Consider the following 288,358-nt stretch of genomic DNA (forward strand, 5'->3'; position numbering starts at 1 on the left):
CTGCAGATTTCAGTTGCTACCCATATCAAACCTGAACACCACGGGATAATTTGATGTGGGTTTGTATTTGATATGGGTTGCAACTGAAATCTGCAGGAAGGTGGCACTCCAGGAACAGGGTTGGCCACCCCTGACACACAGTATAAAAGTGTGTGAGTGTGTTATCAGAGCTTTATTCATATATATATAAATGTCAAAGTCGCGAGCTGTCAAAGACAGGGCATTACTCTGCCTTTCAGCATGAGCCCTCCAAGTTAGCGTGTTTCCTCATTAAACGCAACGAAAGTGTATGGTTTGCATTGTTGTGTCAGAATTCTTGTGAAATACAGTAATACTTTAGGACGCTTAGTTTAAGCAAATTTGATGAACGTGATCATGCTTGTTGAATCTTAGGGGAGTTGCTCCAGTATGGAAGGCCGTTGGGGCCAAAACGTCTGCAGCGCGTTGTGTGTGTGTCTGAGTCAGGCCCATTGAGGGGTGTCAGGGGTGGAGTGAGCGACGTATCTGAATAGGGGCGTGTGCGCGTGAGACGTACCTGAAGGACGGTGGGGGTGAGTTGCGCACGACATAGGCTACCTGAAGAGCTGGGAGGGATGCGGGGGAGAGGGGTGTGCAATATATTTAACGACCGGTTTGCGAAAAATTATCATTCATTTGCAGGCATTTGGGAGTCACTGTGCACTTGCGGGATACTCCTAGTCTTAGCAACTGGATGAATGTATAGGAGGATTGAGCAAAATTGTTTCTACTCTATAACTAATGTTCTCAACTCACAGCAATAAAACTTTACAATGTTTACAATGTTTACAACAGTTACAACAGTTTGTATTCTATAGTTTATTATTATAATTTTTCATTTTCCATATCTGCAATTCCTGTATTTTGGCATTTTTTTGCAGTCCACTTAGAATCAGCTAAGAAATCAATGTTTTCTTTTTTGTCATTGATTGTTTTGAAATTTAAATGTCATTAACATGCCTGTGTTTTAATTTATTTAATAAATATGGCTGTCAAGCCAGGATCTTGATGGTTTTGTTGTTTACATGAAGAAATCTGTTACAAGTTAAACAAAAATTCTAATAAACAATTATATTTTGAATTTAAATAGTTTTTGTCTTGCGTTTACATTGATTTTACATTTGAATAGCCAAAATTACAAGTTTCAGTATTTTAATTGCGATTAATCGCAATTAGGTGCAATTAATTCGTTTTGACAGCACTAATATATAAATATATATATATATATATATATATATATATATATATATATATATATATATATATATATATATATATATATATATATACATACATATATATATATATATATATATATATATATATATATATATATATATATATATATATATATATACATATATATATATATATATATATATATATATATATATATATATATATATATATATATATATATATATGAAGTCAGAATTATTAGCCCCCTTTGAACTTTGTTCTTTTTAAAATATTTTCCTAATCATATTTAATAGAGCAAGGAAATTTTCACAGTATGTCTGATATTTTTTTTAATCTGTAGAAAGTTTTATTTGTTTTATTTTGACTAGAATAAAAGCAGTTTTTACATTTTTTAAACACCATTCTAGGGACAAAATTAGCCCCTTTAGGCTATTTTTTTTCTCAATAGTCTACAAAACAAATCACCGTAATAAAATAACTTGCCTAATTACCCTAACCTGCCTATAGTTACTTTAAGCTGTATAGAAGTGTCTTGAAAATTATCTAGTAAAATATTATTTACTGTCATCATGGCAAAGATAAAATAAATCAGTAATAAGGAATGAGTTGTTAAAACTAATATGTTTAGAAATGTGTTGAAAAAATTTTCACTTCATATATATATATATATATATATATATATATATATATATATATATATATATATATATATATATATATATATCAAAGGTGTAATGATACGCGTATTCGTATTGAACTGTTCGGTACGAGACTTTCGGTTCGGTATGCATTACAAACCGAACGATTCGATTCAGACTAATATCTAAAAAGACAAAAGAGATAAAATACAAAATACAATGTTTTCAGTGCAGCAACCCTCAACATGGCATCCCAAATGATGTGGCAGACAACATGCTGCCTTCCCGCTGCCATGTTATATGTTAGACCATCACTTTTCAACCCAGAATGTCACTTTAATAAAGCATAAAGCATGCACTCATTAAGAATTTTGCTGCCTAGGACCTGACACAGAACAGCCAATCTCAATTACCTGTTTACATATCACTACACTTGCCCACCTCCAAACAGTACTCCAGTCAGGCACACGCTACACTAGCTTGCAAAATGGCTAGTTACGTTAATGTAATGTTTTAAGAAAATGTTAAATGTAATAGAGCCCCATTACATTATTCCTTCATAAGCCCATTTAAGTCAGATAATTTCTGCTTTCAGATCCACTAAAATGGCAGGTGACAGTCAAATCAAGCAGATCTGTGGTGTCTGAAGAAAAGGTGGACACTCATCTTTCTGAAAATAAAAAAAATACTTAAAATAGATTAAACTGAGTTCCATATAAAACTAAATTGTTATTTTCTTTTTGTTTGTTTAACTACTACAATATTATATTTATTTTTTAAAGGAAGCTTTTTGGTTTTGAGTATAAAGAAGGATTTGTTTTATTTGCTGCCAAGCAGAAACCCCGGAAGTATAGCTCTATCACTGTTTAAAAAAAACAAGATCATACTTTTATGATGTTAGTTTTAATACATAAAAATTTTAATCAGAGAAATCCTCATTCATTCAAATGAGAAGACTGATTCATTTAAAGGAATAATTCACTATTTTGGAAATAGTTAAGTTTTATAATTGCCATAGAGTTTTTTTTCTGAAAATCTATTCAGCAGGTGGCTCAGTGGTTAGCACTGTCGCCTCACAGCAAAAAGTCAGCTGGTTCGAGTCTCAGCTGAACCAGTTGCCATTTCTGTGTGGAGTTTGCATGTTCCCCCATGTTCCTGTGGGTTTCCACCAGGTGCTCCAGATTCTCCTGCAGTGCAGTCCAAAGACATGCGCTCTAGGTGAATTGGATGAACTAAATTGGCCGTAGTGTGTGAGTGTATGGATGTTTCCCAGTATTTGATTGTGGCTGATGTGATGTTTATGTATTTCTGTGATGATGACAATAGACTCGCATGCTGGAGGAAACATAGCTCTTTATTCTTCACTTGCACACTAGTGCTTCCTTACATGCGCCACCTGCATGTGACGTCAACTCACGTGACTTCACAGGTCACATCCAAATGCATATGTTACAGCTGGAAGAGCATTTGATGCATAAAGCATGTGCTGGATGAGTTAGTGGTTCATTCCACTGTAGTGACCCTTGACAATAAGGGACGAAGCTGGAGGAAATTGAATGCTTATAGCTTAGCATACATTATTGAATCAGATTAGACCATTAGCATTTTGCTCAAAAAAAAAAAAGGGTTCTGATCATTTTCCTATTTAAAGCTTGACCCCTCTGAGGTTACACTGTGTACTAAGAATGAAAAGTCAATATTTTCTAGCCTGATAAGGCTACAAATTATAACATTCTAACTATAACATTTAGGAACTAACATGCCAGCATAATAATCAAGGGACCTTGCTCCAATATCATGGTTGCAGCAGTAGCAATGATCTGCTGAATAGATTTAAAAATGGTAAAACTCAAAACTATACTATACTTTTACTTTACTATACATTTACTATAGGTGACTTCTAAATTGAGTTTATTTAAAAAATAGTGGAGTGTTCCTTTAACTAGGCTGTGCTCACTCAAAGCAAACTTCCACCAACACCTCAATGATGTCATGTTTGCCACACATAACAAAGTGAACTTGGATTGCAATATTACCTGTTTGGTTCACCCAAAAATTCTGTTATTAGAAAGGTTCTGTTATAAGAATTTCTCACTCTCATGATTCTGAAACATTCAAAGTCTAATGTCAGTGTTTTGTTTGAAACAGTTGTAGCAGGCATCCAGGGTGAATATCAACAGCACAACATGCATACAGTGCACACAGTGCTCCCATAAATGTGAATTCTAAACTTTTAAATGAATTTATTTTTATTTGTTTTTGAGCACAGAAGTATTCTTGTAGCTTCATAGCATTACGATTACATCACTGAAGAATGTTTTTCCTATGTTTCTGTTACCTTTCTGGCTCGCTAAACTGTTGCATAAAATCATTATCACATTTGCAGTCACAATTATGCTTTATAAATCGACATCACTGCTTCTGTGATCTTTCTGAACTATATAACTTTACAAGTTTAAAACCCATGGAGAGATATTTGAACTTGAATTCCAGGCTTTTAAAGGTCACGTCAGTCAATGCTGAAAAGAAAGTTGGCTCAATCAAGCCCTCATTTTTTACCTCTAGTAAATATTTAAGTTACATCTTCTGTCATTTTTTTAAGTCAGATACGGTTCAGATGGTTGTGGTCTGTCAGCACCTGTGGCCTAAGGGCAACAACATTAGTCCATGAGTTTCTGGATCACCTCGACACTATGTTTCCTCAACCTCAGGCCTAAACTGAGTTTGATGTGTCTGAGAGACCCGAGTGAAATTGTTTCTTAAATTCTTAAATGAATTGAGGCTAAACTTGGCAGGCAGTGCAAATTATTGTGCCCTTAGAGGATCAGAGATTTGCTCCTATACATACATGTGCCTATGTTTGAGGGTTGATCAAGTAAAACTTTCTTCAGATGTTTTAAATAATTTCCTATACTCACTTTGTAGATCTTGAGATGTAAAGGGTTGAAGATTATGTATGGTAGCTCTGTTGAGTCATCTACCACCTATAACCTTATTAAGTCTGCATTTTACATTTTATGTGGAGACATATTTCTTTAAATTCCAAAAAAAAAAAAAAAAAAAAAAAGTGCAGCTTTGCAATCATTAAAATTTTGTTGTTTTTTTAGAAGCATCTTCTGCTCAAAACTCAGGAAGCATATTTTTGTTTATAAACAAATGTCTAATATACATCTTATAGATGAGTAAACATATACTTGGCTAAAACAAGACTAAATTTGGCCCATCTGGAAGTCTAACAAACGTCTGAAAATTGTTTTGATCTGAGAAAATTTTCACTGACAGCCCAAATTTAGACAAATCATCTATGTATATCTATGCACTTACCGGTCACTTTATTAGGTACTTACTGTACAAGTACAGCGTGGGACCCTCTTTCAGAACTGTCTTAATCCTTCGTGGCTAAGATTCAATAAGATACTAGAAAAATTCCTCAGATATTTTGGTCCATATTGACATGATAGCATCACGCAGTTGTGCAGTTGTCAGCTGCACATACATGAAGCGAAACTCCCGTTACAACACATACCAAAGGTGCTCGATTGGATTAGTATCTGTTGACTGTGGAGGCCATTTCAGTACAGTGAACACATTGTCATATTTAAGAAACCAGTCAGAGATGATTCGCCCTTTATGACTTGGCACTTTACTCTGCTGGAAGTAGCCATTAGAAGATACTGTGTTTCATAAAGGGATGGACCTGGTCAGCAACAATACTCAACTGTGGCCTTGACAAAAAGCTCAGTTAGTACTAATGGGCCCTAAGTGTGCCAAGAAAATATCCCACTTACCATTACACCACCACCAGTCTGAACTGTTGATACAAGACAGGGTGGTGCCAAGCTTTCATGTTGTTGATGCCAAATTCTGACCCTACCATCTGAATATTGCCGCAAAAATTAAGACTCTTCAGACCAGGCAACATTTTTTCTAATCTTTTATTGTCAAATTTTGTTGAGCCTGTGCAAATTGTAGCCTCAGATTCCTGTTCTTAGCTGACAAGCATGGCACCTGATGTGGTCTTCTGCTGCTGTAACCCATCCGCCTCAAGATTGAACGTGTTGTGCATTTATTCAGAGATGCTCTTCTGCAGACCTCAGTTAACGAGTGGTTATTTATGTCGCTGTTGTCTTTTTTATCACCTTTAACCAGTCTGGCCATTCTCCTCTGACCTCTAGCATCAACAAGGTATTTGCACCCACAGAACTGCCTCTCACTGGATATTTTCTCTTTTTAGACCATTCTCTGTAAACCCTTAAGATGGTTGTGTGTAAAAATTCCAGTAGATCAGCAGTTTCTGAAATACTCAGACCAGTCTGTCTGGAACCAACAACAATGCCATGTTCAAAGTCACTTAAATCACCTTTATTCCCCATAGAGTGGAGGAACTATTACGCCAATTTGTATGCAAAAACCCGGAAGCGAGTTAGCATTTTAGCACTTCCGGTTCCCTCGTCCCAAAGTCAATGGGTTTTTTGTATGGGGTTTCAGTAAAATCGCTTAAATAAGGTCCGTGGCCAACACAAATTCAAGGTACTTTGACGTTTTGTTCTACGACATAAAACACACCAGTTACAGCACACTTTAGGATTTTTAAATAAATTATGCTTCTTTAAAAAAGACGGTTGCTATCAAGTTGCTAAATGGGACTACAGGCGGTGTCGGAGACATTATACGTCATCAAGCTGATCTGGTCTGGAGTGCAGCTCGCTTGTGTTGGGCATTTGGATTTGGCTGTTATTTAGTTATTTTCATGAAGAGTATTTTATATTTTGTTGTGTTTTTCTAAATGGGAATTCAGATTGTGTGTAGATAATTCCTTCACTTGTAAAGGCTGTCGAGACACATTTATTTGTTGATCATTTATTTTAATTAAACGATATATTGAAGATACTGCTTACCAGTGCTGCCTGTCTCTGTCCTGCTCTCAGTAATGCAAACCTGTGAATAAATGTGTAAAAATACATGCATGTTAACCAGTCACGTGCACACATAGGGCTCAACCTGTGCAGAGCACATGCCCTTATTAGTCGCTCTTGAGGACGCGCGCGACAACACAGCTGATCAGAGCGAGCGCGAAAACACCGCTCTTTAGTACGCGCGCGACAACACCAAGAGAATCAAGAGATTTTAGTCGTCTTTTTTTCTGCATCTGAACACATTTAACTTTTTCATAACTGCAATATTTACACTCCTCCATGAAATGTATAGCAGATGTGACTGTATGAGCTGCTTTTCGCTGTACGTCGTGAGATGAAAAGAATTTTGAATGTTGCTCTGTGTCCATGATGGAACTTGCAGGCATTTGATTGTTCCTCCTTACGCCTTATTTCTATCGTCTGTTAAGGTAAGCGAGCTGTTTGCACGCGAGTGATACACTTATTTAAATATGTCTTATGATAATACTATATAGGCAGATTTATACACGCAGTGTATAAATTTTTGGAACTTTTGGAACAAGTTTAAAGCAAAACAGATGTATTTCCCACGTAAAAACGATTATTATATATATATATCATTATTTATTATTATTAATTATTAATTATAATTATTAATTATTATTATTATTAAAGTACACAAATTAGATATATCAAAATAATTAGCAACTTGGGAATTTGCAGGATAAACATTATGCAAGATCTTAAAATGTATCTCTCTTATTTTGTTGGATATGCTAAATTTTTCAGGTAATAACCATGCTCTCTTCCACTGAATGCACTCAGAGAAGTTGGTCCAAAAAAAATTTACATCTTGGGGTGGTATATAAAGAGTAATGTAACAATCGTCTGACATGTCTGTTGTCACATTTTTTATCAAAAAAAGACACTCCATTCAAAAAAAGTTTAGGCATAATTGTTTCCCTCTCATTAAAGTAAAGAAAAGTTTTAAATAAATGCACATAACTTTGTGACAAACTCTTTATAACACAGTTGAAGGATTTAGCTGGCAAAGGGAAGTTATACAATGTCATAAATTCTTCATATTCCAAAATATTGCCATCATTTTTAAATAAGTCCAAAACAAAAACTATTCCTCTTTCAAACCACTTATCAATAAAAAAGAGATTTCCCACAAGTTAAGACATTAGAGTTGTTCCAAAGAATTTCTTTGTGTGGGGAAAAATTGTGCACGTAACACAATTTCCAAGCAAGTAAAGCTTGTTTGTGAAAGTTAGAGAGGGAGATTGGCAATTTAGAAGTGATGAAATTGCATTTTAAAAGAAAGTCTAAACCACCTAATTTATCAAATATAACATTGGGGATATGGTACCAAATTGAATTATTACTACGGAGACATCTTTGTAGCCAATTAATTCTAAATGAGCTAATTAAATCTTTGAAATTTAAAACCTCTAATCCACCCTCTGAGCGCCTATTATAAGACTGATTTTCTAATTTCATGGGTTTTATTCTTCCATATGAAGTTCAATAACACTTTATTTACATTATCAGCAATTTTGTCACTGATCAAAAGAGACATCGCAGGATAAACACAATGAGACAGCCCTTCAGCTTTGGATATAAGTACCCTGCCATAAATGTTTAAGTCACGTTGAAGCCATGAATTAAAGATAATTCTAGTTTTTGAAATTTTAGGTGAAAAATTTAGATTTTGAAGAGATAATTTGTCTTTAGTAAAGAAAATCCCCAGGTACTTCACACAATCTTTAACAGGTATGTTGTGTATAAGAGATTGCTGTGTATCATAGAGACAAAAAAATTTCACACTTTGTAAGATTTAAATATAATCCTGAGGCTTCAGAAAAAGATTGAATAAAACTAAGACTTAAAGGAATTTGAGTTTGATCTTTAAGAAATAAAGTGGTATTGTCAGCAAGTTGAGAAATTTTAAATTCTTTGTCAAACAAAGTGAGACCTTTCAAATTTGGATTTTGTAGGATATTAAGAGATAACAGTTCAACGGCTAAAAGAAAAAGGAATGGGGAAATGGGGCAGCCTTGGCGCACACCTCTATCACAAATAAAACGTTTAGTGGTTTGCAGATTAACCAAAACCGAGGAGTTAATGTTAAGCATTTTCACCATATTAACAAAGTTATTTCCAAAACCAAAAGCTCTGAGAGAGTTAAATAAAAAAATTATGCTCTAATGAATCAAATGCTTTATAAAAGTCTAAAAACAAAATCATAGATTCTGAGTCAATGTTCTCTGAGTAGTCAATAAGATCAAGTACTAATCTTATATTAGAGCTAATATGTCTATTATTCATGAAACCATTTTGTGTTTTACCAATTATACTGTGAAGACCAGATTTTAAACGAATTGCAAGAGTTAAGGCAAGTAGCTTATAATCTATATTTAACAAAGAAATCAGCCTCCAATTTTCAATTAAAAGTTTATCTTTATCTGATTTGGGAATTAAAGAAATGAGACCCTGCTTCATTGTGGGTGTCATTTCAGTTTTTTTAATTCATTCTTTAAACATAAAATATAAAGGCTGCTTTAAAATATTCCAGAAGTGTAAATAAAATTCAACAGACAAACCATCATTACCTGGAGATTTTCATTTTTTCAAAGATCTTAATGCACCTTCTATTTCAGCAATAGATATATCAGCGTCACATAGCAACTTAAAATCCTCACTAATATTAGGAACTTTATCATGGACAGATACAAAGAAGCCATCACATTTTTCTTGAGAAAACTCAGAAGTATATAATTTTTTATAGAAATTGTATACAAAGGATGAAATAATATTAGGATCTGTACAAAGAACCCCATCAACCTTTAAAGAAGAAAGAGACATTTTTTTCTGTTTCTTTTTTCAAGAGCAAAAAAGTAATCAGTATTTCTTTCGCCCTTTTCAATCCATTTAGCTCTAGAGCGTATGAATGCACCTTTAACAATTTCTGAATACATATTTAAAATTTTCATGTCACAAATGCTATATTCTATCTCATCTTCTTTACTAAGATTATTTTTCTGCTTTAACACACTTAATCTATAAATAATTTGAAATTCTTCATTATTTTTTTCTTTTTTAATTTGTTTGCTCCTGTTTATGGCAAAGTCTCTAACTTTAAATTTGAAAAGCTCCCAGCTAGAGCAAGGATCTTTTTCCATATTACTTAAAGTACGCTTAGCCAGCTGAGATACATAATCATTGAATGGGGTGTCTTCCAATAAGCGATTATTAAATTTCCAGTAGCCTCTTGTATTGTTTGGCATCCTATTTTGTTTAAGGTCCAGATAAATTAACATGTGATCAGTAAATGGAGAAAAGCGATGATTAACAGAAAAAAAAATCTTTTAAAATAGCATGGGAAACTAAAAAGAGATCAATTCTGGCCTTAAGTGATCCAGATTTGTTGGACCAAGTAAAGCCACTCCTGTCATTATTAAAAAAAAACGCCATACATCAACAACTGAAATATTTTCACATAACCATAAAATAATATTATCAGCTTTAGTTGTTGTTCTGGAAGGAAATCTGTCTTGTAAGTCATCTGGAGTTTCATTAAAATCACCAGCTATAATAACATAAGCATTAATATAACGCCTCTGAATATTAATAAGTTTGGTACCCAATTGTTTGAACATAAATACATTGGCGCTTCTTGTGTTGTGTCCATAAACATTACACAAAATGAAAATCACATTTTCGATTTTACAAACTAAGACGATCCATCTACCCTCATCAGATATTAAAGATATAATAGAAATAAAATGTCACCTCTAAATTTGTGAGTCAAAATTAAAGTACCAGCTGAACGGTTAGAACCATGACTCATATAAATCACATTTCCCCACTGCGTTTGCCAAAATGTTTTATCTGACTCAACAGAATGACTTTCTTGGACAAAAATAAAATCTGCATTAGTACGCTTACAATACAAAAATAAAGCTTTTCGTATGATCTCTTAAACCACAAACATTAGGAGAGGCTAGAATAAATGAAGAAAATTCAAAGGAACACATAACAAACAAGAGAATTCAATGCAGTGCAAAAAAAAAAAAAAAAAAAAACCCAGCAGAACCACCGGCAACAGTAAAAAAATTTATTTAAACTGCATTATGCAAATTAAGGGGAGAAAAAAGTCTCACGGACTTCATTCAATTTACAGTTTATGAGGCCTCAATCTTCTGTTCATCAATGAACGCAAAGGGACCAGAGAAGGATGCTTTCTTACCCTCCTCTCTTGCTTTTTTGACGATTGGCCATAACTTTGCACGCGCAGCAGCATCTGCAGGAATCAATGCTTCTGAAATGCGTAGGCAAGATTCTTTTAAATATGCGTTGTCCTTCGCCGCCTTCCAGGCGTTGTCTCGGATTGATCTTGTAGAGAACCTAATAATGATGCTTCGCTGACCTCCGTCCTGGTTACGTCTCCCGACACGGTGCATAACATCTAATGCATCGCTGAGCTTGCCGCGAATGTCAGGTGCCACACATTCCAGAATATTCAAAACAATAGAGTGTAGATTCTCATTCTTGGTTTCGGGAACCCCATGCACTTTTAAACACCAGCGCCGACTGTATCTCTCAAGCTGCTCAATTCGAGATCTGACATCCTTATCAGAAGTCTGAAGCTCTGTAATGTCACTTGCAATTTTGCAATTTTTTTCCGAGTGTTCCTTGACATCAGAAACAAGCTTATGCACCTCCAACGACAGGTTGTCTACGGCTTTCGTTGTAGCATCAGCCGAAGTCTCAATAGCGGTCAATTTTTGTAAAGTAGCGTCCTGTTTAACAGACAATGTATGGATGGCATTCAAAATGTTGGTGAACTCCCCACTAGTTTCAGGCTTCTTCTTGGATTTTTTAGATGGAGGACTTTTTGCTGGACTCGCAGGAAGGGGTGTCGCCAAACCAAGTTTCTCATGATCAAAGGTAGCAGGGTGATCAGCAAGTGCCTTGAACCTGTTGCTCAGGCCGACTTCAACCTCTGCGCCAACTTCGACATCCATTACTTTAGCTAAATCACGTCTTCTCCTTCCCATTTAAGAGAAAATCGGTGCAACAATGCAGAAACTATATTAAGCAGATACTATATTAATCACATTACTATTACTACCGCCAGAACGAAAATCACACGACTATCCACCAAGACGCCATTTTGGCCTCCGAAAATAAGCTTGAAAAGTCGTCTGTTGCAAGGTGGGGCTGACGTCACAGACGAGCGCCCCGAGGGCTCTGTAGTCCGTTAATAGCCTAATGTTAGCTTTTCAACTCTTGCGTTTGCATTTAAGATCCAAAAGTGCTCAAAGTTGTATTTTCGTGTGAGGATTATCCGGCTGGACAAAACGTGTAAGTGTAATGAACAGTGTTTGAACACAGAGCTTATTATTTGCAATCTTCGAAAAGCCTATGGGAAAATCCTATAGGGATCTTCACAAGGGAACCAGTTTTATGCTAGCAGCCGATTAGCCTACAAAGTGACGTCATAGTTCCTCCACTCTATTCTGATGCTCGGTTTGAACTGCAGCAGATCATCTTGACCATGTCATATGCCTAAATTGAGTTGCTGCAATGTGATTGGCTGATTAGAAATTTGTATTAACGAGCAGTTGGACAAGTTTACCTTAAACACAATATTGCTTGGTGGGGCAAGACTGAATACAGTAAATATAAAATGCCAAAAACAGTAAGCACACCAATATTGTGATATATACAATTCGATTTATTTAAATGTTTTATATATGAATATATTTAAACTGTAGTTTATTCCTGTGGCGAATCATTTCTGCAGAGTCATTAGTGTCATATTAACAGAAATCATTATAATATGATCATTTGCTGCTCAAAAAAATATTATGACAATTCAGAAAACTGTTGTGTACATGTGTTTTTTTTGCAGGATTTTTAAAAACTACAACAAAACAGCTTCTGTCTGAAATTAAAAGTCTTTCATCAACATTTAGCAAATATTGCAAGTTTTTTGCAAACTGGTAATAAAAACCAGACTAATGTCACCCAAAATAAGGAGTGCTAAAAACTGAAAGTCATACAATTTTCTTCTGACTCCCACACACCAACAGTGCATGTTTTCATACTTGTAATAGAGCACTGTGGAGTTACTGGGAGGTGTGGAGCACAGGCACACAGCCTTCAGCCCAAGAGTCAATAGAACAAGGCTGAGGTTCTGTGTCTTCCTGCCAAAAGGGGTCATGTTCCCGATCATCTCCTTCATCTCTCCCGAGGAGAAGACATTCAACCGTCTCCACCAGGTTATTTTGAGCCCACCAAACAGAGTAGGATATCAGCTGGAAAACAGGTAGTTTGTGCATGAGCTCAATGAATGACTTAAAATGCTACTATTACAAGTTACATTTTCACTTACATAAGCAATAAATCTGTATTACTGTATACTTCATTTTATATTAACAAAAAAAAGGTTCTAATGAATTTTAATTTATTTATTTTAACAGGGACAATGCTCATTAATAAACAGTAAAACTGTAAATAAGCCAGAGTTAGCCACAAGGGCTAATTGTCATCAGTTGCCCCCTGCCAGATGTTAAAAGGCAACCTAAAATCAAAAAGCACATCTACACACATACAAAAACAGTAAAAACAAAGGGATAAAACAAGTAAAAAGAATTTCTTAAAATGTAAAGGCAAAATATTTCTACATGATTACAAACTTGATTTACTTTTAGCCATTTCTTTAACTTGTATTTAAATGTTGAATAATTTGTAACACCCCTCAAATCAATAGGAAGTGTGTTCTTCCTAAAATGACTGGCTCCAACTGAGAAAACTAATGGTGCAAAAGTTGTACGTCTAAACTGCACAGCTCAGTCTCCCCTGGTAACAGATCGTATTGCTTGACCATTATTATTTTTGCATGTCACAAACTTACATAATGGAGGTGGACCATATCCATTTCATATATTTTATATTATCAAAGCTCAATAAATAATGTTTTTGTATTATATTACAATCCTGATACCTAATAGACTTCTGATCAAATACTTTAAGTGCCTGTTTATAAAGTGATTCAACTGATTTTAAGATTTTAAGAGCGTGTGACCAACTAGTAAGACATTTTGTAAAATTAAAACAAAAATCATGGAGTGCATAAAAAGTTTTCCTTCTTCATTAGTCATTTAAGGTCGTATATGCCTGAAGTTGGCCAGATTAAATTTAACAGTTTAAGTGACCTTCATTCCATGCTTTTGGAATGTCAGTAGTGAATCTTAAATTAGACCTAAATATTTAAAATCAGAGACAACCCTGAGCTTTTCTCCTTTAACAAATACATCAACATGATGGGTAACTGTGAATGATTGTGAAAAAACATACAAACCGTTTTACTTGTACTCAAATTAATATATGATTCAAACAACCAATATGCACATATACAGTAGATATGTGTCATCAGCATACATCTGAATATTAATAGGAAAGACTTGTGGGAGGTCATTTATACAGACTAAACAGGATAGGGCCCAAAATGTATCCTAAAGGTACTCCACAATTACTGATTCTGTATACTGATTAACTATTACCAAAGCGCACACATTGTTTCCTATTTGTTAGATATGAAGTCATCCACATAATCACCTCTGATAAAAATTTAAAAGGAGTGAGCTTTGAAAGGAAAACTTCATAATTTACTGTCAAATGTCCTTTTTAAATCTAAAAAAAAGAAAAAAAAAAACTCCTACTGTATAACTCCACCTCTGTCAAGTTTGGATTTCATATACTCTATAAGATAACAATTAGCAGATTCGGTTGAGTGATAAGCTCTAAATCCAAACTCCATTAGATGTAAAGATTTATGTCCCACATTCAAGTAGGCAATCAATTGCATTACTACCCATTTCGCTGCTACTTTGACAACTGTAGGCAATACTAACCGGCCAATAGTTTTGTACATTTGTTTGCTCGTCAGCTTTTAAAATTGGTGTCACTATTCCAAGCATCTGTGTATATACCTTATGTAATTGAAAGATTTATTAGATGGGTGAAAGGGGCCAGCTATATCCTTGTATGTTTTAAAACACAGAATCTAATCCATAAGTGTCTTTTAGTTTTGAAGTTCTAAGTGAGTCTATAATGTTCAAAACCTCAGATTCAGATATATCATCTATTTTAAAATTTAGTTTTTTATAATTTATTGGACTGTGTGTCGCACATTCGCTAGTTCCGCAACAGAATTAATACAATTCTGAATTTATAAAAGTCTTTCCTGATCATGATAGATTTAATCATTCTAAAAATACATTTTAAAATTCTAAAAAGCTGTTTTGTCATCTCAACCGTCATCTGAACAGTAGCAAATGTTATATGTTCATTTTCATTGCTGTCAGAAATTAAAAATGGCCATACCATTGACTAAGGTACAGAAATACCTTGTTTTGGCCATGGAATTTAATTGAGAACTGAAAAGCACAATATAAATTACAAGATGTAAACTGCAAAATTGCAAAACAGCATTTCAAGAGTTCACACTTAGATATTGCTTGACAACTGTTAGCAGGTTTGGCATGCTGTCCCGGGAGAGAACCCAGAGCTCGGAGATAGTTGAGCCCAGGGCTCCTGCCAGGTCCATAGAGCATGTGAGGGGAGTACGAGATCAGGTGGTTCTCGAGAGCTCCCCTTTTTAAAGGAAAAAAGGAGGAGAAAGGGGGTGGATTTTTTTTTTCTTCGGAAATTGAAGATAAGGGAGTAATATCTAGCTAGGCTACTTATAGTGAGTTAGGATAGATCTGATTGGCTAACTAATGAGTGTAGATAGGTGGCCAGCTGCAGTCAATTATATCACATGCTCCTCTCGAAATTAGTTTAAAAACTTCACTTCAAGAGTTCACACTTAGATATTGCTTGACAACTGTTAGCAGGTTTGGCATGCTGTCCCGGGAGAGAACCCTAAGCTCGGAGATAGTTGAGCCCAGGGCTCCCGCCAGGTCCATAGAGCATGTGAGGGGAGTACGAGATCAGGTGGTTCTCGAGAGCTCCCCAAATGCATGAAGCTAGGGACAGCAGCCGTGTATTCGAAGAAACTCCCCAAAAGGCTTGAAATGCTATATCTGGCTGCTGGATATAGTTATTTGAAAAAGGAAATGTAAAGAGGGCTCCTTGGAGCAAAGGGTGAAGCAGGTTCCTGCGGGAACCCGAGCAGAGTTGGTGTGAAAAGGGGGCTAGGGGACTTGCGCTTAGTGTTTTCCTATAGTGTATGAAGCTAGGAGTATTTGGAAGGGGCTTGTGGAGGAGGGAATATTGAATATGAAGATGCAATTTCCTTTTCTGGATTGATCTGTTTACTTTGCTTGATGAGAAAGGAAATTGTTTCCTCGTCAATCAAGGTCGTATCTGTGATGGTGGGTGGATAGCGGGATCGAAATTTGGTGTTACTGTAAATTCAGAATATCTGAGAAATCCGAAAAAGATGAGAATATACATTGCATCTAGAGTGTGGTCTGTATAAAAGGATAGGTAGCCTTTTCTGATTGTGCTATGCATTTGGAGAGTATGTTGTGTGTGTGATGGGCAATCTGGTATATGGGGGGGGGGGGGGGGGGGGGGGATTCTGAATGCCTTTAATAAGGCTGGTTTGTGAATTAGCAGTAGAATCAGAAATGGAGCCGTACATGAGTTTGTGGAAGAATTTTATTCCACTTAAATAGCTCTTGGAGTTGTCTTGAATGTGTTTGTAGAATGCAAGCATGTGCCGTATAGACTGATTGTAGGCGGGGAAAACAGAAATGAGGTGTTGTGTGGGAAATGGAATGTGTGGATATGTTGAGCAGTGATCAACTGATGAGGTGTTCTGGGGCAACTTAAAATGTATAAATGAATGTTGATGCAAATTGTGTATGCTGTGGTTATGGGATTATCATCTTAAAAGGAGAGATGGGGTCAGCTGCGGCTCTGCTTCTGATACCTGTTTCTGAAAATAAAGCAAAACAAAAAGAGAGTCAGCGATTTCCTATGCAACTAGGAACATGTAGAACAGTTAGAATTAAATTTTTATTTATTATTATTATTATTTATGATTATTATAATTTTCTTAAATTTATTTATTTATACATATATATATATATATATATATATATATATATATATATATATATATATATATATATATATATTTTTTTTTTTTTTTATTAATTAATTAATACATTTTTTTTTTAATTCAGAATGTAGCGATGGAGAGCCGCCTTAAAGCAGGTTAATGATAACGCCCTTTATTAGTGCAGTAAACGGCAACTTCGTTGTAACTGTGCATGAGAATATTGGAGGCAGACTATTAATTTCTCCACTATATCGCCTGTTAGAAGCGCGTCGGCGGCCCTGATAATATACCCCACAGAGGGGGCAGCATCTGTGTAAAAAGGATATACTGAGGATGGAATTGGATAGCTAATAAATGAATGGCTTCTATTCCAGCGCTTAAGGAAGGAAAGCATAAGGCAGGTCACATGCTTTAAGCGCCACCTGATGGTTACAAACCTTTATGAATTTCTTTCTTCTGTTAAACCAGGGGTCACCAAACATGGTCTTGATCTTGTGTGTTGCTCACAGGCCTGTTCTAAAAATAGCTCACCATAGCGCCACTTACTAGTAAGCTTTCTCTAATATAGAAGTAATCATTTAAAAATGTAAATATTTGCAAAGATATATAAGAATAAAGTGTTGCACATTGATGTGTTAATTACAGGGTATTTCCTACCCTGTTAACTCATTGTTGGTAACTTTGTGAGAACTTTTGTGATCAGCATCTTCACATGGATGAATATTATTAATTATTACCAAACCTAAATTATAATTAAAAGTAAATTGAGCAAATTGTTATTTGAGAAGTGTTTATCAAACTGGTAGCCCTCCCCGTTAATCGGTTCCCAAGAAGTAGCTCTGTTTCATGGAGGTTGGTGACTCCCGTGTTAAACACTAAAGACAACATTTTGAAGAAAGCTGAAAACCTGTAACCATTGACTTCCATAAGAAGGAAATAAATACTATGGAAGACAATGCGGCTGTCCGTAGTACCCAGCCACAATTCTGGACACTTCGTATTCTGCCGCGCTGCGGAGCGCTATTTGTACATTTGATTAGTTTATTTTTTGATAGCGTATGAATGCGTGTGACTGGTGTGCATTAGCCCTCTATCCCCTGTCGTAAGCGCGCCGCGTCACCGCGCCGTCGGCGCCTCCGGTGTGCGACGCCCTTCAGGCCGAGTTTGCTACGGCCAAGATCGGATTTAGATCATTTCTCTTCTACTCCGGAGATTGATGCTGCGAGATGAAGTAGGTGAGTGACGAAAAGGCATCCCTGCGGGATAGTGCGCATGTGTGTTTGATGTTCTAAGATGGAGAGCAGTTTGTGCTTAGCGTGATCTTTCTTACATAATATAAAAGGGGACTAGTTTGTCGATTTATCCAAGTAGCCTATGGATGCTTGAAATTCTGTCACTCCAAATTGATGCTTAAGAATTCTATAGAGTGCTTAAGCTGGAGGTTCTTCCGCGATGGGAATGCAAATATTAGAAAACCGGTCACTAAATTTAGCTGGAGGATATTAGGGAGAGAGAAACGGGAAACTTCTAGTAGATGAATTACATGCAAACGGTGTAGTTATTGGCGAGAATCCAGCGGACCATTTTAAGGCATAAATGTGTGTGCTACTTCTGCATCCGAATGTTAAACGGACTACGAAATATAATTGTGACCTCGGGTTAATGCCAGAAATCGGGTTACATAGGAAGGCGGGTGTAATGTTGATTGCAACCGAGCGTTGCAGCTGTCTAGATTAGAGAGATTGCTTGGTTTATAAGGTGATAATTTAAAGCATCTTCATTAGGCAGAATCATGCTGTTAATGCTGAAAAAGGCAGAATTATGAGGAGATGAAAGAGCCTTTATTAGACATTTTTAGAAACGTTCTAATGCCCATTTCAGTAAGGCTGATATGAATGTGCTTAACGGGGAATTGCTCTGTGATTTCTGGTTCAGCGTTGGTGGACGGCTAGTGAGGTTATGGAAAGGGAGCGCCGAGATCGGCTGTGATCCAATAGACAAAACCTGGAATGAGAAATTCAGAAAATTAGGTCAGTTTGCAAACGTAATTCACTAAAAGCATAAACAAATTGACAAAAGTTGACAAGTAATTTCTGTTTTCACTAGACTTAGCACTTGTCTGCAGTAGCTGCAAGTGTGTAAAAATGAGAGGGGAAAAAGCAGGAGTACGCAAGGTGGAGGGGCGGGGTACGTAGCCCGTAGGTGGTTAGGATCGCTGGAAGAGGAGGACTGGAGTGTGCACTGGAATCGGGAGCTGCAGGCTGGAAGAGGTGAGGTGGAAGTCCAAGAGTTGCTTTATTGTCCGGGAGATTAGTTTAATTTGTGTTTAGAATTAATGATTGCTGCAATGTGTCCAAATCCAATATTGCTTTTTAATCCTTTCCTTGATGCCCCGGGGAGGCAGAGTGTTTGCGGGTATATTGTCTGATGGGGATAGGGGGTGTGGCAGGAGCTTGTGGTGTGGTATTGTAGTTGAAGAATAGTAGGATATGTTGAGGATCCGGTTTGTCCTGTGAGTAAATTTTTGGAGGTGCTGGAGTGGACCTGTCATTAGCTTCTTCGGAAAACGAAGATAAGGGAGTAATATCTAGCTAGGCTACTTACTGTGAGTTAGGATAGATCTGATTGGCTAACTAATGAGTGTAGATAGGTGGCCAGCTGCAGTCAATTATATCACGTGCTCCTCTCGAAATTAGTTTAAAAACTTCACTTAAGTTAAAAATGAGGTATATGCACACAGACTTTCTGTCAGCCAGTTAATTGATTCTAATTTAACATGAAATCACCTACAAAAGCTAACACGTTTTCTAATATCATATATAAATCATATAAATAAATAGACAAGGCAATTTATTAAGAAATTAAATTTAAAATGTATTTTTTAGGAAATAAAAAAATCCTACTTTAATAATAATATTAATAATATAATTATGATGATGATGATAATGACGAGGATTATTATTATTATTAACTAGGGTTCCCCTTTGGTTGGGGAACTTCAGTGCTATACAGTGGATTTGATATTGAAAATCCAAGTATGGGAAGGATTCGGTTCAGAAGCCGCTTGTCTGAAAGAGTATTAAACGGGCCAATGAATGCAATGAATTAGCAGCGTAAGCTTGCACAGGTGTGCTTCATTGCCAATTATCCCAGCATATAAGCACACCTGGAGCGAACAAACGCCATTATTTTCGCTTTAGAGACTTTCTGATCGAGTCGATGATGGTTCCTCCTGCTGTGATCCAGCGATTCCGAGTGAACGAGAGCATTCTCCCAGTCCAGAGTGTGTACACGCAGCGGCAGACGGTCGAGCTGGGTTTCTCCCTTGCCTGGCGTTCTTTGAGTCCGGTCCTCCAGAGCGGTGCGTATAAAGTTGCAAACTTCACAGAAAGAGCAACACAGTCGTGCAGCACGTCCTTTTCAGGACGGCGCTCCGACTGTGCGTTTCTGGATGCGGTGGTTTCCTGTCCTCGGATGATGGGCACGAGCACTGATTTGCATGTCTGAGGGGTCCAGCATGTTGATGCGCTGCTCGCGAGCAGTTCATGTCGTCATTGCAATGCCATGACTGTTGCGCAGTAAAGAATGCGGCTAGCCTTTGCAAAAGGGCAAACCACCCCAGTTGTGCCCTGTTCTGCAGCGGGCACTCGGGCTCTTGACGGTGGAACGGCCAGGGGGTATGTGGGGATTCTTCAGGTTGAGTGCGCGATGGCGGTTAATCCGCGCGGCGCCTCTTCTTGGCGGGGTCCGCCTCGTCTTCCATCCAAAGCCTGTAAGTTATCTGCCTCCCTCGAAGCTAGAGCTTACAAGGCTGCGGGCCAGGCTGCTTCTGCCTTGCATGCAATAGCCACCTACCAGCGCTACCAAGCACAGGCGTTGGCCAAGCTGCACGAGGGTGGGTCCAACCCAGGCTTATGAGCTTTGCATCGCCACTGACTAAGCGTGTGCGTTGGGGAGGACGATGTCCACACTAGTGATCCAGGAGCGCCACTCCCAGCTGATATGCGCGAAGTCAACAAAGTCCGCTTTCTTGACTTCCCCATATCCCAAGCTGGCATGTTCGACGACACCGTCTGTGAATTCACCCAGGAATTCGAGGCAGTGAGAGAGCAGTCTGATGGGTGATGTCTTATCGGCGGTCCGTAAGCCCGCTCCGCCCGCCTTGCCATTCATACCTGCTCCTCGCCGAAGGCGCCCGCCTACGAGAGCTGCACCGCCCCCGCACACGCCTCTGGCGAAGCGAGCGCGCCGAGCAATTCGGAAGCAGGCAGCCCCCTAGCCCAGAATGCCGCTAAGTCCGGCAATGGACCGCGAAGCATCCCTGGGGCAGGCCATCTGGAGAAGAGGGAACTTGCTCTTTCCCCGCTGGAGGGCGGGGCCCCATTTCCTACGGCACTTTTTACTGCCATGAAAACATCATGAAAGAGCACTTTTCCACTTCCCCGGATGTGACAGCCCGAAATCTGCCAGTCTGGGACGCTATGCTTTCTAGCTTGCAGATTTGGTGCGTTTCACCAGTGGCTCATGAGCGCTGGGAGGACGGTCTCCTTTCTCCCATCCCTCGAGCCTCCCCTCCAGAGCTCGGGTGCGGAGTGAGAGCAAATCTCTCACCTCCAGCTCTTCCGTGGGACCTGCCCGCTTCCCGGATCAGCACACCCACTCCGCGCTGCCCCACTGCTGGTACGTCACCGATTTTAGCGATGAGTCCATTAGCGAGAGCTCTGCCTGCCTGGTTAGCGCGAGCCAGCTCTTCGCGGTGGCTCATATGCACAATCAGACGCGGCTATGCGATTCAGTTTGGGAAACGGCCCCCAAAGTCACGAGCGTGTATTCACCAGGGTCAGCCCCCTGTCTGCCCCTGTCTTGCAAGAGGAGATTGCTGTCCTCCTGGCGAAGGATGCAATCGAGCCGCTCCCTCCAGCCGAGATGGAGAGCGGGTTTTACAGCCCACACTTCATCATGCCCAAAAAGAGCGGTGGGTCACGGCCAATCCTAGATCTGCGCGTTTTGAACCACTGTCTGCACAAGCTGCCGTTTAGAATGCTCACGCAGAAGTGCATCCTCCGGTGCGTTCGTCCTCTGGGTTGGTCTGCAGCATTAGAACTGATGGACGAGTATTTCCATGTCTCCACTCTTCCTCGCCACCGTCAGTTTCTGCGGTTTGCGTTTGAAGGTCGAGCTTGGCAATGAAAAAGCTCTCCCCTTCGGGCTCTCTCTGTCTCCGCGGGTCCTCACTAAGCCCGCGGAGGGTGCCTTAGCGCCCTTGGCTCGCGGGCATGCACATACTCAATTTTCTTGACGACTGGCTGATTTTTGCCCTCTCTCGGAGCAATTGATTATGCACAGAGACAAAGTGCTCCGGCACTTCCACCTGTTGGAGTTTCAGGTCGACCGAGAAAAGAGCAAACTCGCCCCCGTGCAGAGGATCTCTTCTTTCGGGCTGGAGCTGGACTCGATCACCATGGCAGCGAGCCTCTCCGGAGAGCGCGCTCATGCTGATGCTGTACTGTCTGAAAGAGCTCGAAAGTAAAATAGTGGTCCCACAGAAGCTTTTTCACAGGCTCCTGGGGCATATGGCATCCGCAGCCGCTTCATGCCGCTCGGATTACTCTATATGAGACTACTTCAGAACTGGCTTAACGATCGAGTCCCCAGACGCGCATGGCACGCGCGCGCACACCGAGTCTCTGTTACTGCGCTGTGTCGCCGCGTCCTTAGCCCTTGAAGCGACCCCTCGTTCCTACAGGCCTGTCCAGTCCAGTCTTGTTGTCGTTTCAACAGACGCATATTGCCTGGAGCTGTTGGCAGTGTTCCTCGCTCTCCACCGTTTTTTTCCAACACGTGCTGGTCAGGACGGACAGTACGGCGGCGGCGTATATCAACCGTATGGGGGGTATGCGCTCTCGCTGCATGTCTCAGCTCGCCTGCCATCTGCTCCTTTGGAGTCATCCGCGGCTGAAATCTCTGCACGTCATTCATATTCAGGCAAGCTCAACCGTGCAGCCGATGCACTCTCACGGCAGCCTTACGTCCTGGAGAATGGAGACTCCACCCCGAGTCTGTTCAGCTGATATGGGCGTGATTCGGGGAAGCCCAGATCATTCTGTTGCTTCCCCTGATATCGCTCATTGCCAATTGTCCTTTCCCTGACCAAGTGCTCTCGGCACGGATGCACTGGCTTACAGCTGGCCTCGGGTCATGCGCAAATACGCGTTTCCCCCAGTGAGCCTGCTCGCGCAGTTACTGTGCAAGGTCAGGGAGGACGAGGAACAGGTTGATGGTTGCGCCCCTCTGGCTCAACCGGACCTGGATGTCAGAGCTCTCCCTACTCGCGATGGCTCTCCCCTGGCAGTTCCCTTCAAGAGAGCACCTACTCTCTCAGGGACAGGGCACCATCTGGCACCCTCGCCGATCTTTGGAGGTCCTTAGACGCGAGGAAGACTTAGGTAACTTCCGATTGCGGTGACTAATACCGTCACTCGGGCTAGAGCCCCCTCCCCCAGCGCCCCTATGCCCTAAAGTGGAGTCTATTCACTGAATGGTGTGTCTCTCGCAGAGAAGACCCCCGTAATTTGCCAGATCAGCGTTGTGCTTTCTTTACGCCAAGAGAAGCTGGAGAGCAGGCTGTCGCCCTTCACACTCAAGGTTACGTGGCTGCCATCTCCGCTCCCATGACGCGGTGGCTGGCAGCACCGTGGGAACGCATAACCTCATCATCCGGTTCCTCAGGGGCGCTAGGCAAATTAATCCACCCTGCCCCCTCTCATGCTCTATTAGGATCTTGCCCTTGTTACATGAGCCGCGACAGATCCCTTCGATCCTCGACTCAGTATCTTTCTGTCCCTGAAGACAGCTCTGCTGGTCACGTTAATATCGATTAGAGCAGTGGTTCTCAAACTGTGGTACGTGTACCACTAGTGGTACGCACGCTTCCTTCTAGTGGTACGCGGAGGAATGAAATATGTCATGTACATGCAACACACATTTCAAAGTTTACCAAAAATGATGTATATAATATGCCATATATGACATATAGCCTATATTTCTGAGGTAATCTGCCATGATTTTTTAACTGTGCAGAGTTGTAGCTGCTTTACTGGGCCTACTACGCTACTGTATTTCAATACTACTTATTTTGGTGGTACTTGGAGAGACAAATTTTTTTCTGAGGTGGTACTTGATGTAAAAAGTTTGAGAACCACTGGATTAGAGGGTCGGGGACCCGGAGGCATTTTTCCGGTCAGTGACTCGTGCCTGTAATTGGGCTGGCTTTCTCTCACGTCCTGAGATCCCGCCCGCGATATGTGCTCAAGGTTCCTACCGCTTCGTTTTAATACCAGGTAGTGAGCCTGCAAGCGCTGCCCTCGGAGGAGGCAGACCCAGCCCTTCTTTATTGTCCAGTTCGCGTCTTGCGTATTATCCGGACCGCTCTCAGAGTTTAGATCATCTGAGCAGCTCTTTGTCTGTTATGGCGGTCGGTAGCAGGGAAGTGCCGTACCGAATTAAGTTTTCCCACTGGATTGTGGATGCCATTCTCTCGCTTATCAGAGCCGAGGTTAGCCGCGTCCCCCGAGAGTGCGTGCGCACTCCACTCGAAGCTTCGCATCCTCTAGGGCGCGCGCACGTGGCGCCTCTCTAGCAGACATCTGTAGAGCTGCGGGCTGGGCGACACCCAACACATTTGCAAGGTTTTACCATCTGCGAGTGGAGCCGGTTTCCTCAAGGGTATTAGGTAACCCTTTGGGTAATGGATGGCCTCCGCAATGTCCTCCCTATCGGGATTGCATGCTTCCCAACGTACTGTTGTTTTTCCTAGAATTATCAAGATGCTCATGACTTCCCAAAAAATATAACTAAATCCGTAAGACTTCTGTTGAAGTAGGATAAATTAGGGCCAGGGACACGTTGGAGGACCGCGCCTCCCATGATGTGGGTGCGTCACGCTTGCTTGACTATCCCCTCATCGGGGGCGTTGGTAAGGTGCAGTCATTATGGCGCTTTCCATAGTCTTCCCATACGTGGATTTTTAATATCAAATCCACTATATAGCACTGAAGTTCCCCAACCGAAGGGGAACGTTTGAGGTTACAGAAGTAACCCTTCGTTCCCCGAGGAGGGGAACGGAAGTGCTGTACTCCGTCGCCATAATGACTGTCCCTTAGCCAGGCCCGGCGCTACGGTGGGGCAAAGGGGGGCATTGCCCCCTCAGAAAGATTTTGTGCCCCCCCAGTTTTTATAAAGGATTGTTCACTCAAACTGAAAATTCTTTCTGTCATTAATTATTAACACCCCCGTCGTTTCAACCTTAAGAACACACATTTAAATATTTTAAAATATATGACATAACAACTGAATTATAAAAATGGTGAGATTAAAGCTAGTCCTATAGTCCAGAGATCCGGTCCCCGCGTCAGGTCAGGTGCGCCCGTAAATAGCCTTTAAAACACACACACGGCGATGGAGGCGCACTCAACTCACAAGGGAGAAAAGTGGGTGACATGATAGGAGCAGCTTAATTCATTACATGTTTTGGTTAACTAATTATTTAAACACAACTCTCTTAAGCTCTAAAAGGAAAAAACACATAAGAAATTTGCTGTTAAATTAATTTTAGCAGAGACGCAACTGCCAGTCATTTATTAGTTATTCGGGAAGATGTAGCCTAATAAAAATGTTTTAATAAAAACAAATAGTTTACTGCACAGTCCCACAGTAGGCTACACTATAAATAATATTTTAATTTATTTATTAATTTTATTACAATTAAACTAAAATTGACAACGCAGAACTCTCTGAATGTTTGCTTTCATTTTGCTAAAAAGCGCACTTTTACAGTTGTGTAGAGAAATATCCCATTATGCAGCAGCAGTCAAGGTATAACACATAATAAATGCCTTTTGCGTTTATTAAGTCAAGTTTGCAGTGTTATAAATGGAATATAGTGCTTAAGTGGATTTATCGCGGATCAACCGAGAAACCTCTCGTGCTGCAGGCAGGCAGAATGATCATCTTTTAAAAATGTCATTTAGGCTATACTGCTTTTTGCTCATGCAAAATTAAACAACATAAAATATATTGTAGATCTATTTTAAGATCTAAAATACAACATAGAGTTTGTTTTGACTTGTAGCTCATGGCCCTAAAATGAAAATAACCTGAAAACAAAGCTATTAAAAAAGGCTTAATAAAATAATTAATAAATAAAATTACGGGTAGGCTTAGTAACCTAATGGTTTATGATGGTTTACAATATCACGAAAAAAACACACTTATGATAGCCTAAGATAAATCTTTGTTTTTACATTTAAAATGATGAAAAAAAAGTTATATAGCATATTGAGTTGCGTGTTATCCGTGCCAAAATTTACCCAATTTTCACGGTAATAACATGTGAATTTTGGTATCTTTTTTAGGTATTTTTCTGGCTACACTAATGCATTAAAATGAAACTAAGTAATTGTTTTAAATGACATTAGATTGTAAAATTTAGCTTTTCCCTAACACTGATGTTGGTTGGGTAATAGGCTACGTGAAGCGGGATGACTCGGTTAAGCTGATTTCACTATATTTATTTACCAGTTAAATGAATAGTCTGATCGTGGGTCAGCTTGCATGTGTGGGCATAATTTGACATCTTTACCTAAAACTTTAAACATTCATAGGCCTGTTATTTAAAATAAAACGGAAATAAGGAGAATAACATAAGATTTAAAGCGCTCGTTTGGCACTGAAGCCATCATCCGTCTGCATTAATAAGCAGTAAGTAGCTATTACTATCGTTAATAAAATTCGTAATAGCGAAACTGCATATTGTTATTACTATTAAAACGTAGCCTATATTACTGCCTTAGGTCAGTAACTTAGGCAGTAATGCAAAGTAATAATAAATGTGAATAAATAGCCTAAATGAAAGAAACAAGAGACCAAAATCAGTCTCTTCAGCTTAAAAGGATGGCGTTTGCTCGCTCCAGGTGTGCTTATATGCTGGGATAATTGGCAATGAAGCACACCTGTGCAAGCTTACGCTGCCAATTCATTGCATTCATTGGTCCGTTCAATACTCTTTTAGACAAGCGGTTTCTGAACCAAATCCTTCCCACATGTGGATTTTCAATATCAAATCCACTGTATAGCATTTCTGTTCCCCTCCTCGGGGAACGAAGGGTTACTTCTGTAACCTCGAACATTTTGTTTATTTATTGAAAGGTCTACTTTTACAATTTGACACATGTATACCACTGCAGAAATGTTATAACCAACAGGCCCATGTCATATACAGTACATATGCTTAATAAATAGACTATATATAAATTAAACACATTAACAAATGCTTTATTTTTTTGTTTTTACAAGCTTTGGAGACAAAACATAAATTACGCTTTTAAATAATAGGTCACCTATAGCTTTTATCATGAACCATGTCTGTGTTCAAAATGACATCAATGCTTTCAAAATGCACTGTGAAGGCAACCCAATTGTAAACATGAAGATCGCTAAACCGGAAATTTAAAAATACTTTAAACACAAATCACACCTAAGAGTGGACATGGATGGATTTGGGACATTCCAAATCAATGAACTTTTGGCTTTCAGAAACGTACCCATGGCTGATATATGATTTAAAATATCAAATATTTACATCAATATTATTAATGGAATTTCTATTCTAGCCTGCGGCTAATGACAGTGACTGCGTTTAAATCATTTGTCTCTTTTTACGCTTTAACAAACAAATGAATGGTTAAGTCTATTTAAATGATTATATTTTACTTCCATTACAACATTGATGCTGTAAAAAGAACCTAATGAAATTGAATATAATAAATCATAATAAAACATAAACCTTTTACCGGAAGTTTATCAATGCCTGAAAAACATTAGATGTGCATATAGCCCATTAAAATTTGATAATGTTGCACGTTAAAGAATAAATCTGAGTTGCAATTATAAACTAATAATTGTGGGGGAAAAGATGGAATTGGAAGAATTGCACTCAAGAGAACTAAAATCACAACTCTAAGGAAAACAGAATTGTGAGATAAAAATTGTTCCAACTTTGCTATTAAAATTACATAGATACAGTTAAAGTCAGAATTATTAGCCCCCCTGTTTAAAGGTCAGAAAGGTAGGATTAGGCCTAAAAAAATACTGAGTCGGGTCTAAAAGATAGATAATTCAAATTCATTCAATCATATTCTTTTCGTCTTAGTCTCTTTATTTAATCAGGGGTCGCCACAGCGGTATGAACCATCAACTATTCCAGCATATGTTTTAACCAGTGGATCCCCTTCCCAGTACTGGGAAACATCCATACACACTTATTCACATTCATACACTACAGCCAATTTAGTTTATTCAGTTCTCATATAGCTCATGTGTTTGGACTGTGGGGGAAACCGGAGCACCCGGAGAAAACCCACGGCAACACGCGGAGAACATGCAAACTCCACACAGAAATGCCAGCTGAATTAAATTAATAGGCTATTCCTGCAAAAGACATCTTAAATGATCTTAGCATATCACTATAGTTGTCTTTGAGTTACAGTTAAATTTAGGACACATTTCTGTTATTTATATACAATATTAATTGTATAATAAAAATAAAAATAATAATACCAACAATTATAATAATACTTTTTTATTTAAAATAAATGTAAACATTTTTATATATTTATAAGAAATATTATAAATAAAAAGGGGGATGGTGGGGCTTTTGAGAAGAGGCCGTGGTTCTTGTCCAATGCAAAAGACAGAAGTGACATCAGAATACAACTATGCATAATTCTAAATAATTTATAAATGAAATTATGAGATGATTAATTATGCTATACACATATTCTTGCCCACGACGGCGCGCGCGCACACAGAGACAGAAACAGGACCAGACACAGGTAGTGTCCGAGATCTGCCACCAAAACAAGAATTTACAAGACCAGAGTGGCAGAACCCTGACCATTCTTGCATGCTATTGTTGACTACATATAAATAGACTATTTAATTAATTTCAAATAAAAAAAATGTCATTATCAGATTCTCTCTTGCATATTCAACATATATGGCAGATATACTACCACTCACAATCGGTAAATGTTTATTCTAACAAGGAAGACTCACACTGTGGACACAGGCATAGTCAATCTCTCCAATGTCTCTCATCAAAATATTACCTAAACATAAACTTTTTATGTGCTCATTTTATCTAAAAAAGATTATAATATTGCTTGAAATTTTGGACTTACTTGTCCACTGATTATCCGTTCTGAATGTTGACTGGATATAAAAATAACTCATTAAAACCATATTTGCGCTTATATTGACTTAATATAATATGCAACTCTAAGCAACATTATTACAACATTTTTGCTATTACATGATTTAATTACTGGAATTTTACGTTTTTACAAACTCTTTACACTCTCTAAACAACCCCCCAAAATCAGAAGCTTATCTGGGAACAGTTTATCATATGGAACGCATCCGTCAGTCACCATGCATACTGTAGGCTAAACGGATTCAGAGGTTGTAATGATCGATGCACAGCTTTAATGAAAGAACGTGAATGCAGATGTTTTTATATTCATTTTAACATACTTTCAAGCCAAAATAAAGTGAAAGCACAATTGTCTTGAACAGTTCTTGCAATCATATCACGAGAACGGCTCTGTATTGATGCTACTTTTACTTTTCATCTAAAGATTAAACATATGGGGGAGAATAGGAAAATACATAAACAGAATGATAGCGGGAAAAACGGGAGATTCGGCAGGTATGCGTCATGCTAATTGTTAATAGATAATTAATGGTTAAATATCAATCCTCATTCAGATACAGCATAATAATCATCTTTATTGTAACATTACCTCTGTCTTTGTCGCGGTTTTCCTCCACTTTTCTTTCTTTTTTGCCTCCCCTGCGCACCAGAGAGCTTGGGACGTTTTGACAAGCTGATGCCCATCAAAAAAAATAATAAATTAACACCGTAGCATGTAAAGTTACGATCACCGGTGCCAGGAAGTCTACTCTGAGCATCCCTGGGTGACAATTTAAATACTCCGGGACACTTAGCAGACTGTCCTGACTCTCTCTGTCCGAGCTTTAAGGAACACAGATAAGATAAAAGAGAGGAAAACCCTATTCTTTGCCTCAACCTTCTGCCCACACACACACACACACAGACATTCCTCAAAATTAAATAAAGACATTTAGAACCCAAATTTCTTTGTTTTAAGTACACCTAAATTTGGTAAATTGTATAATGCCTCCTATAACCTGTACGCCTTGTACTTTTAAGCCTTTTAAAGCATCAATAATGTAAGGACGTGTGAATCATGTTGATGTATTTCTTAAAACTGTCGTGTTTAGTACCGTTATGTTCCTCCTGCCATTTTACAACACATTATGCGTAGCGCATGATAATAACTTGTACGGCGTGCATTCTTTAATGCCCTGAATTAAAGACCATCCGTAGGCTGTGGGAGGAACCTCAGTTTGCATATGAGCTGCTCAGAGACAAAGGAAAGTTTCGCGCTCAAACTTTGCCCAGAGATTATTGGTCAGTCAAAAGAAAATGGGTGTACCTTGGCCTGTAGTTAAAACCTGTCTGCTTCCCGGAAAAGGTGAAGAAACCCTCCGGCAAAACGCCTTCACAGATAATCTCTTTCTGTCCTCGTTTCTTTATTTTCCGACATTTGAACTCAGTTTAATTTCGCGCCTCGTGGAACCATCCAACTTAGACCAAGTTGAGCAGTACACAAACACACAAAATAGTAATCTCCGACATCCCCGCGCATCAACAAAATCTTGCACGACACGAAAGAGTAAATGCAAGTATATTTCTCCATATGCGTTTTAAACTGCTCCCATTTTTAAGGTGTTTTATGATCAACTGGTAATTCTCGTTATGTGTGGTTGAACTGAGCAAAAATATATAAATTACAATTGCTTGAAACAAAGTCAGAACTGTAAACAATGTTGCAACAAAGTCCCATTTCTATATATATATATATATATATATATATATATATATATATATATATATATATATATATATATATATATATATATATATATATACACTGTAAACGATTTCTTGTTAAATTAACAGTAAGTTACTGGCAACAATTATCCGGTAGCTGCTGTATTTCATAAAACAGTAACATTACTGTAATACTAATTACATTAGTATTAGATTTACTGTAATATGTAATACATCATTTTACTGTTTTCTTTTTATACTGTACCACCAATTACAGTAGTGATACACATACTGCAAAACTGAAAACAGTATTTTACTGTACATTTTTAACATGCAGAACTTCGGTATTTTAACGTTACTTTCATTATTACTGTATAGTATTTTACAGTTATTAAATGTTATTTTATTGTATTTAATAGTACTACTTTATAATGAGCAAAAAAATTTAAAAATTGCACAAATATTATTTTAACTGTTTAAGAAATACAAGAAAAATAAAGAAACTGAAACTTTAACTTCACAATAAAAGTTTATTGTGTAAAGCCTACTGAAACAATAGCAATTATTCAATATAACAAAGCAACAGAACACTAATGAACAATTGATAATTAAAACCAGTCAACAATTAATGGTAACACTTTACAATAAGGTTCATTAGTTAATGCATTTACTAACATGAACTAATCATGAACAACACATGTACAGCATTTATTAATCATAATTGAACATTAACTAATGCTTTATTAACATTCGAGTCCATTCTTGTTAACATTAGTTAATGCACCATGAGTTAACATGAACTAACAATGAACAACTGTATTTTCATTAACTAACATGAACAAATACCGCAGTAAATGCATTGCTCATTGTTTGTTCATGTTAGTAAATGCATTAATTAACATTAACTAATGAACCTTATTGTAAAGTGTGACCCAATTAATGTATCAAAAAGCATTACAATTTTAAAAACAGGTGAAAATACTGCTACAAGACAGGAAATAATGAAGGCCAAATGATGTTGTGGAAAAGGGACAGTGAAAAAGGGCAGCAGCACTTCTGATGATCCTGCAAAAATGACAAGCAAAATCAATCACTGAAGTAAAATCTGATCATGCCTCAAATTATTTCATTCATTCAGAAACCAAACACCGCACTGCTGTTTTATATATATATAAAACACTGTTTTTTATAATTTTTGTTGGCAAAATAGTTTGTTGTCAATTTAAAATTACACTAACGTTAATTGGGAAAAGATCCAACTAGTCAAAACTAATCATTAACTAGTCTTAACTATAAACTATAAACTAGTCTTCACATAATGTCTGACTCTGTATAGCTTGAATATCTGATTCCATGATCACACTACTAGTGCTTCCACTGATTTAAGAGGGGTGAACACAGTTCATTCTGACCTTAAGAGGCTACATATTTAAAATAAATAAATAAATAAATAAAATAATCTAAGTTAATGTGACTAATGTTAATCAAATACTTTTAAGCTTTTAACATGTGAAAATCCACTTCTAACTTACAGACAAGATTGCGTTAGAGAACATGAAAGCCGTGGGTGATTTTTTTAAATAATGCTAATGATGAGTTACTGACATTTGGTTCGTATAAAACAAAGTAATCACTAAGCATTCATTTTTGGCAAAATCTGCCGAGAGGTGCAGCGACATGACAAAATGTGTTAAAGTTGAGCAGAGAACTGAAGAGTAGTCAAGCAGTCTACTTCATCAAATGTTTGTGGTAATATTTTGCGGTCAATTCGTATTACTGTATTTCAATATGCAGTGATGGCATGTCAGTGAGACAAATAAATCTTTGATAGAGTAATTTTGTTCAATTTTTTTTTTTTTTTACAAACACCTCTCCAGTGACATTTTCTCAAATTAAATCATCATGATGTTACTGTGCACAGCATCAGTAAAACATAAAGAATAATTTAAATACCTAATTTTTTAAAACAGTCACTGCTGATTACAAACTAACATTAAAGAAGGATTACAGAAGTCCTGTATGCATGATAATATAAAGATTTAAAACTCACTGGTGTCGAAGCACTTCGTCAGAGATGTAGACAGGACAGAATATGTGCAGCCTTTGTTGGACATCAAGGTAGTATGTTCACCCACACTGTAAAAAAATAAAAAATCTGTTATTTTACATGTTTTTTTTTTCCAGCAGCTAGGGTAACAGTCATTTGGTTAAGTCAAGTCACTTACAATAATTGTATTTATTAAATACTTGCTTACCCATATATAGATGTAAAAGTAACCAAAATAAATAATTAATTAAAATGTGAGGGATACTAAGCATGTTTGGTCTACATAGAGAAGTAAACATTTACTTTAAGCATTGATTCTAATTAATCTATTTCTGAACTACATCCAACCTCGCCTCGGAAACAGCATTTTTGAGCATTTAGATCAGGGGTGCTCAACCCTGTTCCTGGAGATTTACCTTTCCGCAGAGCTCACCTGCAACCTTGATCAAACACACCTGTCTTTAATTACCAAGTGCTCCTTCAGTTTGTTTAGTTGCTATTGATTAGGGTTGGAGCTAAACTCTGCAGAAAGCTCGATCTCCAGGAACATATCTAAATAAAGCAGGTGTTTTTACCTAAACGTTCCTTTCCTCCAGTTAGTTTAGCTGCAGATCACTCCACATCTGTGCTTTATTTGCTTCTTGACTTAAAGAGCCCATATTATCCATGAAATAGGGTCATATCTTGGTTGTAAGGGTCTCCAACAACAGTCTAATATGCATGCAAGGTCAAAAAACACTTTCGTGGTCTTGTAATCTGCATTTATTTTTACCTAATTATCCCAGCGACTCCCGTATGAATCGTCCAGTGATTCATTTGTTCCCAAACCCCTCCTTAGCGCGAAGCTAATCTGCGCTGATTGGACCGATGACAGTCTGTCGCGATTGGTCGACTGCCTTCAGTCAGAGAGTGAAATGGCCAATAGCTAATCAGCAATATAAAAAGTAATCACAGTTCATACACGCTCGATAGTGTAGGCGTGGATTTTAGCTGCCACACACACAGAAAAACACACACACACACACACCTCCGGCTCCCACTTCCGCCCGCACCCGGCAGGTTTTAACCTGAGAAGCCGCTCCATTTTCTGCCCGCCGCGCCTGATCCCGCTAGAGCTATACAGTCCAGACAGCCAAGATGTCTGTATAAACACACACACACAAACACCAAGCAGTCTCTCTCTTTCTCATTCGCATAGCAATATCCTTGATATTGCTACACAGCCGGCTCCCGTCCCAAATTAAACCCGTTACTGACCGCTCCTGCGATTTATTCGGAAATTTATTCCCGCGAGGCAGAACTCTACCACGGAGCTCCATAAACAAAGCAGCACGCGTCGCGTTTTTAACGTGACTTTGCACGCGATAAGAGAATATAGCCAGTTAACCTGATACAGTACACGCGGTTACAAGTAACAAATCACAACTAAATACATTTGCAAGCTATAGTCAACGAGGCAACAACTTTAACCGCACGTACTTACACTTGAGAAATGGAGGAAGAAACCCATACTGATGTCCATCAGTAAGTTACTCTTTACTGATCCTTCCTTTAACAAACTCAGATGAAGTATTCTTTGTAGCATGTAGCTTCCAGAAGTTTCCAGTAGTTTCCAATTGCTTGGTTATAATGCTGATGTTTCATCTTTGGGTAGAGACTCGATATAATATCCATCTGCAGTGTGACTTCAATCGACCGGCATGTTTGTATGCGTGTGTTTGTTTTTGTGTGTGTGTGTGTGTCTGGGTTTCTGCGTCAGAGGGCGGGGCCTCAGGTTTGAAATCTCCCGGGTTTGCGCGTGCACGTGAATAACTTGGTTTCGTTCGTACGTCATGGCGAAACACCTAATGAATCGGTATCAAGGTGACTCGTTTGAAGCACTATGAGTCGACTCTTTTATAGATGAATCAACCGTTTTAAACACTGTACTCTTACAGATTTAAGCCTTAGCTGGATACTTCACTTAGAGCTGTGTTACACACTACATGGAGGGGAATTTTCAAAGACCCATAATATGGGCTCTTTAAGAGTAACCGTGTCGCATTCCAGGTCCATCACAATCTGAGCAAAAAAAAACAATATGGCAAAAGACAAGACACATATAAATAAGTCTCAGAATAAAATATTTAAAAGGATAGTTTACTATTCTGCCACCATTACTCCATGTGTTTTTAACCAGTTTGAATTTCTGTTGAACACTAAAGCAGATATTTTGAAGAATGTTAGAAACCTGTAACTATTGACATCCATATTTGAACCAAATTTCTTTAAAAAATATATACGAGTTTGATGTTTAATGGAACAAAAAAAAATCTAACTATTTTGAAAAAAGTGGAGGATGCCAAAGATGTTATTATGACAGTTTTGGGTAAACTGTCCCTTCAACTTATGACATAAAATAACCAATACTGAACCAAGCTTACAGTTTCCAGGCTGTTTGAAAAAAACAAACACGGCCAGTAAAATTGCTAATAAACACAAAGACTAGTTATAGTAAAAAATCTGTGTCTAATATTTACTCAGCATTTGATAGACAAATAGCCTAGCCATGGTTGTTTTATTAATTCATTCATTTTCTTTTCGGCTTAGTCCCTTTATTAATCTGGGGTCACTAAAGCGGAATGAACCGCCAACTTATAAAGCATTTGTTTTATGCAGCAGATAACCTTCCAGCCCCAACCCATCTCTGGGAAACATCCACACACACTCATTCACACTCATACACTATGGACAATTTAGCTTACCCAATTCACCTGCAATGCATGTCTTTGGACTGTGGGGGAAACCGGAGCACCTGGAGGAAACCCACGTGAACGCAGGGAGAACATGCAAACTCCACACAGAAACGCCAACTGACCCAGCCGAGGCTCGAATCAGTGACCTTTTTGCTGTGAGGCGACAGCACTACCTACTGTGCCACTGCGTCGCTACTCGAAGAAGAAAAAGAGGTTGTACATGAAACTCCTCACAACAAATCTGTGAACAAATTGACATTTCAAAATCTAATCAAAATGAGGAAGACATCAACATTACCTTGAACAATCAAGTGAGGAGTTATTGGTAGCATCAGTTTTTCAACATCAATTGCTGTAGCTGAAAAACAGATAAATATAGAGTAAAGATAAGAGTAAAATAAGACTTAACATTTAATAATCTAAATCTATGGTACAACCATACAAATCTGTATGGGGTTAAAATAAATTTGTATACAAATCATTCCCTACACCTGAACACCAAAAATAAAATGTACAATTAATGATACACTACAATAAGCTCATTAACCAGTGAGAAATAGACAATTAATATGTATTATGTTAATATTAACGTTAGCTTAAAAGACATCAACTGAATTTTCGTCGAATAATGTAACATAACTAAATTAACTTGGTTAATTATTTTAAATTACACACACTACACACAGAAATATACACAAAACAAAACTTTAACGGACAGAATTTGACTTTTAAAGACTTACCGAGGATGAATTCACTGGAGGAAAAGGCGACAGGTGGATTTCAAATTAGGATAGCCGTTGCTTGCCTGGTGAAGGTCGACTCGGCTCGGTTCAATGAATCGGCTCCTTAGAACAGTAAAGAGTCGAATCCGCCTAAACCGATTCCTTTTCGTATATTATTGTAAGACACAACAATGAATCATTACTATATCGGTATACTGCTCGGCCACACACATTTATACACATATTGCTGAATGTGCAAGTAAACACGTGTGATAAAATAATTCCCGAGCAAACGGTTCAATCCGATTCGGTGTCATTTGAGTGCTGAAGTGTTTTGAGAGTTTTTTTCTCTCCCAGAATTCATTTTACACCAACAAGCAAATAGTAATGGCAGATGAGAAAAGCGAGATCATGTCATAAATATTGCGTTTAATATGTCACGAAATGAAGTTTTAACAGTTTTTCATGCGAGAATGTAGTTCTTCCAAACTCAAATCTGTGGTTTGTTTATAGATATCATGACTAATTTTAAGTGTGCTTTGCCGATAGGGGAGATTCTGACCTCCAGGGGTTGACGGCGCTTCATCACTCATGTATACGGCAAACCTAGTGCTTTAATCGGCTTAGACATTATTGAGACATGCCCCTGTCTTAGATGGGTCTATAATGAATGTGTTATAAAATAAAGTTTTAACAGTTTTTCATGCGAGAATGTTGTTGTATTAAACTCAAGCCTGTGCCTTATTTATAAAGATAATGCATATTTTAAAATGTTGTTTTGAAAATGCGGAGATATGTGACCTCTACGGTGGCCAATATGGGCGCCCAATATTTATGAATCCGTCTAAAGCAGGTTGGTCACTCTGACATTTAAGCTGACTTTGAAATCATTTTGTGTGTTTAACAGTCTTTAGTTACGTGAATCAATTATTTTTGTTTCAATTTACGTTTTGGTTTAGCACAAAGTTATGTTTATTTCATATTATTTAATATTTCCATGTTACCTTATAAAATGAAGTTGCAGTGCACCCAAAAATGGAAAACCAGGGGACAGTGTAATGCACTGAACAGTCTGAAGAAACTGGTTACGTTATTTACTTCACAAAATAATTAGTCAAAAATAAATAAACATAATAATCATAATATATATAATGTGTGTGTGGAGTTGTATTTAGATGCACAGTAACTGATTTTTCCCAAAATTCATTGTAAAATCTACAGTAGCATACTGTTAACCATGTTCACAGTATAGAAAAGTTGAAAATACATTATTATACTGTGAAAACAACAATATATACAGTAACACACTGTGCACAGCTTATACAGTAAAGAACTGTTGAGAAATGCAGTATAATACTGTGAAAACAATACTGTGAAAACAAGCAGTATAATACTGAGAAATCGTCTACAGCATATATATATATATATATATATATATATATATCTATCTATATATATATATATATATATATATATATATATATATATATACTGATATAAACTGATATAAATACTAGCGCTGTCAAAATTAGTGCGTTAACACATGTGATTAATTTTAAATAATTAACGCGTAAAAAAAAAAAAAACGCAATTAATGCAGTTGCAGGTTTTTTTTAACTTCCTGTTGTGGTGGACGTGTGTTTAACATGCAACAAATGTGGATAAGACCAAGGAAGCACTTTTTGAAGGCAAGTTTCAGTATAAAGCAATTAGTTGCATCACAAGTTATCCAGAGTTTCATGCAATTTCGGGTGTTTAATTTTTAACTTTCGACTTCTGTTGTAAGTTGATACCGCATGGCGAACAGAAAGAAAATCCTACGCATTTCGTGACTCGGTGTTCCTTTAAGGTAATAAAATCACTGCTTAGGCCACACGGTAGAATTTTAATAAGAGTATAATCTTTATCATATTAAAATCTGAATATCAGAAAGTCTCTGGTGAAGTCGCGAGCTGTCAAAGACAGGGCATTACTCTGCCTTTCAGCATGAGCCCTCCAAGTTTAGCGTGTTTCCTCATAAAACGCAACGAAAGTGTATGCTTTGCATTGTTGTGTCAGAATCCTTGTGAAATACAGTAATACTTTAGGACGCTTAGTTTAAGCAAATTTGATGAACGTGATCATGCCTGTTGAATCTGAGGGGAGTCGCTCCAGTATGGAAGGCCGTCGGGGCCATCTGCAGCGCGTTGTGTGTGTCTGTGTGTGTGTGTGTCTGTGTCAGGCCCATTAAGGGGTGTCAGGGGTGGAGTGCGCGACGTATCTGAATAGGGGCGTGTGCGCGCGAGATGTACCTGAAGGACGGTGGGGGTGAGTTGCGCGCGACATAGGCTACCTGAAGAGCTAGGAGGGATGCGGGGGAGAGGGGTGTGCAATGTATTTAACGACCGGTTTGCCATTCATTTTGCGGGCATTTGAGAGTCTCTGTGCACTTGCGGGATACTCCTAGTCTTAGCAACTGGATGAATGTAAAGGAGGATTAAGCTAAATTGTTTCTACTCTATAACTAATGTTCTCAACTCACAGCAATAAAACTTTCAATGAGTGCAACAGTTTGTATTCTATAGTTTATTATTATAAGTTTTCATTTTCCATATCTGCAATTCCTGTATTTTGGCATTTTTTTGCAGTCCACTTAGAATCCAACATGGAAATCAATGTTTTCTTTATTGGCATTGATTGTTTTGAAATTTAAATGTCATTAACATGCCTGTGTTTTAATTTCTTTAATAAATATGGCTGTTAAGCCAGGATCTTGATGGTTTATTGTGGGTATGTTGTTTACATGAAGAAATCTGTTTTTGTCTTGCGTATACATTAATTTTACATTTGAATAGCCAAAATTACAAGTTTCAGTATTTTAAATGCGATTAATCGCGATAATTTTTTTTTAAAAGGTGCAATTAATTAATATTTTTTTTTTAATCGATTGACAGCACTAATAAATACACAAAACAGGGGGCAGCCTAAAAAACTTACAATTGCAGGGTAGCTGATAAAATTGCAATAGTGATGAATAACTTTGCAACTTAAAATAAGTAACTGATATAAACTATTATTTCATTGCCAAGGAAAAAATTTTTAAAATAAGAAAGACTAAAAAGAACAATACAATTTATTTTCTATTACTAAAACAAAAAGAAAAAAAATAATAGAATTAAAAGCTAATTCAAAATGCTGATACAGATTTTATTGGTAATCTTTTACAATAAGTTTGTACTTGTTAATGTATTAACAGGAACAAACAATAAATGCATTAATGCTATGAGTGCTACAGTTGCTACATTTGTTCTTGTTTCATTCATGCCTTAACTAATGATAAGAAGCATGAATTTTGATTTTAATAATGCATTACTAAATATTGAACTATGCTTATTAATTCAGTACAAGTATTGTTTATTCTTAAGTAAATTAACTAAATGAAACTTTATTTTAAAGTGTGACCCTTTTGATAATAGCTAAAAAAAAGTACAATAAATTATTATCTTGATAATTAAAATATGAAGACTCTACAACTCCATATTTAACATTTAACATATGCTTTGCATAAAAAAAAAAAACTGTGAAAAAAACGGAATTCACTGTTGCAAAACAAGATATGTAACGGAGGCCAGCTAGTGAAGTGCTGTGCAGGTAAATCTCACTCCTACGACCTCTAACGCCCCATTCACACTGGGCTTCAGGGTCAACGCTTGACTGAAGGTGTGTCTGAAGTTGGGGCTGAAGCGATCGTCATAGCAGCATCAGCAAATGAAATTTAGTCAGCAATAGGCCACTGTCTAGCAGGTGTATTTGCATACAGCGATTTGATTGGCTGACACTTCCATCAGTGCTTGAAAAGTTGAGCTAGTCCCAACTTCTGCAGCGAGCAATACCTTTGAAGCGGCGCCCAGAGGTCCAGATTTCATTCAAAATGAATGGAAAGTGTTGACACTGACGCCCCGTGTGAATTGGGCGTAAAGGTGCCCGAGCGACAGATGCTAGGGGCTATGGTCTTTAGCCTTCTTGTTAGAGCAACAGACTCCCATGCGGAAAGTCGCCATTTCGATCTCAGCTCAGAGTGGGTTAAGTGGTGTCGGACTGGTGGGTTTAAAATTCATTCTCCACTCACCTGTTCTTTTAGATACAGCTGAAAGCATCTGTCCATCACTCCCTCCAACAGTTCTGCTATAATGTCAGCCACCACCTCCTCATCCTCCTCTTGGCTGATGATGCTAGCCCAGCTGGACGGAGTCAGGCGTCCTGGGGCAATGTCCACCGTCTCAACAGGTTGGACCACAGGGGAAGCATTAACTGCAGCAGAATCAGTGCGGCTTTTATCAGCCCGCGATTTAGCAGCAGAGCGACGCATGGTCTTCTATTCTCCTATACATACGAAATCAAATTAAAATACATTTTCAAGTACTTTTGAAAGAAAAAATTAGGCTACTTCACTACATTCCAAAGCTTTTTATTCCATCACATTTTATTATCATTTGCTTAGAAACACAATTCATTTACAGGGCCGTAGTCAGGGGGGTTCGGGTGGTTCAAATGACCCATCCCTCACTAACAAAGGTCCAAAATTTATCCTATGCGCAAGCTCATTTGTCCGGTTTTGACTGCTATGCCATAATAAAGTGTAAAAATAACCACCGAAGAAGGCTTTATGGCCAGGCAGAATACTCTTTTGGCTGTTGCTTCTGACTGTGGAAAGTTAAATGTGTTGGCTAGTTTGTGTTTGCCTAATAAACGACAATATGGCTAGTTTTTAATCAGCATCCTTTTTAATGATATATGATGCAGCAAATTTGTATTTGAAAAATAAATATTATTCTCATTTTTTTTTTTTTTTTTTAAATCTTTAGGAAATGATTTTGGTACATCAAAAAGTGTGGTTGATGACCATGCGAAAACCTAATCCATCAAAAAAATAGTGCTTAAAAAAGGATTTAAACCTCATAATTTAATTAGAAAATGAGGCAAGTAATATTTTAAGAAAAAAGAACCACCCCTTTCAAGCTGTCTATGGATCTGATTCATTCATGAACTGGTCCATTTGCATCTGTATTAGATATCTTCAGCAAAAAAATATATGCAAAGATGCCGTTTTTAAATTAAAAAAAATAATAAAATAAACAATATGTGTTTTGAAACAAGTGAGGAGAGCAAAAGTCAATGATTCATTTGAATTATTTAGCCTGACATGATTACAGTTCCAACATATTTCAAATGTTTCTCAAAATCAAATATATTGTGTTCAAAGGGAAACAAGTTTTTGTATTTTTTATTCAGAAATTTAAAAAGAATATATTTTAGAGCAGTAATCACAACGCACTGGAACCATGATATTTTTATCCGAGGTTATCAAACTGAGAATCTTATATCAGCCTGTGCCTAAATGTGTAACAAGAACAACTTAAAATAAAGTATTACTGAAGAAATGTACAGCACATCCAGTAAGTGTACCCCAGCACTTTACTTTCTTCCACATTATATTATATTTTCGAACAGGATAAAATTTACTTTGCTCAAAATTTACTAAAAATATAACATAAACATAAAATGTGTAAAAAAAGAAAAAAAGTTTAATATAGTTGAATTCAGAATTATTAGCCCCCCCCTCTGTTTTATTTTTCCCCAATTTCTGTTTAACAGAGGATATTTTTTTCAACACATTTCTAAACATAATAGTTTTAATAACTCTTTTCTAATAATGGATTTATTTTATCTTTGCCACAATGACAGTATATAACACTTTACTAGATATTTTTCAAGACACTTCTATACAGCTTAAAGTGACATTTAAAGGCTTAACTAGGTGTCAGGAAATATGGAGACCCAAGCGCAAGGGAGAAGTTCAATGGATTTATTGAACAGAAATAAATCAACAATTCTGCTTCTCTGGGCAGTAAGAAAACAGTCACTCCAAAATAACACAGGCAGTCAGAAATCGACCCTCCTCTGGTCGTAGTAGGACTGATCAAACTCAAGACCCTCTTGGGTTAGCAGTAGAAAAGTAGAGACAGACCTCAGGGAGCCGAGAAGATGAGACCTCACACGATCGTGGACTGTGGGCAGAGCAGAGGTGAGCCAGAGCACAGATGAACGGATGATAAGTGGTTAGATAAACAACATAGGACTAGACGAGACGGATTGTAAATGCGTAGATATCTTGAACAGAGAGAACCAGTAGCACACGTAGCTCTTTGAACACAGAATCAATTCACTCGCACAGAACAAGGGAGAAGGGGAGACAAAATAGCTACAATAATCAGGGAGAACAGGTGAGAGGAATGGGGACGGGGAAACAAGCAAATTGATAACAGGTGAAACAGCATACAAATGATAATACACAAGAGGGAGACAGAGAAGACACAAAAACCCCGACAGTATTCCCCACTCTCAAGAAGCGCCTCCTGGCGCACCAGAGGAGAAAGACTGGCGAGAGCGAAAGAAGTCCTCGATGAGCGAGCGGTCCAGGATGTCCCGAGACGGTATCCAGCTTCTCTCCTCAGGACCATATCCCTCCCAATTGACCAGAAACTGCTGACCACGAACCCGGCGCCTTACATCAAGCAACTTCCGTAACTTGTAGATAGGAGGACTATCGACAACAATGGGGGAGAAGGGGAGGGAGGGGAACTATAGGAAGAGTGAAAAACGGGTTTGATACAGGATACATGAAACACCGGGTGGATGCGTTGCAAATAGGATGGTAGTTTAAGACGGATAGCTGCTGGATTAATGATCTTATCAATAGTGAACGGACCAATAAAGCGAGGTACCAATTTACGAGACGGGGCTTTAAGGGGAAGATTACGAGTGGAAAGCCAAACCTTTTGCCCACAGACGTAACGAGGGGCACGAGTGCGGCGACGATTGGCAGAACGTCGAATACGTTCACCGGAGCGGCGGAGCGCGGACACCGTACTCTCCCAAGTGCGCCTACAGCGTTGTATAAACGCTTGAACAGAAGGAACAGCGGTTTCTCTTTCCTGAGTAGGAAAAAGAGGCGTTTGATAACAGAGGCAACAAGAAAATGGTGATAAACCGGTAGATGAGGACGGTAGCGAATTATGCGCGTATTCAGCCCACGGCAATTGTTCACACCACGAAGAGGGGTTACGAGCGGCAAGACAAAGAAGTATTCGACCTAGATCTTGATTAGCTCTTTCGGTCTGGCCATTAGTCTGGGGATGATACCCTGAAGATAGACTAACAGAGGCCCCAAGCTGTCTGCAAAATTCTCTCCAGAATTGTGATGTGAATTGCGAACCGCGGTCGGATAGGACATCAACTGGTAACCCGTGAATTCTGAACACGTTGTTAATAATAACTTGCGCTGTTTCACGGGCGGAAGGGAGCTTGGGCAACGGGATAAAGTGGGCCGCTTTAGAAAAGCGATCAACGACAGTGAGAATAACAGTATTGCCTTTTGACGGGGGAAGACCTGTTATGAAGTCAAGCGCAATATGGACCAGGGGCGAGACGGGATGGGGAGAGGTCGCAATAATCCGGTGGTTGCGGAATTACTGGATTTGTTCTGCGCGCAAACGTGGCAAGATTTGACAAAGCGTCGGACGTCTTGAATCATAGCGGGCCACCAGAAACGTTGACGGATGACGGCTAACATCCTCCTAATGCCTGGATGAGCCATTAATTTAGAAGTGTGTCCCCAACGGAGGACAGCAGCGCGTAAAGGTCTGGTGACAAAGAGCTTACCCGACGGACAGTTACGAGGAGCTTGGGTGCGAGTGAGCGCTCTTTTAACAGAGTTCTCGATACTCCAGGATACGGCCCCTACTACCATATCAACAGGTATGATGGGTTCGGGGAGAGGTTTATTTTCTACAACCGCAAATTGACGGGAGAGTGCATCCGGTTTGATATTCTTGGTGCCCGGGCGATAAGAAATGGTGAAATTGAACCGATTGAAAAATAGTGCCCAACGAGCTTGACGTGCGTTAAGTCTTTTAACAGATCGAATATATTCGAGGTTGCGGTGATCTGTCCATACAATAAACGGGATAGAGGCACCCTCAAGCCAGTGACGCCATTCTCAGAGCGCGAGACGGATGGCGAGAAGTTCGCGATTACCGACATCATAGTTGCACTCAGCTGGAGTGAGACGATGCGAAAAGAAAGCGCACGGGTGAACCTTGTTATCTTCCGCGGAGCGTTGGGAAAGTACGGCGCCTACACCTACATCGAAGACGTCAACCTCCACTATGAATTGTCTCTTGGGATCGGGGGTGATGAGAATAGGGGCGGATGCGAACATCCCTTTAAGACGGTCGAACGCCTGTTGCGCAGAATCAGACCATTCGAAACGAGTCTTGGCCGATGTAAGCGCCGTGAGAGGAGCAACGATCTGGCTAAAGTTACGAATAAAGCGACGATAAAAGTTGGAAAATCCCAAGAAACGCTGGAGAGCGATGCGAGACTCAGGAATGGGCCAATCGGTAATGCCGCGAAGCTTTGCGGGGTCCATACTAACACCCTTATCCGAGATTATATACCCGAGAAATGGGACAGAGCGAGTATGAAAATCACACTTTTCTGACTTGACGAAAAGACGGTTCTCCAACAGACGTTGGAGCACACAGCGTACATGTTGGGTGTGAGTAGGTAAATTTGGCGAAAAGATGAGGATGTCATCTAAATAGACGAAGACAAAAATATTGAGCATATCGCGAAGTACGTCATTTATGAGCGCCTGAAATACAGCCGGAGCGTTTACCAGCCCGAAGGAAAGAACCCGGTATTCAATGTGACCAAAGGGTGTATTAAACGCCGATTTCCACTCACCTCCAGCCTTAATTCGCACAAGGTGATAAGCATTGCGCAAGTCTAATTTGGTGAAAATGCGAGCTCCTTGAAGGATATCGAAGGCAGTAGACATAAGCGGTAAAGGGTACTTATTCTTAATAGTGATCTCATTAAGTCCGCGGTAGTCAATGCATTAGCGTAAAGAGCCATCTTTCTTTTTGACAAAAAAGAAACCAGCAACGGCTGGGGAGGATGACGGAACTATAGTACCCGCGGCTAGAGACTCGGATAAATATTTATCGAGCGGCTCTCTCTCGGGTGCGGATAAGGCGAAAAGACGCCCCCGAGGTGGAGTGGTACCTGGGAGGAGGTCAATACTGCAGTCATATGGTCTGTGAGGGGGAAGAGCTTCGGCTCAGGACTTACTGAAGACCGCTCGCAGATCGTGGTAAACTTCAGGAACACCTGAAATATCTACAGGCTCTTCCTGTAACACAGAAGGAGAGGAGACAGGAGACACAGCAGATACAAGACAATTTGCATGACAGAACAAATTCCATGAGACAATAGACCCCTTAATCCAGTCTATTTGAGGATTATGTTTAACTAGCCAAGAATGGCCCAAAACTATAGGTGTAGAGGGGGAACAAATAACAAAAAAGGTTAAAGTCTCTCGATGATTGCCAGAAACATGTAAACTCACCGGAGAGGTGAAGTGAACCACTCTAGACAAGACACGGCCGTCTAGGGCATACACAGTGGGCGGGTCCCTAAGGGGCTGAAGTGGCACTTTATGTTTAGCGGCAAAAGACTCATCAATGAAACTTTCCTCCGCGCCGGAATCCAGCAGCGCGGAGCAGGAAACTGAGGACCCCTCCCATCAAAGTGTGATGGGTAGCAAGGTCCTAGTCGGAGCGTTAGGGGACTGTGTAGAAGCGCTCGCCATGAGGTCTCGACTCACTGGCGAACGTTGGCTTTTACTGGGCACACGGAGAAACGATGCCCAGAACCTCTGCAGTTGAGGCACAAACCCAGATGAATGCGCCGTTGTCTCTCGGAGGAAGACAGGTGAACCCCTCCCACCTCCATGGGAACTGAGGAGGAAGCGCGCCTCTCGAGAGGTTTGGAGTCCTGCGATGGGGAAACCCCTCTGACGTCAGTGTGTGGAGAGCAAGCGCGTCTACGCATTGCCAGGCGCTTGTCCATCCGGATGGAAAGCTCAATCAGAGAGTCCAGATCGGCGGGAAGATCGTGAGCGTAGAGTTCGTCCTTTAACAGGGCATTCAACCCATCCAGAAAGCGAGCAGAAAGGGCGGCTTCATTCCACCCGCAAGTAGTGGAGAGGGTGCGAAACTCAATCGCATAATCGGTTACGGGGCGGTGACCCTGGCGGAGAGTGGATAGAAGACGTGAAGCTTCCCGACCATGAACAGAACGATCGAAGACCTTCATCATTTCTTCTTTAAAGGCGTCAAAGTGGGTACAAATCTCCGACTCGGCCTCCCACAAAGAGGTTCCCCATTCCCTCGCTCTGCCCGACAGGAGAGAGATGACGTATGCGACACGGGCTCGATCCTCAGCATACGTATAGGGCTGCAGGGTAAACACAACCTCACATTGGGTGAGAAAAGCCCGGCACTTTGTTGGCTCACCCGCGTAAGTGGATGGATTGTTGACCCTCGGCTCCGAGGAAAGGCGGGCCGGCTGTGGGGATCCCAGGTTGTGACGTAGCGTGTGAACTTGACTGGATAGGTCCGTTACTTGCGCAGCCAGGCTCTCTACAGCGTGTCTTGCAGCGCTGAGTTCTTCGGCGTGTCTGCCCAACATTGCTCCTTGATGTTCGACCGCAAAGCGGATTGGAGACTCCCTCGCTGGGTCCATGGAATGGCGAGTGAATTCTGTCAGGAAATATGGAGACCCAAGCGCAAGGGAGAAGTTCAATGGATTTATTGAACAGAAATAAATCAACAATTCTGCTTCTCTGGGCAGTAAGAAAACAGTCACTCCAAAATAACACAGGCAGTCAGAAATCGACCCTCCTCTGGTCGTAGTAGGACTGATCAAACTCAAGACCCTCTTGGGTTAGCAGTAGAAAAGTAGAGACAGACCTCAGGGAGCCGAGAAGATGAGACCTCACACGATCGTGGACTGTGGGCAGAGCAGAGGTGAGCCAGAGCACAGATGAACGAATGATAAGTGGTTAGATAAACAACATAGGACTAGACGAGACAGATTGTAAATGCGTAGATATCTTGAACAGAGAGAACCAGTAGCACACGTAGCTCTTTGAACACAGAATCAATTCACTCGCACAGAACGAGGGAGAAGGGGAGACTAAATAGCTACAATAATCAGGGAGAACAGGTGAGAGGAATGGGGACGGGGAAACAAGCAAATTGATAACAGGTGAAACAGCATACAAATGATAATACACAAGAGGGAGACAGAGAAGACACAAAAACCCCGACACTAGGTTAATTAGGTTAACTAGGCAGGTTAGGGTAATCAAGCAAGTTATTGCATAACAATGGTTTGTTCTGTAGATATCGAAAAAATTGCTTAAAGCGGCTAACAATTTTGACCTCAAAATGTTTTTTTTTTTTTGTTATTTAAACTCCTTTAATCCTCGCTGAAATATATATATATATTTTACTTTAAAATATGTATATATATATACCTTGCTTTTAATTACATGAAACGTAAAAAGCATATATATGCTAGACAAGCAGCAACCTCCCCCTCTCCCTCAGGAAGCCAATACGGAAGTAACTAAAACTGCAATTCATCCGAACTTCCGCTAGTCCTGGCCGCTCCTGGCTCCAAAATAGAGCAAATTTCAATTGAGCCCACTGTTAGAATGGCCAACTTTACAGCAGAAAAAAAGGTGTTTACAGCCTGGTACAAAAAATATTTTGGTTAATACAGCTAATATTACCCTTCATGACAACTGTGAATGGGGTGAATTTTTTTATAACTTATCCGTTTCCTTTATATTAAGTTATATTAAGTTTGCATAATTAAGGGCATGGCCACTTGAGTGACAGCTAGGTCTCGTTTGTTGCCGTCACGTCACCTCAGCTGAATCCTGCAGATCAGCCACTGAACTCGGCATATTTATCGTATTTCTGTGTTGTTTTATGTGGCTTTACACAGTCAACTGCCTTTTGGACTTGTTTCCTACAATTATTAGATGGCATGGCATGCTGAGTGCACTTAATTGTGCTCACAAATCATTCATGTGGCCTCCATTTCCCATGTGAGTAAAGTTATATACTTATATACCATCTTTATACATGTATTTGTTTTATTTAAGATCATTTATCGTTTATATTTTTATTTAGAGCTGTAATGCACTTCAGAATCTGACAAATTGATTAGCTGTAGGCTCTAGAACAGTCATATGAAGTGTTGTCATACAGTGTTATGCTGGATTTCATCAATAGTCTTACATTAATTAACACAGACTATATCTGAAGTGTTTGGAAGTAATTTTGCGTTTTCTTCCTGTTGAAAAACGTCATGAGAACAGTGTTTAGTGGCTCAATGTGTTACAGCAGTGTTTTTAAAAGTCTAAACACTTTATTGATATTGTACACAACAAAGCACAAGTGGTCAGAATACAAATGAGTCACAGATGATAAAGTATTAAGCGTTCTCCCAAAGTAAAGTGAGTCTGAACCAGGTCCAAGCAAAATGCCAGCAGGTGTCTGTAGCTCCGCTCACTCTCTGCCTATTTGCCCTTGTTTGGCATCCCACCATGGGTGTGATGACGCGCAAACAAAATGGCGACGGTTGGCTGCGCCTACTTGTGGCTTCTTTTGCGCTCTTTAGAAACCTATGGGTGACGTCACGGACACTACGTCCATATATTTTACAGTCTATGATGCTAGAGCAGTAGTTCTCAAACTGTGGTACATGTACCACAAGCGGTGCGTGGGTTTCCCTCTGGTGGTACACAGAGGAATTAAATATGTGATATGTACATGCTACATACAGTTGAAGTCAGAATTATTAGCCCCCTTTGATTTTTTTTTCCCTTTTTAAATATTTGCCCAATGATGTTTAACAGAGCAAGGAAATTTTCACAGTATGTCTGCTTAATATTTTTTCTTCCGGAAAAAGTCTTATTTGTTTTATTTCGGCTTGAATAAAAGTGATTTTAAAAACATTTTAAACTTAAAATTATTAGCCCCTTTAAGCTATATATAAATATATATTTTTTTCTATAGTCTACAGAACAAACCATCATTATACAATAGGGGGGCTAATAATTCTGACTTCAACTGTATATTTCGAAATTGATGAAAAATGGTTTACATATCAATATGATATGAATAGCCTATATTTCTGAGGTCCAGGCAACATTTCCAGGTGTTGATGAATTGGCTACTATATGTAAATACTTTGCATTTAAGTACAGGATTTTTTTTTTTTTTTTTTACTTTTGAAAAACATTTTTCTGGCCGTCACCTATCGGCATAATATTCGACTTAAACAACTGGACTTTCACAACACGAATTCATTTGAATATATGGTTCTCAAAGCTGACTGTCTTACAACTATCCTGCTCTACCGTCCTCCAAAAGCCTTGTCCAGCTTTTTTTTCTGAACTCAGTGCACTGCTAACCCTGGCTTGCTCATTGTCATCTCCTATCCTCCTGCTTGGTGACTTCAATATTTATGTTGATACTGCCTGCTCTAATACCACCCAGTTACTGTCTGTTTTTGAATGTTTTAATTTAACTCAACATGTCTGCTTTCCAACTCATACCCGCGGACACACCCTTGATCTAATTTGTACATCCAAGGGGGATATCACTTCCATTTCTGCTTATGAAACTGGCATTTCTGATCACAAACTTATTGACTTTAGCCTTAATCTTCTTTTGCATTCTAAATGCCCGAAGACTACTATCTCATACCGAAATTTGAAAGCTATTGACACTGTCATTTTCTACTTCTATTGTCTCTTCGAACCTCTCTGATGCCATTAATATCTCTTCCCCGTCTATGATACTATCTAACTATCACTCTATTATTTCTGAAGTCCTGCAGCAGCATGCTCCTATTAAAACCAGATATGTCCCCTCCACTCACTCTTCTCCCTGGTAACCCTTGAGCTCCGTACTCTTAAGGCCACTGGTAGACAGCTTGAACGTCTCTACAGGAGAACCGGTCTTACTGTTCATTATTTGGCTTTCCAAGATCATCTTAAATCCTATAAATCTGCTCTCACCTCAGTTCGTTCTAAATTCATCTCTGCTACAATTAATAAATCAAGCAATAGGCCAAAATCTCTATTTAATACAATAAATAAACTTCCCACCTCAAAAGGCCTTAGCCTCAACTGAGTTTTGCTGCTCCTTTTTGGATTATCTGCTCGATAAGACTAATGCTGTCCACCAGTGCTTTTCTACTGATACAGAGCTCAGCCATCCCTCATGTCTTTCCAGTCACTCTCTGTCCTGCTTTTCACTGACGACCCCTGATTCTGTCTCTAAGCTAATATTGAAATCCAGCTCATCATCATGTCACCTTGATCCTACTCCTATCTCTCTCCTAAAACTCTGCCACTCTGTTATCTCCCCTGTCATTTCTCACTTTATCAATTCATCTCTCACCCATGCTTCATTTCCTCTGCCACTAAAAACTGCTGCTGTCACACCTGTGCTTAAGAAACCCAAACTTGACCCCTCGATTCTATCTAATTATCATCCAATTTCTAATCTACCTTTCATATCTAAATTACTGGAAAGTACTGTTGCTACCCAACTCCAGTCTTTTCTAGTTGATAATAATCTCTTGGACCCTTTTCCATCTGGTTTTCGCCCCTCCATAGTACCGAAACTGCACTTGTAAAGGTAGTGAATGATCTATTGCTTTCTGGTGATTCTGGCTCCTTGTCTATATTACTTCTACTCAACCTCAGCTCTGCCTTTGATACTGTCTCTCATGATTTACTTATCTCACGTCTCTCTGATCTGGGTATTTCTGGTACTGCTCTCTCTTGGTTCTCTTCATATCTCTCAGATAGACAATTCTTTGTCTCTGTAATGGATTTTCAGTCACCTACTGTCCCCCTGAAGCGAGGTGTTCCCCAGGGATCTGTTCTAGGCCCACTATTGTTCTCAATATATCTAATCCCACATGGTCTGATTCTACAACGTCATGGTCTTAACTATCATTTTTATGCAGATGATATTCAACTTTACTCTGTATGTACACCTACCTCATTCGCCCAAATTGACAATATCTCTGCTTGTGTGAAGGATATTAATGATTGGTTTACCTCAAATTCCCTGAAACTCAACATGGACAAAACTGAGATAATTTTTATCGGCACCCCAACACTTACCAGCAATATTTCCACCAGTTTTTCCTGTGAGATTGCTGTCTTGTACATTAAAACATCCACTTCTGTAAAAAATGTAGGTGTAATCTTCGACTCCACACTCTCTTTTCAGTCTTATATTAAATCTGTCACTAAATCTGCATTCTTTCATTTACATCGCATTTCACAACTGCGTCCCTTCATCAGTAGCAAGGATGCTGAGACTAACTGCTTTTCCACTATCGTGCCAAACCGTTCTAAGAACACTTCGGTATGGTTACGGTTGTTTCTCCACAGAGCCTGGAACGGCGCGGCACGATTACAAACCGTTCTCGGCCCGGAATTCTCGGCACGGTTAGACAACCGTGCTGAACTGTGCTGACAGATTCTGTGTGTTGACGTCGCGACTCGGTTGCTAAGCTACCACAGCTGGCTCAGCAGAAGCGCGCTAGTCATCAGACATCCTCAATAAACTACAGTACATTTAATATAAAATAAGGATCCAGGTCTAAACGATACAGTTTGAAAAGGGTTTTAAAACCATAGAGCAGTCTCTGGCAGAGAAGTGAATAACTCATCACATTCTTACGAAGATATTTTATTCATTTAAGTTATTATTTTATTGACTTGAATACAAACCTACTTCGCCTGCCTGAATGTGAGTTTATTGTACGCAGCGCTGTATTTCACAGCACAAAACTCGCTCTGATCCGGGAGAGACATGCCAGCGACTTGCGCTGCTGACATTTTTTTCCTGCTGCGCATTGAATAAAGCGAATAAAGTCACGCTTAGCATCGTCGATGTCCAAATTCCACAACAACATCACTATATCCATGGAACACGAACTTGCAGACTCTTTTAACAACTAGGAAATAATTGCACTTTTTAATTCAAAGCCAGGACAGCTTGTTAATACCGGCGAGACCACCTGAAGCCGTCCAAAAGACTTTGCTTGAAAGCTTTACAGAGTGAAGTGGATTTTATACTCTTTAAGGTGTAAAGTTAATATATATATATTCAAATTGTATGTATATAATCTGCTTGTAGACTTGCATACCATTAGAAGAATTACCATATCACAAGAATTGGATAAGTTATATAGTTACCAGGTTTGGGTCAGGGGTTAACCAAGTTGGAAATTGAGGTCAGGGGTTAACCTAGGTGGAATTTGTGTGACATATGTAGAAATAAGGGAAAAACAGATGACAGAGGTGGAATTTGGGGTCAAGGGTTAAACTAGGAGGGATCTTGTGTAATATATGGAGAACAAAGGAAAACAATTGTTGTCAAAGTGTATTTAAAGAGGCCAGCACATTAGTGATGAAGAATTTTTCAGACAGAGATGCTACTGGGGGTCTCCTGAAAGTTCTCCTTTGTTGTCGACAATAAAGTATATTCTTCTGATATTCATAACCTCCAGACTGAGTTTGATTTAGTAAGAGAAGAACCAAGAAAACCACTACATTTGGCACCCCTGGGTGGGCTGGAAAGGAGCAGGACTGGTGTTACTGTGCATGCTGGACTGGAGAGAAAACACAAATATGTGGCCACAATAAAAAACGGTAAGCGATTTTATGCTTATTAGTTTGTGTTTTTTCTGCCAGGACCTGCTTGTACAGGTAAATACACTTGAACTGTTTCTCCAGTTTTAAAGAATAAAAAGTAAATGTAAAAAAGATATTAAAGAAAAAAGGGGTTTTGAATAACAGAAGAAAAAGAATTTGCATGCAAATGATCTGTGTTTTCCTAAGAAGGCCTTGATGGATAGGATAAACATTAACTAGTAACTGTTACCCAGATTTGGGAAATTAATAATGATGTAAGAAATGCATAGAGCATTTATAAGTTTTAAGAGAGAGTCCTTAATGTGTGGTAACAGTTAAGAGATTAAAGCAGATTAAAGTAGAGAGATGCGCGCTAAGACCTACGATACCGCTTTGTTAAATGAGATAAACAAAGGGCTGCATGGGTAGGCAAGAAAACCTGTGGTTACCGCTCTAAGGTTAGAGGCTGCTCGGACAGGTCACTCAAGAGGAGTGTAGTGTAGAGTATTTATTTAATTGTAGTGTTTGTTTATTTGCTGCTTCAGGTTGCAGCAAAATAGTCCACATTGGTGTGCAGAGAAGACTGCCTTCCTCCTCCTTGAATGGAATGAGGATGGGGGGATGCAGCTCCTGTTACACTGAGTGGAGGAGAGGAGTGAATGAGAAGAGGAAAAGTAATAAGATTAGAGGTGTGAATGCGTTTAAAAGTATGTTTTCAATAAGGAGTAGGTTAAAATAATGATTATAGTAGATTATATAAAAGGAGGGCTGCATAGGTGTGGTGTGATATAAAGAACAATAGGAATAGTGATTGATGCAGTTTAAGAGAAGAGATTATGATATACAGAGAAGAGTCTCCTAAATTAAAACTAATGGAACATGTTGCATTTGAAAGACACAGAGTAAAAAGCAGAAGAATATACTAGTTAAACATTTTTCTGAAATTATCTTTGTGTTTTAAGTTTGAATATGTTAAAAAAGAACAATAGGCAGAGTGAACTTAAATTCCTGACATAGCAATAGGTAAAAGACAGTTTGCCCCAGGATGGGGGTAAGAGAGAGATTTATGGTGTCCATGTGTGAACAATAAATAGATTATGTCTAGTTACAGCACTAGGGAAACAGAGAAGAGGAGAGTAAAAGAGAGGAGATCAAACTATAGATAAAATAATGACATAGACTTTAACATAATTGTGGAAAGAATATAAGTTATTACTGAATAGATATATTATAAAGTAGTATAGTAAGATAAATGAAATGAGGAAGTACTAATAATAGAGTTATATTATATAGAAAAGAGTTTTGAAACTCTACTAATGATAAAGAATAAATGAGGCCATAGTGATCAATATTTATAGAGATTAAGGAAGTATGGAGTAAAAGAATGTATTAATAAACCAATAGATTTACTAAATAAGTATGAATGAATAACATGTAAGTTAGTTCTTTGATTGAGAATAAAATAGAAAAAGAAAACTTGAAAAATGAATATTGATTAATTGAAGATTTAATTATAAAATGTGTAACAAAATAAGCTTTAAAATGTATAAGAAAACCTAAGAGCTAAAAACTCAAATTACGGAAAGGAAAAAGAATAAAATAGAAATAGGAAAAAATAAGTCCACTGTTTCATAGATAAAAATAGATGTTTAAAATATGCTTACAATATAGGCACATTGATCAGATAAGATAAAAAGTAAAAAGCAGTAAAAATTTGAAGAAATAATTGACTTTAGAGAATTTGTTTGTATTTAAGGGCAATACCAATGTTTGTTTCATCTTTCTCAGTCAGCTATATCATCTATTTGTAGTAAAGTACAGTGATTCAGATGAAAATCATAGAAGCTAGGTAAATGTTAAAGTATGTGTTAGAGTGAGTTAAAAAATAAATTTTAAAGTTTATGCAGTAAGAAGCTAAATTGATAATTATGCATTGCACTTCAAAAATGAAAAATGCTTTTAGTAAATAAATAGGTGAATTTAATTAATAATATGAACCCTGAGCTATAGCAGTAATGATTTTGAAGTTATATCAGATATTGGGCCACCATGTAATACTACTGAATTAAAACAAGTATGGAAAAACAGATATGGAAATAAAAAATGCAATACTAAAATACGTGGCAGAGAAAATAAAAGATAAGATAATGACAAATGGCAAACAGAAGAAACATTTAATGCAAGCAGTGAGAAAATAGAAACTGAGTATGGAAAATGTTAGGGAAATTAAAATTCGATGTAAAAATGACTGGTTAGTAGAGAAACACTAGCATAGATGAGGAGAAATGTAAAGTAAAGCATAATCTGAAGCTAAAGAAATTATTTAGAAGAACACTGAAGAAATAGAAAATTAAACATTTACATATGATAAAATGATTGTGAATTAGAGAAAAATAAACTGTTAAACCGTAAAGAGGAGAAAATAGATGAGAGGAGTCTTCATTTGATGAAAAATAAATGGGAAAGAAGGAAAGACTTTTATGAGCTAAATTTCATATATTACTTAAGAGGACATAGGGATGGACTTTGGGGGACTGTGGTCTTTTACCTACCATACATCTCTGAGTGCACTAGCAAATGGAAAAGGTGTTTGAAAAACACAATGGACAAACTGTTGGCTGTGGACATTTGTGAAAGCAGTGAGGCAGGCACTGCATGCCCAGGAATTACTGAGGACTGGAAAGGCTACTTATGTTCAGAGACACTAAAAAGAGGCAAACAAGCTAATGATGAACTGATCAAAGAGAAAAAGCGCTCCACCAGAACTTTACAACAGCTCAACAAAAGAAAAGAAGCCAGCACTAAGAGAGAAGGGGGAAACACTGTGCCCTGATATGGACACCACAGAAATGACTGCACCAATCTATGAAACAGTTGTCTTCTCAGGGTGTGAGGAGGGGGAGTCTGGCAGTCCATCTCAAAGCAGTCGACCTAGAGTCCAAATTGAGTACAATGTGACCACTCAGAGGGCAAAATAAGAGCAAAAGTGTAGCTACCCATTCTTGTATCAAATCAGACTCCTGTCAATTTGATAAAAAGAAAAGTATCAGGTAAACTGTAAGAAAAGTCTTAGATGATAATGTACAATGAAACTTTAAATGTGTAAGGTTGAAATGATAAATTATGAAGAATGTTAAATTATTTTGGTTCATTTTCATAGGTTAACTCATAGAGATTAGTGAACATAAGAGGATAAATTATAATGGATGGTGGTGATAAAAAAGACAGTTTTTGATAACTTAAAAAAATTATAATTTGGGTTAGAAGTTGGAGTTAAGTATTTAGGTTAAAATTAGGGAAAACTTATTTTGAGTAAACTAAACCAAGATTTGAGAGAAAAAATTATGTCAGAGATTAAGACAGAAAAGTGATTTATACTTGAAGAGAATGGAAAAAAAAAAAAAAAGTGAAATGAATTCACAATACTGAATAGGTCAAAAAGTAACTATTCTAAATGTACTAAAAGAATATTTGAAAGAGAAAAGTGTTTAAAAACAGAAAATAGGTTGTTTTACATATGTGAAGAAATAATTAAAAACAAAAAGGATTAAGGACTAAAGATGAATAATCAGATCAGATAGAGAGGAACCTATAAAGAAATCCAGTGATTTTTCAGTCAACTTGTAGAAAATTACAACAAAAGTTTATGAATAACCAGTTTGATGTGAGAACAGGAAGGAATTAGCAGCTGAAAATGCTGAAAAGTGAAAAATGTTAATTAATAGAAAATGCAAAATAAGAAATAGCTCAGAAATAAGAAATTACTTAGGTGTCAAGTTTTAATAATTATTATGAGTTCAGGACATTAAGGGAAAACAAAATTAACCAGCATAGGGAGGATTAATTAAAATTAAACCAGATGCAGGTCTGTTATATGCTGGAATAGGCATTATTGAAACTTTTGAGAACATAGCAATAATAGAAACATTTAGATATGATATGGCATTTCTAAGTAAAGTCAATTTCAATTCGGTTGTGATGGTGTAGGTGACTGATGAAATGGATTCTATTTGAATTTGATTTGAATTTAAATTTTGATTATGGCATTAGTCAAAACAGGCAAAAGTAAATGTTGTAAAATTTATGATTTAAGAACAGTCAGTAATAGAGAATTTCTTAGCTGAGGTTCCTAACACGCACTGTACTTAAATTTTTAGTTTAGATGCCAACTATGTTAAAGTAATTAATTGATTTCTGTTTAGGTTATTAACAGAGGAGGGTAGACACTTGGTTACACTTAAAGTAAATAGGCTGATTTACATAGTTACATACGTTAGAATGCATAAAAGTATTTAGAATATTTCGTGATGGATATTGTAACGTGTAGGATTTAGTTATCTGCAGGTACATCTAGCTCAAGCTAAGTAAAAGACAGAAATAAATTTTTTTAGGGATGATTGGTTTAGTGTTAACAAGATTCTGTATCTATTCCAGATGCAATAATAACTGATAAGATGATAAATAAGAAAATTGATTTTTCATTAAAGAAAATAGGGTAGCAGGTCTAACAATAGTATAGAGTCACAACCTTAATTAGATTATAGTACAAATAAACAACGTACTAGTCTTTATGAACATGTGTAGCATCAAAGGGAAGCAAAAAAATATAGGTATGATTTTTGTAATAGAAAGTACAGATTGTTGATACCACAGCATTTCTAGATATTGTCATTGGTGATGTACATGGATTGAATCAAGAGTGAATCAGCAAGCAAAATGATTTGAAAAAATGATCTCCTTTTTGAATGCAGTGATTAGTGAATCGTTGTACACATATGGCATTTGTGCAAAGTAGAATGTGAGTAAAAGATCAGCAATAGGCCTAAGGGGATATTCAAGAACTTGATTGTGGATGTTGTGAAATAATGAAACTAGCTTAGGGCAAGAGATACAAACTTTTGGGCATGACAGTTTTGGTAGATGAGTGAAGGTAATTCCATCAGCAGAACAGGGAAGAAGGAACAGTTATTACATTTAAGACAAGAGAAGTCTTAGATTTGGAATAACCTCTGAAGAAAGTTCAAATAATGTGTCTGCATTTAAAAATAAATTAAAGTAATTAAAGTCAATTAAAGTGAATAAAGCTAATTAAGTAGATAAATAAGTGGATATATAATTCAGTGAATAGATAAATAAATGAATTGATAAAGTATTGGAAATAAAGAAAATTGAGAAATTACACATAATTGTAAGGAATGATTGAAAGAGCTAAAGATGATACATCAAGGCCTAGTTTAACAAACTATGTTAAAATGATAAACTCAACTGGATTGATTTGTTGTTACCTTTTGCATTAATAAGTGATTGCATGAAAACTGACAGAAACAAGCAACTAACATTGCATGAAGTACTATTGGGTTGACCCTTGCATGTAATAATGTATTTAACCTTGTGGAATGTTTGGAGAACATTTATAATGCATTGGAAAGAAGTTTGGTCTTTTTGATGAGGAAACTAATTGCCATGTGCAAAGCAATATCTGTACAGGAAACCAGAAAGGACCAGAAGCAGGAGATTAATCCGGTGATCGAGTATATCTGAGGTGTTCTGGAGAAAGTGGAGTGAAATCAGGAGAAATGGACCTTATGCCAAGGTTACCAAAGGGGATGCCATCAACTGGATACCATCTGGACCACAGCACAAGACAGCCAAAGGAAAAACACTCCAGCAAGAGAAAGTTAACGGGAAACAGAGGAGGCAGAAAATCCCAAAGCTCAAACCAACGAATTGCAAAGTGTGGCAGAAGCAGTTCATCAGAACAGTTAAAAGAGTAATTCTGATTATATACCTGAGTGAGAAATACAGAAGGTGCCACAAATTCAAGTGATGATAATCACCACAACTTCAGGTTATAGACTCTCAACATAAAGTCTTTAGCAACACTTTTTAAGGCTAGAACGAAACAAAGAATGCTCGCAAGTATGTGCCAGATTTAGGGTCAAAAAGATGAACTAGTGCTAAACATTTTTATAGTTTAGATAAAGAAGAGGATGATGAAGAGGATCCATGCCTTGGGTGTTAAGTGCTAGTAAACCTCTACCCCAAAACGGCGGCTCTCTACGATACGCAAAGTATCTGGGCTGAAGATCAACGTACTCTACTGATTATGTTTTGTGGGTGTTAGATTAGAATATTGTGTTGTGACCATAGATTGGGAGATTGTGCATGTTTATTTTTTGTTTTAGTTTTATTCTTTACTGTGTGTTAAGTAACCATGACCCCCAGAAGCAAATGTATAACCACCTGTATGCTTAAAACAATACCTCTTATGATAACAACAAAATAGAATCGAGTCTTTTACTGTGTCCTCGTCAATAGTGGGCGCAGAAGTTTGGCTCGATTTTATTCCAAAGTGCAATTACATGATCTGGTCATTTGTAATAATACTGTGACATATATTGGTCATTAGATAGTATGGCTAAGGGCTAGATCATGGAGTTGCACTATGGGCCAAAAAACAAGAATATTAAGACTTAAAGTCTTAAGAGGAGGGATTATATGAAGTGGATTTTATACTCTTTAAGGTGTAAAGTTAACATATATATTCAAATTGTATGTATATAATCTGCTTGTAGACTTGCATACCATTAGAAGAATTACCATATCACAAGAACTGGATAAGTTATATAGTTACCAGGTTTGGGTCAGGGGTTAACCAAGGTGGAAATTGAGGTCAGGGGTTAACCTAGGTGGAATTTGTGTGACATATGTAGAAATAAGGGAAAAACAGATGACAGAGGTGGAATTTGGGGTCAAGGGTTATACTAGGAGGGATCTTGTGTAATATATGGAGAACAAAGGAAAACAATTGTTGTCAAAGTGTATTTAAAGAGGCCAGCACATTAGTGATGAAGAATTTTTCAGACAGAGATGCTACTGGGGGTCTCCTGAAAGTTCTCCTTTGTTGTCGACAATAAAGTATATTCTTCTGATATTCATAACCTCCAGACTGAGTTTGATATAGTAAGAGAAAAACCAAGAAAACCACTACAAGAGCGGCACTGTAATTGTCTAAGGTACTGTTGTATGATTTATATTATAGCATATGCACTAATAAACAAGTCAAAAGAATGAATGAATTAAATAAATACGGATTCTTAAATGTCAGTATTGCTTTTACTCAAAAAATATCAATACGTTTTGACAAATGTTTTCATCATTTCAGCTATAGGCAATTATATGATTCAGTTATACATAAGTTATATGACATTTATGAGGCATGTAACATGTTTCTGTGTTTTTTTTTTTTTTGTGGTGATCTTTAATATAGCTACGCAAATATTTTCTAAAACGTCTAGCAATAATTCGCCTACAGCTTGTTAGTTAATTATGAACAGAAAATAATTATAATAATAAAAATAAAATGATCAAAATACAAAGATAAAAGAGAAGCATTTTGCTAAATATAATAGTGCTTTATATGCTTTAAATCCTGCGATATATGTGTTGTTTCATATTCGTTTTTTATTTAACTTGCTGCATTCGTTATTTAATGTTTAAATAGTAAAACAAATTACAGCCATCGCTTAATTGGTTTCATTTTACCATCAAAATGTAGTATATTTTATATCATTATCAACTTTTGATATAAAAACACAGTGTAATTTAATTAATTGTTAAAAATGAAATAATTTATGTGCTGTGTTTTTATTAGTGAAAGTGCCCGCTCACCTTTAAAAAGGCCTGTCCAAAATTATATTTTTGCCACTATAATGCAAATGCACTTTTATTGTTGTCTTATCATTGTTTATTTTTCTGTTATGTTCAGAGATTTTAAATATTATTTATTTCCCCTCCAATTATTTTCAATTATCACGTTACATTTTGGTAATTTTCCCTCCAAATAAAATTTAGCCAGAGCTGTGCAACATATAAAAAAATAAGTGTGCACATGTACCTATATTTAGCACCCCTATTTGATAGAGCGGCATAACAGTGTTTAGTCACATGGTTGCTTTCGCTTTTATGAAAAAAAATAAATAAATAGTTTTAAATTAATAATAGTTTCCTTATTTAACCTTAATTGAACAAAGTGAGCCGTTTACATTGCGTTACCAAGGCAACTACTGATGCGTTTTGTGTAATGTTTTAAAGAGCTTTGTCGCAGCACGACAGTGGAAAATGAAACCATATCTGCTGTCTGGCCCGGTTTGACACGGAATGGAACAGTTCTGTTTAAAGAACGATTCAGCACGATAGTGGAAAAGCGGCTACTGTCATCCATGCATTTGTCTCCTCACGCATTGACTACTGTAATGCTCTTTTCATTGGCCTGCCTGCCAGCCTCATCTCCAGATTACAGAATATTCAAAACTCTGCAGCTAGAATACTCACTCATACCAAACGTTCTGCTCACTAGGCTTGCCACGATAGACGGTGTTGACGGTGATACCGGTTTTAAGACGCAACACCGGTGACATCACTTTTTCACCGTGACACCGTCCCCCCATTTTTTTTTTTTTAAGTATTCGTTTTTTTTATTTATTTAAATATTTATTTGAATTAAATGGGAAACATAATTCTAAATAATTTACTTAAGACAAGAGCATGCACTATAATTATCATCTGAACATAGCTGCAATGCGTCATATTATCACATCAAGAGAACGAGAGGAGTCAAATTTACAGAAAGAGAATGGTGGACGGATAAGTGTCAAAACGCAATGGAAAAGCGCCTGTTTGGCTATATTTTGGGTTCAAACCAAATGCAAAAAGAGAACCTGAAGACGTTAATGAGGCAATCTGCAAACTTTGCCTGACAAAGGTGGCAGCAGTTGGAGGAAACACAACTAATTTATACACTCATTTTCAACACTTGATGTTTAACTATGTGTGGGTCGCGGGTAGATAAGATCAATAGCCATAAATACGCAACGCATACTCTCATTTTAAAAATCACGCGACCACCATCTCACAATGTTTAATAATAAATTAATTTTTTTATTTATTAAAACAAGACTGATTTAGCAATGTCGCGCCATTAATAAGCCAACTGCAGAGAAACAAAGCAACTCGCGGCAACAGTCGTGAGCACTTTTTCCGAAGTTCAGCTGTTATTTTTTGCAATTGATTATTATGCGTTTAATGTAAAAAAAATCTATAAAAAATAGGCCGACAAGAGTGTGGGCTAACCTGTGTGTGCGTGCGTCTTTTATCACTGAGGACGCTCTCTTCAAAAACAGAAAGTTGCTTCGTCTGTCTGGCAATATTTCGGCTGTTAATAAATGAAAAGTTAATTTAGATGAGTCAATATTAAAAATTGCAATAAAGTAACTGAGACTTGCGGCCACACATCAAATCTGAGGTCTGATCTCATCTCTCTCTCTCGCTGTCATCCAGACACAGACGCCAAACGAGTCAAGTCGCAAAACTGAGGCTGGTACCAGCTGACAGGTAGAATAGCTGAAGCCTTTGCGAAATCTGTCAGAATACAGCACTGAAATAAACAGGCATAAATGTCTTTGAGCCAGAAAGTCTATCTAGGATATCTGTCAAAACGCAATTGGAGCCGTGGAGGAGTTGTGTAGCCATTAAATTATATTATTTCTAATAAAATGAAAACCAAAATAAACTATTCGTTTAATAAAAATATACATAAACGCAAAAAAATCAAAGGGTGGCTAGTTTGTTGTAATGTGTTTTAATATTAATAAAAATGTCCTCAGCCTATTTAAGTTTAACGGTTAGCCTATGCGCCGTCAATAGGCAAACCATTTAAAAAATATTATTTTACTGTGTACTGGGTTATAATCTATATTTTACAATAAAAACTAAACGTAGCATGTCTTGCTGTCATTTAGAACATGTAATTCATAACACACCAGAGCTGTGGATCTACAGTATGCAGTGTGTTAACTTAGGGCGGTGTTGGACCATTTTACTGAGCACCGAACTCCAATCCGAGGAAGATTATGTTACTCGATATACAACATTAACTTGAGAGATTTTAAAAATAAAAGTTTTTTTTAAAAAGGAACAACGTGCAAATCTGCAACAAATAAAACTAAAAATAAAACCTCTTGCCAGTGCTGTGTGTAATCCGCCACTGACAGTGCACGCCCTTATGCAGCGCCTGTAACTGCCGCTTTTAAGAGAGATCAAAGCTGGTATCATAACCAAAAAGCAAGATCATATAGTTATAAATATGCCATAACAATACTTATCGAAATATTCTACATTTACATGTTGTTTATTGAGATTGTGTGATCTGTATATGATGTCTGAACTTTACAGAAGCTGTAAACTGACACGTGTGCGGTGATGTATAGCTCTGACAAGGCGCTTTAATTCAGCCTGTAGTCTTACCATTTTTTTAAACAAAATTACATTTATTAACATTTTCATTATTATTTTTTATTTATAGTTTATATATAAAATGAGTGCCATATATAGTTTATATATAAAATGAGTGCCAACTTGTTTAGTTGTGATCATTATGCAAGGATCATATTTCTTGTACGATCTCTATTGGCTCCCGGTTGCATACCGCATTAAATTCAAAATTCTCCTTCTTGCATTTAGACCAGGGGTGTCCAAACTACAGCCCGCGGGCCGGATCAGTTTTGTGGGGCCCGCAAGGTTTTTGATGAATATTAATAAGACAGGGGCTTAGCACCAAATTCTGGGCCCTGTACCCTCTCAATAGCCCCGTTCACACAGTGATACCGGTAAATATCTGGAAAATTTCCGGAACGACTTTACCGGTATATTCAAAAAAGCGCTGTTCACACAGGCGAGGACGTTACGGAAATTTTATGGAAATGAGCATTCACACATCCATTCCAAAATACTGGTAAATTCTGACATCATTCACCACAAATGAGCTTTAAACGGCTGCGCTTGTGTTTGTAAACATTTGACTAAATTACAAACTCTGTGGATGATCAATATTGTGAACAACTTTAGCAGAATCACTTTCGCATGTCGAGATGTTCATAATATGTGCGTGTGCAGGCGCTCACAGGCAGTTTCACAGGCACACGAAAGCTTGAAGGTAAACAAACAACGGCTTATCATAAGCATCTCATCGATGATTATTTACACAGTTGGCATTAAGAAGAACATATAAACGTTATCTGACTAACTTCTAGCAGCTAAATATGTCTGGAAAATTATTCAAAGGCTTTTATTCTCACAAACCGCGCGGACGTAAATGCGTCTGACTGTTGTGATTGGCTAAAGCAGACGTCTCACGTCAGCACATTCTAAACGTGCACGCGCTTATTACGGCAATCTTCCATCTGCATTCACACAGTGCAGCATTCCAGCAAATTGCCGGTGATGTTACAACTTCTCTTTCCGGAAAATAGCCAGAACGAATTTACCGGTATTTTCAAAAAGGACCTGTTCACACATACAACCTTTCCGGAAAGGTCTGTATGTGTGAAAGGGGCTAATGTCAGTCGGCCCCCTACACATTTTTTTAAATTATTTGAATATAAACATGCACAAATAGTGTTTTAATCTATAATCAAATCAGATTATAATAATGACTGGTTCTTTCATTCACCACCAAATTGATGCATTTGGTCTACTTGTGCTTAAATACCTTTAAACCGTAGGCTACATCGGGTTTGTGTACTGACATTTTGATCCATGATACTGATGCAAGTTTTGATTTAAAACATTTATTTTTGAACAGGAGAACACAAGACAACTGTACCCTCAGAAACGTTAGCTGGCCTGGCCCATAATTTACTTACAGCAACAAGCAGCCTGGTTGACAAACTAAGCTAAAGATTTAAGATTAGCATACATACATTACAGGGCTCGAAATTAACTTTTTTACTGGGTAGCACTGGTGCTCCCAACTTCAAAAAGTTAATAGCATCCCAAAAAATTTAGGAGCACCCATTTTTTTTGTAGTTAAGTGCTGATCTTGATTGTTAATGGCCGATTTTGATTAGCACACGTACATCTCGGAGATGTCTATTTGACGTCTGCATTCACATCTGCAAGACATCTACAAGACGTTTCCTATCAGATGTGAAATAGACTTTTATTAGACATCTTTAAGATGTTTGCGATTCAGAATGTGTGTAAAACTGACATCATACAGACGTCTGCCAGACGTTTGTATACAGCAGGTGCTTTCCAGATCAAGAGATCTTTGACAGACATCTTGCAGACGTATACAGACACAAAATATCTAATACAATGGCATTTCAACCTTTATACCATTAAAAGGGATAAATCAAGTATATAATTTCTTATATTAGTATTACTTGTTTAGATTTTTAAAAGGCACATTAACTTCTTTCACATTTACACATGGATCGATAATTGCAATAATTTGACCATAAACAGCTGAAAAAATTTATTGGAAATAAAAATTCATTCTCTGTCACAAGGGGGCGCTTTAGGTGCGCTGAAATATTACGGTTTCCCTAGTAATGACTGTACACAAATCAGCATTAATGCGACCAAAATGGTCGCAATTTCGAGCCCTGCATTAGCAGCAGCTGTCTGGAGTTGACTATGTTAACTTTAATTAGATGTAATCTTGGGGGGTTATCAATAAATATAGGTATTGAAATAAATAAGGACATTGACATCAATTGGAGGGGCCAATTAAATCGGAGTAGGCTACAAAAAAATAATAATAAAAAATTGGTGGGATTTCAAAGGGCCCTCTCCCTACACGGGGCCCTGGGTAGTCAGGTCCACTTTTTCCCCCACTACCACGCCCATGTTAATAGAATCTTGGCCCGCTATACAAAAATGAATGTAATTCAATAAATAACCACCGGGTGTCGCTACTACATGCCTTCAATTAGGCAGCAGTTTCTGTTATGAAGTAAAATGAACCGAACAAACTGAAAGAAACAATTCATAATCACGTTTTTGCGAGCCATGGCACAAGCAAGAAAAAGGAAAATCAACAGTGAATGCAGGAAATTTCAGTCACGATGGGGCAAAGAATATTTCTTCACAGAGGTCAGTGGGATATGTGTCTGTTTAATTTGCCAGGAATCAGTTGCAGTAATGAAGGAATATAATATTAAAAAACATGATAAAATAAAACATCAGGCCTTCAGCTCATACACTGGTGCCGAACGAGATCAAAAAGTAAAACAAATAGCAGCTGGCTTATCAGCTCAACAACAGCAGTTTTTTTTTGTGCTAATAAAGTGCAAGAAAATTCTACGCTGGCTAGTTATGTTGTAGCCCAGCTAATAGCACAGCACAGGAAACCTTTAACTGAAGGAGAATTTATAAAGGATGAGTGTTGCAAGTGTAATTTGCCCAGAGAAGACTTAAGATTTTAAAAACGAAAGTCTTTCTAGAAACACAGTTGGACGATGATTTAAAATAACAAATTAAAATAATTCCATAACACACGCACACACACACACACACATACATACATACATACATATATACACACATACATATATATATATGCGCTTGTCTGTGTAATGTATGTAATATATGGCCCAGGACAACTTTTTTTTTTTTTGCATCTGGCCCTCGACCCAAAAAGTTTGGACACCCCGCATTTAGATCCTTAAATAACCTACCACCCTCCTATCTCTGCAACATGCTTGTCCCCTACACCCCAACTCGCTCTTTACGTTCTGCTGACTCTGGCCTTCTCGCTGTCCCTATACCGCCTCTCTTCAATGGGGGGCAGATCATTTAGTGTTATTGCATCCCAAACTGTGGACCTCTCTACTACGTACACCCCGCTCTGCTAATAATATCTCTGAATTCAAATCCTTACTTAAGACCCACTTATTTTCTGAATGCTTCGTTTCTGAACTGCCAAACTGACTACTTTATCTGATCCACCTCCACTCTGCTCATATGTCTCTTAGGTCTTGTTTGTGTAATTCCAGTTTGTTATATTTGACTTCATGTATGTTTGTTTATCATTTTGTTGCATTTTTTGTAAAGTGTCCTTGAGCTCTGGAAAGGCGCTATATAAATAAAAAAATTATTATTATATTTTAATTTAAACAATGACATTTTATTTTTATTTCTTAGTTTGTTTGTTACATATAAGGACAGTACAGTGTTAATGTTCAAACTATTTATAATGTTTAAAGTGGCTGACAATAATAAAATAATAATAATAATAGGAATTGATCTGCCTCGTTTTTAAACTGTGCAGTGCTGCAGCCAGACTCTGTTAGCTTCAACTGGCCTACTACGCTACTGTAGTCAGGCCCGGCGCCAGGATGTCAGAACTGAGGGGGCATTTTAAATCCACAGTGGGGCACTAGACCTGGTGACTGATTTTGGTCTCTTTTGTTCCTTTCATTTAGGCTATTTATTCACTTTTATTATTACATTTATTACTTTGCATTACTGCCTAAGTTACTGACCTAAGGCAATAATATACATTTTAATAGTAATAATAATATGCACAGTTTCGCTATTACTGATTTTATTAATGACAGTAATGCAACAAAACCGCTTATTAATGCAGACAGATCATGGCTTTAGTGCCAAACAAGTCCTTCAAATCATATGTTATTCTTCTTATTTATTTCCGTTTTATTTCAAATAACAGGCCTATGAATGTTTACAGTTTTAGGTAAAGACGTCAAATTATGCCCACACATGCAAGCTGACCCATGATCAGACTATTCGTTTAACCGGTAAAAAAAATAGTGAAATCAATTTAACCGAGTCATCACGCTTCACGTAGCCTATTACCCAACCAACATCAGTGTTAGGAACAAGGAAAATGTTACAATCTAATGTCATTTAAAACAATTACTTAGTTACATTTTAAAGCATTAGTGTAGCCAGAAAAATACCTAAAAAAGATACCTAAATTCACAGTTATTACCGTGAAAATTGGTTACATTTTGTCACGGATAAAACTCAGGCTATATAACTTTTTTTATCATTTTAAATGTAAAAAATAAAGATTTATCTTAGGCTCTAATAAGTGTATTTTTTTTGTGATATTGTCTGGTTGTCATTTGTAAACCATCACAAAGCATTAGGTTACTAGGCCTACCCGTCATTTTATTTATTTATTAAGCCTATTTTAATAACTTTTTCAGGTTGTTTTCATTTAGGGCCTTGAGCTACAAGTCAAAACAAACTCGATAGGCTGACTGTATTTTAGCTCATAAAATAGATCTACAATATATTTTCTGGTGTTTAATTTTGCATGAGCAAATAGCAGTGTAGCCTAAATTACATATTTTTAAAAGATTATCATTCAGCCTAGCTGCAGCGCACGTGAGAGGTTTCTCGGTTGATCCGCGGTAAATCCACTTAAGCACTATAGTTACCTATTCCATTTATAATACTGCAAACTTGATTTCGCAGGCCGATCATCTTTAAACGCAAAAGGCATTTATTAACTGTTACACCTTGACTGCTGCTGCTTAATGGGATGTTTCTCTACACAACGGTAAAAGTGTGATTTTTAGCAATGTCAAAATGAAAGCAAACATTCAAAGGGTTCTGCGTTTCGTCAATTTTAGCTTAGTTGTAATAATATTAATAATAATAATAATAATATTAATAATAATAACAACACTAATAATATTAATAATAATAATAATGAATAAATTAAAATATTATTTATAGTGTAGCCTACTGTGTGACTGTGCAGTGAACTATTTATTTTTATTAAAACATTTTTTATTAGGCTACATCTTCCCAAATAACTAATTTGAAAATGACTGGCAGTTGCGTCTCTGCTAAAATTAATTTAACAGCAAATTTCTACTGTGTTTCTTCCTTTTAGAGCTCAAGAGAGTTGTGTTCAAAGAATTAGTTAACCAAAACATGTTATGAAATAAGCTGCTCATCTCATGTCACCCACTTTTTTTCCCTTGTGAGTTGAGTGCGCCTCCATTGCCGTGTGTGCATTTTAAAGGCTATTTATGAGCGCACCTGACCTGATGCGGGGACCTGATCTCTGGACAATAGGACTAGCTTTAATCTCACAATTTTCATAATTTAATAGCTATGTCATATATTTTAAAATATTGAAAGTTGGAACGACTAGAGTGTTAGTAATTAATTACAGAAAGAATTTTCAGTTTTGAGTGAACAATCCTTTATAAAAACTGGGGGGCACAAATTCTTTCCGAGGGGCAATGCCACACAACTGAAGTACTGCAAGTACTGCAATACAACTAACTGCAGTACATCTACTGCAATACAACTGAAGTACTACTACAGTACAAATGCAGTATACAGCTACTGCAATTTAACTGAATTACTACTACTGTACAGCTACTGCATGGTACTGAAGTGATACTACTACTTTAATGCAGTACTGCCACTGCAACACGTTAAACAATTTATTGCACTTAGGTACATACGTAATAAAAGTGCAGTTTAGTTTTATTATGTATTGCAGTATTGTAGATGCATTTCTGTAGTTAGTTATACTTCTAAAAAGAATTACATTACATTATATTGTGGTAGTACTTCAGCAATACAACTTAAGTGCTGAAAGCTCACTTGGAAACCATTGTTCACAGAGTAGGAAAAGTAGTAGTTTTACTGTAGTAGTACTTCAGTTGTATTGCAGTAAATGTACTGCAGTTGGTTGTATTGCAGTTGTATTGCAGTAAATGTCCTGCAGTTGGTTGTATTGCAGTACTTCAGTTGTATCAAAGAGCATAGAATCGTCAAGAGATGACACTCTGGTGCAATTTAGCAACCTTCCAGTCTAGCTTGACAAGCGGCCACAGTTTGTTCCGAGCATCTCTTGCACGTTGCGTCAAGTCCTCCGTTACTCTGATATTTTTGTGTTTGAGGATTTAGGAACGCTTCGCGTTGGTCCAGATAAGGTCACGGTGCGTACGAGACAATCTGCACAATGATGCGACAAGGATGTGTCAGATTTTTCTTACCGAGTCCGTGAGCAACATCAATTGAGGATTGCAGAACATCAGTCAAACATGAACTGAGTGAAACAAGCCACAGTATTTAAATTACCTCTATTTTCACATTTTCTTCTACTTCAGGGATACCAGCAATCCGAAGATTCCACCGCCTTTTGTACGTCTCAAGCTCGTCCAACTTTCGCCAGAGTTGTTTATTTTCTGTTTTTAAGAATGTAACTTGATCCTTTATCGCACTTAATTTGGCAACGGCTAAGTCATGCCCATTTCAGACACGAGTTTAGTGATGCGGCTTGAGTTGTTTAAAACAGATTGTTCAATTGCCACCAATTTCTCCAAAAAATTGTCTTGTTTTTTCCCTAAATTTTCAATTGCTTCCAAGAGAACTGCATTAGATGGATCGGCTGTGTGGATCGTTGCATCTTTTCAGGTAGTGTTAATGATGATGAATCAAAATAGTCTTCTTTCTCTGTTGTTTTGGTATAGTTATGTTGTCTCTTTACTGCTAAAGCATCTTCCATGGCAAACTGAAACTCCTTGTTACTAAGCCTATACCAGATGGGTAACAGGCGAGCAACGTCAATGTTCATAAAGTCACTTGTTGCACACACACAAAAAAAACACTCTTAAAAAGTAGGGTTCATAAGTATCAAATTCATTACGCTATATTATTATTATACAGTCATGAGAGCAAGTTAGGTCAAGAATTGCGTATAAAGTTTAAGAGCTACTAAAACCACATCTTACATAGGCGCCATCTTGCCGCCCCCCTTAATATAACATTCCATTGCAACATCAGCGCCCAGCAACAACCCTGGATTCCGCCATTTTGGAGTGAAAGTGATCGGCTGTCTATTGGATCTCATTACTGTCGCAATGGCAAGCAGCTGCTCTGTTTTTGATTTATTTATTTAAAAAGCGCCTTAAAGCAGAGATACAACCTGAAAGACGACAATACAACACTTATTATCACAATCATCAGCACTTTTAATAGTTTATTTTACAGACTTATAATATGCTGTTGTTCTATTAGAGCACAGGTGTCAAACTCAGTTCCAAAAGGGCCGCAGCTCTGCAGTTTAGTTTCAACCCTAATTAAACACACCTGATCAAACTAATTGAGTTCTTTAGGCTTGTTAAAAACCTACAGGTAAGTGTGTTGGAGCAGGGTTGGAACTAAACTGTGCAGGGCTTCGGCCCTCCAGGAATTGAGTTTGACACCCCTTTATTAGAGTATTTATTCCAAAATGGCCGCTACGCCCTCTAGTGGCTGTTTCCCAAATGACACTAGAGTGTCGCCTCTTGGTGATTCTATGCTCTTTGACGCAAAGGTGTTAGCCTGTTCTTTTTCAATTGTTGTTTTAAAGGTAGTCAAGAGACCTACAGTACATTTATACACAACACGTTGTTGTTGGCTTTTTTTCTGTTTATCTTTTTCTGCTATTAGTATTATTATATTGGTATAAAAAATGTAAGCTGTAGAAAAACAACGATTGAAGTACAATACTTTTTTACACTCATTTTAGTATTTTATCATATTCATATTAGAAGGCATTAGTGCATTAGTATATAGCACCATGTTTTTTTTTTTTTTTTTTTTGAAGTTTTTTTTCGGTCAGCAAAAACCTACATTTTTTGCTTTTATTTCTAGCATTAAAGATAATTCTACACTTAATTTTATTTAAAGTTCATACAGATTATTTTCCCCAAAATGCCAAATCACAGGCCTCCATGCTTGCCAAAACAGTTAGGAAAGCCATTATAACTGTTACCTTAAAAATAGTTATATAGGCTACAGATAAACGTTACCTGACATAGCCAAAATAAAAAGAAACAAAAAATACAAGACTCTTTCCTGTCTTGCTGTCTCTTTCAAGTCATGATCTTTTTTTAAATCACACAACAGAAATGTATTATATATATATATATATATATATATATATATATATATATATATATATATATATATATATATATATATATATATTAGTGCTGTCAAAATTAATGAGTTAACGCATGCGATTAATTTGAAATAATTAACGCGTAAAAAAAAATTAACGCAGTTGCATATTTTTTTACTTCCTGTTGTGGACATGTGTTCAACATGCAAAGAAACAAGGATAAGTTCAAGGAAGCACCTGTTAAAGGCAAGTTTTAGTATAAAACAATTATTGTTGCATCACCAGGCTATCCAGAGCGGTCATGCGTGTTGAATCTAAAGGGAGTCGCTCCGCCGCGTTCTGTGTCTGTCTGTGTGTGTGTCAGGGGTTAAGTGAGCGAAGTATTTGAGTAGGGGCGTGTGCACGCGAGACGTACATGAAGAGCGGTGGGGGTAGGGGCGGACTTATGGGATGATTTTTGTGCCAATAAGAATGAACGTAACTTTATAAAACTGAACGTAACTTTCCAAGAAACGATCAAAAATATGGCACTGCAAAAGAAGAAAATCACAATGAAAACAAAAAAATGAACTCAGTCGAACAAATTTAACATGTTCTTCAGATATGCTTCATTCTTTGTTAATGATTTTCAAAGAATCGTTTTCGCGAATCGTGGAATTTGAATGCGTTGCCACAGCTTTCGCTTACGCTTCGCAAAATTTTCGTTTGCTGTTTTGGCACAAACTTCTCGTGGGGGCGGGCTTAACAGCGATCTACTCTGATTGGCTAATGAGCTTTTGATGGACAGTTGCTCTCTGACCTGGAAGCACAGACGGTGACGTCAGTGGAGCGCATATCAAAAAGTTGTTGATGTGTGCAATACGTCGTGCTTTATGTTAAATATTAATGTTAGTATTTTAGTTTGTGTTGCTACAGTTCGTGTTGCTAAAGTAACGTTTATCAATAACATCAATAAAAGTTTTATTCATGTACAGTGTGCAACAGTTCTGGCTTTATTTAACACTTTTATTGTTTAAATGTTGTGTTTAGAAACGTTATACATTTTTGGTTTATTGTGTAAAAACGTTTAATGTATATCAAGATACAGTGTATAGATGTCAATATAAAATAGATATTGCCTTCTTTTCTTTTAATGCTACTTGGTCAGGACCAAAGACAAGTCACTTTTGCCAGGTAGGCACTGAATGATTGCATATTAATTCTAAAGCTTACAGAAAGCTTATCTGATGCCCAAGAGTTCTCTCAGATGCCTAAAGCTGAATGTAAGAAATGCTTTAAATCTATGCCACTACAGATTCTTGCTCTGCACGTGAAGGGATGCAACACTGCTGAATATGAGAAACTTTCAGACTCAGAACCACAGGTAAGATAAATTGTTTAAATAAACCTAATGAGTATTCTGTAAGATTCATGTGGAAATATGTCAAATGTTTTGTCTATTTCTAGCTGTCCAATCTACCTCCTGATTCACCCAATTTATCTCCTGCTACTGAAGAAAAGGTAATCACCTAGTTGCTTGGGTTGACATTATTCTTACTTCTTTTAATGTGTATTTTACATCATTACATGCTTTTAAATCAACAGAAGCAAAGTGTCCTGTTTGTCTGCAAAGTTTAAGTACTTTTTTTATGTAGATAAATAATAAAGGTGTTTTTTTAACATTATCTTAGCTTAGCTGTTGTATTACACTCTCTAGTGCCATACAACACAAATAACAAAGAATAGAAATGGCTCCTACAATGAGTTGAAAATGTACTTGATGACTGTAGAAATTTTATTTCACAATTTTCTTGTTATTGTTATAGTTGCTGGGGAAATATTTGCTGTAAGTCTCGCACAAGGTGGTCCAGCTCCACGATATTTACAGGAATGGTGTTACAATTACCTTCTAAGTGGAAACCTTGAAAACATCAAGGTGGATAATGATACTAATAACATAATAACATGTAATAATAACATGGAATTTATTAATAATAATAATAATAATAATAATGGGATAATAACATGGAATTTTCACCACTGATTAAATTGGTATTTCTGAAAACAATTTGTAATTCTGTAGTTTATTTCTATTGCCATGTACCTTTTATAAATGTTTCAAGAACATCTTCAATTCTGTCTAGATCGAGGAGACTTCAGACCTGTCGAAATACAGTGATCAAATAATGAGCTGTGGCTACACTGGCCCTATAAATGAGCAAAACAAGGAGAATATAAAGAGGTATCATGTTATGCATTCCTTAAGTCTATATTCTAAACAATGTGAGTTTAATAATGAGATTGTAAAACAATGTTTGTTTCTGTTCTATAAAGAGCAATTGCAATGCATGCCGCTGCTCGACGGTATGCTTCAACAGCTCCGTGAGGGTCTCCAACTTTACCGTCTAGTGGATATCATGGAGAAGAACAAAGAAGTTTGCCATAGCCACTTTGTTTTTGAAGGTGGCAATGATCAGGTGAGGTGCATAACTTTTGTAAAAAAATGTTGAAGCAGTGGTTCTCATTTCAGGTCTTGGGGGCCCACTGCTCTGGGCTGCGTTTCCCAAAAGCATTGTAAGTTGATAGTAGAACCAATGGAGCTATGATCAACTTGGTTTTGTAATACTTTTAGAAAACACAGCCCAGCACAATTTGTATTTTTTTTTTTTACACACCTGATTCAGGTCATGAGCTTGTTATAAGACCACTCCGTGAACTAAACCAAGTGTGTCAGATGAAAGAAACATACAAAATGTGCAGTGGGTTTGCAAAACTGGAATTGAGAACCACCGTGTTAGAGAAAATTTTTGTGTGCTGCATACAGAATGCTCTTTAGATGATGTCTTTTTTTCCCCCTCTTAACTTACTGTAGTATAGTTCGTTGTTGTGTGGGAAGAAGAAGACAGGGTCGGCGATATCAGGTAAGCAATATATTTTATTTTGCTTTTCCACAGCACTAGCAAACTGTGCCCGTCTGTGCGTGTGTGTGTGTGTGTGTGTGCTCTCTCCTCTCCCGACTGCTCCTCCCGTTCTCCTTAAGAAGGGAGTCTCTCCGGCCCAATCACTAGAAAGACAGGTGTTATTTATCATTTCTGATTGACCCGCTGATTAGCCGCCGGGCTCCTAGCATGCTCTCCCCCCTGATTGGGTGTTTGATCACGCTTACCTCTCCACATACCCCCACCGCCCGCCTCAGGCCGGGGAGCCGTCCGGCCTGCAGCCCCCCCCCCGCCCTCGAGAGGAAGTCGGCTACAGCTATTTGTACACCCGGCCTGTAGATCACCTTGAACTTAAAGGGCTGTAAAGCTAGATACCAACGGGTGATCCGCGCATTGGTATCCTTCATGCGGTGAAGCCACTGGAGAGGAGCGTGATCTGAACAGAGAGCGAATTCCCTACCCAGGAGGTAATAGCGGAGAGTGAGAACGGCCCACCTGATCGCCAGGCACTCCTTCTCTATGGTGCTGTACTTAGCCTCACTCTTGCTGAGTTTGCGGCTAATGTACAGCACCGGCCGTTCCACTCCCGCCACCTCCTGCGAGAGAACCGCCCCCAGTCCCCGATCGGATGCATCCGTCTGTAAAACAAAGGGGAGAGCAAAGTCAGGAGCGTGCAATAGCGGCCCCCCGCAAAGTATAGATTTTACCTTTGAGAAGGACTGTTGGTACTGCTCCGACCATTGGACGGTATCCGGTCCCTCCTTTTTAGTGAGATCAGTCAATGAGCTGACAAGGGCCGAATAATCAGGGACAAAACGCCTATAATAACCTGCCAGCCCCAAAAACTGTCTCACCTCCTTTTTGGTCTTAGGTCTCGGACAGGTTGCAATAGCTGCAGTCTTATCAATTTGGGGCTGCACCTGCCCGTGACCTAAGTGGAAGCCCAGATACCTTACCTCCACTCGCCCAATTGCGCACTTCCGTGGGTTGGCCGTGAGCCCGGCCCGTCTCAGCGCCGACAATACCGCCCTCAAATGTTGCATATGCCGCTGCCAGTCATTACTGTAAATGATGATATCATCTAGATAAGCAGCGGCATATGCTGTGTGAGGGCCGAGTATTTTGTCCATCAGGCGCTGAAACGTCGCCGGTGCCCCGAACAGCCCGAACGGAAGCGTCACAAATTGGTGCAATCCAAACGGCGTAGTGAAGGCTGTTTTTTCGCGGGATATTGGAGATAAGGGGATCTGCCAATAGCCCTTCGTTAAATCCAATGTCGAGTAATATCGAGCAGCACCTAACCGGTCGAGCAACTCGTCAATACGCGGCATTGGATAAGCGTCAAATTTTGACACAGCATTCACCTTGCGATAATCCACACAGAACCGGACCGAGCCGTCCGTCTTAGGCACCAAGACAATCGGGCTGGCCCAGTCGCTGTGGGATTCTTCTACTACTCCCATTTTCAACATATTATTCAATTCTTCCTGAATCACTTTTTTCTTGTGTTCAGGTAGGCGATACGGCCGGGTCCTAACGACCACGCCCGGTTCAGTCTCGATATGGTGCTGAATCAGGTTAGTACGACCAGGCAGGGGCGAAAACACGTCAGAGTATTCACGTTGGAGGTGCCGGATGTCGAGGAGCTGGCTCGCTGAGAGATGATCGCCCCCGGTGACCAGAGCGCTCGGCCGTTCTCGGCCGGAGCTCTCCGGCCCCAGGTCATCCTCGTTAGTAACAAGCGTAGCCAGCGCCACGTCCTCCGGCTCCCTCCACTGCTTAAGCAGATTAATGTGATAAATCTGACGCGAGTCAGCCCTGTCCGAACGAACCACCTCGTAATCGAGATCACTGACTCGTCATGTGACCACAAACGGCCCTTGCCACTTGGCGAGTAATTTAGAGCTGGAAGTGGGTAGCAGTACAAGTACTTTATCTCCCTGTGAAAATTTACGGAGTTTAGTGCCCTTATCATATCGCCGGCGTTGGTCATCCTGAGCCTTAAGCAAATTCTCTGTAGAGAGCCGCCCCAGTGTGTGGAGTTTTGCTCTAAGGTCCAGGATATATTGAATTTCATTCTTACTATTAGAAGGCTCGTCCTCCCAAGCCTCTCTAACAACATCCAAAACCCCTCTGGGCTGTCTGCCGTAGAGAAGCTCGAAGGGGGAAAACCCCGTGGAGGCTTGGGGAACCTCCCGCACAGCGAATAATAAGGGCTCCAACCACTTATCCCAATTTTTCGCGTCCTCGTGAACGAATTTACGGATCATTGATTTAAGCGTGCGATTAAATCTTTCCACCAGCCCGTCTGTTTGTGGGTGATAGACGCTGGTGCGAATAGATTTAATGCCCAATAATCCGTAAAGCTCGCGCATCGTGCGTGACATGAACGCGGTGCCTTGATCAGTGAGAATCTCCTTGGGGATTCCCACACGGGAGATGAGGCGAAACAGCGCCTCCGCAACGCTCTTTGCTGAGATGTTACGGAGCGCGACTGCTTCCGGGTAGCGGGTTGCATAATCCACCAGAACTAATGCAAACCGATGCCCGCGTGCAGATCGCTCTAATGGCCCGATGAGATCCATACCAATTCTCTCGAAGGGGATCTCCATAATTGGTAAAGGGCGCTACGGCGCTTTTGGGGTGGCCGGCGGATTTACCAGCTGACATTCACTGCACGCCGCGCACCATCTGCTGACGTCACCGTGAATGCCCGGCCAAAAGAATCGGGTCATGAGGCGATTTAGTGTGGCCGCCTGACCTAAATGTCCGGCCATAGGATTAGAATGAGCCGCCTGAAAAAGCATTTCTCGGCGGCTCTTTGGTACTAATAACTGGGTTGTATCTTCTTTTGTCTGAGCGTCTTGGGTCACTCGATACACCCTATCATTAATCACCGCAAAATACGGATAGGAGAGGGGTCGATCAGGCTGGAGGATTTTCCCATCAATAACCTGCACTCTTTCGAGTGCATGTTTTAGCGTGTCATCACGCGACTGCTCCAGGGGAAAGTCTTTACACCGGGAAATTCCCAGCCCTTCCCCTGAGTCAGCGCGTGACGTCACCGCCTGGGATTCCCCCAGCTGAGCGACACGTCCCCTATCCGGCGATTTCTTCTTCCAAGAAGCACCCGCACATAAAACTCCCAATAATCTATTAAATCCAGGCCAATTAGTTCCCAGAATTAGCGGGTGTTTGAGGTGCGGGTTAACTGCTACCTCTACTCTATGTTTTTTCCCCCGAAATTGAATGTCTATTGCCGTCAGCGGGTAGTGAATTATATCCCCGTGCACACACCTTACCCTTACCGTGCGGCTCATATCCAATGCCGGGTCTTGAAGCAGGCTTTGGTGGATGGAAGTCTGGTTACACCCCGAATCCACCAAAGCTTGATATGTACCCCCTTTTATACTCACTGGTACCCGGTATAGCCCGTTGCGACCGGGGGCGACGATTGGCGTGGCGGGGACGCGAATCAGCGCACTCGCCTCCTTCACGGAGCAGATTTTTGGTGCGCTATCCTCGTGCCCGCGACGCAAATGCATCGGCCCAGACCTTCCCACTATACCCCCGGGGCCAGCAGGAGCAACCGATTGAACCGGAGAGAATCCTGGCAGTGTCTGGGCAACCGCCAGGGGTCGTTGCTCCACCCCTCTGCCCGAATGGGGCCCCGCCCCTCTTGGGACGTTTGGCAGATCCGCCATTGCGCACCGCCGTCTGGGTGCAGGTGTGGGCGGTCCCCGCAGTCTGGGCCTGGGAACAGGAAGAGAGAGAGAGAGAGGGGGAGAAGAGAGAGAGGTTATTTCGCCGACCCTGGACCTCGCCACCAGGTGATCCTCCGCCAGTCGGATGGCCGTCTCCAGATCATCAGGCCGGTGGCACTGGACCCACTCCAATGTTCGAGAGGGGAGGCGGGTGATGAATTGCTCCAGCACCACGGCATCCACCAGTTGGGCGGTGGTTCGGCCATCCTGTACCAGCCATCTGCGGCAGGCGTCACGGAGCTGCTGGGCGAACGCAAAGGGCCGGCCGCCTTCAGCCAAAACCAGCGATCGGAAGAGCTGACGTTGCTCCTCCGGGTTGCGGCCGGCCCGCTGGAGAATAGCTCGCTTCAGATGAGCGTATTCCAGGAGATTCTGGGCCGGTAGCTGCTGTGCGGCGATCTGGGCTTCGCCCGAGAGCAGCGGGATGACTCGTACCGGCCACTCAGCCCGTGGCCAGCCACACGCCTCAGCCATCTTTTCAAAAAGATCCAGGAACACTTCCGGATCATCCTCCGGCACCATTTTCTGTAAGGCGATGGGAGGGTGGGCGGCAGATGTCGGAGCGGGCCGGATCCCCTGGGACAGCAGACTCCGGATTTGCTCGCGGTCCTCCCGCTGGGCCTCCATGAGGACTTGGAAATGTTGTTCCTGGATGTTCTTCAGTTCCACCAGCGTCTCATGTTGTTGTTGGTGGAGGACCGAGAGGGCCTGGATAGCTTCCGCAAATGGCATTCTTGACGGAGTGGTCATTCTGGCAGTGAGGCTCTTCTCCTTCCCCGGATTTCGGCACCACTGTAGTATAGTTCGTTGTTGTGTGGGAAGAAGAAGACAGGGTCGGCGATATCAGGTAAGCAATATATTTTATTTTGCTTTTCCACAGCACTAGCAAACTGTGCCCGTCTGTGCGTGTGTGTGTGTGTGTGCTCTCTCCTCTCCCGACTGCTCCTCCCGTTCTCCTTAAGAAGGGAGTCTCTCCGGCCCAATCACTAGAAAGACAGGTGTTATTTATCATTTCTGATTGACCCGCTGATTAGCCGCCGGGCTCCTAGCATGCTCTCCCCCCTGATTGGGTGTTTGATCACGCTTACCTCTCCACACTTACCTTGTCATCTTTCTTGTTTTTCCAGGTGGACTCTCAATACATCGTATCACATCTTGACCCCAAAATGAGTGAGAGTGGCACTCTGAAGCACAGCAAAGAAATGCAAATCTTGAATAACTTCCAGGATTTTCTTATGGAACTCGAAAGTAAGTTTTTTGTTATTCCAAAACGTTTGAAAGGCAGATGTCTATTTTTAGAGCTTAAATACATAATGTATATTTACTGCCCTAGATGGAGATCCTGAGGATGAGGAGGCACTTTGTGTGTCAAAAGTAATGCAGTGGCTGTCTGGTCAAGCACACGTGCATTTGCTTCTTTCAGAAAGACAAGCTTTTAAAATCACTGTTCTATTTGACCATACATGCATGGAACATATGCCAGACCACAGAATTTGCTACCCTGTGGACAGTGCATGGACCCAGACAATCACATTTCCCACTGCACATTCAACAAGTTTAAATGAATTTAAAGAAAACATGAGAATTACAGTGCAACAGGGAGCTTACTTCTACAGGGTTTAGAACAGATTTGTTAATACACTTCTTTGTCCTTTTAATTGGACTTGGAGCTTTTGAAAAAAGAGAGAGACACTATACTTTGTCATTTGTTTTATTTTTGAAAGAGTGGCTTATAAGATTTCAAAACATTGCTATGACATTAGTTTTACATAAACATTACATGTGTATTCTTGTGAATTAAATTTCTGATGGAACTACATGTGTTTTTGTAAGTTTTTCTTGGCAAGGTTTTAAATTTGCACAACATTATGAAGTTAGTTTTGCCTAAATGTTCCATGTGTATTCCTGTAAATTCAATTTCTGATGGAACTACATGTGTTTTTGTATGTTTTCCTTGTTAGAAGTGAAATTTTAAAGCAGTCTTTGAATAATATCAAGTGACTGGACATACAGTAGAGCTCTCGGTTATTCAATGATGATGTCAAGGCATCAAAAAATCCCTGCAGAAGAGCAAGGCTCTGTTTAGATAAAGGGCATTGGATCTCTGGAACCACCACACCATCTTCTGGGTCAGTATCAGTTTGCTGTTGACACAAATGCTCCAATGTCTGCAAAATCAAAGAAACATTAAGTAGGTGAAAGTTTTCAGCTCTTTTGAAATAATGTCAATAACTTTTTATGTTCAAATCTGGTATTAAGATGTGTTTTCAATTTATACCCATCACAAGTGATTAAGTTAGGCACATTTACAAAGAAGTCTGCTACCATGCTTCTGAAGCGCTTTTGTTGTAATAAAGACATTACATTAAATACCTTAAGATCCACACAAAAATAATTTAATATCTTTAAGAAATAAGGGTGATAAAATTAAGAATTTTAGAGATGAATAAAGAATACCTCTACATCTGGCTCAATCACTGGTGTCTGCAACTTTCCTATGTTTCAAAGCTGATTTGGTAAAAGATATCTTTCGGTTATGATAGGATGGTTGTTCCAACTCCCTATGAAGCACTTCAGGTCAGATTTCAGCCATGGAAGAATTGGGTAGTGCACACAAAAGAGGTGTAATTCATTTGATAAATCAAGCACTCCATCTACCATTGCATGCAGGATTTCATAATATTTTGAAGTGACAGCTGACCAAACATCACACCACAGGCGCTCAATTCTTAAAAAAAAAAAAAAAAAGGATTTTTGTTTAGTATGCTTACAAAACAGCAAACAGACTATGGTATAATGTAATGCCACACATTAACATGTCCGAAAAAATGTTATCAAGCTAGTGGTTGTTGGACCCCAACAAAAATAACATAAAATAGCACCTTTGATTGTGAACGCTTTTTCCGGCATTAAAGCTACCTCGACCAATTCCTCGTACTGAGAACATGCAATGCGCAATGTCCACGGTTTCAACTCCCTGGTCACCACGTACTCTGGAAAAGATTTTGGGAATATTCATTCAAAGTTAGGTTTCATTCAAAGAAATGTTTGCAACTGAATATTAAAGTCATTAGCTTTAAAAATGTATAAACATAGGTCACTTTTTGTAAAGACAGAACACTGCAAGATTTAAAAATACCATAACTCACATTTGTGAAGAATTCAATATATCATAATTCACATAATTTGCTTTGTGCAAATATAGTAGCACACACTGATATCACACAAAATGTAGTTAAGATGTTGACTCTAAAAAAGACTTTAAGATATTACATAAACGACACGAATTAACAGTGTTCTTACCTTGAAGGCTACCCATGTTTATGAACACCCTCCAGGACGAACAAGAAAGCAATTGATGCCTTGTTGTTTTCAGCAGCATCAAGGTATAGGATCTATAAAATAAGGGGTTCAGGAGAAACATTTAAATATATATTTTTAAAAAATCACTTTAAACATACATTGTACAGACCAGTGTTGCAAGCAGTATCACATATCTATTTTGCCCAGTTTCTCAGACAAGACTTAAGCCTTGTCCTAGATTTCTCTCTTCTGCTCATCATTAAAGAAGATATTTTTAAGAATGTTGCAAACCAAACAGTTAACAGCAGCCTCTGATTTTCAGAGTAGCTCCTGTAGATCTGTAAGCTTTAGAATTTATATGCAATCATTCAGTGCCTACCTGGAAAAGTGACTTGTCTTTGGTCCTGACCAAGTAGCATTAAAAGAAAAGAAGGCAATATCTATTTTATATTGACATCTATACACTGTATCTTGATATACATTAAACGTTTTTACACAATAAACCAAAAATGTATAACGTTTCTAAACACAACATTTAAACAATAAAAGTGTTAAATAAAGCCAGAACTGTTGCACACTGTACATGAATAAAACTTTTATTGATGTTATTGATAAACGTTACTTTAGCAACACGAACTTACCTCAAGCTGCCCTGAGGGACAAGATGAGGTGGAAGATGATGCCGCTCCGTGTCTCTCCCGGGAGGTCATCTTTAGAAAGAGCCGACCGTAGGTAAAATACTAACATTAATATTTAACATAAAGCACGACGTATTGCACACCGCAACAACTTTTTGATATGCGCTTCACTGACGTCACCGTCTGTGCTTCCAGGTCAGAGAGCAATCCAAATGTTCATCAAAAGCTCATTAGCCAATCAGAGTAGATCGCTGTTAAGCCCGCCCCCACGAGAAGTTTTTGCCAAAACAGCAACCGTAAATTTGCGAAGCGAAAGCTGTGGCAACGCATTCAAAATCCACGATTCGCGAAAACGATTCTTTGAAAATCATTAACAAAGAATGAAGCATATCTGAAGAACATGTTAAATTCGTTCGACTGAGTTCATTTTTTCGTTTTCATTGTGATTTTCTTCTTTTGCAGTGCCATATTTTTGATCGTTTCTTGGAAAGTTACGTTCAGTTTTATAAAGTTACGTTCATTCTTATTGGCACAAAAATCATCCCATACGGACTGGCCATCGGGAGCACCAGCATATTTCCCGGTTGCCTGAGGAACAATCTGGCCTGCCACCGTGCCGTCGATTACCTCACCTCGACATGCCACAGGCTGCTTGATGGACACCTCAAAGCACGAATCAGGCGAGCGCGATGACCATAAGGTCCAATCATTTTAGCGACATACTGCCTGATTAGCTATTTGCATAGAACTTATTATACCAGCTACAACTTCAGTCAGGCAAAAACACGGAACGTAAACAGAAAGGAGCAGAGAGGGAGCGCATGAAAAGAAGAAAAGCTCTGGCCATAGAAGCAGAAAAATGCAGCAAAATCACAACTAGGTTTGCGACCAAGGGAGCAGGTTGGTCAGAATACAGCACATTTACAGTTGAAGTCAGAATTATTAGCACCCCTGAATTATTAGCACCCCTGAATTATTAGCCCCCCTGAATTATTAGCCCCCTGTTTATTTTTTCCCTAATTTCTGTTGAACGGAGAGAAGATTTTTGCAGCACATTTCTAATCATAATAGTTTTAATAACTCATCTCTAATAACTGATTTATTTTCTCTTTGCCATGATGACAGTAAATAATATTTTACTAGATACTCTTCAAGACACTTCTATACAGCTTAAAGTGACATTTAAAGGCTTAACTAGGGTAATTAGGTTAACTAGGCAGGTTAGGGTAATTTATTGTATAGGGTAAGTTATTGTATTATGATGGTATGTTCTAGACTATCAGAAAAATATATAGCTTAAAGGGGCTAATAATATTGACCTTAAAATGGCTTTAAAAAATAATAACTGCTTTTTCTAGCTAAAATAAAACAAATAAGGCTTTCTCCAGAAAAAAAAAAATATTATTAGACATACTGTGAACATGTCCTTGCTCTGTTAAACAACATTTGGGAAATATTTAAAAAAGAAAAAAATTCAAAGGGGGGCTAATAATTCTGACTTCAACTGTATATAATCATTTGGCAGATTTCTGGGAGATTATCATTCATTTGCAGGCATCCGGGAGACTTGGGATGTCTGGACTGTCTTAGCAACTGGATGAATGTAAAGGAGGACTGAGAAAAATGTTTTTACTTTATAATTAATGTTCTCAACTCACAGCAATACAACTTTACAATGAGTGTAATTGTTTGTTCAATACTTTCTTGTTATTATAATTTTCCAATTTCCATATCTGCAATGCCTATTTTGGCATTTTTTGCAGTCCACTTAGAATCCAACTTGGAAATCAATGTTTTCTTTATTGGCATTGATTGTTTAGAAATTCAAATGGAATTAACATGTCTGTGTTTTATTTCTGTAATAAATATGGCTGTCAAGCCAGGATCTTGATGGTTTATTGTGGGTATGTTGTTTACATGAAGAAATCTGTGTTACAAGTTAAACAAAAATTTGAATAAACAATTATATTTAGAATTTAAGTAGTTTTTGTCTTGCATTTACATTAATTTTACATTTGAATAGCCAAAATGACAAGTTTCAGTATTTTAAATGCAATTTAAAATTTATTTTTTTGGGAAAGTGCGATTAATTAGTAAATTTTTTTAATCGATTGACAGCACTAATATATATATATATATATATATATATATATATATATATATATATATATATATATATATATATATATATATATATATGCAGTTCTTCTTACACAGTTGCAACAAGACTTTGATTTATTGTGGAGTCTCTGCAGTTTGCAAATAATATCTCTGCAGTGGACGATGACATGGAAAAATTGCCATGAGACTGCTAAATGAATCTGGTACTTTGTTTTTCACTGCATAAAAATAATCAAGTTTGTGTGTGTAGTAGACATGATATGGTTAACGTGTCACGTGATTGTGGTGGAGGGTCACCGGGGTTACGTAGTGCGCTTATAGGTGACACCTGTTCATTCACAACTTAGAAAGGAGAGAGAGAGAGGGGGTGAACGGGGACGTGGTACTCTTTGTTGACCAAACAAACACAAACAAACACAAACAAACACAAACGAAATCAAACTTAAGCCTGAATCAAAGTCTACACTGTCAAAAGATCAAGGTATGTTTTATATTGGAAAATAAACGAGTGAAGACATTGGAACGACTTCTTGCCTTGTGTACATTTGATGTTTGCGTCACAAAACATGTCTCTGATTTAGCCTCTCAGCTGTTACTCCACGTAGCCGCTACATTATGTCAACAAAGACTGTTTGCTGGCGACGCATCATCGGACACATGATTGAACTTCGCGCTAAAGAGTGTAAGATTCTGCACGATTGGAAAGAGAATCCTACAGCTGAAGGAATTGCAACGCAAACTGAAACCTATTCTGTGGCACAAACATCGCTAAGAAGGTAAGCCTGTTTGGCTTTCGCTCGCACAGCTGTGCAGTTTGATTGGACGCAGTTGTTTACGTTTGTTTATCCATTGGGGATATTCGCGGTGTTTGTTGTTTGTTTCCGGTTGTTTTGTCCAGAGCTCTGGTGTTGGCAGTTTGTTGTTGGCTGTTTGTTCGTTGGTGTAATGCCGCGATGTTTGTGAAGTTTGTGCGTCGTTGTGATGTTATTGGAGGATTTTATTGAATGAAGTATCGTTGGTTTGCTGGAAAAAAACATGAATGAAGCGGGTGTTGATGACGTCACTGGTTTGAAAGTGGATGGCAGTAAAAGGCACATTAAATTAACTGCAAAGGCTTTGTCAAATAAAATTGAGGGTCTTCAAAAAGAAAGGAAGAAGAAAGTGAATCAAATTAAGGGGCTCATACCAGAGATTAAATCTTTGATGCACAAAAGAGAAAATGCCTCCAAAGTGCAACACATGTTTAAAAATCTTCTTTAACTTTGTGAAAATGCCAGTGAACATCATAATGCTGTACTTTCGCTTCTTCCAGAAGATGAACAGGAAAAACAAAATGAATGGTTTTTGAGTATCATGAAATATTGTGATACATTTAAGGATGCTGTTCAATGCTGGTTAAGTGGATCAGAGGAGATTGAAGACAACTCAGATGAAGTTGATGCTGGAGTAATGCAAGAAGATTGCTCTAATTCACAGGTCCCAGTCTATGTTCCATCTATTACCACATCAGATGAAATGCAAGATGATGTAAAATCCACTGACAGCATGTCTAATATTGACAGTCAAACTTCCAGAAATCAAAATTCAATTGCTGAAAATGGATCTTTGGTATCATCTACTTCTTCAGTTCGTCTCAAAGCAGAGTCTGAGTTGGCTGCATTAAAGGCACGTCAAAAAATGTTAAAAGATAAACATGAGCTGGAGGATCAACAGGAGCAACTACGAAAAAAGAAGGAACAATTAATGTTGCAAGAAGAAATTGAAGTGCAAATGGCTAAATTAAAGGTTTTGAAATCTCAAAGTGTGTCAAGTTCAAAGTCTGATCGTTCAAGAGGTAAACATTCCAGTTTGGAGCAAAAACAAAGGAAAACGCTAGGTCTTAATGTCAGTGTTAAAGCATTTGAACCCCAAAGGTGTGTAAGTGAATTATTTCAAGATCGAGAGAACACTGGAGCAAAGCCCAAAGAGAAAACTGTGCAACATCAAACTTTACAGTCTTATCAAATGGAAAATCAATCATCTAGACACCAAACTGAAGAGCATAGAGGGCAAAGAAATGTTATGAATTCACATGTTCAAAACTCTGACGAACAAGGTAACATAATGGGCATCATGAGAAAGCAAAATGAAATAACATCATTACTGTTGAAACAACAATGTTTATCATCCTTACCCAAAAGAGATCTGGAAGTGTTTGATGGCGATCCTCTACAGTATCATGCATTCATAAGAGCCTTTGAAAACAGTGTTGAAACCAAGACTGATAACAACAGTGACCGCTTGTATTTCCTTGAACAATATACTATGGGTCTTCCAAGAGAGTTGGTACAAAGTTGTCAATATATTGATCCGAACAGGGGATATGTTAAAGCTAAAGTCTTGTTACAGGAGCGTTTTGGCAATGAGCAGAAGGTGGCATCTGCTTATATGAATAAAGCTCTATCATGGCCTCAAATTAAAACTGAGGATGTTGATGCACTGCAAGAATACACTATATTTCTTAGAGGTTGTAGTAATGTTATGAATGAGGTGCAATACATGTGTGATCTGGACATACCTTCTAACATGATGATAATTATCAAAAAATTGCCATACAGACTCAGAGACAAATGGAGAACTGTTGTTTGTGAACTGCAAGAAAGACGTAATTGCAGAGCTTCATTCACTGATGTTGTGAAATTTCTGGAACATCAAGTCAAAATTATAACTGACCCAGTGTTTGGAAATATACAGGATGTACCCTCAAATGAAATGAGAAAAAATGTGAAAAGATCTAAATTGTTTTCTTGTCCTGGTATAAGAGGAACCAGCTTTGCTACCACTGTAGATGCTGTAAAGAAAGAAAGTGATTCCTGTTGTATAGAGAAAAAAGATGTGACGTTGGATAAGAAAAGATGTCTCTGCTGTAATGGTGCACACACATTGGAAGTGTGTCCTCAATTTGGTAAACAATCTCACAAAGAGAAGATTGGCTTCTTAAAAGAAAGTGAAGTTTGTTTTGGCTGTTTTGGCATAGGGCACATTAGTAAGACATGTAGGAAACGTCTTCATTGTGATGTTTGTGGTCTTCGACATCCTACTGTACTGCACATCTTTTCTAAAGAAAAGGACACACAGGATATAACAGACAAGAAGTCAAAAACAGCAGTAGATGGTGTATTAGTATCTAGTGGTCTAACTGGGGCTGGCGATCAGGACTGTAAACTCCCAATAGTTCCTGTACGGATAAAGTCTAAAAAAGGAAGCAAAGTTGTTACTGCTTATGCTTTTTTGGATCAAGGGAGTACAGCTGTGTTTTGCACAGAGAGTTTAATGAGGAAGCTCAACCTCACAGGAACTAAAGTTCGGATACTTTTAAGAACTATGGGGCAAGAAAAGGTGGTATCTACTCATGTTCTGTCAGGAATGGAGGTAGCTGGCTTGAATGGAGATGAATTCTGTGACTTGCATCAGGTTTACACACAGGAAAGTATGCCTGTTCACAAAGGAAATATTCCCAGACAAAGAGATATTCAAAGGTGGCCTTATTTGAAGAATGTCAATTTACCTGAGATTGATGCAGGAATTGAGCTGTTGATTGGTACAAATGTTCCTAAAGCATTGGAACCACTGGATGTAATCCGCAGTGTAGATAATGGGCCGTATGCTATCAGGACAATGTTGGGCTGGACAGTGAATGGACCACTCGGTGGAAATGGTGAGCATATGTCAGTTGATGCACAGCCAAATGTCACGGTCAACCGAATTTCAGTGGTGAAGTTGGAAGATATGTGGCAGCAGCAGTTTAAAATGGACCTTCCAGAATGTAAAAATGAGGAGCAAATTGGCTATTCAAAGGAGGATCAAAAATTTATGGATATGGTATCAAATTCGGCCAAGCTTGTTGATGGGCATTATGAAATTGGCTTGCCTTTGAGAGAAAATATCAATATGCCAAACAATCGGAAAGTTGTAGAACAACGTGCTTCACATCTAAAGAAGAGATTTCAAAGGTGTTCTACATTTTTTGCTGACTATAAGGCTGTCATGAGTGATAAGATCTTCAAAGGCTATGCAGAAAGACTGCCTGTAGAGGAGATGACTCGCGGAGATGGTAAAATTTGGTATCTTACACATCATGGTGTTTACCACCCCACCAAGAATAAAATCCGTGTGGTGTTCGATTGTGGAGCAGGGTTTCAACAAGCATTACTTAATGCTCAGCTTTTGCAAGGACCAGACCTCACTAGTTCACTTGTTGGAGTAGTAACAAGATTTCGAAAGGAGCCAATAGTAATTACAGCAGATGTTGAATCAATGTTTCATCAAGTAAAAGTGCCTGCTGATGATGTTGATTTATTGAGGTTTCTTTGGTGGCCAGATGGGGATTTGGGACGAGATCCAGTTGACTTTAGGATGCTGGTACACCTCTTTGGAGCTACAACATCTCCTAGTTGCGCAAACTTTGCGCTTAGAAAATGTGCAGAAGATCATAAGGAACAATTCAGCAAGGAAACAGTAGATGCTGTTCTACATTCCTTTTATGTTGACGACTGTCTTGTTTCAGTCGCTTCAGTTTGTAACGAGCGCACACATGCCACGTCGCCCTGGTCGCTAATTCAACCCAGCTGGACCATAATCAACTCAGGATAGCTCACAGCTGGACGTCATCACGCAGAGAGGCATATAAGCCAAACCTACGCCAGGAGAAGATGAGCTTCATTCACCCAATGACTCCCTGTGCTAATGCTTGTCTCTCTGTCTCTCCTTAGCAGACTCCAGCTCGTGACGATCCTGCACCCGACTACTCACTGTCCTTCACCTACTTCCCGGAGCACCAGAGCACCTCACCCTGAAGAAGAGCACCATTTACACCACCTTCACTTTGTAAATAAAGCACCCTCCGGGGACTTGTCTGTAAACTTAACCAACTGTGTCGCTATTTTCCCTCTGCCTCGCTACAAGTTGAACAAGCAATAACCTTGTACCAGGAGCTTGTATCCATATGCGCTAAGGGTGGATTTAAGCTCACAAAATGGATAAGCAACAGTCTTCAAGTGTTAGATGCTATTCCAGAAGCCGAGAGATCAAAGTCAATGAAAGACTTGAGAATGTATTGGGATTCTCCTTCAGTAGAGAAAGTGTTGGGAGTGCAGTGGTGCATCCAGTCAGATGTATTCAAGTTCAAGGTAGCTTTGAAAGAAAGTCCTTAACCCAGAAGAGGTGTATTATCTACAATTAGTTCCATCTACGATCCTTTGGGAATTGTTAGCCCTGTGGTATTGTCAGCTAAGAAAATCTTACAGGAACTCTGTAGAATTAATCTGGGATGGGACAATGCTTTGCCTGACGTATTTGCTCAAAGGTGGAGCAGCTGGCTTCAAGAGCTTCATTATTTGGAGTGCTTTGAAGTTGCTAGATGTTTGAAACTTCCAGATTTTGGAGATATTGTTAAGGCACAGTTGCATCATTTTTCAGATGCGAGTGAAGAAGGATATGGAACTGTAACATACTTGTTGCTGCTTAATGAACATTTTCAATCTCATTGCACTTTTATAATGGGGAAATCTAGAGTAGCCCCAATGAAGTTTGTTACAATCCCTCGCATGGAGCTCATTGCTGCTACCATGGCTAGCCGAATGGATGTGTTATGGAAGAAAGAACTGCATTTGCAGCTCCAAGATTCTGTGTTTTGGACAGACAGTGCTTCTGTTCTAAAGTATATCAAGAATGAGACTACTCGATTCAGAGAATTTGTAGCCAATCGGGTGACGAGATTCTTAAGGCTTCGCATGCTTCACAGTGGAGGTACATAGATTCAGCAAGAAATCCGGCAGATGTTGCTTCCAGAGGATCAGCTGTTGATGTGTTCCTTAAGAACAAAACATGGACAGCAGGTCCTGACTTTCTTGTTCATCCTGAAAGTGAGTGGCCTGTTAACCTCAGTGAACTTGAAAGGCTCAAAGACGACGATTCTGAAATCAAAAAAGGCGTTGAGATTAATTCTATACAGCTCAGAGGAGAGGATGATGCTGTCACAGAATTAATCAATCACTTTTCTTCTTGGTTCCGCTTGAAGAAAGCAGTAGCTTGGATTTTGAGATTTAAGAATCTACTTTTGTCCCTTAGTCGTAAGAGGAAACAATTGAGAACTGCTTTTGATGATTCAAATTTGAATGAACAACATAGTACCTCTTTGGAAAAAGAAATGGAGACTTTCAAAAGCCAACTTGTACAACCTTACCTGTCTCTAGAAGAGCTTGAGATGGCAGAAGTGGAGATAATCAGACATTCTCAAGAGAAGGCGTTTTCTGATGAAATTTCTAGTCTGAAAGTCGGTGAAAGTATAAAGAAGAATAGCCATTTTTATCGACTTTGTCCCATTTTTGACAATGTTCTGCGGGTTGGAGGATGCTTAAGTAGGGCATCAATGCCTGAAGATTCTAAACATCCAATCATCCTGCCAAAAAATTCTCACATTGCAGAAATTCTGTTGCAACATATCCACAAAGAAGTAGGTCATGGTGGCTGCAATTATATGCTGTCAAAATTGAGGCAGAAATATTGGATTACTGGTGTGAGTACAGCAATAAGAAGAGTATTGTCAAAGTGTGTTACTTGTAGAAGATTGAATGCACTTCCAGGATGCCAACAGATGGGAGATTTACCATCGGAGAGAGTCACTCCTAATGAACCACCATTTACACGTGTAGGGGTAGATTACTTTGGACCCTTTAATGTAAAAAGCAGAAGAAGTGTAGTGAAAAGATATGGAGTTATTTTCACTTGTTTGGTCATTCGAGCAGTACATATCGAAGTAGCACCTTCCTTGGATACTGATTCCTTCATAAATGCACTTTGCCGTTTCATTGCACGACGTGGTCAAGTGCAGAAAAATTCGATTAGATAATGGAAGGAACTTTGTTGGAGCCGAACAAGAACTAAGAGTTGCCATAAAGGAATGGAATCAATGTAAGATCAACAATGTTCTTCTGCAGAAAGGTATCAAGTGGACATTTAATCCCCCTACTGGATCACATTATGGCGGAGTTTGGGAGAGATTAATTAGATCTGTGCGAAAAATCCTAAATTCTACCTTGAAGTTGCAGAATCTGGATGAAGAAGGACTTCAAACGGTATTATGTGAAGAGGAGGCTATTATTAATAGTCGTCCAATAACCAAAGCATCCACTGACCAAACGGATTTAGAAGCGTTAACACCGAATCATCTGCTACTTCTGAGGACTTCTCCATCCTTACCACCAGGACAATTTAAGAAGGACGAAGTATATGCTCGTAAACGATGGAGACAGGTACAGTACATGTCAGACTTGTTCTGGAAAAGGTGGGTACTGGAGTACCTAACACAGCTTCAAGAGCGTCAAAAACGGTTAAAAGTCAAGCGCAACTTGAAAGTAGGAGACATAGTGCTTCTAGTTGACAACACAGCACCTCGGAACTCATGGCCGCTAGGACGTATAATTCAAACCTTTCCTGACAAAAGAGGATTTGTCCGTCATGTACAAGTGAAGACCAAATACAGCTGTCTCGACCGACCAATAACAAAACTCTGTCTTCTACAAGAAACGGAAGACGATATAACATGAACACTTTACTTTTTGTTTTCCCTTGAAGCAAGAAGGATCAAGAATTTTCCCTTTTGAATGTTTTCATGTCTCTATTTATATTAATGTAATTATTATTTAATAATTAGGGGCTTGATTGTAGTAGACATGAAATAGTTAACGTGTCACGTGATTGTGGTGGAGGGTCACCGGGGTTACGTAGTGCGCTTATTGGTGGCATCTGTTCATTCACAACTTAGAAAGGAGAGAGAGAGAGGGGGTGAACGGGGACGTGGTACTCTTTGTTGACCAAACAAACACAAACAAACACAAACGAAATCAAACTTAAGCCTGAATCAAAGTCTACACTGTCAAAAGATCAAGGTATGTTTTATATTGGAAAATAAACGAGTGAAGACATTGGAACGACTTCTTGCCTTGTGTACATTTGATGTTTGCGTCACAAAACATGTCTCTGGTTTAGCCTCTCAGCTGTTACTCCACGTAGCCGCTACAGTGTGAAAAAAGATATAATTTGGAGCTATTTTGCCTTTTGATATTTTTATCTTAAAATTGTGCAAAGTTAGAAAATGTTAATTCAATATTACATTTTAGAGATTAGTAATTGCCAAATTGTCAAACTATAATTTCCATGCTAACTTTTTTCCCACATGACTAAGAGCCAATTAACCCATCATATAGTTGTATTTATATGTATATTTTGGTTCAATAGATGACCTTAGTGAGCTGTGCCACTATTGTGGGGAAAATAATAAAGAAGTGGAGGAAGAAAAGAAAGGGGAAACGTACAGAAAACCATTACCTTGTGCTTGGGTAAGAACCTTCTTTTAAAATAAGATGGCCATCTCAAAACACTTATTCCTTAGTTACAAATTCAGTGACACGTGTGACCGGTGGCATCACATGTGATGTGTCATGCCTGTGTGGTCATGCCTGACCCCACGAAGCCCCTACAACTGTGCTGCATGTTAATCCCATACCCTTTATCTTAGTAGTTTTCAAGTTTTTGCTAAGTTAAATGTTATCTTGTATTTAACCTTTTTGAAAATATACAAATAAAAAACATTTCATTTTAAATTAAAGTATGCACCTATTTTAATTTGTGTGCCTACATTCTATTAACCAGTAGCTTATTTTACACACACATTCCAGAGTCACTTTAATACTTTTTCTTTTTAATTTAAAAGCCAATAAAAAATAGTATAAACTTTTTAAGGGAAACATTTAAAAGGGAGCAACAGTAATCTACATAATTGCTTACAAGGGAAAAGGCTAAAACAAACTAGACTAATTATAGATAGATTGTGTGTGTGTGTGTGTGTGTGTGTGTGTGTGTGTGTGTGTGTGTGTGTGTGTTTTAATAATCTAAAATTAATATGAAAAGCTCGCTGTGCTGGTAATATTATAGTAAAATGCCTCCTTGGATGGGCTGTTAAATATATGTAAATTTAACGTCTATATATTACAGGCAGGAAAAATATTAATAGTAAACAGAAAACAATATGAAAAACTGAGAACGTATATACTGTGCACGGGAGATGAGTGCGTTTACGTGAGAGAATGTACGCTGTTTGCGTGTCCAATCCGCCTGTGGGAGCGAGTTCAAGCCAAACTGAGAACAGCGTCTACTAAAGTCACAGAATACGACGGTCACAGAATTTGGTGTAATACTGTAAACAATGCAGCATGCGTCGCGTTTTCAACGTGGCATTAACACGATATGAGAATATAAAGAGTAAACCTGATACAGTACAAGCGGTTACAAGTAACAAAACACAATTAAATACAACAGTGGTTTTCAAACTTTTTTTCATCAAGTACCACCTCAGAAAAAAATTGTCTCTCCAAGGACCACCAAAATGAGCAGTATTGAAATACAGTAGCGTAGTAGGCCCAGTAAAGCAGCTACAACTCAGCACAGTAAAAAACGTGGCAGATTACCTCAGAAATATAGGCTATATGTCATATATGTCTTTCTCGGCTGATGTTACTTCTGCAAAACAGTTATACATCCATCAAAAAAACCAACAATTCCACCAATCCTCGCCTACTTTTTAAAACATTTTCCTCCCTCCTCTATCCTCCTCCACCACCCACATCCTCCACACTAACTACTGATTACTTTGCTACATTCTTTTATACCAAAACGGCAAAAATCAGTGCTCAATTTACTGCACCTACAACAAACAGGCAAGATACACCACCATCACCACACAAGCTCACCGCTTTTTCTCAGCTCTCTGAGTCTGAGGTGACCAAACTCGTGCTATCTAGCCATGCAACCACCTGTCCGCTTGATCCCATTCCCACTCATCTACTGCAAGCCATTTCTCCTGCAGTCATACCAACACTGACTCACATAATCAACACATTTCTTGACTCTGGTTTATTCCCCACTTCATTTAAACAGGCTAGGGTAACCCCAAGAAACCCAACCTCGATCAAACGCTACTTGAAAACTACAGACTGGTATCCCTGCTTCCATTCATGGCTAAGATTCTAGAAAAAGTCGTGTTCAATCAAGTCCTAGGGCCCTATCATACACCCGGCGCAGTGTGGCGCAAGGCGTGACGCAGTAGTCTTTTGGTAGTTTAAGCTTGGCGCAAGAGTCGTTTTGAGGTTTTGCGCTACACTGTTTAAATAGCAAATGCATTAGCGCTCATTTTTGTGCCCATAGGCGTTCTGGTCGAAAAAGGAAGGCGTTCTGAGGCGGACCGCTGGTGCGTTGCTATTTTGAGAAACTATAATAGATTTTTCATTAGACCAAAACGCACTGCTTAATACGCACAAGAGAGCAATAGGCAAATATCTTTACATATGAAAAAATGTAAATATTAAGGATATATATATATAGAATATAATAAGAATAGATATAGAATATAAATATAAAGGCTTAAAATATTACAAAACATTATTTTCTAGCCTACATAAATATCAAAAACCACTGCTTTTATGCCTTCTTCATCTCGGGAGGCAAATTTATAACAATTTGCTTTTGTATAATGTTATTATTATTAGCAGTATTATTTATTATATCCATATGTATATTTGTTTTATTAAAAACAAGCTTAGATTTGCCCATCTGTCAGGTTTTAAACCATATGGGGCAAAGCATGTGTTTTAGGATATAACTCAGGTTTTTGAGCACATTTTGCTATTATTATTCATTTATTCATTTGCTGGAAATTAGAACTGAATTTAGAAATAGTTTTGAAACGAATATTTGCTCTTAACAAACAAAAGTATTTATTTATAGACTAATTGATGTCTGTGCGTAAAGGTTTCCCTATCCAAGAGCGAAAGTGAAAGTGATCCATTATCTCTCATTCTCACGCAGTAGAAGCTCTGTTTAAAAGTTTTCTGTTAAAAAACTGTTAACTGTTTGCTTGTGAAATGCTCATGTCTTCCACTTAGACTTACTTTGGGTCCTGTAAATAAATAGCGAATGCGCTCTTAAAGGGAATGACTCTTAAAGGGAATGGGAGATAAGACTCTAATTGGTTTATTCTTAAAACACACCTATAACTCATTAAGAAAATAAACTCAACCCTTTTAGACCATGCACCGAAGCGCAAGGCAGATTTCCCGTCCTTAAATTAGAAAAACGCGTCCTGACACGCCCTAAAAGCATTTGCGCCCTGCGTTTTGCGCTTTGCGCATGGACCGTCAAAATAGAGCCCCTAGACTTTCTCACTCAAAACAACCTCATGGACAACAAGCAATCTGGCTTTAAGAAAGGCCACTCAACTGAGACTGCCCTGCTCTCGGTCGTGGAGGATCTCAGACTGGCTAAAGCAGACTCTAAATCATCAATCCTCATCTTGCTGGATTTGTCAGCTGCTTTTGACAAAACACCAGGGGCCTCAAGTATCAATGCTGCGTACGCACAAAAATTTTGCGTACGCCAGGTTTCACGCTCAGAATCGCTCACGTTTGGATTTACTAACAATGAACTGAACGTGGGAATGTGCGCAGCTTCACGGCAGCTTTATGGCTGGCGTACGCACATTTTTTGTGCGTGTGTGTTTTATTTCCATTGGCTACTCCTAGAGGCAGTTGTGTTAAATTCCTCTCTACAAAGTGTCTGAGCCTTGCAATGGCAGCTGTATGAGACGGGTTCATCTAGCAGGTTTATAAGGTTTCTATACCATACAGTTGACCAGCTAAACATTAAAGCGCAAATTGCGGCGGTCGCCTGTTTTCCCAAAGTAATCTGAGCTATCTACTGCACGCACATTGCTATAAAGACACTATCTGAATGTAGAAAAGGCTCTAAGGAAAGCTAGACTTTTATTAACAGACTTGTATTCTGAAAACTTAAGAGTGCATTTCCTGATGCTTCCAGTAGGAGGCGTTACAGTTATAGTTTCACTTTTCTGCTGCTTTCATTATTCAGTCAGAGATCGACGGCTGTGCAGCTAAAGTTTAATCCTTTCACTCCTGAAGTTCGTTTGGTGTTTTAAGTTTTCCAAGTGTTAGTGCTTGACCATAAAGTACGTTTTTCTCTTTATTTCTGTATGTTTTAGCCTTGTTGAAGTGTATTAGTATACATTTACATCTGTATGGGCATGCCCAGACATGCAATGCTTGATGCTTCATGTCCAATCGAGTGATCATTAAGCTATATAGAGACAGCTAAATGCCTCATTAGCCACTATAAATGTTAAAATCCTTTATACTGCAGTATTAATCAATATTATTGCATTTGTGGTGATGTTTGGCAAATTATTTAATTACTAATGCACTTGGATTCAGTATTACACATATTGCTGATAATGTATCATCATTATTGGTAAGATTTATATTATTTAGAGCTATAATTGTTATTTAGGATAAGCCTGTAAGCTTTATTATATCTAACTAAGCAAAGATTGATTATTTTGTGTACATGTACCCATTCACCTGTACTAATTTATCCTCATGTTATTTGTTATGTTATTTTTAGACTAAATATCAATACACTTGGGAAAGAAGTTCCAGTCTCCTCATTTGTTGTGTCCTGACCGACACCCAGGATTGTTTGCTGAACATAATTTGAACTAGAGCCTAGCAGTTTCCTTTCCTCTCCAACAAACTGGTCCTTCGAGCCGGAGTTAGCATTCATTCCTGATATTATGGAGTCTGATGAGGAGATGGTTTGTAAGACCCGACCTAAACGCCAAATACGTCCACCAGCTCGATTTCAAGACTTCCAAGTGCAGTATGTAAGGAGCCGACCTATGACTGAACATGCTACCTCCTATTCATGTGAAGTCCCAGCCCAAGTGACACCTTTTCAGTCATCATGGATTAATCATGAATACATGGATGATGATACTACATATCCTACAGGCCATCAGTTAAGACCATCTGACTACAGTTATACAGCACGCAGTCAATCCTTACCTCAGTCATTTGCCCCAGTCCAGCAGCCTAATTACCCTGAGCCTGAACTTTATAGTGAGCTTCAAGCTATTCGTAGAGAAAATGCGCAGCTGCTGCAGTCACAACAAGCCTTTCGTGCTGACTTAATTGAGTTAAATGCAGTTCGTACTGAGTTCAAAGAACTGGTTAAAGTTGCTCAAACCCTTAGAGCCCTAGCACTGTGAATTACCGAGCAGAGGTACCTAAGTATGTTAACATCTCACAGACTCCACATTTGCAAGGATGTCAGTCTTCTAAGTCTTACGCTCGTGTCCAGATGTGCCAAGATGTGCTTCCCCCACCTCCAACACCTGAAGATCTCAAAGTGTTATTATCCTCAGTTGCACAGACCCAGTATTACAGTCCCTCACGTGCCCAAATTCCTTTCTCATCTTCTCAGTATGGAGTCATGTCGGATCACCCGTGCCATTCAGCTCATCCAATGAAGCTAAAGTCAAACATGCCATCTCTAACCCAGCCTACAGGATCAGAGTATGTTTATAGAGGGCCTACCCCTACTATCCCTAAATTCAGTCGACCGGATCCTAGCGAGTTTGCCAGACTTCGCATAGCTTTAGAAAATCTGCTCCCGCCAGATGGACAGAACTGTTTAAATATCAGATACTGGTTGACCACCTAAAGTTGGATGAAGCTAAGCTGATTGCAGATGCATTTCTGAATTCTCCCACTCCATTTACTGACACCATGTTGGCTCTTCATGAGAAATTTGGTCAGCCCCACCAACTGGCACTGAGAAAAATTGCAAGTGTTCTAGAGGCCCCTGATGTAAAATGTGGGGACACTGTTGGATTTCAGAAGTTTGCTCTCCAAGTACAGTCGTTGGTGGGTCTGTTGAAGACATTAGGGCCTGAAGGTGATATTGAGCTGAATTGTGGGTCACATGTTGCTCGTCTTTTGAGCAAACTCCCTTCTGACCAGCGAGTTTCGCCGCCACATGTTCCGACAACCTGGAAGTGTACCTACCTTACATGATCTTTCAAACTGGCTCCGCTATGAAGCTTGGTGTCATGATTTTGATGTTGACATGACATCACGAGCAGCACAAGACAGAACTTTTTTCCGACCTATACAAAATAGAAGGTCTGTTGCCATTCTTCATGGAGTTGGAGAGACTCAACCTGTATCTCCCTTGCCCCCTCAGAAAGCTCAGATAAAAGGAACCAAAACAGCTGAAGTAAAACGTTTCTGTCCCTTTTGTGATAGTACAGAGCACTATTTAAGTCAATGCAATACATTTGCTAAACTTACCACTGACCAGGCCAAAGACTTGATTCGTGACAATAATCGCTGTTGGCGCTGTGCCAGGACTCACCGTGCTGCTCAGTGTGACTTGAAGAAGCTCTGTAACATATGTCAAGGAAAACACCTTCGCACCTCTCCACCAAGTAAACATCAGATCCCCCCAAGAAGATACAGTCAGTGCTGACAAGACCTGCCTTACCAATTCCTCTCCTGACAGATTTTACTTAGACAAACCTGTTGTTGGGAATCGTGTGATGCTCAAAGTGGTACCTGTCCATGTTCATTATGAAGACCGTACATTATCTACCTATGCACTTCTGGATGATGGTTCAGAGAGAACTATTCTGCTACCAACTGCTGCCAAAGCCCTTGGCATACAAGGTACTCCTGAAAATCTCCCATTACACACTGTGCGACAAGAAGTTGAAGTTCTACATGGATCATCAATTTCTTTTCGGATAACCTCAACACACAAACCCCAAACCTTTCATAAAATAGAGCATGCCTTCACTGCAGATAGCCTGAATCTGTCCCAGCAATCCTATCCTATCGATCAGTTGCAAAGGAAGTATAAACACTTACGTGGACTTCCTATCCCCTCCATTAAAGATGCCCAGCGTCTGCTTCTAATTGGATCGGATCAACCTCATCTCATTACCCCACTTGAGCCTATCCGGTTAGGTCCTCTAGGTGGTCCAGCTGCTGTCCATACACGCCTCGGATGGACTCTCCAGGGCCCTGCATCATTTATGGGGCGGCCAGCCTCCTCTCAGCACTGCCTACTGACCTCCATACTTCCACCACAAGATGAACTCCTCATAAATGTTCAAAGACTCTGGCAGATGGATGCTGTTTCCCATAGGGATGACAAGGAGGTGATTCGATCTAAGCAAGATCAGCAGGCATTAAAGCTACTCGAAACAAAGACTATCCGCACAACAGTGAATGGCATCCATCGGCTTGCAACGCCCTTACTCCGTCATAAGGATATGCCTCCTTTGCATGCCCCTAATGAGTCAGTCATGCCTAACCTGCGCAGTGTTGAGAAACGATTGTTGAAGGATCCAGTGAAAGCAGAGACTTATCGAACAGAGATGGAGAAGCTCAAGCAGACAGGAGAGATCCAGGAAGTCCAGAATGAGATGACAGATTCTGAATGTTGGTATATACCGCACCACATTGTTAGTCATAATGGGAAATCCCGTGTGGTCTTTAACTGTTCCCACCAATATCAAGGGCAGAGTCTCAACCAATATCTGTTGCCTGGCCCTACACTGGGTGCCTCATTGCTAAGTGTTCCTCTCAGATTTAGGGAGCATCCAGTTGCAGTTAGCGGTGACATCAGGGCGATGTTCCATCAAGTCCGCCTTCTTCCTGAAGATCGGCCCCTGTTGCGATTTCTCTGGCAGGATTTGAAAATGGATGAGCCCCCTAAAGTCTTCGAATGGCAGGTCTTACCTTTTGGCACTACCTGCAGCCCATGTTGTGCCAATTATGCTCTGCAGCGCCATGTGATTGAGCATAGTGTGGATAATGCGTCCCTCAGATTCTCAGTAGAGAAATGTTTTTATGTAGACAACTGCCTTCAGAGTGTGGGCAGTTCTGAGGAAGCAAGATGCCTGGTAGATGGACTGAGAGAGATGCTCTCCAGAGCTGGATTTGACATAAGGCAATGGGCAAGTAACGTTCCCAGTGTACTGAGTCACTTACCTTCAGAAGCTAGAGCAGAGAGCTTGGAACTCTGGTTAGACTGACGTACCAGAGTCAACTTTAGGCCTACGTTGGAATTGGCAGACTGATACTCTAGCGTACAAACACAGACCTGTTGTGTATGAGAAACCTACCCTCAGGAACATTTATAAAGTCCTCGCCACACAATATGATCCTCTTGGACTGCTCTTGCCTTACACCACCCGAGCAAAGATCATAATTAGAGAGATCTGGAATAAACAGCGTGGTTGGGATGACCCAAACTTACCATCAGAGCTTTTGCAGTCATGGTACTCCTGGGAAGAGGGACTCCAATACCTGCCAAACATAACTCTGCCTAGAACTTACACTCCTACAGGGATGGAGATGGATGGTGTCACTCATGAGGTCCACATATTTGCAGATGCTTCAGAACAAGCGTATGGAGCCGTTGCCTACAAGAGGACAACTGACAACAGAGGCCAAGTGCATTTGTCCTTTATTGTGGCTCGATCCCGAGTAGCACCCAAACGTTCACATTCAATTCCTCGATTGGAACTTTGTGGAGCCCTAGTAGCGGCTCAGTTAGCCAAATTGCTTGAGAAGGAGCTGACTTTAAAAATAGAGTCCACCGTGTTATGGTCAGACTCATCCACTGTCCTCACTTGGCTCAACTCAGAATCCTGCCACTACAAAGTTTTTGTTGGTAATAGTCGCAGAGATTCAGGAATTAACAGAGAAATGTTCATGGAGGTATGTGGATTCTGCCAATAATCCTGCAGACGACCTCACCAGAGGTAAATCCCTGAATGTCCTTGCAGAGATGAACAGGTGGTCACAAGGACCCCCGTTCCTACTCCAAGATCCAGCTACTTGGCCAGTAATGCCAGGTACCACCTTAACAGAGGACCTTACAGAGAAACGGAAGTCTGTACTTTGTGGAACTATAGCAGGCCACTCAGAATCCAACCTTAATGATACCTGGAAATATCACACCTGGACAGAACTCTTGGATGGCACTGCTAAGGAAATTCAAGGTAAACCTACGGCTGGTTCCTTACCTGATGCAGACCATTACCGTCAAGCTGAGATCCTTATTCTAAAGAGAGTTCAGCAGGAGTCTTTTCCCACTGACTATTTGTGTTTGGACAAAGGGAAAGGGGTATCTTCAGACAGTCGCCTTGTTACTTTAGCTCCGGAACTGGACAGAGCTAATGGTTTAATTCGAGTTGGAGGAAGATTGAGAAGAGCTGAATCTATTGATGAACATTCTTTACACCCTATTGTCTTGGATGCTCATCATCCAGTGACTCAGTTATTGATTAAGCATTATGATTCCAAGCTGCATCATCCAGGACCTGAGCGAGTTTTCGCCGAAATGCGGCGCGATTACTGGATCATCCGTGGTCGTGAAGCCATTCGTCGGCACCAGCATGGGTGCGCAGAGTGTCAACGTTGGAGGGCTAAGCCAACTATCCCAAAAATGGCAGACTTGCCTTCTGCCCATCTTAGACTCCATAAACCTGCCTTTTACTCATGTGGTGTAGACTGCTTTGGGCCAATGCTGATTAAAATCGGGAGATGAACTGAAAAGCGCTGGGGAATAATCTTCAAGTGCCTAACCACCAGAGCGGTGCACTTAGATCTTCTCAGTAGTATGAATACAGACTCCTTCTTAATGGCCATGAGACGGTTTATTGCCCGAAGAGGAACACCTGCTGAACTGTGGTCAGACCAAGGAACAAACTTCAAGAGGGGTGAAAGAGAATTGAAAGAGGCCTTCATGGAAATTACTCCTGAATTACAGAAACAGCTTGCTTGCCAGAAAATTCAGTTTCACTTTAACCCTCCAGCAGCCCCGCACTTTGGAGGAGTATGGGAAAGAGAGGTGCGTTCAGTAAAGTCAGCCCTTTACACTACTGTAGGCACTCAGTCAGTTCCAGAAGAAGTCCTGCTAACAGTTCTTTTAGAGGTGGAAGCAATTCTCAATTCAAAGCCTCTAGGTTACGTGTCATCGGACATTGCAGACCCTGTCCCCGTGACCCCAAATAGTTTGCTCATGGGGCGACCCGATGGGTCCTTGCCACAAGTAATATACCCGGAGTCTGAACTGTTAAGTCGCAGACGCTGGATGCATTCACAGATCTTGGCGGATAACTTCTGGTCCTGCTTTATCCGAAACTACCTTCCAGGTCTCCAGACCCGACAAAAGTGGCAATCCTCTCCTCCGAGCTTAAAGGAGAAAATGGTGGTCATGATAGTAGAACCACAGATGCCCAGGGCTCTTTGGCCTATTGGACATGTTATCAAAACACATTACAATTCAGATGGACATGTGAGGTCTGCCGATGTAGAAATAAAAGGCCAAGTCTACACTCGTCCAGTAGCTCGGTTAGTGATTCTCCCAGCTCTGCCAGATGATGGAATCTGTCCTACTAATTCATCTTGAGTCACCTTTTCGTGGATACAAAGGCGCATAGCACCTTTGGGGGCGGCTGTAGAAAAGGCTCTAAGGAAAGCTAGACTTTTATTAACAGACTTGTATTCTGAAAACTTAAGAGTGCATTTCCTGATGCTTCCAGTAGGAGGCGTTACAGTTATAGTTTCACTTTGCAGCTTTCATTATTCAGTCAGAGATCGACGGCTGTGCAGCTAAAGTTTAATCCTTTCACTCCTGAAGTTCGTTTGGTGTTTTAAGTTTTCCAAGTGTTAGTGCTTGACCATAAAGTAAGTTTTTCTCTTTATTTCTGTATGTTTTAGCCTTGTTGAAGTGTATTAGTATACATTTACATCTGTATGGGCATGCCCAGACATGCAATGCTTGATGCTTCATGTCCAATCGAGTGATCATTAAGCTATATAGAGACAGCTAAATGCCTCATTAGCCACTATAAATGTTAAAATCTTTTATACTGCAGTATTAATCAATATTATTGCATTTGTGGTGATGTTTGGCAAATTATTTAATTACTAATGCACTTGGATTCAGTATTACACATATTGCTGATAATGTATCATCATTATTTGTAAGATTTATATTATTTAGAGCTATAATTGTTATTTAGGATAAGCCTGTAAGCTTTATTATATCTAACTAAGCAAAGATTGATTATTTTGTGTACATGTACCCATTCACCTGTACTAATTTATCCTCATGTTATTTGTTATGTTATTTTTAGACTAAATATCAATACACTTGGGAAAGAAGTTCCAGTCTCCTCATTTGTTGTGTCCTGACCGACACCCAGGATTGTTTGCTGAACATAATTTGAACTAGAGCCTAGCAGTTTCCTTTCCTCTCCAACACTGAAGATGAATTTGCATTCGTGAATCAGAAACATTTCCATTTAATAAATGTGCAAATAAAATATAATGCACAAACTTATTAATGATTCCTACTTGTCTTTCTGGTTATAAATAGTAGGCAAAATCTGATATGTAGCAGGGGAATAAAGAAAAAAGAGTTCCTTAGATGCTGGATTCGAACCGAGTTCATGCTCGAACGTGTCAAAGCATGTAGACATGCGACTTACGATTTGCACTCTATAACATCAGAAAGATCCGACCCTTCCTATCTGAACATGCAGCTCAACTCCTTGTTCAAGCTCTTGTTCTTTCCAGACTGGACTATTGCAACTCTCTACTAGCTGTGCTCCCAGCTAACTCTATCAAACCTCTTCAGATGCTTCAGAATGCAGCAGGATGAGTGGTCTTTAATGTACCTAAAAGAGCACATGTCACTCCGCTACTCATTCGTTTGCACTGGCTGCCAGTTGCTGCTCATCAAATTCAAAGCACTGATGTTTGCTTACAAAGCGATTTCTGGCTGCGCCCGTTCTTATCTGCTCTCACTTCTGCAGATTAATAGGCCCTCCAGAAACTTGCGTTCTGTAAATAAACGTTTCCTCGTGGTGCCATCACAAAGAGGGAAGAAAACGCTTTCCCGAACGCTCGCGCTCAATCTGCCCAGTTGGTGGAATGAACTCCCTAACTGCATCAGAACGGCATAGTCACTCGCTGTCTTCAAAAAGCGACTAAAAACTCAACTATTTAGTCTCCACTTTCCTTACTAATATGCAACTCCCTCTCTGACTCCTCAACTAACTACAAAAAAATAAAAAATAAAAATTACTAATGCTTTCCTTCTTAGACTTTACACACCTGAATCTTGCCTACAGCACTTATTCATTGTTGCTCTTATAATTGTATAAATTGCTTCCTTGTCCTCATTTGTAAGTCGCTTTGGATAAAAGCGTCTGCTAAATGACTAAATGTAAATATAAATATATGACATATGATATACATCATTTTTGATACATTTTAAAAAGTGTGTAGCATGTACATGAGGCATTAACACGATATGAGAATATAAAGAGTAAACCTGATACAGTACAAGCGGTTACAAGTAACAAAACACAATTAAATACACCATTTGCAAGCTACAGAAAACAAGGAGACAGCCATTTACTTACACTTATGAAATGTTTCACGGGCCAGGTCTGATTTCATTAATTATCTTTCATTTTGGAGCTTTCTCACTTCTTAGGTGTAATTTAGACCATTTCTATTTGCAATTATTGCTATGGCACCTCTTGCGTGAAGTGTTATATGTTCTCAGGGCTTTCCTGTACTCTGCTTTGCCCAAAGATCACATTCCCAGCCAGGGGGTTGTAGCGCTCACCAGCGTGCAGCAGGCTGCTTTGTGCCTAATAAACTGGCCTTATTTTGCACGCACCCCTGGTGTACTGTCTGCCCGTTCTCAGAAGTCTCATATCAGTCTTTTCTGATCCTTCCTTTAACAAATGAATGAATAAATCGCCCAATGTAAGCATGTAGACTGCTGAATCACTTCTTTCCCCTCACACTTCCAATAAAATCCAGGTAAGCACAGCTTCTTCTTGACTTATGACTTCAGGATCTGTTAGTCTTTGCTGTTGTGTTAGTGGGCGGGGCGCAGGTTTAAATTTTCCTGGGGTTGCGCGCGCAACAGTTATGTTTTGTAGTCACTCATTATGAATGAATGAATTGACTATTTTTTTAGATGAATCAATAGTTTTAAAAACTGTCCACTTTCAGATTCAAGCCTTAGCTGGATATTTCACTTCACTTAGAGCTGTGTTACACACGTATGGAAGGTCTTTTTCGAAAACCCACAATAGGGGCTCTTTAAGATGTGTACCACAATTGACAAAGTTTTATTTAAGGTTATTTGGAGAGGCAAAACAGAGTATGTTAAAAGAAAAACAATAATTAGAAATATATCAGAAGGATGATTGAATGCATTAGATTTCGAAACTATAAACAATATCTTTAAAATCAATTGGATCAAGAATTGTCTTTATAACAATAATTCCTTATGGTTCTTTATCCCTAATCTTATCTTTGAAAAATGTGGTGGCCTCCAGGTCTGTGTACGGTCCGTGTACGTTTTGTTCATTTGTTTTCCATTTTCAAACGGAATAAAGGAAATGGAGAAAACGGCCGTTTTTCCGTTTTTCTTTTGCTCACGAGAAAACGAAAAAACGAGATATTAGCTGGATTTTCGTTTTTTGGTTTAGGGTAGAAAAACGGATAAACGACTTTAAAATTCATTTTACACATGTAGGCGGTGCTGAAACGCCCACTTTCCTCTAATTGGTCAACCAAATCTGCGCTCGTGACGTCACCCTCAAAATAAAAGCCTTACACGCAGGCTTTTAATTATTATTATTTAATTATATATATAAACAAAGTTTACATATTCTATCATTTGAACCACACACAGTTAGCAGGCTTACATTCATTGCGTATGTATGAATTAAATAAAAACGTAAAGCAGTATTCTTAGACATTTGTCATTAAAATAAGGTCATAGTTCACTGCCAAGCTTCTTGCTGCTGTGCACCTGATGCAGAGCAAAGACAGCCATTTCCGAGGAGCACCTGGTTTGCATGATTGTTTCAGAGCTATTGTAGGCCTAAATAATAGCCTACTCTGTATAAAATAATAATTTATTATTATTATTATTATTATTATTATTATTATTAGGCCTATTATTATTAGTATTGTTATTATTATTATTTACTTAGTTATTCAATGGTTGTAAGAACACATTGGGCCCTGCATGGGGCTATAATAAATGGTACCATTTGTTTCTATTGGATTTTCTCCTATTTTAATTTAATATATGCCTTTAGCCTATTGTAAATATTTATTTGATAATTAATAATTAATTATGTTTGTAAATCTCGGACAGTGTACGTTTTGTTCATTTGTTTTCCATTTTCAAACAGAATAAAGGAAATGGAGAAAACGGCCATTCTTCCGTTTTTCTTTTGCTCACGAGAAAACGAAAAAACGAGATTTTGGCTGGATTTTCGTTTTTTGGTTTAGGGTAGAAAAACGGATAAACGACTTTAAAATTCATTTTACACATGTAGGCGGTGCTGAAACGCCCACTTTCCTCTTATTGGTCAACCAAATCTGCGCTCGTGACGTCACCCTCAAAATAAAAGCCTTACACGCAGGCTTTTAATTATTATTATTTAATTATATATATAAACAAAGTTTATATATTCTATCATTTGAACCACACACAGTTAGCAGGCTTACATCCATTGCGTATGTATAAATTAAATAAAAACGTAAATCAGCAGTATTCTTAGACATTTGTCATTAAAATAATGTCATAGTTCACTGCCAAGCTTCTTGCTGCTGTGCACCTGATGCTGAGCAGAGATAGCCATTTCCTAGCAACACCTGGTTTACATGATTGTTTCAGAGCTATTGTAGGCCTAAATAATAGCCTACTCTGTATAAAATAATAATTTATTATTATTATTATTATTATTATTATTATTATTTACTTAGTTATTCAATGGTTGTAAGAACACATTGGACCCTGCATGGGGCTATAATAAATGGTACCATTTGTTTCTATTGGATTTTCTCCTATTTTAATTTAATATATGCCTTTAGCCTATTGTAAATATTTATTTGATAATTAATTTTTTTTTATTGCAACGTCAAAGTAGGCCTGTCTTATTATTATTTTTTTGTTATTATTTTGTTGTTTTTGTTGTTGTTGTTATTATTGTAGCAGGGACATAGCCACAGGTGTGGCAGAGTGTGCTGGTGCCACCCAAAGTGGCATCTTGCACCTGAAAATAAATGCCTTCGCGTTTAAGCACGCGCAAAAAACTTGCACAGGCAAAAGTAGATTAATGTGTTGGAGGAAAAAAAACATTCCAAATATTTGTTAATAAAATAGTGCAACATTATTCTCAGTCAGTGTAGGCTGAAAAATTAAGATCGCCAGCATTTCAAGGGTGGTTTTATTTTCAGTTCATTGCTGTGACGCGCTATATTTCACTAAGGCTGCATGAGACTGAAAGTGCATCTTGCTTATTTTCTCTATTTTACAAAAGCCTTGTTTGTTAATATATATATACATATATATATATATATATATATATATATATATATATATATATATATATATATATATATATATATATATATATATATATTATTGAATAATAGGAACCATTTTTTATTATTTTTTGTCTCTTTTCTTTTAATCAAACAATTATTTGTATTGATCATGTAAGGGTCATATATTAACTGAACTTCTAATGTTGTGGGTGAGTGCTGTGCATACTAATTAGCAGTTTTGCAGAAGTAGATAGATGCGGGTCCAAAATTAAATTCAGCTCTGCAGAAACTTCCTGTCTGAAGAGAGGTGTTAAAACTGAACACAGAACGATGTATACTTTGTTGTTGGGCAGAGAATTCATAGAAAAAGAGGAAGTATGCCGAAGGGGCGGCCAATGGAGGACTGAACAATGACTGACAAGTGACGTTACACCAAAACTCCACCTGTTAAGATAGGTGGTGTGTATATATGCTGAAGTCAGGAAATGTATGTTAGTTGCGAACCTCTTGAATGTAATTCTTGTATTGCATTGGGGTAATGTAACCCAGAGCTCTGTCATCGAATTATTAATTTGTATCCAATAAATTGTTACGATTTTTGACATTGAAGAAAAACCTCTCCAGACCTTTTCTCTTGAACACGCATGGAATAGAGATAGATATTCCAACAATTTGGTGACCTCCGACGTGGAAAAGGGGGAGAGGAAGTTATTGATCTGTCGTATTGCATTGACATCATCGGCGCCGAAAAAATAAGGTAAGCAGAAAACCTGTTAAATCGAATTTCTGCAATTGGCCTAATCTAAATTAAATGATGTCATGTGATATGTAGGATTGATGTAGTTAAAAGTATAAGCATTTGAATAATTCGATGAATTTAAATGTATATTTGCTTTAAGTGTTAACCGGTTTGTAAATATTAGGATACATGAGTATAGAGTTGTGGGGCAGCCAGGGGTAACTGTCGTTAGTATAGAGTTGTGGGGCAGCCAGGGGTAACTGTCGTTAGTATAGAGTTGTGGGGCAGCCAGGGGTAACTGTCGTTAGTATAGAGTTGTGGGGCAGCCAGGGGTAACTGTCGTTAGTATAGAGTTGTGGGGCAGCCAGGGGTAACTGTCGTTAGTATAGAGTTGTGGGGCAGCCAGGGGTAACTGCCGCTTCGGGTATTATTACGGTTTCGTCATATGGCATTCACTAAGTAAATCAGAACATAAGTTGATACACTTTGACTGTTTTTGCTTGTTTGGTAGAAGGAAAGATCAGACGAGGTCTGTGCTTCTTACACGGAATTGAATAAAATACCATCCTAGGGTGTATTATTCAGGTGACTACCGAGTACTGAATACTGTGATTTTACCTGGACAGGTGTTTGACGAATCACCTGAATTTTTTGGACTCTAAGGGCGGGAGTCCAGCGGACGAGTCGACGGGTGGTCCCGAACAGTCCGGGTGCAAATCCCAACGTTTTAGTAGGTCCAAGCGTTAAAGACAGCTATAGGGTCAGATTGTAGATAGTCTAAAAAATAGGGACAGTTTAGTCGCCGAGGTTGTGACTGTGTGTGGATAATTTGCTTCACTGAGGTTGTGACTCTGTAGAAAATACAGAGAAAAGTCGACTCTGTTAAGGTGTGGTTGATTAAACAGACACAGGAAATTCAACTGTGGAAGGCGAATGTAAATATAAAAAGAAATTGAGACTTGTGAAGAGCACGCATTTTATTTTATGTAAATGTTTGTCTGCTGCGTTAGTGACTAACAGTTGAAATAAGCATAATGTAAAGATATTTAGCCGGCTGTATATAAGCGTATATGATATTCAATTAAATGTCATTAAGAATTGTGAAAGTTCAGTAATTGGGAAAGTTCAAAAAGTTTGCAGGTGAAAAATTGATTGTTTGAGGAGGATAAATATATATATTTTGATTGTGTATGTGCAGTAAATGCAACATACAGAAGTTCATTAGTGTGTGTGAAAAACACTCTGTAAATTTGAGGAAGTGGAGGTGTGAAAAATGCATAAGTAATTCGATTAAGAATGTGAGCAATATGGAAAATGTCCCAGACAAAATTAAAAACTCAATGGGACAAGTGGTAAATGATTGGAACTAAGAAGAAAAAATGTGGCAAAGAAATGAGAAACAATATATGAGAAGCTTAAATGTGAAAATTGTGTAAAATATGTGAGTAGAGCAATGATTGAACAGTAAAATTGGCTACAATTTTGAGAAACAGAGAATTTGAGTTTTACAAAGTTAATAACATAGCAAAAGGGGGCCATAACGATGTTGTGGTAGTAAGAAATGGAAAAATTAGTTGGAATTTGTAATGTGGCAGGATTTTGGCATTTGTTGGAACAGCTGTAGAAAGACAGATGAGGGGAGAAAAAAGAGGAAGTGCTCAGGCAGACAATCTTAGACAGACTGACAACAAAAAGGAAATCAGAAAAAAGGAGCCACTCCTCTTCATGAGGAAGAAGTTGTAGTAGGGGCAGAAGGAGTAAATTATATTAAAAGAGTATATAAAATTGTTTTGATCAAATAATGATAGACTGTGATATAATAATTAGGGATATAGTATCAGTTACTAAATACACAGATCTATTTCAATGTGGTATAAAAAATACAAGTGAAATAAAGAACCAATGAGAAATATGTTTAATATAGTGATATTTGTTGAAATGGAATTTGAAGCTATACGAATGAATATATTAATAAAGAAATGAATTTACTAAATAGAGGAGGATGACTAAAACAATAGATCAGTAGTTGTTGACTAGAACAATAAAAACAAATAAATTAATAATACTAATAGGAAAAATAAAGAGAAAATAAAATACAACATAAAGACCAGCTACTAAAGAAATATTAGAATAAATACATTAGAGGAAAAATGAGGAACATGACTTCGAGATGAGCTGCTAAACAGCAAAGAGATAAAATTGACATAAGTCTCTGGTCGATGAAAAGAAAAATTAGAAGAAAATGTGACAGTTTAAAATTGATCAACTGAAGAGTTAATGAGCAAATACGTAAGGAAGATAATACAAAAAAATATGGATAAGAAAAACTTAAAAGCTTAGAATTAAAGAAATCCAAGTAAGGGTTAGATAGAAAGAAGAAGATATGTTTAAAATATATTGAAATATGTCTGCAAAATATTATAAACAGAGAGAGAGAGAGACAGAGACATTAAACTGATGAGATTGAAACTAGAAAAATAGTTGCACTTGTAACACTTTGAGGAAGTGACACTTTGAGGAACTGAGATTTGATGTGAGAGGACAAGATTGAGTTTAGGTGCAAAAACTAAATAGAAAAATAATATTAGTAATAATAATGATTAAAAAAAAAAATTAAAAATTTGTTATGGCTTACACTGGCTGTTTTCATCTATGAAAGTCAGCTGCATAAGACTATCTAAGCCATCATCTAGGGTCAAAGAAAAATCATGGACACTTAGTGGATGTGGATGAACAAGATGAAGTGAGTTTAATTTTTCTAAATTTCAAAAGGATAAACACCAAGAAAGAAATTGATAATTAAAAATTGCATTTCAGATATAAAAATATATATTAAACAAACATGAGGGGTCAAGGCCTAATATGAACCCTGAGATATAGCAGTAATGTTGAACAATTATATCACATGGTAGGTCATGTCATAATTTGTTTTTTATGAATAATAACCCAACTGTGTCTTGTTTTTTAGTCTCCACCATCGTAGTGCCCTACAGCTTTGCCTGCAGACTAAGCAGACCATAGTGCTGAGTGGATGGGAGTGAAGATGTCAAACTTTACTTAAAACTATTATTGGGGGTCAAATTGATTTTAAACTTAATAAAACCTGTCTCATTGGTTAGACTCTAGAATGTGGTCTCAATGGCTCACATGGTTCTTGAGTGCATGTTTCCCTAACATCAGAGATACCAAGTTCTGAAGGAAAACTGAGAAGGAGGTGGCAGTGGAGAAGAGCAGTAACTGGTCTCCATGAGACATTATTCCAAAGACGGGTAAGACTCTCGTTGGCCACCAGGAGCAACCTAAGCCAGGAATTTTGTCGCGGAGACTAGGCACCTGTACAGGTAGGCAGGTGTTGAGTGAGATGGTTGTGGAGTGGAGCAGTGATGCTTGAAAGGCCTAGAGCATCCGAGTATTGAGGGGCACTGTGAAAGATCAGTGGTCTCGCTCAGAAATGTGGGCTCCTCCAAACCAGACCACAGCAAACTGCTAAATATGTCTGGAGATCAGACACTCAGAAAAAGGAACTTGTGGGTAAAGTAAGAGGCAGGGTGCTGTCAAGAACCATTTGAGACCATATGATGACTGGTAATATGAAAGAGACAGAATTTATTAAGGTTTTATGAAAATAATAACTAAGAAAAAGACTTAAAGGAAAATATACAATGAATCTCTAAATGTAAAATGTTGAAATGATATTTAACTATTTTTGCAAATTTTTATAGGTTTACTGATACAGGGCAGGAACAGGATATAGGAGGAAGTACAATGTATGGTGGTGACTAAAGAAGAAGAAACAACTATTGGTAACTGAAGAAGTAATTTAAATTATCAATTTTGATGGAATTGATTATTTAAGTAAAGATTTACTAAAAGCAAAATATAATGTTGAATCATCTAAATTAAGATGGGAAATTAAAAACTTGAAAAGGTTGGTAACAGAAAAAATTATTTATGTGTAAAGAAGAAATTAACACATGAAAAACTGAACTCACGTCATCGGGGAAAAATTAATAGTTCTAATCTGATAAAAGAATTAAAACAGAATAAGAGAGCTTAAGAAAACTTTCTTTTTAAAATTTTCTTTCACATGTAACCATGTGAAGAAGTTTAATGATGAAGTCAAAATACAGCTGAAAGAAACGAATAAGAAAATTGAGTGATTTTTAGTTAGCTTATAAAAGTATATAAAAAGTGTATGGGCAACTAGTTGAACCGAAATGACGTAGAACAAAAAGAAATCATAAAAATGATTAGAACAAACTAAGTGATAAATAGTTGAGAAAATGAATTATCAAAAGTAGTGTCAAATTCAAAAACTGATTGATTATTAGTGAAATACTTAAATGGAGGATTATAAAATAATAGTGTATGAAGAAATCTGGTCATACTGATAAAAAATGTAAAGTGATTGGTTTTTTGAATTATCAGAGAGAGTGGTGTTGATTAAGCATGTTGATGAAATCTTACTTGCAGAAAAAAGTGGACAACTAATGGATTAGAAGTAAGCAGTTGTTATGACATTTATATGGAACTAGATTTAAAGGAAGTAAATAAAAAATTATAGGTGATTAGATAACACGCCATAATATTGGGACAAGTGATGTCTGGGATAGGTGGAGTCAGATCACTAAATAAATAAGCCATTTCAAATAACTGTAAACTGGTGACTGTAAAAGACATGGTAATAAGACTAATATTGATAATAAGACAAAATTATATTTAGAGATATCAGAAACTGCAAGAGAAGAATGAGGGTGAGGGTATAATTGATTATAGAGATATGGGAGAACAGGTGAATAAAAAGATATGTGCTAGGTATGATTGACAGCTATAGTGAATGGCTAGAGGAGTGGCCAGCAAGCAAGGAGGACAGTCAGACAGTGATGAAGTGTTTAATGAACGACGATTTAGAAACAAATAGATGTTGAGTAAGAATAAGATTGGATAATGATAAACACTGAAATAATGAATATTTGAAATTGCAGCAAGTAATGGGCCTAAAGCATGAATTTAGGGATGGTGTAAGACTAATAATTACAGGGAAAGGTAGAGAAAATTGATTCAAAGTTAAACACAATTGGCAAAATTCTGTGCACAGACCAAACTGAATTGGATAAAAATCATGTTGAGGGGTATTAGTTTGTTATGGAATAAACAATGGAATTAATGACTTTTGAATTGTTTACAGGACTGCAGTTTTGGGGACCTGGTGCAGCTTGGATGTGCAGTGGATCACTTATGTAGAGATTATATAATGACAAATTAACAATCTTATTCCCTATTTCTTCTAAACAGGTTGCTGAAGGTGTGAGGCTGGCCGGATTAACTTGACAGTCAATATAGGGGTGTAAAACGGCCTGGAGCTAGGCCCAGGCCGGAAGGGGGATAAAACACAAAAAGGGGATGTCTGATATCTAATTGGAGTGTGTAAGCATGTATTGGTGTGGGAGCTGAACACGCTGCAACACCAATGCATGAGGCCAACTGTATATTAGATACAGGCCAACACAAAAAGGGGAACCGTAAACCACACTAAATTCTAGAATAGAAAGAGAAAATAAGACTGATTTACTAGCAGATGACAATCTGACAGAAAATGTGTGATTAAGTGTATGGACGTTTCCCAGAGATGGGTTGCAGCTGGAAGGGCATCCGCTGTGTAAAACATATGTTGGATAAGTTGACGGTTCATTTCACTGACGGTGGGGACCCCAAATTAATAAAGGGACTAAGCTTAAAAAACAAAAAACAAAAAAAAAAAAATGAATGAATGAATGAATTGGACAAATTAGACTGGAGAAATTTTAGAAAAATTTAATATTTTAAATCTATTTTAATATTATTTTATTTTACACATTAGTTTTTTGATTTTTTTTTTTGTATTTTTATTCTTTATTTTAAGACACATTTTTTTATCTTTTATGTGAAGACATTTTTATATTTTTATTATCTTTCATTTTAAGAAATTTCCATTACTTTTTATCTTTTATTTTAATACCTTTCTAATGCTTTTTAAATCCTTTGTTATTTTAAAGACGTTTGTCATAATCTTTTATTTTAATACATTCAATGCTTTAAAAAATATATATATATTTTAAGATGCTTTTGGATCTTTTATTTTGAGACATTTTTAAGATTATTTTATTTTAAACACATCATTATGATTGTAAGAATCTTTTATTTGAAGATTCTTTTATTTGAACACATTTTTAAGGATTATTTTAGTTTGAGCCATTGTTGTTTTTAAATCTTTCATTTAAAGACATTTTAAGATTTTATTTTAAGCCATTGTTGCTTTTGAACCTTTTATTTGAAGAGATTCTTAAGATTTTTATTTTTATTTTAAGTACATTGTTGTGCTTTTGATTTTCCCATTTAAAGACATTGAAAGAAAAAAAAAAAAAGAGAATCTAGTTTAAATATGTTTGAATTTTGGTTTTAATAATTTGGTGACGAGTTTGAATTGTTAGTTTAATAACCTTGTTATGATTTAGTTCTGAACTTTTCATTTTAATAATTGTCGAGTTTAATCCTACTTTGAAGCTGTTGATTTTTCATCCTAAAACTCAATTGTGATTTTGTTCTTTAATGACTTTAAAATGTTGAAATTCAGTTTGAACTATTCAGGGGGGTTATAATTTTGTATTAGTAAATTTCTAATTCCAATCACAAGTGTTTTCACAAGTGTTGATCTTTGATCATAATTATATAGTGGGATTTTTAATTAGAGCATATCTTTATGGGTGTGGATTTCCTTTTAATCAGATTTTTATTTTTTTGTGTTGGAGCTTTTACATTTTGTTTGCTGTTTATTATTCTCATTCTTATTCTAATTTTGGTGGGGAAGAAAAAAAAATTACCTTTATTGCTAAAGTGTATAAGAATGGAAAATTTTAATTATGGGATAATTGGAAGTTAATAAGAGTGTTGGGAGTAATAAGCCTGAATATAGCAAGTATAAATCTTATTAAAAGAAGATATCGGAGTGACTTCAAGAGGGAAGAGACTGCACCACCGAAAAGGAGAACCAAGAGTGTGGAAATTATAAACTGAATCCAGAAAAGTTAAAGAAATTGAGTTAAAAGGGGTTTTGGGCATCATCTAACAATGAAAGAGCACTGTGATGTTAGAGATTATTTTGAATAAGAGGTAAAACAAAGATTTAGGCAAAGGCCTGCAGTAATGACAGTTAAAACATTTGTGGGGATTTGATTATCTGTTTTTGTTTTTGTCTGCTCCAATGAGGAGCAGAAAGGGGGATTATTGAATAATAGGAACCATTTTTTATTATTTTTTGTCTCTTTTCTTTTAATCAAACAATTATTTGTATTGATCATGTAAGGGTCATATATTAACTGAACTTCTAATGTTGTGGGTGAGTGCTGTGCATACTAATTAGCAGTTTTGCAGAAGTAGATAGATGCGGGTCCAAAATTAAATTCAGCTCTGCAGAAACTTCCTGTCTGAAGAGAGGTGTTAAAACTGAACACAGAACACAGAACGATGTATACTTTGTTGTTGGGCAGAGAATTCATAGAAAAAGAGGAAGTATGCCGAAGGGGCGGCCAATGGAGGACTGAACAATGACTGACAAGTGACGTTACACCAAAACTCCACCTGTTAAGATAGGTGGTGTGTATATATGCTGAAGTCAGGAAATGTATGTTAGTTGCGAACCTCTTGAATGTAATTCTTGTATTGCATTGGGGTAATGTAACCCAGAGCTCTGTCATCGAATTATTCATTTGTATCCAATAAATTGTTACGATTTTTGACATTGAAGAAAAACCTCTCCAGACCTTTTCTCTTGAACACGCATGGAATAGAGATAGATATTCCAACAATATATATATATATATATATATATATATATATATATATATATATATATATATATATATATATATATATATATATCTGTACACACAACACAAGCTTTTTGTCAGGAATGCCTTTGTGCTGATTCATCAATGTAGAAAAGTGATGTAAAATAATAATATATATATATATATATATATATATATATATATATATATATATATATATATATATATATATATATATATATAGAGTGTACATATATTTCCATACAGTCCAGGTTCTACCGTTCTAGTGAGTGTGGGGCATTGCTTTACAGTGGTAAAGTGGATTATTTCTTGGCAAATTTATTAATGTAGTTATTTTATAACTATGAAATTTATTACTAAACAAAGTGAATCACTATAAATTTTGCATTATAAATATAAAGCATTATTTTCAGCATGATACGCATTTTCTAGTAAGTTTTCAAACGTTTAAAAACAACGTTACAAATGGCATTTATCTAATAATAACGTTAAGTCCGCAAGTTTTTTTTTTTTTTTGTAAAATATACAAGCGCATTTAAATTAGGTTTTTCACAAGCGACGCAAACGATGTTTTACATAACGGAATTTGCAAAACATCTTAACCATGACACGTCAAAGAAGATAGCTTTTAATATTTATTTTAAACACTCACGTTTGTCTTCTGTGCTGTCCCTGAAATTGTCTTCAGATCCTGGTTGCCAAGCAGTCAAGACACCTCATGACGACACCGGAAAGGGCGTGTTACTGCAGCCTTTTTCGCGAAAGCAGGTTAGCAGGACTACTAACGTTAGGACTATCGTGTCAGACAGAGCCGTGATAGAACTTGTTCTGAATTATGGACGAGAGCCTGGTAAGTTGCATTTTTTGTAATGTTTTATACATTATAACTTTTTAAGTGAACAGACACTCTGGGGTGATGCTTATCTGTAAATGTGAAACCAAAGAGCTTAGAATGACCAAGAGGCGACACTAGGACGTTCCATTGCAACAGCAGCGCCCAGCAACCATAGATATATACACTAGATATCGCATAGGGACCCTGAGCATGCGTCAATAGCGCCGCCACATTGGTACAGTGCTCCCGGGACAAATGTCATTCAACCGCACTAGTCAAGACAGTGTTATTACGTGAAGATGCGGGACTTTAGCGCTGTCTACAGGTGTAGTAACGAGCAAACAAAGAAAAAAAGCATAAAGGCAGAACATTTCATAGGTAATATTAGTTTTTTTTTTGTTATTGTATGTTCTGAACTTTTGTGCTAATCGGGTAACGTTATTGATGAAAACAGTCACTTACTGCATTCACAAGGCAAAGCAGCTCCAACTCGCACTAAACACTCGGCTTATGCTAGTTTTGTTGAATAAAATCAGCAAACAATGCAAAAGAAATATGACAACGAGATGCTGCGCAGCCAGAACTTGTATTGTCGCCTAACGTTAGTGTAAGAGATCGGGGGATTCATTCACAAACGAATCGCTATCTCCGTCAGTATGAGAAGTGAAAGCAGAGGAGGTGTGTTTCAGGACACGGATTTGATTAAATTTAACAGGGAGGGTGAATAGTAAATTTCTGTACACACAACACAAGCTTTTTGTCAGGAATGCCTTTGTGCTGATTCATCAATGTAGAAAAGTGATGTAAAATTATAATTTTCGTAATTAGAAAAAAAATTACATACTAACATCCAGGAAAACTCCCGATCATAGATATATGTGTTTATGTGTATATCTCTGGCTTTGCATGGCCACAGTCCTCCACTGTACCTTGGTCCCGCATTCATTTCAAAGGAGCGCTACTCTGTAGCAAGATGGCGGCGCTATTGACGCATTCCGTCCAATAGACAACAATTGGCCAGACGACATCTAGTGTATATATCTATGCCCAGCAACAGTCCTGGATTCCGCCATTTTGGAGTGAAAGTGATCGGCCGTCCATTGGATCTCATTACTGTCGCGATGGCAAGCAGCTGCTTTGTTTAATTAATTTATTTAAAAAGCGCAATAAAGCTGAGATACAACCCGAAAGACAACAATACAACACTTACTATCACGACCATCAGCACTTTTAATAGTTTATTTTACAGACTTATAATATGCTGTTGTTCCATTGGAGTTTTCAGTCCAAAATGGCCGCCAGTGGCCCTCTAGTGGCCGTTTACCAAATTACACTAGAGTGTCGCCTCTTGGTCATTCTAAGCTCTTTGGTGAAACCAAGGAAGCGAAGCTTTGATTATATTAACGTAACGTTAACCAGTCTCCGTAAACTCTCGCAAATAAAAAAAGTCGAAAATGTTTTAGTACAAAAACATCTAAAGCTTCTTGACAATAAATTATCTGAAGCAATCTTACAACGACGTAAGCTAAAGGTGTGCATCTCTCTCTCTCTCTCTCTCTCTCTTTTTATTTAAGGAAATTAGATAGAAAGATTTTAGTACAGTTAAAGGGAAAGTGCTTTACAAAAATATTGTGAAACTAAATAATAAGTATACTTTGAAAGAGAGATCTGACACTGTGTGGATAGATAAACTGTGTTGAGCAGAAGAAGAAAAACTGGAATGGAGAATATTGTATAAACCACCATTGAATAAAAGATCGGGGGATTTGAAGCGGAGAATTTTACATGGTGCTATCTGTTAATGCATTTGTGACTAAAATAAATTCTAGTGTGAGTGATCAATGTCCGTTTTGTTTAGAAAGGGAAACAATTTTTCACTGTTTTATGTATTGTAAAAGACTTGCTCCTCTGTTTGATCTTTTAAATGCTTTAGTTTCTTTACTTGGCTTTTTATTTACGAAACAATGTTTTATATTAGGTTTTAAATATAAAAGACAAAACAAATATAAATTATCAATTATTGAATTTTATCTTTGGTCAAGCAAAATCAGCTATTTATATTACAAGAAAAAATGAAATAGAAAAGAGAAATGGTAAAAACATTGTAGTAGTTTTTAAAAACCTGGTAAAATCAAGAATTATTGTTGATTTTAATTACTATAAAATGATGAAAGCAATTAATATGTTTAAAATTGAATGGTGTTGCGATGGCTTGTGTTCTGTCATTAATGAAGAGCTGTATTTTATAAATGAATTGATTTGAGCTGTAAATCAATTGTTAAATAATTGCTTGTTAATAAAAGGATTTGTAAAATCAAAAAAAAAATCTCTCTCTCTCTCTCTCAGAAAGCTGACTGAAGAAATGTAACTTAAGTTAACGTTAATGAAATTCTTTACTCATCCTCATGTCCTGATGTGTATCTTTTTATTTATTTTAAACAAAGTGAGATATTTCCAATTAAGTCCTAGACGTGTGTTTTTCAATTCAAATCCCAATTTATTTGATTTGCGTGACCATATTATTTTGTATTTATAGGTCATGATTTTCCATTCCTTCCGAGATATCCTCCAGTCAGTGCGAGATCCTTGCAGATACCATTGGATGATCTGGCTGAATTTGAAGATAGAGCTGTGTCTCGTCAGCATTAACAATGATAAGAGAAGCCTCTTGACTGGATAATGGTTCCTAGCGATGTAGTGTAAATTGAAAACAGAAGTAGACCAGAAACTGATCCCTGAGGGGGTACCCCTTTACCCAGCTGAGCAGATGAGCTACAGTCACAGAAGAAGAAAAACACAATGGTGAGACTCCTTTAATACTAAGAACAGCAAACTGAGACTACAATTTACAAAGATTGTCATGTCACATTTTAGTACACTTACTTAACTAATGCATAAGTCAGGGGTCACCAATCCTGGTCCTGGAGGGCCGGTGTATGGAACAAAATCAATGCCAAAAGTCTTGAATTTAAAAGCGTATAGTTTAAGGCTATAGTTCTCTTCTTTTTTTCTAGTTTTTGGGGTTCTGCCACGGTTAAACGTTTGCAAAATGTCTTTAGTTTGTCCAGATTAATTGTTTTTCCTCTAAAATCGAGACTAAGCAGAATGAAAATGAATGAATTGATGAATGAATATTCAATATTAGATATTATTCTATCTCCACCTGCTGGTGAAAGCTAGAGCAGCTGGCGATCTTCAATCTGCAATCTATTGTTTTTCTGTCAGGGTTCTGTCACTCTGGTCTTGTAAATTCTTGTTTTGGTGGTGGCAGAGCTCTGACACTACCCATGTCTGGTCCTGTTTCTGTCTCTGTGTGCGCGCGCGCCATCGTGGGTGTACGCAGAGTGTGCGTGCTGCCGCTTTATGTGGCCGCGTGCGCTCTGCGTCCCTCTTGTACTAGTGTTTGTGTTTGTTCTGTCAGCATCGCACTGCTTTGTTCTCAGAGCCTCCGTCTAGTTGGTTTCAGTTTTGGTTGGCGCTGAGATGAAGCATGCGCATTGCTTAAGTGTGAGCGCACGGTAAGGTGTTTATCTATCGTACGCTCGTGTCTTGCGTCTTTTGTCAAAGCACGTGGCTCGGTGTTTACATTGTGGTCACGTGCTTTTGTCGTGTGCTTTAGCGGTGTGCTTGTCATGAACATGCGGTTAATGAGTTCTCTCATTGGCTGCATGTTCTTGTTTTGTTTAATGTGAGCGCATGGCTTGTGTTGTCTCTATGTCATGCGCTCTCCCGTCTATTGTCTAGTCCCACCCACCTTGTGAACTCATTATTAGTTTGTCATGTTCACCTGCACTGTAAAAAAAATTCCGTTGTTTTTACAAAAAAAATTTGGCAGCTGTGGTTGCCAGAATAATTTTGTAAAAAATACAATAAAAATGTAAACCTGTTTACAATTTAAAACTGTACATGTACGGAATAATTATGTAAAAAAACAATTTAAAAAATTGTAAAATTTACAGAAATTTTGTGTAAGAAATAATTACATTTTTAGTATTTAAACAAAAAATATTGTTATTTTTACCAAAAATATTTGGCAGCCGTGGTTGCCAGAATAATTTTGTAAAAATTACAATAAAAATGTAAACCTGTTTACAATTTAAAACTGTATATGTACGGAATAATTTTGTTAAAAAACAAATTAATATTATGTAAAATTTACAGAAATTTTGTGTAAGAAATAATTACATTTTTAGTATTTAAACAAAAAATCTTGTTGTTTTTACAAAAATATTTTGGCAGCTATGGTTGCCAGAATAATTTTGTAAAAATCACAATAAAAATGTAAACCTGTTTACAATTTAAAACTGTTGAACATAAAGAACAATTACGTTAAAAAACAAAACAATATATTTACTAATTAATACTATTTACTAAAATTAATAATTACATTAATATCTAAAACAATCTGGCAGCTGTGGTTGCCACAATAATTATGTAACGAAAATACATTTTAAAATGTAAACAACTTAACAGCATAAGATCATCACTTTAGTCAATTGTGTTTATTTATAATATTTTAAGAAGACCAATGTTGTTTCGTATACTGAACATAGTTTAATTTCAGTAGCAACTGTAAATCATTTGCTTTACCCTTGACCATGCATGAAAACGATAACTTGTATGTTACACAGTACCTAGGGATATAAATTCTAGATATGCATAGATCATAGAAACTGCACTCAAAGACAAAGTAATCCAACTATAATTTGAATTTATTAACCATAAACAAGTCAACACTGTCTGTCAGTTTGCAACACAGATTTCTATTACTTTCCTTGCAAACGATACATTCACCTTTTAGAGAGCATGTGACAGCTTAATAATTGTCTTCTTGGAAACAAATAAGGAAAGTTATAGTCAAAAAGATTGGAGACATTGCCAGTAAAACTAAAATTGAAATGACAATAACATGAAAGACTTTTCAGTAGCACTTTATAATAACTACACACTATAAATCATTTATTAGGAATTAGCAAATAGTGAATTCATTAACTGTTAAGCATTAACACTACAATAATAAACGTTAGGAAGCAGTTTATATATATACGGCTACAAATACTGTTTTCTTGACTTATAAGCACACTAATATGTGCTTAATAACTGTATTTTCATTATGTGTGGGTGATTGATTTTTCTTGACTAAATTAAGTATTGCATTATTTACAAACCATTTGTATGAGTAGTTGGTGTTATTTAAGATAATTGAGAATGAGTTAGTGAATAATTAATAAACTATTGAAATCAATGTTTATATATTGTATTATTCAGGCATGTTGTAATGGTTACTATTTATGTTCATAAATGCTTTACTAACTCAACTTCATGCAGTTTTGTAACCTAATCTAAAGTGAGGACTATTTATGCTTATAAATCCCTTATAGATGATAATTAAAGGCTCAGTATCAAATGAACAACACATCCTTGCAATCTTATTTAAAAAATTAAATTACTGTAAAGTTTAAACATTGCCGAATAACAGGAGTGTCAAAATTTAACATAAAATTGGATTAAAAAACAATATAATAGGATGCAACATTTCAATGTTATTTAGCTATGTTTAAACTCTACAGCAATTTTATTTTACACAAGATTGCAATGATTTATTATCATTTGATACAGTATCATTTGTGTTTCTTCAAATTAATAAAAAAAATCCTGTTTAGAATTTAACTGAGCCTTGTCATTTATAAGGGATTTATAAAGCATAAATAGTCCTCACTTTAGATTTGGTCACAAAACTGCATGAAGTTGAGTTAATAAAGCATTTATTAACATACAAATTAACTATTAGTATATGCCTGAATAATAATATTTATAAATGTTTATTTAAATAGTTAATTAATCATTAACTTACACATTCTGAATGATCTTAAAAAAAACACCAACCAGTCTTAAATAACTGGTTTGTAAATAATGCGATACTCAATTTAGTCATTAAAAATTAATCACAAACAAAGTATGAAAATACTATGGAAGCCCGTTCCCGCCACTGAATAAAAAAAAGAAAAAGAATTAATAATAAAAAAAAAATTAATGATAATATAAAGAAAATTTAAAAGTCAGAATTCTGAGTTAATAAGTCAGAATTCCGAGTTATAAAGTCAGAATTCTGAGTTATAAAGTCGCAATTCCGAGTTATAAAGTCAGAATTCCGAGTTATAAAGTCAGAATTCTGAGTTATTAAGTCGCAATTCCGAGTTATAAAGTCAAAATTCTGAGTTATAAAGTCGCAATTCCGAGTTATTAAGTCAGAATTCGGAGTTACAAAGTCGTAATTCCGAGTTATAAAGTCAGAATTCCGAGTTATAAAGTCGTAATTCTGAGTTATTAAGTCGCAATTCTGAGTAATTAAGTCGCAATTCCGAGTTATTAAGTCAGAATTCTGAGTTATAAAATCGTAATTCTGAGTTATTAAGTCGCAATTCTGAGTTATTATGTCAGAATTCTGAGTTTATATCTCGCAATTCAGAGAAAAAAGGCTTATCTGAGTCTTATCTGTATGGCATGGAAGTAGGTTACATCGCTGGACCTTCTTATGAAGGCTATAGCCTAAATGGAAAAGATTATAGAGGATTATTTTTGGTGCGGTTTTACTAATAGAGAAATCTTAATTTTATTGGAGGAATCACACAACATAAAGTTTAGTTTGCGGACTCTTGAGAGAACGTTATGTATGAATCAGTTGTGGCGGAGACGCAATAAAACAGACGAGGCCGACGTGGCACGTTTTATACACCAACAGCTACAGACATCGGGACGACAACATGGATATCGTTGGATGCACCAGAAATGTTGGCTTTCTGGCATTATTACAGACAGAGAAACTGTCCGTCAGTTGATGCGGCTGTTAGATGGACAGGGAGTTGACCTGCGCGCTCGCGGTCGTCTGCGGCGACGCATGTATAACAGCCGCGGACCAAACTATGTTTGGCATATTGACGGGTACGACAAGTTGAAACCTTACGGAATATGCATAAACGGATGCATTGATGGGTTTTCCAGAAAAATGATCTGGCTTGAAGCATACAAAACGAACAATGACCCACGAGTAATTGCGGGTTATTTCATACAAGCTGTTGCTGAGAATAACGGATTTCCACATAGAATTCGCATTGACCATGGAACTGAAAATACGCATTTAGCAGATATGCAGACATTCTTCAGAGGCACTGCTAGTGCCGAATCTGTCACGCTTGGTCCAAGCACGGGGAACCAGAGAATTGAACGATGGTGGTCCACTTTGAGAAGTCAGTGCATACAATTTTGGATGGATCATTTTGAACAGCTAAAAGAAGATGGGCACTTTGTTGATAGTTTCATTGATAAATCTCTCATCCAGTTTTGTTTCCAGCATTCTATACAGGTAACATTTGGTTTACTATAGTTTATTTAATCATAAAAACAATATTGCCGTTAAAGATTAACTTAATATTTACATAGCCTACAATATGCAGTTTACAGTGTGTTTATTAATTTAATTTTGTTGCTTTTATTTTATAAAGGAAGAGCTTGATGAAATAGTCAGTGCCTGGAATTGCCACAGGATACGGCCAACTCACAATCCACGTGCTCCCAGTGGTCGACCTTCAATAATGTTTGCTGTTCCCAGCTTATATGGAGTGCAGAATTTCTTGCATCCAATTGAACAAACAAAGCTGAGTATTTGCAAAGAGGAGTGTTTAGTTAAAGACTACCCTTGTGATGAGGATGTCTTTCAACTGTGCGTAGAACTGATGGATGAACATAACCTTGCATTGTCAGATGATGTTTATGAAATTACAGACCTTTACCTTAAGCTTCGTGAACTAATCCTTGAAGGACTGGACTTGGATGACTAGATGCACCATTGAGATCTTATCTACAACTTTCACTAGAAGGTAAAGGTATTGTACACACACACACATACACACACACACACACACACACACACACAATATTATCTGTGAGCATTATTTGAAACACTTCTATTGTGCTTTTTTCATGCAAGTCTCAAAAGAACTCTCTGAGGTTAAAATCTCTGCAATTCCCACTTTACTTTCACTGTGCTGTGTCTGTCTATCAAGATAACAGGTGAGCAGGATTTATATTTCACTTTATTATTATTTGGCTTTAAACATGAATATGTTAATGAATTTTGTTACCATTATGCCCCAGACTCAAAAAGTCATTACATCTTTAATTATGAAACTGATAACAAGCCAGTTGTCTAAATGCCATAGTGTATAATTTAAGGGCATAATATTTAAATTGGGATTGCCACTGACATGTCATATTTTTATATGAAAAAAATTCTATAAACAAAACATTAACACAATGCCATTATTGATACAACTGGAATTGTATTTTTTTCTGCATCACAGTTGTGTTACAACTTAGCTGCATTTAACAGACATGTCAAATAACATTGCTTTTTTATGTACTGGGGCACATAAACAGCATGCAAAATGCTCACAGCAAACAAAGAATAATTTTAAAACATGAATTCTTCGTTACTAATGAATGAATGACACATCTGATGTATCTTCTGTGCCACTGTGGCAATCGAAGGATGTATTTTATTGATGCTGATTGTATTTGATTAGTAACAGCCCTATCTTCTAGGGTTATGGGATTAATGTACCTTTACTCTACATACTATAATGGAACAACTGTTTACATCCCATCATTTTCATACACGCTTCAGGATCCCTTGTCTGTCAGACACAGTGCTCAAAGTACAGTAAATAACCTCTAATATAATTCTTTATGATGACACACAATCACAGTGATGTTGCTTTGTGTTTTCAGAAGGAATGAATAATTTGTTCCAGACCATCCCATCCTCATGTGCAAAAGAAGGCCAGCAAACTTAGGTAGATGAGATAATAAAAGTGCATCAAGATGCACTTCACACACAAAAAAAAACTTTTTTATGACTACTTTTTTAAATGACATCTTTCCCAACTACAGTAATGCACATTTTTGCATGATTTCAAACACTTTTGTGGTGCTCTATTAATACTTTTAGACCTAACCTGAATGCAATAGAAACAGAGGAAGTGAGTTTTAGAAGTATTTTGTTACTCAAAAGTAAAATAATTTTGTTTAAACTGTAAAGCAATAGTACTGAAATTTTTCAAAATGTATAGAATTTTCATTTGTTTCACCTTAGGAATATAAAGGGGATGTATATTTAAAACATAAACTAAAGGGTTTAAATGGTAAACTGTCTGTATTTTGTGTTATACCTGAAATAAAGAACTGAATTTGTAATAGTATTTTTATTATTAAATATTCAACTTTGTAGTAGTACATTTTTGTTTCAAACAAATGCTCGAACAGTATTCCCAATGTTTTTCCTATACATGCTTAACGAACCTGTAATCATTTTAACATGGTACACTGGCTGTCAGGTTTTGTGCACCACTACAGAGCTTTAAGTGAAATTGATTTTAAAAGTTCAAAGTTTTTTTTAATTAAAGCAGACTTTGATGAGCAATTTATTTATTGGCCAATAAAAAATGCAATGCTGAAATGCAAAAATTTATATGGGCTGAATATAAACAAAAAAGTAAATTTAGTTATGTTCTACTTAATTTGTTTGTTTAAATTCAGCCTAAACAATTTGTTTGCAACCACTTTTTGTAAATCCAATAAATCATTTTTTTTTTCAGTGTAGTAGCCTACTCACTCCATCTTGAATTCTCAAAAAAACATGGCACAATATATGGAGGTTGTGTTGTTTAATGTATGAGTACTTAACATTACAATGTGGTACAAGAAAAAATAAAACAAACCACATTAAAACTATTTCAATAAAACAATGTTATAAAATTGTTATGTATTGTTGCAATAATGCAACACCCAACTGTATAGAAACACAAACTTAAAAGGATAGTTCACCCAAAAATGAACTTGTCAATTTCCTCACTCCTTGCTTGTTTCTTTCTTCTGTTGAAGAAAGCTGAAAACCTGTAACCACTGACTTTCATAGTATTTGTATTTTCTTTTATGGAAGTCAATGGATACAGGTTTGCAGCTTTCTTCAAACTATCTTCTTTTGTGTTCAACCAAAGAAATAAATCCATAGAGGCTTGTAAACACTTGAGGGGTGAGTAAAAAGTGAGAACATTTTCATTTTTTTAGTGAACTATCTCTTTAGGAACACATAATCATTCAGACATTTATGTCAGGGTAGATGCAACTTGTACAATTAAATGTAAACAGTTGTTTGTAACTATGAAGAAAACTTTCACTATTTAGGGGCAACATTCAATGAACAATTAAAGTGATTGTTTTACTTTATGAACTTGTCAAATAATGGTAGAGCGTGTACATGTATGAAAAAGGAACCATTAAAACATTTGGACAGTTCCAAGCCTATTTGACTGAACAGTTGAAATTAACAATTTAATGATTTAACTCAAACATTTGGTTGCACCTATTTTTTTTTAATCAAATCTCAATCATCAAAAAAAAAACAAAACTCAATCATCAAAAATAATAAAGGTTGGTCTGCATTCAATGTAACCAGCAATATGTAAGTGCAAAATTAAAGGGAATGATTTACTTTCTGTATACAGTGTGAATTAACTGTATGAAGTGTAATAAGAATGACAGAAAACAATAGCTTGCATAGGAGCTGGCCACAACTCAGTTCCGACTAAATCCACTAAACTATGTCCATGACCCAGATGTTGCTTTCAAGGACTTTGTTCATTTCAGATCTGAAATCAGGGTAGTTGTCATAGTGCACTGAAAGCCTCAGAAAACAGCCACATGTGTGCGCCACTGGTCTTCTCTCAAACCCTTTAAGGTCTGTGAAATCAACTGTTATAGCTTTGCCTATAAACAAATCTGATCCAGTACAGAATCGAAGAAACAGAGACTGCCGTTTTGCATCACACTCCCTCAAGTAAGTTGTCAAGTGCTTTGAAATGTCCTTTTGCTGTACATTCATTGTTTCAGGAAATTTGAGAGATTGCACAATTTTCCTCACTGTTGGTTGTAATGCACAGTACACATCTTCAATTTCCTCAAGGTCCTTCCTCAGAGGTCCAAGTATGCATGCCCACTGTTCAAGAACATAAGCAGGCTCTTGAATGAGAGTTTTGTGAGCCAGTTCTTCCAAAATTTGCTTGAAGTTTTCATTTGTTGGAATTCTTCGACAACTGTAGTTGTCTAAGGTCTCAAGCAATTCCTCCTGGTCTGCACTACAGAAGTCTTTTCTGCAGCTTTCTAACAAAGCACACTCGTTTTCTGAGACATACTTCAAAAAGTTCTCAATCAGATCACTTTTCACAGATCCCTGTATTGCTTGCTGGAGGATGACAGGTGCAAGTTTTATTGGGAGATATTTCTCTTTCTTCCAGCCGAACAAAATTATTCGGGCCACACTTTCCCACTTTTCTTTGCCAAAGTCATGTCGAAGAAAGGGAACTTTAAAATTGTTCCCCAATGTGCACTGATCATAAAATTCCTGCCAGAACTCTGATAGGCAATCCCTAAACACTCCACCAACATCATGACCCATCTCAAACTGTCCATTTGGGAGCAGCAGCTTCACTTCTACTTCACTCTGTGTATGAATAAGGGTTTCATCACAGAAATGGGCAATGAGCTCTGAAAATATTTGTCCACGATGAACAACAAGGATTTTTTTCTGTGGAGCAATGGGTTCTGGGCTCAGCGGCAAAGTGTCATCTAAGTTTTGTTCATCTATTCCAATGATGTCACCAGTGAGTACTGTTACTACATTGCTTGAATCTAAGTAATCTGGCAAGGTCACTAAAGAACTTTGAAAAGATACATTCAGGTCATCATCTGCAATATGATCCTCTGTGGAATGAAAGGGAGATGCAGTGTCATTAACCGGACTATCTACATAAATTACATCCATCTCTGAAGGAAAGAAGTCATTCATCCCACTGGAAGTAGAGGGAAGGCTTTGATCCTGGTTATTACTGTGAAAGTTCTCCATTTGATCTGACATTTCCTCTTCACTTTCTGTTTCCACTTCCCTCTCCACCTTTTTTGTTGTCAAGTAGAACCTCATCATTGTGAGTTTGGATGCATTATACATTTCCCCCACTGTAGATTCTGCATCTAGTGACACTTCCTGATAATTTGTTAGATCCAATTTAAACTCAGAAATACTCCCATGAGAATTTTTTCCATTTGGAAAAAACAGACGAATTGCCTCCTCAATCAGCTCTTCCCTTTTCCATTCTTTTGGAACACTCAACTTCCTTGTTCCCCCTCCTTTTTTTGCTCTCATTTGAACAAAGCCCTGACCATCATGGTGCATCCACCCCATTTCAATTTTTCTTACAGTACGCTGAGAATGTTTTTTTGTAGTATTTTGGGTTTCTGTTTGTGAATTGTCAGGTTTTTGTCTTTTGGTCAGTTTTGATTTGAGGCGCTCAAACAGCTTTGACTTCCTGCAAGTTGGTTCTCTTTCTTGCCTCCTACAAAATCCCATCACGGCCAGTCTGTCTCCATATGAAGGAAAATAGCTTCTCATCTGATCATCAGTCATTAACAGTAGGACACTGACATCAATCTGCAAAATAAATAAATACTTACATAAATAAATACAGACACACACACACACTCACGCGTATATATATATATATATATATATATATATATATATATATATATATATATATATATATATAGATATATATATATATATATATATATATATAGATATATATATATATATATATATATATATATCTATACATATATGTATGTACTGTATGTATGTATGTATGTTTTTAGATATATATATATATATATATATATATATATATATATATATATATATATATATGTGTGTGTGTGTGTGTGTGTGTGTGTGCGTGCGTGCGTGTGTTTATGTGTAATCCACCTATGCAGTTTCAGAGTTGTGCATAAAGTAAATCAAACTAAATTTAGAGTACCAAAACTAAATAATAACAAATCTGAGTTGGCTGAATAAAGTAAATTTAATACTAAAGTATTTAAGTAAATTACCCTTAAAGATTGTTGGTGTATGGGTTCACTATTTATATTTAAATGGCACTCTGACTTCTTGTACTTTGTACTTCCTTATAATACAGTAAACTTGCTATATTTAATGTTTTCATAAGAAATCCAAAAGAAAGACATTGAAACATCTAAGGAGTCGATACAGTAACTGAGCTAAATGAGTTAACCTCTGCTACCATCTACTGGTTATAAATGACAAGTTCATGTTATTTTATTTATTTTTATTTTCATATTTCATTTCATATTTCTGCCATTACATACATTTTGGTACTTTGTTTTTCAATAAATGTATTAAATTTCTGTAATATTCCCCAATGGTGTAGTACTGTTTTCTTTGAGTATGCCTCTTAGTAACTATGAATGGTTTAAAAAAGAATGTAAAATATGGTCATTCAAAATATGGCATTAATATATGTTTTTTAAGTACCAATAAGCAGTCTGCTAGTATTATGCATGTCAACAAGCAACTGGTTAATATTAAGATTCAGTCACTAAACTGAAGTATAATTGAAAGTGTTTAGGTAAACACTGGAGCTTTGCCAAAGTGTTCAGCTTAAGTTAAGTTATTTATTGTAAAATAAACAGTATATAACTACTTTAAGAAATAAAACTGCAAGTGACTAAAATTAAACATGCATTAAAATGTCCACTTCTTCCAAATTATGACTTTAAAAGTGTGTGGTAAATTGTTTAGGTATTACCTTGTCTTCCTCCAGTCGTTTGATAGTTGTTTCAGGGATGTTTCTCTCCCTTAGTAAAATTATTAATTCGTCCATCCTACAATGATAGTTTTAAAAGGAAAACATAGTGAGGCTAGAGGCCAATATAAAGCCTAGACCGAGTATATAAGCCAGAAAACAAAATCCATGTACTTTTGTGGTTAGTATACTGTACATAACAAAGCAAGCTTTGAATCCAAACCTAATTTTACTCCCTTTTGGTGCAATGTAAACTAGCCTACTGAATTGTCCATAAAAGCAACACGACTACTATTCGAGGAAACCGCATGAGCCTGTAGGCTATGATACCACACACGCAAAACTTTCGGATTTTACACTCGCCAAAGGCTTCTATTATAACACGGCATTTACTGTAACACTTCATATCGTAAATAATTATCATGCCAAATAGTAAATATGACCATACCTTGGCGTCGCAGAAACGTTCAGCTGCTGGCGACAGGAACTCTCGTAACGTAATATGAAATGTCGTGAGAAATTGTCGAAATTCAAAAGATTTTTTTATAACTCAGAATTGCGACTTAATAACTCATAATTGGGACTTCATAACTCAGAATTCTGACTTTATAACTCAGAATTCTGACTTTATAACTCGGAATTGCTACTTTATAACTCAGAATTCTGACTTTATAACTCGGAATTGCGACTTTATAACTCAGAATTCTGACTTTATAACTCGGAATTGCGACTTTATAACTCAGAATTCTGACTTTATAACTCGGAATTGCGACTTTATAACTCAGAATTCTGACTTTATAACTCGGAATTGCGACTTTATAACTCAGAATTCTGACTTTATAACGCGGAATTGCGACTTTATAACTCAGAATTCTGACTTTATAACGCGGAATTGCGACTTTATAACTCAGAATTCTGACTTAATAACTCGGAATTCTGACTAAATAACTCGGAATTGCGACTTTTTAACTCAGAATTCTGACTAAATAACTCGGAATTGCGACTTTGTAACTCAGAATTCTGACTTAATAACTCGGAATTCTGACTTAATAACTCGGAATTGTGACTTAATAACTCAGAATTCTGACTTTATAATTTTTTTAAAAATAGTATTATATATATTTTTTTTATATAAATTCTTAATTTTTTTATCATTCAGTGGCGGGAACGGGCTTCCATAAAATACAATTATTAAGCACATTACACATGCTTTTAAGTCAAGAATACAACCTTTTTAGCCATTGTTATAAACTGTCTACTAATGTTTATTAATGTAGAGTTAATGCTCTACAGTAACTGAATCCACTATATTTATTAATGCTTAATAAATGGTTCTTAGTGTGTAGTTATTATAAAGTGCTACCAACTTTTCTCTTAAATCGGGTTAAGAACATTTAACAGTTGTTTTATAAACAAATATTCAATATAAACCAGCAATTCAGGAATAACTTAATTCAGAAAACACTAGAGCAATAAAAACTCTAACAGTTGTGTAATAACACATACATGAAGCATGGCAGATCAAACAAACCTGAGAAACTGGCATTCACTGTATGTCCAAACCTTAATGACTTCAGTCCGTATTTAGACGTCACGCCATTCATGATCGGAAAGTTCCTGAATCAAGGTAAGAACTCTTGGGTTCACATGAAGACAGGCTGTGTTTGTCTTCTCCACTTTAGTGCCTTTCTCTGGGTTTATAGAGAAGAAACACCTGAGCAAAAAAGAGAAAAAAAATGAATTGTATTAATGATAAAAAAATCTTATGTTTTTGGGAAAATCTTCTTTTTTTGGGAAAAATACCTTTTTAATTGATAATTATATTATATAATTTTAATTATAATTAATATAATATATATATATATAATTATATATTCTAATTATATAATATAATTATCAATTAAAAAATGTAATTTTTTCACATCAAATTTTTCATACAAATATAATTTTCAATTAAAATTATAATTGAAATTTGTCAACCTGTACATATAAACCGGGGAAAATAAAAAGAAAACTTTGCATTAGCAATTTAGGTCACCTCAATGTTGTATAAAGCCTGTACAAAAACACATACCTCTGCAAAAACTCCAAGGTTGATGCCAGCTCTGATGGGTAATGGATGTTGAAGCAATAATAGCTCCCAAACATCATGCACAGGGCGGAAATGAAGGAGGGGATATTGTCATGTACAACAGTTCGATCCACACACAGCATGAAACGCTTCGATGAAAAGCAGGATTGGCCTTAGAAAAAAACTTAAATAAAAGTTAAATTTGGTATTTAATTATAATACCATAAAAGTAAAAAATACAAACAAATTAAAAAACCTTTACAAGATTTATTTGTTACAAATATTTCAAATTAATGTACAATTAACAATACTTGTTTTGCTGAACGGTCTATTAAACGTTATCATGACAGTCTTTGATCTTGAAATACATAATAATTTGAGTAACAACAAATAATAAATGCCATATAAGTACTGTTGTATGTTCATGATTACTAATGCTAACAAATTTATTGTTATTGTAAAGTATGGAGATAATAATATACGAAAACAATCTGAATTTGAATTGTGATAATTTGAATTATTTGCTATTGTAATTTAATAAATCTAAATTTTTATATGCCGTAAAAAAATTTGAATTTCTTAACTTGAATATTGAACATCTGAAATTTAAGACAACTGAATTTTTTAAGACTGAATTTTTTTATAGACGTATTTTCATAGACTGCAGGTATCCAGTTTGTGAAAGTAGTTTCAAGTAAGGATAAAGAAATTCAAAATATCATATTCAATATTATAAAATTTTAAACCAGAAATTCAGATTGTGAAATTCAGATTCATTTTTAAAAGAGGCAGCATTTCAGTGTTGATAATAGACTTTGGCCAAACATCATTAAAATCTTCCTTAAAATACTATACTATATGCTATAGTATGTATAGTAAAAAGCATGTGCATGCAAATATGTCATTTACTACAGCTGTAAAACGCAGGGAGTTTGAAAATGCAGGCAAAAATGAAAAAAATAAATTTATTAAACAACGAGATGTAATTGAATTAAGTATATGAATTTGGTTCACTGAAGCATGTATATATTTATTACACAAACTACTGAAAATAGCTGACCCTGATAGTCAGTTTGCAGAAGAATTGTGTTCTCCTGAGCCTCACATACACCAGTAAACTCAGCAAGCTCTGTGAATGAGCTTTAACTTTTTGGTGATCGTCTACTCTTTCCTGTTGATGACCCCTGACCTACTTTCTGCTGAATCTGAATTTCACAATCTGAAATTCTGGTTTTGAGTTTTATATTACTGAATTTGATGTTCTGAATTTATTTATCCTGAAAACTTGATTCTGTACTTTTACAAACTGAATATCTGCAGTCTATGAAAATACGTCTATAAAAAATTTCAGCCTTGAAAAATACAGTTGTCTTAAATTTTAGATGTTCAATATTCAAGTTAAGAAATTCAAATTCAAAAAATTAATTTAAATTCAAAATTTAACGGCATATAAAAATTCTGATTTATTAAATTACAATTGACAATAATTCAAACTAAAACAATTCAAATTCAGATTTTTTGTCATATTTTAGCTCCATAGTCAAGCATTAAAAAAATTTAATAGCAAAGAAACAAACAAATAAACTTACCACACACAACAAGTGTTGGGGTCAAATTAACTTTGTCCATCTCTACCTCTTCTGCGAGGCATGTGTCCTCCACATGACAGAACATAGCATCTTCCTTCTCATTGAAGTAGGAAAGCAAAAGCATCAACATCTCTTTCACATCTTCAGAGCAACCACTTAGCTCTCCCCTCATCACTTTAAACTTTGTTAAGTCCTGCAGGAACTTTTTGTTTTTGTTCACACCAACTGTACTGAAGTAGTTTAGGAGTCGTTTCCCCTTCAAGTCCAGATTCCGGGTGAAAGTTTCAGTAAGACCAATTCCGGTAAGCTCCTTGTAGTGAACTGCCATGCCAAGCTCATTAAACCACCATGGCCAATCCTCTAGGAGGCATTTTATATTCTTGCCCTGATTGACTTGGTTACGTTGTGTGTAGAAAGTCAATTTCAGTAGATGTCTGACTTCTTCTGCGTTTGCATCAGTTTGACATTATTACGAGACATTATCTTCATTTTCTCTTTCTTTTCCTCCTGGCTTTCAGAGGTCTCTCCCAGTGGCAGGAATTTTACATGCCAGTTAATGCATCCATATGTATCCTGAATTGCTGCCCTCTTTTCTGGAGGAATTTCATCCGTGTCAGATTCATCTGTCTGATGTCTTCGTTTTCTTATTTTGGGTGTTGTAGATCGCTTCACATTTTCAATCCTATACTGCAACTGCTTCACTAAAGAATGGTACCCTGGCCCAACCACATCCCCCTCTATTACATCTAGGAGAGACTCTGGATACTTTGCTACCATCTTTTTGGCAACTTCAGTAGAATTTCTTTTATTTGGGCATGAACATTTTCGCATCATCTCGTTTACCGCAATCCGGACCATCTCTTATCTCATTCGTGGACTTGGTCTGAAATTTTCAGTAAACCCACCTATGGCATGTGAACACAAATTATCACCACCAGCAATACAATGCAGTGCACCTTTAACTACATTACCACCTACAGCTATTCCATTTTCCTTCAAATCTTTTAAATCCACAAACAGCTCTAAAAAAATCTTAGCACTTCCAAATTTCAGGTCATTATCTCGACACAACAAGGCAAGGAACATGTAATCAGTATTGGACCGCACATGAGCAGGTAAATTACCCAAAGAAAGATAGACTGCTGCAACTATTTTGTGCTTTTTTTTTAGCAGATCCAAGTGGATTGAAAATTTCAAAAGCATCCTGGTAAATAATTAGTTTCAGACATTCTGGATTATTAAGAAAGAACTGGTTGGACTTAAAGATTTTGCCATCACTAATGTCAGCAAAATTATCTGAGTCTATTTCACAAGATGGCTGACACAGCGAATTCTTCCATAATTCATATTTTCATCATTACCTTTTAAGGCTCTATGTATTTGAACATCTGTTTGAATGTCTGACTTCTTAAATATGTTGTTCTCAGTGGTCCTTGATGACAGAAAGAGAACAGATCTGAATCCTTTACACAATCACACAGACTTTACTAACAACGTCATCTGCTACATCCATCTCATTTTTTTAAAAGGGAACACAGTTTACTTAAAATGTAATCTTGTCCCAACTCATGCACATTTTACATCTCTTCAACAATCGTCTGAATGGTTGAAGCTGGAAGGAGGAGCTGTCCTTGCAGTTTTAGGTATAATAAACACATATTCCCAAGGAAAGACTTACTAAAATTCTGGGGCAATTCAGTAGTTTCAGGTGTTGTTACATCATTTGAAACAACACATTCATGACAGTGGATGAGGTGGATTTTATACTCTTTAAAGTGTGAAGTTAATATATATATTCAAAGTGTATGTATATAATCTGCTTGTAGACTTGCATACCATTAGAAGAATTACCTTGTAGACTTGCATACCATTAGAAGAATTACCATATCACAAGAACTGGATAAGTTATATAGTTACCAGGTTTGGGTCAGGGGTTAACCTAGGTGGAAATTGAGGTCAGGGGTTAACCTAGGTGGAATTTGTGTAATATATGGAGAACAAAGGAAAACAACGGATGTAAAAGGGTATTTAAATAAGGCCATAACATGAGTGAGTTAGAATTTTTCAGACAGAGATGCTACTGGGGGTCTCCTGAAAGTTCTCCTTTGTTGTCGACAATAAAGTATATTCTTCTGATATTCATAACCTCCAGACTGAGTTTGATTTAGTAAGAGAAGAACCAAGAAAACCACTACATTTGGCGTCCCTCTGGGTGGGCTGGAAAGGAGCAGGACTGGTGTTGCTGTGCATGCTGGACTGGAGAGAAAACACAAATATGTGGCCACAATAAAAAACGGTAAGCGATTTTATGCTTATTAGTTTGTGTTTTTTCTGCCAGGACCTGCTTGTACAGGTAAATACACTTGAACTGTTTCTCCAGCTTTAAAGAATTAAAAGTAAATGTAAAAAAGATATTAAAGAAAAAAGGGGTTTTGAATAACAGAAGAAAAAGAATTTGCATGCAAATGATCTGTGTTTTCCTAAGAGGGCCTTGATGGATAGGATAAACATTAACTAGTAACTGTTACTCAGATTTGGAAAATTATTAATGATATAAGATATGCATAGAGCATTTATAGGTTTTTAAGATAGAGTCTTCAATGTGTTGTGACAGTTAAGAGATTAAAGCAGAGTAAGGTATGCAAATGATCTGTGTTTTCCTAAGTGGGCCTTGATGGATAGGATAAACAATCACTAGTGACTGTTACCCAGATTTGGGAAATTAATAATGATGTAAGAAATGCATAGAGCATTTATAAGTTTTAAGAGAGAGTCCTTAATGTGTGGTAACAGTTAAGAGATTAAAGCAGATTAAAGTAGAGAGATGCGCGCTAAGACCTACGATACCGCTTTGTTAAATGAGATAAACAAAGGGCTGCATGGGTAGGCGAAAGCCTGTGGTTACCGCTCTAAGGTTAGAGGGCTGCTCGGACAGGTCACTCAAGAGGAGTGTAGTGTAGAGTATTTATTTAATTGAAGTGTTTGTGTATTTGCTGCTTCAGATTGTGGCAAAATAGTCCACATTGGTGGGCAGAGAAGACTGCCTTCCTCCTCCTTGAATGGAATGAGGATGGGGGGATGCAGCTCCTGTTACACTGAGTGGAGGAGAGGAGTGAATGAGAAGAGGAAAAGTAATAAGATTAGAAGTGTGAATGTGTTTAAAAGTATGTTTTCAATAAGGAGTAGGTTAAAATAATGATTATAGTATATTATAATACAAAAGGAGGGCTGCATATGTGTGGTGTGATTTAAAGAACAATAGGAATAGTGATTGATGCAGTTTAAGAGAAGAGATTATGATATAAAGAGAGGAGTCTCTTAAATTAAAACTAATGGAACATGTGCATTTAAAAAACACAGAGTAAAAAGCAGAAGAATAAACATTTTTCTGAAATTATCTTTGTGTTTTAAGTTTGAATATGTTAAAAAAAAGAAAAATAGGCAGAGTGAACTGAAATTACTGACATAGCAATGAGTGAAAGACAGTCTGCTCCAGGATGGGGGTAAGAGAGAGATTTATGGTGTCCATGTGTGAACAATAGATTGCCTATTTACAGCACTAGAGAAACAGAGAAGAGGAGAGTTAATGAGAGGAGATCAAACTATAGATGAAATAATGACATAGACATTAACATAATTTGGATAGAATATAAGTTATTACTGAGTAGATAAATTATAAAGTAGTATAGTAAGATAAATTAGATGAGGAAAAACTAATAATAGAGTTATATTATATAGAAGAGTTTGAAACTTTACTAATGAAAAAGAATAAATGAAGTCATAGTGATCAATATATATAGAGATAAAGGAAGTATAGAGTAAAAGAATGTATTAATAAACAAATAGATTTACTAAATAAGTATGAATAAATAACATATAAGTTAGTTCTTTGATTGAGAATAAAATAGAAAAAGAAAACTTGAAAAATAAATAGTGATTAATTGAAGATTTATTTATAAAATGTGTAACAAAATAAGCTTTAAAATGTATAAGAAAACCTAAGAGCTAAAAACTCAAATTACAGAAAGGAAAAAGAATAAAATAGAAACAGGAAAAAATAAGTCCACTGTTTCATAGATAAAATTAGATGTTTAAAATATGCTTACAATATAGGCACATTGAACAGATAAGATAAAAAGAAAAAAGCAGTAACAATTTAAAGAAATAATTGACTTTAGAGAATTTGATTGGATTTAAGGAAAAAAAAATGTTTTGTCATCTTTCTCAAAGTCAGCTATGTCATTTGTTTGTAGTAAAGTACAGTGATTCAGATGAAAATCATAGAAGCTAGGTAAATGTTAAAGAATGTGTTAGAGTGAGTTTAAAAGATTAATACATGTAAAAGTTTATGCAGTAAGAAGCTAAATTGATAAGTAAACATTGCAATTCAAAAATGAAAAATGCTTTTAGTAAATAAATATGTGAATTTAATTAATAATATTAACTTTGAGCTATAGCAGTAATGATTTTTAACAGTTATTCCAGATATTGGGCCACCATGTAATACTATTAAATTAAATCAGGTATGGAAAAACAGATATGGAAATAAAAATGCAATACTAAAATACGTGACAGAGAAAATAAAAGATAAGTTAATGACAAATGGCAAACAGAAGAAACATTTGATGCAAGCAGTGAGAAAATAGAAACTGAGTATAGAAAATGTTACGATGTAAAAATGACCGGTTAGTAAAGGAACACTAGCATAGATGAGGAGAAATGTAAAGTAAAGCATAATCTGAAGCTAAAGAAATTATTTAGAAGAACACTGAAGAAATAGAAAATTAAACATTTACATATGATAAAATGATTGTGAATTAGAGAAAAATAAACTGTTAAACCGTAAAAAGGAGAAAATAGATGAGAGGAGTCTCCATTTGATGAAAAAAAAATGGGAAAGAAGGAAAGACTTTTATGAGCTAAATTCCATATATTACTTAAGAGGACATAGGGATGGACTTTGGGGGACTGTGGTCTCTTACCTACTAGACATCTCTGAGTGCACTGGCAAATGGAAAAGGTGTTTGAAAAACACAATGGACAAACTGTTGGCTGTGGACATTTGTGAAAGCAGTGAGGCAGACACTGCATGCCCAGGAATTACTGAGGACTGGAAAGGCTACTTATGTTCAGAGACACTAAAAAGAGGCAAACAAGCTAATGATGAACTGATCAAAGAGAAAAAGCGCTCCACCAGAACTTTACAACAGCTCAATGAAAGAAGCCAGCACTAAGAAAGAAGGGGGAAACACTGTGCCCTGATATGGACACCACAGAAAAGACTACACCAATCTATGAACCAGTTGTCTTCTCAGGGTGTGAGGAGGGGGAGTCTGGCAGTCCATCTCAAAGCAGTCGACCTATAGTCCAAATTGAGTACAATGTGACCACTCAGAGGGCAAAATAAGAGCAAAAGTGTAGCTACCCATTCTTGTATCAAATCAGACTCCTATCAATATGATAAAAAGAACAGTATCATGTAAACTGTAAGAAAAGTCTTAGATTATAATGTACGATGAAACTTTAAATGTGGAATGTTGAAATGATAACTTATGAAGAATGTTAAATTATTTTGGTTCATTTTCATAGGTTAACTCGTAGAGATTATTGAACATAGGAGGATAAATTATAATGCATGGTGGTGATAAAAAAGGTAATAAAAGACAGTTTTTGATAACTAAAAAAAAATAATTTGGGTTAGAAGTTGATGGAGTTAAGTATTTAAGTTAAAATTAGGGAAAACTTAAAATTATGTCAGAAATTAAGACAGAAAAGTGATTTATACTTGAAGAAAAAAAAAAAAAAAGTTAAATTAACTTACAGTGTTGATCAGGTCAAAAAGTAACAATTCTAAATGTACTAAAATAATATTTGAAAGAGAAAAGTGTTTAAAAACAGAAAATAGGTTGTTTTACATATGTGAAGAAATAATTAAAAGCAAAAAAAAAAAATTAAGGACTAAAGATGAATAATCAGATCAGATAGAGAGGAACCTATAAAGAACTCCAGTGATTTTTCAGTCAACTGATAAAAAATTACAACAAAAGTTTATGAATAACCAGTTTGATGTGAGAGCAGGAAGGAATTAGGAGCTGAAAATGCTGAAAAGCGAAAAATGGTATAATATACAATTATTAAGGGTAAGTGTCAAATTTTAATAATGATTAACGTTCAGGACATAAAGGTAGACAAAATTAAACAGCATAGGGAGGATTAATTAAAATTAAACCAGATGCAGGTTTGCTATGCTAGAATAGGCATTATTGAAACTTTTGAGAACATAGCAATAAGAGAAATACTTAGATATGTTATGGCATTTCTAATTAAAGTCAATTTCAATTCGGTTGTGATTGTGTAGGTGACTAATAAAATGGATTTTATTTTAATTTGATTAAAATTTAATTTTTGATGATGGCATTAGTCAAAACAGGCAAAATTAGATGTTGTAAAGTTTATGACTTAAGAACAATCAGTGATAGAGAATTTCTCAGCAGAGGTTCATAACACACACTGTATTTAAATGTTTTCCTTTGGAGGTCAAATATTTTAAAGTAATTGATTTCTGTTCAGGTAATTATCAGAGGAGGGTAGACACTTGGTTACACTTAAAGTAAATAGGCTGATTTACATAGTTACATACGTTAGAATGCATAAAAGAATTTAGAATATTTCGTGATGGATATTGTAAAGTGTAGGATTTAGTTATCTGCAGGTACATCTAGCTCAAGCTAAGTAAAAGACAGAAATAAAACTTTTTAGGGATGAGGGTTTAGTGTTAACAAGATTCTGTATCTATTCTAGATGCAATAATAACTGTTAAGCTGATAAATAAAAAATAGATTTGACATTAAAGAAAATAGGGTAGCAGGTCTAATAATAGTATAGAGTCACAACCTTAATTAGATTATAGTACAAATAAACAACGTACTAGTCTTTATGAACAAAGGGAAGCAAAAAAGATAGGTATGATTTTTGTAATAGGAAGTACAGATTGTTGATACAACAGCATTTCTAGATATTGTCATTGGTGATGTACATGGATTGAATCAAGGGTGAAGTGATAAGGAAAATTAAGCAGCAAGCAAAATGATTTGAAAAAAGTGATCGCCTTTTTGAATGCAGTGATTAGTGAATTGTTGTACACATGTGACATCTGTGCAAAGTAGAATGTGAGTAAAAGATCAGCAATAGGTCTAATGGATTATTCAAGAACTTCATTGTAGATGTTGTGAAATGATAAAATTAGCTTAGGGCAAGAGATACAAGCTTTTGGGCATGATAGTTGTGGTAGATTAGTGAAGGTAATTCCATCAGCAGAGCAGGGAAGAATAAACAGTTATTACATTTAAGACAAGAGAAGTCTCAGATTTGCAATACCTTCAGAAATAAGTTTAATGTGTCTGCATTTAAAAATAAATTAGAGTAATTAAAGTCAATTAAAGTGAATAAAGGGAATTAAGTAGATAAATAAGTGGATATATGACTCAGTGAATAGATAATTAAATGTATTGATAAAGTATTGGAAAAAAAAAAATTGAGCAATTACACATAATTGTAAGGAATGATTGAAAGAGCTGAAGATGATCCTTCAAGGCCTAGTTTAACAAGATGTGTTAAAATAATATACCTTTTGCATTAATAAGTGATTGCATGAAAACTGACAGAAACAAGCAACTAACATTGCATGAAATACTATTGGGTCGACCCTTGCATGTAATCTCGTATTTAACCTTGTGGAATGTTTGGAGAACATTTCTAATGCATTGGAAAGAGGTTTGGTCTTTTATGAGGAAACTAACTGCCATGTGCAAAGCGATATCTGTACAGGAAACCAGAAAGGACCAGAAGCAGGAGATTAATCCGGTGATCGAGTATATCTGAGGTGCTCTGGAGAAAGTGGAGTGAAGTCAGGAGAAATGGACCTTATGCCAAGGTTACCAAAGGGGATGCCATCAACTGGATACCATCTGGACCACAGCACAAGACAGCCAAAGGAAAAAGCTCCAGCAAGAGAAAGCTAACGGGAAACAGAGGAGGCAGAAAATCCCAAAGCTCAAACCAACGAATTGCAAAGTGTGGCAGAAGCAGTTCATCAGAACAGTTAAAAGAGTAATTCTGATTATATACCTGAGTGAGAAATACAGAAGGTGCCACAAGTTCAAGTGATGATAATCACCACAACTTCAGGTTATAGACTCTCAACATAAAGTCTCTAGCAACACTTTTTAAGGCTAGAACAAAACAAAGAATGCTCGCAAGTATGTGCCAGATTTAGGGTAAAAAAGATGAACTAGTGCTAAAAATTTTTATAGTTTAGATAAAGAAGAGGATGATGAAGAGGATCCATGCCTTGGGTGCTAAGTGCTAGTAACCTCTACCCCAAAACGGCGGCTCTCTACGATACGCAAAGTATCTGGGCTGAAGATCAACGTATTCTACTGATTATGTTTTGTGGGTGTTAGATTAGAATATTGTGTTGTGACCCTAGATTGGGAGATTGTGCATGTTTATTTTTTGTTTTAGTTTTATTTTTTACTGTATGTTAAATAATCATGACCACCAGAAGCAAATAGATAACTAATTGTATGCTTAAAATACTACTTTTATGATTATATCAACAAAATAGAATCAAGTCTTTTACTGTGTCCTCGTCAAAACAGGACACAGAGGTTTGGCGTGATTCTATTCCAAAGTGCAATTACATGATTTGGTCATTTGTAATAATACTGTGACATATATTTGTCATTAGGTAATATGGCTGAGGGCTAGATCATAGAGTTGCACTATGGGCCAAAAGCAAGACTATTAAGACTTAAAGTCTTAAGAGGAGGGATTATATGAGGTGGATTTTATACTCTTTAAAGTGTGAAGTTAATATATATATTCAAAGTGTATGTATATAATCTGCTTGTAGACTTGCATACCATTAGAAGAATTACCTTGTAGACTTGCATACCATTAGAAGAATTACCATATCACAAGAACTGGATAAGTTATATAGTTACCAGGTTTGGGTCAGGGGTTAACCTAGGTGGAAATTGAGGTCAGGGGTTAACCTAGGTGGAATTTGTGTAATATATGGAGAACAAAGGAAAACAACGGATGTAAAAGGGTATTTAAATAAGGCCATAACATGAGTGAGTTAGAATTTTTCAGACAGAGATGCTACTGGGGGTCTCCTGAAAGTTCTCCTTTGTTGTCGACAATAAAGTATATTCTTCTGATATTCATAACCTCCAGACTGAGTTTGATTTAGTAAGAGAAGAACCAAGAAAACCACTACATGGACAACTGAGAAACAGTTTCCCTGTAAATGTCACTTAACTTACAGTATTATTTGAGGCAGCTCCATGCTTCCTGGACATGTGAGATGTGAAAGACGATTTAATTGTAAAAGTATTTTTGCAACCCGTTATTGGAAAAGCCACAGGTCGGCCTTCTGCTATGTGCTCTTTTAAGTGGCATATTAAGTCTTCAGCCGTGTTAAACGTGAGGTCACACAACGAAATTTTGAAATTTAAAATCTGCAACTGCTTTAGCACTAACGGTTGATGCAGACTCATTGTGAAATGTGCTTTAAATGCAGCGTAAGAGCAAAATGTTCGCTTACAGCCAGCACTAACATTTTTGAAAAAGCAATGGGGTTCGTTTCTGTGAACTTTACAACACATAGCCTCTCAGTGTTTTTTTTTTCTCATAGCCTCTCAGTGTCTCGAAGGTTTTGTTGCAAAAATTACACGTAGTTAATCATCTTTAGACTTCGAACAAAAACATTTTTTTTTCAGCTTTACGTTAGTCAGACGATAGACAAGGAGCCGAGTTACCTTTGCATTGTGCCACTCATTATTATTTCGACGACCGTGCAATACCCCAAATAATATCCTCTTCCTTTTTGCAGGTGCTTGTATGATAAAGCGTTTAAAGTACAAAGTAAACGAACTTTTCACTAAACTTACCACAGTGCCTCAGTAGTTAGAAATGTTGCCAGACGTCATCCACAGCTTCATTCGCGGGCCGGACAGATGGAGCGCGCGCACTCAATATAAACGTCTGTAAAAGGGCTGCTCCCGCAAGAATCAGATAGCCGATTATTCATTGGACAAGGCAGAACAGAGATTGAAATTCAAACGCAGACGTTAATTTATCAAAAGCATACATTTTAAATATAAACACATCGCTGTCACATTTTAAATAGCTACAAGACATGCGTACATTAAATTATTGTTTTAAAAAATATATATAGGCCTATGTTGTTAAAAACAGTGGATTAACAATTACATTTTACATAGTGTTCAAAAATAAAGGACCCTTAGGAACAAATAACCCTTATCTTTCCATAGGCCAACATTAAATATGATAATAAGCAATAAAGCCTAATATTAAAATAGCTTATATACCATTAGGACAATTCTGAAAAGACACATTGCCTTTTAAAACCCATCATTTAAAACTTGTAAATATGTAATGATATAGGATAACATGATTTGTTTGGTTATTTTGTGATTGTTATACTTGCTTACACATGCTTTTTTATCTGTAATAGGATGATTTTTGTTTGTTTAGTATCATTTTGTAATTTTTACAGCAGCTTTCAGTATTACTTGTTTGCACTATTCAAATAACAGTGATCAGTAAATTTTACAAATAAACATTGTTTTTGATACACATTCTTACAGTACAATTAACAGTTTAATTTGGTTCAACGTTTTACAACTGTATTTTTATTTTTTACAAAACCATACTGTAAATTTAACACTGTTTCATTGTTTTTCTATTTACAAAATTTAGATGTCACAATTTTACAGAATTTCACTGTTATTTTCACAAACATTTTTTACAGTGTGTGTGTCAATTTACTTTTTGCTTTATAATCCCCCTCATGTTTTCAGTCCTTTGCCAGTTCGTCGTCGATAGTTCCCTGTCCTGTTGTGTCTAGCCCTGCCTTGTCCTGCCAGTCCAGTCCAGTCAAGTTTGTTCGTTTATTTGTTTTATTAGAGTTTTCCCCCTCAGGCTTGTTTGTTTTGCCTTTTTGTTTTTATTTTATTATTAATAAAAACCCATTATTGCTGCACCTGAGTCCTCGCTTCTTTTCCTCTCACCCGACCGTGACACTTTTCTTGCAGTTCCCGGATGTAATGTTGAATTTTAACAGTCGAATTTGAGCCACTGAATTTATGGAAGCGAATATTTGAACTGAAATAAAATGAACTGAAAATGACCTTTTGAATATTATACATTGTATTTTTAAAGGGTATTAAATATTTTGTAAGTAAAACCTGGAAATTGAATATGAATTATTGAATTTTTAAGTATGAAAACGTGTTTGAAATATTTTTCATTGAATAATTCACAGCTTAAATAAACAGCTATGTTGAATTTCAGGACCTAAAAATACAAACCCTGGAATTCAACTCATTAAAATGCAAGAACTTGTCAGGGTAGGTGAGGGGAAATGGGGTGAGTACTCAGATGCAGCAATAATGGGTTTTTTATTAATATTAAAATGAAAACAAAAAGGCAAAACAAAGAACCCCGAGGGGGAAAAACTCTAATGAAACAAATAAAAGAACAAACAAACTTGACTGGCTGGACAAGACAGGGCTGGACACAACAGGACAGGAAACTTTCGACGACGAACTGGCAAAGGACTGAAAACATGAGGGGTATTATAAAGCAAAAAGTAAATTGACACACAGGTGAACACAATTAACTAATAATGGGTTAACAAGGAGGGTGGGACTAGACAATAGACGGGAGAGCGCATGACACAGAGAGACAATACAAGCCATGCGCTCACATAACACAACACTGAAGCACACGACAAAAGCACGTGACCACAATTTAAACACCGAGCCACGTGCTTTGACAAAAGACGCAAGACACGAGCACACGATGAATGAAAGCACTCGCCGTGCGCTCACACACGCAGCGTGCATGCCTTATCCCAGCGCCGACCAAAACCGAAACCAACAAGACTGAGACGCTGGGAATGAAACACCACGCTGCTGACAAACGAAAACACAAACACGAGTACAAAAGCACACGTCTGAGGGACGCAGAGCGCGCGCGCGGCCACGTCAAGCAGAAGCGCGCACACTCTGCGTACACCCACGACGGCGCGCGCGCACACAGAAACAGAAACAGGACCAGACATGAGTAGTGTCAAAGCTCTGCCACCAAAACAAGAATTTACAAGACCAAAGTGGCAGAACCCTGACACTAGCCCCCCCCAAAAGGGACGCCACCTGGGGGGGGTGGAGGGAAGCCAAGCCGGACTCAACAAGACAAACAAGGGAGGGATGGGAGGGCTAGACCAGGGAGGATCAGGAGGGACAGTCCAGGGTGGATTCAGTGGGTCGGGGGCCCCGGCAGGGAGCCAGGGTGGAGCCGAAGGGTCCGTCCAGGGTGCAGGGAGGAAACACCAGGGAGGAGCAGGAGGGACGACCCAGGGAGAGTCTATCAGGAGAGACAAAGCAGGAGGTCGGTGGGGAGCCGGCTGGGCTGGAGGCCTGTGTGGAGCCGGCTGGGCTAGAAGCGGCTGGGCTGAAGCCGGCAGGGCTGGAGACCAGAGGGGAGCCGGCAGGGCTGGAGACCAGAGGGGAGCCGGCAAGGCTGGAAACCAGAGGGGAGCCGGCAGAGCAGGGAGCTGGGCTGGGACCGGCAGGGCTAGACGTCTGGTAGGTTCCGGCAGGGCAAGGAGCCATGCTGGGGCCGGCAGGGCTAGACGTCTGGTAGGTGCCGGCAGGGAAAGACATCTGGTAGGTGCCGGCAGGGCAAGGTGCCGGGCTGGAGCCGGCTGGGCAAGACGTCTGGGTGGTGCCGGCAGGGCACGGAGCCGGGGTGGGGCCGGCAGGGCTTGACGTCTGGGTGGTGCCGGCAGGGAAAGACGTCTGGGTGGTGCCGGCAGGGAAAGACGTCTGGGTGGTGCCGGCAGGGAAAGACGTCTGGGTGGTGCCGGCAGGGAAAGACGTCTGGGTGGTGTCGACAGGGCAAGGAGCCGGGCTGAAGCCGGCACTGAGCTGCGCTCAGGGGCTGAAGCCGACACTGGAGGGCGCTCAGGGGCTGGAGCCGACACTGGAGGGCGCTCAGGGGCTGGAGCCGACACTGGAGGGCGCTCAGGGGCTGGAGCCGACACTGGAGGGCGCTCAGGGGCTGGAGCCGACACTGGAGGGCGCTCAGGGGCTGGAGCCGACACTGGAGGGCGCTCAGGGGCTGGAGCCGTTGTGGTGGAGGAGCCCTTTCTCCTCCGACGCTTCCTTGGTCTGGGTGGCGGGAAGCTGGCCACCTCTTCAGACACTGCAGTATACTCCACTGCCTGCAGGACTGGTGCAGTGTCTGTTGCGGGTGCCTCAGTAAGTGATGCTGCAGCCAGGATGGTAACTGAAAGGGCTGCAGCAGGTTCAGTCACCTCTGGGTGGGCGACAGGTAAGGCAGACCCGGTCTTCCTCCTCCTCCGCCGTTTCTGGGTCATTGGAAGACTGGGGCCCCCACTGACTGCAGATGGATATGTCAAGCAGTCAGTGGGCTGGCGCTTTGTGCGGAGTTGGTGGAGCTTAAACACAAAGCAGGGACTCCAGCCTCTCCATCTCCACAGGGCTGAGGGGCTCCGTTAGGCAGATGTTAAATGCCTCCTTGAGGTCCAGGTTATCCTCATACTCAAGGCCATCCACTACAGCAAGGAAGTCGTGGGCGAAATTTCTGATGTCCACCTCTCCTTGCTGCAGGGAGATTTCCTGGACAACCTGAAGCAGCTGGTGTTTGACAGAGCCCCCAAGAAAAGGATATGGAAAGAGGAAGCTACCCATTTTTCTGCTGAGTCCTCTTTTTTGGCCAGTTCATACTGTCAGGGTAGGTGAGGGGAAATGGGGCGAGGACTCAGATGCAGCAATAATGGGTTTTTTATTAATAATAAAATGAAAACAAAAAGGCAAAACTCTAATGAAACAAATAAAAGAACAAACAAACTTGACTGGCTGGACAAGACAGGGCTGGACACAACAGGACAGGAAACTTTCGACGACGAACTGGCAAAGGACTGAAAACATGAGGGGTATTATAAAGCAAAAAGTAAATTGACACACAGGTGAACACAATTAACTAATAATGGGTCAACAAGGAGGGTGGGACTAGATAATAGACGGGAGAGCGCATGACACAGAGAGACAATACAAGCCATGCGCTCACATAACACAACACTGAAGCACACGACAAAAGCACGTGACCACAATGTAAACACCGAGCCACGTGCTTTGACAAAAGACGCAAGACACGAGCACACGATGAATGAAAGCACTCGCCGTGCGCTCACACACGCAGCGTGCATGCTTCATCCCAGCGCCGACCAAAACCGAAACCAACAAGACTGAGATGCTGGGAATAAAACACCACGCTGCTGACAAACGAAAACACAAACACGAGTACAAGAGCGCACGCGTCTGAGGGACGCAGAGCGCGCGCGCGGCCGCGTCAAGCAGAAGCGCGCACACTCTGCGTACACCCACGACGGCGCGCGCGCACACAGAAACAGAAACAGGACCAGACATGAGTAGTGTCAAAGCTCTGCCACCAAAACAAGAATTTACAAGACCAAATTGGCAGAACCCTGACAGAACTTGTTAATACTTTGTATTATTTTTTTCAGTTTGTGCTATCAACATGCTTTTTAATTCAAGACTTTTGGCATTGATTTTGTTCCATACCGGTGTCCCTGCAGGGTTTAGCTCCTTCTTGCCTCAACCGACCTGCGTCAAACGCGCCAAACGCTCAATTCGGCCCTCGCCATTCGCGTGTATCGCGCCTAGGGTTGTAACAATATACCGGTATGACGGTCTACCACGATTTGAACGTGCACGATTATCATACCATGAACAATTGCATATAAACGGTTTTAACCCTTAAAGACCGAGACAAATAAGTAATGCTCTTAAATGTTTAATAACTTTTGATCCGCTGAACCGATTCATACAATTCAAAGATTGGCATAAAGAAGAGAATCTCAGCTTTCCAGTGCTGACTTTCAGAGGCTCCGGAATCAGTGCGGTTACGTCATCAAAATTTGACAACGCTGATTTGACAAAGAAACGCTCGTCACTGTGTCTCCGGACAAACCAGACATGATACATTGATGCATTGTCCTTCCTCTATGCCCAGATTGGTTCAAACTCGCTATATCACAACCAATAAGCATAGGTTTCGCTTTTGTTTGTGGACCAACAATGAGCTTTTTGAACAACACGGAATGAGAGATAGGCATACATTTATGCGCGGCTAAATAAAACGCAAAAAAAAAAGTTTTGCATGAAATAATTCTCATACTAAGTACTTTTGCATGCACAGCAGCACAGAAACATGACAAAACAGTGACACAGCAAAGACGAACTGCTGCTCTTGCTGTTTTCAAAAGACATTGCAGACAACCATATCTAAATCCATATCTACAGACAACCATATCCATGCTGGCACATAAAACCTAAGGATGTTCCATATTGAATCTAGTTTCGTTATGTAACTATTTATAGTATAGTAAATATTTATATCTATTTTTTTACTGAGGATTTGCACCATGTTTATTTGGACTTTATTTGGACTTTGACACATTATTTCTTATTTTCTTATTTTTTTATTTGTTCATTGTAAGTGGTGTTGTTTATAGTAACTGAAAATATATTATTTGGAAAAAGTCAAATTTGCTTCACTGTTCTAATTTTTTGTAACATTTGTAACATACCGTATACCGCGAAACCGTCAAACCGTGGTATTGTTTTAGACTATTATCATACCGTAAAAAATTCATACCGTTACAACCCTAATCGCGCCGCAGGATGTCTATTCGCGCGTTTGCATTGACTTAACATGTAAATCACTTGCGCTTGACGCGTGTTCCGCGTCTGGTGTGAACGCAGCATTACGCCTGTTTCACAACGCAAGCGTTAGCGGCGCGTGAGCAGCGTGTGTGTTTTCGGCGTCCATGTTAACAGATTAGAGCTTTCATACCGCACGCAGCAGCAGTGCGTCAGAGCGAGGCGTGAGCGTCGCCAAAGCAGCTGTGCAGCGATAGTTTCGGCGCTGGGTCTATTTTTGACGCGCTGCTCACGCTCAATTAAATTGACAGTGCATTGATAATGACCAAAACACATTGAATGACAGTAAAAAGTAGCTACACAACCAAATGTAAAACTATTTTAGTATCAGTTTTGCTTAAGTTGCACACTAGTGTTGTAGGAGAGGGGAAATAGAATATATACGGGATTTGTAGTCCATAGCGAAGTGTATTGTGGGTAGTGTAGTTCGACACGCATGCTGGATTATGTGAGCTTGCTGTGTTCTGTGCAGCTGAGCAGAGAAAGAAAGTTTTAATCGGCTTTGTTTTATGTTCACTCGAGTTATTCCTACCGGGAGCTGTTTGCACTGTGAATCTGACAACATGAAAATAAGTAAAAGAATGGCATGCATTGGTTACTTTTGTCCGTCTCATCCTCTGCACGAGCATGAATTAACGAGCTGTTATTCTGCCGCTGGACATCACTGAAGCGGAGAAAGTAACACTAGTTTGATCATGTATAAATATCATTATAGCTATGTTGTATAAATATTATTATAACTAGGTCTACAGCAACCTGATAATCAAAAAACAAATGACATGATATCACAGGCGATTGTCTTCTGACTGTAGACACTTCTCATATAAGTTAGCTTGAGAAGCATACAAAATTTGTAAAATAAACATTTGCAGGTTAAAGAAACAGCATAGGAGGGGCCTTGGTGCAGATGAAAAGTTTAAAAAGTGTATTTGTATACAGAGAGACATGGGTAACTAGATAGAATAGACAGAGATAGGTTGATCTCTGCAGCAGCTGCCGAAGAGCTGCGTGCTGCAGACGCAGCTGGTGTGAAAGGCAAACGCCTGCATGCTGCTACTGCTCGACATACGCGCTGCTCACGCTCCGCTCACGCGCCTCTGACGCTTGCGGTGTGAAACAGGCGTTAGAAGAAAACTAAATACCTGTAACCATTACCATCCATAGTATGCAAATACACTAGTGTTTGGGTGTTCTTTGTTTGTCTGAAGTAATTAGTCCAATGAAATGTGTATATTTTTGATACAAAGTGTAAAGCTGATCGGTCAGTTATTGTCATGTGACTCGTGGTTTTCAACGAGGTGCGCCTGGAAAATGCGAGCATGCACAATATGCGCTTCCAATATGAGCATGCAAGCCGCACGCCTCTATTGAAAACAACTAGGGGTGTAACGATTTATCGTTGTATGATTTGTTGCGATGCAAAAATGTCACAATATGCATCGTGGCGTTATGACGATTTGATTACGATATGACGTCCGTTTTCTCTTATTAGTTGTGCTGTTTGCACGTGAGCTACGTTCCACCTGCTGTCGCACGTTAGTTCAGATTGCAGCAGCAGTAATGTTAGCAGACCAAGATGAGTGGAGCTGAAATAGAGGATGGCCAATCCTCTCAAAATCAGACGTCTGGCAACATTTCGGTTGTACAGTCATTGCTTTAGACTCGTCCGCTTTTTGACACGCATACTGGGTCAAACATCCTAAGTTTTAAAGTCTTCACAGTGATTTACATACTTTGCACAGCGACATGAATACCTCCTAATGGTGTTGAAAGAGTCACATACTGTATTTATAAGGTACAATTCACCCTAAAATATCATTCTGTCTTCATAATGATGTATTGGCGGCGGCAAAATCACACATGACGTGAGCTGACGGTGAGCTGTTACTACAGAGGGCGGACTTTGATAGAGGCGCGCGTATGGCAAGCCGTTTTAGCATTTAAACCTTTGTTCTGACAATCCATAAATATATTTAGAGATATCTCTAATTATATTTTGACTAGTCATAATTATAATTCGATTAGTCAGAATGACAATTAGAGATATCTGCAATTACAATTGTACTAGTACGAAATCAGATTGGAGATATTTGCAAATATATTATGACTAGTCATATTCCTCCATTGACTTCCATTGAAAACTATTTGCAGATATCTCTAAATGAGTTTTGACTAGTCACAATTGTAATTATCTCTAAGTTAAATGAATTTAATTAAATATGAATTAAATATATTTATGGATAGTCAGATTACCTCGAAATGTGGATTTTTTTTTGCACACACAAAAAACGCAAGTGACCAAGCAAAGCCTTAAGCTCTTACTGTTAAATTCAATTGAATAGAAAGCTTTTTTTTTTTTTGCACCTTTACTTAAATTGTTCCTTAATTTTGTCTCTGTCATTTCAATAATATTTTTAAGAAGTTTTTTAATTGTTTTATTTTCCAGAGACAGGCCTGTTTAATTTATTTTCTTAAAGAAGGTTCAGTTTAACAAGTTGAAACAAAAGAAATACATAAAAAAATAGTTTACTTGGTAAAATTTGCATTTCAGTTTAATTTTCAATTTTTATTCTAAATATCGTGATACAAATTGAATCGTGAACATTATATCGTGATACACATCGTATCGTGAGCTGAGTGTATCGTTACACCCCTAAAACAACGAATCTGCACGCACACACGCAGACACAATATGTGAACAGCCTCATTCTCTCAACATTCAGAAGATACCTTCACCTCCTATCTTGCACAAAAATCCAATTTAGCCTCTTTAGGCTGAGTTGGGCTGCAGTGTTTTGGGCACTGGTGTCCTCCTTGGCGACAAATATTATCATAGAATGTTTTATGTTAAAGGGCTTGAACAAGTTGCTGGTCGAGTTAAAAGCAGTCACAAGTTCTTTAGAGACTAGACTTGACTGGGCGATAGTACAAAAAAGAACATTTTTACTATATCTTTTAAAATCAATAATTATTAAATATTTTTAGCAATATATTTAGCACTATTAGGATTTATTTTTTGTAACAACTTTATTTTAATTTACCAACATTACTAAGGCAAATACTTTTAATAGTCAAAAATATTTAAACAAAAATATGATCTGATCTCTTTAATAAAATAAACATAGCTGAAAAGAAAAGGAATAAATGAATGAAACAAAAGAGACTCGATAAATAAACTTGATAAATAAAATGTTGCAAAGTGTGTGCAATGGTAAAGGTAGATCAACATCTGTAAGATGTGAATAATGATACAGTAAGCCTGCAAACTCTGTAAACAAAACAAATTATACTAATTAGATCTGAGCTTTCAGGTAAAGGAACCAGCCATCATATCAACATATTAAAAAACATACTGCAACATACAAATTGTGAAGTTGAATGAATGCATTACCCCTGTGCTAAAAATCTTTCAGATGAGGGGCTAGTGGTTGGATGCATAAGAAAAGAAACTAAAAAGCTGTTCTGGTGACATCCTTTTATATTTACAATCTCCTCACTGCTGCTATACGGCACTCATTTTCGCATGATTTGTAATTCTGACTTCGAGTGACAAGCGGGAGTGAATTCTTTGTGTTTGTCTGAGGTATTTAGTCTGCCGTTATTCCTGAAATGTGTATATTCCATACAAATTGTGAATCAGTTCTAAAGGTGTCACGATCCTCCAAATCCTCGATTCGATTACATTTTCGATTCTAAAGTCACGGTTCGATTCGATTTTTGATTATGAATAATTCATTAATTAATAACGAATTAATTATTTGTAGCCTACCGTTTAAACTACCTGACCAGCATGGTCTTTGTTTTACCCATAAACAAATCATACAGTGAATGAATAAAGGCAAGTTACACACAATTACCACCTGTCAATCTCTTTTTCTGCGGGACTCGTGAATAGGCAGTGATCTGTGTCCTTATAATGGTGTTGGTAAAAAAAGGTGCACAACCAACAGGAACCAGCCAACAGTATCTGTGGTGTTCGCTAAAATGACTAAGTACAAGTGAGTGAAAGATTGAAGCAGTCTATTGATCCTCTGACTGCCTGGACCCGCCGTCTCGAGCACATGAATGTGTGTGCGTCTGTGTGTGTGGTCACGTGATGTGCGTTTTCAGTGGTAGTGAGGAAGGAGGGCTGCTCAGAAATGCTACACACCACTGTGGATGTCAAATCCTTGTTGTTCTAAAATGCCATTTAAAAACAAAGACATATTAGTGTAAACAGGGCCTGAGTGTATACTTTTCGTGAGCGGATTTGCAATGGGGGTGAGGATCGCGATGCCGGTGTTGTCTATTCGACGAACCCTAATACGTACATAGCAGAGCTTGCAAACTGTTTTTTTTTTTGTCGACAACACGAATGTTGTCAACATAACTCTCTGGAAATCCAAAATGCTTCCACACCGGCGACTTCATTGAAAGAGAAGAGAGGGTTTAAGCTCTGTCAATGGGTCTCCTGCGTCTGCAGTTTAACAAGCACTTCAACAAGCGTGTTTTTTCCCACTTGGCAAGCCGATTCAATAATAGAAATTGAGCATAAATTTCGATCGATTTCGATTTAGAATCGAAATTGTGACACCCTTAATCATTTCTAGCGCTCTGGGCATTCTGAAAAGTTTAGATGTTTTTCATCTAGATGTACCTGGAAAATACGTGCGTGCAGCTTACACACCATGTGCACATCGCTTCCATGTGCTCGCTCTCAGCAGTCACGTTTTAATAAAACTATAAACACTTCATACCGAAACCACATACCAAACTTTTTTATTATCGATATTGACAATAGGGTTCAGTCAATAAATACCGATATCGATTTTATTGCCCAGCCCTACATAGACTGCATTTTACAGCAGTATTTTTGTTTTTACAATTAATGAAATCAAAGTAATGTCTGTATTTACACTTGAAGAAGCAACCACTCTTATCAGCATCTATTTCAGCTTGCTATCTTCCAGCATTTTAAAGGCGTATGCTTCTTAACTGACATTGCAGCTTTTTTTTCTTCTATAAACCATATTTGTAATGCAGGTAATGCAATTGAATTGACTTTAATTTTAATCAAATTAAACAAATGTAAAATGTAATTTGTTACATTACTGCTTTTCCCAAAAATGTAATTAGAATGCAGTAACGTGTCGCCAACTAATATTTTGATTGTGTACAGAAAATATAAAGCTTATTTCAAGCTGTTATTGACCCACTTTGCATTAATACTAAAGTGTTTTTTCTCTCTCCTGTGTTTTTATTTTTTATCAGGTGGCTGGGAATTCATCATGTGCCCCTGTGGAATTTTTACAGTTTACAGTCTCAAATGTAATCTTCGAGCTGAAAGCCCTCGAGACTTCGCCGATTTGCTCTTATTATGGCAGCATAACCCTAATGTCATCGTTTATGATTTTGAACAGGGTCTTGCCACTTACACAAGTCTGAGAGCATCAGAAAAGATGTTGATATCTCCATTTGAAGAACCCACTCAGGATAACATGAGCTGGAGAAGCAGGGACAGCTGAAAGTATCACTTCCTCGGTTGGAGGAAAAAAGACAATTGCAGAACCTCAAGGTCATCCAGTGACTCGTTTATCTGACCTTTATATACTTCATCAGGATAGCATCAGAAAAGAATATGCTCTGAGGAAATTCACGCTCATTCCCTTGCTGGATGGCATAGTTAGTGGTGAAACTGTAGAACAGCTGTTGGCTAAACTCAAGAAAAACGGCTATTTCTTGAACATATATCTGCCATTGATGTATCTGTTATAAATAAGGAACTTCTTTCACCGCTACAATAAAAACAAGGCCCAGAAAATGAGCACCAGATTGGCACAGAACTGTAAATCCAGTTTATTGGAGATTGATGAGTATGACCAGGCGGTGGCAGGTAAATTTGCATGTAAATGATAAAAAACATTTGAAATGAGGTGGAAAGAATTAATACAATTACAGGATTAGTTAATCCAAAAATGAAACTTCTGTTGTCAATACCTTAACCTCATGTCGTTTTGGTGTCCTGAAACCTTTGTTCGTCTTCGGGAACACAAATTAAGAAATTTTTAATAAAATCTTAAAACTGCTTCATCCTTCATATTTCTCGACTTTGTGTGCAGAAAAACACCAAAAACATCCTAAAAACAGACCATATGAATTCAGTGGTTCAATTGGAATATTATAAAGCTATGACAATACACACACATTCTCAAGAGCACTGGGTGTGTTGTGCTCAGGTGCACCCTTGACTTATTGCCTCGGATGCTTTGATGATATTACCTGTGTTATGTTTTAAACAGAGGAACTAAAGCATGGGATTTACATTTGTAAATGCGTGCCCTGTACTGACACTGAGGAGAAGAAAACCTTTTACTTTATATCTTAAGTAAAGTAACCTATTAAATTAACTACAGGCTTGCAAAAAAATTGACTTAATTTGTTTGTCATAGAAAATCCAGGAGAAACCAAGAATAAAGATGTAATTGATGACTCGATCCTGATGTATTTGTAGGAACTGAGCAGTAGTAAGTGTTGTAAGGTCCAGCCAGTTGGTCCAATGACGTTATCCAATGGTGGATGAAGGTTCACTGCATTTTCGTTTTTTCCAGTGCACAATGTTGATTTATATTAAACTTAACTCATATCTGACTCCAATTTTAGTATGAGGTGGTTTAGAATATTAATATATTTATCCTCGTTTTATCTGACTCCAATTATAAAACATTGAGAAGATTATTTTGTTTCCTTTCACATTATTTTAGATTATGATTGAATATTCTTTTGATTTGTTATTATACCTTATTCTCATTTACTCAGATTCCTATAGCATCTCGAGTCTTGCACCGGCCGGGTATACAATCTCTTAATACAAGCTTGTCAGTCTTGGTCATTAAACAGAGGCGATTAACCACTCTCCTAAAAAGGCAGAACCCTACTTACTCAATTTAGGAAATTTTTATGTGGTCCCCATAGATCTGTTATCTACTTAATCAAGACAAAGTATTTTAATAATAATCGCACAGGATTATAAGTTTGTAGATGAAGGCCTAAATATCCACATTTAAAGTAGTTTCAACAATATTTTGTTGTTCTAAATAGTTGGCCTTTTACAGTCCAAGTATACTTGAATTAATGCCAATTTGTTAGTCGGATCTCTAACAACATTGTATAGCGTGCCACGCTGCTCCGTCTAACATGTTTTAGTCCGTTACTAACCTGTACAGTGGCTTGTAGTGCTATGGACAACAACATTTATCAGTGATAATAACACGAGGTTTGAATAATTCAAAACATAATTTATTAGTCAGGTAAATGTATTATGCCAAATTCAATCGGTCAATTCATAAACGATCAATACAAAACATCAAATTATCAAAGACAAATCCAAGATGAAAAAGATGCATACCTGACTTCAAAAATATACATAACATGGAGCAAGCCATGTTATGGGCTGATCTGGTTAGGCAGAATCGCCCTGAATCTTTCTCAGACCTTACCTTAAATAATCCAAGAATTCCCTCAAGGAAGGGGGTGTGAATAACAAAAGGCATTCACACTTAGGGAAAAGTCACACCCTTCACAGTGGTTCAAAAGATGCCTGAAGTTATATATTAATTGTTTTTTATTATGTCTATTTCTGAGACAATGAGACCATTGTACCAATCGCACTGAGACATTTCAAATGATATCAAACATGATAGTTAAAGTCAGTTTGGTTAATCTAGAACATTCAAACATTGAAATGACCATATGTGAGATGGGGTGGATGAAGCCGAGTTTCAGCAGACTCAGATGCAAATGCAGCAGGAATGAGTTTTTCCCGCATTCCCACCTGCTGGGTTGTTTATTCACCAGTCTCTGTTTTCAGCTCATGTTTTGAATTGTCAAAGATATCAAAATATTTGCAATATTTCAACTCTTACAGTGTTTTAGCAAGTTATCACAAATCCTGATGCAGGTTATAAGGGCTGTTCAATCACTGGTGATTTACATGCATAGCCTTTACTAGTGATGGCTGCTTTCAATGCACTGCTTCTTTTTACAATTTGTGATTGGAAGCATGCATCATATTGGGAAGGTCACATCATTTCAGTAAACAGGGCGTCATTGCATCATTACTGTTTTAAAATAATTAGAACATTCAATGATGCTCTGGTTTCCATGATTTGGATAAACTAAATTGGCCGTAGTGGATGAATGTATGGATGTTTCCCAGCACTAGTGTACTCTCAGTGCTGGGTGGAGGTTGCTTTATCTACCGCATAAAACATATACCAGAGTAAATGGTAGTTCATTCTACTGTTTAGACCCCTGATAAATCAGGAACTATAAGCTGGAGGAAAATAAGTGAGATCATAAATGTTGCAACAACTAATCATCACAGCGAGATTTTTGTACCAATTTCACCCAGAATGTAAACAGAATAACCTTCTTTCTGACGGTTTTTAAGTGTACTGCACATGTATGAAATTAAGAAATCTACAATGAATTCTCAACTTACAAGGGTCCATTTGTGGGCAGTTTTTCGCAAGCCATCTCTATATTCTTTCATGCCTCAATGAGTTAAATGTGTACTTTCTAACCTCTTCAAACAATCTCTTGTAGTCTTTCTTTGAGTAGAGTATGAACTGATGACCCAAAGATATATATATATATATATATATATATATATATATATATATATATATATATATATATATATATATATATATATATATATATATATATATACAGGCCCGGATTGGCTAATCAGGAGGACCGGGAGAATTCCCGGTGGGCCGGTCCGTTTTTTGGCCGCAAGGGCCAGTGTCCCTAGCTCCAGAATCTGTTGCTCTCAGGAGTCACACTTTTTAAATTAATTTATTTATTTACTTGACCACAGTCTTCTTATTCATTATTTTATCGCAGCTCTGCTCTTTTTATAATTCAATTCAATTCAGCTTTATTTGTATAGCGCTTTTACAATGTAGATTGTGTCAAAGCAGCTTCACATAAATGGTTATAGTAACTGGAACAGTGTGGTTCAGTAACTGGAACAGTGTGGTTCAGGTTTTAGTGTTTAAGTTCAGTTCAGTTCAGTTTAGCTCAGTTCAGTGTGATTTAATCATTACTGAGAGTTCAAACACTGAAGAGCCAATTCATCGATGCGTAGCTCTACCAATCCTGAACCATGCGAGGCAGTGGCGACAGCGGAGAGGGATAAAAAACTTCACCTGATGCGAGTGAAGAAAAAAAACCTTGAGAGAACCAGACTCAGTTGGGCACGACCATTTTAATTTCTCCGCTGGCCAAAAGTCTTGTGCAGAACTTCATTCGCCGTGGTTTATGCTGGAAGATGGCCTCAATGAAGACTCGTCTGTCCCTGGAGCGTCGCTGGAATCAGACTCATGTTCTCCACTCCCCACGACCATCAGCGCAGCAGCAGCTCAGGATATGGCCTGGTCCCGGATATGGAATCCTTGGGATCATCACGTCGCTGGTCTTGGATCCAATCAGTGACTCCGCCTAATCTGAGGACCTCGGGATGAGTATCCCCAGGTGAAAATAGAGAATAAAGAAAATAATTAGCGTAGCTGCTGTTCATAGTGTATATAAGCAAGATGCAGAAGCCAGTCTGGAACCCGCTAGGTGATGCATTGAGTGTATGCTTTACTAAACAGATAGGTCTTTAATCTAGTTTTGAACTGGGAGAGTGTGTCTGAGCCTCGGACGTTATCAGGAAGGCTATTCCAGAGTGTAGGAGCCATGAAAGAGAAGGCTCGACCTCCTTTACTTGATTTTGCTATTCTAGGTACTACCAGAAGCCCTGAATTTTGAGATCTTAAAGAGCGAGTTGGTTTGTAGCGAGACAGAAGGTTGGTTAGATAAACAGGAGCTAGATTATTTAGAGCTTTATAGGTGAGAAGTAATATTTTAAATTCAATACGAAACTTAACAGGCAGCCAGTGTAAGGAGGATAAAATTGGGGTTATATGATCATATTTTCTAGACCTGGTCAGAACTCTGGCTGCTGCATTTTGTACTAATTGAAGTTTGTTAATAGAGGATGCTGGGCAGCCAGCAAATAGATCATTACAGTAATCCAGTCTCGAAGTCATAAAAGCATGGACTAGCTTTTCTGCATCTGAGATGGATAGCATATTTCGTAATTTAGCGATATTTCTCAGATGAAAGAAGGCAGTTTTTGTGACATGGGATATATGGTTTTTAAAAGTTAGATTGCTGTCTAATATGACACCCAAATCTTTTATAGTAGAGCTAAAGCTAACTTTGTATCCCTCTAATTGTAAATTGAGTTGCGAGATCTGCTGTGTGCAAGATTTAGGCCCAATAAGTAATAATTCTGTTTTGTCGAAGTTTAAGAGAAGAAAATTGTTGGTCATCCAGTCTTTGATGTCTTTGATACACTCAGTTAGTTTAGAAAGTTCAGACGTCTCGTCAGGTTTAGTTGAAATATATAATTGAGTATCATCTGCATAGCAGTGAAAGCTGATCCCATGTCTTCTAATAATGTCTCCCAGAGGTAGTGCTACGGGCCCCAGGCGCGGTGGCCGCAATAACAAAAAGAATTGTGATCTGTAAAATGAATGAAAACACTGAGACGAAAGCAAGACAGGACCATGCGCTTCTTTCTCCAGATTACGTCTATTAAATCATTTAAACTCAAATACATCTTTTACAATAAATGCATTCTCTGTCTAGCATTTTCACTGCATATTAAACACAAATAAAGTGCATTTACATGAATTAGCTTCACCAATCAGATATATAAAATCTTACTGCTGCACATTCACTCAAATCAGAGTAGATATCCTACTAGTTACCAACAACAGTGCAATATTGCATTAATTTCCCTGAGATATAGTACTATCACACATGTAAATCATTCAAAAGTATTATTTAACACTCAAAAATACACTGTATGTGCCAGAAGTTAGCTTAATTTAACTGGGACATTGCATTTGAAAGTGTACAGTAACTTTAACAGACCTTATGAAATAACACTGAAGAAATAAAGCTATTAGTAGTAATAATATTATCAAAACTGTAAACAAAATAGCATATATTTATATATAAAACTCTCATATGCTTCCTTAACACACTATTATGAATTCACTCTGCTTTAAAACAGCTCACTGAACATGTAAACACATATTGGGAGACTTTAAGCAACAACTGGAGCGATCTGTGTTGCTTTCAAGCAAAAGATAAAGTGTTTAAATTTAATTTACACTACAGCCGGACTGAATGACCGCGCGCCAACAAACTCTCGCGATAATAGCGCCATTAGCTATTAGATAACATACACCATTACCTAAAGTGTTTCATCTTTAATTTACCCAAAAGTTACCCGAATCTTCACTGTACGGTTTCCAACAAATATATTCTTTACACAACGTCTAAAACTTTATCCTTTGACAGTTTTAACACAGTACTGACCTGTAAAATAAATGAAAACACTGAGACGAAAGCAAGACAGGACCATGCGCTTCTTTCTCCAGATTACGTCTAACCAGAAACCAGGGGTTTCGTCAGTATACGCACCCGGGAACAAATAATCGCATTAAAGGTTCCGGTCCCCCTATGCTGTCTCATTCATTATTACTCTTTTTTTTTCCTTTTGCAGGACATTGCACTAAATGACAAATATCAATTTGCTGAATTAATAAAAGATGCTAGTCTTAATTTAAATGAATAAACAGTATTATCTATTTATAGAATATATATATATCACCAAATGTGGTTGCACAAATTTGGGTGCACCACACGCTCCCCAGCAATAAAAGTGGCTCCTGACACTTCAGTTAAACAACTGACAGATAACAATACACATAGCAACAATTACCATCTATGAACTTTCAAAAGTCTCAAAACAATCTCTTATGCAGTGTCTCTGAACTTTTACTTAGTGTCTTTTACTTCAAAAGCAAGCAACTGCATATGGCATTTGCAAGTAAGGATTCGATGTAATGGGAGGGGGTTGGGGATAAAAGGCATGGTAATGCAATAAAGGATACATAGTCGGCTGGACGTTGACTGTGTTAACAGTAGGGCAAGTCCGATAGTCTGGCTGGCCTAGTGATGGATAAGTGAATATCCTCTTTGGTTGTCTCTGCCTAGTGGACTGTCTCAAGCGGGGTGGTGTCTCTAGGTTTAGGTCCTGTTCTGGTCCAAGACATGATACTGGTTGAGGGCTATACTCTTGGATCTCCATTTCCTCATGAAGCTGAGGTTCCTCCTGGACATCATCTGACAGAGGTAAGTCTGCACTTTCCACATTATCCCTGCTTATCACTTGTTCCTTTTCAGCATTCATGTATGTGTCCTGCTCCACTTGGGAATTCTTGTGTGACTCTGGTCTGTGATGTGGCACAATGTGGGTTGGCTTAGTTGCTTGTGGGTGTTCAATTTGAGGATGGTTAACAGGAGCGGGAAACCAGTAGAGAGGTGTCTCACCTTCCGAATCACTGTTTTCTGGGCTTTGTGATAGGTCAGGAGTTTTTGATCTTTCTTTGGGCCTTTTATCTCTCCTCTGTGGCTTGGCAGTGGGGTGCTGAACTATGTCTACAGGCAAGTCATTTACCTGCAACAACAAGTTCCTGTGTAATGTACGGAATGGACGTCCTCCTGTCTCCGGACTTACTTTGTACACTGGATTGTCTCCAACTTGCTCTCTCACAATGTAAATGGTCTGTTCCCAGTAAGGTCTTAATTTGCCAGGCCCACCTCTTTCGTTAAGATTGCGCACCAGTACTCTGTCTCCAGGCTGTAGTGTTACTCCCTTGCATCTTTTGTCATAGTGTACTTTACCCTTAAGGCTTGACTGTTGACTGTTTGTGTTTGCTATGCGGTATGCCTCCGCCATCTTCCCTTTCCACTTATCAGCAAATCCGTGTGGTGTTTCATCATCTGCTGTCTGGAGGCCAAAAAGAAGATCTACAGGAAGACGGGGATGTCTGCCGTACATCAGGTAATGTGGTGAAAACCCTGTGGCCTCATGCTTAGTACAATTATAAGCGTGAATGTCATGGGGCAAATGGTCCTTCCAATTTTGTTTCTCCTTTTCTCCCAAGGTACGAAGCATCTGTAACAGAGTCCGATTCAGTCGTTCGACGGGGTTGCCTTGAGGATGGTATGGGGAGGTCCTTGAGTGGCCCACACCGCCGAGTTGTCTGAGAGATTTGAAAAGTTCATTTTCAAATTCTCGGCCCTGATTATGGTGGAGTTTAGATGGGTATCCGAACTTTGGAATGAAATCATTAAAAAGACGGTCTGCTGCTGTCTTAGCTGCCTTATTTTTAGTGGGGTACGCCTGGGCGAACCTGGTGAAATGGTCCACCAAAACTAGAATATACTCAAAGCCACCCTTGCAAGACTCTAAGTGGAGAAAGTCAATACAAACTAGGTCAAGTGGGGCGTTGGATGTAATGCTTCCCATGGGTGCTCTTTCATGTGTTGCCGGTCTCTTTTGTTTGATACAGGGGCATTTCCTCTTGACATATTCCTCAATCTCTCGCTTCATGAAAGCCCAATAGAAACGCTCCCTGGCCAGACTCAAGACTTTCTCTACGCCTACGTGGCCCATGTTGTTATGAAGGTGTGTGAGAGCTACTTGTTTATAAACAGAGGGCAAGACCAACTGTTTTCGTTCTGTGGTCTTTCTGTACAGAAGGCCATTCTCTATGTATAATCGACTCCATTCTCTTAAAAGTCTTTTGGTGTTAGTGTCAGCTTTAGCTCGGTTATCTTCTGATAGTGTGATGTCATTTACCTTCATTTCTAGGACTTTCCCAATCACCGGATCTGCCATTTGCTTTTGGACTAATTCATCATGACTGATAGTCTGCAGTGGCTCTTTGAGGGGCTGATCTAAGGAAGCAAGGCTGAGGGCCGCGACCCATGGTACATCTCCTTGTTTTGCTCTCCTGTTCCCTTCCCAAACTGCATTGACTGCGTCTTGTGACAGTTCCTCCGAGCACTCTTTTATGAAGGTATTGATGTCAAGTGGACAGCGAGACAACACATCTGCATCAATGTTGACTTTCCCTGGGCGATACTTTATATCAAAGCGGAAGTCGGCCAGTTGTCCCACCCAGCGGTGTCCGACAGCATTTAGCTTAGCTGTGCTTAAAACATAGGTTAGGGGATTGTTATCTGTGAAAATTGTGAAATGGGGTGCATAGAACAGATAATCTTTGAATTTGTCGCAAACTGCCCACTTGAGGGCTAAAAACTCTAGTTTTCCGCTGTGCAAGTGGTAGTTTTGTTCGGCAGGTGTTAGAGTGCGTGAGCCGTAACCTATTACTCTCATCTTGTTGTCCTGATTCTGATACAGAACTGCTCCTAGACCTTTCTGCGATGCATCTGTATGAAGTATTAAGGGGCAAGTGAAGTCAGGATAGGCTAACACTGGTGGCTGGGTCAACATGTCAATCAAGCGCTCAATAGTATCTTGGTGCTCTCGTTCCCAATGTATTGGAGCTCGAGAGGACTGTTGGGGATGCTTTGTTTTGCCTTTGGCTGGTTTGGTGTGGGATATGTCAGTCTTGACTTGAAGCAGATCATATAGAGGTTTTGCAATACGTGAAAAGTCTTGCACATAGGTTCGATAATAGCTTAGGAATCCCAGGAGTTGTCTGACATCTCCTACTGTCTGGGGTGTCCTGTGTTTGAGTGCTTGCACTGCCTCAATATCTTTAGGGTCCACTTTCACTCCCTCAGCAGACACTAGGCGACCAACATACCGAACCTCTTTTCGGAACAACTCACACTTTTCTGGTTTTAGTTTGACTCCATGGCGTTGTAGGGCCTTGAGAACTTTCCGCAACACTTGGACATGTTCTTCGAATGACTTTGAAAAACAGAGCACATCATCAAGGTAAGGAATACAACACTCATCCCGCAGTGTATCTAGCATTTCCTCCATACTCCGTTGGAAGGCCGCCGGTGCATTGGACAAACCGAAGGGTATTCGCACCCACTCATAGAGCCCCCATGGGGTTGTAAATGCAGTAAGGTACCTTGATCCTTCAGCGATGAACCCTTGATGATATGCTTTGCCTTGGTCCAGGATTTAGAACCAGCTGTATCCTCCAAGTGAGTCTGTGAGGTCCTGGATTCGCGGAAGTGGATGTTTGTCTGGGACTGTTTTGTTGTTTAGGAGGCGGTAGTCGATGCACAAGCGTAGCGTTCCATCCCTCTTCCTCACACAGATGACAGGGGCTGCATAGGGGGACTGAGATTTTACAACCCACCCTTTAACTAACAGTTCTTGGATGTACTCCTTGACTTCCCTGTAAAGAGGTTTTGGGATAGATGCATAGGCTCTCTGCACTGGGGTGTCATCCTTAAGTCTGATTTCCATTTGTAGTGAGGGAATACAACCTATATCACCACTGTCACGAGAAAATGCTTGACACTCTTCAACTAATACCTGTTCAACTGACTTTTGCTGATCTGGACTGAGGTGAGTAAGGTTAACTGGTGGCAGCCAAGAATCAGTTGGGGAATCACAAGGAGGGGTGGTTTTGTCTACACCTGTAGCATATATTGTGATTGGTGTAGATTGGCTTGAGGTTGTTTCTAGTGTTTCTGTTTCATTTAGTTTGGCAACATGTTGGATTGTTCCCAGCACTGTCCGTTTTGGCAGGATCACATCATCTTTTGAGTGATTGGATATGGGGATCTTAACATAAGGTCTTTGTGTCATGTTAACTCCTAATAGTCCCTCTCCTATACTCAGATGTCTTAAAGCAACATTATCTTCAACGGGTTCATACAGGACAAAGGGGTCAGTGATGCCAAAGTTTGGAGGTACCCTGCACCATACTTGGATCGCTTTTCCAGCTGGGATAATGACATTGTCTTTGCCAACCCTCACTGTGGCTGGGGTACAGTCTGTTTGTTGCGGCACCTGTAAGAAATTGACTATGGCCGCCACTTGCTCCTCATCAACTTCAAAAGCTCTGCGTAGAAGGCTGTAAAGTACGGCATTAGCATCCCTATCTGATTGATGTCTTTGGATGATAACACCAAGCACATTTGCTCCGACTAATGGTTGAGGAAGTGGCAACTGACTGACTAAAAATGGGGCTTTTACTGTGAGATTGGGGTCTTCGTGGCCAGCGAGTGTAACTGTGAGTTCAACCCATCCATCATATGGGACTGTTTGGCCATTAACCGCATAAACCTCGAGTTCATCATCCATCAATTCTCCCAGAGGCCTTACAGGATGGTTGGTGATGTACTTCTTAGCCCACTGTCTGTCTACTATGCTTACTTGGGAGCCAGAGTCGAACAATACAGTTACAGGGTAGCCACTAATCGAACACTTTAAGGTACTCTTCTTACCTACTAGGGGTACTTGACAAGTTTTAATGCTTTGACAAGAGTATATGTGGGGTTCCTTCTGATGTCTGGTGCATTGTTTTGCAGGTTGTATTGGAGCAGGCTTTACAGACTGGGACAGAGGGTCTGTGCTGGCCTCTGGCTGTCCCTCGACAGAGACCGGTTCCCGTTTCCCTGAGTCCTCGTCCGCTTTAGACACCCAACTGCTCGATGTCCAGACTCGCCGCACACAAAGCAATGGCTACAGTCCTGGAGGTTTAGCTCGGTGCACTTTTGACAGAGGAACATTTTCTTTGAAGGAGCTATGTGTTGGTTGGTGGGAGGTTGAGAGGTATGGCTGTACTGTTGTTGGGGGAATGGACTTGAGTTGGGGTAGGGGGGATTCTGAGTGGCTGGGGGCGGGAAAAATTGGTGTTGATTTGTCGTTTTAAGTTCCATTAAGCTGGCTACCATATCGGTTAAGGTTTGTACCTTGGCTGCGAGGTGTTGAATTGTTTGGGCAGTGTTCTGTCCTTTGGCTGGGATTGTTTCCTTTGTTTCAAGTACAGCACTCTGGGCCTGTAAATGCTTTTGGCGAGTTACCTGACCTAGCCTACGCTGATGTTCGTTCTTGTGACTAATTATTCTGGTGACTTCTCGTAGTATTTCTTCATCAGCAACATTGTTGTTTAAAGTAAGGGGTCTTAATTTTTGCCTCAAGTCTGCATACTTAACGCCCAAACCTTGGTAGACTGTGTGAAGGAACACTTTCTGTATAGTCTTTGGGTCATAGGAAATGTCTGTGTTCGCCTGTTTGGACTGAAAGATGAGTTTTTGCTTAAGTCCAATCATACGGTACAGAAATTGTTGGGGTGACTCTTGTTCGGTTTGCCTTGCACACATTAGTTCCTGGAACATTTCAGTTACTGCTTTTTCTCCAAGGTGGGACCTCAGAAAGCACTGAAGTTCAAAAATTGACAGTTCATCTTTTAGCATAAGCATATCTCTAAAGGTGCCAGGTTTGACAATTCTCAGTACGCCCCTAACAACTTCCGCTTCTGTAAATCCTTCTTTTAGGCCCTCATTAATCTGTTTAGTGAGGCTGTTGTAGCTGATGTCAGAGCTGTTGTCCCCAATCTGTCCTCCAAATAATTTGAATTCTCTACGAGGCAGATAGGAAAGGTCTGTTATGGTGGCTGGTCTCTCCTGAGTGAAGTGTGTCCTAGAGCTTACTTGTGGTTGGCTGGGCTGACTGATTGTTGCAGCGGGTTGAGGCACTGTAGCTTCACGCTGCTTCATCTGCTCAATTAGCTCCTCGTACACTCTCTTCAATTCTGCTATTGAATGTGTTTCTATGTTTTCTAATGCATTATCAGACGATGGTGGTGAGTCTGAAATCATGTTATACGAATGGGGAATGGGCGTGGCGAGTGTATTTATTTCAGCTACTTCACTGACTGATGACTCGGTGCTGGAACTCTTTTTAATGATCTGGTCTATTTCGTCATTCAATATTAGGAGCTGACTTAACCCCTCATCCTCTAGCTGTAGCAGTGTGTCAGACTGAATGTAGAAAGTGACATAGTCCATGCAGCTTTCTTCGTCAGTCTGTTTAAACTGGACTGGGTCCACATTGTCTGTAGCAATATTCATGGCTAGCTCGAAGAGCTGTATGTTAGAGAGTGCAAACAAGCGCCTTCTGATGCTCCAGGCCAATTTTCTTAGTTCTGTTGCCATTCTGTTTGTATAATTTTAGTTATTTCTTTTTACCATTTACTGTAGCTCTGTAGTGATAAGTGCGCACTATTCTGTCTTTACAGCAGACCGGTTCCCTTTTGGAGGCGAGGATACCTTTCACTTTTGATCGTCGTCTCTCCTTGGACACCCACTGGCTGGCTTAGCTGAAATAGTGGCCCAATCGTTGTCACGGTCCTTGTATCACTGGATCTGCCCCTCGACGACTGAAGAGGAGAGATCCCGGACGAGCCCCCACAGTTTGTTACGGGCCCCAGGCGCGGTGGCCGCAATAACAAAAAGAATTGTGATCTGTAAAATGAATGAAAACACTGAGACGAAAGCAAGACAGGACCATGCGCTTCTTTCTCCAGATTACGTCTATTAAATCATTTAAACTCAAATACATCTTTTACAATAAATGCATTCTCTGTCTAGCATTTTCACTGCATATTAAACACAAATAAAGTGCATTTACATGAATTAGCTTCACCAATCAGATATATAAAATCTTACTGCTGCACATTCACTCAAATCAGAGTAGATATCCTACTAGTTACCAACAACAGTGCAATATTGCATTAATTTACCTGAGATATAGTACTATCACACATGTAAATCATTCAAAAGTATTATTTAACACTCAAAAATACACTGTATGTGCCAGAAGTTAGCTTAATTTAACTGGGACATTGCATTTGAAAGTGTACAGTACCTTTAACAGACCTTATGAAATAACACTGAAGAAATAAAGCTATTAGTAGTAATAATATTATCAAAACTGTAAACAAAATATCATATATTTATATATAAAACTCTCATATGCTTCCTTAACACACTATTATGAATTCACTCTGCTTTAAAACAGCTCACTGAACATGTAAACACATATTGGGAGACTTTAAGCATCAACTGGAGCGATCTGTGTTGCTTTCAAGCAAAAGATAAAGTGTTTAAATTTAATTTACACTACAGCCGGACTGAATGACCGCGCGCCAACGAACTCTCGCGATAATAGCGCGAGTCATTGCGAGATTACTCGCGGCCCGACCTTACACCATTACCTAAAGTGTTTCATCTTTAATTTACCCAAAAGTTACCCGAATCTTCACTGTACGGTTTCCAACAAATATATTCTTTACACAACGTCTAAAACTTTATCCTTTGACAGTTTTAACACAGTACTGACCTGTAAAATGAATGAAAACACTGAGACGAAAGCAAGACAGGACCATGCGCTTCTTTCTCCAGATTACGTCTAACCAGAAACCAGGGGTTCCATCAGTATACGCACCCGGGAACAAATAATCGCATTAAAGGTTCCGGTCCCCCTATGCTGTCTCATTCATTATTACTCTTTTTTTTCCTTTTGCAGGACATTGCACTAAATGACAAATATCAATTTGCTGAATTAATAAAAGATGCTAGTCTTAATTTAAATGAATAAACAGTATTATCTATTTATAGAATATATATCACCAAATGTGGTTGCACAAATTTGGGTGCACCACAGTAGCATGTAAATTGTAAACAGTAAAGGGCCTAAAACTGATCCTTGAGGCACCCCATACTTTACTGGGCAGATTTGTGAAGGCTGTCCATTAAGATTCACAAACTGGTAGCAGTCAGTTTAGTATGACTTAAACCATTGTAGAGGCTGTCCCTGGACACCTGTAGACTTTAAGCGATTTATGAGGATATTGTGGTCAATGGTATCAAATGCCGCACTAAGATCGAGTAAAACTAATAGCGAGACGCACCCTCGGTCAGCAGCTAAGAGTAAATCGTTGGTTATTTTCACTAAGGCGGTTTCTGTACTGTGGTGAGCCCTGAAACCTGACTGAAACACTTCAAAAATATTGTTCGTCTGCAGAAAAGAGCATAATTGAGTGGAAACAACTTTTTCTAGTATTTTAGACATAAATGGAAGATTTGAAATAGGCCTATAGTTAGCTAAGTTGTTGGTGTCTAGTTGCGGTTTCTTAATAATAGGCTTAATAACAGCTAGCTTGTAAGAGTTTGGAACATGGCCTATAGATAAAGAAGAGTTGATAATGTTAAGAAGAGGTTCTCCTGTAGCAGGTAGCAGCTCTTTCAGTAATTTTGTTGGAATTGAGTCCAGCATACACGTAGCTGGTTTAGAGCTATTTAAAATTTTTACTAACTCTTCATGTTCTATGATTTTGAAGCAGTGTAGGTTATTATTATGATTTAATGAAATATTTACAGGATTTGGAGTATAAGCCGGTGCAGAAAGTTTGGCATCTTCTATTTTCTGTCTAAAGCCTTCTATTTTATTACTGAAAAAAATTTATGAAGTCATCACTACTAATTTGCGGTGGAGTAGTTTGTTCCAAGGATGACCGATTATTTGCTAATTTAGAGATGGTGTTAAATAAAAATCTAGGATTGTTATGATTATTTTCTATCAGTTTGCGCAGGTGCTCGGTCCTGGCAGATTTTAGAGCCCTCCTATAGCTGGACATACTGTCTTTGTACGCAATTCTAAAGACCTCTAAATTAGTTTTTTTCCATTTACGTTCCAGGGCGCGGGTTGCTGTTTTGAGCGCACGAGTATGACTATTATACCATGGTACAGTTTTAATCTCTCTAGCCTTTTTTAATTTGATGGGTGCCACAGTATTTAGTGTGCTAGTAAAGATGGCATCCATACTGCTGGTTACTACATCAAGATCATTTGAGTTTGCGGGTGCATTACGAAATAGAGAGAGATCAGGTAAGTTATTTATAAATTCATCTTTAGTTGACGGAACAATAGTTCTACTAGGGCGGAGTATTGGAGCGGGTTTGCTTATTTCAGGTAAACATAGCTTATATAGTAAGAGGTAGTGATCTGTAATATCATCACTTTGTGGTATAATGTCTACGTCAATAACCTCGATTCCATAAGACAGAATTAGATCTAATGTATGCTTTAAGCGATGGGTTGGACCCACAACGTTTTGCTTTATACCAAGTGAGTGTATTAAATCCATAAACGCGAGCCCTAATGTATCATTAGCGTCATCTATGTGGATGTTAAAGTCACCCACAATTAGCATTTTATCAGTTTTGACTAGTAAGTCAGAAATAAAATCAGAAAATTCTTTTAGAAATTTGACATAGGGTCCTGGGGGTCTATATATGGTGATTAAAGCGAGAGATAACATAGGTTTTTGTATAGTATCTGGAAGCTGAACATTAAGCGATAATACTTCAAAGGAGCTAAACATAAGTCCGTTTCTCTGTTTAATATTAAGGAAATCACTAAAGATTGATGCAACTCCACCACCACGACCAGTTTGACGAGCCTCATGTTTATATAAGAATCCTGGAGGAGTTGCTTCATTTAAGCTAATATAGTCATTTTGTTTCAGCCAGGTTTCAGTTAGACAGAGTGCATAAAGATTGTTTTCTGTTATTATTTCATTTATGATAAGTGCTTTAGGTGCAAGTGACCTGATGTTTAGGAGACCAAGTTTTACGAAATTTGTATTTTCACTTTCTACTGGTTTTTCTGGTTTGATTCTTACTAGATTTTTTCTGGAGCACACAGTACGTTTATTTCTTAATCTAATAATACGAGGAACAGACACAGTCTCTATAGGATTTGCCAGATATGCGTTACTGATGTTTAAGTGGGGTGAACAAGAGTCTAGGTGGCTATAATGTGAATTTTGTGAATTTTTACCTGCTAGTCAGATGGTGCGAAGTAATCTGGAGATGTTGTCCGACAGGATTTATAACCAGCCTGCAGGTTAATAATGTTTAATAATTAATATATGATTATATATTAATTATTATATATTAATAATAATTAATATATGATTATATGATTATGATTAACAGGTTAATAATGATATAAGCCACCTTTCACTGTACAATCGTTGTGGTCCAGTGGTTAGCACGTTAAAATACAACGTCGTCGATCCGGATTTGATCCACGTCTGAGTATGTTATTATTTTCATTTTTACTGTTGAAACATATAATACTGTTTGGGTTGTTGAACATTTGAAGTTTTTAAGCAGCTGTTTTCTCAAAAAAAAAAAGACGTGATAGTGTAATTAGAAACTGAATTGGAAATGATCTTATTTTAATATAGTCAGTCGTGAACTGAGGTGGGCCGGTCTGAGGCTTGAAACTCCAGGGCTGAAAAGGAGTCCCACTCCGGCCCTGTATATATACATTTGTTTTTTGCATAAATCCGTTAAGCAAACTCAGTCCTGATCAAAACTACTAAATTGCTTAGACAATTACAGGATTTTAACTCTAATTTTAACTTTAATTGCCAAATTCATAAATTATGTCACTGATCACTGATTTGATGAAACCACACCAAATGATGTATATTCAATATAAAAACTAATTGTGGACTGGATTTGTTTGCAATTTTAAGTTTTATCAGTCTTGGATATGTGAATAATTAGAAAAAACATTAGCTTTGATGCACTGTTAGATTTTTATTATTTTCACAATTTATTGTTGGTGGCTGTTTTTGTCCCATTGACTTCCATTATAACCTCAGTTTTTGGTTTGCAAAACAATGACACCATATAATCATGCAGGTTTGATTGTTGGTGGTTTTGCTCTTGTGAAAAGGTAAAATTTGTCATTTTTTTCTGTTGATCATCAGTTGGCACCATTAACCTTTAGATAGTCCTGTGCACAAAAAGCTTAATTTCTGGATGTTATATGGAGTGTTAACAGCAAATTAAAGTGTGTGTGTCTGTGAGTGTGTGAGAGTGACCTTTGCACAATTACCTTGATGTGTCTGAGAAAATCTTAGCTTTCAAAACTATAGTACATGGAGTAAACAAAAACAAAGTGTTGGTGTTTTTGCACCATCAAATGTGATTGTAATGAAAGTCAATGGGGCAAAAACAAAAACAGTAAATCAGAGAAAAAAAAATGAAAATCTAACAATGCATCAAAGCCTAGGATGAACATAGAAGCATTGTCTGATTAATAAGCAGTAGGTACATGTGTTCAAAAGAATCTAAAACGCCAAATAGGATGAATCTATGCCGCATATTCTAAAGTAATGCAATCTGTATTTAGCTTTTCGCTTGTACAGTGGCTCTGAACTGTCATAACACCTCTAAAAAGGCTTTTTTCGGACATTACATATTTGTGCATATGTACATAACTGTAACATGTTTTGTTCAAGAACATTTGAGCTGGTTTCAGTTTTTAGCTCTTTGCCTCTTTCATTTTATTTAAAATATATTTAACTTGCTCGTTGAATAAATCCCATTTTGTTATTTAACCTATTATTTTTATGAAACAGTCAAGTTGAATGTTAATTTGCTATGAAGAAAAGGAAATGAATTCTTGTTTGCATGCTGATTTATGTGAAATCGTGAATATAGGTCTATATAATCACCTTGCAATTTTGAAATTATAGCATTTTTACTTTGAGTATAGACTATTCAGTTCATAAGAGCAGTTCAATCTTTTATGAAGTTTGCTGTATAAAAATATAACATTTTGAAATATTTATAATTGTCGGCCTATATATATATCAGCTATTGGCTTCCAAATCTGAAGTTACCAGTTACCTATATCGACCAAAAAATCTCTTAATGCGACATTAGCCCCTTTTTTGAATATACCGGTAAAGTCGTTCCGGTGTTACGGTTTAACTGGTGACCGTGTTAACTGGTGTCCCTTTCCAGATGTAAGCTATTCACGTTTGCAGATTGGCAGATCCCTCACTTTTTTTACAGCAACAAAACATGTCTATACCAAATAAAGATTCTTATTACTTGGTGTCAGTGGCATTGTGAGCATTATTGATTTTAATATCTGTGTAGCAGAACAGTATATAACCAAAATAAATCTAAAAAAAATAATTAGAATTTACATGTCTTCAACAGGATTCAAACCCGTGTAGTGAAAAGGTGTAGCACACATTTCAATGACTTATCTAACTGAGCTACTCGGAAACTCACATATAACGGTCTGTTTTAATATGTTTCTCAGTTAAAGCATGCCTTGCTGTGGTTGTGGACCTGTGTTAACATGTTTCCATCGATGTTAACATGTTTACATGCTGTTTAGTTACATGTACTCGCGTTAACGTGTTTCTACAAACTCTCCCGCTGATAGAATAGCTCTCTGTGACTAAACGATGCTTCATCAGTTGCTCAAACCATGTTTTTTCTTAGCTCTAGACTCATGTCTACCTGTGCCTTTGGAGTCGTGTTAACTCGTGACCCATGCTCATACATGTAACGTAAATAAAGATTTTATCAAAAAAATGAATACAATGACGATATTATTATGCAACATATTATGTCTAATATATATAATATATATTTTATATATAATATTATGCAATCAGAATATAATAGTCCCATTGACTCCTGTTATCCTGTGTCTACAGTCACACGAGCTGATATTTTCTCAGAATAGCTCTAAATGACTACGATGTTCCGCTAAATAAGCATACGTTATAAATCGCAGTCTTCCCCTGATTTTATTTTAAACAGAATTTAAAAAATCAGGCTACATAAACAAAACTTGTACGTGGATTCGAACCTACTAACAAAAGAGACGCAAGAAAGCATTACATATGCTATCAAGTTGAGCTATCAAGCACTGACGAAGACTTAGCAGCATTTAGTAGTTTTATCGGATGTAGCCAAATCATGTTCATATGTGCCTTGAAACAGATGTGACCAAGATAATACATTGAAATGTTGCGATTTTCAATTAATATTCTGTTGCATAATATTATATATGAAATATATATTATATATTAGACATAATATGTTGCATAATAATATCGTCATTGTATTCTTTTTTTTTAAATATAAAATCTTTATTTACGTTACATGTATGAGCATGGGTCACGAGTTAACACGACTCCAAAGGCACAGGTAGACATGAGTCTAGAGCTAAGAAAAAACATGGTTTGAGCAACTGATGAAGCATCGTTTAGTCAGAGAGAGCTATTCTATCAGCGGGAGAGTTTGTAGAATGCATAACTGCATAACTGACAAACATATTAAAACAGACCGCTTCGATTGATGATCCGAGTAGCTCAATTAGATAAGTTGATTGATACGTGTGCTAAACCTTTTCACTACACGGGTACGAATCCTGTTGAAGACGTGTAAATTCTAATTAGTTTTTAGATTTAGTTTGGTTATATACTGTTCTGCTACACAGATATTAAAATCAATAATGCACACAATGACACTGACAACCAAGTAAGAATCTTTATTTGGTATGAACATGTTTTGTTGCTGTGAAAAAGTGACGAATCTGCCAATCTGCAAACGTGAATAGCTTACATCTGGAAAGGGACACCAGTTAAAACGGTCACCAGTTAAACCGTAACACCAGAAATTTTCCAGATATTTACCGGTATCACTTTGTGATAGGGGCTATTAATTATTTTTTTACTGAAACTTGTCTAAAAAAGTGCTTTCTTGGTCTTATCCATATTTTTGCATGTTGTACACACCACGGCCACAACATGAAATAAAAAAAATGCAACTACATTAATTGCGTTAATTTTTTAACGCGTTAATTACTTCAAATTAATCGCATGTGTTAACACACTAATTTTGACAGCATGTTTTCATCCTGAACAAACAAAAGGGTAGTCAATTTAAACAGTGCACAAAGGTTAAGTTAAACACCAGTCTTGTTCATTGATACTCCTAAATGAATGCTAAAACAACACAAAAACACGCAAGTTTACATAGTTTCTGTGAATAAACTGTTTACCAAGACTGTGGCTGTGTCTGAAACCATATACTTCCATGCTATATAGTATGCTAAAATCAGAATGCGAGCCAAGTAGTATGTCCTAGAATTCGAAAATCATTATGTGAGAAGTACCCGAATGACTTACTACTTCTGCCGAGATTCTGGAGTGTGCATTCCATGAACGCTGCGCTGTCTCATGATGCCCCCTGAGAGAAATTATTTTTTATTTTTTTATTAATGCTTAAAACCGTGAGAGAATTCATGAATGGGAGTGAAGCGACGCAACTGACGCAGATCACGTGACCATGACAAAATGTAGATGTAGTACGTTCGAATTCCATTCATACTTTTCACATTCATACTGTATAGACTTTTCTAACGCTCGAGCAGTACGTTTGAATTCAAATGCAATGCCTGCTGAGTGGTAGGCAGTTTTGGACGCAGCCTGTTTCTTTCTGCAGTGACTTTGCAGATCCTTTTCATTCTCAGTGTCAAAATTAAATGTCAACATGGCACATGTGCTGTATAAAGATGTAACAAAAATAGTATGTAAAGTGTACTTTCTCTTTTCTGTTTTAAAGCTTGACTGGCCTTCTGAAGCAGTATTGTGAAATTATTCTTGACCTACCCAAGAAGTGACAGGCAATGGTGAATTCAACAATGACTCTGAAAAATGTGGTTTTCACATTGATAATTTTCCTGATGTGTTTGGTTTTATTGGTTGTACTCATTTTGCACTTTGTTTTGAACAGATTTGAAGAGGGAGTTGTTTATAAACTAGTATGGCTTTTTTTCTAATAGTTAAAAAATATTTTTATGTTTATGATTTTGCATAAGTCGTAATATAATTAAGTATATTGTTTGAGTATTGGAATTGTGGATGCCGTGTTTTACTTGGATTTGCTGGAAGAGCATCTGCTATGTAAAACGTGCTGGAGAAGTTGACGGTTCATTCTGCTGTGATGACTCTGGATTAAAAAAGGGACTAAGCTAAAAAGAAAATAAATGAATGTATTATTATCAATATTATTATTATTACTATAATTAAGAAAATCTGGAAGTTGACTTAGATTCCCGCTCCCGAACGGCAGGTGGCGCAAGTGTAATGTTTATGACGTGCTTTTACCCTAGAGACGTACAGTGATAGATAAAAGCTCCACCCGGTGAAGGCGGCTGATGTTATTGCACTGAGGAGTTGATACACAATAGCGATGGCAAAAATCTCATTTTTTCTCTCCAGCGTCAGTATAACTGTCCTACAGGACATGGAGCCTGACAAGGTAAATTAAACAGCTGTACATCTGACTAATTTAAATCATGCGTAACGTTTTATATATACATGTATGTATATATATATATATATATATATATATACATATATATATATATATATATATATATATATATATATATATATATATATATATATATATATATATATATATATATCAACTAATTATTCAATCTAAATCCTGATAAATTCAAATAAAAGTTTGTTCATGTTTTAATTATAAGATCTGCAATCTACCTAAGTTAACGTTAACATTAAAGTTAACATTAAATAGTTTCTAACCTACCGAACTGTTTATTTACTGTGTTTTTCACCACACAACGTCTTTTTACTACAATTATACAAAAAATATGTTAACTTGTTTTAAAACGTTAGACTAACAAAACAATGTAAGTAGGTTTTATGTAACTTTACATTTTTATAATGTCAACCTCGAACAACTTGTGAGGGAATATTACAATGTTTTAATTTCAAAATTAATCGCAAAAAGGAGAAACGGATTATTATTACAAATAGCACATACATAATATTCAAATAGCACATACATTGCAAGGCTTGTCATTTAGAGCATGTGTGTGTGTTTGTGTGTGAAATAACAAAAGAAAGTCAGAATTATATTTACATTTTTTGACTAAGCCTGTCTGTAGAGTTGAGAAATTAATGTTTGGTAATTAATAGAATACAACTAATACAAACCTATATAGAATACAACAAGTGATAACATTTTACCCAATTATATACATCATAATTTAAGACAAACAGAATTTTCAAGTGGTCCTATTATATTTTATTCTTTGCCATTACTTGGTAAAGCCATTTTTAAACTTGTAAAAAAAGGACACACTTGCAAAGTGAATTTATTTATCTCTAGTCAAAATGGATTTGAATGCTTTAATGGTTTAGGTATAGTAACTGTACTGTGGTCTTTGTAAGACTACTATTCATTTCTTTTTACAATACAGATTTCTTCCCTCATTTAAAAGTGCTTTACGTTGTAATTAACATATGCTTAATTTAGATGGCATATATTTGTGTCTGTGGACAGATCTCTGGAAAAGAGAAGGAATATGAATGTGTGGAGCTTGGTGATCTGGACAGAAAAGAGAAGATCCCACGTCGCATTATTCATTTCTCCAGTGGTGAAACCATGGAAGAATACAGTACAGATGAGGAGGAGGACAACAAGCAGAACGCAAAGAAAGACCTTCTGTCCTCCAGAGACGCAGTACGTGTGCTTCAACAAATCTTCTCAATGAAGCTTAAAGATGTCCAAAGTGAGAAATAAAAAGTGTAAAGGTTAAAGTCGTATAGTACATAAATGTAACTTCCATTTTTTCACGTTTGTTTTGAAGTCAAACCTGACGTTGGGCCCTTATGTTTGGTTCCACATGTGGAGAGCAGCTACATCTACTATATCTGGTGAGTCAGTTTTCTGATGAAACTGAAAACTCATGTGGATTGACCAAGGGCTGTGTAATTACTCAAAATTCAATTTTAGTTTATTTTCCAGTAGGTTGGATTTGTTTCTCCACAAAACTTTCAGGAAAAAATCATGGAATATGAGAACTTGTGCTGTTCTAGGAGCTAATAATGAAAATGCATGTCTAACAAATCGAACCTGTGCGTGACAGTGGGCTATATTCTACCTGCAGACTGTTTTTATTGTTATTAAATAATAAAATTCACCTACATCTCTTGACTGATGGACTTTTGTTTCTTTTAATAAGAAACAAATCAAGTTTAGTTCTTATAAAAACTGCTTAAAGAAAAAAAAATGATGTTGTACATTTTATTTGCGCATTTTACTTTAACTTTTGTGAAATATTTTTAAATTTTCATTTAATTGTTTTCAGTTACCTGCTGTGTCTGCTGTGGTACGTACTACAATTGTTGAATTTAATTTGACTGAAATGTATAGGTGCAATAGCAACCTTATGGGACATTCTAGTAACGTGTAGTAATCTGTCCTTGGAAAAAAAAACATAAATTCAGTGAATAAAAAGTATTTCACCCCAAAATAATTCTAAAATGAACTGATTGTTGATAGCCGGCAGCTAGCTCTCTGCAACTCTTAGATGGTCTCACACTGAAGCTAAGTACCTGGGCGGGAGACCACATGGGAAAACTATGTTGCTGCCAGAAGTGGTGTTAATTAGGCCAGCGGGGGACGCTCAACCTGCGGTCTTTGTGGGTCCTAATGCCCCAGTATTGTGAAGGGGACTCTATACTGCTCAGTTAGCACTGTCTTTCAGATTAGATGTTAAACTGAGGTCATGACTCTCTGTGGTTGTTAAAAATCCCAGGATGTAACTCAAAAAAAAAAGTAAGGTTTTAACCCCAGCATCCTGGCCAAATTTGCCCACTGGCCTCTGTCCATCAGGGGCTCCTAATCATCCCCATATCATAACTGGCTTCATCACTGGTGTTTGGTCTGGTGCAGTATGGCTGCCTTCGCGTCATGTAGGTGGATGCTGCACACTGGTGGTGGATGAGGAGATTCCTCCCAATTTGTAAAGAGCTTGTGTCCAGAAAGTGCTTGTTTCTAGAAAAGCGCTATATAAATGTAAGGAATTATTATTACAGTATTTATGCGAGTATTTCTGTAACAGAATATGGCATTCATTTGGTTTTTAGATTTTATTTTTTTTATCTTAACAAATTGACATACTTTATCTTTGTCCTTGTCCTCAGCCCAACTGAACCTAAAGCTTTAGTAGTTTTGTGCTCCACTGTTATTTAGAATAAAAAACACTATGAATAGCAAGCTTATGTTTTTATCATTCACATCAATTGATTAAAAACACAAAATTATAAATAAATTCTACAAATAAATACTATTTTACAATTGTTCCCTTGTTTTGGCCAGTCCTGTCACATTTGCATAAAATTTTATGTAAAATGTATGCAATACACCTTTAAAGTCCCAATGAACAATGGAATTTTAAATGAACAAACGAGTGGCTAGTTTTTTTTCTACCCCAGTACAAATGTGTGTAGTAAAATTGACATATTATTCTAAAAGATCAGACTCCTCCTGCTCAACATTTCTGTTTGTTGTCAAAACTGACAGTTGAACCAGAGTGGTTAAATATGTTAGCCAAAGGCATTACCTCAAAATCACGTAATCTGAGAGTAAAACTGAAAACAGAAAGTTCATTTTCAGATTTCAATTAAAGATTAGAAGGGCAAACTATTTTTTTTATTATTACTTATATGCACAGATGAATTGATCGCTACAAAACCAGCAATATGAGCTAATGAAATCATTTACTTAGTTTTGATTTCTTGGAGACTTTAAGGCTCTGACATCGTTTGACGGAGGAGAAGTTGAAGGTGTTTTTTGTTAGAAGGACAAGCATGAAGGTTAGGCCCTGTCACATTTGTATTAAAGAAAATGTACATTTCTGGTAGAATGTACCTTATAACAATAAAATCTGTGTCTGTGCGTGTGTGCATGCCTGCATGTATGTGTGCGTGTGCAACTTTGTGTGTGTTTTAGCCATTCATTTACACAACTGTAGGGCTTTGGGCTTGAAAACAAACTTAAACATGGGTTTAAAAGTTCTAGTTATTGAAAACAATATTGCATCACTGTGTAAAATACTAAATGTAGCATCATAAACGCATGGTGAGATAACGTGCATCCGGAAAGTATTCATAGCACTTCACTTTTTCCACAAATTTTGTTACAGCCTTATTCCAAAATGAAATTAATTAATTAAAATTCTACACACAATACCCCATATTGACAATGTTAAAAAAAACATTTTGAAATTGTTGCAATTATCAGAAAAAAAAAAACCTGAATAATCACATGTACATGCATATTCACTGCATTTGCTCAATACTTTGTTGATGCAACTTTGGCAGCAATTACAGCCTCAAGTATTTTTGAATATGATACCACAAGCTTGTCACACCTGTCTTTGGGAATTTTTGCCCATTCCTCTTAGCAGTGCCTCTCAAGCTTTATCAGGTTGGATGGGAAGCGACGGTGTGCAGTCATTTTCAGATCTCTCTGAAGATGTTCAATATAATTTGGTCTGGACTCTGGCTGGGCATTCATTGAGGTGTTGTGAAGCCACTCCGTTAATATTTTGACTGTGTCCTTTGGGGCCATTGTCCAGCTGGAAGATGAACCGTCACCCCAGTCTGAGGTCAAGTGCAGGTTTTGTGCTGTACATGGCTACATTTATCTTTCCCTCCATTCTGACTAGTCATCAAGTTACTGCTGCTGAAAAACATCCCCACAGCATGATGCTGCCACCACCATGCTTCACTGTAGGGATGGTGTAAGCCTGGTGATGAGCGGTACCTGGTTTTCCCCAAACTAGAGCATTTGAGCGGAGCTGTGTGGTGTGATGCTCCGCCAAGCGTTTCACTCATGGTAGTGTCAGGCCCGGCTCCAGCTTGGAATTTTAGGGTGTGCTAACTGACATTTCAGGTGGGCCAAAAAAAAAAAAAAAAAAAAAATATATATATATATATATATATATATATATATATATGACAACAATTATTTTAAAGGTAATTTTAAAGTTATATATATGTCAGGGTTCTGCCACTTTGGTCTTGTAAATTCTTGTTTTGGTGGCAGAGCTCTGACACTACTCCATGTCTGGTCCTGTTTCTGTCTCTGTGTGCGCGCGCGCCGTCGTGGGTGTACGCAGAGTGTGCGCGCTGCCACTTGATGTGGCCGCGCACGCTCTGCGTCCCTCAGACGCGCGCGCTCTTGTACTAGTGTTTGTGTTTGTTCTGTCAGCAGCGCGCTGCTTTATTCTCGGTGCCTCCGTCTAGTTGGTTTCAGTTTTGGTTGGCGCTGAGATGAAGCATGCGCGTTGCTTATGTGTGAGCGCACGGTAAGGTGTTTATCTATCGTGTGCTCGTGTCTTGCGTCTCTTGTCAAAGCACGTGGCTTGGTGTTTACATTGTGGTCACGTGCTTTTGTCGTGTGCTTCAGTGTTGTGTTTGTTGTCATGAACATGCAGTTAATGAGTTCTCTCATTGGCTGCATGTTCTTGTCCTGTTAAGTGAGCGCATGGCTTGTGTTGTCTCTGTGTCATGCGCTCTCCCGTCTATTGTCTTGTCCCACCCTCCTTGTTAACCCATTATTAGTTAATTGTGTTCACCTGTTTGTGTGTTAATTTTCTACAGTTTATATACCCCTCACTTTTGCTGTCCTGTGCCAGTTCGTCATCACATGTTGTTGTTTAAACCCTTGTTTTGTCATGTTTCCAGTTATCATCGTTGCCAGCCTGCCCAGTCCTGTTTGTATGTATTTGTTTTGTTAATGTTTTCCCCCTCGGGGTAGTTTATTTTGCATTTTATTTTATTTTTATTATTTAATAAATTCCCATTATTCCTGCACTTGAGTCCTCGCTCCTTTTTCCCCATTTCCCATCACCAACCCTGACAATATATATATATATATATATATATATATATATATATATATATATATATATATATATATATATATATATATATATATATATATATATTTTTTTTTTTTTTTTTTAAATGTTCTCTGTCATTTTAAAAAGAGCAAACTAACTTTTATTTTAAAACTATTATTTGTACTGCAGATTATATTTATCTCAGTCTTTGCTTGCTTAAGCGATGTTTGCCAAGTTTTGCAAGAAAACTCCTAAAAAACATGTTGCTCTTTATCAACTATATGGGTGATTCTATAGTTGCAGCTACATTTAGTGACCAAAGGCACCTTTTTTCAGCTTTTGAAAATTTGTTACATTACATTTGTTACATTTTTGATTATTTGTAAAATGTGTTCAACATTTTCAAAGATCATATTACCAAAAATCATGACTTCTTGATGTCCGAATTAGTCAGTGTATTTTTTTTTTCATCATGTATCATTGTGCAATCAAAAATATTTTATTTTGCTTTTCTTAAAAGAAAATTCACCAATATTTTAATTGTATATGTATAAACTGTAAACTGTCAATACTATTACCACAATTAAAAAAGGAAAACTGAATATATCATTAATCACATATTGGACAATTTAAAAATATTTTAATCCTGATTTCATTAGTATCAAGTGATCTTTGCAGTTATAGCAAGTAGAATGTTTGGCTAAAAAGTTGTAAAACTGTAAATTGTTACTGTCAATTCAGTTCCATTTTAGTAACTATCCATTAGGATTTTTCTTGCTATGATTTATTATTATTTCTAAACATTACTATCATCCATGACAGAGTTGACAAACAATATAAAAACTTTTTATTTCAGAAATAAAACATTTAATCATTTATGTTCGGCAAAACTGAATTCTAAAAAAATAAATACACTTATCATGTATAGCCTATCAAAATATTTTTTTCTGAGTTTATTTAGCATAACATGTTTTAATCGACACACACATGGCGTTTCACGTGCTTTATCATAAAGCTATGTGTGTGTGCACGTTGACCTGCTCCCTGAAACATCTTGAATTATCAATATTTATTCTATTCATTATTGATTTCTGAATTTTTAATATTGTATTGCACTATTGTTAAGCACAACAGTGAACAGTAACAGTTTAAGATATCTTGTGTATGATTTTGATGTTTTTCCCTTATCAGTTAAAGTCCAACAACAGAGGAGATCCCATGATCATTTGAGAGATTTAAAGGGAAAAAAGGACAACACGTCAATCAACAGCACGTTACACGGCTTTCGTGTTTAATTAATCGAGTCAGTTATATTGAAATGAGTTCAGTTACTAACCTCTCTATATTGTTTATACAAATGAGGGACACGCAGCAGTGCGCGTCAAGAGAAGAGCGCGCGTTTAAAGAGAGCAAAGCGAAAGCAAAATTATGTGTGGATATGTGTCGAAATATTGATGTTTTTGACACAGACTGCAAAAAAATGCTTTGCACTTGAGTTTGAGTTCTGTATGTTGCACCTTGCACGAATTTCACTACTGAAACTGCCTGTGATTTGTCCGTTTTTGTGCGTCATTAACAGATAGTGAACTTAATGTTTGCTTTTTCCATGAGAAAAATGCTATAATGAAGTGTGCTTGGTGATGTGCACTCAGACGTGTGATGCGCACAGAAACCTACGCTCTATGCTGAATTAGTTTCTTTTTCATCTTTTGTAGCCTGAATGGTTTAAAATTATTAAAACAGAATACTTTAATCAAGATTGTAAATAAGTCTGGCTTGCTAAAACATGTTTTTTGAAGCTCACAATCACATCTTATGCTGCTTTCTCAGTTATGAAACGCATTGCAAATAAAATTGTTGTTATCTGATGTAGGGCCAGGGCTGGCCAAGTTTCTGATTGGGTGGGCCAGGCCAAGCTGGGCCTGGGTCGTGTGCTCCAGTTTATCGCTAACTGCCCAAAGCAAGCACTGCATTAACTTTCCGCCAATACCACTCAGATCCCGCTCAGACATAAAATTTCTTTAGTAAGCTAACTCTTCAGCTTACTTTAGCTAGCTAATTTTTTTTTTGTAACAAATCCTAAATAACTTTCTAAAATTAAAGCACATTAAAAAGATAAGTTTCTGCTTTAAATTGGCATTCTTTCTTGTACTTTTTTCTTTCAGTACAGTTTTTATTAATAGTTTAATAGTCCTAGTAATCAAATGTGGATTTTATAGAAAATTATTTAGACAGCTCTGTTTCATTTATTTATTTTCTTGTTGGCTTAGTCCCTTTATTAATCTGGGGTCGCCACAGCGGAATGAACCCCCAACTTATCCAGCAAGTTTTTACGCAGCTGATGCCCTTCCAGCCGCAACCCATCTCTAGGAAATAGGCAGCTGTGTATTAAACTCTATTTTAACTGACTGTTAACCTATTTTAAACCAAGAAGCATTGAACATAATTGGAATTACAAATTCGCTTTCACGACCATGTCTTATCAATGCATATCCTTAGTCCTACTAAAATCTATGAAACGAAAGAATTAACTTACAAATTAGTTCATGGCATTTAAGCCTGAATGGAAAAACACATACAGGTACGAAATCCAAATTGAATATATTCTGATCTTCTCATTGATTATTGTAACCATGGGGAGTGACACTGACAACAGAAGGTAGGATCCAAATGCAGGTTTAATCGTAGTCAGGCAAGCAATGGTCAATATAGGTGTAAACGGGTATATTGAGACAGTCCAGAATCGTTGTCATATAACAGCCAGGAGGTCGTAAGGCAGGCGGCAGAGTAAGACAAAACAAGGCTAACAAGGCTAAGGACAATAAACAGGATAACAAGACAAGGAGAACGCGTTGTAGTGTTACTAGTACAGTTAACAAGACTCGGCAATCTGAATGATTGTGTGTGCTGCTTAAATAGTGTGTTATCAGTCTTTAAAAATCCTCAGGTGGTGCGAGTGTAATCAGTCTAAATGAGGAAGCAGGGGTGTGTGGGCGAAGAGCATGTATGAAGTCCATTTACAAACAGATTTGTAGTTCTGTGAGTGAGAATGTTTTCCAGTAGGGCTGGGTATCAAGTTCGATACTTTTTAAGCACCGACCGAATCGTCTCTACTATCGAGCATTGAAAAAATCATTTTCGTCCGGTACCAAAATTTCGAATCCCAAGGGTATAATCTTGTCAACGTGCCCGGGTTAAATGCTGGTAATTGGCTGCAGTGAGACTGTCTTAAAAATCAAAAGTTTACGGCGGTTACGCCCACTCACTCAGAGCTTGTCAAATGTGAGGCTGTAATGCGTACACTACACTTTAAAGCATTTTTGCATCGTTTGACTGCAAGAAGATCACGCCGGCGCAGTCATCATAACAACGTGCCCACCACAAGCCTTGTCCTCCATGACTGATGAGTATTAAAGCGCGATGGCTGGGGCTCCGAAAGGTATACAGACATAAGCGCAAGCTGACGGCCCTTTTCCACCTCCTCCGCTTCAAAAATCACCTTAAAGTTAGGCGTACTTCGTGTTGTAACTTTTGCTTTTTGTCGATAATAATACACGCACTGCGGGCTACACAAAGCAACTTTATTCTCTCTAACATCAGTGCGCACACACATCAGGCCATACCATTATATAAACTGCGTGGGGGTAAATCAGGACTGAACCATTCTCTGCTTAAACAACACTTTGCATATTTCGCAGTGGCTAGTGTGGCACAGATGGCAAAACTCGCCGAACAGATCCACCACTTTTGGCGCTCATAAACAATGATAAAGTCCTCGTGCTGCAGGAATTATGAGGTTGCTGAAGGTGCGCAGCTGTCGTGCAGTGAGGGGTTTGCGTCTTTAATAAATTATGACAGTTTGTGTTCACTAAACAGTAAGAATGATTAATAAATCCATATGAAACAGCCCCTTAAAAGTCACGTCTCGCTTTCAGTTTCAGGGTTAGGCGCGTTTTGCATTTGCAATTCCGATTTGTTGCCTATATCAGATTTTTTTGCTTGTCCGTTTACATGTTTCAACAAATCGAATCGGGCATCAAGACCTGACAGTGTAAACGGGGTTTGTGCGGGGTAAATTTATTAATCCTTTTTTTGGACCTAACGTAGGCTGTGTAACGTTATGTACTGTTTCGATGGCTTTAAAGGTTCAGGACACCCCGGAGAACTTTTTTTTTTTTTATATTAACAGATTTGTGTGTGTTGAGCATCAATTAAGACAATGTTAGCACCTGTCAGCTTTAATTGTGGGGAAAACTGGATAATGTTGAGCTTTTTATACACATATACACATAGATATACACATATTATGCACATATATGCATTTTTTTATTATGAAAATGTTTATTTGACCACTTTTCTACATTGATGAATCACTTATCGCACGGGCATTCCTGACAAAAAGCTTGTGTTTGTGTGTATGGAAATGTACCATTTACTCTCCCTGTTAAATTTGATCTAATCATGTGCTGAAATACAGCTCCTCTCCTGCTTTCACTTCTCATACTGTCTCTACTGACGGAGGGAGCGATTCGTTTGTGAATGAATCTCCGTTATGAACGACTCGTTCGCTAGCCGACAATAATACAAGTTTCTGGCAGTGCAGTATCTCTTTGTCATATTTCTTTTGCATTGTTTGCTGATTTATTCAACAAACCTAGCATAAACTGAGTGTTTAGTGCGAGTTGGTGCTACTTTGCCTTATGGTGAATGCAGTAAGTGACTATAGCTATTATCAATAACGTGACCTGTTTAGCACAACTTTCAAAACATACAAAAACGTAAAAAACTTAATCCTATGAAATGTTCTGCCTTTGTGCTTTGTTTTCTTTGTTTTCTCGTTACTACACTCGTAGACAGCGCTTAAGTCGAGCATCTTCACGTAATAACACTGTCCTAACTAGTGCGGTTGAATGACATTTGTCCTGGGAGCACTGTACCAATGTGGCGGTGCTATTGATGCATGCTCAGGGTCCCTATGCGATATCTAGTGTATATATATCTATGTCACAAATTGAGGAGCGGGGAAAGGTGGCGGGGTGGCGTGACAACGCGGGGAATCCTTCACAAACTGAGGAGCGATCACAAACCGAAAGTGGCGAGAGCGTCAAAGTAGCCAGAAGTCTTTCATTTTTTAACGAGAACCGGCGGCGAGAAACAGCGGCGCGTCTTCATTGGCTATGACGCGGTTCGGCGGCAAGCAATCAGAATGAAGTAGTCCACCGCTTGAGCGGAATTCAGAGAACACAGACCTGTAAACTTTGGTTCCGGCCACAGTTGTTCCCAAGAGTTTGATTATTGCGGTTTCTGGATTTTCAATTATTAAAAATCGCGACGACGTGGGGCCCCCTAATCACGCTGGGCCCCCCCGCGGTGCGTGCCCTGCGGGCCCGTCCGCTACGCCACTGATTGTGGTTGTCTGTATATGAAATTACAAATAACAAATGTAGCAGGGCATTAAATCACTGTTCATTTCTTTGCATTTTAACTTTGTAAACTATAAACTCATGCGTCTCCTCTTTGTGTCTCATTTTGTGAGCTAACTGACAACAGCAGTTATTCGCTCCCCTTCTCCCCTGCTGGCCACGCCCACTCCTGCCCGATGCACGCGGAGCTCCACGCCCATTAATCATGCATCTTTTGAAAAAATTCTGAAGTAGACTTTAACCGAAAGTGGGGGGTGTCATAACCCTTTAAATACCTAGCTGAGTTGATACTAAAATGCTTTAAGGTTAACAGTAAATGATGAAGTTTACATCACATTAAACTTATCTTATTTAAATGTCCTTATCCTTGGCTGCATTACAGTTTAGCTTTTATGTTTTCTTCACATTAATGTTATAGTCTCTGCTTCTGCTGAAAGGTGAATGCCACAGGGCCTTTACACATTTTATTGTTAAAGGTTTGCTGCCTTTTTCTACGGTGGAGAAAGATTAGATTTACTGGATGTGCATTTTTCAATGCCCAGAAAGGAACCAAAAAAAAAAAAAACAGTCAAAATAAGTCATAATAATATATGTGATATAAGTGGTTCAATCATAATTATATGAAGCTGCGAGAATACTCCTGTGTGCAAAGTAAACAAAAATAACTTTATTCATTGATTTATCTATGGGAGGATCAGAAAGCTCTTGGATTAAATCCAAAATATCTTCATTTGTAGATAATTAATGACAGAATTTAAATTTTTGGGTGAACTAAACCTTCAAGCAGCAGTAAGCCTCACAAATACTTAAAATTGATTGATTTTAAACTGCTTGAACTTTATTAAAACTGTTTGTACTAATATATTGTGTTAACTACACTCTGTTCATTTTGTGCTTTTGTTCCTTTGTTTATTGGTCTTACAGATAAGCCTGCTGTGAAAAGTGTCCCAAACATCCTGAAAAAATAAAACCAAAGTTTCTCAGAGATTGAGTTATTTAATCTTGTTAAAATATATTTCTTAAAATAAAAGTATCGAAAAAAGTATCGTTCGGAACTGGTATCGAATTCAGGGTATCGGTATCGAAAATTTTGGAACGATACCCAGCCCTATTTTCCAGTGACCTCTGGTGGTTAAAGATCACTGGTGAATGTGACAGAGCCCTCCCTCTAAGGAGTGGCTTCCAGACACTCCTAATACTGTTCAGGCTTGAGGTGGAGCGGAGGCGGAACAGGGGGAGGGAGGGAGGGAGGTCCAGGACCATGCAGCTGGGGCGTACATGGGGCATGTAGCGGAGGCGGGCCTAGAGAGTGGAGCTGCAGAGGGCCCGGAGCGTGGAGCTGCGGAGGGTCTCGGAGCGTGGAACTGTGGGGGGCCAGGACCATGCAGCTGGGGCGTACCTGGGGCATGGAGCTGAGGCAGTCCTGGAGAGTGGAGCTGCGGGAGGCCTGGAGCGTGGAGCTGCGGAGGGTCCGGAGCGTAGAGCTGCGGAAGGTCTGGAGAGTGGAACTGTGGAGGGCTTAGATCGTAGAGCTGCGGAGGGCCCGGAGAGTGGAACTGCGGAGGGCCTGGATCATGAGGCTGCGACCATTCAGAAAGCTCAGGTGGTGGCGGCCATTCAGGAAGCTCAGGCGGCGGCCATTCAGGCAGCTCAGGTGGTGGCGGCCATTCAGGAAGCTCAGGCGGTGGCGGCCATTCAGGAAGCTCAGGCAGTGGCGGCCATTCAGGAAGCTCAGGCGGCGGCCATTCAGGAAGCTCAGGCGGTGGCGGCGGCCATTCAGGAAGCTCAGGCGGCGGCCATTCAGGAAGCTCAGGCGGCGGCGGTGGTTCTGGCAGCTCTGACAGTGGCAGCGGCTCTGGCAGCTCAGGCAGTACTGACGGCAGTGGCAGCAGTTCTGTCAGTGGCAGCGGCTCTGGCAGTGGCAGCGGCTCTTTCAGTTCTGGAGGATCTGGCAGTGACTGAGGATCTGGCAGCTCTGGAGGATCTGGCAGCTCTGGAGGTGGCGGTGGCAGCTCTGGCAGTAATAGCTCTGGTAGTGGTAGCAGCTCTGGCAACTCAGGTGGCCATTCTGGGGGCTCTGGTGATGGCATTTTAGGAACTGAAACCGGAACTAAGACAGGAACAGACTCGGAACAAGAAGCCATCTTGTGAGCTGGTGGCAGAATGACGTTTACCACATTGTGAGCTGGAGGACTGGAGATGGCCATCTTGTCATATAATTGATGCTCAGGAGACAGGAGTGATGGTGATGCCAGCATTAATGTTTCAGTGAGGTGTACAGCAAGCCCTGTTGTCATCTGGTCTTGCTGTACACTCCCCCCCCAAAAAAAACTCCAAACATTTAGGAGTTTCGTCCACCTCGCCTACGGTGAAGGGGGACCCAATAAGTTGCAGCGCCAGATCAATATACAGTGAGAGTAAAAAGTATTTGATCCCTTGATGATTTTGTTGGTTTGCCCACTAATAAAGACATGATCATTCTATACTTTTAATGGTAGATGTATTCCAGAATAGAATTCATGAATTAATAGAATAGAATTAATATTCTGTAGACAGAATATTAAAAAGAAAATCCTGAAAATAACTGTAAAGAAAATATTTTAATTAATTTGTATTTCATTTAGGGAAATAAGTATTTGATCCCTCTAGCCAAAAGCACCTAATACTTGGTGGCACAGCCTTTGTTTGCAAGCACAGCAGACAGACGTTTGTTATAATTAACCACAAGGTTAGCACACATATCAGGGGGAATTTTGGCCCACTCTTCTTTGCAGATCCTCTCTAAATCATTAAGGTTGGTGGGCTCTCGCTTGGCAACTCGGACCTTCAGCTCCCTAAATAGATTTTTGATTGGATTGAGGTCCGGAGACTGGCTGGGCCACTCCATGACCTTAATGTGGTTCTTCTTGAGCCACTCCTTTGTTCCCTTTGCTGTATGCTTCGGGTCATTGTCATGTTGGAGGACACAACAACGACCCATTTTCAACTTCCTGGCAGAGGGGAGGAGGTTGTCCTTCAGGACTGCACAGTACATGGCTCCATCCATCTTCCTACTGATGCGGTGAAGTAGCCCTGTGCCTTTGGCAGAGAAACACCCCCAAAACATAATGCTTCCACCTCCATGCTTGACGGTGGGTACAGTGTTCCTGGGGTCATGGGCAGCATTTTTCTTCCTCCACACATGACAAGTAGAGTTTAGGCCAAATAGTTAAATTTTGGTCTCGTCTGACCACAGAACCTTCTCCCAATCACTTTGTACATCTTTTGAGGTGATCATTGGCATACTTTAGGTGGGCCCTCACATGTGCCTTCTTAAACTGGGGTACCTTTCGGGCACTGCAGGATTTTAATCCATTGCGGCGCAAAGTGTTGCCAATTGTTTTCCTGGTGACTGTGGTCCCAGCTGCCTTGAGGTCATTCACTAACTCCTGCTGTGTGGTTGCAGGCCGATTTCTCACATTTCTCAAGATCATTGCCACCCCACAGGTGAAATCTTTTGTGGAGCACCAGACCGAGGTCTATTGATGGTCAGGGTATACTTCTTAAATTTTCTCACAATTGCACCAATAGTTGTTACTTTAATACCCAGCATCTTGCTAATGTTTTTGTAGCCCATTCCAGATTTCTGATGTACTATATGCATATATATATATATATATATATATATATATATATATATATATATATATATATATATATATATATATATATATTATTCAATTGAAATCAGAATTATTAGTCCCCTTTTAAATTTTTTTTTTTTTTTTTAAAGATTTCCCAATTTATGTTTGACAGAGCAAGAAAATTTTACAGTATGTCTGATAATATATTTTCTTCTGGAGAAAGTCTTATTTGTTTTTCGGCTAGAATAAAAGCAGTTTTTATTTTTTAAAGACCATTTTAGGGACAAAATTATTAGCCCCTTTAAGCAAATTATTTTTTGATAGTCTACAGATCAAACCATCGTTATATAACAACTTGCCTAATTACCCTAACCTGCCTAGTTAACCTAATTAACCTAGTTAAGCCTTTAAATGTCACTTTAAGCTGTATAGAAGTGTCTTGAAAAACATCTAGTAAAATATTATTTACTGTCATCATGCCAAAGATAAAAAAAAATCAGTTATTAAAAAATGGTTTTCTAAAACTATTATGTTTAGAAATGTGTTTAAAAAAACCTTCCCTCTGTTAAACAGAAATTGGGGGAAAGATAAACTGTGGGGCTAATAATACAGGGGGCTAACAATTCTGACTTTAACTGTATATCTATATATATTTTAGTGTTGGGCGATATACAAAATTTTCAGATCGCCATATCGTCCCCCTGTGAGTTCGCTGATACATGATACTATCGCATGGGGGTGCAGCAGTGTTACGTTTATGTATAGAATATTTCATTATTGTATTTAACCATATCTAAAGATATTTAATAACCTTTCGGCAGATTTTTTTACTTATTTAATAACCTACTGCATTTGAATGGCGTTTGATCTTGGATAATAATTCAAACCAATGCAAATCACCACGCTCTTGCAGCTAAATAGGCACTGACACTGAAATGATTTCAAAGACTCGATGCAACATTGCGGCGTGGGAGAGGATTTAAAGGTGACTTCGGGTTCATGCCAGTCTCCGCTGCCCGCGGGACTGCTGCAAAATGGATCTAATATACATGAATGAAAGCAAATGAAATGATATTTATCTCGGCAAGAAAGAAACAAGGATGCTTAAGATTCTTTCAGACAGGAAGCGGATGGAGGATTTGCTGCCTTGCACGTGAAATAGCGGTGAAGTTTTCCATGTTTTTGTTCAGTTGAGCGCGGTGCGGCTTCAGCTCTAATCATCACAAAAGTAATCAACAGTGTCACGTTTGTATTTGCTAAGATCTAACACAATTATTGCGCTTGGCATAGGCTATATGTTTATTGTTTTCGGATGAAATTTTCATTTTAGACATGGCTGCAGCAAGTCGGCAATTGCTCTAATATTAAATGGCCTGTTTGACCTAAAACTTTTCAATGAGCTCAGTAAAATGTTCTTTGATAAGTTATTAATAATCTGTTTAATAATTCTTTAATGCCAAAACGAATGGTAAAATACATATTGTAATTTAACTTAATATAGGCTAGTTTAAATAAAATATTTAATAGCCCAGAAAAATAAATATAGGCCTAACATATTTTTTAATTAAATAAATAGGTTATTTTCTGAAAGAGGCGCATGTTCGTGTTTATCATTCTATTGAATTAAACACAAATAAGACATGTATATCCCATGTATTTGAAGGAGCAGTCAATGCATGCACAAAAAATATAGTCTATAGCCCCCCTTAAAACTTAAATAGGCTATTAATAACGGATATAAAAGATAAATAGCTTTTTTTTTGTGAAAGCAAGAAAGAATCTTGCAGGAGTGCTGTTATAAAGTCTCAAATGATCAACGACCTCAACACGTTTTATTCCTGAATATCTGAGCTGGTTTTAGAATTCTTTAATTTTCTTCTTTAGTTGTTTTATTTTTACAAATCGTTTTATTTAACTTGTTTGTTAATTAAATTCAGTTTTGCTATTAACCTATTATTTTAGGCAGCAAAGTTGCAAACTAATTTGCTCTGAGAGGTGGCTGTGCCTTCACCTACAGCTTGCACTTCCGCTGCTGCTGAGAGAGAGAGCGCAAAAGCGCAATCGAAGTCATTCATTTTTGTCCGAAAATGTCGGTCAGGTGATGTTGATGTGAACAGCTGAAGCTGTCATATTATTTGTAGTTAATTTATTATTAATGACAATGTTTAAAAATAATAATACTATTAATTTTTTTTCAATAATGCACTTAAAACATGTAATAGATCTATTGATGCGAAACGAGCTAAATATCTTCTTTAAAATCGTTATAAGTTCCAGCACTTGGCAATATCTTTGCCTATCGTCGATACACGATACTATCATCTGTCGGCGCAACCCTTATATATATTATATATATATTAGGGGTGTAACGATACACTCAGCTCACGATACGATGTGTATCACGATATAATGTTCACGATTCGATATGTATCACGATATTTGGAATAAAAATTGAAAATTTAACTGAAATGCAAATTTTACCAAGTAAACTATTTTTTATGTATTTCTTTTGTTTCAACTTGTTAAACTGAACCTTCTTTTAGAAAATGTATTAAACCGGCCTGTCTCTGGAAAATAAAACAATTTAAAAACTTCTTTAAAAATATTATTGAAATGACAGAGACAAAATTAAGGAACAATTTAAGTAAAGGTGCAAAAAAAAAAGCTTTCTATTCAATTGAATTTAACAGTAAGAGCTTAAGGCTTTGCTTGTTCACTTGCGTTTTTTGTGTGTGCAAAAAAAATCCACATTTCCAGGTAATCAGCAGTTCTATAAGATAATCCTGAACTCATGTGTATCTGTCTGAGAGGTTTTTATGGATGGCTGTCTTCATGTTGGGCATGATGAGTGACAGGGGGGCCGTCTTTTCATTACACAGGACAGTCGTGGCTCTTTTCAGCAGTTTAGGCAGGTTTACTATTTCTTCGGCGTCATATCGTAATCAAATCGTCATAATGCCACGATGCAAATCAAGACATTTTTGCATCGCAATAAATCGTTACACCCCTAATATATATATATATATATATATATATATATATATATATATATATATATATATATATATATATATATATATATACATACACACACACGCACACAATTTTATTTTGTGTCTGACACATTAAGTATTGCATTTTAAAATACTGAATTATTTTAACGTGCGCACAGCAATATACAGAACCTATTAACAACAGTTACATCTTCTGAAACATCTTCTCGCACCTGAATTTCCAACAGCAAAGATTTATTTTAAAAAGAAGAAATAGTCCTGCCCAATATATTTTTTACTTAAATTACAAATTTAGATTATGTAGTGGATCAACCTACATTATAAGATCGATCAGGGATTTATTAGCTCATTTCAATGAATCGGATCCTAAAAAAAAAAAAATGATTTGAGCACATGACCCATGTAGGGGTGTCATTCAATTTTATTGTATGACATAATAACTTTCAATATTGTAACTTTCAGGTCTATAGACGCTTCCTTTGTCTTCATGCTTGGTTTGTGCTTTGACATGCACTGTCAACCCTGGGACCTTATATAGGCAGGTGTATGCTTTTTCAAATCATGTCCAATCAATTGAATTTATCACAGGTGAACTCCAATTAAGCTGCTGAAACATCTTAAGAATGATCTGTGAAAACAGAATGTACCTGTGCTCCATTTAGAGCTTTACGACAAGGGCTGTGAATAATACTTATGTACATGTGATTTTTCAGGTTTTTCGTTTTTACTAAAATTGCAACAATTTAAAAAAAAATCTTTTTACACACTGGGATATTTTGTGTAGAATTTTGAGGAAATAAATGAATTTTAATCCATTTTGGAATAAGGCTTTAACATAATGAAATGTGGAAAAAGTTAAGCGCTATGAATACTTTTGTGGAGGCTCTGTAATTAAATGTTTAATGTATTTGCAGCATGCACAAGTATTTTATAAAACAACAATGGTTGATTACAGGACTGTACATGTTTTGCAGTTTCTCTGCAAAGTGACATGCATAATACTTCGGTTTGGGCAATTTTGCAGATCACTGCAATCTTGGATAATTTTGATGATGGTTGTCCATACATTGCCATCATGTAAATGTACTCCTGACTTCTTTTTTTGGTTAACCAAACTGTTACAAATCATATTCGTATTCTGTGCACAGGCATAAGGACAAGATGTGCATGAGTAATCATGCCTGGGGATTACAAAATAATTTTCTGTGTTAATGTTAGTGTCTGAACAATTTGCAATGAACTCATCCTCGAGCCATTGCAAATGATGTTAAATGAATATGACACGATGTTGGCTTTGATGTTTTATTCAGATTTGCAAAACAAGAGAAACATCTTCAAGCTTAAAAAATATATGATTCATTTTTGTATTCTTGGTTTGTATTGTAATGCTCCCCTTAAAATTTACAGAAATCATTTGAAATCTTTTGACCCCTGAAAGAAGTATTAAACTTTTTTTAAAACACTTTAAAACTATACTATATAGTTATAAAATCATGTAGATGGGTTTAATTATTACAGTTTATAATAGCAAATGTTAGGTTCAAATAACTGTTAAATTCTGCCTTTACTATCTTTCAGCTTGTGACTACCTCGGTGAGCGGATGGCATCGCTTTTTGGCATCACCTCAGCTAAATACCAGTATGCCATTGATGAATACAGCAGGTCAAAGAGAGAGGTGCGACTCATACACAAGTCTGAGTTAACAAAAATAATGGCTTAACAAAGATGGGATTTTGTTCAAAATTTAATGCCAGCTGGACAGGCTCTAAAAAAGATGTTTTATGTTCTTGTTTGTAATATATAAAGTAATCTGTATTTACTGTTGTTTTGTTGTTTTCTCCATAGTGCGATTTGCAATTAACTGTATTAAAATCAGTAAAAATTGTGCCCAAAATTCTAACAGTTTTTAATTTTCCAGTCTCATTTTGATGGTTAAATTATTATTTTTTTCAATCAAAATCAACATTTTGAAACTTATTTCAAGGTGCAGTAGGTGATCGTCCACAATGCTAACAGCTTAGCATAAATCTCTGAATCACAGTCCCTCCCTTGCTGTCTAGAGCCACACCTCCTTAAACACGAGCACAGCAAAAGAACCCTCTCTCAGGTGTAAAAGCGACTAGTGCTTGTCAAGCGGCATGCTAGCCAAACTGACATGCTATTTCAGAGCAAATATTTAGAGTTGCATGGTAAACAATATAGGGAGAGACTAGGCGGAATAGCAGTATTTACTAGTGTTTTGTTGTTAAACTAATAAAAATCTACATTATCGATGCTGTAAAAGGTCCCTTATGAAACTGAAAGTAGTCTTATCAATCTTTCATCAGAAGATTTTAATGGCTGAACAACACTTCTGTGAAGATATAACCCATTTGTAACAACAACATCTAACGTTACATCAGCTTTGCGTGAAGCTAAAACAGTTTTAAAACAGAACATTACCTGTCTAAGAGAAATCCTTCAGACATGGTGTCATCCTTTCTTCAGCGTGCAAAGGTAACTCCAACATAGATTTAGGTTTTTAAAAATTTTGTTTCAGCAGGTTTTTACAGATCACATGCTTGTGAAAGCTGCGTACAAAAGGCTGCGCAATTGTATAAATCTGCATTTGCAAAAAATATATAAAAACATATAAATACATTTAGATTAATTACTTTAATCATTACTATTAGACTGTGAAGAGACTTTCAACCACCACAACAAAAAGACAATCACCTACTGCACCTTTTACAAAAAGTGATCTTATATTTAGGAATTTAATGCATGGCAGTATTTCCTTCTGAGTAAATTATTAGATGATGAAAAGATTGACGAAGCTTCTCCTACAGCAGCAAATGCAGTTTTTACTGTTGATATTTGGCGCTAGTTAATCAGGAAGTGACTATTTTGTTTGCTTTGACTCGTTGGATGAAAATGCTGCTTTATTCGTATGTCATTTATGCGATGATCCAGTTTTGCGCATAACGTTCATTAGCATTTTTGGGTGGAAAAATAGCTACTGACAGTAACAGTGTTTTGCACATGTGTATTTCAGAGTACTTAATTTGTCAAAAAAAATTAGTAGATGCTTGTCAAATGATAATCGTTTTAACTGAAGTGGTAGAGAAAGTCATGTTAGCTAGGAATGAATGCTATCTCTAGCAAATTTGTGCATCATGTTATGTTGTAGATGAAATAAAGGCTAAAATATAGTTCTACTTTCTTCCAAGTGAACTACTCTCTGAAAGCAAATGTAATAAGTTTGCTCATTTCTTTACTGACAAGATCAATAATATCAGAAAGGCAATCAGCTCATCCAATCAGCCAATTTGTGTCGAAGTCAAACTAGCTCAACCACAACTTAAGAAATCAGATATTATGTCTGATTTCATGGCAATTAATGGTAAAATCTTAGAAGAGACTGTGCAAATTATGAAAACATCAACCTGCAGACACGCTCCCCACATCATTCTTTAAAACTGTGTTTACCTGTTTAGAAATGGATCTTCTAAAAGTGGTAAATGCTTCACTGCTTTCAGGGATTTTTCCAAACTTGCTTAAAACTGCAGTTGTTAAACCCCTCTTGAAGAAGAGCAACCTGGATAACACCCTATTGAGCAACTACAGGCCAATATCAAATCTCCCTTTTATTGGCAAAATCATTAAAAAAGTTGTTTTTAACCCGGTTAACAAGTTCTTAAGCTTCAGGGGGTGTTAAGACAATTTTCAATCTTTTTTCAGAGCACATCACAGTACAGAGAGCGCTCTTATAAAGATAATCAATGATATACGCCTAAATACAGATTCAGGCAAGCTAACAATGCTGGTATTGCTCGATCTCAGTGCCGCATTTGACACTGTCGATCACAGCATACTTCTGGATAGGCTGGAAAACTGGGTTGCGCTGTCTGGCACGGCCTTTAAATGGTTTAGATCTTACCTTGAAGGAAGAGGTTACCATGTTAGTATAGGTGACCACAGGTCGAGGTGGACACCAGTGACATGTGGAGTCCCACAAGGGTCGCTTCTGGCACCTCTCCTGTTCAACCTTTACATTCTCCCTCTGAGCCAAATAATGAGAAAGAACCAACAGAACCACTCCTACCACAGCTATGCTGTTGACACTCAGATCTACCTAGCCTTACTGCCTAACGACTACAGCCCCATTGATACCCTCTGCCAGTGCATTGATGAAATGAACAGTTGGATGTGCCAAAACTTTCTTCAGTTAAACAAAGAGAGAACTGAAGTCATTGCGTTTGGGAACAGAGATGAGGTTCTCAAGGTGAATGTGTACCTTGGCTTTAAGGGTCAAACAACAAAAAATAAGGTCAAGAATCTTGGTGTGACTCTGGAGTCAGATCTGAGTTTCAGTAGTCATGTCAAAGCAGTAATTAAATCAGCATACTATCATTCAAAAACATTACAAGAATCAGATGCTTTGTTTCCAGTGAAGACAAGAGAAACTTGTTCATGCTTCCATCAGCAGCAGGGTGGATTACTGTAACTGCCTCCTCACTGGCCTTCCCAAAAAGACAGTCAGACAGTTACAGCTCATCCACAACGTTGCCGCCAGCATTCTGACTAGAACCAGGAAATTAAAGCACATCACACCTGTCCTCAGGTCTTTACACTGGCTGCCAGTTACATTCAGAATAGACTTTAAAATATTATTACTAGTATATAAATCATTAAATGGCCTAGGACCTAAATACATTACAGATATGCTCACTGAACACAAACCCAACAGATCACTCAGATCTTTAGGATCATATAAACTAGAAGTTCCAAGAATTCAATTAAAGCAGGGTGAATCAGCTTTCAGCCACTATGCCCCCCGCTGCTGGAATCTGCTTCCAGAAATGATCAGATGTGCTCCAACATGAGGCACATTCAAATCAAGACTGAAAACACATCTGTTTAGCTGTGCCTTTACTGAATGAGCACTGCTGCGTCTGACAGATTGCACTATTATGTTTTTCACTTTTTCTTCATTCTTTTATATCACTTTCTACCTGTTTTTATGTTTTTTTTTACTCATTTTTATTATTTGTTTTTATTTTTATTTTACTTTCTTTCATTCTTGTTTATGTAAAGCACTTTGAATTGCCACTGTGTATGAAATGTGCTATATAAATAAACTTGCCTTAAAATATATAAATAAGGCTTGCCTTGCCTTAAAACTTGTAAACTGAGACTGAGATATGAGATTATGCTTTGCACCATTAATTTAAAAGTACTGTCAAATAAAGTGTTTTCTTCTAAACAATAACTAGTGCTTAAATAACAAGTGCTATAAAATGGTAAAGAACTTAACTGCTAAACTGAAGATTGGGGGTCCTATCATACATCCGGCACTATGTGGCGCAAGGCGCGACGCAATAGTTATTTGCTAGTTTCAACTTGGCGCAAAAGTTATTTTGAGGTGTTGCGCCCCGCTGTTTAAATAGCAAATGCATTTGCGCTCATATGTGCACCCATAGGCGTTCTGATCTAAAAAAGGTGTGTTTTGGCGCGTTGCTTTTTTGAGTAACTATAATAGTCTGTTCTTTAGACCAGAACAAAGCCGGTCTATTGTCTGGCGAAGAGTGGCCTGGACAAGTTACAGACTGCTTAATACACACAAGATGTAGAGCAATACGCAAATATCGTTACATATGAAAAAGATATAAAATATTAAGGATATATGTAGGATATAATAAGGATATACATAGGATATAAATATAAAGGATTAAAATATTACAAAACATATTATTTTTCTAGCCTACGTGAATTTAAAAACCACTACCTTTATACTTTCTTCATCTTGGGAGGCTTTTTCAGTTCATTCAATTTGCTTTTGTATAATGTTATTATTAGCAGTATGATTTATTAAATGCGTATTTATATGTTTTGTTAAAACAAGCTTAGATTTGCCCATCTGTCAGGTTTTAGACCATATGAGACACAGCATGTGTATTAGGATAAAACTCAGGTTTTTGAACAGACTTCGTTATTATTGTTCATTTTTTCGTTTGCTGGAAATTAGAACTGAATTTAGAAATAGTTTTGAAACAAATCGTTGTGCTTAACAAACTTAATTAAAAACAAACAAAATTTAAAATGAAACTAGATTATGAGATCCCTTATCTCACATTCTCGCAGGGTAGATGCTCTGTTTAACTGTTTTCTTGCTAGTGAAATGCTCAGTTTTTCCACTTACACTTACTTTACGTCATGTAAATAGCAAATGTGCCATGGCGTGACGCAACAGGCTCTTAAAGGGAATGGGAGATGAGACTCTGATTGGTTTATTTTCAATAACTCATTAAGAAAATAAACTCAACCCTTTTAGACCATGCTCCACGTTGCAAAGCGGATTTTTTCGTCCTTCTATTAGCACAAATGGATTCTGACATGCCCTGAAAGCATTTGCACCCCTGGCTCTGCGCTTTGTGCATGGATCGTCAAAATAGAGCCCTAGAAGTGAAATCAAAGCCATTATCACTCTTTTTTTTTCCTGGGTTGTAAGCAAAGTCCTGCAAACTCTTTCTTTTCAAGACATTTGGACCAGAAGATGGAGCTGGTCCAGGAAAGGCTGCCGAGGGTCAGCGGTGTCCAGTGATGTTTTTTTTTTTTTCTTCTGTCAAATAAAAATATCAGACTACCTCAACTCGATCGCTCCACAGGAAATATGCATTTAATTAATGCTCCACTGTTGTTATTTCACAAAACCTTAGTCGACATTTTTAGTAAAAGTCATTAGATTAAAGATTATGTCCCCGGTCAGATCACATGATTTTGGCATGATTTTCTTGACGTAGGGTGTTGTAGAGATTCGTAAACGACAAATAGACGTCGTAAGATTCAATCGTTTCTTCTCGTGTAATGTGGCATAGTTCACAACAACCGATTCCATGCCTGCGATGCCTCATGACACTGTCACAGAAAGTCTAGCATGTTTAATCTTTGCTCGTTCTTTACGACAAGTTCCACCACGTGAGTGACACGGCCCAGTAGGAGCACATAATTTATCAGTTATTTTAGCGGGTTTTGCTGTTAATGAGCTGGTCAGGTAATCAAAAAACAGGCTGCATATTTACAGATGGGTTGATGGGCAGCTAAGAATGCCTTAATCATGTTTATGTACTTCTAACATTGTCATCTGTGGTACCTATCTGTTGCTTACACAATCCTACAGCTCATGTTGTAGTAGGCATGATTATAATTTATATAGCTTACATTTTTTTAATGCTCGTAGTTAATATCTCTTCCCATGCTTTTGGGCGGACCTTTATTTTGCATATTAGCGGTCCAGAGACAAAGAAAATTCAATCAAATCAAACTATGCCAGGAAACCATTGGTCAGTCAGTAGATAATGGGTGTGATTTGCCACCACAGTTACAACCCAGCTGCGTCCACAGCACTGCGCAGAAAGGTCCGAAAAAACCTTGCGAAGAGGTGCCCCCCTTTGAGGGGACAAACCGCATTTCTGTACCTGCATGCCTCGCTTGAGTCCGCGCATTTCTTATTTAAAAAAACAAAAAAACAAAAAAAAAACAATTAAAGTTTACGCCTAACATACCCTCTGATCTGCAGCCCAAGTTCCACTCCTCAAGGACATCAAATGACTCCATCCTCCAGCGCATTGGAAAAACTTGCAAAAAGAGAGACAGAAAAAACCCACTAAATCCAGGTATTTAGTTATGTGATAAAGCTGTGCCCCTGATCAAAAAGGTGTTTTTATAGTCTTGGTGATCCTTAATAGTGTGTGGAACTGAGGTAGATTTGCCATTCTTTTATCTAATCTCTTAATTTCTTCGCTTGGTTTCTTTTCCATGTTTGTTCTATGTTTTTGTTGTTATGTTTGTGTGTTTGTTTGTTACATATCAGACTAGTCAATAAACCCCATTATAATCAAATGGATTGTATCGTTCGCCTCACAGACAAAATCACTTAAACGATCTATTTTTGCTACAAGCTGTTATTAAGTTGAACAAAACTTATAAACTATTAATCTACTTCACAAGGAGTGGTTATAATTACCTTTTCTAAATAAATAGATCATTACAGAGTCCGCTCAGACGAGCGGCTTGGTCTGGTTATATTTATTTGGTCAAATTAAGAATATTAATAATAATTATTTATTATTGATAATTAATATTCATAATCTGAGAGTCCGCTCGGACAAGCGGGCGAAGTCATTGATATATATTGATATATTGATGTTTAGTCAAATTAACAATAGGTTAATTCAGGATATTAATAGTTAACAATAACTCGTTATTACTGATTATTAATATTCATAAACTGAGCTAATTCCGCTACACTGCCCTGCTTATTCCAATGTGTCATTAATAATAACAGTTTTATATAGGCTTCTCTGAAACTGTGAATATTTAACTTTAATTTTATTTAGGCTAGATTATAATTTTATTTACCAAACCAACACAATCTCACGGGCAACTCGTGTTTTGGTGCTGAAGCATGGGCCTATAGCGGACTTGTTTCACTGCACTTCAAAGGTTTTCGATTATTCTTTTTTTGTTATCTAGTAGTTAACTGACCAACAAAAAATACGTAACAATTAAGATACAAATCATAGCTAACGAAATTTGTTTCAAATAGAATTTTTTTCCAAGAAACGTATATGAATTATATTTTTGTTTGTGCCTGTCTAACTGTGCGGTGATGATTTGTTCCGCTCCGTGGAAAATGAAGATTTAATTAACCCTTCACTGCTTCACAGCTGCTGATGTTTTTTCATTTCATGTTCAGGCAAGGGAGTGTTAAGCAACATTGGCAGAAAAAATATACATTTAGATTTCAAAGAAAATATATTTATATTAAAAGGGAAACATAAAAGTTGATCCTATCAAAATCATAATGAATGCCTTTAAATAGTTATTAGTTGTCAGCCAGCATCAGTGTTTATTGAGTTTGAAGTTAATTCAATTAAACTGAGATAAGAAATATTGTTTTAGCAACACTCTAATACACCACTTGTCTCATTTTTGATTTCGACTTGTAAAAAGCATTTAAGTCCTTGTCCTTTTCTTATTAGCCATTTTCCAAAGCTTTAAAGACACCTGACTCTTCATTTAATAAGCACTTTAATTGCAACACACACTCTGAAAATTGTAAGTTTTTAAGTCATTTAATTTATTTAAGTCATAAGTTTACATACAATTTGCAGAAAAAAAGAGAAAATATATAGGCCTATTTCAAATTGAATGTTGCATTTAGTAAGCCTACTGGCCTAAATAAACTTTTGTATCAACAAATTCATAATCATACCTGTTGCTAGTGCAATTTTTATTGACCATAGCCTCACTCTTTTTTTATTCATTATTTTGCTGCAGTTCCGCTCTTTTTATTTATTTTCTCACAGCCCCATGAGCAAAATGCAGCCTGCAGGTTAATGATGACAGCGGCACCTTAGTGAATACAAGAATTCAAATAACTAATATTAATGAATATTACACGTGCTCTATAAAAATCAGATGATTCACCACTAGGCTTGGGCTGTAATATGGTATACCGCAGGATCTAAAAATAGCAACGGTGTCAGTTCTAATACCGTTATACTGTCATAAAAACAATTCACTTAAGTAGGAGACAAGTAATAAATAATACATATAATTTATTTAATTCCTAGAAATGAGTATGCGTGATTGTCATGACGGGACAGTGTGGAGGAGAGAGAGGTGAGGTAAGATTTCGAGTCACACACCAAAAGTCACATATCGCTTTCAGTTTCGGGCTTTGGCGCGTTTTGCACTCACACACAAGTGTACCGTGCCAAAGCCCAAGTGAACCGCGCTCAGGCACACCTCTTCCAACCGGGCCAGGGCCGGCCAAGTGAACCGTGCTTGAGCACGATTCAGTGCACTTACACTTCTCAAACGATCCGGGAAACGGGCCTGGGCACGGTATGGATGTGAGTAGTGTGAGTAGGCCCCAAGTCACCTGTAATGTGTGTGTGTGTGTGTGTGTGTGTGTGTAAGAGAGGGAGAGACACACACACACACACACACAGCATCAAAATTTGGATAAAGCCCGAGCCTTTTCACCACATTATAACAAGGTGCAGCTGGAAATGCGGACGCCTTTGCCTCACGTGGTGTCTCTTTGTTGCTCTGTGTGTGTGTGATTGTGTGTTTGTGTGTGTGTGTGTGTGTGTGTGTGTGTGTGTGTGTGTGTGTGTGTGTGTGTGAGAGAGAGAACTTTGTGCTGCTGTCTGTGTGTGTGTGAGAGAGAGAGAAAGACCGTACTTATGTGTGTGTGTTTACACAGACAGCTTGTTTTAGGCTGTCTGGACTCTGTATAGCTGGGTGGTTTTTAGGTTTTGTTCTCCGGCGGCGTGTAGAAAACGGGTGTGTCGGGCAGCGGGACAACACATCCTGAATATGAGCGGAAGCGGTTGAATTCGGGTTAGAACCTGGTGGGATTCAATATTTAGTCCCGCGCTGATCTCTACCAGAGTGCCATCTGAACATGCGAATGTCCGTGTCTGGTGTGCCATGTTCGGGCTCTAGTGGGTCATCCGGTGCCTCAGTCAAAGTTAATGCAGTGTGCGTGGTTATTAGTCTGTGTACAAGCTCGGCACTTTAAACTAGCACACAGTTTGCTGAGAAACTATACATTGACACACATGATTGTGTACTCTCTGCTTGGTCTGTGGCCGAGGCTTATCTTCTCATGCAGTGTCTCTGTCTGCCTGCTTGTTTCCAATCACAGAGCGAGCGTGCTCTTGGCTCCACCCCTTGTAACGTTGGGGGGGAATTTGAAACTTCTTTCCATGTGAAGCTACACGCCCCTAAAACAGCAAACTGTGTAAACGCCCCCAAATGAACACTTTTAAACACATTATAATAAAAACATCTAAACTGTGTGTTGAACTGAACCTAAACTGGCACACTCAGAAGAACCTTAATAGTAATATTAAATCATAAAAAAGGGGTAAACTATGTGCCCTTTAAAATAAAACTGTAAGAAATAAGTAGACTAACATATAATTTAAACCACTTGTTTGGTACTTAAGGCATAATCTGTCTGCATTAATGTAAACGGTATCATCCAGGGATTCATTTGTTCCAAAACCCCTCCTTAGCGCGAAGCTAATCTGCACTGATTGGACCGATGACAGTTTGTTGTGATTGGTCGACACTGACTGCCTTCAGCAAGAGACAGAGTGAAATGCCCAGCAGCTAATCAACATTATAAAAGTAGTCACAGTGCATACACGCTTCATAGTGTAAAGCGTGGATTTTAGCTGCCAGTAGGTGAATGTAAATATAGAGGATGGACTTGAAAATACAGACGACTAACTATTTTATTGAGCAGATCTCCTAGGAGATCTCCTAGCTTCTCACACTCTGCACTTTTCACACACACACACACACACACACACACACACACACACACACACACACACACACACATATATTACCCTCGGACGACAACGCACGCACACATTACCCTCCTCCACGGAGGTCTGTAAACAAAGCGGCACGCGTCGCGTTTTAACCGTGGCTTTGCAAGCGATATGAGAATATAGCGAGTTAACCTGATACAGTACACGCAGTTATAAGTAACAAATCACAACTAAATACATTTGCAAGCTAGAGTAAACGAGGCAACAACTTTAATCGCATGTACTTACACTTGAGAAATGGAGAAAAAAACCGATCCATGTCCTGACATGTCCATCAGTACTCTTTACTGATCCTTCCTTTAACAAATGGTCAATGAAGTATTCTTTGTAGCATGTAGTTTCCAGATGTTTCCAGTAGTTTCCAACTGCTCAAGGCTGAGCTAATGCTGAGGTTTCATCTTTGGGTAGAGACTCAATAATATCCATCTGCAGTGTGACTTCAATCGACCGGCATGTTTGTGTGTGTGGCTTTTGCTGTGTTAGAGGGCGGGCCGCAGGTTTCAAATCTCCCGGGTTTGCGCTAAACTACTTGGCTTCATTATTGCATCATGGTAAAACATCTAATGACTCTTTATCAAGATGACTCATTTGAAGCACTATGAGTCGACTCTTTTATAGATGAATCAACAGTTTTAAACCAATGACTGTAAAAAAATATGGACGACGTGACAGCCCCTTTTCCCATAGAACGCCTTGAGGGCAAAACGCCTGCTTGACGGGCACAAACTGTTGCAAAAGACTGCTGAAATTGGAGCCTGGACATGCACAGAAGGACTGTCTGATGGAGCCAAAGGAGGAGCCACAAAAATGAGCGTAATCAAGCTTCTAACCAAACGCATTATGTAAAATCAACCATGCCCCCCAAACTTCTCACTTGACTTCTCACTGTATCTGCACTATAACAAAGGCTCGCTGATGTAAATAGAAGCACTTACATTTAAAAACACAGAATAATATACGGTTTAAAAACGCTGTGATGTAAGCTGTTAAACTTTAATAAAAGCAATACATGCTGGACTGCAGAAATAAACGATCTTTTATACACTCAAGCCTGAATATAGGCACAAATAATATATTCTCTTATAACAGGGTTGTTGGTATTTGTTTTCTTCATAGGGGTAGAAATAACACTTGTAAAATATGAACAATAAAATATAAACAACACGTACATTTTAGGAAAGGTTTTTTATTTTTAATTAGCCATCAACAGAAACCAAAATATAGCCTACACATAACGATTTACCATGCAGGAACAGTCGTGCGTTTAGAAGATAAATACAGCAAGATTACTAAATATCAACAGGATATTTACACATCCCAACCCTGCAATTTGTCAATTTGTGCAAAAAAAGAACTTTGCAGTATTATTACAATGTCTAACATCTCTAGTATATTGTTTATTGATTTTCGCTTGAATTGTTTATTTATTTAATTTTTTTGCCTCCGTTTTCATTTGGTTTATTCAATGCCTTCATTGTATCTGGCAACGAGGAAATTACATTCATTATAATGTTTAGTTTGAGTTTTCAAATAAAATGCCAACAGTAAATGATGTAAATAAATAATATCTAACATTTACAGCTCTATTAGGCTATATAAGATTTGGTTTCAATAACCTTATAATGTCTTATAACAGCAAATTCAGTAGATTACTAAATAACATGCCGAAACTTAAAATGCAGAGACGTCCTGTAAAGCAAGTTCAAATAGCCTTACAGGAGATCAAGGTGGAGATTATTATTTTAGACACATAAAGAAAATTACTGCTAATGATCACCTGTATTTTCCCCGTACTTAAATTAGTTTATTTGTCATTTATTGTGCAGTTTTATTGTCATAAGCATCCGGAGTATGTCCAGCAGAGGCAGTCAGTCTGAGGGGTAAGTCTCTGGCAGGCGAGAACTGGCCCGAGTGTATTTTGCTATCTGGGTGGCTAGGCGTGTATCAGCAAACTAATAAAGCCCGAAAAAAAGCTCTGACCTTAGCGAGTAAACAGTGTTCCACCAGATCATGTATGTCAGAAACTGTAGTTTACTGTTGAACTCCTTTTGTCATGGTAAAATAACACAGAAATCGAATAATAACACTTCAGTCTTCTGCCGAAGCTCAGACGTGCTGCTTTGAGAAACTGTCAATCACAACTGTCAATCACATTGACACACCCAGCATTAAATTACTGCTAAAAACAAACTGTTTTCAAAATTGAGGATCTGCACCTATTTCAGCACAATAATCAGTGCCTTAATCGACCAGAACTATCTTTCGGGACATTTTATTGCAAGTGTAATTAATTTTTTTATTTGGGCTCAAGTCTCCTTCATTAACACGGAGGAGGCGGGCTTTATGACTTGTACTTGCACTGCAGCCAGCCACCAGGGAGCGATCTAACGGCCGAGACCTTCACTCAAACGCAGGCTTGCGGCACACTTGTTTTAAACACTATACCCTTACAGATTTAAGCCTTAGCTGGATATTTTACTTCACTTAGAGTTGTGTTACACACTACATGGAAGGGCATTTTCAAATTCCATAATATGGGCTCTTTAAAACAGCGACCAATCTCTCCTCCATCATTAAAAGTTTGCCATAGTCGCCTTGACAACTCAAACACTGCTGTCACCTCAACAGAAACCCTGCAGTGCTTTCCTTGATTGATGAATGAAAAAGAACCGACTGAGGTAACACGCTTTTTCCGCTCGAGCACACAATGGCAAAACACTTGCGGCCGTTAGTAAACCATTCAACAGATGCTCCTTATGCAGCCAAACTTAAAAGATTTATAAACTGTATTTTTTAATCGTTTAACTGATACCATTAATCGGTTATAAACGCACTCTTTTAGGTAACGGTTAATCGGTTATTTTAAGCAACCTATAATTAAACTGCATGCACAAGCTCTATTTTTTTTTTTCTCTTGTTGCCGGCATGGTGCCGGAATACTTTAAGCTCTGAGTAAATCAAAATGAGAGTTCAACAGGGATTTTATATAGCCGCCCCCTAATCTACAAAGAAGATTAGAAAATAAATAAACATCACTGTTCTTTTACTTTACTCATCACTGGTATCAGTAGTCATCTCTGGTAGGACTATTAGTTTAGAAACCGGGCAACGGTAGACTCTATTATCAATAGTTATGTCTACTACTCAAACAGTTTCATCACTGCTGGGTACAACTTGTTTTATTCTGCCTATTGGCCAGAATGCTTGTGGCAATTGGGGGTTCATGACCATGACTACTTGTCCCACTGATGGATCTGGTGTAGAATGCCGCCATTTGGTAGGTGGTTGTAAATTCAGCAAGTAATTCTGAATGAATTGTTTCCAGAACTGATCAGCTATAATTTGGCTATGTTGCCATTTTCTCTTTGCCAGCAATTCTCCTTTGCCATAAACCACTTGAGGAAGGAAGGCGTCTCGCTGCCCCATCAGAAGAAGGTTTAAAGTAACTGGGTCCGGGTCAGATATTTCTGATGACACATAGCCAAGTGGTTTCGAATTCAGTATTCCCTCCACCTCTATAAGAACAGTGGTTAGTACTTCCTCAGTCACAATCTGATCTTTCAGTACCACTCGACAGGACAGGATTTAGACAGGTTTTAATAGAGTGAATTTCACGCTCCCAGGCTCCTCTAAAATGTGGGGCATGTGGAGGATTAAACTGGAAGAAAACATCTTGGAGTTCTCTGCTTCCACCCCTAAAATTTGTACCCTGATCAGCTATTAATTCAAAGGGTTTTCTGCGTCGTGCAATAAACCAACGTAAAGCCATGAGAAAGGAGTAAAGTCCATACTGTGCAAAAGGTCTAGGTGGATACACCAGGTGGTGAGACATTTTGACAATGATCCCCTATCATTTCTCATGTCTTCTGCCTTTATTGTCTGTCTTTGTTGTAAATGGTCCAAAGCAATCAACTCCAGTTGACCAGAAAGAAGGCTGATGTAAGCGAAGACGAGCAGCAGGGAGATAAGCCATTTTTGGGTTGACTGGCTTACTCCGCCAGGTCCTGCATTCATTGCACTGTTGTTGATATTTCTTTATGAATTGTCTACCTCTGATTATGCAGTAACTTCTCTGCAATTCTGCTGTAGGGATAGTTTTACAGATTGACCCAAAGAATGACCAGTCTGGTAGATAAAGATGAGCCGGAGTCAGAGATTTAAATAAATAAATCAAGTTTACTGAAGATAGTTTGCAGTTACACCAGCAGAAGCCAGCTTCAACACTCGCAATGAGTTCCTAGGCCGCTCTGCTTACAATCACCAATCAATAACAATTATACTCTCACATAACGACATTAACTGCGTCATATATATAGGTGTTTTAACCTGATTGGTTAAAACACAGATAGACTAGGAAAATTTTTTACGTGGGGTTCGTGCGTACAATTCTGAACATATTCTTAAGCATAAACGTCAGAATTCCCTTAGACTGATTAGAGGTGACTCCAGACCTGTGAAACGGATCAACAATCAAATAAAACACACACACTTAAAGTATAATCTGTTTCTTATCCAAGGCTGAGTGTACTCTCAGCCGTCTTTATCAAAACTGGTTAAAAAACCGGTATCATCTACAATCAGGCAGTTATAATCCTTACTACACAAAGTCTATTTTGAATAAAAAGTAGAATCACTTTAAAATGATTAACCGTAAAAACGGTAAAATCACTTTTAGACAATTTAGACAGTATTAACTCATAGAAATAACAATAGAAACAGTTGCTTCCTGTCCTTAGCCCTCAGTTCCACTCAAGGTCTCCGTGACCTCTGACCTAGTTTGGTGGCTTCTGAAAATAGTTATAAAGAGACAGGCAAATGCACTGAACATTCTTATATTAAGCAATGTGTTAACTTATTCATTAATTAAAATCAATTCGCAGTTAAATACTGAGAAACAGGATGATGAAAAGGATAAATGTTGGCTCATGATGAGACTGATTGGAATCCCAATCCTTCACTGCAAAGACACGTCCAGGTCCTGGATGAAGTAGCTGGTTGTCGTAGTTTTGCAAAATGAGTTTAGTGATTGCATGATCAGATGCCAAGACGATAGGATATTGGGTATCAACATCAAGTTCCTTAGCCTTACGAAGGCAACCTCCAGTCCTAACTATTCCCAGGGTTTGATCATGTTTAGGTCATTCTGAAGAGCATTGATTTAATCAAGAAGGCTGTCCTGCTGTGCTTGTCTCAAAAGTATCAGCTCAGTATCAATACGTTGTGCAGCTGGCATTGGGAGGTGCTTCTGTTTCATGTACAGACTGGTACATGGCTTGGACTAACTCTGCACATGTTGAGTGTTGCTCTGGATCTGGTGGAGAAGACTAAGGTACAATTACATAAGCAAAAAACAATGACTTTCTTAATTCATTCTCTTCGACTGACTGTGAGGTGGGTTGCATAGGCCAGTGTTCTGGTAACTGCTAAAGGAAATCAGGGCCTTGATTCCATTGACATGTTGAGAGACCTCATAGAGGAATTTGCCTCTTGTAATGTCATCAGCAAGATTTAGTTCAGAGTCCACATATCTCCATTTATTGGGACTTTTTAACTCCTTTATTTCTGTTATCCGTTTACCAACGAACACCTTGTCATGACAGGATTCCAATTTGATCCATGAATGCACTGTGGTGGAATCTGTCCAAAGAATAGTGTTGTGGATGGGTAGAGTAAGTTCTGTAAGGGCACCACACAGTTCCCGTTGGGGCATTGATATTTGCTTTTTGGGTGCGACACGGGATCTGGCCATCACAAATGAGGTATAGATTCTACCGTCTTCATCGTCAAGATGCAAATATGCCACTGAACCATAAGCTTGCTCCGAGGCATCACAGAATATGTGGAACTCCAGGTTGGTTTTGTTTGATTCTGGACAGATTGGAAAATAGCATCTTGGAATGGTTATCCTAGAGGGGTACTGCTGTTCATTGGTCCATTGCTGCCATTTGTCCTGCATATCTCCTCCGATGCACTCATCCCAGCCACATTTGTTTATTCACAGTGCTTGGACAAGGATTTTAGCTCTAGTGGTGTAGGGCAGAATATAACCAAGAGAGTCATACTTATAGGTTAGCACTAAATGTTGCGCATGGTGGGGTCCTCCTTGCAAAACTAGTTACTGGCCTATTGTCTTATTTTGAACCCACCAGCTGCTAGTAAAGCTCTCATTTTATCCATGGCCTCGTTGGTAGAGAGGAAGTATTGCAGACAGTTGCTGTCTGCAATCCTGAGGATTTGAATCCACATCGCTGAGGATTTGACATGGACTGCTCACACAGACGCGGTGCTGAGGAAGGCACAACAATGCCTCTTCTTTCTCAGGCGTCTCAGGAGGTTTGGAATGAGCCCCCACATCCTCCGCTTGTTCTACATATGCACTGTGGAGAGCATCCTCTCTGGCTGTATCACCACCTGGTATGGGAATAGCACCAGCAGCAATCGCAAAGGCCTACATAGCATTTTGTAAACTGCTGGACGCATAGTAGGAGGTGAGCTTCCCTCCCTCCAGGACATCTACATCAGGCTCTAATTTTAGTATGAGGTGGTTTAGAATATTAATATATTTATCCTCGTTTTATCTGACTCCAATTATAAAACATTGATAAGATTATTTTGTTTCCTTTCACATTATTTTAGATTAGGATTGAATATTCTCTTCGGTTCATTATTTTATGTTACTCGTTCATTGGGTTTCCTATAACATCCTGAATCTTGTACCAGCTGAGTATACAATTTCTTAAGCACAAGCATGTCAGTCTTGGTAATTAAACAGTGGCGATTGACCGCTATCCTAAAAAGGCAGAACCCTACTTGCTCAGATTAGGATATTTTTTATGCGGTCCCCATAGATCTGCTACCTCCTAAATCAAACAGAGCTATTTAGTCATATAATGATCATTACTATAGAATTAAGCAGACCAGTCGTACTTAAACTATTAGTAACTTTGAATAATCACTATACTATCTAATTTTTTTTTACTTTTACAGTCTAAGTATACATGAATTAATGCCAATGTGTTAGTCGGATCTCTAAAGACATCGTATAGCGTGCCGCAATGCTCCGTCTACCGTGTTTTAGTCCGTTACTAACCCTTACAAGGGCTTGTGGTGTTATGAAATTACCACAATCTACTAGATATAATGACACAAACTCTGTTTGAATAATTCAAAACATAATTTATTTGTCAGGTAAATGTGTATTATGCCAATTCATTCAGTCAATTCATAAAAGATCAATATGAAATATCAAATTATCAAAGACAAATCCAAGATTAAAATATTATATTTTGACCTGACTTCATATACATAACATGGAGCGTAAGCTCCATGTTACAGGCTGATCTGGGTAAGCAGAATTGCGCCGAACATTTCTCAAACCTCCCTTAAGTAATCCAAGAATCCCCTCAAGGAAGGGGGTGTGTAAAAAACAAAAGGCTTTTTGATACCTGAATTTATATATTTATTGTTTTGAATATGTCTATTTCTAAAGGGGATGAGACCATTGTACCAGTCGCACTGAGACATATCAAATTATATCAAACATGTAAGAACTCATTAAGCTGCATTCCTCCTCCTGACCAGAAGGAGGTGCTCCTGTCTCCTTGCACAACAGGATCCAATTGTCATGCTTCCTCCTGAACAGTGGATGGCACCACGTTCTCACCATCTGCTGTGTGTCACTACTCAAGCTTGATTTGCAACACCTGTGTCTTGCCCTATATAAGTGTGTGTGTTACAAGCTACTGTGTTCAGTCTTGAGCCAGTACCACCCGGTGTTCTCCAGATTGTCTAGAGAAGCTAAGTGACATTCTACTGTTGTGTTTTTTGACCCTTGTGTCTAATTTGTTTTGCCTGTTTACTAGAAGCTCGGCTTCAGTTATTTCTGTTGTACTTTTGAATTCTATTTTTCTAGTAAAGATCATCTGTTTATTTTTTTCTGAAACCAAAGCCTCAAGTTCACAAAGCCCAGCTTTGTGTCCAGGAGACCCGGGTTCAATCCTCTCCTAAACCAACACCTTACAGCAAGACTGAACCATGGAAGTGAACCCAGCAGAAGAAGCCTCACCACCTTCCAATGTTGATCATATTCTGTCTGCTTTGTCTGATCAAGCAACCACTTTCCAGAACCATGAGCAGATTCTTGGTGAGATCCTCCAGTTACTTAATCCTCAACGTTTAACTTCTTAAGGAAGCCAACCAGTAGCCATTCCTCCAACAGTTTTTGTTGCTTCATCTGAGCCCAAGTTACCAGCACCAGAGAGATTTGATGGAGACCCAGAGAGGTGTCGAGGGTTTGTCACCCAGTGCACGCTGGCCTTTCAATTGCAACCCAGCAGCTTTCCCACAGAGAACAGTAAGGTAGCATATATCATCACTCTACTTACTGGCAAAGCCTTGAATTGGGCCACATCTTTATGGGACCAGAAATCTCCCCTTACCAGCAACAGTACCAGTTTTATTGCAGAGATGAAAAAGGTCTTCCAACATCCAGCCAGTAAAGGAGATGTGAGTTATCGCCTGCTTCAACTCTCTCAGGGTGAGAGGAGTGTGGCAGAATTTTCTATCGAGTTCAGAACCCTGGCCTCAGAGAGTGGATGGGACCAGAGAGCACTAAAGGCCACTTTTCATTGTGCCTTGTCCTCTGAATTAAAGGATGAACAGGACTTTAGAGATCCTGCTCCAAATCTTGAGTCTCTCATTGATGTTGCAATCCGTGTTGACCATCGCCTAAGAGAACGACAACTGGAACGAGGTAGAGAGACCAGGTTATTTGACCCTGATGTACATTCTAGCACCATCACTCAGCCCCTTCAATCCAATGATCTTGATGAACCAATGCAATTGGGGAGAACTAGATTGACCCGGACGGAACGGGATCGGCGAATGAAAGACCGATGCTGCCTCTACTGTGGAAAGCCAGGCCACTTCCGCTCCACTTGCCCTGAACTGAAGGGAAAAGCCAGCTCTCGTCCAGGGAGAGGGGGTCCCGGGCGAGAGTAGATACTTCCCCCTGTGCTATCACTTCTGGAGCATCCGTTCAAGCCACTATCACCCAAGGCAACCAACTTCACCATCTTAGTGCCTTCATTGACTCTGAGCTGCTGGTAATTTTATGGATATCAATGTGGCCAGGGAGCTGGGTATTAGAACCATAATCCTCCAGAGACCCCTCACCATTACAGCGCTAGATGGCAGACCTCTTGGTTCAGGACAGGTTAGTCACTGCACTACATCTCTCCAGTTAAAAATAGGTGCACACCGAGAAGAGATACAGTTCTTTTTGATCCATTCACCAGAACACCCCTTAGTGCTTGGTTTCCCTTGGCTATTCCACCACAACCCTTTTATAGACTGGTCCAGATGTGTGGTAAAGAGTTGGGGTACTAACTGCTGTGTTTCTGATTTTTTTTTTTTTGCCATCCTCTCGAGCCACTGGAGACATTTCTTGGACCTCAGCCTGATCCCTCCAGATCACCCTCAACCCACACTATATCCATACCTACCACAGAAGTGCGGGTAATACCCAAGCTCAAGCCATTAACTTTCGAGTCTCCAGCCCCCTTGCCAGAGCCACTTAAGGTTCCTCTTCCATGTTTGTCTCGAGTTCCCCAAGAATACATGGATCTCAGTGAAGTCTTTAGTAAGTCTCAGGCTACTTCATTATCCCCGCATCGTCCATATGATTGTTCTATTGAACTTGTACCTGGAGCAAGCCCACCTCGAGGTAGATTGTACTCCCTCTCCATTCCTGAAAGAACTGCCATGGAGAAATACTTGAACGAGGCTCTAGACAGTGGTTTCATTCGCCCTTCAACCTCACCGGCAGGAGCAGGCTTCTTTTTTGTTTCCAAGAAGGATGGGAGTCTTCGACCCTGTATTGATTATAGAGGTTTGAATCACATCACCATTAAGAATCGTTACCCATTACCCCTAATGAACACTGCTTTTGAGATACTGCAGGGCGCCACTATCTTTACAAAGTTGGACCTCAGAAATGCTTACCATCTGGTCAGGATCAAGGAAGGAGATGAGTGGAAGACCGCTTTTAACACCCCTACAGGCCACTATGAATATCAGGTAATGCCCTTTGGCCTTGTAAATGCCCCAGCTGTCTTCCAGGCATTCATTAATGATGTCCTCAGGGAAATGTTGAACAGATTTGTTTTCGTTTACTTGGATGACATACTTATTTTTTCAAGTAGCTATGAAGAGCATGTACAACATGTCCGGCAGGTTCTCTCCCAGTTGTTGAGACACAGACTGTTCGTTAAGCTGGAGAAGAGCGAATTCCATGTCTCCAAAGTGTCGTTCCTTGGGTTTATAGTATCCAAATGTAGCCTTCAGATGGATCCTGGCAAGATTAAGGCAGTACTGGATTGGCCACAACCATGTTCAGTTAAAGAGGTACAATGATTTTTGGGGTTTGCCAATTTTTATCGGAGATTTATTAGAGGCTTAAGCTCCATTGCAGAACCCCTCACTGCCCTCACCAAGAAGACGGCCAAGTCATTTGTGTGGACTGAGATGGCCAACAAGGCCTTCAACAGACTGAAGAGTCTCTTCACATCTGCCCCCATTTTAGCTCTTCCAGATCCAGAGCTTCCTTTTGTAGTGGAGGTTGATGCTTCTGACATAGGCATAGGAGCGGTCCTTTCTCAGAGAAGTAAGACTGATAACAAGCTTCACCCATGTGCTTATCTTTCTCACAGGCTTACACCAGCACAGAGGAACTATGACATTGGGAACCGTGAGCTCTTGACAGTCAAGGTGGCATTAGAAGAATGGAGACACTGGTTGGAGGGGCCCAAACATCCATTTCTCATCTGGACTGACCACAAGAACCTCACCTACATTAGAGAGGCAAAGAGATTAAACTCCAGGCAAGCTCGCTGGGCCCTTTTCTTTAATCGTTTTGATTTCACTCTCTCTTATCGCCCAGGCTCAAAGAACTCAAAGCCAGATGCACTGTCAAGGCAGTTTGGGTCTCTAGACAGTGAGACCACACCAGAACTAATAATACCTACCTCAAGAGTGGTTGGCGCAATCCAGTGGGGAATTGAAGAGACGGTCAGGAGAGCACAGCCACAGACAGTGCCAGGTAATTGTCCTCCAGGGTGTCTCTTTGTACCTAATCATTTACGCTCTGAAGTGTTGCAGTGGGCTCATGCTTCCCTCCAATCGGGGCACCCTGGGACTACTAGAACCCACAAGCTCATCCAGAGGAAATTTTGGTGGCCAAGACTGCAAAAGGATGTCCGCAACTTTGTTGCTGCTTGCTCTGTTTGTGCACAAAACAAGGAACCAAGAACCCGACCTCAAGGCCTGCTGCACCCACTCCCTATACCTAAACATCCATGGACGCATATATCGTTGGACTTCGTTACAGGCCTACCAGAGTCCAAAGGTAATACAGTCATTCTGGTGGTGGTGGACAGATTTTCTAAGGCATGTCATCTGCTCCCTTTGCCCAAACTCCTAACAGCTAGTCAGACAGCAGAGCTTCTCATGCAGAATGTGTTTAGGATCCATGGCTTTCCGCAGGACATGGTCTCCGATCGGGGGCCACAGTTCACGTCCACGTTCTGGAAGGCATTTGGCCGGCTCATTGGATCCTCCATTAGTCTCTCATCTGGCTTTCACCCCCAATCCAATGGCCAGACAGAGAGGGTAAACCAAGAGATTGAAAGGTCTTTGAGATGCTTGGTTTCAGACAATCAAACCACTTGGAGCTCCCGGTTGGTCTGGGCTGAGTTTGCACATAACACCCTTGCACATTACCACTCTTCCCTAGGAATGTCTCCTTTTGAGTGCCAGTATGGTTTCCCACCCCTTATGTTTCCAGGACAGGAACCAGAAGTCAGTGTCCCTGCTGCTACACAACTGGTCCGCCGATGCAGACGATCATGGCAGAGAGCTCGAGTAGCCTTACTAAAAGCTACCGAGCAACAGCGGAGACAGGCAAATAATCGCCGAAGGCCAGGGCCCACACTTCGCCCAGGTCAGAGAGTGTGGCTTTCAACCAGGGATCTTCCTCTTCGGGTAGAGTCTCGCAAACTAGCCCCACGCTATATTGGTCCATTTAAGATCCTCCGAAAGATAAATCCTGTATCCTACCGGCTACTCCTGCCCAGGTCCATGAGGATTCACCCCACCTTTCATGTGTCCAAATTAAAACCTGTTGTATGTTCCTCTTTCTCCCCACCCAGCAAGCCCATACCAAGACCCCGGATCATTGAGGGTAGACCGGCTTACACAGTACGCAGGCTTCTGGATTCTCGACTGGTCCGTGGGAAGGTGCAGTACCTTGTCGACTGGGAGGGCTATGGCCCAGAGGAGCGGTCATGGGTGCCGGCTAAGGATATATTGGACCCAGTGCTTATCACTGACTTCAATCATGCCCAAAGAAGCTCCAGAGGAACGTCAGGAGCCGTTCTTAGAGGAGAGGCTCCTGTAAGAACTCATTAAGCTGCATTCCTCCTCCTGACCTGAAGGAGGTGCTCCTGTCTCCTTGCACAACAGGATCCAATTGTCATGCTTCCTCCTGAACAGTGGATGGCACCACGTTCTCACCATCTGCTGTGTGCCACCACTCAAGCTTGATTTGCAACACCTGTGTCTTGCCCTATATAAGTGTGTGTGTTACAAGCTACTGTGTTCAGTCTTGAGCCAGTACCACCCGGTGTTCTCCAGATTGTCTAGAGAAGCTAAGTGACATTCTACTGTTGTGTTTTTTGACCCTTGTGTCTAATTTGTTTTGCCTGTTTACTAGAAGCTCGGCTTCAGTTATTTCTGTTGTACTTTTGAATTCTATTTTTCTAGTAAAGATCATCTGTTTATTTTTTCTGAAACCAAAGCCTCAGGTTCCCTTATTATTCTTCTGCTCTTGGGTTCATCTAGTGAGGAGTTAGCTCAACTGGGAAAAGCCCCAGCTTTGTGTCCAGGAGACCCGGGTTCAATCCTCTCCTAAACCAACACCTTACAAAACATGATAGATAAAGTCACTTGGGTTAATTTAGAACATTCAGACTTTGAAATGACCATATGTGTGAGTTGGGGTGGTTGAAGTCGAGTTTCAGGGGATATAAATGTAAATGTAGCGGGAGCTGGTTCTTTCCCGCATTCCCACCTGCTGGGTTGTGGAGTCAGTTGTCTCTGTTTTCGGCTCATGTTTGAATTGTCGAAGAGATCAGAATATTTGTAATATCTCAATTCTTACTGGAGCCAGCACCTAAGCTTTTCACTCATCATAGCACACGTGCTGCTGATTAGTTGACAATAAAAGTGATTTGATTTGAGTTATCCAGATAAAATAAGTTTAACACAGAGTCTTCTACCTCTTCATTCCCTTCACAATGGTCTGTGATATGGCGCTGAAGGGCGTAGATGGCACAGCAAGGGCAGCATGTGGTGCCAAATGGAAGAACATGCCATTTATAAATGTCAGGACTCCTCCCTTTTCCCATGTAGTGATAATTGGATTTATCAAATATTAAAATCAATATTTAGGTATTGATATTAATATTGATATTTTAGCCTAACGTGGGGGCACCAATTAATGTAGAAATAACAGATAAATAACTCCTTTTAAACGGGGCACCAGACAGCTTTCCACTGTCAAAATAATTAACAATAAAATATTGTTAGTTAAATTATAGAAATGAGGAGTATATTATCTGGCCAAATCTGAAGGATAATGAGATCGTTTGACTTGTAGAGCCTTTTTCTGTATTATCAACACAAGGAAGACACAACTGTATTAAATGTGTATTTATTAACAAAATAGTAATCAAGGGTAACTACAATTACTAAATGTACAATAAATGAAGTGCATAGGCGAGTGATGAAGGTGATTAAGTTAAGCTAAGGTAAACCTTATTTTACAATAACAAGAAACTAAGGAAGTTTTTGTTATTAAAGAATATCAGTTATAAACATCTAATTAATTTTTTTTATTTATTTTATACTGAAACACACTATGCCAAGGTCTAATTTTTAAAGGGTTGGAAAGTGGAATATTTACGTTTCTGCCTTTGATGCAGTGGATGGAAGAAGTTGGATCTTTCTACAGATCTTGAAGCATGAAACGAGCAGACTTGGCTCTCTTGAGCTTTGAGTGGAAGAAATCTGTAGTTTTTGGAACACGCAGACTGGAGATTTCTAGAAGTGGTGGTTCGATGTCGGGAACACGCTGACATCTTTATCCTTGAGCGTAGAAATCTGTATCTTCTGGAACACGCAGAAATTGGAGATTTCTGGAGGTGGTGGTCTGATGTCGGGTACACGCCGACGTCTTTATCCTTGAGCGTAGAAATCTGTATCTTCTGGAACACGCAGAAATTGGAGATTTCTGGAGGTGGTGGTCTGATGTCGGGGACACGCCGACGTCTTTTTCCTTGAGCGTAGAAATCTGTATCTTCTGGAACACGCAGAAATTGGAGATTTCTGGAGGTGGTGGTTCGATGTCGGGAACACGCCGATGCCTTTTCTTTGAAGGTAGAGTTCCTGGAAATCTGGGACACGCAGATTTTTGGAGGTGGTGGTCTTGATGCGATGGTTTTAAGACGCCTTATAAAAAGCACTGTGAATCCAATTACCAAATCCTTGCTGGAACACGCAGCAAAAGTTCTGATGTCTAGGACAGAACCCCACAAACCACCATGAACCACACTTTGACCACACTTTTTACCACACACTCTTCTTAACACACCCTTAACTGACACACTCTTCTGCACACACTCTTTAGGACCCACCCATAACAGCCTTTTCTTTGTTTAAGAGAATGTCTTAAATACTTTCTCTGGAAGGCGGGATTGAAGGATGTCAGCTTTCATATCCAGCATTGTGATTGGATGATCCTGTGAGTTGGTCACTGGGAGGTGTCATTCATAATGTGGCCTGCATTTGCATAGTCATAATCCACCGCTTAACCATTATAATATTTAAGAGTCTTAAATATTTTCCTATGCATAATTCACTATGTCTAAACATCGCTATGTAATGTTGATCTTTACCCAAGCATTCATATATAAACCTTAATAAGCAAAGTTTCATACAGTGAAGTATTTCAAGCAGTGCATATTAAATATATACATGATCATTTGAATATACAGGTGTATGAAGTGACATTTTCCATTTGTGTCTCTTTTGTGAAATGCAAGTTTACTGATCCATGTGTGTCTCTGAGTTTGAGACGATGTCAAAAGTTGATTGGATCAATAAGCAAGTTCTGGGCACTTAACACCTTTGTCTTTCAGATAAACAAAAGACAGATGGTCACTGTCTCAATTGCCACTTTCTGATGAGCTTAAGAAAAGGGTCAGAGTTTAGTGTTAACTCTGCAGCATTTGTTTATATTGGAAATTAATTTCCACAAGTTCCTGGCTTTACCGCTGATCACTACACCCATATTTCTCAATAAGAAGCTCAGTAACTGGTGGTCTTCTGAAAGTAGGCACACTTGATGAAACATTGACCTAATGTCTCCACTTAGAACTTCAGGATACTGACAGAATCTGTGGAGAACTGATAAGAGCAGTTGAATACTACAGGGGCTTTACTGTTGTGGTATACAAGGTGGTGGGGAATATACTATGATTCCTCTGTAACTTTAGCCTCTTCTGGAGTGAGTTTTACTGCATATACTGCCTGTTCAAGTTTGTTAATTTCTTTGTTGTAGACTTCTGCTAGCTCTGGGTTTTGTTTTAAATGGTTCTTAGTGGTTCTTGGAAGAGCCATGACTGACCTACCTGCAAGTCCTCTGCATTTCCTTTGTGCAAGAGAGGGGTGGGTTACATAGCGAGAAACTCCATCTATTTCCAGTCTTTTGGTTTTGGGTTCCAGCATTGTAATACCATCTCTGTCCTGCTTGGATTGTGTCATGTCTTTCACAGGCTGAAAGGGCAGTATGTCTACTTGCCATAACCTTTCAACATGATGAGATAGGTCTTGAAGGGGAGAATGGAACATTGAGATGTTCAGACATGTAACCTCCAATGGCTGGTCTAGAAATGTTGTAGGTCCCTATATGGCCCAGCCCAAACTTGTACTAACTGCAATAGGACTACCCAAGGACCCATGAGCAATGGAGCTATCGGTGCTATAAGGTGTGGGTAATCAGAGCCAATAAGTAGCATTGGCTGTACCTCTTTGAGAGGTATAATAGGAATGTCTCTCAAGTGGGCAAACTTGTGCTCTAGAGCATTCACAGGGCATGACTGCTTGAAATGTTCAGATCTTCTGCTGTAAAATTCGACAACTTCTTGTCTGATTGTTCTAAGGGCGAGTGATTCATCTGTCTCTTCCAGATTAAAGTAATGTACTGCTGTGGTCAGTATGATGGTCCTTTCTGATCCATCGTCCATAATAGCATGTGTCCAGAACTCTACCTTTGGTATGTAATCTGATCTTAACCACTTTCAACATGACTCTGCCAGAGTTAGTAATTTGATCTAGGCAGACCGTGCAGGGTACCGTATTGACGGATACACTCTTGTTGATGCTGGATGCAGTATCGTGTAGAACTGTTAAGTGCTGCTCACCACAACTAGAACAGGGTTTTTTCAGAGTACATTTTGCAGGCTCATGCTCTCTACCACACTTCCAACATTGGTTATTGTATTTTATCCATGCAATTCTTTGGGCAGCATTTAATTTGATGAATTCAGAATAGGAATTGAGGTAATGCTCCTGACTTTTGCAGAAGGGGCAATATGGCTTAAAACCCTCACGTTTCTCAACCTTGGTCTGTTCTTTGTTTGTCTGGAACAATGAGTTAGATGAGGTGAAGGGACCTGCAGTAGCGTGATCTATGCCATAGTAGATTGTGGAATTCACCTTTGGTAGCTGCAGGTTTCTGCTCTCTGGTATCAATATGGGGTTTATCTGTACTGTACAGCTCAGCTGGTCGCCTCGATATCTGCAGTGCTTGTGATTTGTTCTCCAGCCACTCTGCAAACTGGGGAAGAGTGTATGTTCTGTCAGACCCATTTTGGAGAATGCCTTTGGACATACAGTACTCCACAAAGCTATCTCTATAAGAAGGTGGTAGCTTAGTGAGCAATCTATCATCGTGGGAACCACACAGAAGCTCGACTCTGGATGACCCCTCCAATGTATTTAGGAGACCAACAAGAGTGCTAACAGATAAAGCAAAATCCTCAAAACCTTGAGTGTTGCCTGGTCTCAGGGAAGGTGTACGGAGGGTGTTACAAATTTCTCCCTGTACCAGTTGTCAGTACTGGCCATATTGCTGCTTTAATGCTTGCATAGCTCGACTAGGCATGGGATCATACAAATATCGTTTAGCTATTTGGAAGGCAGCTGGCAATTTGAGATGATCAAGTAGCACTAGGGCTGTGATGATGAAGCTAGAAATCAAGTGCCGCGTTGATAAAGCTAGAAATCAAGTGGTAAGTCGGTTAACCGTGCATATATATATATATATATATATATATATATATATATATATATATATATATATATATATATATATACACTACATAGCAGGGACGTTAAGGATTAATCCATTGTAGGTAACCCCAATAAACCTAATCGGACGTGCTGTGTGCGTGAACTGTAGTTGGTGCTCAGAAAACGCAGCATCTTTCGAAAAAGAGACCGATTGAGTCATATCGCGGGGGAGAGTCTGAAACAGGGAGCTTTCAAAGAATGTGGCGTTCTTGTTGAAAACCTGTTGTAGTGCTTTTCTTGTTGTTCATAAATTGTGAATTTTAAGGTGCTCTTCACATTTTTCTACTCCCCTCCTTGTTGTGACTGTTACACACCTATAAAAAGCTGTGAGCTGAGCACCGTAGATGCTAAGTCCCATTTACTTTGAACTAACACTTTCTCCTGTTTTTGATTTAGTTAAGGAGTAGGCTAAGGGTAGTTTTTGTAATATATGTTCAGCAGGTCTTTTGGCTCATTAGGTTAATTGTCTTCTAGGTGGAGTTAGCTAATATTTTGTTTATTGATTTGGCTTTGCTCAGCCCTGAAGCAATTTTTTGCGCTTCATTACTTTGTTTTCTTGTAAATACAATCTTTTCCTCCTCCTCACAATAAAATAACCTTTAAGGCCATTTAATCATAACCTGCCAACTATTTATTTTTTTTTCTTTACCATTTATGTTCAACCTCAGCCCTAGACATTTGAGGTGGTAACACTGATCAATGAATGTTTGTCTTAAACAGTTATGATATAGGCTGCTCAATTCATTATGATCATACAGTTTACAAAGATACATTATTCGAAACTAAATATTTCACTTTTATTTTATTTATATTATAATTGTATTTAGCAAGCAATGTTTGTGTTTTGGTTGCAGCATATAGCGGACCTGGAGGCACATCGCCTCATCTTAAAGGTTATTCGTTATTTTGTTTATTTTGTAGATCACTAACAGACAAAAATTAAGATACAAATTGTGCAAAAATATTTTTCTTCCGACAAAAATATATGAACTGTATATTTATGTGCGTCCCCATCCGCTACACAACTGTGTAGAGTTTGTTTCGCTCCACGGGAAAAAAAGGATTTATAATTAATGCTCTGCAGGGCTATTCAATTGGCGGCCCGCGGGCCGAACCCGGCCCCCGAGGCTGTTTGTTCTGGCTTTCCAAATACTGTGACCAAGACATCGAAAATAAATTTACTTCAGTCGAAAAACGGCCGCTATAGTAATGAAGTGACGTGCGTCTGTTTAATACAGCGCGAGCTGCAGAGGCTGCACAGAGCGCGAGTCACCATAAGCGAGTGTTGCGGACAGCCGAATACATTTGGATATGTTTTTTTAGGAAATGCCTTTTGTACAATGCACTGATATCATTAATAGGGATGCAACGATTAGCTTATTTAACTTAACTGCGCTTTAATTCGTCAAAGTTAATTAATCGTAAAGGCTTCTCTAAGCCGCATTCTGTTGCACAGAAAAGTTATGACAAGTTGCCAACTGTTTAAATGGAAATATTTAGGTCTTTTATTATTTTTATTTAGTTTATTCTGTTTTTCTATACAATCCTGAAAAATTCACTAGCAAAAATAAATAATAAACAAAAAATGGGCGGTGATGACTGTAATAACCACATCACCACGGTTGAGATCTTATTATGGCGGTTATCGTCACACCCCTAAGTAGCACTTGAAATTTATAGTCCTCTGTCAGATGAAGGTGGTGGCCAAGTAAACTATTAAGTCCCTTCTTAAGAAGCGCAAAATCACTTTCCTTTCCAGTGGTGAAATTGATGAGCTTAGGTTTAGGTATTCCATATGAGGAAGCGATAGCCATTTCCATTATACTTGGAACTTGAACTGCTGGCTGTACAATTAGAATAGAATGGTGCTGCATATGACGGTTGCTGAGATATGGATTCTGGGGGTCTGTCAGGCAGATATCTCCCAGTTTATTGATCTGAATAGTGTACAGATCGCAGTGGAAGAGGCTCTAAGAAACGAGGCATCAAATAAAGAGTGTCCACATAATTAGTATTTACAGCATTGCTTGGCACAGTAGTCATAGAAGGTACATGAACCGATGGATTGCTGGGTGCAGCTCGGTACCAAGCGGCAACCTCCCGCTCTTCCTCAGGAAGCCAATACGGAAGTAACTAAAACTGCAATTCATCTGAAATTCCGCTAGTCCTGGCCGCTCCTGGCAAATTTCAATTGAGCCCACTGTTAGAATGGCCAACTTTACAGCAGAAAAAAGGGTGTTTACAGTAAATTAGCTACTGTACAAACATTCAGTACAAATAAGTAGGCCTAAATAAATAAATAAAGCAGTCTTTTAGCCTAAATATAGAGATGTTCAGTGTTTGCTATTTTGATAGAACTAAGACAGTTATTAAATAAGCTTTTTTATTTATGTTTTCAAGAAACGACTAAAAACTCAACTATTTAGTCTCCACTTCACTTCCTAATCTGCAATTGCCTCTCTGAATATCACACTAACTGTACCCAAAAAAAAAAAAAAAAAAAATACTAATACTACTAATACTTCTTAGACTTTACAGACCTGAAACTTGCCTATAGCACTTATTCATTGTTGCTCTTATAGTTGTGTAAATTGCTTCCTTGTCCTCATTTGTAAGTCGCTTTGGATAAAAGCGTCTGCTAAATGACTAAATGTAAATGTAAATGTTTTCATTTATGTTTTTATTAACATTTTTGTTGTTGATTATACTTTACTATCTCATTTTATATCTCAATTACTGTACATAATAATAAACAAATAATGAAAAATAATAATATTATAAAATAATATTATAAAAAATAAAAAATAATATATAAAATAATATATATAAAAAATTCTTTATTTAAAGAAATTGCAGCGAAACACTGAGAAATGGTCTGGCGCATAGTGTAAAGAGCTTAAGTTGAATGCTGCTTCATCAAAAGCATAAAAATAAATTGACCTACCTCAAGCACATCACTAAAGGTATAATAAACAATAAATTAAGTTCTGCAAATTAAACAAATTGAGTCGCACATGTTTATTTTTATATAATTTAGCTTTAGTTCAGTTTTTTTTTTTTTTTTAGAAACAACCATGTTCTCCTTTAAAATATAATTTTATTTTATTTTTCTACTTGTAGTGATGGCTCAGTATTTTTTGTATTTTAATTTCAATTTCAGTCACCTTGCGTGTGAAATAAGACTGTTTGAATAGGCCTACTGAAAGAAATAACAGCCATCGTTTAATTATTTTACTATCAAAATGTAGCCTAGTATATTTTATATAATCAACGTTTGATATAAAACTGCTGTGTGCTATATATTGAAGTGCTATATTTTTTATTAGTTAAAGTGCCCGCTCACTTTTGACAAGGTCTGTCCAAAAATATATTTCCGCCACTATAATACAAATACACTATTATTGTTTCATTATCATTGTTTATATTTCTGTTATGTACAGAGATTTTAAATATTGATTTTATTCCCCTCCAATAATTTTTAATTATCAGTGTAAATGGGACCTCAATACAGTTTAAAGCGAAGTTGTCTGGAAGGATGACGGGGACAGCATGTCTTTTGTTTTGGATCGCGTTGTGCATATTTGAAAATAACTGTCGGGTGAGGCTTTATGGCCACGTGGAAAAGTTGCTGCGCATGGAAACATACATTTTTATACGGCCCCATTTACACTACTACGAATTTGTTTTAAAATGCACAGGTTTTGCTACGGTTATGCCATCCGTCCTATGCCAAAGTTTTGGATTTTGTGTATCTATGTTTGTGAAAATAATTGAGAGTGGCAACATACCCCTTTCCCCATCTCATAACCAAATGCTTGTCTGTCAGGTGTTAATGGGCATCATTGTGCTTTAATGGAAAAAACACTGCATGGATTACAAGGGTTGCTACAGAAAATAATCTAACAACATCAATAATAATACTACTACTACTACTAATATTTCCTAGTGATGGATTGCAGATGGAAAGGCATCCGCTGCGTAAAACATATGCTGGATAAGTTGACGATTTATTCCGCTGTGGCGAACACAGATTAATGAAGGGACTAAGCCGAAAAGAAAATGAAGAAATGTATGAATGCATAATAAAATAAAAATAAGGTAATAATCTTTACACAAAGATGCCGCGCAAGCGGCCTTTTTATTATTATTTTACAGATGATAGGCTACATATCAATTGCCTCTGCCCACTTCCCCCACCTCAAACCTGAAAGTAGCAGAGAGAACACATTGATGCCTTAAAGTCTCAATAGGGTTATAGCCCATTTACAACTCAGGACAGTTCGAGTTTAGCGGAATAAAGAATGTCAAATCAGAATCACGCAGATAAAGCATCGTTATGGCATTTTACATTATAACTAATGTGGCTCAAGTAATAATTAAAACATTTCCCAGTGATGGGTTGCAGCTGGAAGGGCATCCACTGCATAAAACATATGCTGGATAAGTTGGCGGTTCATTCTGCTGTGGCGACCACAGATTAATAAAGGGACTAAGCTGTAAAGAAAATCTATGAATGAATGAATGATTGAATGAATGAATAATAATAATAATTAACATAAGGTAATAATCTTTACAAACAGATGCTGCACAAGCAGCCTTTTTTAATATTATTTCAGAGATGATACATTGGAATTGCTTCTGTCCACTTCCCCCACCTCAAACCTGAAAGTTGCAGAGAGAACTGTAGCCCATTTACATCTTAGGACAGAGGACAGTGCGAGTTTAGCGGAAAGAAGATTGAATGTCGCATCAGAATTACACAGATAAAGCACACCATTGCACCATCAAGAAACTATTAAAATGATGACAAGCGAAGCAAACAAATTACACATTACTGCACCGAATTAGCTACATTAAATGTCTATATACATAAGCCAATGTATTTTCATTCATTATATTCGTTTATTCAACCAACAGCAACACAATGTTCCCCTTCGGTTGGGGAACTTCAGTGCTATTAAGTGGATTTGATCTTTGTGAAAATCCACGAAATGGGAGGATTCGGTTCAGAAGCCGCTTGTCTGAAAGAGTATTGAACGGGCCAATGAATGCAATGAATTGGCAGCATAAGCTTGCACAGGTTATCTTCATTGCCAATTATCCCAGCATATAAGCACACCTGGAGCGAGCAAACGCCATCCTTTTCGCTTCAGAGACTTTCTGATCGAGTCGATGAGGGTTACTCCTGCTGTGACCAGCGATTCTAAGCGAACGAGAGCATTCTCAAGGTCCAGAGTGTGTACACGCGGCTGCAGATGGTTGAGCTGGGTTTCTCCCTTGCCTGGCGTTCTTTGGGTCCGGTCCTCCAGAGCGGTGCGTATAAAGTTGCAATCTTCACAGAAAGAGCAACACAGTCATGCAGCTCGTCCTTTTCAGGACGGCGCTCCGACTGTGCGTTTCTGGATGTGGTGGTTTCCTGTCCTCGGATGATGGGCACGGGCACTGCGTTACATGCCTGGGGGGTCCAGCATGTTAATGCGGTGCTCGCTGGCAGTTCATGTTGTCATTGCGATGCTATGACTGTTGCGCAGTAAAGATCGCGGCTAGCCTTTGCAAAGGGGCGAACCACCCCAGTTGTCCCCTGCTCTGCAGCGGGCACTCGGGCAGATCTGAGGGTTTCAGCGAGAGATAATCCGTCGCCCACGGGCCCGCAGACCTCCCGCTCCTCTAAGCGCTCCATCCAAGCTTCAGGCGGGGGAAGCGATCCGTCTAACAGATGGTAGCCCTTACGCCCGATGACACCGGAGACCAGACGTCCACCGCGGCATCGGAGGGTGGGCTTTCATTGTCCGATGATGATCCAGACCCGCTCGCCCCCTCCGGGCAGGTGAGCGCTGTCACTAGGGATCCTGAAACGGACATGTTAGCCGTGCTTTCCAGGGCTGCTTCGGCCGTGGTTTGGAGATGGTTTATCCACCAGCTCCGCGGCCGGACCGACTAGAGGGGCATTCCCTTCTTCCCGGAGGTGCACAGTAGGCTCACGTGATCTTTAAGAGCACTTTTCTCTGCTCGTGCTGCGTGTCCCTCCACCCTCACCACTTTTGACGGTGGAACAGCCAGGGGGTACGTGGCGGTCAATCCGCGCGGCGCCTCTTGTTGGCGGGGTCCGCCTCGTCTCCCATCCAAAGCCTGTAAGTTGGGGAGGACGATGTCCACATTAGTAATCCAGGAGTGCCACTCCTGGCTGTCATGCGCGAAGTCGACAAAGTCCGCTTTCTTGACTTCCCCATATCCCAAGCCATGTTCGGCGACACCGTCTGTGAATTCACCCAGGAATTCAAGGCGGTGAGAGAGCAGTTGATGGGTGATGTCTTATCGGCGGTCCCTAGCCCGCTCCGCCCGCCGTGCCATTCATACCTGCTCCTCGCCGAAGGCGCCCGCCTACAAGAGCTGCTCCGCCCCCGCACACGCCTCTGGCGAAGCGAGCACGTCGGGCACCTCGGAAGCAGGCAGCCCTCCCTGCCCAGAACGCCGCTAAGTCCGGCAACGGACCGCGAAGCGTCCCTGGGACAGGCCATCTGGAGAAGAGGGAACTTGCTCTTTCCCCGCTGGAGGGCGGGGCCCCATTTCCAACGGCACTTTTTACTGCCATGAAAACATCATGAAAGAGCACTTTTCCACCTCCCCGGATGAGACAGCCTGAAATCTGCCAGTCTGGGATGCTATGCTTTCTAGCTTGCAGATTCGGACTCGCGCGCTTCCCGGATGAGCACACCCACTCCGTGCTGCCCCACTGCTGGTACGTCAGCGATTGTAGCAATGAGTCCATTAGCGAGAGCTCTGCCTGCCTGGTTAGCGCGGGCCAGCTCTTCGCGTTGGCTCATACGCACAATCAGACTCGGCTATGCGATCCAGTTCGCGAAACGGCCCCCCAATTCACGGGTGTGTATTCACCATGGTCAGCCCCCTGTCCTCCCCTGTCTTGCGAGAGGAGATTGCTGTCCTCCTGGCAAAGGATGCAATCGAGCCGCTCCCTCCAGCCGATATGGAGAGCGGGTTTTACAGCCCACACTTCATCAAGCCCAAAAAGAGCGGTGGGTCACGGCCAATCCTAGATCCCCTGTCTGCACAAGCTGCCGTTCAGAATGCTCACGCAGAAGCGCATCCTCCGGGTTGGTCTGCAGCATTAGACCTGATGGACGGGTATATCCATGTCTCCACTCTTCCTCGCCACCGCCAGTTTCTGCGGTTTTCATTTGAAGGTAGAGCTTGGCAATACAAAGCCCTCCCCTTCGGGCTCTCTCTGTCTCCGCGGGTCCTCACCAAGCCCGCGGAGGGTGCCTTAGCACCCCTTCGGCTCGCGGGCATCTGCATACTCAATTTTCTTGACGACTGGCTGATTTTTGCCCTCTCTCGGAGCAATTGATTATGCACAGAGACAAAGTGCTTCGGCACAACCACCTGTTGGGGTTTCAGGTCAACCGAGAAAAGAGCAAACTCGCCCCCGTGCAGAGGATCTCTTCTCTCGGGCTGGAGCTGGACTCGGTCACCATGAGAGAGTCTCCGGAGAGCGCGCTCAGCTGATGCTGTACTGTCTGAGAGAGCTTGATAGTAAAATAGTGGTCCCACTGAAACTATTTCAGAGGCTCCTGGGGCATATGGCATCCGCAGCCGATTAATGCCGCTCTAATTACTCTATATGAGACCACTTCAGCACTGGCTTCACGATCAAGTCCCCAGACACGCATGGCACGCGCGCGCACACCGAGTCTTTGATACTGCGCTGTGTCGCCGCGCCCTCAGCCCTTGGAGCGACCCCTCGTTCCTACAGGCCTGGGTGTCTCTAGGACAGGCGTCCAGTCTTGTCGTTTCAACAAACGCTTCCAACACGGGCTAGGGGGCTGTGCGTTGTGGGCATGCGGCTGCGGACCTGTGAAAAGGTACCCAGTTGCATTGGCAAATCGCCTGGAGCTGTGTTCCTCGCTCTCCACCATTTTTTTCCGGTGCTGGAGCGGCAACACGTGCTGGTCAGGACGGACAGTACGGCGGCGGTGGCGTATATCAACCGTATGGGGGGTATGCGCTCTCGCCGCATGTCACAGCTCGCCCGCCGTCTGCTCCTCTGGAGTCATCCGCGGCTGAAATCGCTGCACGCCATTCATATTCAGGCAAGCTCAACCATGCAGATGCGCTCTCACGGCAGCCTTACGTCCTGGAGAATGGAGACTCCACCCCGAGTCTGTTCAGCTGATATGGGCGCGATTCGGGGAAGCCCAGATCGATCTGTTGCTTCCCCCGAGATCGCTCATTGCCAGTTGTTCTATCTCTGACCGAGTGCTCTCGGCACGGATGCACTGGCTTATAGCTGGCCTCAGGGCATGCGCAAATACGCGTTTCCCCCAGTGAGCCTGCTCGCGCAGTTACTGTGCAGAGTCATGGAGGATGAGGAACAGGTTGCTGGTTGCGCCCCTCTGGCTCAACCGGACCTGGATGTCAGAGCTCTCCTTCGCGATAGCCCTCCCCTGGCAGTTCCCTTCGAGAGAGCACCTACTCTCTCAGGGACAGGGCACCATCTGGCACCCTCGCCGATCTTTGGAGGTCCATAGACGCGAGGAAGACTTGGGTAACCTCCGACTGCGGTGGCTAATACCGTCACTCGGGCTAGAGCCCCCTCCCTCTCTCTCCCTCTCTCGCAGAGAAGATCCCCGTAAATTGCCAGATCAGTGTTGTGCTTTCTTTACGCCGAGTGAAGCTGGAGAGCAGGCTGTCGCCCTCCACACTCAAGGTTACGTGGCTGCCATCTCCGCTTTCATGACGCGCTGGCTGGCAGCACCGTGGGAACGCATAACCTCATCATCCGGTTCCTCAGGGGCGCTAAGCGAATTAATCCACCCCGCCCCCTCTCATGCCCTCTTAGGATCTCGCCCTCGCAGCCGAGGTGAGCCGCGTCCCCCGAGAGTGTGTGCGCACTCCACTCGGAGCTTCGCATCCTCTCGAGCGCGCGCATGCGCCGCCTCTCTAACAGACATCTGTAAAGCTGCGGGCTGGGTGACACCCAACACATTTGCAAAGTTTTACAATCTGCGAGTGGAGCCGGTTTCCTCAAGGGTATTAGGTAACCCTTGGTGATTGAGGAAACAATTCAGTAGGGTGTTGAAACACGCTTGCTGCGCCATTCTCCCTAACACGGAGGTACGTGCGCCTTTTTATCTGTCAATAAAGTTCCCCGTCAGGTGAGCCCTGCAGATTCCTCCGTGGCCCCCAGCACTGACTCAGCAGAGGAGTCACCTGCTGGCCCACTACATTGTTGGTCTGCCCGCTGGTCAGCCCGCGTTTTGTGTATAGGTGCCTTCTATGCGTGATCCCCACTAGGCGATCCCATATGCTTATTCCGCCACGGTTAAGTCCCCCCCTGGGCGGACCCGTGTCTTCCCTCTCCGCTAACCACTCTCTGCTATGCGTACTCCCCCTTTTTATGGCTAGTCCATATGTAAATTCTGCCATCTATCCACCCTTGGGTAACAGATGGCCTCCGCAGCGTCCTCCCTATCGGGATTGCACACTTCCCAACGTACTGTCGTATTTCCTAGAATTATCTAGATGCTCACGACTTCCCAAAAAATATATCTAAATCCGTAAGACTTCTGTTGAAGTAGGATAAATTAGGGCCAGGGACACGTTGGAGCAGGGCTGGACTGGGGCAAAAAAATCGGCCCTGGCATTTTGGGCCAGAGCGGCTCACTAAATTCAATCAAAATGCTATCTATTTATGCACGTCCAATATTTTTATCAACTCATATTCTATAAAACACAAAAGCCATATATGTGAAATAAATAAATAAGTACAAACTTTAATCTAAATTTAATTTCTGTTTACTGTCCATAAAGATATTTGTTGAGTTCTAAAAAATACACTATTCATTCATTGATTTTTCTTCGCATAAGTCCCTTATTTATCAGGGGTTGCCGCAGTGGAATGAACTGCCAACTATTCCAGCATGTTTTATGCAGCAGATGCCTTTCCAGCCACAACCCAATATTGGAAATCACCCATACACACACACACTCATACACTCCAGCCAATTTAGCTTATTCGATACACTATTCACTCAGCCTATATTCAATAATAAAGACAACAAAAACTGCCAGCTAATAATGCATGGGTAAATCTTCAGAGGGAACAGTGTTACATTTTAACCTCTTTCACCTCATCCTGCTTGCTGTTTCACTATCTAAACAATAAAGACATAATATAAGTAAAATTTGTTTCATTTTGATATTATGATTAACAGACACCAAACAGCCTCGTGTAGCTATATATTTATATGAGAATCATCTTCACTCTGCATATTTAAAACAAAACAGGGCTTAAATATAACTGTCTCCTTTCTTTTCCATTGAAAAGAATGAACTTTACCCTGTCTCTTTTGCAGAATATCAGTTTTAATAACCAATAATGGCCATTATAACAATATAACGTACATTAAATTTAAACGATAAAGGTAAGCAATCAGTCAATGTGCAGAATCAGTGTATGTAATATATATAAGCTTATCTTTGCACTCAGCCAAAACAGTTAACTGAGAACAAGTGATTCAAAACACATAAGAATTGTTAGATAGAGACAACAAGATGAATATAATATCACGTTTAACAACTATAGTGAGATGAGATCATCCAGCAGATGAACTGTCTGACATGCACTATATTCTCACCTGGGGTTTATGCTCACCCGCGGTGGTCTGAAACCCAGGGAAACCCACTGGCTGCAGCTCTTGGCAGAGTGTGTGGTCACGTGATTTACATTTTAGACGTGTACTAGAATGAACGGAGAACTTTTCAGAATCGCTAAATGAAACACCGGTGTATTTCCCGCGATTTCTCTGCGCCTCCCTTGCGTTTCTTCTCTCTGACTCTCGACTTTTTTGACAAATACACACAGACGACGCACGCTCACACGGAGTCCAAAATAGGAGTTTGTGATTGGGCCAGCCCAATGTCAATACCGAAAAGAGCCAATGGGCTGCAGAGTGTCACATGGGCCGGCCCGGTCTGTCTGTCCGGGAAAAAAGCATCTACTTTCAGAGAGTCACATATCACAGCAGCGTCAATCAATTAGGCAGAAAAAAACGATAGCCTGCTAAGCCATTTTTGGGTCGATCAGATCATAAGACGATCAAAAAGTACGTCGGCCCAACGGGAAAGTGCCCGGTCTGCCAGATGGCAAGTCCGCCCCTGCGTTGGAGGACCGCGCCTCCCATGATGTGGGTGCGTCACGCTTGCTTGACTATCCCCTCATCGGGGGCGTTGGTAAGGTGCAGTCATTATGGCGCTTTCCATAGTTCTCCGATTTCGTGGATTTTCACAAAGATCAAATCCACTTAATAGCACTGAAGTTCCCGAACCGAAGGGGAACGTTCGAGGTTACAGAAGTAACCCTTCATTCCCCGAGGTGTTTAGCTGTTTGAAAGTCTCTTCAGCTTAAAAGGATGGCGTTTGCTCGCTCCAGGTGTGCTTATATGCTGGGATAATTGGCAATGAAGCACACCTGTGCAAGCTTACGCTGCCAATTCATTGCATTCATTGGCCTGTTCAATACTCTTTCAGACAAGCGGCTTCTGAACCGAATCCTCCCATTTTGTGGATTTTCACAAAGATCAAATCCACTTAATAGCACTTCCGTTCCCCTCCTCGGGGAACGAAGGGTTACTTCTGTAACCTCGAATGATTCCGGTAATAACTCTGTCAAACGTATTATATAACATCCTATTTCAGTTGATGCCATCAAACATTCAGCCCAAATGCTCAGAAAGACTTGAAAAATATTTTTCCCTAGGCTATATGAAACTTAATAGATAAGTCCATTTTATTTTAGAAAATAATTAAGGGGTGGTGCAAATTCGGTTATAGTAAAAAAAACAACCTTTAAGTGTTTCAGAGCAAATCAATCAATACAATATATGTTGCTCTCCCGCCACAGCAATTCGCATTGGCTTTAGGAGAAAAAAAACATCATTTGACATAGCAGTGTTAAATATTTCAGAATGGCATATCTCCTCTATCTCATTCTACCCAAATGTGTGTGCGTATTGACATAACCTTTTTGCTGCAGATTTTTAGTCGTACAACAGAAATGCAGGCGTTGAGAAGCATTTAATAAAAGCGAATATATAGTTATAGAATTATAATTAAAAGCATTTAATTATAGTTTTCCACACTATAGGCTATGCCATGCAACAGGTAACAATTTTGCTTTTGACCTAGATATCCAGTCAACGCACCACACATCCTGGCATTATGGATATATTAGCTAAATATTATTATTAGTATTATTAGTATTATTAGTATTAATATTATTATTGTGCACATAAAGTGCTTTTTTAAATAAGCAGATTTTTTTCTTTCTCTGCATGCTGGTGCCGCGTGCCTCTTTCTCTGTACTGTACTCATACAGTAAAGTGTAAGAGCACGTTTATTACTAAGAAAACTAAAACAAAATTATATTTAAAATTAACACATCACATTACATAAGGTACACACACAGAACCGTCTATTTAGTTTTGTGAAAAGGCAAAGCTGAATATCTGTGGTTAAAGTGCCACCCAGCAGTCCAAAGCTGCTGGCGCACCAATTACCTCTGTCGCCACGGTATGAATGGCAGCAAAAGGAACACATTGAAGTAGTGACATCTGTACATTCCAAACACATTCTTCCACTCTACGTAGCCTTGTAGTCTCAGTACCAAGTCTATAGGGAGAAGTAGATAAGGTAGAAGTTCCATATTCCACATATGGATCAGACATAATCTCACTAACATGCCTATGCTGCAAATCATCTTGCAAAGTGGGTGAAACTAACTGCCATGGCTGGGAAGTCAGTACAAAGTCATCCAGATGTCCAGGAATTCTCAGAATCCTGCTAGGACGAAGACTCTGTTGATTTCCATTGAAATGTCTTGATGCTGCACAGTAAATCACAGTAAATCAAAATGAGAGTTCATCAGGGATTTTATACAATGAATATTATTTACGTTGCTGTTTATAAGGCTTGAAAAGAAAGTCTGCCAAGCAGTGTTTAGTTCCACATTAAAAGCATGAAGACTGTCTTTATAGATATTAAAATGGACTACTAGTTTTGTCATCCTCCACATACACTCAGCGTTTCTGCAGTCTTTTCATCATTTGAATTTCTGTAGATTTTCTCCGAAGTGCTTTCTGTCTGCCAGTCATCTTCTTTACTTTATTAGGTGCAATGTCATCTATCTTAACTTTAGAGTTAAACAAATCAAGTAGATAATCAACAGAGTCTGCAGATATGCTTGGTGCTAGCGATATGGCCTTCATAAACTGCTCACTAGTGTTTTCATTTACGCATCTCTTTCTGACAGAGACAGATCTGTCTTTAATAGCTGGATTGATCAATATATCAAAGAAAATACATAAATGATCAGATGCAAATTTTCAGTGCAACATCCTTAATATTAGTCGATGAAATGTGTAGTTATGAGTAGATCAAGAGAGTGCCCATGATTGTGTGTGGGTCCTTGAACCTGCTGAGTCAGATCAAAAATATTAAAAACAGTCAGCAGTTCTTTTGCAGCATTGAGTTCGGGGTTATCAATGTGAAAGATAAAATCTCCAGCGATCGTAAAATAGTCAAATTCAAAGGTTACTATTGATAACAGCTCTGCAAAATCACCAATAAAAGTTGGAGAATAATTTTTGTGGTCTGTAGATAATGATCAGTAAAATGCATGGAGCACCCTTTAGTGCTATACTCAAAAAATTCAAAAGACAAATAACTCTGCAAACACTCATAAATCAAAGTTTAGAGGAGCTGTTTCATTCAGAACTGCTGCGCTACAACTGTCATCTAGCCAAGTTCCATTCAAAAGCATAAAATATAGGCAATTTGTGTTGCTAAAATTGACTAAAAGTGACTTATTGTTAAGTGAATGGATGTTTAAAAGTGCTAACTTAACAGTTTTAGCCGTTTTCTCTACAGTAGTCTCAGGTTTACATTTAATTGACACTAGATTTGAATGATTTGCTATACGACCTGAAGAAATCTTTGGTTTTCTGTTACGTAATAAAACGCATATCTGGTTAGAGAAAGCTACAGGCACACTGGGTTCCTGTTTGTTCTGTAAAAATTTGATTAAGACACTGTTATCTAAGCAGGCACCCGAGACACATCAATAGCAGTTTTCAAGTTCACCAGTTGAAGTAGTGTTTTTTAAAACTTGAGGCCTCTCCTAGGTGTAGGGCAAGGTGGGCTTATAGATGGGTGTGAGGCCTGCTGATTTTTGGTTGCTAACTGGGAGCTAGCTGCAGTGCAGTGTTAAGAGTTTAGTTCCAGCAAACACCAGATCCTCCATCTTTTTTGAAAAATTCAAAAGAGGCGAGCAAGGTGACAATGAGAAAGTGTTTGGTGACAGAGGCTGTGGGTCTCTGGGGTTTCTGGCTGCTGAGATATGTTTACCCGGCTGTTTTCCTGTAGATCATCAATGAATGCTGAGACTTGATGCTGTTCAGATGAATCACAGTCTGCCTGTGTTGAGCTTAGTGTGCAGGGCTCAGACGGCAGTTTGTCCGTTGTCAGTGATCTGGATGCTGTCTTTGTAGGATGCGTCAGCCACAAGTACACTCAGGAGCTGATTTAAAGTCCTGTAGTCATTCGGACATTTTCTAGTTGTGTGTGTGCCATTTGGGTTGAGTTCAGTGGCATACACAGCTGATGGATGATGGAGGGAGAAATAGATGTGGTCCTTTAGCACTTTTGCACCAAGCTTGTTTGGATGAAGGCCGTCTGATGTAAACAGTTGTCTTTGGTTCCAGAAGATATTGAAGTTGTCAATGAAATTCTGTACTTTCCTGTTACATGTTTTCTTTCAGCCATACATTTAGGCCAAGAAGCCTTAAAAACACATTTGTCCCTCTTGCAGGGAGTGGTCCACTGATGAACGGTTGAATTTTCAATCTTTTTTACTGTTTCCAAGAGCTCACAGAAATCTGTCTTTAGCAGTTCTGTCTGCTCCTTCTAAAGATCATTCTTCCCCACATGGATGATAATCCGCAGAAACTGTTGCATGAGGGTATCAGTTAGTCATAGTAGCTCTGCTCCTAAAATTTTTAATTATTGAATCTCAAACAATCAATGTTCTTATCTCAGCTGTGATCATTTACATTTAGTCATTTAGCAGACGCTTTTATCCAAAGCGACTTACAAATTAGGACAAGGAAGCAATTTACATAACTATAAGAGCAACAATGAATAAGTGCTGTAGGCAAGTTTCAGGTGTGTAAAGTCTAAGAAGGAAAGCATCAGTAATTTTTTTTTGTAGTTGCATATTAGTAAGGAAAGTGGAGACTAAAATAGTTGAGTTTTTAGTCTATAGCTGGGTATCATCAGCATAGCAGTGGTAGGAGAATCCATCCATCTGGATGACTGATCCCAACGATGTTGTGTAGATGGAGAAGAGAAGTGGTCCACGAACAGAGCCCTGTGGTACCCCAGTGTTTAGAGGCTGTAGGTTGGACACATCTCCTTTCCAAGACACCCTGAATGACCTGTTAGAGAGGTAAGATCCGAACCACTGAATAACCGTGCCTGCAACAGCTAGTGACTCAAGCGTAGATAGTAGGATCTGGTGGTTTACAGTGTCAAAAGCAGCTGACAAATCCAGCAAGATGAGGATTGATGATTTGGAGTCTGCTTTAGCCAGTCTGAGATCCTCCACGACCGAGAGCAGGGCAGTCTCAGTTGAGTGGCCTTTCTTAAAGCCAGATTGCTAGTTGTCCAAGAGGTTGTTTTGAGTGAGAAAGTCTAGAACTTGATTGAACACTACTTTTTCCATAATCTTAGCCATGAATGGAAGCAGGGATACCGGTCTGTAGTTTTCAAGTAGCGTTTGATCGAGGTTGGGTTTCTATAACAGTGGGGTTACCCTAGCCTGTTTAAATGAAGTGGGGAATAAACCAAAGTCAAGAGATGTGTTGATTATGTGAGTCAGTGTTGGTATGACTGCAGGAGAAATGGCTTGAAATAGATGAGTGGGAATGGGATCAAGCGGACAGGTGGTTGCATGGCTAGATAGCACAAGTTTGGTCACCTCAGACTCAGAGAGCTGAGAAAAAGCAGTGAGCGTGTGTGGTGATGGTGGTGTATCTTGCCTGTTTGTAGTAGGTGCAGTAAATTGAGCACTGATTTTTGCCGTTTTGGTGTAAAAGAATGTAGCAAAGTCATCAGTAGTTTTTGTGGAGGATGCGGGTGGCGGAGGAGGCTAGAAGAGGGAGAAAAATGTTTTAAAAAGTAGGCAAGGATTGGTTGATTTTTTTGATGGAAGTATGACTGTTTTGCAGAAGTAACATCAGCCGAGAAAGAAGACAGAAGAGTTTGGTATGTTATGAGGTGTGCAGGATTTTTAGTTTTTTGCCAATTTCTTTCTGCAGCCCGAAGTTTTGAGCGATGCTCACGGAGAACATCAGAGAGCCAGGTTGCAGGAGGACTGGCACGGGCTGGCCTGGATGTAAGAGGACATAGTCTGTCTAGACATGATGCTAGTGTGGAGCAGAGTGTATCATTGGCACTGTTAGTATCCAGTGTAACAGTTTTGCAAGGTGGAGGAAGAGAGTCTGAAACAATGGTGGATAGTCTATTGGGTTTTTGCGAAAGGCAACTTGTGTAGGAGTGTGTGGTGGTTCAGGAGTAATGTGGATGTTGAGAGACAGAAGGAAATGATCTGATTTGTGTAGTGGAGTTACTAGTGTTTGGTCAGCGAAACAATGTCGAGTGTAAATAAGGTCCAGCTGATTACCTGATTTGTGAGTAGCAGAAGTAGGTGCTCTTTTGAGGTCAAAAGAGGCAAGCAGAGTCAGGAAGTCATTACCTTGTGGTCTGTCAATGTGGATGTTGAAGTCACCTAGCACCAACAAGGGAGTGTTATAATCAGAAAAAGATGAGAGAAGAACATCCAGTTCATCTAAGAAGTGACCTAATGTACCAGGTGGGCGGTAGATGACAGCCACATTTATGTAGAAGGGGTGGATAATGGTGACTGCGTAGAATTCAAAGGAGCTGATCTTTGTCAGGGACGGTCTCTGAGTAAATTTCCATGCTCTGGAAATCAGTAGTCCCGTCCCACCCAGGGAGAGAGAGAATTGTGAAATAGCAGATACTTGTATTGAACGAAGGTTGTGAGGATTACGCATAGAGCGTACCTTACATGCTTTGCGAGTGTTAGTAACAACAGGAATTAGTAAACACATGATGAAAGTGCAATACAAACAATAACTAGTGCAAGGATAAAGAAAAATAATAAAAAAGTACAGTACTCAAGTGCTTTGTCGGTGTCTTTGCTCGGTGGAGTCACGCAGGTAGAGTCGATGGTCTTTACACTCGTCTGTCTTCACACGAGGCAGTCTTTACACGAGGCTGTCACGACCGCTGCTGCGGTGAGAATAGCTGCTTATATACACCCCAGAGCACTAACTTAGCTGATTGAGTTCAGCTGGACACCCAGAGCACTAGCTAATTGGATTCAGCTGGACACACCTCGAGAGTCACAAAATCGTCACAAACAGCTGAAAAGCAGCTACACTACAGCTAGAACCATACACAGACACTGAAAGCAAGTCTAAATGTACTTACACATGGCTGGTCTCATTGCTAAAATGCTTCTAATAGGAGCAGAATGTCGCTGTCTTGTCGGCCTTGTGCCTCTGTTCCGTGCAGAATTAGCTGCTGAGTCATGTGATCTCTGTCTGATCACATTTTGGGGATTCTTCACCCATATTACTGAAAACTTCATATCTGTTCTGAACCTGTATTTGAGTCCGTGCTGTATTTGGGGTAAAGCACGCTAATGCAGCAGCGTATGACCTTTGTTATCTGACCCCACAAGTTTCATTCTCAACAGTTTCATTCTGTTTTTCTGTTCTCAAAACAGTAGCTGGAGTAGATTTATAGGACTCACCGGCTGTATGCTGTGAGATTCCACAATGAAGCGGTCCTGTGTTATCTGGGAGTTCTGGTTTGATCGCAAGCAACTTTTTTTTTCCAAGAACTGCAATCTTTTGTAGAAGTTTGTGGCAGTTTGTGCAGCTGGAAGATTCTAAATCAATATGATCCAGAGCCATTTTCACAGCCGTGTTTCCATCTCAGGAATGTAAGTAGCTGGTAGCGGGAGGATTGTTTAGACGATAATTCCACTCTTGTTGGTAAATTTGTATTTCAGAAAGTTTATAGATTCGATGTTGATCTTCAAGCTGTGTTGTTTGAGCACTGTGCTGATAGGCCCAAGTTAAAATTAGAGTATAAAATATAAAAGCAAGAGTGCAAGGAGCAGAGCAGTCGGCAAAGACGTCCGAACAGTAGCAAAGCAGGAAGGACAAAAGGGAATTGTTATTTAAATAATGTTGTTTGATTTTGTTAACAGAAGGAGGACAGAAATGAAGATACTCATCTTTCTGAAGAGGCAGAGCATCTGTTTAAAGAGCAGCGAAACGATGAAGACGAAGATCTTAAAACTGACCAACCGGAGACCAGCAGACATGAAGTACAGGTGACCAATGAGGTGCACCTTCAGTCCTCACTAGTACACGACACAGATCAGATCCCTGCTGTTGTTACTTGCACTTAACCACAGATGTAGTTTGCCATAAATCTGTGGTTTAAATACCAGTCTTTATTAATTATTACTGCACTTATTTCAAATCAGGTTCTGAAACAGATCTCATATGTCTTAATGTTTACTTCTGTCTTTGACTCCCTTTTTGCACTTAATGTGGACCAGTGAAAGAATATTGTATATACTTATTATGGTGCTAATGACGAGTCTAAAAAGGAATTTGTCAAGATATGCCACTATACACTAACAAGATTACACTAAAAAATGTTTTTATTTGACTCTGTACATGTATTTATGTATGTATTTATTTATTGTTATTATTAATAATACTGTAATGAAGTATTTAATGGATTTTTTACCGTTAATAAGTAGACACATACTTCAAACTGATTTTTCAGGGTTTTTTTTATTTAATATACTTTTAATGCTCAATATTTGTAATGCTATTGTTTTGTACTGAACAATTACTTGATTTTACAAAAATATAATTTTTTTTATTTACCATTTTGTGTTAAACATGAATAAAAAAACCTACAATATTGTATTTTAAGTATTACTTTTTATTAGACTGCATAACAATATTTAGATCTGAAATGTACTTGAATTCTGAATATTGTGCTTAATAATGCTTGAGCTTATTTCCTCAAAGTTCAGTGTATATTCTTAGCCCCTTTTCAACAACATCTTTACAATGATGATGTAGCCCCATGTTCAAGAAGCCATTTTACATTAAAGAGATTTTAATTATTTATATAACCAGGGTTTCATAACCCACTTACCCACGGGGAGGGGGCTCTAGCCCGAGTGACGGTATTAGCCACCGCAATTGAAGGTTACCTAAGTCTTCCTTGCATCTAAGGAACTCCAAAGATTGGCGAGGGTGCCAGATGGTGCCCTGTCCCTGAGAGAGTAGGTGCTCTCTCGAAGGGAACTGACAGGGGAGGGTTATCGCGAGGAGGGAGAGCTCTGACATCCAGGTCCGGTTGAGCCAGAGGGGCGCAACCAGCAACCTGTTACTCGTCCTCCCTGACCTTGCACAGTAACTGCGCGAGCAGGCTCACTGGGGGAAAACGCGTATTTGCGCATGCCCCGAGGCCAGCTGTAAGCCAGTGCATCCGTGCCGAGAGCACTCGGTCAGGAAAAGAACAACTGGCAATGAGCGATCTCGGGGGAAGCAACAGATTGATCTGGGCTTCCCCGAATCGCGCCCATATCAGCTGAACAGACTCGGGGTGGAGTCTCCATTCTCCAGGACGTAAGGCTGGCGTGAGAGTGCATCGACTGCACAGTTGAGCTTGCCTGAATATCAATGGCGTGCAGCGATTTCAGCCGCGTATGACTCCAGAGGAGCAGACGGTGGGCGAGCTGAGACATGCGGCGAGAGAGCATACCCCCCATACGGTTGATATACGCCGCCGCCGCCGCCGCACTGTCCTGACCAGCACGTGTTGCCGCTCCAGCACCGGAAAAAAACGGTGGAGAGCGAGGAACACTGCCAACAGCTCCAGGCGATATGCCAATGCAACTGGGTACCTTTCCACTGGTCCGCAGCCGCATGCCCGCAACGCACAGCCCCCCAGCCCATGTTGGAAGCGTCTGTTGAAACGACAACAAGACTGGACGCCTGTCCTAGAGGCACTCAGGCCTGTAGGAACTAGGGGTTGCTCCAAGGGCTGAGGGCGCGTCGACACAGCGCAGTAACAGAGACTCGGTGTGCGCGCGCGTGCCATGCGCGTCTGGGGACTCGATCATGAAGCCAGTGCTGAAGTGGTCTCATATAGAGTAATCCGAGCGGTGTGAAGCGGCTGCGGATGCCATATGCCACCGGGAGCCTCTGAAATAGTTTCAGTGGGACCACTATTTTACTGTCGAGCTCTCTCAGACAGTACAGCATCAGCTGAGTGCGCTCTCCGGAGAGGCGCGCTGCCATGGTGACCGAGTCCAGCTCCAGCCCGAGAAAAAATCAGCCAGTCGTCAAGAAAATTGAGTATGCGGATGCCCGCGAGCCGAAGGGGCGCTAAGGCACCCTCCGCGGGCTTGGTGAGGACCCGGGGAGACAGAGAGAGCCCGAAGGGGAGGGCTTTGTATTGCCAAGCTCGACCTTCAAACGCAAACCGCAGAAACTGACGGTGGCGAGGAAGAGTGGAGACATGGAAATACGCGTCCATCAGGTCTAATGCTGCAGACCAACCCAGAGGACGAACGCACCGAAGGATGCACTTCTGCATGAGCATTCTGAACGGCAGCTTGTGCAGACAGTGGTTCAAAACACGCAGATCTAGGATTGGCCGTGACCCACCGCTCTTTTTGGGCATGATGAAGTGTGGGCTGTAAAAACTGCACTCCATCTCGGCTGGAGGGAGTGGCTCGATTGCATCCTTCGCCAGGAGGACAGCAATCTCCTCTTGCAAGACAGGGGCGGACAGGGGGCTGACCCTGGTGAATACACACCCGTGACTTAGGGGGACGTTTCGCGAACTGGATCGCATAGCTGAGTCGGATTGTGCGTATGAGCCACCGAGAAGAGCTGGCCCGCGCTAACCAGGCAGGCAGAGCCCTCACTCCGCACCTGAGCTCCGGAGGGGAGGCTCGAGGGGTGGGAGAAAGGAGACCGTCCTCCCAGCGCTCGTGAGCCACTGGCGAAACGCACCGAGTCTGCAAGCTAGAAAGCATAGCGTCCCAGACTGGCAGATTTCGGACTGTCACATCCGGGGAAGTGGAAAAGTGCTCTTTCATGATGTTTTCATGGCAGTAAAAAGTGCCGTTGGAAATGGGGCCCCACCCTCCAGCGGGGAAAGAGCAAGTTCCCTCTTCTCCAGGTGGCCTGTCCCAGGGACGCTTCACGGTCCGTTGCCGTACTTAGCGGAGTTCTGGGCTTCCTAGGTGCTCGGCGCGCTCGCTTTGCCAGAGGCGTGTGCGGGGGCGGTGCAGCTCTTGTAGATGGGCGCCTTCGGCGAGAAGCAGGTATGGATGGCACGGCGGGCGGAGCGGGCTTACGGACCCGCCGATAAGACATCACCCATCAGACTGCTCTCTCACCGCCTCGAATTCCTGGGTGAATTCACAGACGGTGTCGCCGAACATGCCAGCTTGGGATATGGGGAAGTCAAGAAAGCGGACTTAGTAGTCCGAAGAGCTTAGTCGGCGGCGGTGCGAAGCTCATAAGCCTGGGTTGGACCCACCCTCGTGCAGCTAGGCCAGCGCCTGCGCTTGGTAGCGCTGGTAGGTGGCTATCGCATGCAAGGCGGAAGCAGCCTGGCCCGCAGCCTTGTAAGCTCTAGCTCCGAGGGAGGCAGATAACTTACAGGCTTTGGATGGGAGACGAGGCGGACCCTGCCAAGAAGAGGCGCCGCGCGGATTAACCGCCATCGCGCACTCAACCTGAGGAATCGCCACATACCCCCTGGCCGTTCCACCGTCAAGAGTGTTGAGGGTGGAGGGACACGCAGCATGAGCAGAAAAAGGTGCCCTTCAAGACCGCGTGAGCCTACTGTGCACCTCCGGGAAGAAGGGGACGCCTGGGAAGCAGCCCGGGAAAGCACGGCTAACATGTCCGTTTCAGGTTTCGTTTTGACAGCGCTCACCTGCCCGGAGGGGGCGAGCGGGTCTGGATCATAATCGGTCAATGAAAGCCCACCCTCCGATGCCGCGGTGGACGTCTGGTCTCCAGTGTCATCGAGCGTAAGGGCTACCATCTGTTAGACCAGTGGTTCTCAAACTTTTTTTTATCAAGTACCACCTCAGGAACAATTTGTCTCTCCAAGTACCACCAAAATGAGCAGTATTGAAATACAGCAGCGTAGTAGGCCCAGTAAAGCAGCTACAACTCTGCACGGTTAAAAAAACATGGCAGATTACCTCAGAAATATAGGCTATATGTCATATATGGCATATTATATACATCATTTTTGGTAGATTTTGAATGTGTGTAGCATGTACATAACATATTTCATTCCTCCGCGTACCACTAGAAGGAAGCCTGCGTACCACAGTTTGAGAACCACTGTGTTAGACGGATCGCTTCCCCCACCCGAAGCTTGGATGGAGCGCTTGGAGGAGGGGGAGGTCCGCGGGCTCATGGGCGACGGATTATCTCTCGCTGAAACCGTCAGATCTGCCCGAGTGCCCGCTGCAGAGCAGGGGACAACTGGGGTGGTTTGCCCTTTTGCAAAGGCTAGCCGCGATCTTTACTACGCAACAGTCATGGCATCGCAATGATGACATGAATAGCCCGCGAGCAGCGCATTAACATGCTGGACCCCCCAGGCATGCAACGCAGTGCCCGTGCCCATCATCCGAGGACAGGAAACCACCGCATCCAGAAACACACAGTCGGAGCGCCGTCCTGAAAAGGACGTGCTGCGCGACTATGTTGCTCTTTCTGTGAAGTTTGCAACTTTATACGCACCGCTCTGGAGGACCGGACCCAAAGAACGCCAGGCAAGGGAGAAACCCAGCTCGACCATCTGCCGCTGCGTGTACACACTCTGGACCGGGAGAATGCTCTCGTTCGCTTGGAATCGCTGGATCACAGAAGGAGGAACCCTCACCGACTCGATCAGAAACTCTCTGAAGCAAAAAGGATGGCGTTTGCTCGCTCCAGGTGTGCTTATATGCTGGGATAATTGGCAATGAAGCACACCTGTGCAAGCTTACGCTGCCAATTCATTGCATTAATTGGCCCGTTCAATACTTTTTCAGACAAGCGGCTTCTGAACCGAATCCTCCCATACGTGGATTTTCCCCAAGATCAAATACACTGTATTATCAAATCCATCCGAAGGGGAACTTTTATTCCCGGTTGCTTTGTGCATGTCCTGTCTTGTTGATATGATTATATGCATAATAAAGAGACGTTAATATGCAGCTGTCAAGTAATTCGGTGGGCAGGGGGACCGCATTCCTACATCAAGTTGGGGTTAGACTCAAAACCACTCCAATTAGTCTACCGTTTTTAGGTTGTTAAAATGAAGAAAAAAAAAATGACTGGGTGTGTTTATATCACCCCAATATGACTATACCTACACGTATGTCTGTCCATAAAGCTTGAGAAGTTGATTTTTCACCATAGGTGCCCCTTAAAATAAAAGTTTAAAGTATATCCTATGATTTCCACTTCACAGGGAACTTGCGGTCATATTGAACAGTTTTGGGGAGTAACTAGTTACATGTAATGGCGTTACGTAATTTAAATACAAAATAAAAGTAACAATAATTTGTTACAGTTACTGAGAAAAATGTGTAATTAAATTACAGTTATTTTTGAAAATGTTAAAGATTACAAATGGGGTTACATCAAAAAAAATTCTTAAAAAATCTGGGATATGTTGAATAATATTAATCTGTTGCATTGTCTGTTTTTGATATGCACCTCACGATGCCTTCTGCTAAAGCCATTTATTATAGCGGTGCTTCTCTGATGCTTTTGATTTGCGGCACACCCACGGGCATAAATCCCGGGGGGAACATGTCCCCTTTCATCCGAGGGTTGTCCTCCCACAAAAAAAAAATGTATTAATAAAAAAAAATAAATATATATATATATATATATATATATATATATATATATATATATATATATATATATATATATATATATAACTGCACTCTCCATTGTGAAAATACTTAAAATAGTTGTCTAAATAGAAAAAAAAAAAACGCATTTATCATTTAAAATGATACATTTTAAATGATATTTAAAATTAAATTTGTGGCTGTTTAGCGGATGAACCTCACAGGCTCACCAATTTACAGTATGATCTGTCAATTTAACAAGTGTAAACAAGTTAGTTATTATGAGTATGGAAAACGTATTTTCCTGCATTTATTCTGCTTGTGAACTGTAAACAAAACAACAAACAATGCAATAAATAGTTTTGAAGAAAAATTTGCTTTGTCATTGAACCTGAGAAAAACTTTGAAAATAACCTTAATGACTTTGTCTCCATGCTATAATAATAATGATGAAACCATTTTTAACTGTCGGGACAATTCTTTATAAGTACAATTCGGCTGTATGTCCATTTTTAGTGAAGTAGCGCAGTAGTGTCCACACAAGCTACATTTACTGATTGCGGATCAATCGTGTTTTAAATGTGTAATACTTGGTTTTATTAGATTTTTTATTTATTTTTTTGTTATGTACTATACGCTTATTTCACGTGGACGACATTTTAAAGAACCAAAGTGAGGCTGCGGTGGGAAGAAACCCGTATAGGATCATCACTGTAAACATTGCAGTAACATGCTGTTTACTACAAGCCTCCAGCTGTTGCATAGATTTCAAAATGCAGAAATGGTGTAAACAGTACTTCGATATCATTCAGTAAGTTTATTTTAAACAATTAAATCCAATTTAGCATCAAACAAGATCACAATCTCAATGATGCGCTTAAGTGTCCTCCTAGGCTTCAGCTCATAGCACTAGTTAAACACCGTGAGGACGCTTTCCTGCTTCAGCCTATGTAACCCGGTGAGTGATAAAACACTGCAGCCCTCTGCAGCACATCCTCGTGTTGTCTGTAATAGTGTTGTTCTGGTACTGAAGTTTTAAACCGGGCTATTTCCCGCTAACATGGAAGTGCTGCTGAGCGTGGATGACTCGACTGATCTTCATGGCTGCGCGCTTCAGTCTCCGTGTATCTGTGTTTGGTTTGCAGTCAGTTTACCGCTCTTCACCCAGTGCAAACACAGATACATGGACTGGAGTGCGAAGTAGCCGTCAAGATCAGTTGAGTTATCAAGCAGATCGCTCGGCTCATCTGTGTTTGTGCTCAGTATACAGCGGTGGGTGAACTGATGACCTTCTCGGCCAATCACAATCATTTCTGTTGAACACGTGAACACAATGGCAAATCAGCGCTGAATCCGTTTATTAACTCGAGTTTGATAAATGGCATTTAAAACGTGTGTTTGGGAAATTAAAACGTTAGTTAACTAGTGCCATTTCCCTTACCTTAGCTGAAAATGAGCTCTGATATCCCTTTTTACATTCACCATTCATTCAAAACGGACCTTTGGGTCACCCGGAAGGCGGAGAAATGAAATTTGTGTCACTTTATCTTTGCTGATAAGATATATAGCCAGTTACACAACATTCTTATGTAACTCCCAATGATATTTCCGGGTTTCTTCCCACCGCAGCCTCGATTTCGCTTTTGAAAATGGCGGCCGCGTGAAATCAGTCTATTGTAACCGATTCGGTCCCAGTCATTCCCCTCGCTGGGCAGCAGAGGTCATCATCACCGGACTATTAGCATTACATCATCCTCAGACACTGATTGCAACACACCTACTGCACATCACCTTGATCATCATACACACACACACACACACATATAAGCAGCCCAAACACTCACTCCAGGGCAAAGTCTTGTTCTGCCTTGCTGACAGTTCTGAGCATTCCATAGCCTTGCCTGATCTCCACGTTGTTACCCGGACTGTCCCTTGACCTTGCCTTGCCTGCCGCCTGCCTTGAACCCTGCCTTGCACACCGTCTCTGATCCACGCCGCCTGCCTCTGACCCATGCTGCCTGCCTCTGACCCATGCCTGCTATAACGATTCTTGATTGCCAGCCGCCAGCCTATCAGCCTTTTATTACAGTATTTGATGTAAGTTCGCAAACTAGTAGATACTGTGTGCTTGTTATTAAACTGTGTTTAATAAATATACTGCAAATGGTTCTCTCTGTGTCAGACTCCTCGTTACAACTATAATTTATTCCTGTTTGGTACAGCATATTATTTACAGTAAATAACTAAAATGAACAATTAAGCCTCATATGTTTCATAGGCAGTTTTATTGATCACTAAGATGTGATTGATTTGGATTTAAGTGGCTTTGATTTTTGATTTAAAAATGAAAATTGCAAAAATAGCTCAGATTATTATTTTTTCTTTATTGCAAATGCCACAAAAATCACCCTGGACAACTAACTAACATTTGGATTTGATTTAGAATTTTTTTTTTGTCATAAGGTCTGGTTTTGTGGTGGCTCTACTTTCAAATTAAATTAATATAATTTTATTCAAGTGATGAAATATTTTGAGATTTTAACTCAAAAATACAGATAGTGAACAGAGCTACTGTAAGGTCACACCTGCTCAGTATAAATGCTTGAAAACGATTTAGTTAAAAATATCATTAATTTAAAAAGTAATCATAAAGTAATTAAATGTAATCAGTTACTTTACTTTTATAAAGTAATCGAAAAGTAGTCTAACTTTTTGACTTTTTAAATGGGGTAATTTGTAATCTGTAATCTATTGCATTTCCAAAGTAACCTTCCCAACACTGGGAACAAACATTTGAAGTGGTAATAAAAACCTAAACTGCAGAGCAGAGGATCACGAGAACCAGGACTGAGGACCGCTGCTATAGACTGCCATGAGAATGATCAGGATGATGACCCCAAAGATGACCTAAACAAAATGATGGATGGACGTCATCCTAGATAACATATGAGCTATTGGTGTCAACCTGGAGGATACATAGGGCTTGAGAAAATGGGAAACTGTGTGCCAAACAGCACACTCCACATTGTAGGGGCACCATTCTGTGCCCTTTAATGATTGAATGAGATCATAAACTGGCAGGACTTTGCAATATGTTGCCAATAACAGACTTTTATTTATTTACATAAATGAGTTAACAAAATACATGTGTCTTTAAATCATGTTTTTACTCCGTATGAATGCTGTGATTTGAATGTTTAGTGTGAGTACATTCTATTCTACTCCACTCTTTCTCTGATAGATACTGTTTTGTCTTGGGCAACAAAGGTCTCAATGTCTGTGTGGTACTGAAGGCCAACTTAGCATGTCCTTATTGTAACCCTGCTCATATGAGTAAGCCTATTTTCATTCAGACCGACCGATTCATTATGACGTGTTTTGAATTAGCACTCCTTATACTGGCCAAATCTTACTTCACTCTTCAAACACACGATTCATATAAAGTGATGAAACTGAATCAAAGTGGAATTCATTTTTTCACATTTATTTTTTATTGTTCACACCACCAGATATTAAAAGTGGGTACAATCTGTACATGTAGAACAATAATCTGATGGAGTTGGCAAAAAATTATTGGATTTTATTTTTTTATGATTTTTCTAATATGACCATAAAGTAAAAAACACTATTTTCCACGATTTTAGCGTGTGATTATTAAAATATTCAACAGTAATATGATATGAAAAGTGGGCACAGAAGTACATCAGGATATGTAGAACAATAATCTGGTGGAGTTGGCAGAAAATAATTTGATTTGATTTTTTTATGATGTTTCTAATATAACTCTTTAGTGAAAACACTATTTTCCATGATTTTAGCACGCTATTATTAAAATATTCAACAGTAATATGTTATGAAAAGTGGGTACAGTGGTACATCAGGACATGTAGAAGAATAATATGGTGGAGTTGGCAGAAAACAATTTGATTTTATTTTTTTAATGATTTTTCTAATATGACCATACAGTACAAAACACTGTAATTTTCAAGATTTTAACGTGCTATTATTAAAATATTCAACAGTAATATGATAAGAAAAGTGGGTACAATGGTACATTTGGACATCTAGAACAATAATCTGGTGGAGTTGGCAGAAAACAATTTGATTTTATTTTTTAATGATTTTTCAAATATGACTACAGTTAAAAACACTGTATTTTTCACGATTTTAGCACGCTATTATTAAAATATTCAACAGTAATATGATTTTAAAAGTGGGTACAATGGTACATTAGGACATGTAGAACAATAATCTCATGGAGTTGGCAAAAAACAATTTGATTTTATTTTTTGATGATTTTTTCCTAATATGATGTAAGGGACCGAGGGTCAAAGGAAACAGAACACAAGCCAAAAATCCTCCATTTGAGATTTATTCTCAACAAATAGGACATAAGTCCTCAAATTAATATAATTTAACAAAAAAGAAAATAAAGGAACATGAGGCCAACATAACCAACCAACACAAAATAACCTAACACAATGAAGAACAGCCAGGCTTATAAAGGAAAGGATGAGCTCATTTAAATTACAAAGGGGTAAAGACAAAAATTCACATTACTACATACAACACAAAAACAAAATAAATGCAATAACAACATTACCACAAAAATAATAAAATCAAACATTAACCAATATAAACAAATTAACAAAATCAATACATAAATATTTGATCAAAGAGGATTATAAAATAACTTCTCCCCCTGCATCATTCAAGCAGTTGGTTTGCCCAGGCGGAACCATTTTTGGATAAATTCTGCGTTCCCGCCCGGACTCCAATCTTTGCCGCACCGGAAGCCACCCGGCCGCCACTTTCTGTCTCCAGCGCACCACTCGGTAACTCAAAGAAACAAACATTAATCATACAACGAAACTAATTTGTGTGCACTCCAAAATCAATAACGAAGTAACAAATGTATGGTTTCTATAAATAAAGAATAAGAAAGAAACTAATGTGCATTGTGATTTGTATAATGGATACGGAGAAAGAAACTATAAAATGAAATGTCATGTCTGCATAGCTGTGAATATGTTTGCATGGTTGCGTGTGTGTATGTGTGGTTGTGTGTGTGTGTGTGTGTGTGTGTGTGTGTGTAAATATACGCACGCTGTTACACAGAACTGTGCGGCCAACCTTTCAGGCCGTCACACTCTCCCCCTCTTCCAGAACTTCACTAGAGCAGCGGGACAGGTAGTCAGCAGTAACATTAGTTTTTCCTGACACATGTTGTACTTTGAAACTGAATGGCTGCATTGCTAGATACCATCTTGTTATCCGCCCATTTGTGTCTCAATTGTGTTTGTTTCTCCAACCACTGCAATGCCTTGTGATCGGTCTCCAAGACGAACTCTCCACCCCACAGTTAGTACCTCAAAGAATCCAAAGCCCACTTCATGGCCAAACACTCTTTTTCAATTGTGGAGTAACGCATCTCCCTTGGGAACAACTTTCGGCTGATAAAGGCAACGGGTCGTCTGGCTTCAGGCATACCCTGCAAGAGAACGCCACCCAGGCCCCTCTCTGAGGCTTCAGTCTGTACAACAAATGGCAGGTTAAAGTCAGGATTATAAAGTACAGCATTGGTCGTTAAAGCTCCCTGGATGTCTCGGAAAGCCTTTAATTTGTCCTCAGTCCACTGCAACTGATTTGGGCAACGTGTCCCCACCATATCTGTCAACGTGGCAGCTCTACTGGAAAAATTGGGTATGAATCGATGGTAAAACCCTGCCATACCCAAGAAAGATTGCAAATCCTTGCGTGTTTGTGGCACAGGACACTTCTCCAGAGCCTGGATCTTTCCTATTTGAGGTCGGACCATTTCTTGACCTATGACATACCCCAAATATTCAGTTTCTTGGCCACAGCGCATTTCTTCGGATTAACAGTCAGGCCTGCACTCTGAAGACGCCTCATCACCTCTTGAAGATTCTGCACGTGTTCATCCCAGGTGTTGCTGTACACAACAATATCATCAATATACGCAGCAGCAAAAGTCAATCCATGCAATACCTTGTCCATTAATCTCTGGAACGTTGCACCAGCTCCATGCAATCCAAAGGGTAACACCTTAAAATGAAATAGGCCCCATGGTGTTCTGAAGGCAGTGAGCGGCCTAGAAGACAAGGTCAGGGAAATCTGCCAATAGCCTTTAGAAAGATTTATTGTTATATATTGGGCTTGTCCCAATCGGTCCCAGATGTAACATCATTTCCACTTCTTCCTTTAACTTCTCCTGGAGTCACACAGGCACTCTGTAACTTCGACGTCTCAAAGCAGCCTCAGGTTTCAAGACTATATTATGCTGGATTAGTTTGGTAAAGCCTGGGAATTCAGAAAACACATCAGAAGAGCAAACTGCTCTCCCTTGCAACTGTTGTACCTCAGACAGATGATCCAGTTCAAGATCTCCCACATTTGGCTCAGGTAAATACTGCTCATCTGATTCCTCCTCTCCCGACTCGAAAGACCATCAGAGACCTTAACTCTCCTTTAGCTCGAGAGGTCCACTCTTTCAACAGGTTAACATGCAGAACTCGACTGGTCCGTGCTTGACCTGGTGTACAGATCTCATAAGTTGTGGGACTAAGTTTCCTCTTAACCCTTAAAAGGGCCTTGCCATTTAGCCAACAGCTTACTTTCTTCAGTAGGCAACATCACAAGTACCTTCTGGCCAACTTGTAAATTTCTCTCTCGAGCCGCAGGATCATACCAAAGACGTTGCTGTTCTTTAGCTTTAGTTAGGTTGGTTTGGGCTAAACTGGCCATTTTCTCAAAGCGTTCCCTCATCTGTAAAACATAGGAGACAACATTATTGGGCTCTTTCTGATCAGGACTTTCTTCCCATACCTCTTTGAGCAGAGCCAGTGGGCCCCGAACATCATGACCGTATAGCAACTCAAAGGGAGAGAAGCCTGTAGAAGATTGGGGAACTTCTCTAGAAGCAAATAGAAGATTGGGCAGCCACTGGTCCCAATCCTGGCCTATCTCAGTCACAAATTTCCTGAGCATCTGTTTCAACGTCTGATTGAATCGTTCGGTGAACCCATCAGTTTGAGGATGATAAGGGGTAGTTCGTATGCTCTTAATACCCAGAAGCCGGTAAACCTGTTTCAGCAGTGTTGACATAAAATTGGTACCCTGGTCAGTTAAGATTTCCATGGGGAAACCAACCCTGGAGAATAACTGGACCAGTGAAGTAGCAACAGATTTCGCTTTCACGGACCTTAAAGGAAATACCTCTGGGTATCTTGTGGCATAATCAGTTATCACCAACATGAACCGGTTACCTGATCGACTCTCTTCAAGAGGTCCGACAACATCCATCCCAAGCCTTTCAAATGGGGTGCTGATAATAGGAAGGGGTTGTAATGGTGCTTTTCTAGGACGCTGGAGTGAAACTTTTTGGCAGACAGGACAACTTTTGCAGAACTGGGCTACATCTCCCTCCAAGCCAGGCCAATAGAAATACCTTTTAATTCGAGCAATGGTCTTATTCTTCCCCAGGTGGCCAGCCCAAGGAACAGAGTGGCTCAGATGTAATACAACCTCTCGAACACACTGCGGAACCACCAACTGTCTCCGTGGCCCAATCTGGTGATAAAGTCACCAAGTGTGCCGCAAGCCTGCGTTTGAGTGAAGGTCTCGGCCGTTAGATCGCCCCCTGGGGGCTGGCTGCAGTACAAGTCATAAAGCCCGCCTCCTCCGTGTTAATGAAGGAGACTTGAGCCCAAATAAAAAAATTAATTACACTTGCAATAAAATGTCCTGAAAGATGGTTCTGGTCGATTAAGGCACTGGTTATTGTGCTGAAATAGGTGTAGATCTTCATTTTTGTAAACAGTTTGTTTTTAGCAGTAATTTATTGCTGGGCGTGTCATCGTGATTGACAGCTGTGATTGACAGTTTCTCAAAGCAGCGAGTCTGAGCTTCAGCAGAAGACTGAAGTGTTATTACTCGATTTCTGTGTTATTTTACCATGACAAAATGAGTTCAGCAGTAAACTACAGTTTCTGACATAGATGATCTGGTGGAACACTGTTTATTCGCTAAGGTCTGAGCTTTTTTCGGGCTTTATTAGTTTGCTAATAAAGCCACCCAGATAGCAAAATATACTGGGGCCAGTTCTTGCCTGCCGGAGACTTACCCCTCAGACTGATTACCTCTGCTGGACCTACTCCGATGCCTGGACTCACTGCCCGATTCCAGCCCGAGTCAATTGAGCCAGATGCGACGGCCAAGCGAGCAGGCGCTACCGCATGCGAGCCGGAATCAGCCCGCGACGCCGCGAGTAGGTTATGTGCGCTGCTGCCCGGAGCTGGCGCGATTGAATCTTCATTATATAAAACCCTCACATTTGTTAACGTTATTACAACCATTTTTGTTGATATGACAACAAACGCATGCTACTATGTGAACGCAAAGTGTATCACTGAGTTTAACCTTTGAATAAAGATGCAAACAGCATACATAGCAATTATTTAAATAAAGGACAAAATAAATAACAATAAACCTGTATCGATTGCACAAGTATTAAATAATAATACAATTGAATACATTTTGTAGTGCACAAGAATTAAGAAATACGAAAATGACAATAAAACTGCACAATAAAGTAAACCCATTTAAGTATGGGGAAAATACAGGAGATCGTTAGCAGTAATTCTCTTTGTGTCTAAATAATAATCTCCATGTTGATCTCCTGTAAGGTTATTTGAACTTGCTTTACAGGACGTCTCTGCATTTTAAGTTTTAACATGTTATTAAGTAATCTACTGAATTTGCTGTTATAAATCATTATAAGGTTCTTGAAATCGAATCTTATATAACCTAATAGAGCTGTAAATGTCAGATATTATTTATTTACATCATTTACTGTTGGCGTTTTATTTGAACACTCCAGCTAACATTAAAATGAATGTAAATTCCTCGTTGCCAGATATAATGAAGGCATCGAATAAACCAAATGAAAACGGAGGCAAAAAAATTAAATAAATAAACAATTCAAGCGAAAATGAATAAACAATATACTAGTGATGTTGCAGCAGATAGACATTGTATTAATAGTGCAAAGTTTTTTTGCACAAATTGACAAATTGCAGGGTTGGGATGTGTAAATATCCTGTTGATATTTAGTAATCTTGCTGTATTTATCTTCTAAACGCACGATTGTTCCCACATGGTAAATCGTTATGGTGTGTATATATATTTTGGGCTCTGTTGATGGCTAATTAAAAATAAAAGCCTTTCTAAAAATGTATGTGTTGTTTATATGTTATTGTTCATATTTTACAAGTGTTATTTCTACCCCTATGAAGATAATAAATACCAACAACAAATATAACAATAAGAGAATATATTATTTGTGCTCATATTCAGGCTAGAGTGTATAAAAGATCGTTTAGTTCTGCAGTCCACCATGTATTGCTTTTATTAAAATTTAACAGCTTACATCACACCGTTTTTAAACCGTATATTATTGTGTTTTTTTAATGTAAGTGCTTCTATTTACATCAGTGAGCGTTTGTTATAGTGCAGACACCAGCAGTCGAGTGAGAAGTTCGGGGGGCGTGGTTGATTTTACATAAAGCGTTTGGTTGGAAGCTCGACTCCGCTCATTTTCGCGGCTCCTCCTCTGGCTCCATCAGACAGTCCTTCTGCGCATGTCAAGGCTCCAATTTCAGCAGTCTTTTGCGACAGTTTGTGCCCGTCAAGCAGGCGTTTTGCCCTCAAGGCGTTCAATGGGAAAAGGGGCTGTCGCGTCGTCCATATTTTTTACAGTCATTGATCAGGACATGTAGAACAATAATCTGGTGGAGTAGGCAGAAAACAATTTAATTTTTTTATGATTTTTTTATATGACTCTTCAGTAAAAAACACAGTATTTTCCATGATTTTAACGCACTGTTATTAAAATATTCAACAGTAATATGATATGAAAAGTGGGCACAGGAGTACATCAGGACATGTAGAACAATAATCTGGTGGAGTTGGCAGAAAACGATTTGATTTGATTTTTTTTATGATGTTTATATTATGACTGTTCAGTAAAAACACTATTTTCCATGATTTTAGCGTGCTATTATTAAAATATTCAACAGTAATATGATATTAAAACTGGATACAATGGTACATTTGGACATCTTGAACAATAATCTGGTGCAGTTGGCAGAAAACAATTTGGTTTTATTTTTTTGATGATTTTTCTAATACGACCATACAGTAAAAAACACTGTATTTTCCATGATTTTAGCGCGATATTATTAAAATATTCAAAAGTAATATGATATGAAAAGTGGGTACAGTGGTACTTTAGGACATGTAGAACAATAATCTGGTGGAGTTGGCAGAAAATAATTTGATTTTATTTTTTGATGATTTTTCAAATATGACTACCGTAAAAAACATTGTACTTTTCATGATTTTAGCACGCTATTATTAAAATATTCAACAGTAATATGTTATGAAAAGTGGGTACAATGGTACGTCAGGACATTTAGAACAATAATCTGGTGGAGTGGGCAGAAAACAATTTGATTTTATTTTTTGATGATTTTTCTAATGTGACTCTTCAGTAACAACACTGTATTTTCCTTGATTTTAGCGCACTATTATTAAAATATTCAACAGTAATGTGATATTAAAAGCGGGTATAGTGGTACATCAGGACATGTACTGTAGAACAATAATCTGGTGGAGTTGGCAGAAAACAATTTAATTTTTTAATGATTTTTTTATATGACTCTTCAGTAAAAAACACAGTATTTTCCATGATTTTAGCGCACTATTATTAAAATATTCAACAGTAATGTAATATGAAAAGTGGGTACAGTGGTACTTTAGGACATGTAGAACAATAATCTGGTGGAGTTGGCAGAAAACAATTTAATTTGATTTTTTGATGATTTTTCAAATATGACTACAGTAAAAAAACACTGTACTTTTCATGATTTTAGCGCGCTATTATTAAAATATTCAACAGTAATATGGTATGAAAAGTGGGTACAAGGGTACATCAGGACATGTAGAACAATAATCTGGTGGAGTGGGCAGAAAACAATTTGATTTTATTTTTTGATGATTTTTCTAATGTGACTCTTCAGTAACAACACTGTATTTTCCATGATTTTAGCGCACTATTATTAAAATATTCAACAGTAATGTGATATGAAAAGTGGGCACAGGAGTACATCAGGATATGTAGAACAATAATCTGGTGGAGTTGGCAGAAAACAATTTGATTAGATTTTTTTATGATGTTTTTAATATGACTTTTTAGTAAAAACACTATTTTCCATGATTTTAGCGTGCTATTATTAAAATATTCAACAATAATATAATATGAAAAGTGGGTACAGTGGTACTTTAGGGACATGTAGAACAATAATCTGGTGGAGTTGACAGAAAACAATTTGATTTGATTTTTTGATGATTTTTCAAATATGACTACAGTAAAAACACTGTATTTTCCTTGATTTTAGCGCACTATTATTAAAATATTCAACAGTTTTGTGATATTAAAAGCGGGTATAGTGGTACGTCAGGACATGTACTGTAGAACAATAATCTGGTGGAGTTGGCAGAAAACAATTAAATTTTTTAATGATTTTATTATATGACTCTTCAGTAAAAAACACAGTATTTTCCATGATTTTAGCGCACTATTATTTAAATATTCAACAGTAATATGATATGAAAAGTGGGCACATGAGTACATCAGGATATGTAGAACAATAATCTGGTGGAGTGGGCAGAAATCAATTTGATTAGACTTTTTTATAATGTTTTTAATATGACTCTTTAGTAAAAACAATATTTTCCATGATTTTAGCGTGCTATTATTAAAATATTCAACAGTAATATAATAGGAAAAGTGGGTACAGTGGTACTTTAGGACATGTAGAACAATAATCTGGTGGAGTTGACAGAAAACAATTTTATTTGATTTTTTGATGATTTTTCAAATATGACTACAGTAAAAAACACTGTACTTTTCATGATTTTAGCGCGCTATTATTAAAATACTCAACAGTAATATGTTATGAAAAGTGGGTACAATGGTACATCAGGACATGTAGAACAATAATCTGGTGGAGTTGGCAGAAAACAATTTGATTTTATTTTTTGATGATTTTTCAAATATGACTACAGTAAAAAAAACACTGTAGTTTTCATGATTTTAGCACGCTATTATTAAAATATTCAACAGTAATATGTTATGAAAAGTGGGTACAATGGTACGTCAGGACATGTAGAACAATAATCTGGTGGAGTGGGCAAAAAACAATTTGATTTTATTTTTTGATGATTTTTCTAATGTGACTCTTCAGTAACAACACTGTATTTTCCTTGATTTTAGCGCACTATTATTAAAATATTCAACAGTAATGTGATATTAAAAGCGGGTATAGTGGTACATCAGGACATGTAGAACAATAATCTGGTGGAGTTGGAAGAAAACAATTTAATTTTTTAATGATTTTTTTATATGACTCTTCAGTAAAAAACACAGTATTTTCCATGATTTTAGCGCACTATTATTAAAATATTCAACAGTAATATGATATGAAAAGTGGGCACAGGAGTACATCAGGATATGTAGAACAATAATCTGGTGGAGTTGGCAGAAAACAATTTGATTAGATTTTTTTATGATGTTTTTAATATGACTCTTTAGTAAAAACACTATTTTCCATGATTTTAGCGTGCCATTATTAAAATATTCAACAGTAATATAATATGAAAAGTGGGTACAGTGGTACTTAAGGGACATGTAGAACAATAATCTGGTGGAGTTGGCAGAAAACAATTTGATTTGATTTTTTGATGATTTTTCAAATATGACTACAGTAAAAAACACTGTACTTTTCATGATTTTAGCGCGCTATTATTAAAATATTCAACAGTAATATGTTATGAAAAGTGGGTACAATGGTACATCAGGACATGTAGAACAATAATCTGGTGGAGTTGGCAGAAAACAATTTGATTTTATATTTTGATGATTTTTCAAATATGACTACGGTAAAAAACACTGTACTTTTCATGATTTTAGCACGCTATTATTAAAATACTCAACAGTAATATGTTATGAAAAGTGAGTACAATGGTACATCAGGACATGTAGAACAATAATCTGGTGGAGAGGGCAGAAAACAATTTGATTTTATTTTTTGATGATTTTTCTAATGTGACTCTTTAGTAACAACACTGTATTTTCCTTGATCTTAGCGCACTATTATTCAACAGTAATGTGATATTAAAAGCGGGCACAGGAGTACATCAGGATATGTAGAACAATAATCTGGGGGAGTTGGCAGAAAACAATTTGATTCGATTTTTTTATGATGTTTTTAATATAACTCTTCAGTAAAAACACTATTTTCCATGATTTTAGCGCGCTATTATTAAAATATTCAACAGTAATATGATATTAAAAGTGGGTACAATGGTACATTTGGACATCTTGAACAATAATCTGGTGGAGTTGGCAAAAAACAATTTGATTTTATTTTTTGATGATTTTTCTAATATGACCATACAGTAAAAAACACTGTATTTTCCATGATTTTTGTATTTTACATGCTTTTCATATTACTTATATATTTATATTTAAGTAGGGAAAATAAACATTTGCACAAAAATATTTTTTTTTCATACATTTAGCAACATTCCACATGAAAAAGGGGAAAATATTAACAGAAAAACACAAATAAACCAATAAAACTGTCATATTTACACAGTAAACACCTAAATAGTAGGTTGTAAATATGAAAAGGCATTTTCTTCTTTGGCTCTCGGCGAAGGCGGTCGCTCTTCTTCCCGCTCCGTCCCATATCTCTCCTGCTAGCACCTCTTGTCTCGTCTTATTCTATCTCTGAGGCTCTCCTTGTCCTGCTTTCCAAACGAAAAAGGAATTATGGATTTGATCAACTGGTCTCTGAATGCAATTGACACCATCTTCTCAACGAGATCGCTGGGGTCCGGGGAACCCAGCTGTCCTGCGGGGACGCTCGCAGCTGGATATGTGATGGACGGGTGGGAGAAGTGGAGAGTCCTCTGTCTAGCTGCTCTGTCTCTGGAGGATATTGAAGATATCTACCTATTCGGAACTTTGATAACAGGGTTTCTGCTGATGGGCTTATGCGGGGCCCTGGGATATCGGAAACTGATAAAAGCGGTCAGCGCAGCTCAAAACCCCACTAAGCTGGCCGGCTTGATTGAAACACTGATGGGTAGGGTCGCGAATCAGACTATGGTCCTTGACCGCAAACTGGAAACCATCGAGGTAAAGCTAGCGGCTCTGCAACAAATTTTGGCCAGATCGGGAGACGAGTGATGGACATTAAATATCTGTGAAATTGGCAGATATTGACCTAAAGTTGAAGTATCTTACTGTCTTTTTTTTCGGCTCTCCTCTTACTCCTGCCAGACGGCCTCGGCTGGAAGTAAACAACTCCCTGGGATAAGCAAGATAAGCGGATGCTCTGAAATTCCTGCCCCTGTCAAGGACACCTGCGGGACTCTGGACTATGCAGGCTCACACACACACAAACATATCTACAGATAAACATTCACCACCGATCCCCATCCAAACGCCTTTGTGTGCTTTTACCCACGTGGGGCGTGGGCGGGGCTGTGACTTGCGCCAGATGGCTGCTGGACCAGCTGGCTGCCCGCACTCAACGGACTGTTTTCCATTACCCCTGTTCCCATCCCCTCTGTCTATGTTGTGTCTTGCCGGTGTGCTTATGCTAAGATAGGGCTGTTTTTCTCCCTTTTCTCACTTTGTCCTAATCAAGGGCAAGCTGAGGGGGTGTTTTTTAGCCTAACTGTCCAAATGTATCTTTCTTCGTTTCTAAATGCTACCTCCTAAGATCTGTCTCCCCTGAAAAGTTGTTTGTGATGTTTTGTGTATGGTCTGGGGGGTCCAATTTCGCTATACGAAAGTGTAGTGACAAATAAAGGCTTGATTGATTGATTGATTGATTGATTGATTGAATGTGAATAGTCATGACAGCTAGGTAATGACTTTAATACTGTTAATTATGTTTTAAACTCGCAAATAAAACAAAATTACAGCAAAACAATGGAATAATAGCATAGCCTAAATGCAAAGTCATGATAATCATATACCCAAATATGAATAAAAGGGACGATTTTTCATTATCTCTCATTTGAATGTTGTCTAAAACAAAAAGAATGGTGCTTTTCAGCTTTTCCCAGCCAGCAGAGAGGTCAAAATAAGCAATATTACAATCTTAGTCAGATACACTGGTTATAACTCGCAACTTGCTTTAACATGTTTAACACTTCATGAAATGTTGTCTAAAACAAAAAGAATTATGCTTTTTATGTGAAGCTGTTTTTATCACTTGCTGTGATAGCAGAAAGGTCAAAATAAGCGGTATTACAATCTCAGTCAGATATTCTGGTTATAACTTGCAACTTGCGTAAACATGTTTAACACTGCAAGAAATGTTGTCTATAATAAAAAAATAATGCTTTTTAGCTTTTCCCAGCCAGAAGAGAGGTCATAATAAGCAGTATTACAATTTCAGTCAGATACACTGGTTATAACTTGCAACTTGCTTTAACATGTTTATCACTGCATGAAATGTTGTCTAAAACAAAAAGAATGGTGCTTTTTAGTGATTGAAGCTGTTTTTTTACTTCCTGTATTAGGCCTCCAAACGAGCTTTTCCCAGCCAGCAGAGAGGTCAAAATAAGCAGTTTTATAATCTCAGTCAGATACACTGGTTATAGCTTGCAACTAATTTAACATGTTTAACACTGCAAGAAATGCTGTCTCAAATAAAAAAATAATGCTTTTTAGCTTTTCCCAGCCAGAAGAGAGGTCAAAATAAGCAGTTTTATAATCTCAGTCAGATACACTGGTTATAACTTGCAACTTGCATTAACATGTTTAACACTGCATGAAATGTTGACTAAAACAAAAAGAATGATGCTTTTTAGTGGTTGAAGCTGTTTTTATCACTTGCTGTATTAGGCCTCCAAACGAGCTTTTCCCAGCCAGCAGAGAGGTCACAATAAGCAGTATTACAATTTCAGTCAGATACACTGGTTATAACTTGCAACTTGCTTTAGCATGTTTAATACTGCAAGAAATGTTGTCTAAAACAAAAAGAATGATGCTTTTTAGCTTTTCCCAGCCAGCAGAGAGGTCATAATAAGCAGTATTACAATATCAGTTAGATACACTGGTTATAACTTTGTAACATGAAATTAGCTCATTTTATGAATATTAATAATCAACAATAACAGTTTATTCTTAACTATTAATATTCCAGCTTAAGCTTCAGTCAGTTTGGTCAAACAAGCATATGATTGTATATGATCATGCTCGCGCGACCAAGCGGACTCCCAGATTATGAATATTAATTATCAACAATAACGAATTATTATTAATCATTAATATTCCGGATCAATTTGCCAATTTGACCAAAAAAACACAAGCAGAACCGCCGCTCTTCCGAGCGGACACAATAATCTATTCATTTAGAAAAAGGGAATTTAATTGCTACTTCTTGTGAAGTAGAATAATCATTCAAAAGTATTAAACAACTTATAATAGCTAGGCAGGGGAATCTGTATTTAAGTGACATTTTCTCGTGAGGCAAACAATACAATTCATTTGATTATAATGGAATTTATTGACTAGTCAGACGTAACGAACAAACAAACGCACAAACATACATTAAACACAGAACAAAAGGTAAACCACGTGGAGATATCTGGTCTATAGAACGTGTAACAACAAAGAGAGATTTCAGGTAAAAGAGTGACAAAACTTTCAGTTCCACCACACCATTCAGGACCACCGAGATTATAAAAAACACCTTTTTGATAAAAGGGGTACAGCTAAATCGCATAACTAAAGGTACCTGGACTTAATGCCTGGGATCTCTCTCTTTATGCTTCTGTTCTGATGAAACTCCTTTGATGTCCTTCTTGATGCGTTGAGTTTGTAATGCCGTTCGGACGAACACGATTGCAAACTTTAAACTGAGTTTACTTTTGCCGGAAAATAAAGAAAATGTGGCGGGAAAGTCCATGCGGCTGTGAAGAGCCGTGTGGCACGAGGGCCACCGACAATGATGTTCTTTTTAGGACGTTCTCTTTCTGCCCAGATGTTTGGGCAGAAGGTCTGCTTATACCTGCGGGTCACATGACAACCCGTACAGCATTCTGACCAATGATTTCAGGGGAAAGTTTGCGCGCGAACCTTCCTTTGTCTCGGGGCTGCTCGTATGCAAATTTGAGTGTCCGCCTAAAGCATGCGGACAGGCATTTAAGACAGGGCTTTAAAGAATAAAGCAATGCGAGTTATGGTCTTGCTCTATGCATCATGTGTTGTAAAATGTCAGCAGAAACCCATCGGTATCAAACATGGGGGGTTTAACAGTACATCAACATAATTTTTCATATCCTTACAATATTTATGCTTTACAAAGACCTAAAGGGAACATGCATACAGGTTATAAGAGAGGTTACACAGGTAAGAAAAGTCAGAAATGAGATACAAAGTTTACAAAACATAACACATTGGTTTTGTGCTGGTTCAGGATTTGATGAGTTCATTTTCTTTCTGTCGGAACAGCCTCGTGGGTGTGTGTGTGTGTGTGTGTGTGTGTATTTGGGCAGGAATGTCTTTGAAGTTTTCCTGCTTATCTCTCCAGTCCCCCTGAACAACTTAAGCTGTCACGAAAATCCAGACTTTCTTGGAGCCAGGAGTCGTAAAACCCTTCTGTCGACCAAAGCCAGACCGTGATAAAATCAATAAGAAATTTTATCTGTGGACTGTACGCTACATATATCCCCCCTTTGCAACGAAGGAGGTTCGGAGAAAACCGGTTGAAATCTAACTTGACGTACAGGATGGGTTGGAGGTGAGTTTCCTTCAACCTCCGTTGCTGGGTCGACGAGTCGTGGCTTAGACTCAAGCAGTTTTGACCTGGTTTCTTCATGCTCTTCCCCCCTTCCTGGTTTCACGCAGGAAAGCTTTGAAGAGGAGGTCAGGGGTGCACTTGTCCACTGGTGCTTGCATCTTATTGAATGGCGAAGCCCTTGTTAATGTGTGCTTCCCTGTTGTCGGGAGACACGGAGTGGTAGTTGTCCCGCAGTTTTCCAGAGATGAGTGATAGAGGAGTATAGTTGTGAGGTTGCAGTGGTCTTCTGGTGAGACTGAGGTACAGGATCGTGGCTGTATCCTGTGTAGAAAAGGAAGAGAGAGAGAGGGAACAGGGAAGAGAGTATGTGGTGTCTGTGATGACTGTGGGCAGTTCTGAAGCCTTTTGTTTCCACCCTGGGAGGTGGAACGTGAAACAGAGTCTAGCAAGTTGGAGTCTGCAGCTAAGTGCACTCTGATGTCATGGGCTGACTGCCATTTCTCCATACTGCGATGTTTGTGGGAGCATCCATCGACACGGGCTGTGGGCATACCTTGGCATGCTTTCTCATCCCAGTACTTGGAGTACTTGAATGCCAGGTTGGTAGAGGTGGCTGGGGTTCGACCACTATGGCATTGCAGATGGTCTGTCAGTTGTACAGTCTAGGTATTTGCCTTCTGGCGCAAGGAGTGTTTTACTTGCATATGCCCAGACGTTGTCTCACTTCAGTCGTGGCCAGCTGTTGACCTTCCGTCAAACAGAAAGACAGCCCTTTTTGACAGGGTGGTCACGGGTCTAGAAGTCTTTGAACAGTTCTTAATGACGTGTCTGGAGTAGTTGTACCCACTTAGGGAGCCGCTCGGTTCGGAGACCTTTCTAGGCGGTAGTCTTTGCGCTAGCCACAGTCAACTGTTGTAGGCCATGGTCTATCTCCTTTGAGTGGCCAGACACGGTGGTTCTTTCATTAAGGATGTCATCAACGTAGATGAGGTTGCCTCTAACATAAGCATTGGGATATGCTTTGTTCAGGAGGGTGTTGCTTTCGGCTGGTGAGTTGGCCTAGCCGACGGGGCACCTCATGATCGTTTAGTGTCTGTTGTTCAAGGTGAAAGCTAGCTTATGCTGGTCATTTGGATGTACAGGTATCGTCCAGAAGGCGGGGACCACATCAAGCGTTGAGAAGATGGTTGGTCTTTGAATTCTGGGCACTTCCTGTTCCAGTGGTGTCATTGGCCCTTGTGACCATGGCATTTGCTGATTTAGCTTTCTATGGTCAGGCACCCTTTGACCCTGGGCTTGAGGACAGGCCAGATGGGTGCAGAGTAGGTGTTGTTGTATTGACAGATGTCCTTTTTCCACCATGGAGTTGGGTATTTCCATGTAAAGGTCAGTGGGACTTGCAGTCTAAAGAGTTTTTAGTGAGGGCACCGTTGTAGTCATACAGGATGTGTTGACGTTTGTTGGTTGACATCATCCTGCGTGGCCTCCGCATGTCCATCCTGTTGAGGAAAGTGCCCTGTCTTCATCCATGTTAGTGATGGGGTGACAAGTGGCTGGGCACACGGCAAGGAGTTAGTCCTCAGTGAGCTCACTTCTGCCTACCTGTTATTTGTTTACTGGTAAGACAGATGTGAGTGTGGCGAGCTTGAATGGAACAGTATAGTTTGTGTTTTCTAAGCTCCTCTCTGGTGTTGTTGCATGTGGGGTGAGGCCACTAATTGGCCCACGAGTTCAAAGTCATGGAACTCGTAGCTGACCAATCGTCCCAGTAGGTAGTCTTTGGGGATTTTTATGTCAGTTGCCATGCAGCTATTACACAAGACATACACTGTTCATGAGGATAGTTCAATTTAGGGTATGGCTTCCAGGTTGAGGCCCAGTTTTATGCCTTCTGTTGTTGGTTGGAAGAAAACCTAATGTATGGTTTAGAGTTCGGCCTTTCGTATGGAGAGCCATATAGAGCACCTGTTTGTATAGGCTGGCACCACAGAGTCTTGTTTGATGATGACAGAGCAGGCCTCTGGCATGGTCTGGCCTGAGTGAGGCTTCTTGAGGGTGACAGCCATCGTTGTTGGCTGTGAGAAGTGTGGGTGCCTATCAGCGGTCGTTAAAGGTGTCTATATATATATGCCTGAAGATGTATCAGGCTATTAGCTCTGATGTAAACATCGTGCAGCGGGGCCGTGAGAGTTAGGACGGGATGGGTCAACCATCCGCCGTTCCGATTCAAGTTCAATGTGCAAATGCTGTTGGCAGTTGTCATGTGTGAGAGTTCAGCATTTGGACAGTAGTGTGTATGCTTGTTAGTTAAACACAGGTCTGGGGGTGTGTTTAGGTGGAGTGTCGCACAGTGCGAGGCTGATGGCTGCTGGGTTGTCTGCTCACAGTGCAAGTACAGTGTCATTCACAGTCCGGTTATTCAACATTAAGCCCTTTGAGGCCTGGGTTGCTAGCGTTGGGGTTGCTAGCTGGTTTGAAGGCTGCAGAGTAGCGACCTTGACCCCGTCTATGTTGTTGAGTTTGGGTTTTCCCGCAACCTCGGTGATGTGAAAGTCTGTTGGGGTTGACCTGACGGGTATGAGAGAGTTCTCGCACTTGGGCCCAGATTTTAAAGTGGTTCAAAGTTCAAAAGAGTTTCACACATATGCAGCGGATTTTTACCATTGCCACTGTGCCGTTGTTTGGTGTCAGGTTTTCACCTTTGGCTTTCTCTGGCGTGTAACTAGCTGGATGCTGGTTGCTTGAGCTCCTAGCTACTGCAGGTTAGTCATTCCTTGGTTGCTGTTAGGCTCCTTTTGGGCTGCTTGTGGTGAGTGGCTTGTCCCAGTGTGTCTCTGAGCATCCTGTCTGGTGTTGGGACATGCGCCTTCCTGGCGGTGCTGTCCTCTGCTGGCGGAGAAAGGCTTTAACTCACTGTTGGAAGTCTTGCGGCTGGGAAACAGTAGCGTGCCTTTTAAAGTCAGCTCCGGATGAGACTCTGAGACAGGGTAGCTTGTAGGTGTTTGACAGTCTTTCAAAGCAGTCTTTGTTTTGAACAGAGTTTTATGAGCTAAACTCTGCCGCTGTTGGGTGGTCAGGGCGTGGGGGCAGGGCATTGCCCGTGTGCGGACTAACCACAGAAAGCAGGTTTTTGGGAGAGAGAGGATCTGGAAGGTGAACTCCTCCTCCGTCCGTGGCTCATTTCCTGTCTTGAAGTAGGGTTGGTGTAGTCGACTGCTGTATGCTTGTGAGGTCTTGTGGCTGTTCTGAGACCCATGGCGACAATCAGTCCTTACTCTGACACAGGGTCAGGTAAAACACTCTAGTAAGAGCTTTTGCCTCGGCTCGTAATCTGCTTTGATGGCACGGGGCTGTTGATTCAAGAAACTTCTTGCCTCATGGCTTGAAGTAATTCTTAGCAGATACAATTTCTCACAGAGAGTGGCACTTGGCCTTGTCTGTGTAAAAGTCAATTTCTTAGAAGTAGGAGTGCGTGTCGTCGCCTCCAGCAGGGTTTGGGGTAAAAGTTGGCCTTTCCCTGGCCAGCTGGTTCAAAGTCTTTGGTTGACAGATGTTGTCTGTCGTGGGGGACCCCTTTGGAGGGAGTCCTGGCCCTGTGTTGCTGACGGGCGTTGCTGGAATGCTGGCTGGCGGGGCAGTATGAGTTGGATTCACCCCCCTCTGCTGGTCTATCTAGTCTTGGCTTTTGGGGCTGACTGCGGCACTTCCCCTTTCCGGTAGTCACATAGGTTGTAGGAATGTGACAGTTCTGGGTGAGCTCTGGTAAGTTCATGCTTAAAAGGTCTCTTTGTTGGGTTCCGTGATGGAATTTTGCTCGGGCCCTCAGCCGTTGACTTTAGAGGCTTTGACCCAATCTACACTGTCTTTAGTTCTGCTCTTTACAATAGTGTTTCAGCTTGTAGCTTTACACTCAGTTCATCTTTGGCTTTCTCCTCTTGTTGCTCCTTGTGTCCGTTGTCTGCTTGTAGCTCCATCGGGGCGCGCTGTAGTCTGTCCATTTGCTCCAGAAGTTCGGCGTCCTTTTCCCTCGTCGTCTTGCAGGCGTCCTGGGCTCGATGCTCCAGCTGGTTGAGACCCCTTTCCTATGGGTCTGGCCGGTGCAAGGGTGAGGTGTGTCAGGACCCTGGAGAGTTGAGTCTGGGCTTGGCTGTCATGGCTCCGGGCTAGGTCGTTCGCCCTCAGCGGATTGATGCAGACGTCCAGCTGATCTCTGCTTGGCCGCTGCAGCTCCATGGCTTCGTTGGGCAGGAGGTTGTGGGTTAAGCACTTAACCAGGCCCCCAGTTGGTCCCAGTGAGCAGCGGCTGGACGCACTTGACATGCTGGTCTGTTGGGTGAGACAGAGATCACAAGGGAGAGAGAGAGAGACCCACATGGCCAAATCGAGTGGATGTTAGCATTGTGCTATATTATTAGTCTGACAGGGTTGTCAGCTAGGGGGTATGTGCCAGCTAGACGTTGGTCCTTCTGAGGATCCTCTGAGGGCCGGACAATTCGGATGTCGAATTTGGGTGGCTAGATAACAGTTGATATCTACGTACTGGCCTCAAGGCTTTTAGTCATGCGCCAGGCTGTGCAAATTATCAATCAATTATGTAAATCACCCTGGTGGTTCTCAATGGCGTGGTCTCTGAGCAGGTCAAAGTAACTAAAAATAATTAAGTAAATAAAAATAACAGTAACCCAAAAAACAAAAATGAATAATACTCACGATAAGTTAGACAAAAAGGCACCTCGCTTGGATGAACGAGTGTACAGGGAAAGAAAAATGAAAGAAAATACTAATATGGATATCAGTAAATATGAATAAAAATAAAACTGAAAGACAGACAAGGATGAGAAACGAGGGAGAGAGAGAGAGAGAGAGAGAGAGAGAGAGAGAGAGAGAGAGAGAATAGCAAAACCTATGGGCATGTCTAAAACGTTCGATTTATAGTCCTGTAGTGGGCTAAGTTTAGACTAGGTTTTACATGCTATTTACACTTGGTGGTGAGTGAAAGGCATTCAGATGAAGGTCGCAAGAGCGTGCTATCTGGCTAGACTTTCCCCAACTCCTACTGCAGTCACTATCAGATCACTTGCCTATAATGTAACTCGGTTGTAATCTCACACAGCGTAGGCTTTTAGCACAATACGTAGCACTCAAGGAAGTCACTGACCGCCTGGCATGATTCAAAATTGGGTTTTGCCTGATGATTCCGGTGCCGCTCTAGGCCTGTAGACTGAGGTGGCCAATCTCACTCAGGCGGGCCCGTGTGTGGAATCATGACAGGGTAATTAACCAAGATTGACCGTATGCCAGTGGGCACGGACAGTGCTTCTTGGAGTACGATTGCTGATGCCACTGTGATCCACACAAGCCAGAGTGACAAAACGCCAAGGTATCTAACGCGTCCTTCAGCAGGGGTCAGTTATGTCAGACAGATGAACCCAATCTTTTGATCTTCAACCTGAATAACCTGTACGCTTAACCACACAAGCACAGAGGACTCGGGTCCGGATACGGGCAGTACTATGGATCTACTATTCTGGGCGAGCCAGTTGGAGTAGGAGTCTTAGTATGCTGTAGTATCTGATAGATAGAGAAGGTTATCACCCTGTGATGGAGGGATGCTATAGGAAAATTAAATCGGCATAAAAGAATTTAAAAGAATAATCATAATAATCCCCTATAGGTAAAAGCAGTACAGGATGGCTTAGAAAAAGTAGAAAGAGTGCCTTAGTATTCAGGGGCATCTACAAACATTAATGGGTTAGCCCAACATGTTTTGATCAGATGTGGGATCTATAGATTGATAGCTCTAAATTTAGCTTCAGACTAATACTTGCCCTTATATAGTAAAACTTTCCCTATAACCTAAGAGGTGAGGGAATAAATAAGGCATGAGAAAAAGATGGAGTAAAAAAATCAAAAGGGAAGAAAAATTATGCCTATTAATGATAATAATAGAGAGATTAAAGGCTATTCCCCAAATAGCAAAACCAACAAAATTAAAATTAAACATGACCTAAGTTTAGAATAGATTATTGGGAACTTGATTAAAAATCAAGTAATAACAAAATAAACTGGACAACGGTATTAAAATGAAAAAGACAGAAGGCAGAAAATTAACAAAAAAAATTAAAAGTAACAAAATAATTCATAATATCAAAAGAAATAAAAACAGACCAATAATCTATACTTAGGTAACTAAACTATTGTTTGGATAAAATGATAACAGGGAAAATAAAATGCTTAATCGAAATTAAAACAAATTAACTCCAAACTGTTTGACCATTTCAGACCACTTGCGACACAATGGTGGGCGGAACTGATGTGAGAAAGCAGAAGGAGACAGGAGGAGATGTTTCCGAGTTGTACTTCACATTCGGTTAGCCTTGTGCTAAAGTTTGTTACTGTTACAAAATGTGAAGGGTTGGTTTGCTTAAGCATTAGCTGGCGTTAGCCGCTAGCAAGTTGTTTCGCTTCGCATCGGGTTAGCCTTGTGCTAACAGTTTGGTAATATTAAGACGCGAAGGGTTAGTTTACTTAAGGCTAGTCGTTAGAAGCTAGCGAGTTGTTTTGCCCTGTGATGTAAACCGCGTCACCAACTCTGCCTCCTGAAAGGCGGATCTTATGCTTTCGGGTGGTGACTACGTCATTCAAGCTTGCGTGCGCGCGCACAAGTTACGTGGACGAGGAGTCAATGAGCGCTCGAAGAGCCGATTTTATGAATGAAAGGAACTCTCATTCATAACTTGGTATGCGGCTGACTTCACAAAGGCAAAGCGCGAACCACTAAGATTCGCATAAGCGGTCATTATATCATGTTGCCGTAACATTGATAATAATATTCGACCATTACAATTAGACAAACAAACATAAAATGCGAGACGTCTCTTGAGGCGGTGCACGTTTGTACACAGATTTGGTCTGGACGAACATTACTGAAATATGGGAATTCACATCCATATCAGATTTTGGTACCATTTAAAAACACGCTTATGATTCTGAGAATTCCTTTCGTCAGAAAGCGGTTAACAGACAAGCTTGCAGCTCCCAAATACATTAATTTAGAACCGTCCAGCAGTTCTGAAATTAATTTCGCACGGCGGCGAAGCAAAGAGGTTAAACGTTAGGCAGCTAATCTAACAGTTTGAAACCACGGGAGAAATAGGCTAGAGGTTTTCTAGCTATAAGAAGGCCTTTTAAACGGACAGGTTTGGGGTTTCAAAACTGTCCCACAAGCGCTGAGGGAGGTGTATTTTCCTCCGACAGGCATACTAATATATTTAAATGATTTGCGGAATGTGCGTCTCAGCAAAATCGATTTAAAATATATATGAACTGCAGTTTAAATTGTTACACTCTACACGGGCAGCTCTCTGCTGTGTAGGTGAACAGAATGGCTGGAGAAGGCTTTTCGTCCTCCCAGCCTTGAAGAAAAGGAAATGCTTCTCGCGGCCCTTTTTTTTTTCTTCTATAGCGCGCTCCATAAATCACAATGAATTGGAAAGTTTGTTTCACAGAAAATGTTTGAAAAACTGCTCGCAAAGTCTCCACCAATATATGTAACATGAAATTAGCTCATTTTATGAATATTAATAATCAACAATAACGGTTTATTCTTAACTATTAATATTCCGGCTTAAGCTTCAGTCAGTTTGGTCAAACAAGCATATGATTGTATATGATCATGCTCGCGCGACCGAGCGGACTCCCAGATTATGAATATTTATTATCAACAATAACGAATTATTATTAATCATTAATATTCCGGATCAATTTGCCAATTTGACCAAACAAACACAAGCAGAACCGCCGCTCTTCCGAGCGGACACGGTAATCTATTCATTTAGAAAAAGGGAATTTAATTGCTACTTCTTGTGAAGTAGATTAATCATTCAAAAGTATTAAACAACTTATAATAGCTAGGCAGGGGAATCTGTATTTCAGTGACATTTTCTCGTGAGGCAAACAATACAATTCATTTGATTATAATGGAATTTATTGACTAGTCAGACGTAACGAACAAACAAACGCACAAACATACATTAAACACAGAACAAAAGGTAAACCACATGGAGATATCGGGTCTATAGAACGTGTAACAACAAAGAGAAATAGTAAAGCGAGGAAATAGAGATTTCAGGTAAAAGAGTGACAAAACTTTCAGTTCCACCACACCATTCAGGACCACCGAGATTATAAAAAACACCTTTTTGATAAAAGGGGCACAGCTTAATCGCATAACTAAAGGTACCTGGACTTAATGCCTGGGATCTCTCTCTTTATGCTTCCGTCCTGATGAAACTCCTTTGATGTCCTTCTTGATGCGTTGAGTTTGTAATGCCGTTCGGACAAACACGATTGCAAACTTTAAACTGAGTTTACTTTTGCCGGAAAATAAAGAAAATGTGGCGGGAAAGTCCATGCGGCTGTGAAGAGCCGTGTGGCACGAGGGCCACCGACAATGATGTTCTTTTTAGGACGTTCTCTTTCTGCCCAGATGTTTGGGCAGAAGGTCTGCTTATACCTGCGGGTCACATGACAACCCGTACAGCATTCTGACCAATGATTTCAGGGGAAAGTTTGCGCGCGAACCTTCCTTTGTCTCGGGGTTGCTCGTATGCAAATTTGAGTGTCCGCCTAAAGCATGCGGACAGGCATTTAAGACAGGGCTTTAAAGAATAAAGCAATGCGAGTTATGGTCTTGCTCTATGCATCATGTGTTGTAAAATGTCAGCAGAAACCCATCGGTATCAAACATGGGGGGTTTAACAGTACATCAACATAATTTTTCATATCCTTACAATATTTATGCTTTACAAAGGCCTAAAGGGAACATGCATACAGGTTATAAGAGAGGTTGCACAGGTAAGAAAAGTCAGAAATGAGATACAAAGTTTACAAAACATAACACATTGGTTTTGTGCTGGTTCAGGATTTGATGAGTTCATTTTCTTTCTGTCGGAACAGCCTCGTGGGGGTGTGTGTGTGTGTGTGTGTGTGTGTGTGTGTGTGTGTGTGTGTGTGTATTTGGGCAGGAATGTCTTTGATGTTTTCCTGCTTATCTCTCCAGTCCCCCTGAACAACTTAAGCTGTCACGAAAATCCAGACTTCTTGGAGCCAGGAGTCGTAAAACCCTTCTGTCGACCAAAGCCAGACCGTGATAAAATTAATAAGAAATTTTATCTGTGGACTGTACGCTACAACTTGCAACTTGCTTTAACATGTTTAACACTACATGAAATGTTGTCTAAAACAAAAAGAATGATGCTTTTTAGTGGTTGAAGCTGTTTTTATCACTTGCTGTATTAGGCCTCCAAACAAGCTTTTCCCAGCCAGCAGAATGGTCAAAATAAGCAGTTTTATAATCTCAGTCAGAGACACTGGTTATAGCTTGCAACTTGCTTTACCATGTTTAACACTTCATGAAATGTTGTCTAAAACAAAAAGAATGATGCTTTTTAGTGATTGAAGCTGTTTTTATCACTTGCTGTATAAGGCCTCCAAACAAGCTTTTCCCAGCCAGCAGAGAGGTCAAATTAAGCAGTAATGCAAACTCAGTCAGAGACACAGATTTTCACTTGCAACTTGCTTTAACATGTTTAACACTGCATGAAATGTTGTCTAAAACAAAAAGAATGATGCTTTTTAGCTTTTCCCAGCCAGCAGAGAGGTCAAAATAAGCAGTATTACAATTTTAGTCAGATCCACTGATTATAACTTGCAACTTGGGTTAACATGTTTAACACTGCATGAAATGTTGTCTAAAACAAAAAGAATGATGCTCTTTAGTGGTTGAAGCTGTTTTTATCACTTGCTGTATTAGAAGCGAAGATGGGGTTGGAAAGGGCACACCTTATGCAAACCACCAACTAGCATCACAAGACAGGCTCAACAGATGGAACCCCCAAGGGAAGCGGGAGAGAAGCCGTCCAAGAAACACCTGGCGACGCAACCTCGACACAGACATCACAAGGATGGGTTACACCTGGGGACAAGTAGAAAGAATGGCCCAGGACAGGAACCTCTGGAGATCACCCTTTGGCGGCCCATGCCCCGGAAGGGGTGGAGGGCATCGATGAAAAAAAAAATTAAATGCTGTATTAGGCCTCCAAACGAGCTTTACCCAGCCAGCAGAGATTAAATCTCAATAAGATACACTGGTTATAACTTGCAACTTGCTTTAACATGTTTAACACTGCATGAAATGTTGTCTAAAACAAAAAGAATGATGCCTTTTAGCTTTTCCCAGCCACCAGAGAGGTCAAATTAAGCAGTATTACAATCTCATTCAGATACCCTGGTTATAACGTGCAACTTGCTTTAACATGTTTAACACTACATCAAATGTTGTTCAAAACAAAAAAGAATGATGATTTTTAGTGGTTGAAGCTTTATTTATTACTTGCTTTATTAGGCCTGTAAACGAGCTTTTCCCAGCCAGCAGAGAGGTCAAAATAAGCAGTATTACAATCTCAGTCAGATACACTGGTTATAATTTGCAACTTGCTTAAACATGTTTAACACTGCATAAAATGTTGTCTTAAACAAAAAAAAATAATGCTTTTTATGGTTGAAGCTGTTTTTATCACTTGCTGTATTAAGACTCCGAACGAGTTTCTCCCAGCCAGCAAAGAGGTCAAAATAAGCAGTATTACAATCTCAGTCAGATACACTGGTTATAACTTGCAACTTGCGTTAACATATTTAACACTGCATGAAATGTTGTCTAAAACAAAAATAATGACGCTTTTTAGTGGTTGAAGCTGTTTTAATCACTTGCTGTATTAGGCCTCCAAACGAGCTTTTCCCAGCCAGCAGACAGGTCAAAATAAGCAGTATTACAATCTCAATAAGATACACTGGTTATAACTTGCAACTTGCTTTGACATGTTTAACACTGCATGAAATGTTGTCTAAAACAAAAAGAATGATGCCTTTTAGTGGTTGAAGCTGTTTTTATCACATGCTGTATTAGGCCTCCAAACGAGCTTTTCCTAGCCAGCAGAGAGGTCAAAATAAGCAACATTACAATCTCAGTCAGATAAACTGGTTATAACTTGCAACTTGCTTTAACATGTTTAACACTGCATGAAATGTTGTCTAAAACAAACAGAATTTTGCTTTTAGTGGTTGAAGCTGTTTTTATTACTTGCTGTATTAGGCCTCTAAACGAGCTTTTCCCAGCCAGCAGAGAGGTCAAAATAAGCAGTTCTACAATCTTAGTCAGATACACTGGTTATAACTTGCAACTTGCGTTAACATGTTTAACACTGCATGAAATGTTGTCTAAAACAAAAAGAATGATGCTTTTTAGTGATTGAAGCTGTTTTTATCACTTGCTGTATAAGGCCTCCAAACAAGCTTTTCCCAGCCAGCAGAGAGGTCAAAACAAGCAACATTACAATCTCAGTCAGATAAACTGGTTATAACTTGCAACTTGCTTAAACATGTTTAACACTGCATGAAATGTTGTTTAAAACAAAAAGAATGATGCTTTTTAGTGATTGAAGCTGTTTTTTTCACTTGCTGTATAAGGCCTCCAAACAAGCTTTTCCTAGCCAGCAGAGAGGTCAAAATAAGCAACATTACAATCTCAGTCAGATAAACTGGTTATAACTTGCAACTTGCTTAAACATGTTTAACACCACATGAAATGTTGTCTAAAACAAAAAGAATGATGCCTTTTAGCTTTTCCCAGCCAGCAGAGAGGTCAAAATAAGCAGTATTACAATTTTAGTCAGATACACTGGTTATAACTTGCAACTTGCGTTAACATGTTTAACACTGCATGAAATGTTGTCTAAAACAAAAAGAATGATGCTTTCCAGTGGTTGAAGCTGTTTTTATCACTTGCTGTATTAGAAGCGAAGATGGGGTTGGAAAGGGCACACCTTACGCAAACCAACTAGCATCACGAGACAGGCTCAACAGATGGAACACCCAAGGGAAGCGGGAGAGAAGCCGTCCAAGAAACACCTGGCGACGCATTCTTGACACAGACATCACAAGGATGGGTTACACCTGGGGACAAGTAGAAAGAATTGCCCAGGACAGGAACCTCTGGAGATCCACCTTTGGCGGCCCATGCCCCGGAAAGGGTGGAGGGCATCAATAAAAAAAAATGAAATGCTGTATTAGGCCTCCAAACGAGCTTTACCCAGCCAGCAGAGAGGTCAAAATAAGCAGTTTTATAATCTCAGTCAGAAACACTGGTTATAACTTGCAACTTGCTTTAACATGTTTAACTCTGCATGAAATGTTGTCTAAAACAAAAAATGATGCCTTTTAGCTTTTCCCTGCCAGCAGAGACGTCAAAATGAGCAGTATTACAATCTCAGTCAAATACACAGGTTATAGCTTGCAACTTGCTTTAACATGTTTATTAGTGCTTGAAATGTTGTCTAAAACAAAAAGAATGATGCTTTTTAGTTGTTGAAGCTGTTTTTATCACTTGCTGTATTGGGCCTCCAAACGAGCTTGTCCCAGCCAGCAGAGAGGTCAAAATAAACAGTTCTACAATCTTAGTCAGATACACTGGTTATAACTTGCAACTTGCATTAACATAATTAACACAACATGAAATGTTGTCTAAAACAAAAACAATGATGCTTATTAGCTTTTCCCAGCAAACAGAGAAGTCAAAATAAGCAGTATTACAATCTTAGTCAGATACACTGGTTAAAACTTGCAACTTGCGTTAACATGTTTAACACTACATGAAATGTTGTCCAAAACAAAAAGAATGATGCTTTTTAGTGGTTGAAGCTGTTTTTATTACTTGCTGTATTAGGCTTCTAAAGAAGGTTTTCCCAGCCAGCAGAGAGGTCAAAATAAACAGTTCTACAATCTTAGTCAGATACACTGGTTATAACTTGCAACTTGCATTAACATAATTAACACTACATGAAATGTTGTCTAAAACAAAAAGAATGATGCTTTTTAGTGGTTAAGGCCGTTTTTATTACTTGCTGTATTAGGCCTCTAAGCGAGCTTTTCGCAGCCAGCAGAGACGTCAAAATAAGCAGTATTACAATCTCGGTCAGATACACTGGTTATAGCGTGCAACTTGCTTAAACATGTTTAATGCTGCAGGAAATGTTGTCTAATACAAAAAGAATGATGCTTTTTAGTGGTTAAAGCTTTATTTTATACATGCTTTATTAGGCCTCTAAATGAGTTTTTCACAGCCAGCAGTGAGGTCAAAATAAGCAGTATTACAATCTCAGTCAGATACACTGTTAATAACTTGCAACTTGCTTTAACATGTTTAACACTGTATGAAATGTTGTCTAAAACAAAAAGAATGAAGCTTTTTAGTGGTTGAAGTTGTTTTTAATACTTGCTGTATTAGGCCTCTAAACGAGCTTTTCCCAGCCAGCAGAGGTCAAAATAAGCAGTATTACAATCTCAGTCAGATACACTGGTTATAACTTGCAAATTGCTTTAACAAGTTTAACACTGCATGAAATGTTGTCTAAAACAAAAAGAATGATGCTTTTTAGTGGTTGAAGCCGTTTTTATATCTTGCTGTATTAGGTCTCTAAACAAGCTTTTCCCAGACAGCAGAGACGTCAAAATAAACAGTATTACAATCTCAGTCGGATACACTGGTTATAACTTGCAACTTGCTTTGACATGTTTAACACTGCATGAAATGTTGTCTAAAACAAAAAGAATGATGCCTTTTAGCTTTTCCCAGCCACCAGAGAGGTCAAAATAAGCAGTATTACAATCTCATTCAGATACCCTGGTTATAACGTGCAACTTGCTTTAACATGATTAACACTACATGAAATGTTGTTCAAAACAAAAAAGAATGATGCTCTTTAGCGGTTGAAGCTTTATTTATTACTTGCTATATTAGGCCTGTAAACGAGCTTTTCCCCGCCAGCAGTGAGGTCAAAATAAGCAGTATTACAGTCTTAGTCATATACAATGGTTATAACTTGCAACTTGCTTTAACATGTTTAACACTGCTTGAAATGTTGTCTAAAACAAAAAGACTGATGCCTTTTAGCTTTTCCCAGCCTTAGAAGGGTCAAAATAAGCAGTCTTACAATCTCAGTCAGAGACACAGATTTTTACTTGCAAGTTGCTTTAACATGTTCAACACTCCATGAAATGTTGTCTAAAACACAAAGAATGATGCTTTTTAGTGGCTGAAGCTATTTTATCACTTACTGCATTAGACGTCAAAATAAGCTTTTCCCAGCCAGCAGAGAGGTCAAAATAAGCAGTAATGCAAACTCAGTCAGAGACACAGATTTTTACTTGCAAGTTGCTTTAACATGTTCAACTCTGCATGAAATGTTGTCTAAAACCAAAAGAATGATGCTTTTTAGTGGCTGAAGCTGTTTTTATCACTTGCTGAATTAGACGTCAAAATGAGTTTTTCCCAGTCAGCAGAGACGTCAAAATAAGCAGTAATGCAAACTCAGTCAGATGAACAGATTTTTTCTTGCAAGTTGCTTTAACATGTTTAACAGTGCTTGAAATGTTGTCTAAAACAAAAAGAATGATGCTTTTTAGTGGCTGAAACTGTTTTAATCACTTGCAGTATTAGACATCAAAATGAGCTTTTCCAAGCAAGCAGAGAGGTCAAAATAAGCAGTAATGCAAACTCAGTAGGAGAAACAGATTTTTACTTGCAAGTTGCTTTAACATGTTCAACAGAGCATGAAATGTTGTCTAAAACACAAAGAATGATGCTTTTTAGTGGCTGAAGCTGTTTCTATCACTTGCTGCATTAGACGTCAAATTAAGCTTATCTCAGCAAGCAGAGAGGTCAAAATAAGCACTAATGCAAACTCAGTCAGAGACACAGATTTTTACTTGCAAGTTGCTTTAACATGTTCAACTCTGCATGAAATGTTATCTAAAATAAAAATAATGATGCTTTTTAGTGGCTGGAGCGGTTTTTATCACAAGCTGCATTAGACGTCAAAATGAGCTTTTCCCAGCCAGCAGAGAGGTCAAAATAAGCAGTAATGTAAACTCAGTCAGATAAACAGATAGTCACTTGCAACTTGCTTTAACATGTGCAACACTGCATGAAATGTTGTCTAAAACAAAAAGAATGATGCCTTTTTTTGGCTGGAGCTGTTTTTATTACTAGCTGCATTAGACGTCAAAATGAGCTTTTCCCAGCCAGCAGAGAAGTCAAAAAAAGCAGTAATGCAAAATTAGTCAGATAAAAAGATTTTCACTTGCAACTTGCTTTAACATATTCAACACTGCCGGAAATGTTGTCTAAAACAAAAAGAATGATGCTTTTTAGTGGCTGGAGCTGTTTTTATCACTAGCTGTATTAGACGTGAAAATGAGCTTTTCCCAGCCAGCAGAGAGGTAAAAATAAGCAGTAAAGCAAATTCAGTCAGAGACACAGATTTTTACTTGCAAGTTGTTGTAACATGTTTAACAGTCCATAAAATGTTGTCTAAAACAAAAAGAATGATGCTTTTTAGTGGCTGGAGCTAACTTATCACTAGCTGCATTGGACGTCAAAATAAGCTTTTCCCAGCCAGCAGAGAGCACAAATTAAGCAGTAATGCAAACTCAGTCAGAGACACAGATTTTCAGTTGCAACTTGCTTTAACCTGTTCAACACTGCATGAAATGTTGTCTAAAACAAAAAGAATGATGCTGTTTATTGTCTGAAGCTGTTTTTATCACTTGGTGAATTGGAGCACAGAATAAGCTTTTCCCAGCCAGCAGAGAGCTCAAATTAAGCAGTAATGCAAACTTAGTCAGAGACAAAGATTTTCACTTGCAACTTGCTTTAACATATTTATCATTGCATGAAATGTTGTCTAAAACAAAAAGAATGAAGCCTTTTAGTGGCTGAAGCTGTTTTTATCACTAGCTGTATGAGACCTCAGAATAAGCTTTTCCCAGCCAGCAGAGAGCTCAAATTAAGCAGTAATGCAAACTCAGTCAGAGACACAGATTTTCACTTGCAACTTGCTTTAACATGTTCAACACTGCTAAAAATGTTGTCTAAAACAAAAAGAATGATGCTGTTTAGTGGCTGAAACTGTTTTTATCACTTGGTGACATAGAGCTCAGAATAAGCTTGTCCCAGCCAGAAGAGGGCCCAAATTAAGCAGTAATGCAAACTCAGTCAGAAACACAGATTTTCACTTGCAACTTGCTTTAACATGTTCAATATTGCATGAAATGTTGTCTGAAACAAACAGAATGAGGCCTTTTAGTGGCTAAAGCTGATTGTATCACTTGCTGTATGAGACCTCAGAATATGCTTTTCCCAGCCAGCAGAGAGGTCAAATTAAGCAGTAATGCAAACTCTGTCAAAGATACAGATTTTCACTTGCAACTTGCTTTAACATGTTCAACACTGCATGAATTGTTGTCTGAAACAAAAAGAATGATGCTGTTTAGTGACTGAAGCTGTTTTTATCACTTGGTGAATTAGAGCTCAGAATAAGCTTTTCCCAGCCAGCAGAGAGCTCAAATTAATCAGTAATGCAAACTCAGTCAGAGACACAGATTTTCACTTGCAACTTGCTTTAACATGTTTAACATTACATGAAATGTTGTCAAAAACAAAAAGAATGATGCTGTTTAGTGGCTGAAGCTGTTTTTATCACTTGGTGAATTAGAGCTCAAAATAAGCTTTTCCCAGCCCACAGAGAGCTGAAATTAAGCAGTAATGCAAACTCAGTCAGAGACACAGATTTTCACTTGCAACTTGCTTTAACATGTTTAACACTGCATGAAATGTTTTCTAAAACAAAAGAATGATGCTGTTTAGTGGCTGAAGCTGTTTTTATCACTTGGTGAATTAGAGCTCAGAATAAGCTTTTCCCAGCCAGCAGAGAGCTCAAATTAAGCAGTAATGCAAACTCAGTCAGAGACACAGATTTTCACTTGCAACTTGCTTTAACATGTTTAACAGTGCATGAAATGCTGTCTAAAACAAAAAGAATGATGCATTTTTGTGGCTGGATCTGGTTCTATCACATTCTGAATTGAACGTTGAAAATGAGCTTTTCTCAGCCAGCAGAGGTCAAAATAAGCAGTAATGCAAACTCAGTCAGAGACATAGATTTTCACTTGCAACTTGCTTTAACATGTTTAACAGTGCATGAAATGTTGTCTAAAACAAAAAGAAAATGCTTTTTAGTGGCTGGATCTGTTATTATCACTTTCTGAATTGAACATTGAAAATGAGCTTTTCTCAGCCAGCAGAGGTCAAAATAAGCAGTAATGCAAACTCAGTCAGAGACATAGATTTTCACTTGCAACTTTCTTAAACATATTTAACAGTGCATGAAATGTTGTCTAAAACAAAAAGAAAATGCTTTTTAGTGGCTGGATCTGTTATTATCATTTTCTGAATTGAATGTTGAAAATGAGCTTTTCTCAGCCAGCAGAGGTTAAAATAAGCAGTAATGCAAACTCAGTCAGAGACATAGATTTTCACTTGCAACTTGCTTTAACATGTTTAACAGTGCATGAAATGTTGTCTAAAACAAAAAGAATGATGCATATTAGTGGCTGGATCTGGTTTTATCACATTCTGAATTGAACGTTGAAAAAGAGCTTTTCACAGCCAGCAGAGGTCAAAATAAGCAGTAATGCAAACTCAGTCAGAGACATAGATTTTCACTTGCAACTTGCTTTAACATGTTTAACAGTGCATGAAATGTTGTCTAAAACAAAAAGAATGATGCAGTTTAGTGGCTGGATCTGGTTTTATCACATTCTGAATTGAACGTTGAAAATGAGCTTTTCAGAGCCAGCAGAGGTCAAAATAAGCAGTAATGCAAACTCAGTCATAGACATAGATTTTCACTTGCAACTTGCTTTAACATGTTTAACAGTGCATGAAATGTTGTCTAAAACAAAAAGAATGATGTATTTTAGTAGCTGGATCTGGTTTTATCACATTCTGAATTGAACGTTGAAAATGAGCTTTTCAGAGCCAGCAGAGGTCAAAATAAGCAGTAATGCAAACTCAGTCATAGACATAGATTTTCACTTGCAACTTTCTTAATCATATTTAACAGTGCATGAAATGTTGTCTAAAGCAAAAAGAAAATGCTATTTAGTGGCTGGATCTGGTTTTATCACATTCTGAATTGAACGTTGAAAATGAGCTTTACTCAGCCAGCAGAGGTCAAAATAAGCAGTAATGCAAACTCAGTCAGAGACATAGATTTTCACTTGCAACTTTCTTAAACATATTTAACAGTACATGAAATGTTGTCTAAAACAAAAAGAAAATGCTTTTTTTGTGGCTGGATCTTGTTTTATCACACTCTGAATTGAACGTTGAAAATGAGCCGTTCTCAGCCAGCAGAGGTCAAAATAAGCAGTAATGCAAACTCAGTCAGAGACAGATTTTCACTTGCAACTTGCTTTAACATGTTTAACAGTGCATGAAATGTTGTCTAAAACAAAAAGAATGATGCATTGAAGTAGCTGGATCTGGTTTTATCACATTCTGAATTGAACGTTGAAAATGAGCTTTTCAGAGCCAGCAGAGGTCAAAATAAGCAGTAATGCAAACTCAGTCATAGACATAGATTTTCACTTGCAACTTGCTTTAACATGTTTAACAGTGCATGAAATGTTGTCTAAAACAAAAAGAATGATGCATTTTAGTGGCTGGATCTGGTTTTATCACATTCTGAATTGAACGTTGAAAATGAGCTTTTCAGAGCCAGCAGAGGTCAAAATAAGCAGTAATGCAAACTCAGTCATAGACATAGATTTTCACTTGCAACTTGCTTTAACATGTTTAACAGTGCATGAAATGTTGTCTAAAACAAAAAGAATGATGCATTTTAGTAACTGGATCTGGTTTTATCACATTCTGCATTGGACGTTGAAAATGAGCTTTACTCAGCCAGCAGAGGTCAAAATAAGCAGTAATGCAAACTCAGTCAGAGACATAGATTTTCACTTGCAACTTGCTTTAACATGTTTAACAGTGCATGAAATGTTGTCTAAAACAAAAAGAATGATGCATTTTAGTAGCTGGATCTGGTTTTATCACATTCTGCATTGGACGTTGAAAATGAGCTTTACTCAGCCAGCAGAGGTCAAAACAAGCAGTAATGCAAACTCAGTCAGAGACATAGATTTTCACTTGCAACTTTCTTAAACATATTTAACAGTGCATGAAATGTTGTCTAAAACAAAAAGAAAATGCTTTTTAGTGGCTGGATCTGGTTTTATCACATTCTGAGTTGAACGTTGAAAATGAGCTTTTCAGAGCCAGCAGAGGTCAAAATAAGCAGTAATGCAAACTCAGTCAGAGACATAGATTTTCACTTGCAACTTGCTTTAACATGTTTAACAGTGCATGAAATGTTGTCTAAAACAAAAAGAATGATGCATTTTTGTGGCTGGATCTGGTTTTATCACACTCTGAATTGAACGTTGAAAGTGAGCTGTTCTCAGCCAACAGAGGTCAAAATAAGCAGTAATGCAAACTCAGTCAGAGACATAGATTTTCACTTGCAACTTGCTTTAACATGTTTAACAGTGCATGAAATGTTGTCTAAAACAAAAAGAATGATGCATTTTAGTAGCTGGATCTGGTTTTATCACATTCTGAATTGAACGTTGAAAATGAGCTTTTCAGAGCCAGCAGAGGTCAAAATAAGCAGTATTGCAAACTCAGTCATAGACATAGATTTTCACTTGAAACTTGCTTTAACATGTTTTACAGTGCATGAAATGTTTACTAAAACAAAAAGAATGATGCATTTTAGTGGCTGGATCTGATTTTATCACATTCTGAATTGAACGTTGAAAATGAGCTTTTCAGAGCCAGCAGAGGTCAAAATAAGCAGTAATGCAAACTCAGTCATAGACATAGATTTTCACTTGCAACTTGCTTTAACTTGTTTAAAAGTGCATGAAATGTTGTCTAAAACAAAACGAATAATGTATTTTAGTAGCTGGATCTGGTTTTATCACATTCTGTATTGGACGTTAAAAATGAGCTTTACTCAGCAAGCAGAGGTCAAAATAAGCAGTAATGCAAACTCAGTCATAGACATAGATTTTCACTTGCAACTTGCTTTAACATGTTTAACAGTGCACGAAATGTTGTCTAAAACAAAAAGAATGATGCATTTTAGTAACTGGATCTGGTTTTATCACATTCTGCATTGGATGTTAAAAATGAGCTTTACTCAGCCAGCAGAGGTCAAAATAAGCAGTAATGCAAACTCAGTCAGAGACAGATTTTCACTTGCAACTTGCTTTAACATGTTTAACAGTGCATGAAATGTTGTCTAAAACAAAAAGAATGATGCATTGAAGTAGCTGGATCTGGTTTTATCACATTCTGAATTGAACGTTGAAAATGAGCTTTTCAGAGCCAGCAGAGGTCAAAATAAGCAGTAATGCAAACTCAGTCATAGACATAGATTTTCACTTGCAACTTGCTTTAACATGTTTAACAGTGCATGAAATGTTGTCTAAAACAAAAAGAATGATGCATTTTAGTGGCTGGATCTGGTTTTATCACATTCTGAATTGAACGTTGAAAATGAGCTTTTCAGAGCCAGCAGAGGTCAAAATAAGCAGTAATGCAAACTCAGTCATAGACATAGATTTTCACTTGCAACTTGCTTTAACTTGTTTAAAAGTGCATGAAATGTTGTCTAAAACAAAACGAATAATGTATTTGTAGCTGGATCTGGTTTTATCACATTCTGTATTGGACGTTAAAAATGAGCTTTACTCAGCAAGCAGAGGTCAAAATAAGCAGTAATGCAAACTCAGTCATAGACATAGATTTTCACTTGCAACTTGCTTTAACATGTTTAACAGTGCACGAAATGTTGTCTAAAACAAAAAGAATGATGCATTTTAGTAACTGGATCTGGTTTTATCACATTCTGCATTGGACGTTGAAAATGAGCTTTACTCAGCCAGCAGAGGTCAAAATAAGCAGTAATGCAAACTCAGTCAGAGACAGATTTTCACTTGCAACTTGTTTTATCATGTTTAACAGTGCATGAAATGTTGTCTAAAACAAAAAGAATGATGCATTGAAGTAGCTGGATCTGGTTTTATCACATTCTGAATTGAACGTTGAAAATGAGCTTTTCAGAGCCAGCAGAGGTCAAAATAAGCAGTAATGCAAACTCAGTCATAGACATAGATTTTCACTTGCAACTTGCTTTAACTTGTTTAAAAGTGCATGAAATGTTGTCTAAAACAAAACGAATAATGTATTTTAGTAGCTGGATCTGGTTTTATCACATTCTGTATTGGACGTTAAAAATGAGCTTTACTCAGCAAGCAGAGGTCAAAATAAGCAGTAATGCAAACTCAGTCATAGACATAGATTTTCACTTGCAACTTGCTTTAACATGTTTAACAGTGCATGAAATGTTGTCTAAAACAAAAAGAATGATGCATTTTAGTAACTGGATCTGGTTTTATCACATTCTGCATTGGACGTTGAAAATGAGCTTTACTCAGCCAGCAGAGGTCAAAATAAGCAGTAATGCAAACTCAGTCAGAGACATAGATTTTCACTTGCAACTTGCTTTAACATGTTTAACAGTGCATGAAATGTTGTCTAAAACAAAAAGAATGATGCATTTTAGTAGCTGGATCTGGTTTTATTACATTCTGCATTGGACGTTGAAAATGAGCTTTACTCAGCCAGCAGAGGTCAAAACAAGCAGTAATGCAAACTCAGTCAGAGACATAGATTTTCACTTGCAACTTTCTTAAACATATTTAACAGTGCATGAAATGTTGTCTAAAACAAAAAGAAAATGCTTTTTAGTGGCTGGATCTTGTTTTATCACATTCTGAGTTGAACGTTGAAAATGAGCTTTTCAGAGCCAGCAGAGGTCAAAATAAGCAGTAATGCAAACTCAGTCAGAGACATAGAATTTCACTTGCAACTTGCTTTAACATGTTTAACATTGCATGAAATGTTGTCTAAAACAAAAAGTATGATGCATTTTTGTGGCTGGATCTGGTTTTATCACATTCTGAATTGAACGTTGAAATTGAGCTGTTCTCAGCCAGCAGAGGTCAAAATAAGCAGTAATGCAAACTCAGTCAGAGACATAGATTTTCACTTGCAACTTGCTTTAACATGTTTAACAGTGCATGAAATGTTGTCCAAAACAAAAAGAATGATGCATTTTTATGGCTGGATCTGGTTTTATCACATTCTGAATTGAACGTTGAAAATGAGCTGTTCTCAGCCAGCAGAGGTCAAAATAAGCAGTAATGCAAACTCAGTCAGAGACATAGATATTCACTTGCAACTTGCTTTAACATGTTTACAGTGCATGAAATGTTGTCTAAAACAAAAAGAATGATGCATTTTTGTAGCTGGATCTGGTTTTATCACATTCTGAATTGAACGTTGAAAATGAGCTTTTCAGAGCCAGCAGAGGTCAAAATAAGCAGTAATGCAAACTCAGTCATAGACATAGATTTTCACTTGAAACTTGCTTTAACATGTTTAACAGTGCATGAAATGTTTACTAAAACAAAAAGAATGATGCATTTTAGTGGCTGGATCTGGTTTTATCACATTCTGAATTGAACGTTGAAAATGAGCTTTTCAGAGCCAGCAGAGGTCAAAATAAGCAGTAATGCAAAC

The 288,358-nt window shown here is 38.8% G+C and overlaps 4 protein-coding genes and 2 long non-coding RNA genes across 14 annotated transcripts; 3 read left to right on the forward strand and 3 right to left on the reverse strand.

Moving 5' to 3' along the window:
* Positions 1–12,473: 12,473 nt before the first annotated feature.
* On the reverse strand, positions 12,474–117,051 carry c20h2orf81 (chromosome 20 C2orf81 homolog). Its single transcript, NM_001386385.1, has 3 exons — positions 116,978–117,051; positions 40,423–40,676; positions 12,474–13,077 (listed from the first exon to the last, which is right to left on the reverse strand). Exons 2-3 carry the CDS (start codon positions 40,660–40,662, stop codon positions 12,889–12,891), a joined length of 429 nt encoding a protein of 142 aa, NP_001373314.1. The 5' UTR covers positions 40,663–40,676; positions 116,978–117,051; the 3' UTR covers positions 12,474–12,888.
* On the reverse strand, positions 76,437–82,449 carry LOC137488621 (uncharacterized). 4 transcript variants are annotated; one of them, XM_073934068.1, is made up of 6 exons: positions 82,289–82,449; positions 82,027–82,051; positions 81,648–81,739; positions 81,227–81,337; positions 80,802–81,072; positions 76,437–80,512 (listed from the first exon to the last, which is right to left on the reverse strand). In XM_073934068.1, the coding sequence occupies exon 6, from the start codon at positions 79,092–79,094 to the stop codon at positions 77,208–77,210; it is 1,887 nt and encodes a 628-aa protein (XP_073790169.1). In that variant the 5' UTR covers positions 79,095–80,512; positions 80,802–81,072; positions 81,227–81,337; positions 81,648–81,739; positions 82,027–82,051; positions 82,289–82,449; the 3' UTR covers positions 76,437–77,207. The 4 variants fall into 4 exon arrangements, with proteins under 4 accessions (XP_073790169.1, XP_073790168.1, XP_073790167.1 ...); XM_073934067.1 differs by lacking the exon at positions 82,027–82,051; XM_073934066.1 differs by having other exon boundaries at positions 82,027–82,449.
* Positions 117,052–117,058: 7 nt separating the features above from the next.
* LOC100536462 (uncharacterized) lies at positions 117,059–156,457 on the forward strand. Of its 2 annotated transcripts, XR_012396373.1 has the most exons (4): positions 117,059–117,175; positions 119,697–119,962; positions 155,643–155,699; positions 155,792–156,457. It is a non-coding gene; the product is annotated as an uncharacterized lncRNA (long non-coding RNA). The 2 variants fall into 2 exon arrangements; XR_012396374.1 differs by lacking the exon at positions 155,643–155,699.
* On the forward strand, positions 123,285–127,610 carry LOC101883067 (uncharacterized). The gene is made up of 5 exons (XR_011007725.2): positions 123,285–124,523; positions 124,663–125,037; positions 125,148–125,230; positions 125,948–127,079; positions 127,171–127,610. It is a non-coding gene; the product is annotated as an uncharacterized lncRNA (long non-coding RNA).
* Positions 126,818–132,053, reverse strand: LOC101883005 (uncharacterized). The gene is made up of 3 exons (XM_009294591.4): positions 131,321–132,053; positions 130,876–130,951; positions 126,818–129,701 (listed from the first exon to the last, which is right to left on the reverse strand). The coding sequence occupies exons 2-3, from the start codon at positions 130,948–130,950 to the stop codon at positions 127,812–127,814; spliced, it is 1,965 nt and encodes a 654-aa protein (XP_009292866.1). The 5' UTR covers position 130,951; positions 131,321–132,053; the 3' UTR covers positions 126,818–127,811.
* A 20,859-nt stretch (positions 156,458–177,316) lies between the features above and the next one.
* On the forward strand, positions 177,317–242,876 carry zgc:153383. 5 transcript variants are annotated; one of them, XM_073933231.1, is made up of 6 exons: positions 177,317–177,431; positions 178,488–178,667; positions 178,795–178,861; positions 196,477–196,574; positions 202,458–202,554; positions 204,517–204,708. In XM_073933231.1, the coding sequence occupies exons 1-6, from the start codon at positions 177,363–177,365 to the stop codon at positions 204,567–204,569; spliced, it is 564 nt and encodes a 187-aa protein (XP_073789332.1). In that variant the 5' UTR covers positions 177,317–177,362; the 3' UTR covers positions 204,570–204,708.
* The last annotated feature ends 45,482 nt before the right edge of the window (positions 242,877–288,358 follow it).

Source organism: Danio rerio, chromosome 20, assembly GCF_049306965.1.
Source record: "Danio rerio strain Tuebingen ecotype United States chromosome 20, GRCz12tu, whole genome shotgun sequence".
In the NCBI taxonomy this organism is placed as follows: Eukaryota; Metazoa; Chordata; class Actinopteri; order Cypriniformes; family Danionidae; genus Danio; species Danio rerio.

Excerpts from the sequence above, each read along its gene's own strand:
- zgc:153383 (XM_005168092.5), top strand. The coding sequence starts at position 177,363 with ATGGCAAAAATCTCATTTTTTCTCTCCAGCGTCAGTATAACTGTCCTA. Across the intron at positions 178,668-178,794 it reads TTCTGTCCTCCAGAGACGCA|TCAAACCTGACGTTGGGCCC; the intron begins GTACGTGTGCTT and ends TTTGTTTTGAAG. Across the intron at positions 178,862-196,476 it reads AGCTACATCTACTATATCTG|CTTGTGACTACCTCGGTGAG; the intron begins GTGAGTCAGTTT and ends ACTATCTTTCAG.
- LOC101883005 (XM_009294591.4), bottom strand. The coding sequence starts at position 130,950 with ATGGACGAATTAATAATTTTACTAAGGGAGAGAAACATCCCTGAAACA. Across the intron at positions 129,702-130,875 it reads AACGACTGGAGGAAGACAAG|ATTGATGTCAGTGTCCTACT; the intron begins GTAATACCTAAA and ends TTTATTTTGCAG.
- LOC137488621 (XM_073934067.1), bottom strand. The coding sequence starts at position 79,094 with ATGACCACTCCGTCAAGAATGCCATTTGCGGAAGCTATCCAGGCCCTC.
- c20h2orf81 (NM_001386385.1), bottom strand. The coding sequence starts at position 40,662 with ATGCGTCGCTCTGCTGCTAAATCGCGGGCTGATAAAAGCCGCACTGAT. Across the intron at positions 13,078-40,422 it reads AGCTGTATCTAAAAGAACAG|CTGATATCCTACTCTGTTTG; the intron begins GTGAGTGGAGAA and ends CCTGTTTTCCAG.